We start from the raw sequence: 282,160 nt of genomic DNA, 5'->3' as shown, positions 1-282,160 counted from the left end.
AGCTCACCCTGTGCAAAGGTGGCACCTGCAACGGGGTTTGTGCCTGGGGACAGCGAGGTGACAGCGAGGACATCCCTGTGCCTGGGGGTCCGGGAGCACCAGGGACCCTTCTAGGGGTGTCACCGCTCCCGGGAGCCTCGGCCGGGGCAGCGCTGCCCATCGCGGACCCCCGCGGCACCCCCGGCCCAGCGGCGCAGACAGGGACAAGGGAACCGCGCAGAGGCACCGGCAGCGCCTTTGTGTGCGCGGGGCCGGCGACGCTGAGAACGGGTGAAAAAAAAAAGAAATACTTAAAAAAACATAAAATAAAAACGGAAAAGCACGCGGCGACACCGCTGTCCCTGCCGGGGCCGACAGCGGCACCTGCCGCCCCCCGCGCCGCGGACACGCGTGGGGCCCCGGGGGCCGCTCACCTGCGGTGCTGCCGCCCCCGGCTTCCTCCTCCTCCTCCTCCTGCTGCTGCTGCTGCTGCTCGTCGGGCGGCGGGGGCGACGCGGGGGGGGCGGCGCTGGCCGGGCCGGGGGCTCCCGTGGGCTCCTCGGCGGAGGCGGCGGGGCCGGGGCCGCCCTCGGCGGGGCCGCCGCTGCCGCTGCCGGGCTCGGCGGGCGGCAACGCGGTGGCGGCGGCGCGGGCGAGCAGCGCGGCGAGGCAGAGCAGGGCGAGCGCGGGGCGCGGGCGGCGCCTCATGGTGCGGCGCGGGGCTCCGCCATTCATCCAGGCGGGCACCGTGCGCTGCGCGGCGGCCACGGGGCGGCGGCGGCGGCCCCCGGCTCCCGCCCTGCCGCCCTAGCCCGCCATGCCCGCGCGCTCCGGCCCCGCAGGCGGCAGCGCGCCGCCCGCCGCCCCGCTCCCTGACAGCGCCGCCGCCGCCGCGGCCACGCCCCCGCCGCCCGCGCCGCCAATCAGCGCCGCCGCCGCGCCGCCGGGGCCGCGCCCCCCGCTCCCCGCGCTGCCAATCAACGGCGCGGCCACGCCCCCCGCGCCGCCGCCGCCTCGCAACGCTTTGTGCGCGCCGCCGCCAATCAGCGCCGCGGGGCGGGGCGTGGGGTGCGCGCGCGCGCGCGGCCCCGGGCATTGTGCGGGGCCGCGCGCGCGCCTCCCCCTCCCTGCGCTGCTTTTCTATATATATGATATAAATATTTTATTTTATATATAGATTTATTTCACTTAATATATATATTTATTACAGATTGTATTATTTATATATATATTTATATAATACATATATAAAATTTTTAATTAAATACATCTATATATAGATGGGGTTTTTTTGAATACCTACCCTTTATGCTCCCGGAAGTCTCCGCCTTGCAAAAGCAGGGAGGGTGGCACTTGCCCCTTGCTGCCACTTGCCCATTGCCACCACTTGCTATCGCACGCCACTCACGTGGGTTTAATTAAATTATTTAATAATTCACGGCACCCAACACATGGTTTTAATTAATTAATTTAATAATTCACGGCACCCAACAGGGTGGCGGCGGGTCCGGGCCCGGAGGGTCCCTCAGCTCGGAGGACGGGAAGGTGGCGGGGAAGGGGAGGATGCGCTCGTGGCCACGACCTCTCCGCTGATCCCCGGGGCGCTGCCGCGTGGGAAGGAAGGACCAGAGGAGGGACCCATCGCTCGGGGCCGGGTGGCCGGGGACAAAGCAGCTCCGGCGGTCTCGCTGCGAGCGGTGCCCCTCGCACGCGCCCCGCGCATCCCCCTGCCCGGTGGTGCCGGGGGATGAGGAGCCCGTGGCAAAGGCCGCATAAAGAGCGTTTGTCGGTGACCCCGGTAAGCGCGGGGCGAAACTCCCCGTTCCGGCTGCGGGGCGAGCGCCGGGCGCGGGCGGCGGCTCCCGCCGCTCCCCCTGGTGCTGCCGGCCGAGGTTGCAAGAGCTCCGTGTCTGCAAGCAGAGCCCGGCCAGACCCCACGGCCCCAGCGCCCGAAATTCCCCAGCTTCTTCGGACACCGGCGCTCGTCGAGCAGCACGAAAGGCACCGAGCTTTTGCACTTCCCCCCCACCTTTTTTTTTTTCTCTAAATGCTTTAAATTTGGAATTAGTGAGTAAAAAATGTAGGTTGTTGCAGGACAGACTCCCCTGGGGAAGGAGGAGGGCTGAGGAAAGGAGGCCGCTCCGTGTGCGAGCGGAGCGGCCCGCGCGCCCGCCTCCCACCACGAGCTCCGAGCGAAGCCGTGTCCCCACTGGAATTGCTCCTATTCCAGCAAATCAGCAAGATTTCCTTTCCTCATGGAAATTTAGCAATCATCTCTTTCTCTGACCTATTTGCAAGCCCCGAGCCACTCTCTCCACCACCCACCGCTTGGAAGCTTTGATAATTCAACAAGATGTTAATTCCAACACCCAGCAAAATTTGCGATACTAAAACTTTTTTTTTTCCTTTTTAATTAGTATTAATTGCCATGCAGGAATAATGAACCCTCTCTGCAGAGTCACTTTGCAGAGCACCCAGCAGCGTTTTGCTGCACAACTGCCGTTAGGTCGATGCGCGTTAAGCGGTTCCTGACGTTACTCCCGGCGGTGGCTGCGCTGCGAACGCGGCTGAAGAGCAGAGCGAAGTTGCAGCACGGCAGGCGAGCGGAGGTGGGTGCGTGTGGCGGCTCCGCTCTTTAAAAAGCACATTGCAAAAGGGCGCGCTCAGTTTTCAGCACTCCCAGATCATCTTTTGGAGGAAAATCACGCTTTAAAGGGGCAGGATTAGCGCTTAGCTCCATGCGCTCTAGCAGCACTGGGCTGCACGTGACCCTGTGTGATGGCCACCAGCACGGGAAACTTGTCACATCTCACCGGTGCTTCTGCATTTGATACTTCTGGGCATAAAAACTGGGCCATGTTTTGCACCCACACATTTTCTTTTGCTTCCAGAAAGCCCTTTCCATCCAGCACAGCCTGAAAGGAGCTGCCAGGGTTTTCATCCGTGCTGGGGACCCACGGGGACACCCAGCATCACTGTGGTCCTCTCGCCCCGCAGAGCAGACTCTGGCTCCTGGGATGTCATTTTTGCATTTCCAAGGGAAAACACTCAGTGTTTTCACTTCCCTTTTTGGTTCTGACTCTTTCAGCAACTGCAGGCACCAATGGGGGGGACCATGTGTCCCTTGGCAGGGGTGGAGGAGCCTCCCCTTCAAATCAAATGTAGGAACCATGCAGGCGACAGCACATTTCAGCTCACCCTGTGCAATTTGCCACCAAACAAAGCAAGGCCCATTTTGCTTCCCATCAAGGGTTTTCCATGGAGATTCATCGCTCCAGGGAGAAGCCACTGTCACCAGGCACCAGTGCATCTGCAAGCCTAAAGGTGGCCTTGGTGCACAGGGCACTCTTGGCTGCCCGTAGCGAAGGAACGGGATGATCAGCGCAATTTAAAGCGCTTGCACGAAGGAACGGGATGATCAGTGCAATTTAAAGCGCTTACAAGCAGGCAGGGATGAGCCGAGGCGGCGGGAGCGCGGCCAAGGCAGCGAGGGCCCAGCAGAGAGGCCTTTGTGCCGTCCGGGACAAAAGACCAGATGTGCACCAAGAGCAGGGGACAAAACCCTCTCCCGGAGCACGCGCACGCCGAGGGCACACGGGACACGACCGTCTTGCACCGTGGCAGCAAAATCCGTTTTTAAACTGACTGCATTGATTTGGGGTAGCAAATCACTTCCTCTCACTTCTTGCACCGGTTATTCTGATCCTGCCCGGCCAACAGCTCTGAGCCTGAGGATGCTGCTGGAGCCCAGGGGTTCACTTTAAATTCCCTTGATGCTTTCTTAAAACCCTGTAAGGAAAACATATAGCCACAGGATGGCTCCATTTCAAGACACCAAGAATGAATAATAATAATAATAATTCCCTTTGGATTTGTTCTTTTGTTAGATTCTTTTTTTAACAATGAGGATAGTTCATTTCCGGTTTCACTGCACCTCGCTTTTGCTTCCAGCCATTAGCTGGTATTTTTCTCCTGCCTCTGCTAAATTACAGAATCTGCAGTGCCCATTTTTTTCTCTCCATGAAGGTATTTATATACTATCATCAAGTCACCTCTCAATCTCTTCTGGTAATAGTGCAAACAGATGGAGTTCTTTAAGCTCTCCCCTTGGAAGGCAGTTTCCCCAGTCCCTGAATCATTTTTTGCATCTCTTTTCAACATGTTCCAAAACCCTCTCTTCAATGTGGACACCAGGACTGGAAGCCAAATTGCAGAATCAGCCTCTCCAGCCCCATAAAAAGATAAAATCCTCTCCCAGCTCCCCTCTCGCACATCCCAGCGTTTTAACTTGGTCCTTTGGCTCAGTATCACACCACACATTACTGGGAAGCTTGTATGGATGGGCTGCTCTGTTTTAACCTCCCTGAGACTTTAGGTAGAGCCCAGAAGATCCTCCTTTGGGTCCCACCTGAGCTCCTCCTGCTCACAGCCTCCTTCACCAACCTGCTGTGGTTACACGTTGTATTCAGGCCACAGCAGAGGGTGTTTTATGAGGCTGGAAGCAGTGAACATGGGTATAACCCACCACGCAGTAACCCAAGCAAGATCCCGCGCATCCGTGTGGAGCTTCCCAGGGCAGAGATGAGGCTGGAGCCAGCTGGGCATAGCTGGGCTGTGTCCAAAGCTCCACGAGCTGCCAGCACCACCATGGATGTGTCCTGGGAGACGCTGCACGTGGGGCTGGGGGTGCCAGGCCCAGGGCAGCTCCCAGCCCGTGTGGTCTCCCTGGCTGGATTTCCAAATAGATCAGCACTCACCAAAAGGGACAGATTTGCAGCATGGAAACCTGGTGTAGCCAAGTGCTTTGGCATCGCACTGGAAGTCGCAGAAGTCCTTGCAGAGGACTCCAAACTCTTCCTTTGCCTCTCCCCTTCCTGCCCTTCCCTTCCCAGTGCTCCAGGTGTGCACATCCCTGGACAACGGGACCACCTCTCCGGCAGCACCCTCCAGGCTGCAGCACTGCGGGCGCTTCCAGGCATTGAGCTGCTTCTTTCCAGCGAGCTGCAGCGCGTTCCTGCTCTGCACCAGGCAGGTGATGCCTCTGCGGCAGATTTCGCTTTTGCCAGAGGAATATCCGCAGCCGGGATGTTTTCCGCTGGGAAACAGCCACATGCTCGGCCAGAGGGGCAAGCCCTGCGTGTGGACGGGCACCTCCAGCGGTGGCCGAGGGGGAGGCTGCGCCTGAGCTGGCGGCCCTTGGCCGCTGCATGTCAGTGTTGCTCCACCATCTCGCACAGCTGGGCAACATCTGGTTGCCCACGCTCGGAGAGGAGGGACAAAACATTATATATTTATACATATATTTGCAGGTAATGCTGACCATTGAGCCCAGCGATTCGTGTGGCCCGGCTGTCACTTCGTGCCCCAGGCAGATAACACACAGGGCGCTGAGAAACAGTGATGCCCTGAGCTTGTCTCTGCCTACGTGCGATCTCAGGGATGCAGATCGGTGCTCAAAATGACCAAAAAGGCACACAGAAAAGGACAGGGATGCTCAACTCCACACCATTGCCCATGCTTTTCCTTATGGCACAGTTGTAGTCCTGCAAACAAGGTCATGCAGACTTTGCTGAAACGAGCAAGGGTGCAAGGGTTTGGAAAACCACTGGAATATTCATTATTCTGCTAGAGAACGCGAGTCTGTCAAAATGAAAACATCAAGAAGTCATGTGCATTTCACCGAAATGTCATGTCAGAGACAGAAAGAGAAACACATTGCTCCTACTGAGTAAAAACATCCTCTTCTAAAACTTTTGGAATGAGTTATCTTGAGTTTTTTTCCATTCTGAACCAACTTTTAACGTCTAATTTTAGAATATAAAACAAATCAACATGAAAACAAAAATGTTTTCAATTATTAAATTAATTTTGACAAAACCCCAAATATTTTCTTCCAGTCTATCTCCCGCAGAGAATTTTGAAACTTTCCAGTTTCTTCCCTGTCTGGAACAAAAGGCCAATGTCACGTCTGAGATACCCAAACCATCCCCGCACAGCAGCTGCAGAAAAGGTGCAGGAACATGGACAACGGAGCATTGCTGTAAAATCCTCTGGCTCTGCTAGTCCCACTTTATCCTGAGAAGGTTCAGGTGTGGGCAAACTCATCCTTGCTGGAGCCAGCACAAGACTTGTGAGTTATTTCAGTCCACAGAGCTCATGAAGTGACGTATTTCTGTAAAAAAACATCCATATCTTGAGATTTAGGTGAAACTTCTTAAAATGTGGGTTCCTCTTGACACTCCTGAGGTTTTTCCCTGCAGACCAGGAGCTCTGATGTTCGCTGCCCAAGCGGGAAGGCAGGTCCTTGCCAAGGTCCCTGTGAGAGGCAGGTACTCCGCAATCTGCTCTCGAAACGTTTCCCCAGCCCCAGATGCATAAAACATTTGCTGTTAAATCTCCACAACTGCCACAGGAGGAAAAGCCCCTTTCTATTCCAAAGCAGAGTCAGCGCAAATGGCAGGGAGCAGCAGGAGAGCACGACTGTGCCCAGGGGCGAAGGAAGGTGAAAGACCTGGGAGCACCCAAGGAAAATGCTTCATTAACCACCCCCAGGTTATCTGCTCCATCTAACAGCTCCTGTCTCATCTGAAAGGGTGCAGAGCTGCCCCATGCAGCCAGGGTCACTTTTACTATGGTCTCCATCAAGAGAGTCTTTGGCCAGAGCCACCGCCACAGCAAAGCCAACCTAATGGCCTGACATTATCTTTTTAAAATCTTTTTAACCTTTTACTGAAATTAATTCCCCATTTCTGCTACAGCCCCAGGCAGCTCCTGCGGGGCCCGTCTACAGAGCCCGCTCCTTTCCAGCCTCTCAGACAGCTGTTTACATTCCTGTTTGTGTGAATAATCTCAAATACGAAGGCTTTGCTTTGCTTCCCCCCCACACTATTAGATAATATTAATTGCTGCAGCAAGCCAAGGAGAAAAGGGGGTGAAAAAAAGCCCTCTGGAGAAGTTGCAGGCCTTGTAAGTATGTAAAGGGCCATCTGCAACTCCTCTACAGTTTGTAGAGACAAACACGAGCTACAGTAGCCCATATTTATGTAGGAGACATCGTGGCAGCATTACTGCTGCAATTGCAGCCAAGAATTAGCTCCAAAAATCCAAGTCTCACTGCTCTTCAACTCCCCCTGTCCCTTGGGAATCTTCCAGAGAGGTTCCCATTAGCCAGGGCTTGCACAGACCCAACACCTGGAAGGCATCACCTGGATTTTGGGGTCAGATGCCAGCATTTTGGGCAGGGACTGGCTTAGGAAACTGAGGCTATTGGGACAGAATAACACATTAGGTTTAGGAATGGGCATCGGGGCTGCCACCAGGCCACCAACAACTAAACCATGCAGGGGGGCAGGAGAGACCAGCTTTGGTAGCATCATGATTTAGCTACACTCCTCAAGAAATGTGTCCTCATTGCACATCTGGACACAAATATTTATTCTAGAGGTCCCTTCCCACCTCAACCTTTCTGTGATTCTGTGATTAGGCATAATAAGGAAGGAAAGCAATCATTTTAACACACGGAGTGAGATGGACTGCTTAATAACAATAATAAATAACAATCTGCTTATTAATAACTCATCTGGTTCAAGCAAACATCTTTGCTCAGCAGTCATTCCATCCTGCTGTCTCCCTTTGATTTTAAGCAGGGCTACTTAAGCTTGTCCCTGAATTTTTGTTTGGACAAGAGCCAGCAGAGCTTCCAGTTGGATGGTGCTGATTTACAGCCCGCCCAGGCTTGCTGCTATAGTTACACTCCGGGGCTGTTTTGTGATTTACCTTTCAAGGCAGCCATCAATTCAGAAATACAGGAAGGAAACACCAGCAATTGGAGGAAGCTTCAAGTGAATTTCAAACACAGTCCTTATGCACCAGTTCCTTTTTCATCCCTCTGCTTCCTCAGCATTTGCATTGGGAAGTCTGGCCTGTTCCTGGCATGCTTTTCAGCACGGATTTGCTATTTGTTATAAATGCCAGATGTTAGAAGAACAATATGAGCCATTACCATGTAAAAGAGTGCCATTGCCTGTAAGTTAATAGGTTCAATGAAGGTGCTATGCTTGGCAAATTGCTCTCGGCTGTTCTTTACAAATGCCATCTCTTGCATGGGAAGCTGGTGGCACCAGTATTTACAGGCAGAGCTTCTCATCCTGCTGAAAACACAGGTTTTGACAAGAGGAAAAAATCAGATAGGAAAATTGTACAAATGTCTTAATACTTTTGTGGTATTCTTTTAATTAACTCTCCCTTTGAAAAATCATCTCAACTTCCAGATCTTTCTTCCTGCTGGCCGTCACCAAAACGAGAGACACCTTCCAACCATAGCCTGACTGCTCCGGTGCAGACAGGGAGCACCGCGCTGCATCCCGGGAAGGAGCCGGCTCCAAGCACCCGAGTGCCAGGGAATTATGCTCTTACAGCCCAGATGTGCTTCCTCTGACAGGTGGTGGATCATTCCCAGCTGCTTTTGAGGAGCAATTTGTCCCTGCTTCCCCTGTCCAGGCTGTTGTGTGGTCCAGGCCGCACGAGCGAGGTGTCCTAGTCAAGCCCGGACAGGCTGGCACAGGACGGCATCGTGCCCCATTGCAGGGGTTTGCAGATTTGGGGTTTGCCGGGGCAGCATTGCCACGCTGCAGCCCATCAGACACAGCAGTCTAATCAAATGGCCAAGTCTTCCTTAAAAAGGGTGTCAGGGAGGTCAGCTCCTGGGTGGTGTGGGGGAATTGTGTTAAGAGGGCCCTCGCTCTCCCTCAACCCCTCTTCATCCCTCAAAGCATTTGAGCCAACGCGGTTTCAACACAGGTCGGGCAGCACATGCCTGTCTGCAGCCAGGAATGCTCCAAACACTGGATTTGCTGAATTCTGCCTTATTCAGAGTAATGGCAACCCAAGTACCTTCATCTAAATGTGCTCTTGGCCAGAAGAACTGACTAAGCTCCGAGGCAGAGATGGGAGGGAAGCGAACGCTGAGCAGGTGGTTAGAAACCACGCTAACAGCCCTGTTAACAAGCAGTGCAGATTAGACCAAACAACAGCTCATCAGCATTCAGTCCAAAGGCCACAGGCGGCAAAGGGAGGAGAATAGAGGAACAACAAGGAGGAGGAGAGATGAAAGGAAGGCAGAGCTGGGAATTGGTTTTAATAATATTGTTTCCTAATTACAGCATGACAGAGAGAGCAGATGCAGGCTATTTTGGTGTTTAGAATTCAGCAAAGGACATGTCAAAAACCCAGCAAACAAACTGCTAAAGCAGGGGGGAAATGGCAGTAACACCCACGTCAGCTCGGCGCAGGGGTCGAGCACAAGGCCCGAGCACAAGCAGTGCTGCTGGCTGCGCCCAGGGCCCTCTCGGTGCTGCTCCTGAGGCCACGCAGAGCGAGCGGGCCCTTCTCCTGCCCTCACGAGCTGGTTATGTTTGTGAGGAAGGGAAGACCTTCACATGGAGCAGAGGGAGAAAGAGAGGAGTTTTGGGGATGTCAGCTTTGCCTGCGGTGGCCCTGAGTACCCATGGAAAGCAAGGTAAACCTGCACACACAGTGCCTGCGCTGCACATGGCAGCTTCCCGTAACCCATAGCAGATTGATCTTCCCAAGACAAGGACAGCCTGTTGTTTTCTTCTTAAGTCCCCATATTTATGATGGGAATTCAGCATCACTAACTCAATACAGGAAATCGGAACGGCTTCCTCCAGAGCCCAGCAGCCACGTGCCAGAGCCCCGTGCTCACTGCCGCACTACAGCACATCCAGTACAGATGCATATGCACAGCTGCTATCCCTGAGCATCTCCAGCACATATGGAGTGCAGGGACAGCACACATATAGGAGGAAGACATCAGAGTCCCAAATAACTTTTCTCCAGCTTGGCACGGTGTCTGTAACCCCCCTACGCTCATTTGGGTTGTATGCAGAAATCTACAGGACGAGGAACACTAATGCACGTTTTGGTCCAAGTCCAAAATAAACGCTGGCTTTAATAACCCTCACGGGAAAGCCAAACAGAGGACCCTATTGTTAGGGACAACTCGGCACGTTACGCTTCATTTGGGCCAGCAGCCTTTCCAGCATGAGGCCCAGGGCACCATCTGCTTGACGCGAGTAAGGTGGGCTGAGCCCAGAAACCATAAAAAGGGGGAGCCTTGTGGTTGGGAGCTTCAGATGCTGCTGTTTGCATCTATATGGACCATCAAGGCACAAAAGAGTTTGGAAAAAGAGGAGCAGGCAGGTATGTTAGACTTAGTCTGGTCTCTGTTGGAGGCAAACATTTCTAATGGGGCAGGAAGCAGCAATTTTTGTCCTGTCCCACTCTCCCTCTGCAGATATATATAAAAAACCCTGCTTCAGATGCCAGCTTCTGGCTAATCCATATCTCGTCCCCTTCAAAAGTACTTACAGTGGAATAGTGCTGTTAGGGGAAGTTTCATCCAAACTCTCTTTGCTGAGCCTAGCAGAAGCTCTGATCATTGGTGGGAGGTTTTCTTTTGATGAGGTGGCTCTGAGGAAGACGTGTCCCTGACGTGAAGGGGATGAGGGCTATGGAGGACATGCAGATTTCTGCATCCAGCAAGAGTCAGACCTGAGAAATTTAAGACCAGGACAAAACATTAGACCATTAGTTTTGATCTGCATTCCCTAAGCCGAAGAACCCAGTAATTCTTAGATTACATCCACTCACCACTGGATACAAGCATTTTATTTCATCTCTGCACACCTGAGCGGGCAGAGGTGACCTTGGCTCTGAGCTGGCGCCTTTCACACCTCCTGGAAAGCACAGCAAGGCTGGCACCTGGTCATGCTGCCTGTAACCCACTTTACACCCCATGGCTGGGATCGATGACAAAAATACAGAGCAGAGAGGGATGGCAACGCCAGAAGAGGCTTTGCTACGTTGTGCTCTCAGAGATCAGATCAGAGCAGATTCCTTTCTCCTTGCTGTGGAGTGGGGAGTCATGATTTCTCCTGACCGATGAGAAAGGAAGAAGTAGAGAGTTAAAAAAAGAGGTTTAGAGATGTGCTGAGGGAAACTTACTTGTGTGAACAAGGGCATTAAAACAGTACAAAAAAACCCCGTTCATCACTAAAATAGGCATATGTGCACAATGAGCCATGAGAGGCCATGCAGCCCCTGCAACCTTGGGTAGATCCAAGTAGCTGGACACTGGAGGGTACCCGGGGCGATTTAATCTCTACAGAATCAGACGCAGCCTCTGCAGAGCAGGTTTGCAGCCACAGCAGAGCTCATGGCCCCTGGGGCAATTGCTGAGCTTCAGCCACCAGGACTGCTCAGAGGAAGATCCCTGCAGTCCCCCAGGGCACTGCTGGGCTGGTGGCCCATGAGCGAATGCCAGCGCCTGGGACCCCGTGCGGTGACCGTCTGCCATGCATGGGGCTCAGATTCACTGGGGAAAATCTTGCTGCCTTAAAAACAATGAGAATAAATTAAAGGAAGGGGACATGAAATACAGAGACTGACTGCATCAGGCCTGCAGCTCTGACTTTGCAAGTCAGTGTCCCCTCTCCCTCCACAAACACACACGGGAATGACGCTTCTGATGTTATCAAAGTGGAAACCCAGATATGTTTCAATCCCAACGGGAAAAGCAACGAGAAATGTATTTTCCTGACAGCTAACTTATGACATATGGTCATCTGGCAAAGCAATTATTTTTAATTTATTTTTTTAGGAGGTATAAGGGAGTCGCTCTTTAGCAGCGCAGAGGAGCTGATTTTGGCAGCCGGGGTGTTGCACTTGCTGCTGCAGATCCACATCTCCCCCCTCAATATGCTGGCGGTTGGGCACAGCAGGGAGGATTTTCACACAGACTTAAGTTGCCCTTCTGTCTTCCTAGGCACACACAAAGCCGCTTTGGCCCAGCTCCTCAGCAGCATTTAGACAGCTAAATCACATCATTCACTGTTTAAGCATTATACACTTTCTGAGAGAGCTTACCTCTGTTTAGGGAGAAAGGCAGGGAGACAACATTACTGCTGTTTTCTACTAGATTGGGCTACATGGGGGTATTTACTGGACAAAGCTGGCACATACAGGTCCATAGTGAAGAACCACAGGAAAGCTCTAGCTCAGAGATGCAGACAGCCCACACAAAGGTTGGGGCTCAGCTTCAGAACCCCAGGATTTCCAAGCAGCTGCTCCAAGATACAGAGATGCATCCTAGATGCCCATGCATGTGTCACAGTGTTCAGCCACTCTGGGGAATGATGAGCTTCTTAGTTCCTTTATGCCTGTAAAATGCTCTGTTAGCCTAGAAAGGAAGAATTAGAGATGTGCAAACAATTAATTACTAATTAGCTGCTAGACTGTTCACAGTATAAAGCCCGAGGCTAAGCAGTGCCTGCAGAGAATACCAAGCATGCCCTGCTCTGCTTGGGCAACATGTGCTGCAGCATCACCATGGCTGGTAGAGCAGAAGAAACAGTAGCAGGAAATACCTGGGAAAAACACATGCATACATATTAAAAAAAAAAAAAAATAGGAGCTAGAAAGAAAAGATAGTGCTGGGGAATAAGAGAACACCCTTTGGAAAAAACAAGCTATATAAACAAAGGGAAAGAAAGAGTTAAATAAGACCTCTAAAACAACAGCAGAGGAAGGAGCAGGGTTTTTAAAGGGGTAAACAAAGCTGTGTGCAATGATTAGAGGTAAATTGCCCCCAGCTGCGTTTGGCTGGAGGTGGCTTTTAACAGCTGTGTCTCCCTGCCTTCAGCTTTGGCAGTTTGTGAAGATGAGAAGTGCCCTGTGGGGGAGAGCATCTTCTCTAGCAGCTTTTTTGCTGAGAGGAGCCCTGAGAACTGAGGTAAGGCTAGAGGTGTTGCTGGAGTGGGTTCCCATTGGGGGCACAGGGGTGGTGAGGAGTTTGTGCAGCCTGGGGTAGTGTCTTCTGATTGTAACAGGGGATTAATAAGGGTCTGCTTGAGGTGGTTGTGATTGCTTGTCATTTGGAGTTCAAGGCAAGCCAAGCCTGGGCTGGCAGTGGAGGTGTGGGGTGTTCCTCAGCTCCTGTTTTCTGTGGTCCCCTCCTGTGGGTGCTGAGAATCCTTTTCCATGGGTTTGTTTAATCCTCTATCCTGGCCAGAAGAGCAGGAGGGTGAGAGCAGCAGCCAGGGAGGGAGGAGACAGGGGCATGAGGTACCTGGACAAGACAAAATGAAGTTCCTATGTCACGCATCCAACCATTTTTCCAGGTGGCTTTTGGGCTCCTCTTTAGCTATTTTGTTCTTTAAAACTCCTACTTCCATGCACTGTGCCTAGCTTCCAAGGAGAGACTGCTAATAGAGTTGTTGGCTGTGGTTGCTTGTGGTGCGAGGGTTGTCCATGGTTAAAGTGGCTAAAACTCTTCTTTAGGCCACTAGGTTCAATGTAAACAGGGAAACCTCCCAGCTTCTACAGTGTCTCCACGGGGAAAGGGATATGGGTGGGCCCTCCTCCTGTGACCACCTGTGGTAATGAGCATGTGGCCTGAATCTTCTGCTCATGGGGCTGCAGGTAGGACCTGAGGCACCTCAGGGCTGGCACAGGGGTGGTCCGGCCTCAGTGTGGCTACCGAGGGCACAAGCACTGACCCTGCAGAGCAGTGTCCTGTCTTGAGAGCCAGCACCACTTGTGGCGGTGAGACCTGAAGAGCACAGTGGCTCTTTGGGGTCAGTGTGTGAAGCAGGGCAGGAACCTGTGGGTGCCATGTGGTATTACAGGGGGATGGGCCTGTATGCAGGTGGGCAATGATGGAGCGAGCAGCTTGTGGTGCTGCTTTGGCCATGACTGCTCTGCATCCTGAGGAGAGAGCTGCTTCTGTGGGATTGTTCGTGTTTAGTTGGATCCTCAGCTGCAAGTCAGAGATGCTGTTTGGGGAGGATGTTTTCAGAAAAATCACCCCAAATAGGTTCTTTTCTTTAGCAAAATCCTATGGTAATTATCTGAGGACCTGGGTAGCCCCAGCAAGTGTGTCAGGCATGCATGGGTGTCCATCCATGTGCTGCTGCTCTGTGCACTGGAGATGGCAGCAGAGCTCTGCTGGCTCTGAGTTTATAAAGCTGCTTTTCATCACTTGTGCCAGAAAGCTGGGGTATTGATTTTTATTTTTTTCCCTCTATTTAAAATATATGGGATGCCTGTGTGGTGTTGGTCAAGATACAGATCGACTCTTGTGTTTTCCCCATTCATCAAACTGCATTTCTATTGATTTTGGTAGGATTGCTGTTTTTCTGAAGTTTGATGGATTTCAAGGCCATTAAGTGGTCTAGTCTAGCCTGCTTTCTAATGCTGGCTACGCAACTGTCCTTTGGGCGCTGTGCAGGGCAGGCGTGCTACTGAAGTGTGCTACTGTGTGCCTGGAAGCCCGATTATCCGGGCTCCCAAACAATCTTCCATAGGCTTTAAATGCCCCTTTCTTTTTCATAAGCCTTGCACTAAATCCTGAACAATTGCAGTGCAGAGGGCTGTTTGTTTACACTGCTGAGGGAAGATCAGACTGTTTTTATTTAAAAACATAGATATAATAATAATTTTAAACAAGGGCTAGTCCAATAAGAAGTGAAGTGTCTCAGCAACCTGAAATATAATGAAAAGTCATCTTTGTGGTGCATCTTTCACTTTGCATTTAAGACAACCTAGTGCTTCATAGTATTTATTTATGGAGTGGCAAGAATAACTTTTTTGGTTCAGTTCTTGGCTAAAGCAGCAGTTTTTTTGAAAGATGATCAGTTTTAGCTTGAGCTTTTATTGGAAATCCTACCTCCTTACAAAACTTTAATCATTTCTGTGTAAAACAGCACTGAATGGCAGAATGCTGTTTGCTCTGGACACAGAGCTCAGCAGAGCAGTGTTCAACCTGTGATGTGTGAGCAGCTTCTTGGTGGTCTGAGGAGGTAATAAAGGAAAAAGCTACATGTTGGTGGCTCTGAATTCACCACACAGTGATCTCCGCTTGCAAGGAGCTTTCAAAACTGCTGCAAAATTGCACTCGAGCAGCACCACGAGAGGGCAACCCAAGGCCACAAATCTCTGCTCAGCTCCAGGAGGAGCTGGTAGAGGAGCACTGGGAAAAGATGACTGCCTGGAAAATGCAGGAACCAGCTCCCTTGTGCAGAACAGGCTGCGATGAGGAGGCTCACTGCACCGTGTCCTGGGGCAGCATGTCTGTGGGTGGCTGGCACAAGCACACATTGCACCAATGCTAATTGCAGGTGGCTCCTAATGAGGAGCAGCTGTTTGGTAGTTGCTAAGTTCATACTGGATGCTTCTCTGACCTCTTGAGTGAGGCAGTGGTTGCTGCTATTGATCTGGGGTTATAATGCTCTGTCCCAGTACTGTACCCTGCTAATTAGTAGCTGCCAGCTCTAAAAGTAGTAAAGTGGCTGAAATCAAAAGTGTGGAACTGTTTTCCTAGCAGAACGTGCCAAGGTGCTGCTGCTGCAAGACTAAGGGCAATTACAGGCTGGAGCTCCAATGCAACGGAGCTGTTTGGCCACCACGCGCTGCAGAGCAGCTGTGGGGAGTCTGGTCTGTGTGCAAGGAGATAGCACGGAGCACTAAGGGGACCTTGGCCTAATATAACCCACTTTGCCCAAATTGTCCTGCAGTGATGGAAGCTGCAACTAGTTTTTAGGAAAAGTCCCTTGTGTGAAGGGTGGTGGAGCAGGGTCCTGGCACAGCAGTGGAGATCACCAGCCTGATGCAGTGTTGTGCTGGGGGTCTTGCCATGCTCTTGGAGTGGCATCTTCAGCTTTGTGGCACTGTCCTCTGCCCTTCAAGAGCAGGATATAAATCACTGCAGCAAAAACTCAGGCTGAACTTGAGACTGGAGAAATAATTTCCCATTTGGAGGCACAAAATACATGCTAAGGATGACTGCCATTGGTGATCCTGCTGGAAATCACCCTGTGAAACTGGCCAAAGATCTAAACCTCTTTTGTAGAGGAAAATGTTGCGGAAAATGAACACTGCAAATGAGTAAGCTGAAAATGCCTTAAAATTGTTTGATGATGAACAGAGTTAGGGGCTGTCGGAAAGTTCTCTGCCCCCTTTCACAGGGGTGAAGGTTCTGGGAAGTTGTTTGTGCATCACCCTGTTGCTGGAGGGATGGAGTGGATTCAGATTCTGCAGCCCTGGGTTGTGTTGGGCTGTGCTGCTGTTGCGCAGGGCTGCTGAGGACACCACATGAGCCAGAGCAAGAACTCGCTTAAATGGTAGCAGGAGCAAAATTAGAAGGGAGACACTCCTAATTTAAAAGAATGTTATGTCAGTACAAGCAAACAGAGATGAGTTAAAAGAACTGACTCAGGCCACCGAAGGCCAGTCCTGAAATAGATCTCGAATGGGGCTGGTTGAAAATTCTTCCATCAGAACAGTTTCCTGATGGAGAATCTGGCATTTCTACTCAAAGAAATCTTTCAAGAAAAGCATCTGCTTCTGTGGAAAGTTTCATCTTTTTTGGTTGGAAAAACAGAGCATGTGAAAACTGAAATCTTTCAGTCCAGCAATGCGTCATGCCCGTTTTTAGGCAGACTCCACCTCTGTGCTATGTTTCACTGGCTCATTCCTGTGGTCCCCCATTCATCTTTATGGGGGAAAAAAACCTCCAAATTATTAAATATACCTTTCTTCTCTTCTGCCTCCCCCATTTTTCTTTCTTCTCTCATGCCTGTGTTTAGAAGCTCTGCTCATCTGTCACCTACTCTTTGGTGGCAATGACAGCTCTCGGGGCAGCCTGTGTGACAGCTTCTCTCGGGTACCAGAAGCTCCCAATCGCCTCCTCACCCTGTCCCTTCTCGTGCGGACCTGTGGGAGACGATCCGTGTCCCATGCTGATGTTTCATGTGTCCTAGGAGCTGCCTGTGATGGGATTGCCACAAAGGGAAACTCATTTTAACTGGGCTTATCAGTTATGGAACTCATACATGCAATGGAAAAGGGTGAGAATTGAAATGAAGTTGGACTCCGTTTGTCTGGAGGGAATGGATGTCCTCGGTAGCTTCATGCAGGCCCCTTTTGGTGGAGGATGGGTCAGTGGTGTCCCTTGGGCTGGTGTTACTGCTCCTGAGTTCTCCTGGGAGCAGAAGGAGCATGTGCAGAGCAATGGCAGCTGTGCCAGGCTCCCTGTTTCATCTCTGGAACTGGTAAATTTGGGCCTCTAACACCTAGGTAGATTTCTTTCCCAAGGTCCATGTAACAAGGGCAGAGTTTGTATCAGAACCTGTGTTTGTTGACTCAAAGTGTGTAGCCCTTAAAACAGGCATAGTTGAGTTTGCTTGGACCTTACTGTGCTCTTCATCAGAAGGCAGATATATTTTATGAAAATACTGAAAAACAAATAATAAAGCAGCACTCTGGTGTGGGATGGGTCAGTATTCCTTGTGCAAGAATCCTGAGATCAGGTGCTAAGGAGGACTCAGCGCTGTGTGTTAAAATCAATATCACATTGGTTGCAGTAACTACAGTAAAAGTGATGAAAAGGAAGATCACTGCATGTAAATAGTCTGAAATAGTTAACTGTACAACTGTCCCTTGTAGCAAGCCTTGCTTTCCTACAGCACTTTCCTATAGCAGAAGTGCTTTCCCACAGCACTTCTCTCTGTTCCTAAGACCAAACTCTAAAAGGGAGGTGTACCTCCCTAGCACCTTCAGAAATGCTGGCGGGTTTGAGTTTTCATTCTAGTTCTCTGTTGCTTCTGCCCATTTTTTGTGCCCCTTCATCAATGTGGAGAGATGATGCTTATCTAATGGTGTTGTGTGATGTGCTTGAGACTCTGCCCAAGGACCTCAAAGCATGGGACAAAGACTTGAAGAAATATTGGAAACTTGAAATCTCCTGGTAGGCTAGTTATAATGACTGATAATGACTTAAAATGCTTATCTGATACAGAGGTATTTCTCTCTAAGTTCTGTGTTCAGCCTACCCAAGGCCTGAAAAGCTGCTTGTGAATATAGTTACTTATAACCACACTCAAGTGCCTAGATTTGAAAATAGTAAGGGAAAACATCCCAAATTCTTGAGTTTTCCCAAGAAAATGCCTGTCTTGATGTGGCTGGGGCTCTCTGCTGTCAGCAGAGGGAGCTTCACACATCTTCTGCCAGCAGCTTTCTGGGTGAGAATGCCTTTGAGTCTGAACAGCCCTGTGCATGCAAAAAAAAAAAAAAAAAAAAAAAAAAAGGAGTTTTTGTGTGTGCATTTGGCTCTTTGAGGTCCCAGTATTGTCCTGGATGGGCTTACTGCTGGCCTGAGTGAGGGGCTGATCTGAAAACTTGCCTGGACCCTGGGAGGAACATGTTTTCCCCAGGTGAACCTTATGAAAGGACTTTCAGTCCATTTAAGAAAACAAAAAAGTGTTAGGAGCAGAGGCTTGGCCAAAGCTTGGGGTCCTGGTGCGGAGACTGGAGGGAACAGAAAGGCCTCAGTGGAGAGGGTTATTTAAGAAAACAACCCCTGTACAGGCCAGGCTTGTGTGTCTGTACTAGCACGGGATCTATTTACCAAACTTCCTCAGCTGCAGAGGCAGGAGGGACATTTTAAAGGGAAAATAGGAAAGAGCACTCTGTCCCAAGGGCTGATATGTCCTGTTTTCTGCTTGCCTTGGGCTCTAGCAGTGCCTGATGTAGAGGACTGTAAAAACAAACATGCAGCACTGCAGGCTGTATTGTTTAATATCAAGGCTTGGGTGACGGTCACTGAATCTGCTCTGCCTTTTGGAGATGGAGCTGGATGGAGCCATGGTGGAGAGTCCTGTTCTCTTCCAGCTTGGGATGGAGCTCTGCCTGGCCCCATGGGCTGCTTTCCCCACACCTGGCCTTCTTGTGTCTCTGTTCTCACAAAGCTATTAAATGAACTGTCTTTGCCCTCTGAATTTTCCAATTCTTGGGAAAGAGGAGCTGTTGGCTGAAGTGGTGGTTCTTCTCTGAGTGACCAAAGCATCCTCTAACACCAGGATACTGGTGGTTTTTTTCTCTGTCAGTATTTTTCAGAGAGGTAGCTGAGACAAAACATACCAGCTTAACCAACTGGTAATATCCTTGTTGACTTTATTTTCGTCTGCTTCCTGCAGCCTTTGAGTACCTGTTGCCTCCTGAGGAAGGCAATCCTGAGGCTGGGCTGCAGCCTGCTGGGTACCATGGAAGCTGGGATAAGCTTCCCTTGACAGCCTGCATCATGCAAAGGGTGGATGAGAGCAGGATTCAGTGGATTCAGATGTCCTGGATGTATTAAAAGTGCTTGCTGTTCGTATCTATCAACCCGGTCATTGCTCAGAATTGTCTTATGGTGCTGTACCTCCTGGCTCTTCCCAGGCTGCTGCGTGCTGGCTGTGTGAAGGCTGCTTGGTGCACAGGAGGTGTGGGGAGACGAGGGCACCAAGTGAAATGATGGAAATAGCTTTGGCATCCCCCTGGAAGCACTTCCATCTGCAGACTTGCTGCTGGGTGCTGGCAAGTATGATCTGTGTTAAGGCTGGGTGGCTCTTGGTGCACAGGAGCATGTGGTGAGTATTTGAAGCAAAGCTTTAGTGGTGTGAGGGTGGCAGAGTCTGGTGCTCACTGCGTGTGTGAGCTCTCTGTGCCAGCAAGGCCTTTGGCAGGGGGAAGCTCACACCTGGGCTGGAGGTAGCCAGGGGAATGTGGCATTTCTGGCAGGTACCGTGTCCCGAGTCCAGCTGATGCTCAGCACTAGCAGTTCAGGCATCCTATATCCGTGTCTGTGGGTTTGTCCATTAGTGGTGGAAACAGGCTCAAGAAACCATGCAGATTATTTAGCCCCTCCACTACAAGGGAAAAAATCGGCCCCCCAGTAAAACAGATTTTTTTGATTAATGGTAGCAGTGTCAGATGTAATTACAATATTTATCCCTGGTAAATAAAAAGCAGTGATGTGTGGAGAACAGGTGAGATTAGAGCATATTTATAGTAATGATGCATATTGCAGGCAAGGGTCAGCAGAACCTCTTGCACCTCTGATCACAGACGCTCTATATAGATCCTCTTGTGGCCCTGCCAGACCTGCAGGGAGGCCGTGGTCATGGCTGGGGAGCAACCTGCAGGGCCCAAATCGCATGATGCAGGTGGTGTGGCCAGGTAGGTGTCATTGATTTGGTCTGTTGATTTATGGAGCCCTCTTTGGGCTCTGAGCCCAGAGCACTGTTTGGGAGCTTGTGCTTGGTAAAACCCATTAAAACTGACTATAGCTGCTGGATTAGCTAACTGGCCTGTCAGGGTTTTATATTTTTTTTATTTCCTTTGGGATTTTTGTATCACTCTTGGGCTATTGCAAAGCACAAATCTTTCAGAAGTTCTGAGTGCCTATAAAGGAGCACTTTCCTACCTTCCCCCATACTACCCCAAATCTTGGAGCATCTAAAGTAGCAGTCCCCTTGAGTCACACTGAGATTTCATTGAAGTAACCTCAGCACTCATTGAGGTGTCAATGTCATCTAGATGTTACTAGTTCTGTTTGATTGCATTTTTGTTTGAAGCTAGACTAATCTAATGACCTAATTTCTGAAGGAAGCCTGTTATTTATTAATCATGATGTAAATTCTACCAGTATCAGAATAAAGAATATTTGGGCTTTTGAATTTCTGTTATTTTTAAAGATCTAAATCTCTAGGGTGATTAATCACTTTTCTGACATATTGAAGTCAGTCATGTGTTACAGCAGCAGAACTTCATATGGGCAGTTTATGATGTAACATTAACTTGTCATCAAGAAGCTCAATTCATGGCTGAGTAGCAAGTGGAAGATGTTTAGATAACTGCCCCATAGTTTTGTGAACATCAGCAAACTCTGTTGGTGATGTCCTTGTAGGCAGAGCATAATATATATATGAGCAAAAGTGTACATTAAAAAACTTCTGCCAGGATTTTCCACTTTTTCCATAATGAGAGCTGGAGGGTCTGTCAAAGCTGGCTGCAATTTCTCATAAAAAAGAAATTGCATCAGTTGAATTCTTCCTTTATGAAGAAAATGGAAGAAATTTGAATTTGTTCAGACACATAAGTCTTCCTAAGCCATAGTTTATCAGCTGTGTTACTGCAATGCAGAAGGCTCTCACTTGGAGACAGGGTTCATCAAAGTGATGTTCCTGGTGCCCACAGACCAAGTGTGTCTGGGCTGCAATAAGGGTATGGACAGCCTGAATAGCAGGATATCAAGGAGAAAGTTGATTTAGAAGGAACATTCTTGACACAGAAACTTTGCTGTTTTGGGGGCGGGTTGAGATATCACAGGAAAGAGATGCAAAAGCTTTGAGGGACAAGAGGGATGTGCTTTGTTTATAGTGAAGGCTCTGAAGGGTCCTTGAAAGTGCAGGCAAGAAGTAGCTTCTCTTTGGGGAAGCAGAGCAGGGAGAGTGAAAAGATAAAAGGAGGGGCAATAGTGAACCACAAACAAATTAGTGAAAATCTTTATGGATGACACATGCTGAAGTGGGATCATTGGCCAAGGCAAGGGAAGGCTGCTGCAATAATCTATGACTACAGTGTGGAACGTAATAAGGATTTCAGCAGGGTGGAGATGAGGATTTTGGTAGGGTGGAGGGAATTGGGGCCATGCTGCAGTGATGGTAAATCATGTGCAGTCATTGCAGTTGGGTTTGGTCTGGGAGCAAGCTGGGTCAAAGCTGTGTCCAGGTTATACTGTGGAGAGGACCATGATTTGTGGAAGCTGGAGATGGTGGGAAGGTTTCTGGGGAGAAGATCGGGGAGAAAGATTAAGGAGAATTTTAACTAAAATAAGGTTAGATTGAGGATCAGCTATATATCAGAAAACAAAGGTGAGAAATTGGTGGCAATGAAATAGTCTAAGATTGCTTGAAGGGTTCCACAGGACAAAAAGATACTAAGGGCTAAATGTTTTTTTAATTTGTATATAAATGTCTTCATTATCAGGAAGCATGCTATGGTGTAAATAGGGCTGCTTATGGATGGCTATGAACTTTTTGTTCAGAGGTGGCTTTGGACTGAGCATTATTATAGGAATAAAATGACCCAGGGCAAGAGTGGGGGTAATGCTGGCCCCCACCCAGACACATAGACTTGGCTGGAAGCCGCTGGCCTTGCAGCTCCATCCATCAACAGGGGATTTGTTGCACAGTGGAAAAAGCAGTGCTGCAGGAAGGCACTGAGAGTGGGTAGCAGGCTATTCAAAACACAGCTGGAAGAGAAAGCAGAAATGTGGGGATGGGAGGATACGCAATGCAGATGCACATCCCGTGTCACATCACTGCAGGTGGCCTCTCCAGGACTCCACGGGACCTCTGTGGCCTGGGTGCTGGTGCAGGCTGCAATCTGCAGGGCTGTTTGTGTGAATGGCTGCAGTTTGCAGGGGATACATGGGCTGTATGTATGGGGTGTCCTTGCTGCTCCTCCCCAACCACAGAGCACATCCTTCCTCCTGCTCATGGCCCTATCCCTCCAAAGGAAGGAGAGAGACTTGAATGACTTAGCATTAAGCTGGTGGAAAGGCTTCTGTAGCAGCAGCTGCTGGTGGAAAGCGCTGTTTATGTACCCTTTGGGGATGGGGATGTATGGCCCTCAGTATCCTCACGTATAGAGGGTTGCTGTCAGCCTCCTGGAACATGGTGGCTTTGTCCTGTTGGCCTCAGGTGGATTATAAAGTGACAACTGTTTTCATGTCTGCTTGACTGCATGACTAGAGATACCATTCCTGTTTTTCAGAGGGTCATCGAAGTCCTCCTTGCAGCCTGTTTTGCAGTGGTGTAACTCCTTGTGCTGTTGTTGCAAGCATCCTGGGACACCTGAGGTCTTCTGGAGACCGGGGCTCCTGAGGTCTTGGGCATTTATCTAAGATAACATTAGCTCACTTGGGGTGCAGGCTGGCTGCTGCTCTGCAACTGGCAGCAAAATGCAGACCCTGTGCTGCACACAGTAAAATACTGTGCATAAATGTTAGTGCCATGTGTACCTGCCAAAGAGTCTCTATGCGATGTTCCAAAGGAGACGGTAAGTGTGATGGGAACCCCTCAGAGCCCCCATGAATCCTGGGCTTCACAGAGTCAGGGCAAACCAGGTAAGTGGAGAGAGTTTATATTTTAACGCAGATGAGCTATTTCAGTGCTTGGTAGTGCTCCAGGCAGATGCCAACTACATGGAAACAGAAGTGCTTGATTATTTCTGCGTTCCTCCTGTGTCCTGTGCCTCAAATTCCATTCCACTAATGGCACAGTCAGAGGTGCCCTGGCCTCTTTCCAGCCAAGATAGCAATATATCTTCATCCCTATATATTTATCATACGTGCACATTCTTCTCTTTGTTACTCCATGGTCTCTCCCAACATGCACAGACACCAACCTTGTTGCTTCTGCATTCTGGAGCTTTAGTTTTTCATCATCAAATGCACACCAAAGGGAGGGAGTCTGTACTGAAAGCCTAGATGTCTTGTTGCTCCTGGTAGGTATCCAGAAGGTCTCAACAAGCCGTCCTGCTGTGTGCCAGCCCGCTCACAGAAGACCTCCTGTCAGCCCACTTGCTTCCACACGGAGAGTTTGTTCAACAAATTCCACAACGTTGCCTGTAAGAAGCAATTAAACAAGATGCCCAGAAATTTGTAGATTTTTAAGACATTGTGCTTTACTGTATAGTGGCTGATGATGATGGCATAGCAGTCCTGGCTGATTCTTCCTCGTGTTCCGTGTTGCTCTGTCTGCCTGAGTAGATGACCATTCCCTGCAACAGTCCAGCTGGCTGTTCTAGAGGGAATCACGGTGGATCTAGTTTGGTCCAATTTATTCTCTACTTTGCCTTAACAGAGCTCCTGGACTAGAGTAGGAGGATGCTCTATGCTTCAGAACTGACCTCTACTTTTCAGAATCTAAGTATTTCTTGGTCACCTTTTGCCTTTCTGTGGCTGGCTAATGGCAAACTGAAGTGCTGAATCTATATCAGAAGATAAACCATTTTTAAATGGCAATTGCTTCAAGTTTAAACTACTTTATTTTTTCCTTTTTTTGGATATGAATATTTTCCTGGTGGCTGTCTCTTCTTGAACCTGCTTTTTTAATTCCTGTCTTTAGTGGATACTGTTGGAGCATTCCTTGGCTGCAGCGTACAAATCCCACAAAATCCCTTGATCTCCCTGTCTAGTTTCAGACTTGTTTATGGAACAGAGTCTGTGTAGGTATTAGTAACTGAATTAGCAATGGAGGAGTAGAAATGTATCACCATGTCAGAATGGTTTTTCAGCAGTATTTGGCATAGGTCAGAAAAATCATGTCTTCATGATTGCTCAGAGGGCATTCCAGTTCTGGTGACTCCAGAAGCAGAGTTGAGCTGAGCTGACTAGCCCTTGAAAGGCCAAATTTTTGGGTATTGCACTTTAATTATCCATGAAGGACTGTTTACTTACCTATGGGACCTGATAGTGCAGATGTTTGATCAGTAAGTTGGATTCTGTCATCTGACAAGATAATGCCATAAGTTTCCTCCAGTTTTGTGGTCTGTCCCTTTTGTAAGTGAAGCCAGTGAGGAAGTGCAGTGTTAACTAATACGTTGGTGATTCAGAGCTGTTTTCCTTTTATCTAATCCACTTTTCAACCTCACTCTGTCTAATGGATCCACATGTGACCAGCTAGTGACTTGTAAGGGACATGACGTGCTTGGGAACAAGGGAGTTTCTGCATCAACTGTTGTTGACACAGTGTTGCTGAAACATTCTGCTGATGGATGTCCTGCTTTTGTAACCAGACTGTGCTTCAGCTCTGTGCTATGCTCAGACCTGTGAGTAAAATTAGTGGGGGACAAGTTATTGCAAGGGGTGGGGGAACCTCTGATGTGCTGACATTAATCTTGTGTGTCCAAAACTCTGCAGTGCACCATGGGGATAGGATGAAATGGTGGTGATCTCTAAAATTAGTGGTTCTGTCCCACTGCCCAGTGTTAACACAAGTTGGGAAACCTGTTTGGTTCTTCCGGCTGAACTCTCCCAAACCTGTGGAGAGGTCTGTAACTCCACCTTAAGCAGTGGAGAGATGCTGCATCTATTTATTTTCCAGACTTAACTATGGCTCTTTGGCAGCATGGTTCTGCTTTAATTATTCTGAGTCTTGATGCCATGTGTTAATTCATGAGTTTGTGCTGCTCAAGAGCCCAGCGTTTCCCTGTAGGTACTCACTTCATTAATGTGTTGTCAACCCCTAACAGCACATTCTGATACTAAAGCAGCCTTCACTGAGGCAAAATTCCTCACAGATGCCAACAGGTCTGAGCCAAGAGCCAGAAGACTCCATAGCCTCCTTCCTGTTGAGGAAGCCTGAGATGAGAAATAATTTACCTTTTCCCCTCCTTTTCTTTCACCTTTCTTTAGAGAAATGTTGCTGCTACTTTGGTAGTGAAAAAAGGTCCTGCCCATCTTGCTTCTCTATGTGGTGCTTTCATACAGCCATAACTTGAGTTCATTTTGACCTGATGTGTTTTGGGTTTCCAGGTCAGAAGCTAGAAGGCCCCAATTAGAGAGGACCTTGTCAGCTGCAATAGAAGGATGTCTTTGGTGTCTTCTATTCCCCTGCACCCCAACTTTCCACACAAATCCTCTTTCCTTCCCAAAGTGCAAGAGCTGCTTGATGGGTATTGTAGGGATTAGCTGGCTGTGGTGATTTTGATGATATTTTGAGCAGGGCCATGTGAGGGCTGGGTGGGGTGGCACTGGGGTGCCCACTATTTGCCTGGGAGATTCATTGGGCCTGTGTAACTTTGCAAGGACCTTGCCATGTTACACAGCAGCTTTGTGGCTGAGCAAAAATAAACGAGTGACTTATCCCACTGCCAAGGACCGTCAGTGGGAGGTCAGTGTTTGATATTTCCACACCCAAAAAAGCAGCCCCAAGCTAGAATTACAGTACAAAATACCCATTCAGACCTCTCCAGCCTTCTGTTTTCATTGACTTCCATCCCCTGCTTGTACACACAGAGTCCCTTCCTTTCCAAAAGAAAACAGTATTGCTGATAAGGGACACTTATCTCGGCAAGTTGTTACAGAACAAGTGAGCTTTTGTGTCTGCATCTGATTCTTGTTGCAATGTTAACAAACTCCTAGTATGGAAGCTTTATTTCCACTCTAAAGATGGCCCATAGGGCACTATGTGAGGTGCATTATACATTTTATAAATACTTCCCACAGATGTTTCTTCCTTCCTTTTTTTTTTTTTTTTAAAAAAAACCCTTCAGCTTTCAGCCTTTCATTTGTTCTGCTGAGTATTTTTAAACAATGGTCTTTGCTTATGCTGCACATGGATATTTACCTTCCAGTACTCTCTGCTGAGATATTACTGGCTCTTTTCCCTTGCAAAGGATTAGCTACCACTGGAGTTTTCTCTCTCATCACAGTGGGTTCCCATTAAAAAGGAAATGAACCCTTATCCCCAGCTGCAGAGGTTCAAGCTGAGTGTGCTCTGCCCAAATGCAAGTGTGGGGGCAAGTGCCACTGTTAAGGCGAATTGTGGTACTGCTATATAAAGGTTCTTCATGATGAAATCTCTGCCCTAAAAAGACTTTCTGGCCTCATTTAGGTGTTTGACACCTTCCAAGGTTAATTCCTTGCATAAGAGACTAGATAGAAGAAAGATTTTGCAGGTTAACTGCCAGCCTGTTCTGGTCTTCAGTCAAGAAGTTGCAAGGCCGGGTGGATGCAGTTCTGTGGACTAGGGGGCAAAATAAGATGACAAATATGCTCATCTGCTGTTGCTTGCAGATGCAGACAGCAGGACCTCAGCTCTCCTGTGCTTCCTCTCTGAGTAATTCCTCCCCAGCAGCTCTGAGCTGCAAGCTGATCGAGGCCCTGCAATAAGAAAGTGGAAGACAGCTCTCCCTGCGCGCTATTGAAACGACTCTGTTGCATCTCCCTCCTGCAGCCAAAATCTGATGCAATCCTAACTCTGATTATGTATGCAAAATAAACTGGAGTGGGTTATAACTATCTGTGACAAACTAAAAATAAGAGCTGCTTGGAAAATGTCCTCTTCCCAGTGGGATTTTTTTTTTGAGGCAAAAATTCTGGTCCAAAATATTCCAATTCTCCCATGCCACTTCATGTTGCACTCTTGCTCTGTAGCATGCCTCCTCACATGTATTAAGTGTTTCTTGATGCCCTTCTATCCAAGTTCATGTGCCATGACAGCTCCTAGCAGGATGATTTTGCCAAGGAATGCTGCCTGATGAAGAGTAGAAGCATCAATCAAGAATTTTAGCTTCCCCTGAGATAGGTCATGCATTGGGTTTTGTTCAGAAATGTGTTGTTCCTTTGGAAGGAAAGGTCATGGAACCCTTAAACTTGATTAGAAATTTAATTCTCCAAAGAAAGTTTAAATGAGTTTCCTTTTCTGTTTTATTTCTTTGCTTGCTCTCTTTAATTAAAACAGCCCAGTTTAAAGCAAACTACTGTTTAAAGATGTCCTGTTGACATCTCCAAAATATCTCCCATCTTTAACTCCTTTTAAATAAAGATAGGAGATACTTTGGATATTTGATTGTTATTTAAAAGGAGTTAATGATCAAATCTGTGGCCATTTCCAGACATCTCTCCAAATAAATGAGCTTTGTAGTATACCCAAGAGTTCAATAATTTGGACTATTCTGGTCAAAGGAGAATTTTTAAAGCTGGAAGCCATCAGATAGTGTTCCTGGTCTAAGAAAAGGAGAACACCAAATGGTTTAGATGTGTAGGATGCTCTGTGCCTTCTCTGAGGTCTTGTCCCTGAATTTTACTAGCTCTGGCAGCATTAGAACCGGTCTTAAGCTGCTGCACGTGTCATGCCAGTGTGCGCACCTGCCTGGCTGACCCTGCAGGGAATTTCACACTGAGCATACGTGTATAGGCCTGAAAGGCTTAACGGACTTCCTGTTGTACCAATCATTTTCCCCACAATTTATTTGAGAGGGAATAGCTTTTAAACACTTTAGTAGTCTTCAGAGGGATTACTTGTGTGTCATGGCATTTAGGCTGTAGCTTGTGGAGTGCTTTGTGAAGTTACGTGTCTCTTGGCTTTGTGTTGCCTCAGGGAAATTGAAAGCGCAGTAGATGATGGTCTCAGTTTCTCTCTCTGTCTCCTATCCAGTTTGCTGCTGCTATTTAAACTTTTAGATTAGTGACTCTGGCAGAAGCTGACTTTTAAAAACTGATATATTTCGAGACAGTGGATTTGTGTTTTCATGTGGTATGCAGTTTTGCTCTAGCTTTGCATCCCCATCTGCTTCCACCCCCTTCCTAGGCCAGCAAAGCTCCCTGTGATGGTGGTGGGAGCTGGACTTGGCCCATGGGTGTCATTTCTCATAGTACCAGTTGGATCTCTGGAGTGACTTATGCTCAGAGCAGAGTGTTTGTGTCTGCAGCTTGCTGAATTCTGGGCAGGGGGGAAATGGAAATAACTCCTTTACTAATTTTGACCAGAAACAGCTTTAACACCCTCCTCATACTCTACTGTATTAGCTGTGATGACCCTTTGCTGCCATAGAATAGAATTGCAAAAATGGACTGAATCCTGCCAATGGCATAGGGCCAGGGCACAACTATCGAGCTCTAATCTCTTCTGCTCTGTATCTTCGCCTCTTGCATCTACTTTTTTCATCTTGGATGAATAGAAGGCTTCATCTCTTTAAACTCCAGCAGGACAACACACGTGTGGACTGACTCTACCACAAGCTCCTCAGTAACACTCTTGCTGTTTGGGGGAGGTAAATATGTGAATTTCAAAAGTCTTTCTGTGTGGAGAATCTGTTTGGATTTGAGCAGGAAGTGGGGAGCAGGCATATAGGTAGCAATATTAATGAAGTTTGTTATAAAGACTTCATTCAAGACTTTCAAAGAAAATATGACTCTTATGGGACCCACAGTTTATCTGCCAAGTTCAAGAATCTGGTTGGAATTTAAAATATATATTTAAAGGACTCCAAGATGTAGAAGACTGGAAGACAGAGCTGCCCAGGAAGGCACATGTGAAACTTCTCCTGGAAGAAGAGATGGGCCCTGGAGGGGCTGAGCTCTGCAGGAGGGTACACGAGCCATCCAACCATACGTCCTTCTCTTGCTTCCAGAGCAGTAGGAGGAAGAGTGACTGGTACCAACTCAATCACCCCCTCAAACCTGTGCCACGTTAAAGTGGTGAAATACACCCAGGAGTCCTTGGTCTGATGGACATCTGCTTTTACAAGACCTCATCTGCAAATCCTTTTTCTCCCATGTGGGAAATGGCTGTGTGGGCTCCCTTGCCGCCTGAAAACAAGGGCAGTTAATAGCTTTGCTTGATTGCCTTTATTTCATTTAGGGGTGCCAAGTTGTGTGAGACTTGAGTGGGAATGGAGTGTGCTCAGGTCAGGCGACCTGCTGGGGAAGAGTGCGCTGAGGGAGGAAGGCACGGCAGGGCAGGATGCACCTGGAGGCAGCAGCGTGGCATTTGTAACAGGCCTTTCACAGCATCGAGTCATAGAGTGAACTGAGTGGATCACAGTTTGGGGAGGGTGAGAGAAGAGTTTGTTTTTCCTTCCAATTTGTGTTGTGTTTGGTTTTTTTCTCACTTGGTGATCTCTTCCCTATTCTATACTGCTCTGTTCTGCCCTTTGTGTCTCAGCTCAAGCCATGGTTCATTCATGCTCAGATGCTGAACAGATGTAAAACTCATGTCCCCTTGCATCATGGACCTGTGGCTTCCTCAATTACTATTAAAGCCCTGGCCTGGGGCTGAGGTTTGTCATATGGAAGATGCTATATTTACTCTCTGTTCTGGGGACAAATTTATTAGCTTGGACAAGAAGCAAACAAGTGAAGGTCTGTGAAAGATGATTTTCAAATTTGGCTGTTTACAATAGCAGAAATGTCTGTGTACCACAGCTGGGCATTTGGGTCCTGGATGTGATATGTTGGACATGCCTGTGCCAGTGGGAATGTCCCTGCCCAGAAGTGTTCAGTGCTAATGTGCAGATGTGCTAATTATGGTGATTCTACTTTTATCCGGCAATAATTCCCTTCATCTGTGCTTTACCCCAGAGCTTTGGACTCCTAGAGCAGACAAAGTCTTGTAGTTTGGGTCTAAGTCAAATGGAAGAGCACAAAAGCACAGGTTGCCAGGCACATGTTGACATTAACCTCATTTTAAAAAATCAGCAATGCTAATTGAAGATAGTCTATATCCCTGGGTCAAAGATGCTGAGAATGTAGCAAGGCTCTGGACATAGATCTGTCCAGCCTCATGCCCCTGTCCCTAGCAATAGCAGGAGTAGTCAGGGAGGAGAACAACCAGCATACAGTGATATTCTCACCCATTACCACCACTCCAGTGTATTTTTTTTAGTTTGCAGTGGTTTTAGTATAGAGATTTTCTCAGTTGGTAATAGTACCTTTGGACTTAACAGCTGTTCTTGTGTCATTCCAAACGCTTTTCACAATGTTCTGTAACAGTGAGATTCTCCATTTGTGCTGTGCTTGACTCGGGGCTGCTTCTCGCGCTCGGTGAGTTCATTCTGCCAGAGCTGCTCATTGAGACGCTCGTATTGATGCCATCAAGCTTGTTAATCTGTAGACTAGATGTGACACTTTGGGTACATCAATAGCAGCTTAATGTGTTGGGAGGGATCTTGTGAATGGTGGCTGTATAGAGCTCCCAGTGTTTCTTTCACCTGGGATTTCTATTCTACCTGTTTTGCCATGTTTTCACCTTTGCTGGCTATCAGCCAGGTGCCACTGAATGTAGTAGCTTTGTTGATGTGTTACTGATAATCCTCTTTTCTTCTACCAGCCTCAAATTCTCGCTGTTAGCAGAGTAAATATCCTCACTACAGATGGATTTTCAGGAAAAATCTGCCTTTAAGCCAGAATGTGGGTTTCAGAGTGACTTCTAGGCTGTATTTCTGTAAAATCACAAGAGACTGTTTCAGTGGCGGCAGGAATGATTACTTGGAGAAAAAGATCAGATGTGCTCAAAGGATTCATTAATCTTAAAACAGTAAAAACTGAGGAGGCTCCTCCTGTTCTGGGTCTGGTAAGGATCCATCAATTAGTCCAGCTTGAAGTACATCTTCAGTTCCATCCTCTCCTGTCTTTCTCTTGACTAAAGAGCAGATCCTTCCACTTTAGATTAATGCAAGACCAAATATCAATGTTTACAGAACAAAAATAATTCAGAGAATTTTGTTTTAGTGTCAAATAAACAGAAAGGGTTTCCAAAAAATCGTAACTTGGAAATAGATAATAAAATTAGCAAGGAGGCTGCTCTCGGGAGCAAGTCTACAGGGAGCAGGCAGGATTTTTTTTAAAGGCAAAAGTAAACACTGTGAAAATGCCCACCCTGTTGAAGTTTTTTTGGTGACTCCAGTGGCTGCAACACCCAGAAGAGGGTGGATATTTTGGCTTGCTGGACAAACAGAGGCTAACAGGAGTGGCAAACTTGTGACTCCCTCCATGTATAAACTGGTGATTCATCCAGGTTTTATTTTAATAACATGGCTACCAAGCCAGCTGAAATAAATCTGAGGTGAATGCCATGGAATAAAAGGGATCAGCTCAGGACAGCAGAGCGGTGACGGGTGCCAATGCCCCACAGCGGGCACCAAGGCTGGAGTCTGGTCCTACCAGTGCTCAGGTTGCCAGGCACAAAGGAAAGAACAGAGAATTGCTGCTGCTTTTGCAGGGCAAGAACAAAAACAAGCACTGAAAACTCTGGCCCTTTGGACTTTCACCACTTTTACATATGTTCTATTAATTTTCCATGGGCTTAAAAACGGGAAACAACCTGGGGCCCTTTTCTCCCCTGCATCCCTAAATCGAACTGCTTTTATTATTTGGCTAGGGAGAAAGGAAGCTGTTTCAGCAGAAAATGGTTATTTTAGGCAATCTAGAAAAGCGAGTAGCTTTTAGCCAAATTAATAACATAACACAATTAAAATGTGGCTTTTCATATACTGCTTCCACTGCTGATGCAGTAATGAAGAGCAGTGACTTTGGGGAGTCACTGGTCATTAGTCCAAGCGTAGCTGTGGGCTCTGCTCAGCTGCCTCCTCTCTTTCTCCAGCAGCTCTGGATGGCAGATCGGGGTAAAGCCATGATTTCACCATTAGCTTTGATTCTAGCCATTGGGAAGGCAAGCGGATATGTATTCAAAGAGGTAACGGGAGGCTTTGGAACTGCAGGAAAAAAGGCACTTTTCCTGAGGAAAAAGGTGAGTTTCATACGCAGGAACTCATTTTTTGAAAGTTCAGAAATCATATAAAAATAGATATTTGCTCAAGCTAGCACATCCGTGCTTCTAACCTTTGTTAAACGATGCTCAGGATGTTTGCCATAAGACAGTATCTGTGTCGAGGACCACGGCTGGCATCGTGATGAGCTCCTTCAGCTTCCAAGTTTGAGGCTCCTTCCCTTTCTATTTTGCTAAAGCACACAAGTATTTTGGGATAAAATACATATTGAAGGCTAGAGACTAAGCCTAGTTTTGTCCTGACTGTTCTGTGTGGATACAGGCTGATTTGCATATACCTAAATAAGATTTAAGCTCCAATTCTCTACTTTTTTTTTTAAACAACAGAGGTGTTTATTGCTGTAGGAAATGCAGTAGGAAGAGCACAATTTTTTTTGGCTTTCTGTCTGGTCTCCATAACAGTGAGAGACTGTGAAAATACAAACAAATCTTTATTTCTGGACTAATTTCTCAAGCCAGGAGCTTACAACAAGCTGAGAATAATTTGATGCAAAACTCACTTCTGTCATCTTGTTTTCACACTTCTCGTTCCCTCTTTCATGTTCTTCCCTCTAGTCCTATTCAGGCTATAACTTGGTCCAAAAAACACTGAAAGACACAAAGATTTCTTTTGACTTAATGAACTCTAGGTACTTAAGGCCTAAACTAACATAGTCTTTTGCTACCCGACCCATCAGTGGAAACATTCAGATACAGATTCAAATGCTGGTTTGGAAGCTATATTGGCTGTTATCGAATGCTCAGAGATCTTCAGAAATTTTTTTTCCTCCTTAACACCACAAAGTCTGTCAAGTTTCAGTCACTGAGGAAGAAAATGGTTCATCTTTTTCATTTAGCTTTTTTTGAGACTCTACCTTGTGCCTGCATTTTCTTGTGCTGCAGTTTGTGTCATGTCCTGCTTCCTGCTAGCACAGGCCATCAGGTTGGATACCAGCCATGTTTCATGGACTGCAGCTGCTTCATTTCACTAGTTGCGCTGAAACAATATGATTCTTTTTCCCTGACAAAACAGTGTGATGCCTCTGACCTGCCTTCTGTGTTGCTTCTGGTGTCCCAAGTGTGTCCAGTCAGCCCCAGCATCTCTAGGACCAAGCAGGAGGCAAGTTCCATGGCTTGCTCCCAAGGAGGTAGAACTTCTGTGGTTCCCACTGCTGTCCTCACGTGCAGACGTGTTGATGGTTTGTGTACCTGTAGGTTAATGCTGTAAGCTCAATCACCAATCTGGAGACCCCCATGATTGTTCCACTATGAAAAGAAGCAGGAGGTCAGATGGGGACTTCCCAGTCTGCCCCTCCAAACCTTCATCGCAGACTCGTGGTGTAGAAGTGGCTCTGAAGGAGGAGAGTGGTCTTAATACGGGGCATTATTATGGGATGGGTTTAGGAGAATTATCCTTGCCTCTTCCTCCAGCCTCCCCTCAGCCTGCATGCCCACTCCCCTCTGCCAACAAGAGCACTGGGGGAACACTTAATGCTTGAAAGCTAAATCTACTCTTTTGGTGTTTCTCCTTCATAAAGCCTCATTTTCCACCAAATGTTATACCAGTTCCTATTGGCTTCAGAGATTCAAGGTCAGGAATCACTTTATATTTGAGAGTCCTTTTCCTAAACGATGTTCTAAGACTTCTTTGCTTCTGCTCTATTAGTTTAACACATTAATTTGGCACAGAGGTGATGGAGCCATAATATCCTGTTCCTGAGGAAGGAGTGCTGGGTAACACTGTGCACTACTGTTCCAAGCACAGGCTTATTTACTTTAATTAGAAAGTGCACTTGTTGAGTCCTCAATTAATTAGGTAAAGCAGCACCTATTGAAAGCAGATGAAAGAGCTACTGTGTGAGATGAAGAAGGGAGGGGGAGATGTGAAGGATGAAAGGAGAAAGATAATACGAGTGCTGGAAAGTAAATGGCATTAGCAAAGCCAGAAAGATCACAGGTATGGCTCTGTTTAGAGCCTAAATTGTAGTCACTGTTTCTAAACTGGCCCCAGGTACAACTGCTGTTGCAGATTTTGGGGGATAATTTGGAGTCAATCTGCAACCTGTTTTAGAGAAGATCATTGAATATGACTTACAAGTGGACTTATGACTCTGCCCTGCCCCGTGCCCTGCATGATTTATTGTGTTGTGGAGTCAGGGAGGAATATCAGAACTAACTTGGTCTTTCGTAGGACAAAACGTGCAAGTGCAGTGGTTTTAGAAAGGAAATTATTCATTCTGTTTTAAAATGTACCTGAATATTCTCTGCTGATTTCTTTCCCTTTTGCTCTTGTTGTGTTTTTCTTTTTTTTGAAAGTTTCATAGCAAACAAGTTAGAAGTCATAGTTTTGAAGCTGTTGTTTTAAGATTCTAACAAGAACACTATTAATACCACATGTTAAAAAGTAAAAAATAAATTTCCTAAAACTAAGGCGACTTAGATGTTACATCAGGTGTAGCTCTTCTCTTCTGACTTGATCTGTAGTGTTCATGTCCCTGGTTTGCAGCAGGCTTACCTGGAATAGAAGTTTTGAGGGGTTTTGAAGCAGAAGCTGAATTTCTTGCACAAGTTTCCAAGCGCTGGAGTTTTAAGCGATATGCCAAGAATCATGAGACTTGTGATAAGATCAGGCAGGGTTGCCAGTTTTAAACTTAAACCTATCTCCAGATCTAGAGGTTCGTTTGAATTTCAGCCCGGACCCAGTGGAAGAATTTTGTGGAGCTGGGCTGAGTCTTGGGACTGACCTTTTGGCTGGCAGCCCAATATTTGCTATAAAAGTTTGTGGTGACTTTAAAAAGCATGGCTAATCAAAAATCCATTTAGTGGGTAGCTGCATTTTTCTTTAAAAGGGTCTGTGTTGACAGATCAATACTTTGTTGCTGTAGATACTTAATAGATTTTTCTGTTTTCCCCTGTGCTTGTGAAGGGTTTTATAAACTCTCCAGGAATGCATATGCAGGAATGTTTCGGAGGCTTCTGATGAAACTTTATGCTCTAGTGATGACTACGTAGCAATTTCCAGGGAATTGTAATAGCATAATAAGGTAGTCTTTTCAGAGGTTGAAGAAACCTTTCCTCAACATTTCTGAGGCTCACTGTAATTCCCCATCCTTGCCATGCAGAAGTGCAAGCCTAGTTTCATGATGGATCAAGCCAGTGTTTGTGGTGGGCAGCAGGAACACTGTGAGCTGTTGTAAGCCTTTTCCTGAAACCTTGGAATATTCCTAACATACATTTGTGTAATGGTACAGGGTTAGGTAATGGCAGTCTTTGGAACCTGGCTCTGCTTAACATTCACTCCTATTCCAGTCTGCTGTGTTTCTAAAAGAAGAAAGTTAGTGCAAAGGAGAAACTTCTGGCAACAGAGACGATGAAAGGATTATGAAAATGAGTATTTCAGGGAGAGGAATGGCATTTCTATCTACTAAAGCACAGGGTTAATGGAAATCTTTGGGGAGGCACCCTCTATCCCTAAGTGTAAGTGGAGGCTGCTCATCTGCTGCTGCTGCTCCTTTCCCTCTTGGCTCTGAATGCTAAAGCAAAATCTGAACACTCATGTCTGAGGAACCCCTTGTGCCTTGTTTGCTTCCCTGCTTGACCAGTTGCTTTAGCTCTCTTGGCTTCTTATGCCCATGTGTTGTTGATGCCTCAAACCCTAAAACACCCCTACAGCTCCCTTTTAGCAACGCCATTCCACTGATGTGTCTTGAAGACTTTCTCTTGTTCTACTCCTGTTCCCAATATGTGATCTAGCCCTTAAATAGTGAATTTAAAAAAGAGCAAATAGAGCACATTTGTAAATCATCCTGGTAGGTTTTGTATGACAGCAGCAACTCTGAACCATAATGACTGAGGTTTCTGAGGCAGCATGGGGATCCAATGCCAAACCTTTCATTAATTTTAACGAGAAACAGAACATCTGAGTGTACATTTCTAATGCTGCTTTTAAATACTTAATGGCTAATGTGTGAACAATCCATCCCACTTTTGATCCCAGTCTCCTGAGCTGATGTTGCTCTTCTAGATAAAATGTTGAATGAGGGAGTCTGGCTTCCTTAGTGGAGGAAGAACCTGTTTGATGGGGTCACTTGGGGTCCCCATCACAGGAGAGATGTGAACAAACCTCACTGCTGAGCACTTCACCCCAAAACCTTGATGTGTCTCAAACATCAACTTCGTTTTAGGAATTGACCTAAGTTAAAGTCAAAGCCAAGGGGAAGCTGTCTTGCTGCCATGGCACGTCTAGAGCTTTCTTCAGTTATCAAATATACCTACTGCCAACATTGCTTCCTTGCTATAGGCTCGGCTGAACTATGAAGGATAATGCAGTTGATGTGCAACATAAGAACAGGGCTAAGTTTTTTAGATTAATGATATATATGTTGAGAGTTGCTCATTTCGGGTCAACCAAAAGTATTTGTACATTTTGCCCAATTCATTAAGTACTTTTCTGCTGGAGAAGAAAAGTTGAAGCAAACCCAGAAAGGTTTATCCAGCATTTGCCTATGGAAATGTTATGCTTTTCACTGCAAAATATTGTAACTCTTGTTTTCTGAAGCAAACCTAGAAAACTGCTCAGAAATCTTTGGTTCCCTTGAAATACTTGGGGTTTTTATGGTGACCTCTGGATCAAAGCCCTGTGTCTGTTCTCATCACAAGCACTGCTTCCTAAAGCACCCTGACTGTGCTACAGGCTGGGGAAAACCACGAGGAAAACTTTTCCATGAATGTTCCCACGTTTCTGAAAGGGAAGCAGTTTTTCAGCTTCATGTTAATTTGATTCAGCTAAGACAGTTTTGCTTTCCATGAGCATTTGTTCAAGTAAATGTCCTATACAATTGCACTACTGACTGATATGGTCTTGAAACTAGTTTCCCAAAGCTTCTCATTACACCTTTGCCACCAAAGCAATTAAACAAGGCTGGCGATGTTCTGCCAAGTCCATTAGCAGCTAAAACCATGTACAAATGCAGTAACTTTGGCAGCAAGGAGGAGAATTAAATTTTACCTCTGCACCCAATGGAATAGATCTGCAAGTTACTTTTACAACTGCCTTACTTTTCCAGCAAGGTCTTGAAGCACAGCCTACTTGGTTTATAATGAATGAGCTATAAAAGCAATCTGACCACCCCCTTTCAGCAGTATTTCTGATTCATCTGTGCTAAGGAATTCAAATAGTAGTGAATAATTCATGTTTAAACTTTGTTTTTGAGGTGGTTTTATATTTTGTCATCCTGAAAACAATTGCACTTATCCAATTAGCAACACTAGACCCCTTGACTCACAGCTAAGTTCATCTCGGACTTTGCAAATTCAACACTTGAGATTTAAACTATGCAGAGTGTTTGGAGAAAGATCTCTGTTCATATTTCCCTGCAGTGAATAAGCTGCTGTCTCTCCCCAGGTTGCTAAGAGTCAGATTAAGAGGCTGGAGGTAGTTAGGGAGCTATTTAACATTCACTTTTGCTCCTCTCATCTACTAGTCTGTGTTAAGGAGACACCAAAATGAGGTGATGCAGATGCAGCAACAGGATATAATGACCATGCTTTTCTTGTTCTTTCTGCTTTTTTTCAAAGAGCTGCAGCACTATCTGAAAATCTACTGGCCTAAAAGTGTTCTGATTAAAAGCTTGAAAATTGGGTCCTTTAAAGTACCCACTGAGAGTGGACTGAGTGGTTTGTTGAGAGCCCCGGTGTGGCTCTGAGTTTTTCCGCCCACCTCACTGTGATATTCCTAAGGAAGCAAATTAGGAACTCTTGTAGCGGCCTTTCTGCAGCAGAAATACCCAGAGAGTCAAACAGCCCCAGGCAGTGAGCTGCCAAGTAGTGCAAAAGGAAAAATCCATCTTCATTTGTGCCACGGTGCTAGAGACCTTGAGTGACGCTGTTGTGCCAAAGACAAGGATTTGGCGTGGACTTGTGCGGTCCCATGGGAGCCCAGCCATGGCCGTGGCTCACTTGCACCCCGAAATGTAACAAGTCACATGGATTAGCTGGATGCTTGACTTGCTGTCCTCAGGGAGAACTGATAGGCAGAAATAAAATAACCAGGAGGCTTTGGGAAGCCATTTGGAAATGTATGAGACAGCAGGGCATTTGGTAGCTGCTGTCTTCAGCTGAGGGATGCGTGGTGGCCTTTGGTGCTTTCCGCATTGCCTCAGCAGACGTTTGTTTCTAGGAATCTGTGGATGGGGTTTCCTTTAGCAGATGTAATTATCTCCAGGAGGATTACACAGGGAGCATCAGCTAACCACTTGGCAATGGCATGTCCTGCCCCAGGAAGCGTGCGCTGTGGCCTTGGATGGAGCCAGGAGGGAAGCAGCATTGGGACCATGCTGACAGAGCCCCTGGATGCTATCTTGGAAGATGTCAAGGGCAATACATTCTTGAGGTGGGGAATTTTACATAAATAGTTGATCAATTTAGACACTGAGGAAAAAGGACTCAAAACTGCTGAAATGCTTCTATCAACACCAACCCCTCCCATTTCCCTAGGCTTAATTCCTCTTATTTTTCAAACAAGCTGTCCAAAATCCCTTAGCCAGGGTGGCTTGGGGAGGGTCCCAACCATCACTGTTGCAGTGCTGGGAGTGTGAGATGGGGCCATGTCAGAGCTCATGCCACTTGTACTAAGAGAAAGGTTAATGTTTGAGGATGAGGAAAAAGGGAAGAGTTTAATGTGGTTAAAGATAGAAGCCATCCTGGATGCTTGGCCTTCACCGTGGAACCATGGATCTGCCACCACTGACATGGCCACCTGGGGCAGAGGACAGCCCTGGGGCCTGAGGGGTGGCGAGGATGGCAGGAGGGCACATTCACAGGTGGGAATGCATGCAGGGAAGCCTGGATGCATCTCTAAGTGCTGACAGACACCTCGGTGTCTCTTCAGGACAGGCCTTGGTTCATGCCCAGCCTCATGGGCAGCGCAGCCTTTCCTGGAACCTCCCCCGCTGCAGCTCCAGCAGTGGAGATGTCTGCTTGGATGGGGGTAAAAATAAATAATAAATAATAAACGAGGTGGTGGCCTTCACTACTCGCTGCTAGCCATGGCCCGGCCCAGCGGCCTCCCTGCGGCCTTGCTGCGCTGGTCCTCGGCCTGCCGGGCACGTTAGCACAAAGGCAGCGTGTCCGGTAAATCGGGGTGGTTGTGACTGCAGGGAGCAGTTAATCACTCTGGAGTCGCAAGAGGGCACCCATGGTAAAGCTTTAATTACCCGGGAAGAGCCTCTCCATCCTGGAGCCCTCTCCACAAGGGCTCCATGCCCAAGAGCAGGGGGTTACAGGGTTGGTATGGGCAGAAGCGTGAGGATTTCCCTTCTCTTTCTGCAGGGAATAGGGGCTGAGCTCCCCAAACCCTGAGCATCCCTCTGGTCAGGGATGCTGCCCAAGTCTGCTCACATCATGCAGTGTGAAGATGGGACCCATAATGCAGCCCTTGCAGCTATTTGCACTGGGTTGGTTTATTGGTGCCTTTTTGCCCCCTTCCAGTTTGTTTGAATCGCTTTTAGTTCATGACAAGTTCAGCCCTGGCTGTTGCACTAACTAGAGGCAGCCTTTGATAATTAAAGACAGGTTCATGTTTAGCAATTTGAGGGTGGGACTGATTTTTAGCTGATTTATGGGTATTTTTGTGCTCATGCAGTTCCCCATCCTGTTCCTCACAGGCACATGCTTCTGCAGACTGTCGCTTACACTCTTGTGGTGGTGGGTATCTGCACAACAAGGTTAAATGAGCCTGGAAAAAGTATTATGTTGGGAAGAAATCCTGACCTAATGCCTAGGGAGAAAGGTGCAGGCTGTAGAAGCTGGATGCCTGGAGATTCCAGTGACCCCATCATTACACCCCTCTGTTTTCTTAATCTTGTCTTCACCTGGTAAGCAAGAAGCTGTCAAAAGCAGAGGTTCCTAATTGTCCTTTTTCTTAAAGCAGACCAGCTTGATTTCTGCTGAGCAAGCAGAAGCCCTTGTTAATTTGGAACAGGGAGGGAGGCACATCTAACGGGCAAGAAAGCGAGGATAAACTCTCTGCTTGTCCCCGGAGTAAATGAACCTGTGGTGAAGCCAAATGCCCTGTCACGAGCTCGGAGGGAAGATGCAATTAATGTCGGGAGCTTTGTGGCACGCTTGCTTTCCACGGCGCTGGAGTTTTGGCCTTTCGTATTCACACCAGCTTTGATTCTGCGGCAGGGGACAAATTCTAGCTTGTATTTCACTGCCTTTTTTTGTTGTTGCTTCTGTTCTTTAAATATTCTGGCTGCTGTGAATGAAGTTTATTCTTGGAGAGTGGGTCAAAGCTACAACTATCAGCTGCTACCAGGGAACCTTATTAAAAGAAAAACCCAAAATTAAATTGGCAAATAAGTGTAACTCGTTATTGTCAGCACATTGCTGATGTGCGTGAAGCCCATCAGATTTGCGTTGTATACAGGTTAATGATGTAAAAATAGGGAAAAGTCACTGCGATATGATATTCTTGAGAGGCCTAGGCAAGTTCTAATGTGCATTTCTTCCAGGTTCTGTGTCTTGGGATTAGTGTCCCATTGGAGTTCTCTTTCCACCTTGATTTATAAGCTTAAACTGTGAAATCTTCAGTGCTGGGAACATTTGCACTGGACTTGTCCAGCCTGAGCAGAGTGAGGTCCACACCTGGGTCCCCGAGTGCTCTCTGACATGTCCAATGATAGATGAAGGTTGGATGCCAACAGGCTGCTTTTGAAACAGTGCACAAGGGAATATATTTTGCTGAAGGCACACAGAGATCCTAAGAAAAACAAGAGCCATAGTTGATGGGCATAGTATGAGAGGATATGTGAACTTATGTTGTATTTCAAAGTGTAGGAAAAGGACGAATGCAGTAAAGAAAGCTGTAAGAGGAGGATGCAGAAATGAGGAAGAGGTATGTGTAGTTAATGAGGGGCCAGGTTGAAGGTGTAAGTTGTTTTGAGGCTCTGAAATCCATTGAAAACACCTCTCACCATGCACTGTGATCTCTGAACTCCAGAAAACCTTAATCAATGCTTGTTCTGGGATGCTTTAACCTGAGCTCATCAGGGAGGAGCTGCAGATTCGGCAATGCCAAACCTTTTAGTGAGGAAACACCTGGTTTGTGTCAGGCTGCAATGCAAACTGAGCGGGAAGGGGAGATGGGCTGATATTGGGAGGTAAAGTGAAGTCCAGCAGCGCTCTTGATGGGGAGGCAGAGGCACAGACGGTGGAAAATTGAGCTGGAATTTTCTGCTTTTGTGTGGAAAGCTTCCATTCCCGAGCCTGTGTGTGTCTGGTGGCTGAAAGGGAGGGCAGGAAGCCAGGAGGGAATGGGGATTCTCCCAATCCAGCCAAGTCATTTGTCAGGGCTGACATCCTCCTCACGCCACCTCAGTCAGACCCAGGGAAGCATCTACTTGTTTCGGGTGTGAATAATCTGCAAGGGTCGGGGGAAGAACAGCACTTTGGCAATAACATGTGGAGATGGCAGTCGTCTGAGCTTGTCATGCCTCTTTTTGGAAAAGCACAAAAAGGAAGCAGATCATGTTGTATCCCTGGAGCATAAGCTTTTGTGCAGATTGCATAGAGGTGTCACTGCGAAAGTGAGGTATCTTGTGGAGTAGAAAAGGGGGTATGAGACTTAAAATTGTGACGTTCAGTATTTTTGCCAATATTTTACAGCCTGAAGAAATTTCATGGTGAACAGGAAAAGCTGGGCAAAATACTATGATATAAAATCAATATTTTCAAGTGTAGGGAGCCTCTCTTTCCTATGTCCAGGAAAACTTCTGGGTTCTTCAGGTTAGGTGTGTGTTGCTTTTGGAAAATCAAGCTGTTGAACCAAGGAGTCTTCTTCTCTGGTTGCAAGGAGAGTTACAAAAGGGGAAGTACCTTGAACTAGTCACTTGTTTAATTTTTGGCTTTAGTGTGCAGCCACCATCTGTGTTTACAAGCTGTGTTTCTCCATTACAGTAATGTATGATGGTTTGTAAGAGCCTTGCAGATAGCCGAAGCCTCATAGTCTTTTGGGGGCTTGTCGCTTGCTTTTCCCTTCCTGCCTTTCACCCAGCATAAAATGGTGTCTTAGGCATCCAAACTCATCTTCTTCTTTTTCTTTATTTTCCCCCATCCCCCTCCAAGAAGTTTTCAGAGCAAGTGGGGCAACACTTTAATGTATTCTCCCCCTCTTCCTTTAGTTCATTTTAAAGCTCGTCTACTTCATGTTTCAATCAAGCTTAGCAGGAATTCTTCCCCTGCGGAATGGGCTCTTGACATACTAACCTCAACTGAAATTTGTTTGAATTTCCCTAGGATTCAGTGTCCTGGTTCCTCTGTGCTCCCTCTGTGATGCCATGAGGGTGAAGGATGCTCTAGAGGGAAGTCTTTGAAACTTTCCTGATATTAAGAGTCTTTCCCAGACTGTATTGGCTTCTCCCTCTTTCCTACCTTTTCTTGCTCCTTGTGAGTCTGTACTGAAAAAAAGGATTGTGTAGATGGAAAACAATAAGAGCAAGAACCTCTTATAGTTAAGGTGGAAGAATTTATTGGCAAATTCTCATACAGTAGGCGCTGTAACAGCTATGGCTACTGAACAACACTTTGGGCCTGGGTAGGCACCTTTTTTCTTGTCTGCATCTGCACAGACTCATCCCTATCCATCTTTAGTTCAGGACTATAGGATAGCCTCATCCTAGAAGCACAACTGCAATCAGTAACCTAACTTTTCAGAAACATTCCTAAACTTGCACTTTGTGACTTGAGCCCTTAAACCATTACTGTAAAACCTCACAGTGTACTTGATAAAGATGTTCACGTCAGTGGGCACAGCAAGGATCAAAAAATCACACTGAAGCTCTAACCCATTCTGAACCCAAGGCTTTTTCTCTTGGTCAGCTTTGAGTCCCAGGATGGGAGCAGATGGCTTCAGGATGCAGGTTATTAATCAGTAGCTCTGCAAGTTTTTGTTGGTGTCAAGGCATGGGTAGGGTGCAGGACAGTACGTGCTCCATCAACCTGTTCTAGGGGCTCTGTGCAGAGCTCTGGGAAGGCTCCCTGGAGCTTTCCAACTGTTCTTCCTCCTGGAAATCAGGAGACCTTGTGCTGGTGTCCAGGAGGGATATGCTTGGCAGTGCCAACTTCCCAATGGCCTCAACTGATGTTCGCAATGATGTGACAAAGATGATAAATTTGAGGTTCCCTTTCTTTGCTTTCTGGCTTCCAAATCTTTTAGAAGTTGTATTTTTAAGATATTTTTATGAGGACTAAGTCTGATTTGCTGGGGTTACCTCAGCATCATATCTAGGCTGCTTCTCAAAGCTGCTCTGGTGGCTTTGGCACTTCAGGCCAGGTGTCACTGTTAGAATTGGCTTTTCTTTCAGGTGGCTGTGGGAGGTCTGTCCAACCCCATCTTGTCTTGCTGGGGCAGGCTTGAAGACTTCTCCCAGGCACATGGAGGCCAACAGCCATGTCTTCATCAGCAGGTTCCTTGGCATCCTGTGGACTTGCCTTTCTTTAGCGTTTTTGTGAGCTTGCAGTTTCTTTGGCCTGCCTGTGTTCAACTACCTGACATGTTGCTCCTGACTAAAAACCACAGTGTCTTGGGGTGCACTCCTGGACACCCTCTCCTTGTCCTCTTCCTGCCTGCCTCAAACTGCAGTGGGAGATCTTAGATGCTGCCTGGCAGGGATGGCCACCAAATGTGGCAATATTGGTCGGTTGTGCTTCACATGATCCATATTTTGCTGTTTATTTCCACCAGCATACTTTTCCCATACAGCTTGCCATATTATTTACATTTCTGCTCAGTGTGCTTTTTTCTGGCAAAAAGAACAAAAGCGTTTTGGTGTGGATGGCTGAGAATGTATAACTTTGTTAGTAAAATTGGGACTCTTCCTGCTTGGACTTTTGCATTGGAAATAACATCTAGTGATTAATCTACTCCTGGCTTTGCTCTTTTTATGACCAAGAGTTTGGTTCTTGGAGGACTTGCAACTCTTTGGAGGGGCTTTGCAAGTTGATTAATCAACTTGCAATAGTAAGTGAAGTCACCAGAGATGCTGTAGTGACCAGATGGGGATAAGAAAGCGCTTACAATTGGTGGTAGTTGATGATGCTGGGTGCCAAATTTGCAAAGTGTTTTAAAACAAAACAGCTTTGCAAAAGTGTTGTGGGCTCTACAGTCAGCTCGGGCCTGAACATCATCTTTGGCTGAACAGAAAACAGATAAACAAACTAGTGAAAGCAATTAGATTTGTTTGCCTTTGCCCTCTCTCCTCCCAGATCTCTGTGAAATTAGGAATAATGCCAGTGAATTCCGTAGTGATTTAGTGGACTAAAGCTGGTGCATAGGAAATGAGAACCAAATCAGTATGGTAATGCTGTTTTCAATAACCAGTCCATTCAGATTTGACTCTTATTCCATTTTCTGCGCACTTAAGGAGAGTTCTTTCACTGCTCTGGTAACTGAGTACTTGGGAGGTAACTGAGTACTTGGGAGGTAACTGAGTACTTGGGAGGTAACTGAGTACTTGGGAGGTAACTGAGTACTTGGGAGGTAACTTAGTAAGGTACAGCAGTACCTTAGTACCAGGTATTGCTGTAACCACAGAGCTAGGTGTCCTTTGGCATCCCACTTCTCCTTGGGAGAGCTCTGCTTTGCCCAGCAGTGGCCGTATCCCTTCTAAAGAACTTTTATTGTAGCCTCTTGGTTATGTCTCAGGTTACCGATGTGCCACCTGCTAAATAGCATGTCAGCAAGGATATGCACGGGGCACTGGGCCATGCTGTTAAGTGACAAATTTCCTGGATGTGTAAGTCAGCTATGAAAAAGGGTTAATTCAGACCTCTCCCTTCTTACAAAAGCTTTTTGTCCGCCGTGTGCGTTGGCTGGGAAACGGCTCACATCAAAGCTTGTCACGGGAGCACCGCTGCACAAAACAGATACGATGTCGAAACCCACAGGCTGTGGGGAAGCGACTGATAACGGAGCTGTGGAGATAACATCTGTGTGTGCAGGGCAAGGGCAGAGTGGAAAAAATGAAAGTGTGGGGACTTTTGGGTACTGGGAGCACCAGAGCTGACCTTGGCCCGGCTGAGCTTGCTGTCCTGGTAGCTCCATCCCTCGAGTGCAGCATAGCACAGCCTGAGATGCAGCATGCCTGGCCCTTGGCCTTTGTGCCCTTGTCTTTCACATCCACACGGGAGAGGTGCAGGGGACTAGACCATGCTCAGTTATTTACTCCTACAGGTCCTGAAAGCTTCCTTGTGGATTTTTGCACAAACGTGCTCCAAGTTAAGTGAGCGCTTTGTGGTCCAGCCTGTTACTTTGAGGGCACCAAGAACTGCTGCATAGGCATGACTGCAGTAGGTGATGGGCTTGTGAGGTTGTGGGTCAAACATGGCTCAGGCTGAGCCTTCTCCATCCTTCCAAATGCCATCTCATGGTTGGGGTTTGGAGGTGAGAGTTTTTCTTGCTGATGAGGTGAAAGCGAGTAGAAATATTGGATGGCAGGCACTTTCCTGGTAGCTCTGTGCTTTGTCTCTCTAGCTCTGGATCAGCCCTTTGCTCCAGCAGTGACCAAGTTGCTGCTCCTGCCCGTGTCTGATTTGCTTTACTCACTGGGTCTTTCCCGTGTGTCTGAGGATGGTGTTGGCAGCCTGTGGGGCTCCCCACGGGAAGCGCAGCCCTATGTCCCTGGTAGCTGTGGAGCAGGTTGGGCTCCCTTAGCCGTGTGCTCGGCTGGTGCCACGTGGCAGCGCCCCGAGCCTGGGCTCCCTCCAGAGCAGCCGGTGCTCGCTGGCCTCCCGTGGGTTCCCCGTGAGCATCCCAGCCGGTGCTTCCCCTTTCCGTAACCTTTCCAGCGCCGCTGTACACACGCGGGCTTTGATTTGAGCGCGGCTGCTGGCGGCAGGGAGTCTGCCCGAGGGCAGCGAGCTGCCCACAAGGGCTGTCCCTGCAGCCCTGCCAGCACCGAGCCCGACAAACAGGGCTGCGTCGGAGCATCCAGGTGTTTGCTGCTTCCCAGGGGTGTTCTCCTTCTTCTGGATGGGCAGAGGGCACACAGGGAGCCGGGGAAGAGCGAGGATGGGGGACATGGTTGCTATGAGCATGGCACAGACTCCCGGCAGAGTCGGGAGCCTTTCCCAAAGTCAGTCCTGGAGCGAGGCATTTGGAAAGGGTAAATTGCGCGGGATAAATTGCATCCCAGAGCAACCACTGTGCAGGTCTGGTTGTGACATGACAGGAACTGTCCCCCTGCTCTGTCTCCTCCAGGTCATGATATGGGCAGGAGGCCTGTCCTCAGTGCTTTAATAAGCTGTCCCCAGCCGGGGTTGTTTGATGTTCTTCTACCTTCACTTTGTGCGGTTGTTTCTGGCCAAGGGAAGATTAAGCCTCCAGTGGGTGTCTGGTATGTGAATAACTATAATTGAGCTTTTGTGGTTCTCTTGCAAACTCTGGAATCTATAATTTTCAGCATCGTCCTCTCCTGGTATTCCTAGAGGGAGAGGGTGGTCTCGGGTTAATTTTTTTTAAGCAAAGCTATAAAATAAAATTGTTGATTAGTGCTGTTTACAAATATTTTTTAAAAAGCAGGGACGGAGGGAATAGAACTCTTGGCATTTCTTGCTGTCTTTGAGCTACTTGAAAGGTTTTACACAGAAACTAGTTTATTCCTGTTAAATAATGGTATGTCAGGGGGGAAAAAAGTCAGTGAAGGGGTGAAGAGTACAGAGAAACTGTTTAATATCCCCACACAGTCCCTTTGGTGTCCAGGTACCAGGATCAGGCGTTTTGCAATAGCGTGAGTGCTGCACATGGTGAACTGAAGCTCTGGGGACTTGTGGCGTTGTGGAGTCCTCACCTTTGCTTTGCTACTCACTAGGATGGGGATGGGAAAAGTTAGCAACGCTCTGGTTTTTTCCATGTGGTGCTTGGGGATTGCTGAGGAACCTGACTGCTCAAGCAGCTCTTTCCAAATCATACTTCCCAGTATTTGGGGCTTTATGCACAACTAGCTGGTGAGTTAGGGAAACCTGTGTGGGTGGGTGATGAATTAGGGATCACATTAATTGCCAAGTGGATGCTTTGATGAAAGGCGCGTTGGGTGCATCAAAGTGCTTTTTGTACTCATGACCTGTTCACCATGTGTTTGATGGGGAGGGCTGGTTTCGGTGTCTTGTGCTTGTTGTTTTAGGGAAGGCTGAAGCGAGAGCCACGTTACCCACATCAGTGGACTCCTGAGCGCACATTAGCCATGGGATGGAGCAACTCTCAGGTGCCCTGTATCAGCATCAGAGAAACGCGGTGTCCTCTCCTTGCCTGCAGCACATCCTTGGAGAATATTAACAAAGCATCGTTGCTCGGGGAACTCTTTGAAGGTGTAAAGTACTAAACAGTCTCATTTATTCTTTTTGGCTGATTAATGCAAGTCTTGCAGTGAATTAGTGAAGTTTGGTCTGGCTTGTGTGCCAAATCTGGGATTTGGTGGGAAAAGAGGCACTGAGCCATTGGGAGAAGAGTGTTTTTGTTGGTTTTTTTTTTGTTTTGTTTTAGATACACCAAACAAGGGAATTAAAAGCTGCCTTTCTAGTATAAACAAGCAAAAAAACAAAACAAAAAAACCCCAAAAAAACACTTAATGTTAGCTTGTAATACATCCTAGAGAAAAACAATGTGAGGGGAGAAAGGTAGGTGTTCTATAGAATTAGATTGTGTTGATGTGACTTTAGCTTCCATATGAAGAAAATCTTGAAGCACCAGTGAGTTTGCTTGTGGAAAAGTTTGTAGATGACACGCAAATGAGATCTTGCATATAAAGAGGGATTTAGCAGTTTTCTGAGAAATTGGAGAGTAAGACAGTTTCTCTTGATTTTGCAATGTAAAACTTGACCTTGATCTAACCCTAGTCAATGACAATGTTCCTCTTCACTCCCAGAGACTTAGAGAAGATAGGAAACAGGCTTAAAAACATTTTGATTTGGTCCTAGTAGTACCTTTATAGTGATGCCCCTGGATATTACAAATGAGATTTACTCCCTTAGTTACATTTCTCAAATATGTGATATGTAAGGACCAAATTCTGTGCTGCTACATGAATATAAGTTTCAGCTGAACTCATGGAAGTTCATTGAAGTTGTTTTGCTGTGACTTTCAGCAGGGGAGGTGGTGGGTTTTGCTCTCTAGTTTGAGCCTCTGCCTCTGGGTTATTAGAAGTAGGAGGAAGTTGGTCTGAGATAATGAATAACAGGAAATCTGCTTTGTTTATCGTCCTGATGCTCTTTGTAATGTAACGAAGTCGGATTGACTTTACTAATATTCATTCCCCTTTGTTTTAAGGGGAGAGGCGGCTCTATTGGGCTTTCACAGTGTTTATACTTTTATTTTTACTTGCAAGTATCTCCAGACCTGCTCCCAGGTCTCCACGTGGCGAGTGGGGGATGCCAGGCTGCAATGAGTGGCACTCAGTCAGTGTATGCCAGGAAAAACTTTGGGCCTTTAAACCCCCTGAAGCCACATTAGGAGACCTGATACGTTGCCTGCGCTAGTAGTTAGTCCAGAAAACGTTTTTCCAGCAGTCTAGGGTAAGATGCATCCCCAGTGACACTGAAAATTCAAACACTGTGGATCTGTGTGAGCGTCAATCCAGGTGTGCAGTTTGGTAGGATTTGCCTTTGGCAAAGGGAAACTGCTTTCAGCAGACACGGTGGGACTGAAGCACCGAATGTTGTCGTTATTGTTTAATGAAAGGGTTTATGAATTGTAAAAAACAGACAAGCCCCAGAGCCTAAAGGCAGGTGGAGGGGAAGCCCAGCAAAGTGGTTTGCCACAGGCAAAAGCAAATCTCTCATCCTTAGCCATTTCCTCTTCCAAGGAACAGTATAGCAGGAAGGCTGAAGCTTGCCACGGGTTTATACAAGCAGAGAGTCTTACTAAAACCAGAGCCTGTTCTAAAGGCCTGAGAAGTCAGTGCAAGTCTTTCCATTGGCCCTGACAGGCTTTGGATGTGCTTTTGGGAGAGCTAGAACAATGCGGATTAAATTGTTTACTCTATCTCACTTGCTGGGTTGTTAACTGCTGCTTTGCTGCAAGCTTGGCCTGAATCGGGGATGAGCAGAGTCCTTCTGGAGGCGGCTTGAGTGGGAGCAGAGACACCCCAGCCCCTCACACACCTGAGCCTTGCTCTGTTAAATGCAGGGATGGCTGGAGCAGCACGTCAGGACTCCTGAGCTTTTGGTCCTCAATGGAAGCTCCTACTGTCAAGCCACTTTGCACTCTGTGCAATACAATTGCATTTAAGTTGCGCAAAAAAAATCCCTTAGCTCTCAAAACAAGCAAGGAAGCAAACAAAATCCCCTTCCGTGAAACCCATTTCAATCACTTCATTCTATTTCCCTCTCTTCCAGGGAGAAGGGATTTATTTCACCAGTGGGTATATAAATATTGACTTTTTTTTTCTGGAGTTGGAGAAAGAGGCACAACCAGGTCTCTTATTAGCTCTTACCCAAACATCAATCAATACGGCCTTTCTGCAATGGCTCTGGTTTGCAGAGCTTTACCAAATACTATTGCTGTTGAAGTGGAGAGTGCGAGAGCGAGCAGATGTGAAGAAGTGTGTTTGGAAGGAAAAGAGCCTATTAGCTTTGAAGCAGATTTGTATGCTTTTGGTTAATACACTGGCCGTTTCAGAAGAGAATTTCAGTGTGAAAATGGGCTGCGTTTCGGTTTTATGTGTGAACAATTCAAGAGAAGTATGAGAAAAATAGCATTGTTCAGCTCTGGCAAATACTATGTTTCATTCAATGCAGATAAAATGCTAGGAATTGTCTACTGGACTGCAGGAGGTGCATTAGAGCTGCGTGCTCCATCAGCAGGTTTTTACACTGGCTTTTATGGACAGATAAAACTAAACGATCTCTAATGAACTGTGCATCTGGCCGATGGCAAGTTGTCATGAATATAAAACCTGGTTGGGAAATAGATTTACACTTTCCTCTGTAGGAGAGGCTGCTGCCAGCTGCATAGTAAAGTAATAACAGTTCACTGGCAGTGCTTTATGTTTCAAGGTCTTAAACCTCTTTACACATAACAGGCTCTACATCACAAGCTTCACTCTAGAGATGAGGAAATAGTGGCCTGAAGGCAATGGGTTGAGTTGCCTCAGGTCACCCTGCCCATTGCTGGGATGGAGAAAACCAAAGCTGAGCTCTGCTGAGATCTAGGTTAATGCATGATCCTTTGCACATCACCGCTTTCAGTCTCAGAAGAGCCCCACCACTCGTGGGGGACAGCCTGGCCAAAATGCTGTTAGGAAACAAGGTGATACCTCCTTGCAAACCAACCACATCACTTCCTATCAGAAGCCTGGGGAGCACCAAAACAGTGCAATGAATGCATGGTTGCAAGTATAGCTGAATGCAATTGCTGGAGGAAATGGTGTCATATCAGTAAATTTTAGTTTAGATTAAATTAAGGAATTCCCTTTTAATTCATTTTTGTGTTAAGGAATTCCCTTTTAATTCATTTTTGTATCTTAATGTTACTCTCTGAGAACATGCAAATCAAATTGCAGTTTTTTCAGTATTAGTCCCTTAGAATTTTGTGGAGAATAAGCCTTTCCTTAAAATATGCAAGAGCTCACATGCAAGGAGATATCTTGTCCTGCCTTCACTTAAGAGGTTTTCAGTGCTGGTGAGCCCAGCACAGGGTGGAGTCCACAAGCTGCTCGTCTTGTCTATGTCTGTTCTTAGCCTTCCTTCATTTTGACGTGGAGTTAACATTTCTGTTTAAATTTCTCCCTGTGGTGGTGAATCTTCCCTTTGCATCCAGCACTGAGACTTGCTGGATGTGCAGATGGTCTATGGCTGTTTTCATGTTTAGCCACCTGGTTCCTTGGAGTAAACAGCAACTCTTCTCCAAGAAGACATGGTTCAACTGAGTAGTTTGTAACTTCCAAAGCCACCTGCTGGTGATCCAGCACTTGGCTGAGTTCAGAGCAAGCCGTCTGTGCTGCTCATACCTGAACTGATTCTGTATTGCACCTGCAGGGAATCCGGCACGAGCGCTGATCCACGGCTGCTGTCACTGCTGCTGCCATAGCCAGGGAGCTGGCAGGTCACACGAGGAGGAGGCAGGAGGCCTAAAATGCTCTCTAGCACAGCAATGTGCCCTAGCACTTGTCCTTAGTATGTCAGGAACCATTTAGCTCTCCAGATGCATTTAAATACTGCTGCAATGTTCACCTTTGTCACAGGTGAAGATGTTCTCAAGGTGGATCTGTTTCATGAAGAAAAGATGTTCTCTGTCTTTAGGGAAAGATCATGTTACTTGAACTTACCCAGGATGGCACATGTGCATCTACACCAAGCAAACAGGGTCATTTGGCACGGCCCTGGGAAGAGGGGCTGTGCTTGCTCATGCACTGCTGCATTTAACTAGCGAGCCTCCAGGCTGTGGAAGGGTTCCTGGTGCACGTGCAGCAGCCAGGTGGGACAAGAATGGCTTTTGTGGTGGAAGAGGGGAGCTGGACTTGGTTATCGACTGTGCATAGGACCACTACACAGGACTGAAGAGGGTGGAACAGGCTGTTCCTGGGTTTTGTCTGGAGAACAGTGCTTGGAGCTGCTGAGTGTCATGGACACTCATATTTTCTGGTAGCCCCAGTGACTGAACAGATTCCAAACTGGGAGATAGCTTGAATCCAGATTAGGAACCAATGGACAAACAAGAGAAGTAGAAAGGGATGATCCCCAATTCAGGCAGACTCTGCCTGATACCTTAAATAAAGACAGTTATGCTTTAGGAACTGTAATACCTTCCTCGGAGCATGCCAATGCACTGCTCTCAGTCACGGCTTATGTTTGACACTGACCTATCTGCTCCACAACCATCCTCTAACACTGCAGTTCTGCAAACATCTAGACATGTGTAGGGCAGCATTGTAATCAGCAGTGCAGCATTTCCTTAGGAAGGGTGGTCTTGGACTCATATCTCCGCATTGTGTTTCATTTCATTCCAGTGGAAAAAAGGCTCTGCTTAATGATTAACAGCAATTCCTACTTCTTAGTGGGCTGAGCAGCCCGATGTAATATGGCAGAGCAGGAAGGCAGAGAAAAACATGTCTTTGTCAGAGCATCCACATAGCCCTGGTCAAGAGACAAAAGCCTTTAGTGTTCCAGAAAAGAATTTAAAACATTTTTACATCAAACGGCTGCAGAAGTTCAAACATGTCACCGCTGGCCTGTGGCACAGAGTGGGATAAGGTTTGTCAGAAAGGCTTCTGAGAAGGGGAAACAGTGTCAGGCAGGAGCCTGGGTCCATATCTTGTTTTCTAGCTTTCTGTGCATCTCATGTATAATGAATACTTTCCATAGTGGACTGGGAAAAAGGAACATGATGCACATCTGCTTTCATATTGCAAAATAGATGTCAAACAGCAGTCCCTAAAATGAGAACAGAACTGCTTGCTTTGCTCTGTGGCTCTTTGTGCAGAGTGTGGCTGAAATCAGAGAGGAAAAAAAAATGAGCAGGAGAATTCCCTAAAATTGGATCCCAATAAGCCCAGTTTTTGCCTTTCTGAGACTTGGACTCTGCCATGGGTGGAGATACTTTTCAGCAGCCAACCTAATTTCATTAGCAGGTTTCTGCTCATGATCCATGTCCCTGCAAAGTGAGGGCCCTGGGCAGCAGCAGTCAAGGAGGACTCCAGCCCAGGGCTCCAACTAGCACAGTCCTCCATGTGGAGCTCATAGTGGGGATGTGTCAATATGATCGTGCAAAACCCAGGGTCTGGATGGAAAAGCCATGTGGGGATTAGGAGATCCAGCAGGGAGGAGTTGTATGACTGGGAGAGAGCATCACAGCAGTGTGTGGAGCAGCAGGTCAGACCCACGCTGGGCACTGCTGACTGTAGCTGCCTTGTTGGGTGCTGGTTTCTCTTGTGCTGAACTTGGGGCTGACTAATATCTGCAAGACTTCAGGGAGGGAGCAAGAGGGTTGTCCCTGCTGTGGGCAGGAACCCCCTTGGTGTATAAAGGCAGAAGGAGCCAGTCTCTTCTCAGGGGGACAAGACGGGGCACAAACATTCACACGATGCAGAAGTTTCAGTGCCCCCCGGTCACGGGGCATCACAGCAGATCTGGCAGCAGCTCTTCAGGGCACCTTGGAGCCAAGGCTGCCACCATCCCCAGCAGAGGTGCTGTGGCAGCTGGATGTTCCCAAGGGTTGGGAACCACCATGGCTGATCTCACCCCATGCAGCCACCTGAGCTGCAATGGCAGCAGGGGGGGTTAGACCCATTTTGGTGACTTGCTCTGTCTTTTGTTGCCCCTGGAGTTACAGGAGTAGATTCAGTCTTCTTCACTAGGTCAGCTCTGAGTGACAAACACTCCCGTGTCCCACAGCACGATCACCCGCAGGGGTCCCAGGCTTGCCAGGATGAGCCCCCGGAGTGGTTCTTGCTCGGGGATGGAGCCTTTTTCCTACAGCTCCCCAGACCTGTGAGGCTGGTACCGAGCTCAGATGCTTCCCTGCCTGGGCTCAATTCATCCCTCAGCCCAGAAGGGAGTGAAAGACTCTTTATCCCATTGGACCTTCTCCTGTTTCCTTGATCCCTCCCACAGGCTTTTCCTGTGCCTTGGCTTCCACGCTGCCCAATGCCTTCTGCTGAGTCTTGCCGCAGTTTTAAGCCTGAATAAGGCATTTATCTAAATATATCCAAACATATCCCTGTAATACCTTGTGAGTTCTGGGGACAGTGAGTGATCTGGGACACTTTTCCGACTCGTGCCAAGGTACCTGGCTCCTGTAAAATGATTGTACAGTAATTTAGTGTTGCAGTCCTTCAGGCCAAGCCAATGGGGAGGGCAAGCCTGGGTTAGCACCTGGTGTTCCTCTGCTTGCCATGGCTCCTAGGAGCCCTCTCGCTTGTTCAAGAGGAGCAGAGCTATGGAATGGCATTAATAAGAGCCTTGAGGCTTAACCCAGCTACGGATCCAGAGGAGAGGTGGGTACTGGAGACTCACGAAAGCTTGCTAAATATAGCTGAGTAATTTAAATACGGGGTTTATTCCACTAGTAATAACATGCTGCTTTTTTGAAGACATTCATTTTGTCACAAGCAAGTGTTCTCTTTCTTGTTTCCAAAATTGTGCCGTGGAGTGTGGTATTCCCTCCTCCCCTGCACTTTTCCTATTTTGGCTAATTAAACTCAAGTGGTCAATTCCATTTTTTTCATATCCCATTACTGTGCTTCAATTTATTTAGCACTTTAAAATGGCTTCTATTTAAATTTGGAAGGGAAGAAAAATAAATCCACTCAATATATTTTTATTCATATCATATGTTGTGGCTTTACTCTTTTTCAAGAATGAGCTCTAATTTTTGAACCTGAATTCACTTGGCACTCGTCTTGGCCACAGCAGCTTTGGGCTTCCTTTTGTTTTAAACTAATTCTTTCTTTTTCCTACTGCTGGGCTGCATTAATGTCTCCTTGCTGCAAAAGCTCCTATGCATGTGCTTGGTTTGAAACTGCTCATCTGAGCAAAGTCGAGCACAGCCATGAATATTTGCAAGTGGGGTTGCAGGGCTGCTACATCGTTGGTCTAGGGTGCCACACTGTGAATCCCAAGTCCTTGTGTGTAGTGGCTACCTGTGCATGCTCCAGCAAGCCATTAGTGACACTACTTTTTCCTTTCTTTTTTGTCCCATGATCTGGAAAGATGGTGCCTTTTTCTTTTGTTTTCCCTTGCTTTTCAAGGGAAAAGAAGCTTGATGAATACTTGCTGGTTTTGAAAGTGAGAAAGTAGAAGAGAGCAGGAGGAGGCAAGATGCATTTGGCATAGGAATTTCCAAATGCCTTTTTTTTTTTTTTTGGCAAAATTTGGGGATATGTTTGCTTTTTTTGCTTATTTGTTTTTAACTTAAAGCTTTATCTTAATCACTGAAACATATTCTAACCAAGCCTGTGAGGAATGCATGACCGAGAAACATGGAAAAAACAGAAAAACAGCTGGGGGTTTAAAAAAAAAAAAAGGACAGAGTAAATAGAGATCTTATGTGATCTCTGACTGTGTGACTGCCTTTTGTCCTTGGAGTCCCAGTCCTTAACACTGTCCTGGATGAGCAGTCTGAGTGCCTGGGACCTCAGGGGATGGGTTGGTCTGTGCATTGGAGCTTCTTAAGGTGTCTGGGCTTAGCTGCAGTTGAGGCTTTTAGATTTACTTGCCCTAGTCCTAATGCTACTTGTTTCAAATCTATTAGTTTTCTATGAGTATGACTTGAAAGTTTCATCTTTTAAATCAAGCAAGAAAGGAAAATGCAGATGCTTCACAGTGAAGGCAAGAATAAAATTTTGTGCCTATAGAAATCTGGAGATGTAAAGCCACAGTCCCTGCAAGCAACCACAATGCAGCCAAATGCATGTATTAAAACAGAAAAGTCCTTAGCATGCCTGGAAACAGAAAATGTTGTGTACAGGAGGTCTGATTTATGCTGGAAACCTTAACTTTTGGCCACATTCTGAGGTCATTTTTTTTGAGTCAAACATGTACTGCTGAGTCAGGCCAGTGGGTCCTTGAATCCCTGGATTTGAGATGCTTTGATTCTCTCCACTTCTCCCCCCCATTTTAGGGGAGATGTGGCCCTGTATCTTGTAAGAGAGTCTCCAGGCATGTCGGATCTGGGAGCCTCTCATGGGCACTGGGTGCTCAGCACCTCGTAGGACCCATCCTTTGCCCCATGACCCTCCCAGCACTGCGGGGTGCTCTGCGGCCAGCCCTCCATATCCCCCTGCACCAGGGGGAATGTGGCTCTTTGCCCTAGTGCCTCCCTCCTCTAGCCTGGTCCATGCTCCATCCCTTCCCCTGTGTGTGTCCTGTGTCCCCCTGCGTGCCCTGCCTCCTCATCCCGCCTGAACCTGCCCCTTGGAGGCTGGATCTCCGCTCATTAGCTGCTGTTTGCTGAAACCGGATACCTGGGGCACCCCAGCCAGCTATTGGAGTCCCCTGCCTGCAGCTCTTTAAAAGGACAAGGGCAGCCTTATAATTTCCACCTCTTTCACATCCATGTCCCTCCCAGCGCGCGGTCCCAACCCAGCTTCTCTCCTGGACGCCGGCAGCATCCATGACCCACGCGTGGAGGCACAGCCCGCGGGGGAGCCGCCCGCACCGCTCCTGGGCCAGGATTATCTGTTGAACGCGGGGGGACGCCGGCCCTGCCAGCGAGCCCTGGCGCTGCCGGGGCCCACCGGCCTGCGAGGTGCTCGCCAGCCCCTGGCAAGCAAGGCACCTTGCTATTGAAGGGGAAAGAGAGAGGAAGGGGCTTTTTTCTTTCCTACTTTTTTAATTGCAATCATTTTTAAGAAGTAGAAGTTGCTGTAAGCTGCTGTGACAAGTGAATGCCAATGACCCTGGTGTTGCAAGGAGATATTGCTCAGCCTCTCGCCTTGCTGCCAAGTAAGTGTCCAAGGCGCAGAAGCAATGCGAGGGTGGGGGGAAGGCACAGGGACAGGGGGGTGACCAGGGCGCAGAGAGGAGCGAGGAGGCAGCAGTGCCCATGGGGCTGGTGCCCTCTGTGCCCAACACGTGGTGAGGAAAGTCCCCACCTCCCAGCGCGGGCTCTGCTGCCCTGCAGCCTTGGAGCACAGCTGAGGGGTTTGCTTTGTCCTGGGACACGTGTGGACACGAGGGACCTGCCTGGGCTGCGCAGGGTGGCAGGAGCTTGGTGGGAACGTGCGTAGCTACAGGAGGGGGAGGCTCAGGGATGCTTCCCTCCCTGCCAGCCAAGGCAAAGTCTCCCAGTAGGGCTGGGGCAGTGCTGGGGATCTGCTCAGCGCTGCGAGGCTTGGCATGAAGGATTCCTCTCCTCCTCCCTGCCCCGTGGGCTCCAGCTCCATCCCTCGCTGGTGGGCGGAGAAAGGGTCGGGGGAGCCGGGGGCGCCCGCATCACCTGGGCCCTCCCTCTGCCCCCGGCCGAGCAGGGCAGGATGGGGAGGCCCTGGGGGACAGGGGGGCTCTGCGGCGGGACCGGCCACCCCTGCGGGCTGAGCTGCCTCCTCCGAGCACGGAGCCGAAGGGGAAGAGCCACGTCAGGTACCTCTGAACGCGGAGCCTCTGCTGCTCGGCGGCGAGGAGGGTGGGAGCGACGTCGGGCAGGGTCTGGGCCGGGTTGGGCTGCAGCTCCCGGGCAGGTGAGCGCTGCGTGTCCCTGCGGCCCCTCCAGCCCTTCCTCAGCGCAGTTTTCTTCCTGGTGTCCTACATGAGCTGGAAGGGTCCCTGGTTATTTCTCTGCTTGTTCTTCTGGCTGACGAGTTTCTCTTTCCTTTTTTTTTTTTTTTTCTTTATTTACTTTGTGTTATTTTTTGTAAGTGCTTCGCTATTACAGAGGAGGGCAGCAGAGAGAGGCAGCAGGGACATCCTTAAATAATTTTCATTTCTCCAAATCTGCCTTTTCCTCTCCTCTGTAAGTCCAGAGGAGAGATCCTTCAGGGGGTGAGAGAGAGGCATATCTGTATTGCAAATAAAAATAATTACAACCACCAACCAAATAAAAAAAAGTAACAGCCAAGAGAAAAAAAAAAAACACTTTCAATCAAGGACTTTGGAAATCAGAGATCACAGAAATTATACTAATAGCAAGGAGGAAAAAAGAGGCGAGAAATCCAGCGACCATGGGCCAGCCTGACTTCCTAGCGTGTACTTTCTGTTCTCTCTCCTTTTTCCCAAGGTAATTGCAGTCTGCCGAGAGGGAGTTAAATGGGATTAAAAGATCTGTGTAAGCAAAAGGACCCAGAAGAGAAGGAGGAAGGAGTGAGCCGTCCGGGCCAGGGGGTGTCTTTGACACAGCTGAGCCCCTTAGAGAGGCAGAGCGCTGAGCTCCTGGGAAGGATGTACCCGCAAACCAGCCTGTCCCCCTTTTTCTGATGGATTGCTGCAAAAATTGCCCGAAAGAGACAATGCACTAAACGTGATGGAGCCGGAATCAGAGCCGGTCTCCAGACTCAGAGCTACCGCGGCAGGCAGGGGGTGAGTACAAAGTCCTGCTTCTCTCGGCGCTGGGGAAGGGCAGCCCGGGCGGAGAGGGGGTCCCGGGGAGGGCCGGGGAGCTGGGGGTGCCCGCGGGGGAGGCCAGGGAAGAGGCAGCCCGGAGAGGGCGAGCTCTGCTCCCGGGTGGCTCGGGATGGGGTGTGGGGGAAGACATTCCTGCTGCCAGGGGATGATGTGAAAACTCCTGGGCTGGAGGAGAAGGGGCTGGGAGGAGGGCGGCCCGGCTGGAGTGGCAGGGCTGAGGTGTGCGGTGGGGCCAGGGGAGCCCGGAGAGCAGGCACGGAGCTGCCCAGGCCAGGGGAGCCCCTGGGCATGGGGGCGAGGAGCAACCAGCCCGTGCAGGGGGCTGGGGGGAGCGCGTGGATGTTGCACCCGCATGGGCAATTCCCCCTCTGCGGCTGCCCTCCGCACGGACACCCTTTGCAGGCACCAGGAGCGCGGGAGTTTGTGCTGCTACGCGTGGAAATGCTGCTCTCTGGCCCCGCGCGATGGGCATGGGGAGGGGGGCGCGAGTACCTGGAAATCTCCTCCACCGTCCTCCAAAACACGGGAGAAGCGCCGGAAGGGCTAAGGGACACGCGCGGAAGGCAGGCGTGTGCATGGCTGCATGTTCTTCATGTGTTTGAGACACGCTTTGCTACACGCATGCTTGGCTCGCTCTGTGTATGTATCTACATGCACGCAATTCCACCACACGCTGCCTGCCATGTTCTCTACTCTGTGAGCTTTTATTATTGTTGCTGTTACTGCATTTACTGTTGTTATTGTTATTTTCCTGGGGACTATGAGGACTACCAAAGGGTTAATTCTTCTGGTTGCGTTGTCGGATGTAATGATGATTTACCGACACTCCCTTGGAAGGACTGGGATTCTTCTGCCTGGCAGCTTGAAAAAAGTTGTGTACAGGATCCCCCTGCTTCTTGCCAGACTTAGATGGGCTGGAAGGACGGAAACGGGGTGAGGGGCTTTCTGGGCCCCCCTCATTGCCGCACGGGGACCCGGCCAGGGTTGCTCTGGCCGCCTCAGCCATCCCTTTGGGCGCCGTGCCGGGAGCCTGGACGTGGATGAATGTGCAGCTTCCTTTGTAGGCGCAGCGCAGGCTCTCCATGCGCGTGTGTCTGTGTGTAAAGTTATGTGGCGAGAGCAGAACTGCTCCTTAGGTTGCAACCAGCTCTCCACGCGGAGCGTGCGAGTGCCCTGCGCTGGTAGGGGCTGCAGGGCACTGCCGCAGGGGGTGGCCGGGCTTTGTTTTTCTGCCTGGATGCCGCTCCAACATGCCCGGAGATGCCGGGCTGGCTCCCCGGGGCTCCTTCTGGGCATCGTCTTGAGGGAGGTGCCGAGCTGGCACAGGGGTCTGGGGCTGCGTGGGCTGCCTGTCTGAGCTGCAAAAGTCCAAAGGGGAACAGATGGATAAAGGTTTACTGGGAAGTCTGAGATCATGGCTGGGTTGTGGCAGGGCCGGGGAAAGAAGGGCCCCGATGCTGGGAGATACTTGGCACAGGGAAAGGTCACTTTGCAGAGGACCAGCTCGTGAGCACCACGGAGAAGTTGACCGTGATCATGCTGCAAGGGAGGGCAGAGAGATCCTGCTTGAGCCCTGGGGCATGTCCGGACCCTGTTGAGGCCAGGGTTGGGAAAGGGAGCTGGGAGCAGGCAGAGCGGGGCTGCATCTCGGGGTCCCGGGCTGGTGCTGTGTGGGACTCCACAGGGATTGCCTGTGGCGAGGCCACGGGAAGCCTGCTGTGACTCCAAACACGCGTGTCTTTTGTTCCGGGGATCCCAGCTCAGTTAAACCTTCCCTGCGCGTGTTGCTGATGCTTCCCCTCCTCGGCAGAGGTCGCTTGCTGCCCTTCCCATTTTCTCCTGAGGGGGTTTGGTGCCTGCTCTGCATTTCCTCAGAGAAGTTGTGCTCTGCCCCCGGCCGGTTGTGCAGCCAGACCTGCCTGTTGAGGCCTCCAGGGCTCCCCAGAGCTGCGAGCTGGCGGGGCCGCTGCTTGCCAAGACACCCTTGTGCCTTTGGGCCTTTCTCGGGGTGGGTTAGCGTGGTGCTTGTGGAAGCAGCTGTGTTGAGAACCTTCTGGTGTGTCCACATGTGCCACCGGCATCCTGCTGGTCCCAGCGCTCCTGCTGAGGAGCGGTGCCTGTGGGGGCAGTGACAGTGGTGAGGAGGAGCAGTGGGTGGAAGCAGGAGAGCTGCCTCAGCAAATGCTGCTTTGGGGCTGCTTTGCCCATGTCGAGGATGAAATGCCCCGAGCCTGGCTGTGCAGCTCCATGTGGAACCGCCAAGGTGGGCAGCAGTGAGCCGGGCCCATTGGAAGGCCCACGGGAAGTGACAGCTTCTGTTTTGGGAGGAAATAACCATCCATGTATCAGGGTGGGTGATCTGGGGACAGAGTGACACCATGGGCCTATTCAATGGCAACCAGGCAAGTAGTGCATGAGTGCTGGAGCAGAAAGCAGGCTGTTCCATGGTCTCTTGGAGGTGAATCCTGGGAAGAAAGAATATTCCTGGCGAGGATCAGGTATTCAGCCCACCTCTCTGCTTCTTCCATGGGTCCCTTGGAGTCAGTCATTTCTTATAGCTCCATCCCTTCTCCACTAGGCCGCAAGGGATGGAAGCTGCCCAGCTTCAACAGGGTGTTCATTGTGGTTACACGAATGACCAGGGAGTGCCCAGGTCTTGTGGTGAGAGGGTTTTACGAGAGATCTGAACAGAGAGATGCAGAGTCTGGGCTTTTTCTCCCCTCTTGTTTGGCCACTTTGTGAGGGGGATGTAAGTAGCAGTGATGGACTTCTACTGAAGTGCAAATGGAGACCTGGAGACCACTGGGGATGCTGTACAGCCCTGCTGAACTTCATGAAATGAAGGAATGCCAAGAAGTTTGCTGGAAGGACAAAAAAGGCCTTACATGATGGACTGTGCTTAGCACTTTTGTTTGGTGACGGCTCTGGTTACATCAAGGGCAGCACAGAGCAAAGGCCCCGGTGAGCGTGGTCACTGCCCTGGTAGTAAAGTCAATAGTGTGGACAGATAATGGTGGTGAGCAGACAGAAGGCCAAGGAAGGGATTAGGAAAGCTTCCCTGCCAATAAAAAGGCAGCCTCTGGTTCCCAAATAGAAGGATAAGGACTGTTGTTTCAGAACCCACCAGCCCTTCACTTGCAGTCACTGGCATAAACCCTCAAAGAACAAGACTGCTTCCTGCGAGGGCAATGTCCCAAGAAAAGCTATTGCTTCATCCACATGCTTTGTGCCCTGCAGATCTGCATTTCCCTCCCCGAGAAATCCTCAGAGCAGCTGTAAGTGCTGGGGGAGCAAAGACGGGTCCTCCTTGATGCATCCAGACCTTGGTTGTGCCTGGTGGATTCACAGACCTTCAGGAGGGCCCGGCTCCGTTGCAGTGCCTGAGGTCTGCTGCTGTGTTGCTGCCAGGGCCTGAGGTCCCTCCCCTCTGTGATTGATTCCTCCTTTCATTAGGCCCTGGTGGGTCATTCTTATACTACTAGGGGCCTCTTTCTAAGGAAGCAGCAGCTTTTTCTGGTCCACACTTGCCAAAGCTCTGAGATAACCCTCTGCAGGCGCAGCACTAAGAGCATTTTCATTCTGAATTAAGATTAGATTTGGCAGAAAGAGCACTAGAGAAACCCTGGGAATTTCTGGTTTTACACACACATTCCAAACCCTAGGGCAGGGTGGAGCAACTGAGACATCCCAGTTCGGGATCATAGTAAGGATGGGACTCAACTTGGCCTAGGCTGTTTCTTGTCCCAGGGAGTTTCCCATTTGTGATCCTGTAGTCTGCAGTAGTAACAATGCTCAAAACCTCCTGCTTTGTGCTCTGCCTCGAGTGGTGGCCACCCTGGCGTCCTGCTTCACCCGTATTCCTCCACTGCTCCATGTGCCGGGAGTTTTTAGTTCTCATGTGAAAATCTATTTTGATAAGTGTGTGACCCAGAAGTGTTCACCCACAACAGTGGGCTGGATCCTGCATTTTTTTGTGGTTTTGATAGGGGATGATACGTTGGGGGGCCTTTTTGATTACTAAAATCTCATGGAGAGGAAGTGAATTTCTTTTTTTCCTTACTTAATAGTTTCTAGATCGGCCTCAAATATCTCTGTTTTAAAATGACCGTGTCTACTTGTCAGCTCATTTTCCCTTCCCCCTCAAAAGAGTAGATGCTGAATGGAGGTTAAAACCAAATACTGTTGCAGTCATACCTCAGAAACGCTGCTCCTCTTGGCAGGCTGACTTGTACAACAGGCAACTCGATACACCAGGCAAAATGTTTGATGAGAACTTGAAGTCAATAGCTGGGTTATACTGCAAAGAAGTTCCAGCAAATGACTCTGCAGGGTCAATACAGGGACATCTACACCAGAGTAGATTCCAATGCTACCTCCTGGAGCCGAGAGGGAGAGGAGAAACACTGGCATTTCCAAAAAACCCAGAGAGCCAAGGTACAAAAGAAGGTTTCTGTCCTAAAAGCTGGGAGTAGAACAGTTGAAGTCTCGGTACGTTTCCTGTTAATGGTCAAAGCTGCTGGGGAGTCTTAAAATATCAGCAGCACTGATGTTTGTTGAATCTTACGCACGTATATAGTTTTTCCTTTTAAGAAACATTGTCTAATCTATAGCTGGAAATGTAGATTTGCCCTTCTTGAAAAGCAATTTTCTGCTTTCAACTGGCTTTGTGGCCTTTTGGACAGAAAAACTACACCTGAAGAGAGGGAAGTGGGGGGAATAGTTTTTTCCATCTTCAAAGAATTTTTGCAATTTTGAAGCTATTTCCCACTGTAGTTAATGACAAAATACATATACATATGTAAATATCTCTTGCTCTCATGTGTGTATATATACAAGTATAAAAATATATAAAAATGCTGATTTGTACCACTGGAATTTTTGCTGAGCTTTGATCCATCTGAAGGAACAAGATGTCAGAATCATTTGAAATTTTCTCTTAAAAAATAAAAGAAGGGGAGTAAAGCCAAAGTACTTGATTTAAATAATAAAAAAGACTGTCCTGGTGGCCATCATCTTAATATTGTCCTTAGGATCATTAAGTGCTTTAATCCTCTGTTACAGAAGCTAGTGAGCATCAGGTAAACATCAGTATGTTCAGCAGGATTTTTCTTTTATGGCTGTGCTGAGTTTGGCAGCAAGTCACACTGTGCACAGGCAGCACAGAAAGGTGATGGCTCTTGGCTCTACAACTTGCACTGCTCAGAAGCCTGATCTCTTAATGCTCATTCAGATGATGGTGATTGAATCTGGAAGCTGAAAATCCAGGGCTCTGTTTTGCAGCCTGAATGCTAATTAACAGGCCTGGGTTCGGCATGTCTCTAAACACCACCACGTGCAGGGGCCTGCAGGAAATGCCATCCTCTCCTCGCATCTTGTGGTTGTGGATCTTGTGGTTGCTGCTTGCAAGATAGGATCTTCACTGGGAAAATGCTGGAGCCCCTGTCAGGCCTGAATTCTGCTCTTGCCCGTCTTTGCACTTTTCTGTCCTCCTTTTGCATTGCACTTTCAACACTGGTTAGTTCTCATGGGCTGAGCAAAGGAATCTGCAAAAAGGAGCAAAGCAAAACCAAGCTATAGTCAGTAGGTTCACTTTGCTCTGCAGAGAGTTCATGCCACCGCTGGGGTCCCCATGAGCTTTCATCATGAGTATTCAGTGGCACAGACCTGCCTTTGCCCAGTGCCTGATGCAGCAGGATGCTCATCCTGATGCTCAGAGGCCCTGGGCAATGTAAGAAATATGTGCCCGCCTCTTGGTAGGGCCACCCTGAAAACCACTGCAGGCAGAAGGAAGTAGACATAAAGGAAAAGGTGGGTCTTGAGAGTTTTAGGGAGGAAAGTCTTCCTTTACTATTGCTACTCAAGTTGCTTATGCAATCCTGTCACTGTAATGGAAAAATAGCTTGCATTATAAAAACCCTTGATACTTAGCAGCCCTGTCAGTCACAGGTCTGCCGTTTGGAAGCTGCTTTGGCTGTTTCCAGTAAGCTGGTGTACTTTGTCAGAGTGCTTTTCTTTGGTGTTTTGGCACTTGTCCCCACTCTCTGCTCGTTCAGTGCTGGTGGTGTCAGGGGTTCAAGAGCAGGGCTGGAGCCCGCTGGTTCCAGCCTGTGCGTTCGGCTCCATAGCTCGGTCAGGGTTACTGGAGTCCAGCTGCGTGCTGGGTTTTCACTGAGGCTCATCCCACCACTGTGTTGGTCAGCAAGGATGTTAGGAGCAAGTTTTGGAGGTGAAGGTGTTCCTGTGGCCTTGCAAAAACCCGTGCGGACTTCGGAGATGGGTGTTGTGTGCATGGTGGTCTCTCCAGGCTGCACAGGACTCATGGTCAATGGAGAGAAGGTGTCCTTAAACCCTGGGAGGACTCCTCCTTTCCTGGGTTTTCTCATCACCTTGGTCACCTGGGCTCTTTGGAGCCCTAGCGAGGCCTTTGCTCCATGTGCATGGACACAGTCCCATGTGCATGGACACAGTCCCATGTCCATGTTTTAACAGTGTATCATTCCTTTGGGTGTGAGTGCAGAGATTGAGGACTTCTATGGGGGGGATTTAGCCTCTTTGAGTAATAAGAAGTCTAAAGCTACATGGCCATGAGGAATCATCATGTTTCCCTTCCTTTCCCAACTCTTGTGCATGAGCTGGGACAAGAGGTTGCCAAGACACAGCTGTTCTTGGTCCTTCTCACATTTGTATATGTGGGATGAAGTGGCCAAAAAACAGCCAGGTCTCCCCAGCTGGAATTCTCTCCAAGAGTTTCTGGTTAGCATATGCTCAGCTACAGTGTCTGGCAAAAAATACTGGGATTTGGCTATTCCAAGCTACAGTTCCTTCACGTATAAGTTAAAGCAGCCCCTGAACTCCAGAAATGTGCAGCCCAGGGTCAGGGTAATGGAAACAGCGAAAGAATGATGTGGTTCAGCTCATTTGTTTCCCAGCTGATGTGAGGCTACTCCAGTGTTTTGTCCCTTCAAGCCATAAACATTAGTGGCTGGATTCCTACAAAGATTTTTACGGTCAAGGCCAGATTTCCCAGCTGATGTGTAAATCACTGTGGGTTCCTGCTAGCAGAGGGGATCAGCCTCTTGCACTAGGTGTAGATCTGGCCCAGCCCAGAGCAGTATGTTGTTTCTGGGTATGCTTTCTTATGCTAAAGCTGAGACTGAATGGCAGGAGAAAACTAACCTCTAATACTGGATGATAAATGACATGGCTTTACCAGGCTGGGAGAGAGGAGTGACTTGCACTTCAGCACCGTGTTGCACATCCCAGGTCTCACACTGGTTTGGCTGGGATCAAGAGCAGCTCATGGATGGTCCATGTTGCTTTCCTCTGGCTGAGGATTTTGACGTTTATAGTTTTGTCTCCAATGCTTTAGCTGCTTAATGCCCTTGTAGATTAAGCTGTGAAATCTCCCTCAAAGATGAGGGAATTCAACCTCCAATCTTTCCTCTGTCAGGTTTAAGGGACAGAGGAAAGCTCCTTAACCAAGGAGCTTCCTATGTCTGTTCAGCCACAGATCAAGGAAGCTGGTGGAAAAAGGGGGTTTTCAGCTACCTTTCTGGTAAGAACAGTTCTCCTGCTGTCACCTTCACTGGCATCTCAAGGTTTAGCTTAGCTAACGGAGAGGTTTTCCCAGTTGCTTTGCGGATATGAAGGAGTTGGCTAGAGCACTGCACATCGACATGTGCAGCTCTTGCCCTTTCCAAGATTTCCAGCCACACTAATCAGGGCATCAGGTAGGGCTTGGATGCTGTCCGTAATCTTTCACATGGGTGCTGAAATGTGAGCAGATCCAAGTAGGATTTTATATGTCTAGAATAGTTTTAGGTATATAGAAAAGCAATAGGACTTAGATTTTGTTTGCTGAAATGCCAAGGCAGCTTACATGTTGCTGCACACGAGCAGTTCCATACACGTGCACCCTCACTCCTGACGTGTCTGTTGACCTTCCAACTTTGAATGATTTCTTCATCCTCTTGATGTTTCTGGTGTTATGTCCTAGGCAGGATTGGTGCCAGCAAGAGGCTGCTGACCTGGCACTGATGGTGATGATGTGTCTAAAGGCACTGATCTGGCTTCAGGACTTGACCAGTGCCTGTAACGCTGCTGGAAAAACCTCCTCCTGAACCCAGGGCCTTTTGGTCACACTCAGGCAGCAAAACAAAATCTCGGGCAGAAACGACTGCTGTTTTGCCAAGCCCTGGTACTCAGTTTCCTGGAGTCAGCTGGATGCTGCCCCTGCCTTCCCTAGGCTTGTGACTGAGGAGGCCTCTAACAGTGCTCGTTTTTGTTAGCAATACTGTAGAAACTCATTTTTTTCCTTCTCTTCCAATTTTTAGGGGACTCTGCTTTCTCTGGACTGTTTTATGTTTTACCTGGTTCCTGGGATTCACACAGGGAAGTTCTGAAGGTAAATTATACCTGTTGTTTGCCTTTTTTTCCTTATTTTTTTCTTTTCTCGTCAATCAAAGTAAAAGCCAAGGACTTTTGTAGTTTAGGAAAATCATCTAATCCATGTCTGAGCTTAATGCATAGAATTAAATGCTTTTATTACTGATCATTGCAGTACTGATGATATAGATGATGCAGTTAACAGCTAGCAAAAGAACCAGCCTTTTGCAGGTGGTTACGTGCCCCGTAGGATTTTCAGAAGTGCTTGTCTGCCTAGTGTCTGAAAACCTCCCTGGCATCTGCCTGCATTTAGTGGCACTTAACTGCTTTTAGAAAGTGCCCCTTGAGGCCAGGGCATTAAGGAATTAAACGTTTCTGGCAGGTTGGTTTTTCCTTGACTTGGATGCAACCCACTTGTGCCTGTGCAATCCAGTGCAGTCACACAGGATTCTGTACATACAGACCTTAAATGAGTTGTAAAAGGTGAATTGAGAAAAAGTCCCACAGAGCTTCTTAGTAACAGAAATACCATGTCTGGATCAAATAGATTCTATGCTGCAGGAGGGGATATTCCATAGGGATGTCTGTATATTCTCAATATGTTTTTACACCTCATTCTGAGCATCCCCTGCATGAGCTGCTGTGGGCACAGGACCAATGGTTGGGCCATAATAATCAGTGACCTGAGGAGACAGAGACCTTCAGAGTTGGGGAAGATAAAATAAATCTGTCCCCACAGTTGATAGTGGGAGCTGTGCATCTCTCTAACATCTGTTTGTCAGGGAGCCACCTCGTCTCCAAGCAGCAACACCTCTTCCACACGGATGGCTTGCTCAGGGTACATGCTGGAACCCAACAGCTTCCTCTGCAACCAGCAGACAACAATAAGTGGACTAGCAGGCTCCAGGTCTTTCCTCTTAGTCTCCAAAACATGAAGGAAAAATAGAAAGTTGGTCAATGCCTAGCTGTAAGCCAGCCCACGGAGCTGTTTTTACAGGAGGAAAAAAAAAAAAAAAGGAAAATACATCCCTGCCATCAGCAATTTTGAAAAGTGTAATATTTTCCAAATTCTGCCTCAATGCGAAAGAGGTGAACATCTGGCTGAATTACTTAGTTGAGCAGTTTTCAGAGCAAGCTTTATGTCAGCTCATAAAGAGGCAGAACAAATACCGTGTTCTGGCATCCCTTTTTCAAGGAGATTTTAATGCGCTGTTTAGAATCATCTCTATCCATTGCTTTACTCTCAGGATAATTACGACATGTTGGCATCTTTTACAGTCATTACAATCAGTATAAAGCAACATCATCTACTTGTATTGCATTACTTTAGTGTGGTAGATACCTGCCCACTTTTCATGTACTTTATCTGTGATAAGGGTGTTAAAACATCCCGTTCAATTTCCTTACAGTCAGAGACAGGGGATTTGCAGCAAAATCTTTGGAGAAAGCTGTGGTTGTAAGTAAACCCTGGTGACTTGAGATATTATCACTCAAGATTTTTAAATATGACATTTACAAAAGCAAATAAGAGCTTGTTTGTACATCTGAGTGAGCATTACATTGGGCCAATGCTTTTGGCTTTTGAAAATACCACAGTTACTGCTGTAAGCTTTGGAGGTCATCTTGTACTCTGGAAAGCCAGGGAATGCAGCGGGTTGCTGTCCACTAAGTGTGACAAATCCAGAATATCAGGAGTTAGTGAGTTCATCTCATGAGCATTGACCTTAGTCCATGTGCATGAGAATGGGCAATAAATTTTGGAAATGTAATTTTTGTTCCACCTAATTTTGGTTGTGGACACCAAATCTCCACTGCTAGATGCATCTCTCTCCTGCCTTTTTATTTTTCTTAAGTTTTTGGTGTGGGGAAGAGGGAAGGGAGAGTAAGAGGAAAAAGAAGAGGGCAATAAAACACTTTATCCCCCCTTTCAGATATGATTACATAATTGCTCAGGAATCTCTTGTGCATCTTGCCTCGTGTTCTGTTAGAAAAGCTTTTCCCAGTCCCTCAAATACTGCTACAGAGTTCTGCAACTAGCATCAAGGCACCTGGGACCAGGCAGCTCTAAGTGAATGTGCTTTTTTTTTTTTTTTTTTTTTTTTTTTAATAATGTGTTTTGATGGAAAAATCTACAGGGGGAAAAAAATGAAGGATGAAGAAAGGGCTTTGCTAAACTTGGAGCTATTTAAAGAAACAAATTATTTTGCATTTCCCATTAGTCTGACATCTCATCATCTTTGGGGATGTGCCCTACCAGCTCAGTGCAGTTGGCATGGGATGCAGAGACAGGCTGGGCGTGCAGGAGTCCGGAGCTGTGAGCCTGGACCGAGTGTTGGAAAATTCACATACATGTCCTGCATTGAGGTTTGTTTTAATCAGGCTTTGCATAAGCATGTAGAATTTGGCTCTATCTTAATGGGTTTTGAGGGAGAGGAGAAGTTGAGTTGTGCTTTTCACCGTTTTCTTGAGCACTGTCTGATGTACTTGTTAATGAGGCAGCTGGATTATTTTGAACAGCAGCAGCATCCTCTGAGCAGGGAAACATCCTTATGTCATTGCAGAGCAGAATGAATAAGCTCCTGCAGTCTGAAATATCTCTGCCCTGTAGAGCTGTTCCACAGTCTGTCTCTGTGGAGAACCTAAAAATACACCTAGAAATTGGAAGCTGGAGCCTAGCTCCTAGTTAGAGCAGTAAACCAACTTCCTTAGGGCTAAATCCTGATGCCTTTGAAGTCTGTGGCAGGGGTCCCGCTTGACTTCACTCGAGACAGTCTTTGGCTCTTACTGTTTCATGGGCTCTGGAAACGACCCAGACTGAAGATACTGCTGAACTTCCTCCATTCAACACGGGGATGGAAAGGCTTCATATTTGCTATGCTGATGGACACCCACTTTAGGCAGGTGTGCATAAAAGTGGTGTAGGACTGAGGTTTCTTGATATATGGGAAATATATCATTATTAATGCTTGCACATGCTGTGCAATAAATAATTCCCTCTGCATTGAGGAGAAAACTTCCATCTCCTTTTTTGTCTGACACATCTTCAGGTTAATCTCTGTTAGCAAATGAGTGAAGTTGTCTTTGAAAAGGGAGGTGGGAAAAAGCTGGTCTCAGACAAAGTAAATATTGATTGACTTGTTCTTCCATACAAAAATAGCCAAGATTTTTGCCAAAGTCAAGGAACTGAAAATTTCTCTCTATTCTCTTCTTTTCCTGGCCAGAGACATTACAGGCCTCATACTGGCTTCAGTCTACAGCTCTTCTGGCCAAAACTGAGAAGCTCTTTTGAGTGCGAGTTCTCCAAATATTGGGAATTGTGTTGAATATTTAATAGCTATGGGTGAAGGAGGCCAAATGGTTTCTTTTAGAAAAGCAACCATTTTTTTGGTCTTTTTTTGTCTGAACAAGCTCTGGTTTCTTTTCCTACTAATCTAGGAAAGCTGCAACCCTGTGATGTTAGCTGATGTGCAGCCATGATTGGCACTGCTGCATTTGATTGCTGAATTCTTACCTGGAGAGATCAGCACTTGGATTAAATAGCAGCCAAAAGCAGCCCGCCCAGCCCGGCCTCTCCAATGAGTGGTTAAATAAGAGGGTTAGCTGGCAGCTGAATAACGGGGATTGCATTTGGGCAGAGAAGTGGGAAGGAAATACTATTCTCCTAACTCATTTTCAGCAGCAGCAGTGTCATGGCAATCATTATAATCTTACTTCTAACTGCCTTTACCATGTGTTTAATGTCTTCTACTAGACCATATATTAGAACTGAATAAGCAAATGAGCTTCTGGGCATATGAGCCCTTTCTTCAGGTCTGGACACGTTTACCTTTGTAACTCTTCCTGCATGGGCCCGAGTGTCTTCCCCAGTGAAGCAGTTCAACTGAAGTTGTAGCCAGCTGGCTGCAGTTTGTGTTGCTGTTGCCTGTGGATTTGCCTTGGACTTGGAGCTCTTTGTGCCTCCTGCCAGACTGTGGGGCCAGAAACCAGAGGGTTTGGCTTGCGTGTCCTTTGCAGGCCTCTCGGAGTCAGGGCAGAGGGATAGGTGCCTCCAGACACCAATCCCTCCCATCCTCTTCTAAACAAGTCACCCATCATGTCTAAGGCTAGAGGTAAGCCCTGCATCTTCCGCTTGGTGCCAAATATAGCTAAATTCCCAGCTCCTCACAAACCAGGTCTGGTTCCTCCTACTTAGGAAAATAATTTAAAGCTGTAAGATGATCTGCTGGAGGAAAAAAAGAAGTGCTGCTGTTGAGAACCTTAAGCTGTTTGGTGAAATTTAGGTGCAATTTTTTTCATGCTGGGAGGCACCTTCACTTCCCTAAACTCTTCAGAGTCTCAAAGATCAAAAGCTGTTGCCTACTAATCTGGAAAGAAACAGACCCAGGGCTCTTGCCCCCTTTGAAAGTTCTGTTCCTTGCCTTCTGGGGATAAAAAATTTTGCAATCCCAGCTCAGTCTGTTCAAAATTCCTCTCCAGCTGTGTGGTCAGTACTCAGAACTAAATCCCAGAGAAATGGAGTATTGGTGCTCAGTGGGAAATTTCCTTGCGGTGAGGTCAGCTCCCTCCAGAACATCTGGAACTGGTCCCTGGTGGGACAGGACAGAGCCGGATGCGCCATGGAGCTGATGCACGTTGGGAATTGCTCATTACTGCCCGGAGCGTGCACTTGCTTGTGACACGAATTGTGGGAGTACAAGCTGAGTGCTCAGTGTTGTGTGTATTTGAACACATTCGTGTCAGGATGTTTGGGTTTTCCTGTAACCTGTCTCCTTTGTGCCCTGCCTGGGCTGGCCCCTTGCACCCCCCTGATGTGGATCCACCTCTTGGGCTGCCCAACAACACACACTTTCTCTACGCTTTCTTTTCAGATGTGGACGTTCTTCAAAGACTTGGCCTGGCAGGGAAGAAGCCATCGAACGGGTGGTCCTTGTCACGTGCAGTTCCTCAGGGGGTCATTCCTTTCAAATCGGGGGTCATCTTCACTCAGCGAGCACGTATTGAAGCACCAGTCAGCACCATCTTCCCCAGGGGCTCCAGCACTGACCTGGTCCTGGTGTTGAGCCTGTGCTCCCACCGTATTAACAACGCTTTTCTCTTTGCTGTCAAAAGTAAAAAGAAAAAACTGCAACTCGGGGTCCAGTTTGTCCCTGGGAAGATTATTGTGTACGTGGGCCACAAACGCTCTGTATATTTTGATTACAATGTCCACGATGGCCAGTGGCACAATATGGCCATCAATATTCGAGGCCAGACAGTCACTTTATTTACTTCTTGTGGGAAGCGCAGAGTACATGCGGATTTGCATTTTAAAAAGGACGAGGCATTGGATCCACATGGATCTTTCCTCTTTGGGAAGATGAACCAGCACTCGGTGCAGTTTGAAGGAGCCATCTGCCAGTTTGATATTTATCCTTCCGCCAAGGCAGCTCATCATTACTGTAAATACCTGAAAAAACAGTGCAGGCAAGCAGATACCTACCGGCCAAACTTGCCGCCCCTTATCCCACTCCTGCCGAGGGATCCCAATGCCTCCCCGAGTACCCCGCAGCACCTGGACCCCTCACTTCAGGGTCTGAAAAACCTGACCACTGTGACCCCATCCTTGGAGCTTAGCAGGGTCACTGCACCCTTGAAGTCTCGGAGTTCAGGTGCAACAACCATCCCATCGGTTTCATCAACGTTGCCACTGCCAAGACCGACCAAGCAAGCCGTAAGGGTCACAGTGGCACCGTCCCCTGTTCCGTCGAGTACTGAAATGCAGCCACCCACCCGTTCCCTTGTTCGGGTGACAGCAGCGACTCTCAGGGTATCTCAGCCAACCCCCAGCACACGTGTGGAGAAGACGTCTCTTCCCCTTGCCAAAAAGGCCCCCTCTACAACCCAGAGCCCTGCTGTAACCAGCAGGAAGGGATCCAAGCAAGAGACCAAAAACAAGATCAACCAAAAACCAACCATTGAGCCCTCTGGAGCACCCGCTACTGTAAAGTCTATGAAGAGGATGACTGATAACACAACCAGCAATATCCATGTGGTGACCCTAAAGCAAACCCCACAGAACCCAAGCAATGGGCCCGTTCCAAAGAAGCACGTGCCGGCCCCGGCCAGGAGAGCGGATCCCAGCCATGTCCCTCTGGTGTACTCCAAACCAGCTCTGGGGACTGCTCGACCCATCACCAGAGCTGGAGCACAGGCTTCCAACCTCACAACCCCAGCTGCAACCGATGGCTATCAAATCTTTGACCCACTTGGACCCACTCCATTTCCGTTTCTACTAGGATATCCAGGATCAAAAGGGGAGAGAGGACCTCAGGTAAGTGCAGTCTTACGATGATAGCTATTGCTGTTGAAGGTCAGCCCACAGGTTGGCAAAACATAACCTACAAGGATTTCTTCAACATTTAGTGGAGTTTGGCACCTTCAAAAGGAAGAAAAGCACTGTTGCTTTTCTAAAAAAAAATCAGTGTTGGCTTGGTTTCTGTTCCACGCTCTATCTCCAGGATCAGGGGGACAAATTCACAGGAAACTTCCCAAAAAGAAAGTGTCTCAAAATGCATCACAAAATATTTTTTCTTAACCTTGGTTGCTAACTTGCTTGTACTTGAAATTCCTATTTTCAGAAAAAAGTCCCATTTTAGCAAATGCAACTACTTCAGGATTTTTTAAACAAGCCTCCTCCATTATTTATTGTGTAATTTAACTTTTTATTTCTCATAGCCCATACTTATTTAAAATGTGCAAAAAGTTTCCTTTATAAATTTAACTACTGCATTCCACATACAATAACCACTCTCTGGGTGTATATCTTGGCCATCAGAAAAGTATACGTACATTTTGTAATGCTAAAAGCAGTCAGGCCACACTAATTATCTGCTAACTTTTTTAAAAAAAATCAAGTATGCAAACAGGATCTCTAAACTGGCCAACTTTCAGGAGGATTTGGTGTTCCAACCCAAGCCTTTTGCTGTACTGTGTATGTGAGAGGGGTTGTGCATGTAAAATAAGTTTCTCCCAGACAGAGCCTTTGGTTGCCAAGTTTCAGCCTAAAGCAAATTTTTACAGCTGACTTCTTAAAATAGTGAAAGCAGGGTTTACAATGGAAAAACTGAGGCTAGCTTAAGGAACACAGTCAATGGCACTTGGGTCTGCAGATGTGCTGCTCACTGCTGCAGTAACACCTACAATGAAAGGGTCATGTTTTGCAAGCATTCAAAGCGTGCTTACCTTTAAGCCCTGCATTTTGTGCCTTTCACATCACAAAGCCGCTGTTGATTTTTCTCCTTGTAATTTGCCTGGGGAATTACTGAGGCAGCTGGGTTTTTCCTAAGGTTCCTGAGGCCGCCCTGAGCTCCGGCCGCGAGCGCCCGGGCAGCCCTGGGCTCTTTTGCTCCTATGGCACCTCTGGCTTCAAGTGTGAGACGCACATCCCTGCGTCGCTGCACTTGGAAAAGCTCAGCAAAGCCTATCCGTAGGCAGAAGGAGCTTCAGCAGTTTTCTCTCTGGCGCCCTGTTTCTGAGCAGTGTTTTGTGGAGAGTCATTTCAGGCATATTTCCAAGAGCAGAAATTGAGACCATTGTGAAATCTTTCTCTTAAAACATTGCTTACCTGTCATGGATAAATGTGTGGTCTGTTCTGAGCCCAGTGAAATCCTGGACTTTTCCACCTTCTTGCCCTAGAAGTGTTATGAAGGCGACCGAGCTCCAAGTCCCCGCTTCCCCCTGCAATTTAAAGAGCTTATTATTAAATCAGAGTGGAAAATCCCTCTCAGCTTGTGAATCATAGCGAACAAACCGATTCAGGTCATGGAGAGCTGAGAGAAGAAAGAAATGGCAGATATTTTTCCATCTGCTCTGAGAGAACAACTAGAGTCCTGAATGGAGGGAAGGGAGAACATCTCGAGTCTTGGCTGCTGGAAACAAAGTCGGCATTGGGGATGGAAGGGGTCTGGCTGCCGCGGGGCTGGATCGCTCCTGTGACTCACCCGGGGATCTCTTACAATACCTCGTTGAATATCTCTGACGTGGGCAGAGAAAGAGGGAAAAGGAGCGGAATCGTGATGACACGTTGAGAAATTAATGTAGCGCTAATGGCCAGGCCAGCGTGTTTCAGAAGGAGCACTGATAAATGCTTTGTGGTTGAGTAATTACCTGGCACTGACCTCGTGTTACTGGGCAGACATCTCTGATGAGGTCAGTACAGCCCTTCCTGGTCTCGCGTGCGATATCTCGGCCCGCCGCTTCCCCTGGATTGAGCAGGTTATGGGCTGGGAACCGGCATTGGGATAATGTGAGCCTGGAAGGATAAGGCAGGGAGTTTGCCCACTCGGATTGCCCTCTTTGGGATGGCTGTTGCTCTGTGCAAGGGGAAGGGTGGGTAGAAAACTGCCCTTTGCCTTTTCAGCAAGGATTTGGGTTAGTTTGGAGGTGATCAGTGTGTGCAGGTGGGCTGGCAGCCTGCTGCTCCTGGCCTGCTCCATGCCAGAAGAGCGGCCTGGGAGTCTACAAGGCCAGTTGTGTTTTTCCTCCCAACACCCAAGGGTGAGAGGATGAGCCCTGTTCCTGCAGGGTGTCCTCTGGGGAGGACAAGGCAGTGGGCAGGTGAAGTGGGGACCAGAAAGGGACGGGGAAAACCGGCCTAGTCATCTCCATGCTGGGAAGGTGAGCAGGGGCCTTCTCCTGGTCCCACGTGGCCTGAGGCCGGTGGGTCGGTTCCCAGCCTTGCTTAGGTGCAGTGTCACCCTGTGAGTGGAGAGTGTCTGCGGCCTGGTGGATGGTAGAGCACAGGCAGAGACTGGGGTGCAGGTTTCCTTTTCCCCTTATGCTCTTCAGGACATGGCCACCAGCCTCGATGCTCCTCAGGCTTTCCACCCCGAGAGGAGCACCCTGGTTGTCCCCAAACTGGGGTCTGAGCAACTGCCAGGGCATGAGGCTGGATTAATCAGGCACCACGTGCTCTGTTAAACTCGGTCTTTTTGAATACTGCAAAAATGTAGCAAAATCCTAGCTGCGCACGGGGTCCTTTCCCCACAATGGGAGAGGTATCCGTGTGGCGGGAGGAATATCTTCACCTAGCAATAAAAGGCAGCATCCTCTGTGGTTTAATCCGGGCAGCTGCCCTGCAGCAGGAAACAAGGACGCTGCCCCACATGCACTTAATGGCTGAGCATGAGTTCTTCAGGAACGTTGGGTTTCCTGGGCGGCTAAAAGAGGGAGGATAATGTGCCCTTGAAAAGAAAAATAGCTCGAGAACCATTAATAACCACAAGCATTTGGGACATCAGCCCTAAATCTCTTCTGGAGATGGGGAAAATAGCAAAAAAAACACCCAAACATTGTGCGAAGTCAGGAAGGCGGCCCTGACTCGGCAGCTGGCACGCGTCCCTGCAGATCGTCCCCACGGCTTCCCACAGCACACGGCCAAGCCCAGGACGTTGTCCCCATCCCCGTATGGGGCCACGCAGGTCTGTGCTGCACTTGTGGGGTGGTGGGAGCCTCATGCGTGGCTGTTTGGACCCGCACGCAAGAAAAACTCTCTTCTGTTGGTGCACAGTGAGGCAGAGGGATGAGGGAGGTTGGAGATCTTTGGTGGATCTTCATGCGCTCCCGGGGATGGGTTGGTAACAGCAGTGGGTTTGCTGGGGGCTGCAGCCCCTGTCCCCAGTACTGCCCACCGGGGTGGTGGCTCGTTCTGTGCCACCACGTGGGGCCAGTGTCCCCGCAGCACCCGTGTCCCCATGGCCACGTCCCAGGCAGAGCCGGCAGTGGTGTTTGGAGGGCAGATGTTTGGAGGGTGTTCGCAGTCTAGACTGCTCCATCTGCCATGTGCTGCGCGAGCAGTTTGTCTTGGAGCTCAGCACCCCTTACAAAGGAACAAACCCGGCCAAGTTGGTCTGCGCTGGGGAGAAAGAGGAGATTGGAAGCGCTGATAAAATAAAGTGCTGGTTTCCAGTCCTCCTTGTACCAGAAAAGGCTCCTAGGGCAGACAGTGCATGATAAATTCAGAAACACACAATGTGTTTGAATGTCTCTCAATGAGTCATATTAAAAAAAAAAGTGTGCTTTTTATAATACATGGGAAAAATTTTAGCTTCACTTGCACAGTTGGGTCATACATTTTTGCTTATTTAATCAGTACTCTCCCCAAAGGGGAAATTTGTTATAGACAAATGACTAAGCATCACAGGGCTCTGTTTGTGTGAAATGAGGCTCATTTGGAGGAGCAGGAGCTGCAAGTGTCAGTGGCGTATAGGTGCTGGGACTAATATAGAAATGCATTTGTTTAAGTATGTATTTACTTAACAAATTATCAAAATAGAAAAAGAGTGATGTAATATAGGATCCCTTTATTTCTTCACACTCCTTCAGACTTTCTTCCATGGTCTGAGCATGTCTGAGTGTCTCATCAAAGACTGTTCCTGAAATGCCTGTAAAAGAACTGCTTTCCTCAAACAGGAATACTGATGTTTTACCATTTATTGTATCGTCACACTACGAGAAATCTGGCTGTGACAAGGATTTATTGTGACGAGTATTGTATAGACCCAGAATAAATGTGTATTGCAGAGATTATATTTCAAGCCTGGCTTTTCACCAGCATCCTGGTTTCTGTTAGAATTTTGAGGGCTTTTTCTTCTTAGTCTGCTTAAAACTGTGATGTGTTCAAATTTAAATCCCTCTTAGAGGAGAGTAACCCAAGTTGGATTTTTTCCCCAAACCTCTGGATTTGTTTTAGGCAATGGTTCAAGTGAGCCTTTTGTTCCCTTCCTCCCTGAGAAGTGCCTAGCAAGGACAGCTCTCCTTGGTGTTGCTGATAGTGGTGGTAAGAAGGGTTTTGTTTGACCCTTGCTTGTGACAAGCTCTCTTCCATCTCTTCTGTTCTGCTGAGCAGGGAAATGTTAATCCTAGTTTCTTCCTCATCCCTCCATTCTGGTGCTTTCCAGAGTTACAGAAGAAACTTTTGAAATGCGGCAATTTCTGGGCTCAAGGAGAGCAAATAGTGCCACTAAGCATGGATATATAAGAGGGAAGAGGTTTGTTGAAGAGGGCCTAAAGCACAGATGTGCTCGCCTGTCAGCGGAGCGCTGGAACGTGGTGCTCTGAGCATCATTTGCTTATTTACTACTAGGCTGACCGCTCACCGCAGGGGAAATGATTACAGGGCTACTTGGCTCTGAGAAACTTGATTTACTAATGATTCAAAAGGAAGAGAGTCATTTCCCAAATCACCAGCACCAATTCCTGTGCTGCTGCCGCTGTTTTCCTTGAAGCCTTCCCGAATAGGCTCAGCCTTGCCCGGGATCTGGGATCTGGAAGCTCTTTAGCTCGCAGGAGTCTTGCTGCAGGCAGAGGAAGCAGCGTGAGGAACGCAGTGATGCGGCACAGGCATGAACTCAGCTCAGCAGCAAGAGGAAGCCGGGAGATTTCTCTTGTCCTCAGGGTCCAATGTATTTCCCTTTCAGAGAACCTGCTTCTAGTCTCCATTTGCAACTTGAAGCCCAAGACGTTAGGAAAAAAAAAAGTCTCTTTTGCATCAGAAAGTTTCCCAGCAGGAGCTTAGAACAAATCCTATAATCGTTTGGTGGGATCAGTCATCATCGCTAATGCTACCGTGGGAAACTGAGAAGGGTTAAACTTTCATGTGGCTGCTATTAGCTGTTGCACGGAACTGCTCAGGCTGGTTAACAGTTTTGGCCTGAGAAAAGAGAGTTGTTCTGCTACATTTCTTCTTGATCTCTGATTTTGCTGCATGTGGTAACTGGGTGCGCGTTCTCCTCCATCAGTTCGCAGGAGGGGATAGGCAAGAAGCCAGTGGCTCCAGAGTGGAAGCGCTGGGAATGACGGCTCATCCGTGAGCTCTGCCCAGGCTCCGGGCATCCTGGCGGGGGGCGGGAAGGGACAGAGCCGCGTTATCTTCCCACAGCTGCCAGGAAGGGGAAACCCTCCCGTCTCTTGGAGCACTTCCCTCTGCTCACAATAGACATCCCTGGAGATGCTTGAAAGGTTATGGTGGAAAGGTCCATACGGGCTCTGTGTGATTCATTTACTTCTTCCCTGCATTCTCTGGGTGGTGCAGGGGGATGCGGATCTGAGCCTGCCAGGGCATTACGTGCTGGTGGGCCCTGGATGCTTGCTGCATGGCAGCTCTGTTGAGGAACAGCTCTTCATGTCCTGGAGTCTTATGTTTTAAGTGGGACTGTGTCCATCATCCTTAAGTAGCTGGGCCCTGTTCCAGTGTTATTTTTCGCTGGCTGCTTTAGCAGATGTTCTTTTCTCTTAGTCTGTGTGTGTGTCAGTATTGCTTCTCTGCTCAAAGACAGTTGTCTGATGTGGGCCTCTTCCTTGAAAACTCTACCTGGATGATGTGTCGGCATCCAGGCATGAAAGTGAGTCCCTAGAATGGCGCGGGACACATCTAGTCCAAGCATGAGACCCAATAACCACATGGGAAACTAGGCCATGGCCTTGCAGGGCATCATGTTCCATGATGATTGCCCCTGTTCCCCCAGCTACTGCAGCACCATGAGAGTCATCTTCCACCTTGAATTCCCTCCCGCTTCCCTGTGGTCATGCTCAACCCGTGCCACCCCACAGCCATCTCGTTCCTGTTCCCCTTCAGGAGAGATGAGAAAGATTGAAGGAAAGGTCACATCACAGATTAGACCAAAACCAAGTGACAAGAATATCAAAGTTAATTAGTGCTGTCTCTGGGCAGTCTCAGCCAAATACTTTCCCTTAACTCCATATCCCCACTCCAGTGCAGGTATTAACTCTCTCCTTATTTTTATGATAGCTTCAGTTTATTGGGAACAGCCCACATTTTTGGAGAATGTTTGTACTCAAGTGGCCAAGTGCAATTGCAGCTGCTGTTAGCAGGAAGGTGGAAAAGGTCACCTCAAGTTTGGTACGCCAGGAACGCTCCTCTGAGGAGATGCCTGCATCTTCCCTCTGGCTGCTGCTTTTAGGGGTAAAGAGAGATGGCTTTCAATGGAAGAGAGATCAAGAGATCTTCCCAATTAAAAGGGCAAAGGGTTTTTTAAAAAATAAAAAATACTGGATTCTGAATCTACCAGGAAAAGGTACTGTAGTTATGTGTCTATTTGCACAGCTGCATAACTGCATTATGCTCGGGGCCCTGACCTGGTCTAGTGGCCAGCTAAATTGTGTGCGTTGTTATAATGAAAATCTGCTTTATCAATGAGCACTGCTAATACGAGGAGCAGGTAGTGTTGTGTTAGCCAGCAACAGGCAAGCTGCAGAGGGGTGGATAAGTCTGCTCCAGCCTTAGGAACCAGGCTAGAAACACGCAGACCCGGGAGCAGCCAGTGAGGGATACGGTAGCACTCCGGGTGCGCCAGCACAGGGAGTGAGCTCTTAAACCTTTAAAACAGTCATTACCATGTCATCTTTGCTATAAATGGAAATAACTTCAGAAAGACGTGTCTGGATTCATTTGATGTGCTGTCAAATTAGTAGCAGAGAGAGGATGACCCTGAGTGTTGCCTGTTCTCTCCTTGCCTTTTTCCCCTCGCACGAAGGTTTGGCCGGGTGCCTTTAAAAGGTCTCTTTTATAACAATTAACTTGTTGCTCAGCTGCTGTACAGGAGGGCTGGTAACGCCAGGGAGGGCTCATTCTGTATGACCCAGCCAGGTTTTCTTCTGTTTGAAATCTTATCCTGGGGATGAGATTTAGGGCAGGGATCTCCAGGGTTTCTTTTAGTTACTGAATCGCACACTCCTGAAAACTGCATTAGGGATGATGAACTTGGAGCTCTTCCCCCGGGCCGGTAACTGCGCGCAGCGTCGGCGCGGTCCTGCCCGGCGCCGCTTCGGCCTCCGCGAGGGCCCATGGACCCTGCGAGATCCACCTGCCTCCCCGCGGAGCACCCGGGCACACATCCTGCGTCTGCCGCTCTGCATCTCCCTCTCCTTGCGGGAAGCGAAAACCCATCTTCTGTAACAAGCTACTAGAATGTAAATCCTTCAGGAAACGCTTTAATTAAGTTATTCTTGTCAGGTGTGTTTGGCTTGGAGGGGGGAGAAGTTCTGAAGTGTTATTAGTTGTTGCAAGTGGCTCTCTGGAAATTTGAATTCTCTAGTCCATTGAAAAATGACTAAATAAATGAATAAATTCAGAGCAGTTCAAACCTCACTGGTTAAGTATTTTCCCCTCACCTGTTTCAGATCAGTGCACAGCTGGGTGCCTGATATCTCCACTTTGTTCTCACCCTCTTCCAAGAAGCCCTGCTACTCTGACATGTCTGGGTTGACCTCTCCTATATGAAAGAGCCATGCTTAAGAATTTCCAACGTTGACACCAATTTTATTACATTTTATAACACGCTGCTTTAAAATATGAAGTGCTGGGCTGTGATTATAAGTTACATAGGGAGCCACGCTACCAAGAGCTATGCTTGCTCAGCTGGTGTGTATTACACTGCACAATGTTCCTCCCTCGCCAAGGTGCTAACACGTTACCTCTGCTGTGTGCTAGCACGTAGCAGGCAAACACAAAGCTGAGACAGTTGTTACCCCTGTGCACAGGTCCAGGAAGCTGAAGTGTGAAACCCAGCTGTGCTCAGGGCAGCATAGTCCATGGAAGATGATGCGACTGCTCTGTCTCCGGTCTCCTGGAAATAAATGGTGCTGCAAATGTGGCTGTGCGTGGCTTTTATCCCTTTACAGCAGTAGCATGAGCTGAAGGGAAGTTCTGGTCTTTCTATTGTAACTGATCCTTCTCCCCAGGTTGCCTTCAAGCAGCTATATTATAGGTTTCTTTGAAACACCATCAAGAAAACCGTTCTGTTGCAGAACTCTGAATAATACCTTTTTTAATAATACCTTTTTTTTTTTTCCCTCCTCCCTAGGGTCCACCTGGTCTACCAGGCTTACCAGGCCTGCCTGGCAAGAGAGGATCTCGGGTAAGTGGTTTTAAAATTTCTCTGTACCTGCACCCACTTGTCCTGCTGCTGGTCTCTGGTGTTAGGGTCATCACTGAGAAGTGCTTGCTTGAAGCCCAGCTGATGATAGTTGGCCTTCCTTCTTCTCTCATTCCCCTTTGAAGGCTTTTTGAGGGGTATCAGCATAAGGCATTGGATAGCATTTGGCTCAGGTGTTTTCCAGATAAGACAATTCGTTCTTCTGGAGGTTTTCTTTAGTGCAACATCAGCAGCTCAGCACAACTGGTAATACAGATCTCATGTCTTCTGATGAAAAATAACTAAGCAACAACCGCATAAGCAAAGTGACTGAAGCTTGCCACTCCTGTAAAGTCTCCAATAAGGCCAGACATTTGCTCTTTCTTCAGTTCATTTCATTCACAGCAAGTGCTTGGTATTACTCTTTGCAATCCTGTGGTATGCAATCTTGACTCTGTGGCTGAAGATCCCCGCTGCAACCCCTGCCTGACATGGGTTTGATCAAGTTTCAGCTCTACATCTAAATGCCACTACCTACCAAAAATAGTTTTGCTAGGAGGAGAGAAAAAGCATTGTGGCAATCATGTCCTAACTCTCTCCCTGTTGTTCCCTAGTTATGGGCATGCTATATTCAAGATCCCTCGAAGGACACAAGGGATTTTTGAGTTCATCCTTCACCAGAGGCATTGAGAATCAGCCCAGAAAAGAGTTCCCAGTGTGGAAGCGCTTAGCACAGCTGAGCCTGGCTTGGCACAGACCTCTGCAAAGAGACTGTGCTAATTTGGGGAGGGGGCAAAATGATTGCTCTGCAAATGTCTGGCCTGGAGCCATGGAGACAAAACTGTTCAGTGCATATGTTGTTTTGACTTTGCAACATGTTTCTAGTATTTTTTCTTATGTCTCTTTGGGGCTTAAGGAATTATCTGTAAGGAAGAAGAGCTGCCAGAAAGGCAGGCTTAGGGGAATTTCTTATTTTTGTGCGTTTTTGAGGCGTGATACATGTAAAGATAAATGTGCAACATGGCAGGGCTACGTCAGACCTCTGCTTCACCTGATCCTCGAACCAAGCAGTCCTTGCCCCAGCAGCAAACTGGACCTTCTGAGGGAGGGGAGCTTTGCATGCAACTTGCAATGCAGAGTGCTGGGGGAACGGAAGGGTTTCTCCTTGTCACCAATGCAGTTTGTGGCCTAAAACAGGTGACATAATTGCTCTTGTCCTAGGTTGCATATTTTCTGCATTATTAATGCTTACATGCAATTGCTTGACTCACTTGAAAATCTGGAACAGGTTGCCAAGGGAGGTTGTGGAATCTCCTCCTTCGGAGATATTCAAAACCTGCTTGGATGCAATCCTGTGTAACATGTTCCAGGTGACCCTGCATGTGCAGGGGTTGGACTGGATCATCTCTAAAGGTCCCTTCCAACCTTAATGATTCTATGATTTGACTCTTGTCTTTTTCGGAGCTGTGAAGTCCCTAGAGTGGCTCTCTTGTTGATGTGGTTCCTTGAATTCTCTGTTGCTGCTGTATTTCCCTTTGTTCCCTATATTGGAAAAAGTAAAATGAAAGCTCAGATGAAATTCTGCTTTGAGGGATTGAATTCAGTATGAATTCGGTGCCAGTTCATAAGAGGAGCTGGCTGATCTCATGATTCTATCTCCCTGCTTCCAGCAGATAAACATCTCTAGGCTTAGCTCACCTGCAGAGGCTGGAGGTTGCTCTTCCATGTAAGCAGATGCCCCTGGTTTGGCAAATGCAAGACTTGGTCAGAGCATGAAAAGGGTTGAGTTCAGGACACATCTGGGTATTAAAATGCAATCCGGTATAGAGAAGCTAAGTGGATAGTGGCAGTGGTCTTGAAAAGGGTGTTTCCTTGATTTTTTGAAGACTGAGCCTCATTTTAGGCAAATGGAATTAATTGTACACCCTGTCAGTCAGCATCAGGGACCCACTGAGACAGATGAAGATGTGAAGGCAAAGATGAAAGCCGATGTTTCTTGTTCTCTTTACTCCATATGGGACTAGAAGGGAAAGTGATGAAAATGTTGCAACACTGATCACTGGAAGTTATGGCTAAGGACACTTTTTCAAATGCTCTGCAAGCCTGTACAGATACTGTTCCACCGATTCTGCTCTTTGTAGGAAAGCTTTTTTCCTAGCTATGTCCAACTAGATCGTTTTCAGCTTTTACATCTTGTAAAGAAGTCTGAAGAAGTCTGTCTACACTCGTCTTCCTCCTCAAAAGAATGTCCTTTACACACTAGCAAGTGTCTGTATAGGATCTGAGATGCCTCCTGAAGGCAAAGGCTATTCCCTTAAGCTGGTGTGATGTGACACTTTGAGACAGGGCTATGACAGCTCTTCTCCACGCATACATGTGTGCCCAGCACCGTGAGCAGAGCAGCTCTGCTTGGAGATGTGTGTTTTAGTGCTGTGCAGGTGGTTTTCTGATGATGACCTCTATGTTTCCTCAAATATGAGGGCCTGGCGGGGAGGCGGTGGCTGAGATTTCGCTCTTGGGGCTGTGCAAACAAGCTGTCAGCAAAGGGCTCCCAGGGGAGCAATCGCTGCTGCTCTGCTGCCTTCCCGAAGAGCTGCAGGGCCCTGCTCAGGGGTGTCTGCACATCCTGCCAGCACCTCCGTGTCCCTGGTGACCCAGAGTCCCTGCAGGTCTAGTGAGGCCAGCGGCGTGGCCAGCACGGAATGGGGTTTGCAGAACAGGACGGGGAGCTGCGAGGCTCGCGTTGAAGGGCCACCTTCCCCCACAGTGCTGTAAGGACCCAGGCTCCTGTCCCCCCATGCCAAGGAGGTAGCAACCCCACACCTGCAGAAACAGCAGGAGTCCAGCCTGGACCTGGTCTCGCAGAGGTGAGAAACTTCTCAAGGCCCTTAGTAATTTAGGAAACTGGGTCCCGCTGCAAGTCAGCCTCCCCCTCAATTATATCGGTCAGAAAACTGAGATGGGAGAGGAGTGTTTTACCTGTTCTCACGCAAGAGACCAGAGGCACAATTCGAGTAAGGCCACAAACCTGGCAGGTGGCACCTGCTCTTGATTTATCTTCCCTTAAGCAGAACAAAGGAGGAGGAATCCAAAGGGGCAGGTAGAGAAAACACATCTGTGTGCACGGACGCCTTGGGATGCTCTTCCCATCCTACTGTGAACCTCTGCGGTTCGAAAGCCTGCAGGCTCCCCAAGTGATGTGTCCTTGTTGCATTTTGTCAGTGGTTGCAAAATATCTCCCTTTCCTGTGAAATTGTTGCGCTTCCCCCCTACAACAAGCACAAATTCAGTCAACTGTTCAGGTTCCCCAGTACCATCGTTCCACTAGGAAGGTTTTCCAATTTCTGTTTAAAGAAACAGTTTGTTTGGCTTCATTTCAAATATTTAGCTCATTTTTTAGCAAGCTCAAAGGTCAGAGTGGGATCTGCAGGTCAGGAGCAGAAAAAAAAATTGCCTTACATAGTGAAACCCCAAGAGCTAATGAGTTTTGAATGAATGGTCATTCCCCTGACTAAAGTTTTCTAGCATTGAACAGGAGTTTGGAGGGTTGTCGAGTTTTTTTTCCCTTTTCTTCCCGCTTGTGAATGCTGGAGGGGCAAGAGAGCTGTGCACAGTTGCACTTTTGTTAATTTTTGCAGGCTGTGAACCAGTGTGAATAAAAGCGCTTCTGTGAGCAGGCTCTCCAGACACATCACCGACATGAACTCGATGGCGCAGCGTCATTCTCAACAGATTCCGCTCGCGGGCAAGGCATGGCCGGGGGTGACCAAGCCGTCACCCTTGGGGATGCCCCTCACTGCGAGAACACACTCGGGATTGTCCTTGGTCCTGCTGGCCACGCTCATGAGCCTCGGGCCACTGCTGGCCCGTGACAACATTTTCCATGGAGTTTCTGGTGCGAAGCTTGGAAGATTTCAGAGGAGAAGCAGCTTGTTGCTGCTCTGGATTCTTTCAGTAGTTTCAGTAGTAGTTGTGAAGGAGCTGAAGTGAACGGGGGAAAAGGCATGGTTGTGAAGAGCGAGGCACGCTATGGGGTTTGTCATTTAGTGGTGTCAGTGCTGCCCCATCCTGTGCATAAACAGAGGAGCAGAACTAACGTTCATGTCGGTAATAAGCATACTTGGGAGAATCCTGATTTCTAGAGGTGCAGGGGAAATTGAATTACATCCAGGAGAGCATAGGAAGAATATAGCGATGGACTGTGGAAGTAACTGTGGAGCAGTTAACTCCTGAATCGCTCCTTGGTGAGGAGACAGCTGATGGGAGCAGCACCTAGAGGCCGCGGGACTCTGCTGAGTGCCATAGGAGATGAGCACTGGACGTCAGATTGGGTTTAAGATGAGGATGGGTAGCCTGGGGGCATGAAGACAGCTGTTAGGGTTTGCACACTGGCACAGGGATTAATCTGCAGGGCCTGCCCCTTCAGAGTCTGTGTTGCCAACAGCTCCTGAGGCGGCTGCTGTCCTCTACCCTTCATTACTCACCCGTCTAACAGTGCCACGCTGCATCCTCCTCCTCTGCCAAGAATGTGGGTGTAATCGTAGATTCAGAACTAACCGTGTTGGAACATATCAAGATCAATTACTTTCCCCCCTTTTAGGACTGCTGCCAGACTACGCCTTTTTCTCCCTGCAGCTGAGAGCACGGTTTCAACAGCCGAGCATCATCCTGGACTTGGCTCTAGCAATTCCTTGTTTGCCAGGCCCCACTGTCACTTTATCATCAGGATGTGGTACTTCTCACTAGGATAAGACCACATGGGTTTTTGGGAGCAGAATGGGTTTCTGATTATAGACTTATGGGTCTCATTGAGTCCGGTGGTAAAGCTTCCATCTAGTATGTCAAGAGCCTGTGTTTTCCATAATGGCATGTTTGTCACTGGAGAGTGGGCTTCTTCATTCTCTCTTCCTCCTTTCTCTTCCATGCAGCTTTTGGTTAAGGCTTTTCATGACCGTGTCACTGTGCTTTGGTTTAGCTCTGGAAGAGACTGTACCAAAGTTTGCTGGATTAGTCTGCTACCTGGGAGGTCCCAGGCAGCAGCCGAGCTTCCAACATTCCAGATTTCCTGATGGAAACTGTATCATAGTCACCTAAAAGTCGCACCAAACCGTGCTGGTCCTTCTGGCCTGACACTGCTTTTTTAGCCTGCCCTAGACTACGGAGGCCAGATCTCACATAACGGCACTGAGAAGGGCACAGAGCCAACCTGCTTGACTGCTTCCAAAGTTGAATAACAGCTGAACTCCCTTTTCATACCCAGCAGCAATCTAGATTTATGAACCTTGCTCAGAGCTACCTGGATTATTGCTTATGGGTAAGGACTTTTTAGGAACGCACCTTTTTATAGAGGCATTACTGTTCTAATTTCTGTCGCTTATATTAATCTTCCTCCTTTTTTAGGACTTGGAAGACTTGGGTTCAAGCCCTTTTGTTAGCACAGACTTTTTACATTACCTTAGGCAGCCCATTAAGTCTCTGTTTCAGTCTCCTAACTGATTAGATGAACAGATGATGCCATATTTTACTAGGAAGATGAATCTAAGACTGCCAGGTGCCCAGTTACTCTGGTTACAGCAGCTGTGAGGATTTTCAAATGGCAACTTGATACTCAAACACCTTTATTTTAATTAAAGCTCTTTCAGTTTCATTTGAAATTTGTAGACTATAGGAGAGTTTTAGGCTGAGAATTCGAAGGAAATTAAAAATGGGACAACAAAAGTATTTGAGGGCACAGCTGCCATTTGAGAAGTTAAGTCTCGACATTATAACTGAACAGCAAAGCAGTGTAAGTCGTAAAAGTGTTGAGCACTCATCAGCTGTCTATGCCACAAGATATACTAGCAAGCTAAATAAAGAAGCCATTACTTTGTATTGCACTGTGTAAAAATAAAACAGAACAAACATTAGCGAAGTGGTGCTCTTTCAAAAGAGACCAAGGGCACTGAACTTGGATGGCAGTTGCCTGTTCTGCTGTGGCGATCTGCCCTGGAAATCAAGCCCTGAAGACTTTGGCCCTGCATATATTTTAGTGCTCACCAGAAATATTACAGCTTTCTGAGAAACTGAGTGGCTTTTTATCCCCTAGCCTATATTGCTTTCAACTAGAGGGTGAGCTGAAGTGCTCCTGATGGTAGCAAAAGGTCCTTGGCAGAACAGGCCCCCTTGGAATTGAATCTTCAGGTTTCATCTCCCAAGAACGTGTTCAAGAGGATTTAGAATTATTATTACCTCTGCGCAAAAGATTAACAGATCTTCTGTGCTGTATACAAACTCAGGATAAACTATTCTTAGCTGCTTGTTATAGATAGCTCCTTAAATAGTCTTCGGAAAATATGTGGAGTGATTTCAAAACGTGGAGTAAAAGGAGATGTTGCTGCACGTGGTATACGGCAGATAGACTGAGTGTGCCATTGCCTGATGGGACCTATGCAGAAATACGTCTTTAAATGGACTTATCTTTTTTCCCCTTGTTTTACTGGCTTGCTATCTGCTTTCTTTCTAACCTCTTAAGACAAAAGTTGTATGCTTTGTAGAGGAAATGAGTTCATCTAAAGGCTAAATAAATAGCTGAACAACTCAGAATTTCCCTGTAGTAACCACTTCTGTTTTCATCAGTCTTGGACAAGTAAATTGTTGACACCCCCACACTCTTTGGCTCCCCTCGGTCTACCTTCATCTCTACCCTTTGGGATTCTCGCAGAGTTTTAACTCTTCCAGCCCCAAAGTAGCTTTTTTTTTTTTTTCCCTAATTGTGAAATACTTGGTGTGGCAGAGTTACCTTGTCACTATGCATCCTGTGGTGACAGACTCATGTCGCTCTTTGCAAAGGCAGGTAGGAAATGGTAGCTAAGTTTCATGCACCCCAGTGTCCTTGCCTTAAAAGCCACATGGATTGCCAGGGTCAGAGCTCTGAAGAGTTATTGGAGGGAGGAGAGCAGATGCTGAGAGGCCTACAGGCTTGGGGCCTGGCGTGAGCTGCAGATCAAGGTGGTGGTTGCTTTACACCAACTGACTATCAACTGTGCTTGGGCACGTGCATCCTGCATGCACGGGGCAAACCCCTGTCATGGAGCAGGTCCAGGCAGTAGCTTGACTCTTGCACCCCTAGGAAAGAGTGAGGAGATGACTGCAAGTGCAAGGAAGATGCACATCTTTGTAAGCTCTTCAGATCCTGGACCTGGCAGGAGACAGCACACCAAGGCAGGGAGCTTTCTTCCTTTCTAGCAGCTAGTTGATGAGGGTGCTATTAAAGCTGTGTTCCTGCTGGGGTTCAGGGTGCTAGCGTGAAGCTGGCTAGCTCCTACCATATCACAACTGAGGCTTCCTGCCTCAGGCTCCCCTGGTCCTGACTAACACAGGCAACTACCAACTCCCTTTGACTCTGTTTTGTTTGTTTTGTTTCTTTAGGGTCCTCCTGGTCCTCATGGAAACCCTGGCTCACCTGGACCCCCTGGCCTGAAAGTAAGTATTAATTGGCCTGAGGAGCTTTTGTTGTCTTGTTTCACAAGTCAGAAGTGCAGCCTTTTTCATTCTGCTTCGCAGAAAACGAAGCGCAGCCAAAAACAACTCTCCCCTCTGCTCACATGCAGACCCTCGAGCAGCACAGCAACAGCTTCTCCTATGCTTGTAAGAGACCCTGCAGTGTGTCTTGGATCTCCCTAATTTCAAGGGCTGCCTAATTAGGATCCTCTTTAAAATATGCCTCTGCCAGGCAGTAGTTTGCTGTGTTGAGACCAGGCTGGTGGAATCCTTCTATTCTAAGGCCTCACCAAGTCCTGATTAGCCTCTCCTTTCTTACCCCTCTAGTTTTGCATCCGCGCTGCTGCAGGCAGCAAGCTGAGGAGAGCTGCAGTACTCCCACTTCTTTCTCTCTCTTCCTCCTCCTGATATACTGCCTCCCCTTCCCTCTCCAGAGTTTCTGGATATCCTGGACTCCAAAAGTCCTTCCAAACTGATCCCACTGCTGCCTCATAGATGCCTTTTTGAATGCAATCTTATATATACAGCTTTGTGTTAGCTAGAGACTGCAAAGCTCCTGGGAAACTGGTGTAGATTGAGTGTTCATTTAATCACAAGTAGGTTTGGGTATGGTAATGCTTATATGGGCCCAAGGAATACTGGGGGCTGGTTGTGAGGGGTAGTGTTTTACTGAGGTTTTCACCAGTAACAGGAAAGCTGTAGGATGTCTCAGCCAAAGAGAGAAGGTGCAAGCAAGACTCCTTTCCTTTCATGATCTCATCAGTAGGCAGAAATGTTATGAACACTATTGATGCTCTGGGAAAGAGATCCTGGAAACTTGGCATGCTGCGTCTGTGTGATTAAAAATTAGGCACTGGAGACGTGCTGGTGAACAGCAGCTGTTTTAAATTCTAAAGCATAGTAATATGGCCAGAAAAGTGAGGCTGTAAAAGTTCTACATCTTAGCGTTCTGCATTTATTCTCAATCAATGACTTCCAGATCGCACCAGCTGAGTTTTACAAGTCAAATCAACCCCCTTTTATCTAACATCTAGCCCTGCAAATTCAGCCTGGTCTAGTCTGTAGACTCAAGCAATGTTTCTATGTTATGGGCATTTTATTCTTTTTTCCCTTTTTTACTACCGTTAGCCCAATACTTGTCAGAAACCATCATTTCACTGTAAAACTGTATTGACTTAGCCTTCTGGTACAAATAAAAACTTCCTGCAAGTGCTTTTTTCCATCCTGCTGGGCACTGTGTCTGGCAGCAGAAAGCTTTCAGTGGCCTGGGTGTAATTCCCATCTCGTGCTATGCCATGATAGCATGATCTTTGTAGAAGAACAGCTACATGTTAAGTGTCTCTTAAGTTTCTTTGGTTTGCCCTTTCAGAAGGTATGTACCAGAAGGGATGCGACATCCTCCTTCTCTTGGTTTTTTTCTGGTTTTATGCCAGTCCCAGAAATAGAACATCTCCCCCAAATTCACCTTCCTCCATTTTAAATGCCTCTTCAACCAGGCATTGACAAGCATGAGCCCATGGGACCTGGCTTCTCCTCAGCATGCAGGGCTGAAGTTACAGGCTTCTGAAAGCTCAATGCAGCTGATCAGGCAAAGCAACCTCAACCAGAACTTCTCCACTTCAGGGCTGTTCAAGTGTCAGTGGGCTGCTCGACTAGACCTGCTGTGGATGGCTCTTAATGCTGTGAAAATAAAAGAGCAATCTGAGAAAGTAAACGGAACTTTCCCAGATAGATATAACTCAGAAATAATGACTAACACCAAGCCAATGTCACTTAGGAACTGAACCAGAAGCACAATTCTTATCAGCTGAATTAACAGTGTAGTCATAAGTTGGACAATCAGCTGCCCAGTTGACTGGACGATTTTACGACTTTACGAGTGCTCCGTTAATTCGGCATACAAGAGCTCTGATACTACAGTGCATCCAGCAGCAATATGCATATTTGTGTTTTGTGTTGGTTTGCATCTCTTGTCCAGTTATATCAAATTAGTGAGCGTTGTGTTGTCACTGTCTTGTTTCTGAATCTCTCCTGTGCAGGAAGTCCATCTTATTCTCATCACTGGAGTTGAGCACTTGCGAGGCCTTGGTCTTTGCTGAGCTTTTGCACAGAGTTGTACATAGCTGTTGAGCCAAATTCCTGCTGATCTGTTTGGGCACAGTTCCACTGGCTTCAGTGGCGTTCCACCCACTCACACCACTGGAGTATTTAGCCCATCATGCTTTTCTCAAAAATTTATAAGGATCAACTGCTTAAAGAGACCTTCTTGACACTTTCTGCGTTTTGTTTGTTGATGTTGGCAGTTGCAAAATTACTGTTGCATCTCATTTGTGAAGGTTCTGATTGTGTTAGACATGCTGTTAATCTGCTGTAGACACACATTGGAGTAGGGGCCCTGCTGGCTGCCTGACCTGCAAGCTGATGGAGGGATTGAAGGGACGTTCCCACTGCTGGCTAGATGGAGCTCTGAGGATGTCCTGGTAGTGTTTGGGACTGGGAGGAGAGTTAGCTCCGAGGCAGGGGGACTTTCCTAAGCTGTAACAAGAGTTGAGTTTGCATTCTTGCATCTGGAGGCTTTTGACCCTCAATCTTGAGTATGTTTTGCTTAGGTAGCTGCTCTTCATAAATCTCCCTTTTAGTGCTAGGGAGAGCTGGCTTTTCCTGCGGGTGAGTATTTGGCTCCAAGATCACTGATATTTAAAACACTTAGCAGGATTGCAAAACTGGTACGTTTAAACTGCACATCTTTAGACTTCTTTTGGATAGTGAAAAAATGGACGAAAAAGGTCTCTTTTTAAGATGAAGCAATATTCATTCCTTTCGGTTGGTTAGTGGGGGTGGGGAAGCGAGGGACTTGTGGGCAAGATGCTGAGGCTTAGCAATGGACAAGGCTTGGGGTAATTCTCATGTTGTGATTGCTGCAAGAGAAGAGTTGGACAGTTAACCTGCAGTCTCAGCCCTCAGCATCCAGACGTCTGTTCTCTCCAGCCCTGCTGCAGTGTTAGTGATTAGTTTTGGGGAAGCGTGATCTTGCTGTGGTGAGGTCCCCATCTGCATCACGTGCAAGGCGTAGGATTAATCTACGTTTTTGCGGGCTTCCCAATGGAAAATCATGAGAATTTCTGTTCCTTTACACTGCTTGGTGTCCTTGTGCTGAGCAGATGGCAAGATTAATGGAGGGTAGTGGGTGTCTACCTGCAGCAGTAAATTGATTTTCGAAGTACAGAGATGAACACTCTGCAACCCTGATACTGCTCTAACCCGTTCCAAGTAGTCCTAGCACCCACAGCCTGCTCTGAAGTTCAAAGAGTGGGAGAACTGCCCTGATAACAACTGTGTGCAAAGCAAGATGATCTGCATGACTTCATTTACTGTTTGAAAACTAGACAGTCTTCATTCAGAGTTTGTATGGACACATCTGCCTTGAATCAGCAGTGCTCCCTACAGTCCATAGCTAAGCAGTCGCGGTCCCCGAACCTTGTAACTTGTGGTGACTGGTGAAGGAGGAGGAGGGGAGCTTTACATCCCGTGCGAGGTCGGGAGTGCGTGTCCAACATAACCGTGTAGTTGCAGTGAGGCTGCACGGAAAATCTACTCAGCTAGTTATAACTAGACCTTTGTGCCACTAACGAGAAGTGCCCGTTAATAAGTACTATTACCGTTTCGTTAGGGTCTCACCTTCCCTTCAGCACTTCAAAGCACTTGACAACTATTAATTAACCCTCAACCATCCCATGCTTGGGTGGTTAGTTTTGAATCGCAGCTTGCTGGTGTGGCCTACAGAGGTTGTGACTTGCTCATGATGCCGAGGGTGTTAAAAGGCCAGTGCCTGATGCTGCCATCTGTGATCTAGCTGTACTAGAAAAGATATAATACAGATCTAAAATTCTTGTGTGCTAAGCCTTACCTCTTCTCAGCTCAGGCAATCTGACATGTTTCAGATCTCTTCTCCTTTTTCCTTTTCTATATCAAGCTCCTTTGGTATTTATACCACCTTTTAAGATTTTAACCTAGGACTTCTAAAGGAAGCTACTGGAATTAGGTGCTCAAATGCTGCTTAAATTCCATGCTGTGTTTGTCAAAAGATCAGTCTTAAATTGTGATTTCTCTTGCCATAGTTGTTAACAGGGAGTATAAAGAATACGGCCACTTAAGACAGTGTGTCTCCTTCTCCTGCCAACCCCACAATTGCTCTCGCTGCTGCTAGCATCTAATTAGTGTAACTTTCTCTGGTTTCATTTGTTTCTCACAATTAAAGAAAGCAACAACATCTAGTAAGTTGTTAAACAGGATGGTTTAGACACAGCAATAGCCTTGGTAGTTATTTTTGTGATGGTAGTTTATAGACAAGAAAGAAAACAGAGCTGTCTAGTCTAATAATTATCAAAAATCATAGCATTGCCTTCTTCCAGATATCCTTTCTTCAGTCAATTTAATACTGTCAAATATAATTTAAAAATCTTGATCAGCGGCAAATTGGCAGCAAAACCAGCCCCAGCAAAACAGAACTATGCATAGGAACTTTAATACATTTGAGATATGGGGGCAAGACAGAGACAAAGCAAAATGTTTTTCTAATTTGGGGGTTGGCTGAAACAAGACCACATCTGTGAGCTGAGTCCTTTGATTACGTCATTAATTTAAATTTTTCATTTCCAGGGTCAGAAGGGTGATCCTGGGCTGTCACCTGGAAAAGCTCGCAACGGACCTAAGGTAAGATGTTCCCACAGGCATTAGGAGCCCATTCCACTAAACCCTGAGCACACAGGGAACGAGTCCGTACTCCAGCCACAAGCCCAACAGAAACTCAAGTAGATATTGGGCTAAAAATTAAGACTTAGGCCCTGGACTCGGGACTAAAGAGTTAGCTGAGGTATTGACCAAGGTGCACTGAATTGTCTGCTGCCACAGCTGCTGGTCATTGAAGTGTTTATCCATCCTATGTGTGATCTGCAGTCTGTTCATCAGTCCTTCCTGGCAAAAGCATACAGCTACTTAAGGTAAGCATTTAAGTTAGGAGATACATAGCTGTGTGATGTCTATCCCCCCAGAGATATGCATGTAGAAAGAAGTAATCCTAATCTAAGCAATAAAACCCTTTAAAGCCAAGGAAATGGCTCCTTGGAGGAACCGAGGTATGTGGTCCTCAGCAGACTGATGCTCTGAGGGCAGCCTGGTAGGAAGAGAAAGGGGATCTCCTCAGACTACTGCACTGCAGATACATCAGCCTCACTGTGTGCTTAGGAGAGGCCTTTTTACAAGGTCTGCTCAAATTGTCAGAAACTGCATACTTTGGAAGGTGTAGCCTTGTTTTTAGATCTGGCAATTGCTAAAGATTAGAGTTCCCCTGCTAATTCTTTTCCATGTTACAGCCCACATCTTTGCTTTCTATACAGTTGAATGACTTTTACTGAGGCCACAAAGCCTCACATAAATCTAGAAATGTGCAAAAGAACGATCAGAGCTTCACATCTACCTCAATTAGTTCTTTCAGTGGTGCCTGTACAGAACTCCATAACTCATATTCAGGGCAAGAAGCCTGGTTCTCTTCATTTCATCATGAGCCTTGCTATAAATGCACAACTAATAGAAAGCATCAGCCAGGAAGAAACTAGGCCTTTAGTTTGAAACCAGATGTGCAGACAAAGTACAGCAAGCCACGCAAATGTGGGGTGCATGATGACGCTAGAAAACACTGGGATGGCTAAGTTTGAAGTGATACTTTTAACTTAACAGCACAAGATGCCGTTTGAAACTTCTGGTGCTGCGTTCGAATGGCATCACATGGAAACCATCCACCCGCGCAATCTGGAACCATTTTCTTGCTCATTGTAAGGAAGGGAGAGATCCAGTTCGCTTTTAGCTCATGTTAACAAGGCTTTGTTCCTGTTAGCAGTAATAGAAACAAGGAGTTTCCAGCAGGAATTTGGAGGGTTGCCTAATTTTCAAGTAGTTACTCGGAATACATTTTCAGTAAACAGGCACAGCAACTTGTGTTAAAACCTCAGGGCTCTTTGATCCTAATCAGAAGAGACCAAAATGGACTTGTCCAAAATGATTGGACATTGGAGAGGTCCCACACCAAACTGCTTAACCATTCCTATGATAGTTTGGGTATGCCACTTGGGATGGGATACCATCCCCTTCCAGAAAAATAATAAAATCCCTGAAAAATACCTCCCACAAGCAGCCTGCCCATATACTGTGTAGGCAGGTTAAATAATTATACAGCCAGGGCCATCTGAACTGGAGCTGTGGATCAAGCCAATGCAGTAGCAGAATATGAGCACAAGCACAGGAGTTGGCAGGAGGTACCTGTTCTCGTTGCACTTAAAAGCATTTTCCTGCCTTGGCCATTTAAATGCCCATCGAAAGGCAAATGAAGCATGTGGCTGAATGAGATCATTGAAAAGAAGGCATTCATTCTGCTGTTGAAGCTGGACTCCAGCAGCAGCTGCCATTAATTAACTGGGCTTTTTATTTATATGAGCCAGTTAATAGAGATGATGTTTAAATCTGTGCTTCTTTTCCAGTCAATTATTGAAGAACTGTGATTAAAATCAGAAATGTCAATCATTGGGTACTATTACAGGCAAAATAATTTCAATAACAGTGTACTAGGCATAGAGAAAATACTGCTGAAAATTAATATGGCTTTCTTGCTTCCTGCAGGGAGACGTGGGCTTACCTGGTTTGACTGGGTTTCCTGGACCACCTGGTCGAAAGGTAAGAATGTCTTTTTCTACCAACTTAGGTTAGCATTTTTATTATAAAATATGCTCCTGTAATTCTTGCAGTTGCAAGAATTCTAAATACTTCCTAAGATTTAAGCAAGCTCTAATACTCCCTAACGATAGCTTATTCCTGTCCCAGAAGCGTTTAAGTAGTATAGGACTGAAACAATGTCCTAAAGGCTTTGCTAGCAAGACTGTATAGGAATGCTGAATGACATGTTGGATCCAGATTTCCTTCTTGGAAGGATATTTTTTGGATCCTCCTTTCTCAAATCCATGTGCTTTTGCACTGTATTATCCCTTTGTACCCTGACACTGGTGGTTCTTCAGGAAGCTGAGTTTAGATCTAGTTCAACTAATATGATAGTTAAATAGACCCACAACCTGCATAAGCACTCAAAATTTGGATTTGGGACTCATATAAACGCTCCAAGGAAAACCTGGCTAGATATCTCTCCTAATTTCAGAGGAGCTGTCCACATTCCTCCTGCACCCCAGCTTTTTATTTTTCTTTTGAGATAGGATCAGGGAGGTTTTGCTTTATTTGTTTCCATTATTGATGTTTCAGCAATGCTCTCACCATAAACATACCTGTGCCAATAGAGAGGATAAGTAGGAGCAGAGCACAAAGATCCACCACTGCCTTTGTGCTGCAGCAGTGCACGTGTTGACGAATGAAAGTACACACAGCAACATCTTAATTACCCACAGCTTAAGCTCATGTCCTCTGTATACTGAGGCCACTTCAGTTGATCTTTCAATTCCAGTCTCTGTTGGTAGGGTGGCTTGTTTTTTCTGGAAGCTGGGTTTGTTGCATGTAGTTGGGAGCTGTTTGCTTTGTGAGAAATGGGCTCAGTGGACATCAATCCCCTGTCCTGTGAGCAAATATTGACATGGCAAAGCTAAGCAGTTAAAATTGGCATCTTGTTTTAATCACTTCATCAGTCAGTGGGCCATTAAAGGTGCATACTCAGGTATACTTTATGGCTCCAGAGAGAGAAAGAGGTTGTGGGGTTGAAAGGAACCTTCCTCCTGCCAAGAGGAGGGGCTGCATTCATCTTTATGCCCAAAGCTGATCATGCTTGAAGCACTGTGTGGAGCTAAGAGCAATGGAGTGATTGGTTAATGCCCTTCTGCTGCCACAATCAAGTTGTAACAAGGATGGTCTAGAGAATACCATCTTCTTGGTGCAACGACTTATAAAACAAAATTTTGATTTTCAAAATTGGAGGGGAAAAAAAAGTGAAGGAATAGAAGACCGAATAAACATTGCAGCACATGGCCTTTGCAGCTGATCTTAGTTCCCTCAGGACAGGGTAAAGGCTTCTGTTTCTTCAAGCAATGAGCAAATTTGGTCCCAACTTTTTTCCTTTGGTGTAGCTTAAAAAAACACCTCACAGTAGCTCTAGCTCAGCAGTGTTATTAGTGTCCTGCATCAGAAAAAAAATTACAGCTGTTGGAGAAACATTTGGAAAAATCTTTTTATCTGGATTCCCTTCTGGCATCCTACCATTGCAAATATGCTGGTGTTTGGCTGAAGATGGACAGCAACATCTTGGCTGCAAGAGAACAGCAAAGCTTTAGAAATGACTGTAAGAACCAAATTTCTCCTGTGGAGGGACTACAAAAAGTGCTCTGCGGGCTTTCATCTGAAAAGTCCATGTAGAAACTTTCAGATAGCAGAAATTTTGCTCAGGGAAAATGAAGCACTTTTCTCCCTGGAGGAAACAAGTGTCTCAGAAGCATGGGCTGGAGCCACAACTAAATGTCACATGGTTTTGGGTGGCATTGGTCACATCACAGCCTCTACTTGTGTTACGGGTGCACAGACCTTTGCTCTTTGGAGAGCTTTAGGAAATCTGACCTCGGACCTGGTGTCTACTCTGCCCTTCCCTCCTGGTGCCTGGGAGGTATCTCTGGGCTTGGCCTTTTGGCTGTGGACCCCTCTGGTGTGATCTCAGCCAGGTGCTGAGCTGCAGCTCCCGTCTTAAGCACAGCCGAGAAAACGGCCACGGCAAAGCGCAAGGTTGAACCCGATGGCAGAAGCGAGGGAGTAAAAAGCTTGGCTGAAAATACACGGGGAGCAAAGGCAGAGCCCAGAATAGGTCCAGGTTTCAGAATGCACCCTACGGCGTCGACCACGCTTCTTGGCCTCTTTACTCTTTACCTTTCCTATTGATGTATAGGTCCTTTTTAGCTAGGGTAGTGTGAGTTATAAATATCACAGATGAGTGGATCTTCCACTGGAGTGCAATTTCCTTTCTAAATCACAGCCCTTTGTGTTGAACACCCTGTAATCATCAGGAAGTGTTTGGATAAAAGAGCAAACGCAGTTGTTTTCATACCCTCTGCCCTGTCATTTTAGTGCTATTTGAAGAGGATTGCAGCAGGTAAACACTTTCACATTCCAGCCAACTTTATCACATGGAAGCTTTTTTGTTTTTTCCTCACTATGATTAACCCAAGACAGACATAACTGCAGGATAATTTGAAGAAACACACGTTCCTTGCTCCCCGGGGCTTGCTATAAATAGTGAGGAGGGTATTAAATAGGATGCAAAAGTAGAAGGGTGTCTACATGTTTAGCTTGAGGCATTTGCTTTCCATTACAGAGATAGCAAGGCAGTGCTCCGTGCAGACAGAACTCTGGCATGGTTTTAGGGTCTCAGGGGGCTATAGTCCAGCCACCTGCTTTAGGTAGACAACAGAGTGTTGAAACTCCCATCTCCTGGGAACCCAATCGAGTGCAGTGATTAGAGCAGCTAAGCTAGACACCTCTTTCATATCAGTGGAAGGCGCGTGATACCTCTGGGCACGTGCCTATATACAGCGAGGTGCCCCAGCTGCCTGCAAGCAAAGGTGACCCCTGCTCTGGGCTGTGCTGGAGGAGTCCCCTGGGCTCCACGCTGAATCCCAGGCACGTCTGGGTGCTCAGGGCTGTTTCTGTTGGCACCTGTCTCTGGCAGGGACAAGATGGGGGCCCAAGCAGATGCTCTGGTGTTTGCACAACGTCCTGCTGGTCTGAGCTGCATGGATGGGCAATACAGGCACTGTGCTTTCTGCACTCGGGAGGGTCTGCACCCATTCACTGTTTCTGGGGAAGGACTGGGGGTCCTATCATTTGGTCCTACCTCCAGGAACTTCCTATTTAGGAGCCACAGGGTGAAATGCATCCACAGCTTTAGGAGGAAGGCTCTTCAAGGAGATTCAGGTAAGGGACAACTGGTGGCAAAATCATCTCTTAGGTTTCTGACCTTCTTGCAGGGTGACAGCTCAATCAGAAGACGGGGCTATGATACACGAGCAAGGTCAAGCAGCAGAAAATGAGTGAAGAGGGAATCCACATTTTTTCCAGGCCAGAATGTCTGAAATAACGAGCAAGGAGGAATGCGAAGGGGAGCGGGTAGTAGCCAGGATGGCTGAGAGCACCACATGCCTCCGCCAGCAAAGGCTTAGGCTGCAGGTCTAGAATAGCCCATGGGAAGAATAAAAAGGCAGTTAAGCTGAGGTGTGGACTTGGGAGCACAACCAGCCCTGGGTTCATGTGGTGAGTGAAGCGAAAGGCCAGGTCCTTGGCCAGAGGAGAGTTCATGGCTTGCAGTGCTGGGGATGCTCCCCAACGGACTGCGCTGTTTTGGGAGCCCCTTGTTAAGGCAGGGTGAGCAGGAGAGACTGAATTACAATTAGCAGCTGCAACCCATCTAAAACCATTTTGTGATTTCTGTCATGTGTGTGCAAGGACTGTTGCTTGTTTATTCTTTCTCCCCATTTGTTTCAAGTTACATTCTTCTGCTCTTTCAATCTTGCTAATAGCCCAGCTAAAGAGTCGTCTCTGTAACTGAATTTAATCTTCTAATCTGCTCTGACTCCACTTGATGGAAACAAGTTTATTTTAAATAGCTGAAGCAACGTAATAAAGGGAGAAAGGAAAAAAGCTCAAGTGCTCGCCACTTGCAGGCTTTACTTAATGCTCAAAGAGAGCTCTAGGTAAATCCTGGAGAAATTGTGCTCTCTTTAAAAATACGCACTGAACAATCTGTGAAGGGGCAGACTGGCTGTGTCCCGTCTCAGGGTCTGTATCTCTAAAAGGTTGAAAAATTGAAGCAGGTTTGTTTATGAAAGACCTGTGAGAATGGTTTGAAGGCTGCAGCGCTTGCCAGCTAGAAGGATTAAGAAACTCATTAATTCAGCAGAGAGCAGGTGAAGAGACAGCTTGCTCACCATTTTAGGTAGCTTCCTAATAAAGGACTCTGGATCTTGTCATGCCGTGTGATAATTAGATCAGAAAAACTGGAAACTAGACAGATTCGAGCTGCAAACAAAGCAAAAACTTCCTGTGACAGTAGGTGGATATTGTGGTGTTTCCTGTGGCATTGCAAGTTCTCAAGTCAAAGGCTGCACTCTCTAAAATGGAATAGACCTATGTCATGCAGGGCTTGGTGAAGGAAGAGCGGGATGAAATTATATGAATCCTGGTAGGCAGAAATGATCAGCTTTCACCGTGAGCTTGAATTCCAATCCATCTATGGTTGAAATCCATGTTTTTCTGAAGCCAAAGGTGAAAGTCCCACTTGCTTGTCCAAAGCCAACATTTTACCCTACAAATCTGAAGTTTTCTAGAGATTAAGGAAAATATGTAATTGTGTAACTTACAAATTTCAGATCTTCATGCAGATACAGTTCTTTAAGGCTAATCTAGGAGCAAGTCCATCCCAAGTAACTTGTATTTTTTTTGTCTCTTTCCCTCTATTTCAACAGGGATATAAAGGCTACCCTGGACCACCAGGTCACCCTGGAGAGCAGGTGGGTCATCCCAGTTTCCCAACACTGAACCTTCAAAGATAGGTGCTTTTAATGACTCTGGTGCTTTTTTGGGTCCTGTGCAGCCTGTTTGGCACGGACAGTGAGCTCCTTCTAGGGGCAGTTTTGTACACACTTAGTGCATACAGTGAACTGCCTTGCTGTGGGGGCCTGTGCACGTGCATTGGCTGAGCATCAGTAGGTTGGTGGGAGGAGACTGCTTTGGAATTGTTAAATTTAATTTTTAATTTTTATTGCTCAAATGAACTAAGTTTATGTGGTGGAAAAAAATACCAGTTTATCCTACACACCTTTTCTTTCCCCTTTTACATTAATTTCATCTGGAGTTTACTAACCACATCATATTAAGCACTAACATGTAATTCCCCTCCCAAACCTCTTTCTCCCTTCCCCCTTTTCCCTCTCCCTTTTATTTGGTTAAGTCTGTTTGCAGTTCAGAGAACGAAAAAAAAAAAAAAAAAAAAAAAAAGGGGCAATGAATAGCAGGCCCTGTTAGCAATGATGTTAAAGGATATTATACATGAATCCATTTAGTTTTGAAGAATTTTGGCAGGGCTTCCCCACCAGTAAAACGGTTCCATATGCCAGATATAGATGCAGCCTTACACCTTCTCTTAGCCTCCTTGTTTCAAACTATCTGCTGGTTTCACTGCAGATGGGGGGAGAAGGAGACATGGCAGCAGTTCCTTAATGCACAGATCCTGCTGAGTTGGCCTCTGCATATTTTTTTTCCCTTTCATCAATTTATTCCACTGTCTTCCTTTAATTCTTTTTTTTCTCTTGGTAATTTTGCATCGAGTTAATCTACCCTCCTTTCCCACCAACTCCAAGAATGAAGCAGCTAAAGACTTCCCCCATGTACTGTTAACCTTGCCTTCTTGTGCTTTTTTTCTCTTTAAAGGGCGAACGAGGACCAGATGGAAGTCCAGGTGCCAAAGGTTATCCTGGCAGGCAGGTGCAGTAAATCTCATCGTGCTGTGCACAGACTAGGGATTTGGGTGTGCAGGTAGCTAAATACAAGCCCCACTAAATACAGTGTAGACTTATGGAATATGTCTCTTTTTTCCTTCTTCTCTGTCAAGATGTTGCATCAGTGACATGGCCTTTGTGGGAAGCACTAAGGTTGATGGAAAGTACTTTCTGTCTGTGATATTCAGAACTTGAATTTTGGTAGCAAAATTTGACTAAATTTTTTTCTTCGTTATAAGAATAGAGGAAACACAGCAGAGTAGAGAAACATAACTGTGCACTGCTAGCCCTTTGCTTTCAGGCAAGCTTTTATGTCTAATGTTGAAGAGGCAAGTAAGATAGGACAGAAGAGAGCATATTACTGAAAGAAAAGATTTCCCACTGGAAAACTTCGTTGGCATAAATATATATATTCATATGCATAAAGTTATACGTGGAGTACAAATACATATAAAATTATTTCTGCAGCTGCAAAAAAAAGTAAACAAAAGAAATAGGTGTTTGTTTTCTATTTGGAAAGAATGCACTTAAGACAACTTTAGGAATGGAGGAGTATGGAAAGGAAAATGGGTTAGGATAGGATTATTCTTTTCTTACTGATGTAAGATGCTAAAGAGTAAGAAGAAAAGCAAGGGAAGAATTTGAACTGAAATCTGCATCCCTAGGGCAGGAGACCCAGCCCTGTAAAATTCTCAGTGAAACAAGTTTGTCATGGTCTTCTAAGACAAGCACGTTAGTGCTGGGTTCCCCCATGCTCATATTTACCTATCTAGTAAAGAGTCTCAACAGGTGTCAGAGACCCCAGTCAGCCATTCCCATGTATCCATCAAACTTCCCGTAGCTCCTATGTGAGCTTTGCACAGCTGTGTAGGGAACTGAGCTACATGTGAACTAGGCACACTGAGCAAGTCTGCATGCCCCCAGGCTATCAATAATACATGGTGTGTTGAAGTTTGAATTTAGTTTCAGAATCCACTTTGCAAATGTAAGGTGGGCTATCCAGACGCACACTGAGCATGCAGGTGGTAGACCTGGGTGAGAACTTTGTCTGCTTGACTAAATGCTACGTTCATACTCTGAAAGGCTCTTCAAGATTCGTATTGCCAAAGTGTCTTCTAGGTATGAATGTACATGACATGACTGATATAAAACTGTGGAGCTCTAATGGACATACAAGGTTAATGGACGCTGCTTCACAGAAGCATTCTTCTGCCCATCAGATAAGCAGGGTGAAATATTTGTACTTGAACATACAAAGAACAAAAGTGTTTTCTTAAAATGTGGTTTGGGACAGGGAAGTGCCTTTTTTTGTTTGTATATATTTTTTCAAGACAACTTTTTCAGTGTATCTGGATGCTGTGTGTATCCAGCATCAGAGCTGTTTACTGAGATTTTACTATTTGTTACTCTTGTCAGCTCTGCTGGCTACGTAGTCCTATGGGGGAGAGAGCTTGGCTGTATTTTGATTTGTGCATCATAGGCAGAATTGTGAACTCCACTCGGATGGCTGCGATCTTTGGCTGGCGACGATGCATGCACCAAGAAAGCACAACTTGACTTTCAAATCCAAGGCTGAGTATGTGGTGCTGCCAGCTAAAGAAAATAGAGTTGTTTTTCCAAGAAACCCCAGTGACTTTTGGAAATTAGAATAATAATAATAATAAACAACTGACTTTGATTGTCTCTTAGCAAATTTCCATGTGGAAATTCAGCATACATTTTTACAGAGTTCTTTTTCTTGGTACTTTTAAGGGAGCGGCAGTAAGCACAGAGGTAGTATGGAGTGCACCTATAGATAGTATCTTCAGTTATCTGCATAGGTGGGTGCTGTGAAGGTCTAGAGGTCTATAGCACCAGCATTGCTGCATGGCTTCGTAGGCTGCAGAAATCAGAGGGATGTTCTCACTACATCGGGGCCCCACTGTGTCTAAACGAGTACTGAAATACTTATGTCACTGCTATGTGTGTGTCCATTTGGGCAGGAAGCTGCCTTTGGAGAAGGAGATGGTGGCTATGGAGGATCACTGTGTTGTGTGTAAAGGGTAATGCAGTCTCTGCATGCCCTGTTGCATTAGTCTTTCTGGTCTTCATGGTCAGAAATCTCTCCTTCAGCCCTGGGGGAGGCTCGGGCTCTGCTGAGTAAAGACTCCACAACAACGGGAGATTTGTTATTTGTATCATTTTGGTTTTTTTCTTCTTAGTTGATATGCCTGGGAGTGAGTATTGAAAGCGGAACTGTGCAGGGATGTTGTTGGAAGTTTGGCACTGCTCATTAAGTTAAAGCACATCCACATTTGTCTTTTTTCTGCCTTCTCTTTCAGGGCTTACCTGGCCCAGTGGGGGAAGCTGGTCCAAAAGGGAATCGGGTAAGCAACTTTTTATTTGTCTTTTCTTGCTTTTTAGCAGGTTCTTCCCTTTGTTTAACTTGGCAATCCTGAGACAACTTTCTTAACTTGTTGAATTTAGGAATTTTGATTGCACACTACTTGTTTATTGAAACACTTAAAATTTTCAAAGTTAACATCAGAATGTACCAAAAATCAAAGATCACCAATAGTGCTGCTGATGCAAAATCAATGCATTCAGAGCTCGTATGGCAGGAAATAGGCAGAGCATATAAATTCCTTGCAAAGACCAAAGTCTGAACTTTGTGCAAGCCCCATCTCCCAAAGGCCTCTTTATTTTCAATAAATGTGGTTCAGTGGTCTTCGAACATGCTGAAAATGGGCTTTTTCGAGTATAGTTCTGAGTTTGGGAATAATTTATACCATTATGCAGAATAGCAAGCTAGCATCTTGAAGCCATGTGGAAATACAAACGTGAATATCCCTGTTCTGCCTGGGTTTGCTCATCAAATTGAATTGCAATGGGTTCTTCCTTACTGCAAAGGATTTTTTTGGTTCTCTATTTAACAATTAAGACTCGTTAATCACATTTTGTTCTTTTCCTGCAATTATAAATTCACAATGGCATTCTGAGCCAGTAAAATTCCCTCTTTCCCTAACACGTGGTATTTTCTCTATACACAGTAAATTCAACCAGCTGGCTTTCATCACTCGGAAAACTGCAAGCAATAAACAAACGCTGACCCTGTAGCTAGCTCTATTCCTGAGCTGGGAAGAGTGGAGGCAGGCAGAGAAGGACAGATCATGTATTTAATGGCTCACAGGAGAGAGGAAGATATCTGATAGCACAGCTTGCTTACCTCACTTCTACAAGGAATCCAGTTTTTCCTGGTGCACCCATTTCACTGACCCAATGCGGTTTTAGTGTAATTTTCATAGGGTAGATGTGCAATGCTAAGATCACAGCTTAGCAGAAAGTAAGACTTGAAAATTGTCTTCTGCTTTTCAGCCCGAAATGTTGAGGGCTGAAATACTTATAGTTGCCCAAAGAAAGCCACTTCTCAGTTCAGCTGCAGTTGGTCAGCACTGAATGTTGAACTCTTAGATGAGGTATCAGCATTTTGTGGATGAAGGGAATGAACCACTGACTGGCACCCTTATCCACCACTGTTTTTTCACTCCACAAGCAGTAGTGCAGGAGTTAAATGGTTTTCTCGTTTTGTGTGGCCATACTTCCCACCTAGATAACATCCTAAAGCAAGCACAGCCCAAGGAGAGCGATGGGCTAGTGAAAAGATTTGGTGGGGTTGACAGCGAGAGATTTAATGATGATGGAGGAAAAGGAGATGAGAGCAAGTCAGTGTTAGCACTTGACTTTGGTAACAGTGATGTGCTGCTGGAGGGGCTCCCTGCTGAAGTTCACTTCCTCTCGAGTCTGCATGTTTGGCACAAATAGTCCCTTGCAAAAGACCAGCACACAAGGTAACTTTGTGTGAACTGCTGAGCAGAGAGGATTAAACACAAGGCTTCAATTGTTGTGAGGAAAAGAAAATATAACATTTTATGCAGTGGCCCTGTCTGAGCAGGATTCCAAAGCCTGAGAGAAACGTTGCATATTAGAAAATGTGAGGATGTCTGATGAGTGTGGAAGTGGATTTTATGCTAAATACAATTGATGCAAAGGGAGGTTCCTCTGTGGTAGCGTGTCAGAGGATCTATAGGTGCATCTAGGCTGAATCCTTTGCATAGGTATGAAGAGGGTGAAATGCCAGTCTTAGCCTGTCCCTTCCCAAGGAGGACCTTGGTGCTCGGGTCGACAAAGTGATGCAAAGTCTGGGTCGCCTGGCAGAATTTGCAGGAAAGGCACTAGGCCGAGATGCTGCTGATCCGCTCTTCCCTCAGCAGCGAGGTCCTTGCAAGAGCTGATGGTTGTGTGTGCAGGAGCTGCAGTGCGTGGCCACCACGTGATGCAAGACGAAACAAGAAGGCTTAGTACAGTAGGATGTATTTGCAGCACACAGTCAAAAACGAGTGCCAGAGGCAGGAAAATGGCTCTTGGAGAGATGCAGGAGGTAGAGGCGTGTGGTTTACTTCTGCTATCGCTCTTGCTAACCTCAAACCAAGCTCCATTTCCCTCAGGTACAGTTAGAGCCAGCCCAGGTAAGGTTTCTTCTTGCTGGCCTCTTCCTGCCCGGAGTCCACATGATCCCTGGTGTGAGGGTATGTGCCCTTGGACTACATCGTGGAAGCCAGCACCATGCAGTCCATGGGCATATACACTTGCCTCAAGGTTTATTTCATCACGGCTGCCCTTGACCAACGCTGGAGGATGCTCTGCTGTTCAGAAAAGACAGGCTGACTAGCTGCTAATGGAGAAATGTGTTTGACTCCTTTTTTTTCTTTTCTTTAGGGATATATAGGTCTCCCAGGATTATTTGGGCTGCCAGGGGCTGATGGAGAACGAGTGAGTATTTAGCACAGAAAATCTTGGTGTGTTGCTTGAATACAAATTTTCAGAGCTGTTTGTAAGCTGCTCTAATCCTTGTTCCTTAGGAAAAGGCAAGTGTGCTAATATTTAGACATGGCCTCTTCAGCCTGTTTAGGTCCTTGAATGAGGGCCTGTGTGATGATGTTGATAGCTCAGGAAAACTTCAGCTTCAAGCAGGGTCCTCACACCATACTGATGACTAGTGAGGAGTTTCCCTGTATTTTCCCTTGTTGGAATTCCCTTAATTTTATCATTTCCAGCCCATCTTGGTGGGTAGACTGGGAGAGAATGCAAGTAGGAATTCCTCCTTTCCAAAGGAGTGACATCCCAGCCACAGTGCCCCAGGTTTTGGGGTGTTCAGCTGGAGATGTCTGGAAGGGGCAGTGCCCGGGCCTTTCTGGCAATGGCCTTTCTTCCAGCTACATCGAGTTGGGCCGACAAACCCGTTTGTTTAGAGCTTTGCAGGACCTCCCCTGCCTTTGTGCACTTCTCCCCTTCATCTCCCCACCCACCTGACCTCTACCCATCAAGAACTCCCTCTTCCTGCAGCAAAAGCCCCTAAGGGTGGTCGCTGTAAGATGAAGACACTTGTATTGTCACTTTTTTCCCCCTCACATGGAAATTCCAGAAATGAAGGAGGCCCCGGGAGCATGTGGGAGTGCGTGTGTGTGTGCGCCTGCCTGGGAGGGGACTGCCCTGTGCTCTACAGTCGCTGATTTAATGCTTGTATAACTAAATAGGAAACATAAACAGAAGTTCAGCGAGTGCCTTGGCGGTGGCCTTCATTTGGTTCCAGACCAGTAGCTTAATGACTGCCCCTGCTAAGCACAGCTTCAGCCCGCTGCCCTGGGTGTGGATGCTGCCTCTGTGTCCTCAGGGAGGGCTCCAGTTAGTGGGTGAAGGTTAATTGTCTTCTGCTGACTGCAAGGAGCTGACATTTTGATTCCCGAACAATGCTAAAGTCATTAGCCTGTTTTGCATTCCCCTTTCTCATCCAGTTTTGTATTGTTGCTTGGCTGTTGGCTTTCCCAACCAGACCTATTATTTTTTTTTCCTCTGTGTGTTTTCTTTGCAGGGGATCCCTGGAGTTCCTGGGAAGAGGGGCAAGATGGGTAGGCCGGTAAAGTTTTTCCTCGTCTATTATGCAGACTTTGTTAAACTGGAAATAAAATATCTGGCTTTTACTGGGCCCCTTCATATCTTCTGATGTGAGCTAAGTGGGAGAGCAAACAAACATATCTGTCTGAAATGTGCTTATTCTCTTACATTTACTATTTGGTGGTCTCATCAGTCCCATTGTGTTTACCTGTGCTTGCTGGGATTCTCTGCAATCCTTGTACCATCTTGGTTTGTAAAATGCAAGTGCACTTCTGTACAGCAGCTCTCTTGCCATCTGTGGTGGCACAGGTATAAAGCAGTAACAGATCTGATTAAGACAGTGAAGTTTGAAAGGGCCAGGAAGCTGGGAAGTGTATCAAGTTGTTTGCTCCAGCATTCAAGGGAGGCATCAGGCCCATTTGTGTGTGTGCTCACGTGCATCTCGTTGCCTCTGCACCTTATCTTCCATATTAGCCTGAGTTCCTCTCCATCTCCCTGACATCATTGCACTCAAGTTTTGTAAAATTTCCACTCACCCCACACAGAAAAATCCAGTGTTTCCTCTTGTCACCGTCGCACGCGAATCTGCCTTTCCTGGAGTCCCACGCCTACTGCTTGCTGGTGTTGTCGCAGCAGAAGCCATGCAAACATCCTGGCGGTCACATTGATCCCAGCTGACTGCTCCTGCTCTCAGCAGGATTCGTGGAGGAAAATTAGCTGTGGTGCTTTTTTTCTCCTTTGTTTCCTTTTTCTGCCAAAATCTACTCCAATTCTTATGGTTTTGCAAGCTGCCAGTTACACCAGAAACCTCTGTGATGACTAATTGCAGAGGGCCAGCAGAAGTAACGATGACTCATTGACCAGAGTAAAACAAACAAAGCAACCGTCGTTAGGTACAGGGTTTCTGCTCCCTGCCTTGTTTCTGTAGAGCGTGCTGTAGGTTCAACGTGTTCCAGCTGTTGTTTGGCCAGCTCCTGTAATCTTCCAGGCAAGAGGTTTGGTCTGGCGGTCACTGTTCCAAACAAGACGCTCCCTTGAGACGAGTGGGGAATCGCTCGACCATGGAGGCATCTAGGCTGGGATCTAGCGAAGCGATTGAACGCCCGAGCGTGAGCACCTTTGTTCCACTAGGCTCTTTCAGAGAGTTTTGGCTTTGTCTCTACTTCATGATATCAAGTTTAATAAGAAATCTTGAATGGCCCGACACTGATGATTTGTATTTCCGAGCGTTAGTAAAAAAAGATTAACTGACATGCGGAGTTATTCAGGAAATCTCTGGGAGAATAGAAAGTAGGAACCAGCTGACCTGATTCCCATTCCAACACTTATCTATTGGCCTGCACTGTCTTCCAGCTGCTTTGCAGTGTTCCCAAGCCTGCTGCGATTCTTGTCTCTCGTATCCCTGCTCCGCTCAGTTTGCTGGCGCTGCTACTGTTCCTGCTCTCCCTCAGTCCTGTCATTGCAATGGAGAGCTCCTGGAAGCCCTTGCTAGCTACTGTCCAAAGCTGGTAGATGCCCTGGAGGGTGGGGAAGGAGTTGGTAATGAATACGTTGCTGTCTCATACAGAACTAGGTAGAGCAACAGATTAAGTGCTTGGTAGAGGAGGAGCAGGGGGCTGGGGGAGCTTGCATGTGACACCGTGGGCCTCCCAGAATGATGTAAGAGTGAGTGATTAAAATAGACGAACTGGACATGAGTCAGATTTTGAAACCATTCCAGGGAAGTTAAGTTCTGCAGAGCTGTGAAGGGACATGGTGAATCTGTCATGGAAGCAGCGGACTCCACCTCCCATCTGATCTCCCTGCAGTGCAGAGCAGAGCAGGCGATGAGCGTGTCCCAATCTGTGGGCACTGGTGAACACTTGAGCAAGCACAGGATTGAGGGAAGCCTGGGGAGAGAATTACGACTAAAGTGCAATGCACCTGGGAGATTAAAATAACATGACCCTGTATTTCTCCAGGCCTTGCTGCCTGTTTTAATGGTAAGCTGGAGGCCTGGAACTGAAGCGGCTGTTTACTTAAAATATTGGTGTTGCCAAAGCAATGGCTGGGAAGGATGGGGTTGTATGCTGTTCAGGTGGGCAGCTGACAAAAGGAGGACAAGGGCATGATGTAGCTCACTGCTGCGAGGGTGGAAGGGCTGCGTTCTCGGCCATGGAAGGGGATGCACGGGAGATGCATCACTCATCATTCATCCTTAGGAAAGGGATGTTGTGTCACTGGTTGTGGTAATCCACGGGAGGAGGAGATATGGCCAGTCACACATGCCAGATGGCAAAACTGAGAGGCGTATGGTTTTTTTTGAGGTCAGAGGTGATGATATTCTTAGAAGGAAACTTGAGCCTGCGGAAGAAATAGTGCAAGATGCTTTGTTAATTAGGAAGAGGAAGCAGCACACACTGATCCGCTTTCTGTCAGAGAGAGATAGCTGCAGAGAGGTGAGTTTTGGAACACAATGTGTGCCTCAGTGTTTTGACGTGGGTGTCTTTATGCTGTGGAAGATGCCTTGCTGCAGTCAGATATGTCCGAATTACATATTACATTGAACTTCAAATACTGTGTAATATTTTCAAAAGTCCGCAAGTCCTATTGGTGAGAGACACTTAGAGGAGCTTTCAGGAAATGTAGCCAAAGCATTTTTGTGCATCAGCTGTGCTATCTTATGCCTGATTTTAGCTTATAATGTTTTTTATTGGTAATATTTTAAGAGATGGAAGGAATGGAGAAGCCCAGGTGCTGGGTGATGCATGCGAGGTTACCAGCACTAGGAAGGTACCAGGCAGATTTCTTATTTCTGGGTCAAAGAGCAAGAGATGAGGATGAAACTCGACCTCTGGTGGTTGCTGTCTAAGCAAATACAGGTAACCTTGAATGAGATTCATTAGAGGTCCTGAGAGAAGGAAGGTGGAATTGTGAAGCTGATGGAAATGAGGTGTTTAGAAGGCAGTTAGTGGCGTTAGTAGTTGGAACATTAGTGGTGGTATGTGACTTTGCAGAGAAATTTCCATTTCAGGAGGAGCAAAGTACGGTTCCAAGATGTGCTTAGTAATTCCTGGGTTTGCCTGAGATCTATTCTTGGTTTAGTAAAACATGTCTGAGATTTCCCTCTGTTTTTCTGAAAACCTGTTCATGCTGCTATTCCCATGGCTGGAAATCGAGCTGAATTCTTGCAGCCTCGTTTGGTCAGGTACTGGGCAAACTCCCAGTAAAAGAAAAATCCTGCCTTAAGGAGCCCAACAGACTGGATTATTATATAACACAGGATCAATCTAACCTCTGGGCTGGGAAGTTTAGGATGCAGCAAAGTGATCAAGTGATTAGTACCACAGAGTCATTTCAGCTTCCTTACTGCCTAGCTGTGCTCATAACTGCTCTTCTCTCCCATGTCCTTCCAGACCCTGTGCGTGAGCAAGAAGCAGTTGTGTAGGGCTGCGTGATGGGTGTTTCCGTCTGCTAACCTCACATGAGGGAGGCAAACACATTGACAGCACAGGCTCTGCTCTTAGGCTTTACGTGGCCTGTGGCAAGTGGCAGCACGTTGCCAAGGTGCTGCTCCAAAGAGCTAATTTGTCAGATGGAACAGGCTGCACACCAGGCAGGCTAGGAGGAGGGTTTGCATTCAAGATACACAGCGAGGAAGGCCGATCCGCTGCCCAGGGAAAAGGCAGGAGCCTGCCAAGACAAGATGGGGAGATGCTGCATTGACCAGGGACTTCACAGGGGTCAGGGGACATAGGGACTTTGGACAAGTGATTTTGCTGGGCTTGGCTACGTGCAAATCAGGGATAAAACACTCAGATCTCGTTTGAGCTCTGTGGATGAAAGATAATGTATAAATGCCAGCGAGTGCTACTCTGAGCACTGCTGTCAAGGAACAGGTGCTTTGAAATGGTTGCAGATATGAAGTGTTAGGAATCGGTGCATTGGTGAGCACAGAAGCCTCCTGTCCCTCTGCCTGTCACCCGCAGCAGTGATCTGGCTGCTGCCTCAGCGTAGCCTTGGGATTCCTTGTGAGGATCAGCGCTCAGTCTGGCATCCACTTTCCAAGAGCTGAGCACAGCCGGGATCCCCTTTGCCACCTCTCAGCGTGCAAGGTGCCAGAGCCTTCTTGCTAGGCTGCATTTCACCCTGCCATCCCCCTTGGTTGACTTAGGTCATGTCTTAACTCTTGCCTTGGTGAACACCAAGCCTCAGGGTGCCCCATTTTCTCCATCGCACAAGTCACTAGAAATGCACGTGGCTTCCCTTCACTCCCTACCAAAAAAAAAAAAAAAAAGGCTGTCGCATCACATGAAAAGATGTAGCCTTGTTGGATATACGCGACAGCAAAAAGCAGGGTGGCTTCGGGGTTGTGAAGGCTTCATTTTGCAGCTTTCCCCAGCCTTTTGATATATGTCTGAGATAACTTAGCGGTGAACGTAAGTGCATGGGCCTTTGCCAAGTTACACAGCCTCGGCTGTTGTCCCTGCTAACAATAGGGGACATGTTTTGCCATGTGTCTGGAAAGGCTGGCATAACCGCAAATCACTGAGAAAATAAATCCTGCTTCTCTCTCTGAGGACTGAGGCTTTAACCAACTCCTCTTCTTTTCGTGCTCTGGAAGCAGCCAAAGTCCCAGCACGGTAATTCTTCCCCACATTTGTAGTGAACCAGGAGAAAGTCTCCTGCCTCACCCAAATCCAGATTTGGGAAATTAACAGCATTTCCAGATGCTGCTACTTTAACAGCTATTTGCCAAATTCTGGTTAATTTGAGTAGGTGCCCTGAGCGTACAAAGATGCTGCCTGTATGGCCTTTCTTATAGCAAGTGTGTGGAGATGCCAGTGGTGTGTGCTTGGAAAGAGGCCACCAGTGGAAGGTGAGCACTACTTTGAATTACCTAGTAAAGAAAAAACAAACATTTTAGGAACACTTTAGAGAAATATTTTAATTAAACTGAATTTGTCTAGATCTATGAATTAACTTCAATTTCAAATTTAGCTAGATTGCATGTACAGTGTGTTAGTCTGCAAGCCATTTTCTGAAATTTAAAAGAAACAGAAATTATTCCTTTAAGTGAGATCCTAAATGATGCCACCAGCATATATCCTTGGAACATCAATATTGGCTCTTCCATGGAGCTTCGTTGCTCAGGCCTGTTTCACTTGAATACATGGTGGACTGTCTCACCTTCCAAATCATAAAACATTCCTTCATACCCAGTGTCACAGCTTAGGCTCAAGCTCTATGGGCTCTGTGTCCTTTCAGGTGTGGTGAGCTGGACTTAGTGGGGGATTGAGTAGCCTGAGGACCTATTTGTACAATGAGACAAGCTGCAGGAAGGAGCACAAAGTGCTGAAGGAGTTGATGGACAGGAGTCAGTAGGTAGTTTTGTCTCTTGTGCCAATACTTTCACCACCAAAAAAGGTGGCACCTCTGATTCTTTAAGAGCTGCCTGATTTTTTTTTAAAATGCCTTTAATCCTTCTGTTTGCATGAAAGGTCGTGTGGAGGTGGAAGTCCTGAACATTACCAGCCAGTAAAACCTCCCTGTTACTGTGAGTTAACCCTTGAGTTGCATTTTTTGGTGCTAGCCAAGTCACTACCTTGCTAGCATTTTTCTTTGCCAAGCTAAATTGTTAAAATAGATTCAGTTTGAGTAATTAGTGATTTATTTTATATATATATATATATATATATATATATATATATGTATGTATGTATTTTTAATGCTCAAGTTGGGCACTGAAATTGGGCAGTTTGTCTCTCCTCCCTCCTGGAGCTGGTTCACCACCCTGAAATGCGGGCATTAATCATGAGCAAATGTCACTTTCTGGCCCAAGTTTCATTCCACGTGCCTGCAGTTTCCCAGGTCCATGCAGGGAGGTGCTTGCATGGTTATTTATCACTCTGATATCAGCCTGTTTCTGGCATTCATGATTACATCATCCAAGTAACCTAGCAAGGTGGACAGTGTTAGTGTGTATTTCATTTTTTAATGAATGGGCAAAATGAAATACTAAAAGGCACAAGGGAAAGGGTTTGAAAAGTGCAAAGGCCCATAATGTCTACTAAAACCTTAAACAGTTTGTTTCCAAGTGTGTTCTTGATTTGCCCATTGTCATGCAAAAAGCTTGTGAAGAATTAAATTGGTGAAAGAGCATCCTTCAGGGAAATGTTCATTCATAAATCAGATCTAAATGCCAAAATATTTTTTATTAGAAATTTAAGGAAAAAATAATGCAACTATCACTTTCAAGTCTGAAAATATTTTGATTGCCAAAGCTGCTTGACTGTGTTCCTCGAATAGGAGACTGCTCGATTTGGAAGTCTTGGCCCATAAATAATCAGGAGTGTTGGCAGATTCAGTGCTCTGGAGCATTAGGTAACTGGGGCTGTGTAAGCTACGCTCTTAGAGCCCCACAGAAGTGAGAAGAGATCATACACATGCACAGAGAGAGCAGAGCTTCAAAAGGCAGATGGACAAGGGTGGAGGAGGCTGTAATTCAGCCTCAGTGATGTTTGGCTTGCGGAGAGCTCCGGGGGCTTTGGCTGCCGTTCAGGTGGAGCTGACTGTGCTGGAGGGCCGTGCTCCCATGGAGGAAGCAGGAGGGATCGGGATCATTATGCTAGAAAACGCCATGAAATCTTTATGCGAAGGGCAGGTGACATGGAGCTGCAAGGTGTCCCAGCAAGAGAGAGGAAACCTCCTCTTTAGGTACCAGAGGAGCAGAGCTGTGAAGGACCACCGGACCTGTACTAGGGTGAGGGTGCATCTCCCTTTGGAGGGATGGACGTTGTCCCCATCCTGGGTCTAGGCTAAGCAGAAAGAAAGGCTCCAACATAGCTGCAAGCATGAGGGGTCCTGAGGCGAGCCGGGAGGCCAGGGTTTGCCAGGATGCCGTGGGGTCCAGCCAGCGCGCCGGCCTCTGCGCCCACCTGCCGAGGAGCTCACGTCTGTGCTCCCTACCAAGAATGCGCTCGGAGACATAAGCTGCCAACATAAGCTGCACTTGTTTGTTTAATTCTCCCTCTCTTTTTTCAAGTGAATGCCTTCTCTCAGCCTCAGCCTTGCTCCCCCTTCCACCACCACCTCTTTTTGGTTTAAATTGTTTGACTTGCAAGTCCCATCCCTGGGGAGACTCCTGGGCAGGAATTCACCTGGCTGCAGCCAACTGGCAAACAGAGTCTCTCGCGGACAAGACAGGAGGGCTGCTTGGTTCGAACAGCTTCACCTTCAGCCAACAGGAAAATAAAATCCTATTTTTGGAGAAGGATTCTGCTGGCGTGCAGACCTGCCAGGATTCTTTGGATCAGTGGCTGCCAGACTGCCTCCTTTACTCCACCAGGGAAAGTGTTTTAAACTGAATCAGATGTTGTATACACACAACACACCCACCCACGTGCGCACACCTGAGGAGGCCGTGGGGGAAGCAAAGGACTTGGTGCATCTCAGCAGCTTCCCCAAGGGACAGCTGAGTCCAGGGACCTAAGACAGGAGTCACAGTGAAGTCTGATGTTGTGAGAGCCAACCTGTGCCTGAGAACAGAAAAAAAAAAAAAAAAGGCAGGATGCTCTGTTTTAAGCAGAGGACAAAAGGCAGGAGAAAGAGAGGGATATAATGCCCTGATGCAGGAGGAGTTGGTTCCAGTGTGTGTCCAGGTCTAGTTGCTCTCAGTAGGAGTCTCCCTGCATCTGCTGCATGAGAGGATGCTCTTTGCAGGGAGGCTGGAGGAATGAGAATTAAGGAGTTGTTGTAGCACCTGGAATATATGGAATCAATACTGGATTTGCTTTGCAAACCTCTCCGTGTTCTTCTCCTTCTGTGCATGCTTCTCTGCGTTTCCTGGGACAAATCAGTGTGTCTCACTGCCTCTGTTCACTCTGCAGCAACAGTGCCTCACCTTCCTTGCACTGATAGCTCTCCCCTGCATGGAGAGGCCAATGCAGAGCACCAGAGACACACAAGTCTTGCTTGGCACATCCCCTTGTATGCTTTTTCTCCAGCTCTGCTTTAAGCTTTAGCTGACTCCTTTTATTTAATTTCTTCCTCAGGCAATGTGAAATCCATCCCCCTGTCTTTTTCCTCCTGTATTCCCAGCTGTGAGCCAAAGGTTTTGTCATACCTGACTTTAGGTGCTGCATAGAAGCACCTCGCTGGCTCTTGGCCATCAGAATGTGTTAACTGAACATTTTCTTCCCATGTTGCTTTTAGCCATTTTTTTCCCTAGTCCTGGTCCTTCTCTATGTGCCCCAACCATCCCCCAGAGCAGGGAGGATGGATGGTTGGATATTTTTCCCTGGAGTGTTTTTCTTTGCCATCCCAAATCCAGAGACCAGCCTTCCCGGAAAAATACCCTGAGAAACAGCAGAGTTTTCAGTACCAAGAAAAGCTCTGCGCTCGCTTTGGGAAGGTCAGGAGCCTGAGTGGGTCAGGCTGTTCAATCCCTTTCTCAAACTGCCCGTAAGGGGCTGCCAGCTGCACCCTGCCTGTCCGGCAGCACCATGAAACGCTTCCTGCCCCGCGTTGGCTCTGCTGCCGGTGTCATTGGCCTGTGCTGTGGGAGCTCTCCCAATGCGGGGGGAGCTTTGAGGACTCTATGGGTGCTGAAATAGCCTCCTTCATGCTGCACCCAGGAGCCTTTTCTCCTTTAATGTGCAAAAGGGCCATCAGCGCTTTTGTTGCAGAGCTCGAGCAGTGGTCTAAGACGTCTGGGGTTAGTTGAGCTGGTGCTGCTCTTTCTGTCCATCCTCTAGATTCATTTGACAATGCTGGCCAAAGGCTATCGGGGGACCAAACGCTGCCCAGAGCTCCGAGGGCTGAGGCCGGGAAGGCTGCGGGTATCAGGAGAGGGGAAGGCAGCAGTGAGGAAAGGGCCTGCTGCCAAGATGTGTCCTGGGCCAATGCCAGCCCACATCTTCTGGGGTGTCTTAGTTTGCTGCCACCTTGTCCCTTTCTCACCCCATCTCAAGGATGGGCAGCTCTAGCTCTGGAGCGAGAGCCGGTGTGTGCTTTGAGCGGCCTGGTCATCTCCTTAGGGCTGTGTTTGGGAGCCCTGGGCCTTCTTGGAGGCTCTTTAACAACATAGCGTTGGCCAAAGGTCCTCATGCCCATTCTTCAGCTCTCTGCCTTTGAAATGGGATTAGTTTGCTTTTTGAAATACTTTGAGAACTACTGGTATAATGTCTGTATAAAAGCTAGGTGTTTATTCTGTTACCAAATACCTCACATCTATCTTTAAGCATTGAGGATAGTACTAGGAACAAAAGAGGTTAATGATAAGGAATAAAGAGGCTAATGGGAAAATATGAATTTAAATATCTCTAAACAACTTTAAATAGCATCTGGACACTTGAATTCTGGTAGAAGCATACATTATTCATATCACTTTGGAAGAGGTTTAAGCCAAATTTAGAAAATGCTACTATTATTCTAGAGCAAGCATTCCTCTTGATGATATGCTGTTGTAGCTGTATTAATTGTGGTAGTTTAAGTGATAAAACTTTCCCACGTCGGCAAGATCTTAGCAAGAAAACAGCGTGGGTCAGGCCGCTCAGTGGCCTTCATGGGTCACTTTGTGCCCAAATGTGTCTTCTGAGAAAGGGAGGATGCAGCAAGAGGAGCGCCGAGCGCTGTGAGTGAAACTGCAGCAGCGTAGTACAGTATCAGTCTGTGCACATTCATATTTTCCTTGGCAAGTTATATGACTGTAAACAGCAAAATATTCCAAGGCAGTTTTTTCTTCTTGCCTGAGCAATGATTTTTCCTTACACATCTCTGCTCTGATTTTATTGATTCTGCATGTAGCAGAGATACTTTTCCTCTTTTATTAGAGTTTTTTCTTCCCCACTCTTTTACTATTTTTGATTACTTTGTCTGTAGATGGCAGAAGACTAATTCTAGGGGTTGCTTCAGGGCCTCATATTTGATTTTTTTTTTTTTCCCCCCCCAAGGAACCAGTGTTTGTAGCACACAGTGGAGCAGACAGGAAGGGAGAGCATGTCCACATGGTTCACCAAGGATTGTCCATTTCCTCACCCGTCCGTGTTTCAGGCCATTAGAGCAGAGTCCTGTTGGCCTCTACATCTCATGTTCTGGCCAAGGATAAAATGTTAAGGCAAATTTATTGTGACTTCTTGTTTGTGTCCCAGGTAGCACAAGCACTAGCAGTTGCAGCTTGCTGGTGTGTTTCTGGAGTGTGTCTTCTGCTCTGGATTCATCTTACGGAATAATGCTCGTGCTCCACAAAGAACAGGAGTGAGCAGAGCTTTACTATACAAGCATCTCACTGCTCTGAACTGAAACACGCAGGGATACACGCTGGCTAGGAAGCCTTTTGTATGCAAGCAGACTTCTTAGTCTTCCATTCTTATGCCTGCAATCAGAATATAGTGCAAAGTATAGAAGAATTTTAGCCTTGGCCAAATTAAGCAAGTCTCTAGGAGTCAGAGCTTTGGATTAGCCTCTGCATGTGCTCTATCCGTGGAGAGCTCCTCTAGCAGATGATAATTTTCTTTCTGGCTCAGAGTCAAGGGAGGTGGATGCTGCTTCATGTTTTGTCTTGCCCTTTTTAAGGAACATGCAAGAAAAATGTGAAGAGCAGGATTCTCACTCAGGCCCAGAGCCGAGCCTCTCCAATGCACCCTCTTAGGCGGGTGAAGTTCAGAGTATCCCTGGGGCTGCTCTTATTTGACCTGGTCCCTGATGATTCCCTTCCAGCCCGTTGCCTGAACGGAGTCCAATCTCAGGAGAAAATTGATTCCAACCCATCTTCAACTTACCTGCTTCCTTCTTAAAAACATAGGTGTGGTGGCTAAATCCAAAGGTTATGTACCCCTGTGCAGTGCTGCTCTTGAGGAAAATGGACCAAGACAGGAGAAGGAAAAGCAAGCTGATGTATAATATATGTGTGCATAGAGAACTGAGGAGCTTAGGAGAGCACAGGGTCGGTCTAAGAGCGATAGAAAGTGTTACGCTGTCATGTTCTGGCTCTGCCTCAGCACCTCCACCCCCTTTTTCATGATTTTGTTTGATGTCTTTCAAATCTGCGTCAGATACAATACGATGCAGAACGTTTTTTTGTGGTCAGCTTGCGTGTAGTAAACACAGCCTTTTGTAACGCTAGGGTGTGGGCCGTGTCGAGCTTGGAACCATCACTCCTTGGCAAGCTGCAAGGTTATGAATGCATTGGAGGGAAATTTTCTCTGCATCTTTGATCAGCTTCTTTAAGTATCTGCATGGGCTCCAGAAGCACAAGCTGGTCAACTGTCAGAAGAGAAGGGAGCATAGTGATTGTGTTAGTGACAGGATGAGATAATGCAGGAATTGCCATTTGTTGACAACCTATTCTTGGGAACAGTTGTGGCAAAGTTTCCGAATCTTCGGGGAGCATATAGGATTTTGGATTGACTGTTACAGAAGAATTGTGTTTATCAGTAGGTTGTTTCTTCCTAAAAGAGGATAGGAAGCATTATACCTGTAAGCATGCACTTAAATCTTCCAGAAGTGGTATTTTCTTCTCACTACGTTCCTTGACGTAGCACCTTTTCAGTCCCTTTACCGGGAAGAACTCCGTTGTTAAATGCTTGGTCTGTGCTCAAAGGGGCTGCAGGACGGACGCTCTAGACACTTGACCCACAAGGTGCTCTATGTCTTCAGTTGCAAGATTCACATTCTCCTTTGTGCCATGTGGACCTCAAGCAGCAGCTCTCAGGCAGCCTTGCTCTGAGGCTGTCCTTGCGCTGGCATCTGCTCAGCGTAAACAAGAGCCATCGTGAGGACTTTCTGCTGCTTGTCACTCCCGGGGGCTACTTTTAACCTTCTATCCCCAGAATCACCCTCCTGTCCAGGGTGTCAGCATAAGCAACAGGAGGCCAAGGGCAGATTTGCAGCACCCTTCTGCTTGACTTTGCCTGGACAGTATCCAGTCCAGGCAAAGGACAGTATCCTTTGCAGTATCCAACATGGAAACGTTTCTAGATATATGCACTAAAGAGAAGCAATCGGGATATGTGGCTAATTTAAAGGCAAACAGGCTCAGGGGGTAAATTTCCATCCCTAAGGCGAGAGAGACAGGAATCTCCTCTGTGCCAAGGCAGGTCAATCAAACCCTAATTGGCTCTAATTGACGTTAACCACAAGTCACTGAATTCTTTTCCTACACTTGTTCTGCACTTGAATGACTTTCTGTTCCCTGCCACTGCAGAGAGCAGTTCCCACCTTCCTGGCCTGACCCTCCTCACTGACCCTCTCCTCTTCTGTAATGACCCCTGCCCCAGCCAGAAGAGAGGTGAATTTTGGGAAGCCTCCCCTGAGTTTGCAACCATCCAGGCTTCACTGCAAACTCCGCCCTTTTATTTTTACTGTTTCATGGTGATCTTCAACTTTCGTACCTTTGCAAAATACCAGCGCTGCCACTCTCTACAGCTGGCTTTACTGGGAAAGGTTCTTGGTGTAACTCTGTGAGCATCCAGGTGATCTGTTTTGAGCAATCTGTTTGGGATCACACTGTCAGCACAGGAGCTCTTGTTGTGTTGGATTGCATTTATAAATGAGGCAACATCATCTTCAGGACCGCATACCTTTTTGTTGGTGTATCTTGGCATACTGATGTACTTCAGTGAAGCAAAATGATGGTGGAAGCACTGATTTCCATCCCTTCCCTCTGCTATGCACATTCTCATTATCTTTCTGCACAGAGCTACAAAATCTTTGCCTGCCCTGTGAGATGGGCCTGGGGCTGGAAAATAAAGTTAAGAAAAAGCACAGTTGATCAAGGCCTGGCTGCAGCAAGAAAGATGAGGTTTGGATAAGGCAGGTTCAACGGCTGCTTTTTGTAGCATGGCCAAGGAAAAGGCCTTCCTATTTCATTGCTCAGTCTTCTCCAGGCTCCTGGTAGCCCCTCACTGAGCGCAGCAGGTTGGACTGAATCGGAGCTCAGAGCCGTGCAGAGCTTTGTGCTGAGTAGGTGCCTTGGTGCAGTGGGGATGGATTGGGTGAGGACTAGCAGGCTAGTGGGGCCCAGACTCCCTTATGATCCAGTGTCTACCAAAATGCTGCACCCACTGCAAGGGGAGTAGTTTTTAAGCTTCCTGTTTTTTTTTTTTTTTTAACCAGTTTGCATTCATAACCAATATTTGTGTTTGCCTGCTCTCCTCAGGGTTTTCCTGGTGATTTTGGAGAACGAGGACCTCCAGGCATCGATGGGAACCCAGTAAGTCAGCAGTTTTTCTCCTCTCTTAGTGTTTTATTTGCTGCCACTTTGTGCTGGGTCATGTTGGTTGGACCTCAAAGAAGCTCTCAGGAGTTTGGTGTTAGCTGTTACAAAATGCTCCTAGCATTTTATTGCTGTCCCTCCTAAAAAGCAAACATTCATCTCTGTCCTGCTTTTGCCTGCTGCTAATTCCTGCATTTGACTCTGCATCCAGCAGCATTCAGGTCATCATGTTGCCATCTGCTTTCTGTTTCACTTTATTTTTTTTCTTGCACCATGTTCCCGCTGGATGCTTTCTCAGGAGCAGGCCTGGTGCTCAGCTGCATGGCAACCTGAGGTAGTACATGGAGACAGAAGCATTTTCCTCACCATGTTTTCAACTTATCTCATTTTCTAATGCACTTGTGTGTGTCTTCAGGCTGTAGATATGTGAATTTCTAAAGCCCTTGGTGCTTAGTGCCCCTCCTTGTCAGAAGCCAACAGCAGTGCAAGAAGTGCCAGGTTGCCAGTGCCAGAGTCTGGCTGCTCTGAGGAGCAGTCATGCCCAGGAAGCCACAGCCCAGGCTGCTGGGGCTCTCCTGCCCATGGAGCAGCCAGCCCTGGCACTGCAGTGACAAAGTCCTGCAGGGCACAGAGGTCTTGTCTTAACTCAGGTTTTCATCCCACTCCCTCTTTAGGAATGGGATGTGTGTCCTGGGAATTGTGCCAGGATGGTCCTAGAAACAGCTGAAGGAGCTAGATGCTGATAAGATTTATTTTGCTCTTGTAGCAATTAATGCTGCACGGTTGTACACATGCTGTGTTTTTTGCTGCTCACAAAACATGCCCCAGAGCATTGCAGATATTCTCAGATGTATTATTCAGAATGATTTTCTGAATGATTTTGTCAGTTCTTCCTCAATTAGCAGATGAGCAGCTCCTGACTTGTCTTTGAAATTCATGCTGTGTTGGTTGCTTAACACATAATCACACATAATCACGGTGGTGTTCCTGATGGAGTGATTTGTGTGAAGAAACCCACTCCACATATGTCTTTAAGTTCCCATTCACGATACACTCAACATAAAAGTCATTTTCCACAAGCTACTCTAATCAGCTCAGCTGTACTGCAGCCTTCATGGGAATTCAGCACAAGAGTCAGGAAGGGAGCGAAGTGAAAGAGTTAGGTTCCCAAGGAACATTTCTGCAGAGCTGTTCCCATCTTGCAGTCATCTTAAGTTGTGGGTCAGAGTGGAACTAGCAGTCCCAAAGAAGAAGACTTTCTAGATTGTATTACTGTTTCCTCACAGCAAGCCAGCAAGCCCACCAGGAAGAGCAGGAATTTTGGAGGTCACAAAGACTTCTTTTTTCCACATAATTTGTTTTGTTTTCTTTTAAATTTGCAAGATATCTATGCCCTATTCAAAAGATGTGTGTAATGTTAACTGAATGCTAGTTCCCAGCGCATTGGAGAGAAGCAAATGCCCTCTCCTTTAATTCATGCAGAAGGATTGCTGCTCTTTCATCTTATCAACGGGTTTTAAATATTAATGTGCCTTGGAGATTGTAGAATGAAAACAGACTGTTTCAGCTGACTTAAAGGGAGGTTCACAGGGTCACAAGTGGAGTCACAGACGCAGAAAAATGCCAGAAAGTCTGTTTGCGGAACACACAAATATGCCGAGTTTAGTAGGTGGAGAATGCAGCTAAATTGTAGGCAGGCGGGAAGTCCTGAGCTGCCCCTTCCTCTGGAGGATGCACCGAGCGCCCGCGTTGCCGGCGCGTGGGGACGGCTGAGCCCGGCTGTCCCTGATCTTCTCCATCCTTTCCAGACACAGGAAGGACTCGTGCAACCGCAGGGGTGTTTTTCCCTCTTACCAGCTTGCTGAGAACTGTCGAGCCATCACATTCCATATCCTCTGTTCCCGGAGTGCCTCAGCCACTCGAATTAGTCCCTTAATCACAGGAATTGGACATGGGAAAGGGCTGTTGATTCATCTTCTTGTCTCTTGTCCCAGTCCCTGACTCACACATGGCAAAGGAGGAGGGAGCCTCATTCTGCTTGCAGATCAGGCACTGGGCTATCATCCCTGATAGCCAAGACAGAGCACCTGTGAAATCTCCTCTTCCCAGGCTAGAGAATGCCTCAAATGAGCAACTACTCCTTTTTCCCTCTCCTAGAGGAATCTGCTTCCCCTTCTTCCCACGAGGAAAGCCTGGCAGTGACCCTGCAGTAGACACGAAGCGGTGCATATCTACATTGATCCTATGTTTTGAGGACATTAACTCGGAAATGTGATCGGTCCCATCTGTAATGGGGGTGGACCAAGAGCAACCATCTACCCTGTCTTTATCTCACCCATCCTTGGGTGAGAAGAGCAGCCAAGAAAGGCAACTCCTGCACTAGACATTCCTAAGGATATTCCTTCTCCTTGCGGAATCCAGCAGTGCCAGGCCTGGCCTGAAGGTTTGAAGCTGACCTTACTACAGTAGCTTGGAGGACACAGAAATCTCACCCATGAGGAACAGTTTCTCTACAGATGTCCCAAGCACGCAGGAAAGGAACTGGCCAAGAAAAAGCAATTCTGGCTGGTTAGGATTATGAAACACTTCTTGTGTATGCTTGCCCAATAGTTCTTTACTCCACTTCCCCTAAAATAAACACACATAACCCTTTGCCCAAGAAGGCCAAGTGTGTTCAGTCATGTTGCATCCCCCTCTTTCATTCTTTCACTAGGCAAATCTTTCCATAAAAGGGGAGCTTTGTTGCACCGAAGGGGACTCCACCAGATGTATGCCATAACCCCAGGGAGTGGGTCAGAGGAAGCAGACGACATGATCTAGAGCAGGGTAGGGTTGTCTCGGCCAACAGGAAGTTTATTACTTTCAATGCACTTGTTTTGGGAGGCCCTCCTGGAGATGGAGGGTCTGTGTTTGAGAGCAGGTTTTGGCCTCAACAGGCAAACCAGCTCTCAAGGCCACAAGGAATCTGCTAAGGAAGATTAGGTCAAAGTGCTAAAGTAAAAGTAAAAACCTGCAGAAAAGGAGGCCTAGACAGGTGATTCATATCGATCTGAGGCAACTTCCCTGCTGCACTTCACATCAAAAGGTACGAGGCACCTGCCTGCACTACTGACACCTGCACATCTTGAGCAGTCTGGCACAGAGGGAGCTTGTGGTGAAGCTGCAAACTGAAGCCAAATCTCTTGAGCCCCAGCCCAGGGCCGTGACCACAACCCCCATTAGCAGCCAGGCTGCCCCTCAGATGGTGAGTTCTGAACCACCTCTGGAAAGACTCTGAGAAGAGCCAGCCCTTTCCGAAGTTCCCTGCTGAAGAGCTGGCTGGAAGCGATGGCAAATGGGCACGGAGCGGGGATGAAACCCTGCACTTCATCTCCAGCCCTTTGCGGTATGATAAAAAACAACAAGCAGCTGGTGAGCTCCCTGCTCTAGCAATAGAGGTGCAGAGCCATTGCCCCATGAACAAGCTGCAGTCCAGAGGGTTTTTTTTCTTTTTTTCTTTTTTTTTTTTTTTTTGATGAAAGAAATGACTAGTTTATGGCTTGGGCTACCAGCCAGTGCCCTGGCGGCTGAGTGGAGACAAGGTAGGCCATGGCAGCTGGCTTTCTTCCCAGTGTTCCTATGCAGGAGCAGGTAGGGGTGTGTGCACAAAGCCATGAAGCTGTGTCCAGCTTTTCATTTTATTGCTTCTGAAATACTCCCCCAAACTCCCCTTTCCCCCCATAAAGCAGATCTTGCCCCTCTTTCCTGTTGAGCTTTGCTGTCGCAGTCCCTGCCACTTGCCCATCTCTGCTGCCCTCCCTGCACCTTCCTCTCGGCTGGGGCTGGCTCTCGCGCTGCCTCCCCCTGCACGCAGTGAAATGCTCCTTTTACGCAGCCTGCCCCTGGGAAGGGGGGTCAGTCCTGCCAGGAGGTGCAGAACAAGAAGCAGCCTGTGTCCGGGTGCCTCCTCCCGGAGCACACGCTCCAAGAGCCGGGCTCAGCATCGCTCGGGATACGGGAAGGGACTGGAGGGGAGCGGAAGGGGGAGGGCTGGGCTTTTCCCTGCCCTCCAGCCTTGAAACACTGAGCTGCCTTTCAGCCTCTGTTTGCCTACAAAGAGTCCGTAACTGTGTTGGTCTGTCTTTCCTTTTAGGGAGAATTGGGAGCCCCGGGTCCTCCTGGAGTCCTTGGACTCATTGTAAGTACAAAAACAAATGGAGTGTGGCTTCTCGGGCCGTTAACCCCTTCATTGCGCAGAGCTACGTGCAGATTTTCTCCTTCCTGGGAGAGGGCAGTGAATATGACGACTCTATCCATACGGAGGAGGGTGGCTAAAGCCATGACTGGGGGAGAGGAGGGTGCCCAATGGACCTTGGAGGTGCAGAAGGGCAAACCCCATTGAAGCAAAAGCAAGTAGATTAAGAATTTGCTGTCAGTGCCCATTTTCTTTGATAATTGCTCTGCTGATAAGATTGGCCAGGATGCAGTGTTTCTTCCACACCAGGACCCGTCATCTCCTAAAAAACAGCTTATTGTAAGAAGTACTTTAGGCCTCTTGCTCATGGGAAGGACCATGTGCAGGAGTGCATTAGCAGCCCGTCCTCTGGGTATGCAGGAATTTTGTATGTGCTCTCCCCATCCCGTCACTAATCCAGGTAGTTAGAGACACAGCCAAATTCCACCCTTGGTTCTGTTCTTCGCTCTGTCCTTGCTCAGCAGCACATAAGTGGCTGTAAGGATTATAAATGGTCGTGGGCAGCAACTGCTCCCTAGGCAGCTGTGCTGTGGGTTAGTGGCCGTGTTCTCTTCCAGTGCTTGAGACTTTTCAAGTTATCCTCTTCTATGCACAAGAAGGAATAGGCTGTGATGGTGCTAACACATTTTTTTTAAACGATTCCTCTTAGTGATAACCTGTGAAAATTCGACTGGCAGTGAATTGTTGAAATCCATCATCTTTGGCTTTTTCATAATTTAAGTAATAGGCATATATGTTAACTCATTTATCAAGGCCTCTATGGTCCCATTCAAAAGAATGTAGTGGAAGCTGTTGTCCATATCAAGTCATGTTAATCCCAATCCTCAAGGAGAATTAGCATAAACTGGTTGCTGTTATCTTAGTGATACGTGCTAGAAGGTAAAAGCTTAGAGCCTGTCAGTGTTACTAGGATGCTTTTCAGCAAGGATGCAGTTGGAGACTGCTGGTCTTCTCCTAGCTGGACTAGTTAGTGCCATGACCTCCCTCCTCCCATCCTCACAAGGATGGAGCAACCCCATCCTGCCTTCTCCTCTCTCTGCAGCACAGGGACCTGCCACCTGCCTTCCCCGGGGCTGGGAGCACCGGGGGAGGACACAGAGGTGGCAGCCCCTGGGTTTGCTCCAGGCTGGCCTCCGTTCGGCCGCTTTCTTCCCTCACAGCTCCAGCCACCCCCGGGGACCAGCCTGGCTTCCCGCTGCCTCCACGCGCCCTGCAGGTGCTGGCGCTGGCTGCAGAAAAGGGGCCGAAGAGCAGAATTAGATGTAACTCAAGCCTCTTGCTCTCCTAATTAACTGTGCGGGCAAAGCTTTAAGTAAACGTGTGTCTACAAGAAGCCTTTATGCCGGGAGGTATGAAAAGGGCGTCTGTTAGTGCAGCCACAGCTCGGCGCTCGCCGTGCGGCCGCGGCCACGTGAGCGCCTGCGAGGAGGGCGCCCGTCCAGCCAAGCTCCTGCTTGTTTACACACCGCGGGCGCCGTATCACTGACTGCCTTCATGGGGAGACAGCAAGCAAAGCCTGTTTAAACGTAGCCAGTTGAAGGCTTTCTTTTATATCTGCATATGCAGCCTCAGAGAAAACACAAACTCTGTCCCTCTGTGGTGCAGTTTTTCATCCAGGTCTTCAGACATCGTGGCATTCTGCCTTCTCTCTGCAGCAAATGACCAAGCTATGGAGTCATCTCTGTGTCCTTCGCTCTTTCTTTCCCCTCTTTTTATATATCAGAGCTGGGTTACATCTCAAATACCTTGAGTGTTGCCATCTTTGCTCTTTGGATATATCCTTTTTTGTTTTTCCTTAGCACATTCTCAAACTCTCACCTGAGAATTAGGGCACGCTGTGGTGAATCCTTTGAAGAGATGAGCAACATCAGATTGAGTAAATGTTCTCCAGGATTTTCTTAAACTGGATCGATAGTCTTATTTTGCAAATAGTGGAAGAGGGACATAACACGTAAGGGTATGAGTTAGTTTTGCACCTAACAACTAGGGTTTTCTTTCTCTTACTAGGGTGACATGGGCTCTGTTGGACCTATAGGCTATCCAGGACCAAAAGGCTTAAAGGTGAGAGAATATCTGGATCTTGTGTGTTCTTGGCTGTCCACAACGAGACTGAAGATCTCACTCTGGGCTTGCTTCTGTTTTAGGGGCTGATGGGAAACCCTGGAGAACATGGACTGAAAGGTGATAAGGTGATCTGAATACTCCCTTATTGCACTGTGTTTTTAATTTTGCATGTGAAATCTCCTTTCTAGCTTCTCATTCTTATTGAGCATCATGTTTATTTGTTCCACTCTGGCTGCTTCTCTGCTCTATCCTTCCACCTTCCCTCCTTTATGGACACTCCAATGTTTTTATTTTATTTTATTTTTCATGTCTTCCTCCACCTCATTTTCCACTGAACTCTAAATAGATCTGTTATACTTGGTTCCTCTTCAGAATTTCTCTCTCTCATCCATGAGGACAGTGTACTGTAGGATTAACTGGCGTTTCTCTGTGCTTTTAATTTTTTATATGGTTTACATGGTGGGATGGGGAGGAGGATGAAGATTTAACAATGCCAACAGTCAGTTTGCTTCACTGCTTTTGAGGGAAATGCATGATATGACAAAGAAGCACAGCCCACCAGCTCAGAAGAAACAGCAGCATCCCTGGGAAAGCTGTTCTATGTTAGGTGCCTTTGCTGCTGATGGAAAGGCTCACCTCAGTTCATCTTCCTGCCAAGAGGAAATTGCCTTATGCTGAATTGATATAAATCACTAAAAAAAAAATAGCGGGGAATTGATTGCAGTGATTTAGTGCTGCTGGCACAAACCACCCAGCTTGAGCTAAATCAGCATGAATCTGCACATATAAATGTCCCTCTGTCGTAAACATCTTCCCACAGATAGAAGGTAGTAGATTTATTTAGCCTGGAAGAGTGGGGGGTGCAGTAATTTATTGTTGGCTCTGGTGGCTCAGGAGGGCAACGTAAAGTGATCATTAATTGTATTCTCCTCCATGTGTTTTTCCATGCATTTTCTCGTTAGGTGTTTGCTTTTAAGGCATGATTTAGTCGCACATGGAGAAAGTAGTGTCCAGCCAGTTATTTTCAGTCTCCATATGCTATTAGCAGCTTTTTGCCAGTGCTTGGGTCTGCAGTTTCCATTTCTCCTCTCTACTACATTTTCACTTTTGCTGAGAGGAAGGACAGAGTATGTTTAGGTAAGAGAACAGTGACTTAACCAATGACTTATCCGTCCCGTATAAAAATCCCATGCTCGCTCTTGCAGCTCCTCTGTGGGGGTGCAGGAAGGTTTTCTGTCCTGCCTGGCTGTTTCTCCCACTGCATTCTCCTTGGACAGGAGGGACTCCCTTGCTGGCTTTCTTTACAGCCCTTTCCTGATCCAATACTGACAAACCATTCCTCTTGCTCAAGCTCCTCTGTCCCTAGTGCATCAGCTTTCCATTTGTGTGTCCTGGGGTGCTATCAAACACTTAGATGAAACCAGTGATCGTATCACAGGCAGAGAGAGCTTCCAAACAGCTTGTGTGCATCCCTCCCAGCAATCCAGCAGCCGAAGGGCTGGGAAATAGAGAAAGGAGGTGAATCAGACAGACGGTCCCAGCTGTCATCGCTCAGGTGAGCGCGTGCAGCTGACATTGCAGTGGGGATGGTTTTTAGTATCTGAGTGTGCTGCACTTGTTTACATGAGTATAGCTAAGGTTTATCAGCTCTCTCCACATTAGGCAGAGAATTTGGCCCAGTATAACTGGATTTTTTTCAGTTACTTGGTTTTCTGATTTTTGGTCTTACAGAAGAGCGAATTGACCTAGTTTGTTAACACAGAAGATGTCCCTTCTCCTACTGATAAAGGAAAAAGGCTATTGCATTCATTTACTGTCATGTTCCTTAGTGAATTGCAGCTTTTAGCCACTTTAGTTTTCCTTACTCTACTTGGGCATCATTAGCAAAACCACTCATCCCCTCCTACAGCTTGTTTACATTTGTTTTACTTTTTATGCTGTGGTACCACTGAGAAATTTAAATGCTAGCTGGTCTTGCTGGATTTGCTTAGTTTGTAGCAAGAGAACAGCTCTGCCTTCCAGGAGCGTGTGGTTTAAATGCACATGGTGTAGGAGGAAGGGAGGATTTCTAGGCCCCCTAAGGTTGTGTGAGGGCTACGGAGTCACAGATGTGACCTTGGAGAATGCTGCTGGATTTGGGAAGTGCCCCCTGCCCTCACTGACCCTTGAATCAGCTTTCCTCTTGCCTTCTGCCTCATTTCAATGAAAATATTTTCCATCTCAGTTTTTATTAAGAAGTTGCATCATAAATCTCTCCTTGTCCCCCCTGGTTTTTGCCACATGCTCTTTCGGTCTTAGCAATATCTGACCTAAGGAAGTGCCCGATGCAGGAAAAGGTGGCAGGATCCCTGTGTCCACCGAGTGCCCTCAGGGCCCGGGTCACAGGAGGGACCTTGCTTAGAGCAGAGGGACTGACTCGAGTGGGAGGCTCCATCCTGTGATCTCTCACCAGTTACTCTTTATTGCTGCTGCTGTTGCTGTTTTTAGGCAATAATACTTGACATAAAGGCTTTTTTTTTCTAATTGCTTACTATTCTTTTCCTGTCCATTAGATTTTGACTTCCTGTCCATTAGATATGGCCTTCTATCATCATCTTCAGTCAAATCTATCTTACTGCTATGAGCAGAAACATAAGCCAAACCTTGTATTTATTCTGTATGTCTGTTTGTATGAAAATTTGCCTTCTGCCATTCTTGAACCCTTGCCAGACTGCAGTTGTGTGTGGTCTGCCTCTGCAGAGGTCCATGTTCACACCTCGGTCACCTCCCAGGTGTCGCAGTGCTCCTCTCAGCTGGTGGTGAGGCTGCAGTTACCTGGCAGAACTGAGCAGACTGGTTACTTGGAGCAGAACCTGTGCCCCTGGCATCTGGTTTGACCTCTCTGCTCGGCTTCCTGTTCACAGTGGCCTTCTGAGGATGTTTTGATGAAGCTTTAATTGCAAGTGTGCAATGTCATGTTAATGTGTCCCTTTGGGTGGCAGTCCCAGTGCATCTCTGTCTCCTTGTAGCTGAGGGAAACTCCCTTCATCCAAAAGGTGTTGGATGAGCTGCAGCTAAAATATAAACATGGTGAAGGGGTGGATGATGCATGTGGTTCACAGGAATGGAGGCTTGCCGCCTAGATCCATCTGGAAAAGAGTCCTCTGGAAAATGGGTTTTCTGCTTTTACAAGGAGATTTTGAATTATTATATAAGCCTGGCTGAAATAAGCAGTGATCATGAAACCATATGATGTGAGAACTATAAAGGAAAGGTGAAGAAAATAGAAATCCGACCTACTCATTCATAGAAAAGGGTTCTGTGAGTCAGGACATCTGTAACTTATGAAGGTCCAGCTCATTAAAACACCTTGAACACCGTGGCAGCATTAGCTCCCCTTACAGTGCCAAGCAGAAAGTCGTGGGAAGAATGGTCCAACTGGGAGCAAAATGCAACTTCTGCTTGGAGACCTTGCCTGGGATTTGCAGTCATGAATTGCACGTTCCTCGCCTCTCCACGAGCAGGGTCCTTGCAGTCTTTTTTCCACATATTAGCATCTCTTCTCTTTTAATAATAAATTCTCTTCGCTTCTTTCTTCATTACTATGTTCCTCACACTAAGGACGTACAACTTGAGCCATGGTGTCAGATGTAGAGAGCTCTGGGCAGTTAAATGTGGATGGCCTTGTCTGCAGATTTGCTTCCAGGTCCTATTAGTTACAGTTGGCCATTGCAGGTGGATTGTTCATGCCTTGGTATTTATCTGTTGTTGTAACAGCATGTCAACACCATGCATGGAGCACAGCTATAGAAACGAGCTGTGTTTTGTCATTTCTGCTTCCTCCTTACCCTCTCCAATGTCCATCTCTCACAGTTTGAAAACTGGTTTCTATATCACACATTCTTCATCCCACTTTGTTTAAGGGCCAACAGTAAAATTTTACACTGCCTTTTGCTATATATAGGAAAGTCCTTTTTATTGTAGACATTCTTAACATGCAAGCATGTCTTCCAAAGCAATATTTGGGTGGCCACTTAGGTTATCCAGGTAGAAGACTGCTTAAAAAAAATAAATCTTTTCTTGCCTTCAAGCAAAGATGTTTTGCTGCCCTTTTCTGGCAGGAGCCAGAATCATAAACTTACAGATTTAAGTGTTAAGCTTGAAGTAGATAAGAGAAGAAAAAAAAAAATCAGAGAAGATGAGAGCAATACTGCAATATCTGGATAATGTGCTGGGTCATACAGTTGTTTTTGCCATCTCTATTGTATCTAATACTTGGGGCTCATCGGAACTGAAGCTGTGCAAACAGCCATTCTTTTTTCTATTTGCTTGCTTTGCTAAAAAAAAAAAAATGTGGACGAAGATGTTTAGAGGAAGCAAAGCACTGGTTGTTTGACTCAAATTAAAATACTTTAGGTTAAAAGAAATGAATAAAATTCATTTAACTTTTTTTTCTGAGAACAACATTTCAATTTTGCTATTAAAAAAAGGCTTGTTTTGAAGATGTTTCAGTGAAATGTTCTGGGAACATTTACCAAAACATTCAAGCAAATTCAGCATGAACCCATGAAATGTTTCCATCAGCGAATCTGCCTAGCTCTTAATTATTTTTCTTCTGTAAAAGTTGTATCCAAAAAGTCTTGCCCAACTCAGGACTAAACCATTCATAATTTGATTATCCCCTGCATGTTACTGAAGTAGTTGTAATAAACTCTCTGATAACAAGTTGGTGGTTTTTGCACGAGTAGGAATAGATTTCCTCTCTCATGCCTTTGTAGACCTTGACTCTGTAGCAGGAGTCCATATGTCTTCCATGTGGAGTGTGTTTAGACATACAGTTCCTTACATTTGTATATCTTGTTCCCTTACAGTCTAGATGCATGGGGTAGAGTTCCTCTAAAAGTTATTTCTGCTGGGTCTTGTCATTGTACCAAGTTTTTATAGTCATTCCTCTGCAGACTTCCAAGCAGAAAGATTTTTCCTTTCTCTGCCCCCATCCTTGAACTCACCCTTCTTTAAAGTAAATCACTGAATAACTGAGGTTGTAAAGGACCTCAGGACCTCGTGTGGTCCAACATCCTGCTTCAAACAGGACTCTCAGGATGTGCCAGATAACCTACATGAAAATCCTTTTGCGGATACTTATTTCTACTCAAGAGACCAGAATCTCTTAGGATGGTCCAAAAGGGGAAGGTAGCACAGCTAGGAAAGGGTGTCAGTCGTGATGGGTTCTCGGATGGTAGCCCTGTCCTGGTGAACACCAGCCTCCCCTGCCCTGACAATCGCAGCGTAGGGGCTGGCAGTGGCCTGGCCTGAAGCACTGCTCAAAGCTGCTCTTGTTTTCTCATGGAAGGGGCTTTGATCTTTGAACCCACAACGAGGATGTGCTCATGGGAGCCCTGAGTATCATTTTCTCTTCTGTGGAGCTTCAGAAGAGTAAAGGTCTGTTCATCAAAGTCAAAACCAGCTCTCTTGTTCAGTTCTATTTTAATACTCCACCACCTTCATGGCTGCAGTTAGCTGCCCAAAGGTAGCTTCCATACAAGCACATAGTTTGGGAATTCATATTATTTCTCTCCCCTATAGTTTCATTTCCCATTTTAGAATCAGTGATGGGGAATACGTGGTTTGCTCAGGATTGCTGTCGTAGTCAGTATGACCTTCACTTTGCCACCAGTTCTGGTTTGAAAGGAGCTAGTGATGAGCCTTGCTGTGCAATGCACCATCTCGTGTGTGCCTGGGCAGTTTGACCATTCTTGGTACCTATTTTAACTCTGTTTGGTGATGTGTATCCAGGGTGATCAGGGAGGAGCAGGTGTTCCAGGAGATATCGGCTTCCAAGGAGACAAGGTAATTCTTTTCTTTTTCTTCATCATTTTTTTCCCCTGCATAGGGAGTAGAGGTTGTCACCAGCTTTCTCAGCTCCTCTTGGAGCCAACAGCCATGATGAGCTGCTTTCTTCCTGCCCATGAAGAGCTGGAACTAGCTGCACTTTGCTGCCAGGCTCCCCCATTCATATAGTTCTGATTTGGGGTACTCAGGGTCTTCCTAAAATTCAAGTCAATGTGTTGATTTTGTTGTTCTTAATAAGCACACTTCAGTCGGAGAAAATCCAGGGCTTTCTTTAAAAAGAGCCTGCAGAACACAAAGCGCTGGAATGGGATGGGGGCGGTGGGAATGTGTGTGGTCCCGCGGCTGCAGACTTGGTGAATTTGTCAGCTCAGTGCAGCAGCTTCGACCCTGACCCAGCGAGGCACTTAACACGGGACATAACTTAAGCAAACGACTGCTCCCCTGCGATTACAACATGATACCGACTGCAGATGACTAATGCTGCACTTAGCACTACACTGGGACCCTGAGCTACAGCAAACTGCAACAGTTCTTGTCTTCCTTGGGGCTAAATCCAGCCCCAGCTTTAGCAGAAACACCCACTGGTACTAGTGCAATCATCTTAGCTCCTCACAGAGGCTGAGCTTAGTCCTTAGAAACAGCTCTTCTTTCCTGTAGAAACTGGGCTGGAGACTGGGAAATTGGTATTTTTTGACGCTTCATTGTGTTTTCTGAAAAATTTTCTCTCTCTCTCTCTCAGGGTAGCCATGGTTTACCTGGAGTCCCTGGGGCACGAGGAAAGCCAGGACCCCTGGTAAGTAACCAAATGTCCTTTGATGCTTCCTCTCCCTAAAGATTCAGGGCCCAACTGGAAAGACAGCTCGCGAGGGCTGTGCTGTTCTGGACAGAAGAGTCAGCAGCCTGTAGCTAGCTCACTTTTGTCCATGTTTTCTGATTTTTGCAGGGAAAAGTTGGTGACAAAGGTCCAGTTGGTTTTCCAGGACCGCCGGGCCCTGAGGTACGTCCCACTTTGTTACCTTCTGCAGCATCCTTTCTTTAGCAAACCTGCACAGTATATCCCCTATCCTCTCCCGTTTACTCTCTGCAGCAGTTATTAGATATCTGTAGTTTGTCCAACTGAGAATGAGCTTTCTGTCAAATACCCACCTGGTGTGTTACAGGCTGTTAGACATGCCGAGCGCCTTTCCTTATTGGAGGATTTAAGTGCTCAGAGTGTATACAAATGGGCCCACATAGGGTTTTGCTGAGAAGATGTATGCATATAGCTAGCCCTAATTCAGAGAGAATAGCAGGAGCCAGAGGCTGCCTCCTGCATGGGCACCCAGCCAGGGCCAGGCAGGGGACTCTGTGGATTCAGGTCTTGCTACTTGACGTGTTGTTCTCTGGTTTTTGGGGGGGTTTCAGCTGCTTTCCCAGGGCTGAGCATTGAATCAGTTTGCTTCCCACCTACCCTCCTCTTTTTGGCCCAGGGCTTGGCTCCTCTCCTGTGGTAAAGCAGTATATGTGTGGTGGTAAGGTGGGGAGCATCAAGATTGGTTCCTAACCCATTCCGGCTCTGATGTATTCCTGGTTTCTCTTCACTGTCTGTCATAGGTATCCTGGAGCGTTCCCTAGCCCACAAAATATCATTCCAAGTAGAAAATGACTCTTACTGCCCTTACCAAAAAATCTGTTACAGTGGTACCTTCAGCCTAGGACCATCTTCCCCCAGGATATTGCACTTTTTCTTCCTTACAAGCATCCAGACAATGCACATAAGATGTTGGAGAGCCACTTTGAGTACTGACTTGGTGGTGTGTTTTTCCTTCATCAGTGGTCTGGTATTCAGAAAGAGCTCTGTGTCGAGTGCTGTCACTTAGCAATCTTTGCTCCTTGTTGCTAGTGGAAATAACTGCAGATTCCTTTGTTTCTTCCTTGAACGGGTGGCTCGTTGAAGCCAGCAGCTAATGAGCGTGTCAGCACCTTGCCTAATTCCTTGCCGGCCTCCCCTTGGCGCTGGGGCGTGCGGGCCGTCGCCCGCCGCACTCGGATTACGCGCTGACTCACCAGGCTTAATTAAAACCCAAATTGCCATTTTTAGCTGTGTGATGACAGGAAGGCCCTCGGAACAATAAATCTGCTCAGAAGATGGACCTAAAGGGAATGACTGGGCAAGGCTGCTCGCAAATCAAACCACGAGCTCCGTGCCCATTGTGCTGCTCCGCTCCCTCGAGATGCTCCGCAGCGGCCGGCACGCGGGCACCGCCAGCAAAGAACAAATGTCCGGGCATTCGGCCTTTGTTTAAAACCTTTACGTGTCCTCAGTAGCTGTCTGAAAAAGTCCTGTGTGCCCCAGCCATTTCTCTCTCTTTTTTATTTCTATTTCTATTTCTTAGGGCTTTCCAGGAGACATTGGCCCTCCAGGAGAAAACGGTCCCGAAGGCCTAAAGGTGAGTGGAGCAGAAATTGAAAATCTGTGTGGGGTGGGAACTGGCCAGGGAAAACAAAACTGTGGGAAGGGGAGAGAGAAAATGCCCTTGGAGATTCCTGAGGATTATCCTGGCCAGCATTTCAGCTTGGTCTGTTTGACTTGAGGTCCTTCCAAGAGAGGGGTTTTCTTTTTTTTTTCTTTTTTCTTTTTTTTTTTTTTTTTTCCTATTTTTTCTCTAACAAAATTGACATTGGATGGTGTCCCATGGCTGTGAAAGAGACTTTCTCGTTTTAGTGGCCCTTTAGAGCTTATGTTTCTATTTTCTGAGTATCTTTTCCTTTGGCTCTTGCCCAGGGGAAGCCAGGAGCACGAGGTTTACCTGGGCCGAGAGGACTGCCTGGACAAGAGGTGAGTGTCCTCAGGGCTTCTGGGACTAAAGGTAGATCTGATTAGTAGAATAATGTTGCATTTTCAAGATGAATGCACACTGAAATGGCACTTGTGATTTGAAATTTTCCAGTTCCTCTGAATCTACAAGAAAATGTTTAAATTCACTGATGAGAAATCTGCAGAAAAGGAACTTCCACTAAGTTGCAATCTTGTGATCTTTGCTTCTAGTTACTGCTGGAATCCATTAACCCAAAATCCTGCATTGAATTTTTTACTTAAAAAGAGGAAGAGTCCTGTTCCCCTGGGCCTTCCTGCCCCTGAATGCATGATAAATCCCCTTTCCCTGTATATCCCTTTGTACAGACTTGCCCTGACCTGGCTTTTGCTCTCTACTCCTTTAAAAAGATTTTTGGTTTTCTTTTCTCAATTTTGGGACCTTCATACTCTGGTCTTTCACACAGAGCAATATCCTTTTGTAAAAAAGAAAGCATAAATGGAAATTGCTGTTTTGCAAAACCAGGCGTCTCAAGTTTTCACCTTTTGATTCATGCAAAAACTTGAAGTTTCATCCCACTCATGGCTTCTATGAAGCAACAGTAACCACTGAATTAATATTCCTGGAGCTGTAAATACTTTACAGCAGTAGTAGAGCAGACCTGAGTGCCGTTGTCTTTACCCTGTTGTAAATCTAGTGACCTTGGTGAAGTTTCTTCTCATTTAGGCCAGTGCAAGTTGTTTGTCTGGCATCCTGAGGCAGTGTGCAAGCAATACTCAGTGCATAGGTGGACAAAATCACTAATAGCAATAATAATTCTTAATGTTTTCTGTGAATTCTTCTGTTTGCTCTCTAAATGGGATTAATCTAAATTAGCTTAGTTATTTGCACTGAAAAAGGAAAAAAAAACAAAAAAACAAAAAAAAATTCTAAGGATTTTACAAAGAGGGGAATTAAAATCATGCATTCCAGTTGGAAGCCAGCATGTCTGAGCTGCCTTCAACTTACTCCAGTTGGCTAGTTAAACAGTAAGGATCATGGATGTGCACTTGGAATGGGCTATATTGCCCTACCTTCACTGCTGCTGTTACCCAAGGTGGCGAGATTCATGCTGTGGATTTCACCTTCTTCAGAAGCGTGGGGAAGTTTGGGATGGCTTATCCGAGCCCATACACCCTATTTTGAACACCCTGATGTCCAGTCCTGTCTTCAGCTCACTAGCTCATGTCATTTCATTACCACTGCTGTGGCTGCCAAGGGTACATAATTTCTCTCTTGGCGGTGGATTTTAGAGACATTTGAGATGATTTCGGGGAGGTTTAACCGAAGATCTCCTGGAAACTCTGGGTTTGATCCTATCACATTAGAGTTTGGTGTAGAGCCAAGGGAGAGGACCCAGTCCAACTGCTGCCTGAGATTTTGGGATATCTCCATCCTGCAGCGTGTCTAGTTCCATTTGAAAGCAAAAGAAAAACCTTGCTGCAGTTGCCAAATGTTCCGTGGGAATTTTGCAAACTCTTTCTGGAGGGAGGGGAGGCACTCAGAGCTCTGCAGCGTTTGTATCCTCTGTCAAATCAGACGAAGCAGAATCCAGTGAGCTTGACAAGTGTATCCCTGGGCCAAACCCAGCCCTGGATAAGCCCACCCAACTGGTGTTGACTTCAGTGGGTTTTCATGTGGCCCTTGTTGGCAGGGCTCAGCTTTGCAGTTTATTCCTGAGATAAGGAAGGAGATGAGAAGCCCTAGGAAATGCCCGAAGAAGCGTTTAGCTGAGCTGTGTGCCCTACAGTTTGGAAAGACTCTGTTGTTAAAATGTGACGACTGAGCACACAGCACGTGCTTAACTGCCAGCCAGACTGCAGACCTTCCACTTTTGCTGTATGGTGAGTCTGAACTTTGTCACTATTTTGACCTTTATTTTAATTTCTTTCCACCTTAGGGAGATGAAGGACCCTTAGGACCACCTGGAGTCCCTGGTCCAGAGGTAGGTTTCACTGGTTTTAAATGGTTTGATCTATTACTAGCAACTCCATTGACCTTGCAAAAGAATTAAAATAATGTAAAGCCTCAAACCTTCTGGTTTGGAAAGAGATCTTCCCTGCTAAGATGCATTGTTTTGTCCAGGGTTTGGTCCAGATGCTTGATCCTCTTGTGTTGCCTCAGCAGCAGCTTTGTTCCTTTTCTTTTCAATGAGAATGAGGAAATACTAGTTTGAAGGAAAGAAAATCAAGAAAAATAACACAGGGACCTAAAGCCTTTTCCATCTCTACATCACTTAGAACATAGTGATGTGCTTCAGAAACCCAGTGAGGAGAAGTAAAAGCAATGTTACTGCAACTGTGAACTTGCCAGCTCAAGTTTTTATGATGGTTATGGCTATGTGCATAATTATCATTGCAAGATATTTTACTGTTTTACAATTTGGTAACTGTGCTGAGAGCTTCTATATGGATCAGGAGAGAAATATTTTATCTTGCATTGCCTCCCTGTGATCCAGTGGGTGCTTTTAGTGTTTTCTGGAGAAACATGGCAGATCCAGTTACTTCAGTGCCTGGACCAACACCAAAATTATTCTTCTAACCAGAGGGAACATGGACCTTTTGGTGTGCAGGCTTCATCCTGGTTTGCTAAGCAGAGGTGTGAATGTTAGCCTGGGTTCCCCTCGCTGCAGGGTGCTCCTGTTCCCTGGTCCTCTCTGGGATGGTAGGAATGGAGCCTATAAGGAGCTCACGTGGTTCAATTCCAACACTCACTAGCAAAATATGATCCTCAGATGCTCAGGTTGCTGAGTGTCCCGCAAAACAGACAAAAAAAACTGCTGTAAGCAGAAGAAATGGGGCTGAATGCAGCATGTAACTATCCACTGGGCAGTGACAAAGCCCTTGGCTTAGTTGATGGTAGCTCATGCGTAGTGTTACTGATGCAAAACTGAAGTAGTGGAATTAATGGAGGAGTAGAAATGGACTTATCCTTGATGCACCTCTCTAAACATGTTCCCCATGAATCAAACTGAGAGCACTTGAGGCACGGTGCTTTCCTCCATGGTTGCTTCAGCATCAGAGAGGACCACTCCATCTTTAGTGCGCTTAATTCACTGGGACCACGGCTTGAAAGCTGTGCCTTACTATATAAGTTTACAGACCCACTGCTGTGAACAACAGCAGTTATTCCTTACTTTTTATATTTATTGCTCTTCTATATATTGCAGGGTCGATCTGGCCGGAAAGGTTTTCCAGGAAGACCTGGTCCTGATGGTCCAAAGGTGAGGAAAGGGTTTGTTCATATTGAGAGAAGCGGAAGGCAGAGAGGGAATGGAAAGCCTCCTTTCCCACCTTTAACATGCTCTCAGCCTAAGGTATTTGGTCAAAACAGGGACATGGGAACTGAGGATTTCTCTGAATTCTGGGGTCTTGGCCCCTGGTTTCTTCAGTGCAAAAAAAGAAAGACAGGGCATTTTTTTAAAAAAAATGCTATATGCTTTATTACAAACAAGTGTGTTCCTCTTTTGATATTAACTACCTCCCCCATCGTCTCTTCTTTTTTTTTCTTTTTTTTTGTTACTTCTCCATGTTTTTGTTCTAAAACAATGCACATCATTCCTATCTTTGCTGCCTAATTAGCAGCAGGAGCCATCCCAGAGCAGCCCGCTCCATAAACCCGCACTCAAAAGGAAAGAGAGAACCCAACAAAAACAACCTCCTCAAACAGTAAATAACAAAAATGTGGTCTGGCAGCACATCTGGAGTATCTGCCTACTGAGAAAATACAGCTGCTGTCACCCAAGGACAATGCTGGTTAGAGGTGCCTCTGGATAGCCTGCCCTGGGGTGCTCAACCAGCCTTTGAGGACGGCGGCCGGCCCTTACCCCTGGTTGCTTTGAAATTCTCCTCCTCCTGCTTTTCTCCTCACCCCTCATTTTTCTCATCTCTGACTTTCTCTGATACTGCACTGTGGGTTGCTCTCTGGTTTTCATGCAGGCGCTCCACATGAGCAGTAATGTGCAGACACTTGAGATTCTGCACGAGTAGAATCAGGGTGCAGCATTGCCCAGGAATGTTTGGCTTGTCCTTTATGTTTGTGATCTGTTCACTGACAGGGAGGTCCTCTGGACCCCTTCTACATTGTCATTCATTAACTGCACCTGGTTTCCACACTCTTGCTTCTTCTAGGTGCTCCTCAAATCTTTTGATTAATCGTAGTCCTTTCCTGTTCTGCAGAAAGGCAGAAACACCCCAGCTCCAGGAACATCCTTGAGGAGAACTCATGCCTTACTAGATGTGAGAGTAAAACAACCAGGACTAGGCTGTGCTACAGAAAGCCAGACAGCTTATTTCTCAATATCTAAGCTTGATTTTGTGTAGGTTATTTCGCCACAGCAGGACCTGTTGTTTTGGGGGACATTTCACTCCAAAACAGTGAATGTTTGTGCCCTGTTTGTGTCAGCTACGATTCTTGCTTTATCTTTCTAGTTACACCAGGTTTTCTAAGAGGTTGTTTCTTGTTATTCCACAATTCACATGAAGCAGCCCAAGTAATGGTTCTGCAAAGAACTGGGGAAGTTTAATTCAGTCTTGCTGATAGACCTCCCAAATGCAGCTTACCTGCCCCTGGGTGAAGCACATAACTGTTCATCTTCATGAACCATCATGCTGTCCTTAGGCCATCATTGGGACAAGTGAGTAACCATCATGCCATCTCTCTGCTTGTCATGCAGGGTGAGCCAGGAAACCGTGGCCGACCGGGGAAAGTTGGTGAACAGGTAAAGTCCTTGTTTTCCTTGTCTGCTTGATGATTTTGTGGGTATGCCATGCACCGAGAGCCCAGGGTTCTGCCAGAGGGCGGCAAACTGGTGTTTCTGGCCAGTTGAGATCTTCAGAGATGGAGCGCTTGGACTCTTACAGTGGGAAACTTGCTGTAGCTCCAGCAGAGCAGAGCTCTCAATGAGTAGTACCAGCACTGGCCTTGATGTCGTGTAAACTGGCGGTTTTCCGGTAGGCAGAGTGCTTGGATAGAGTCACAGCTGACTGACGCACTGTCAGCATTGGCAGTGTTGTAACACGCATGACCTGGTGTGCTTATCCAGTGGTTATTAAGGAGGCAAAGTCATTGCAAGGAAAAATTATGGATTTCAGTGTTTTCCTTTCATTCTTCAAGGGCATTTACCAGGCTTTGCCCTCCTAGATTCTGAGGGCAGAGCTCAGCTTTGAGGTGCTGATCTCCTTGGGCTCCTAATAGATTTTCTGGGAGCAGAGGAGACAGCAGCCAAAAGAACTAGACCTGGAAGACAGAGACACAGAGCTACATTTTGTTGTACTGGAAGAGAGAACTTCCTGCTAGGGAAGCAGGGGACACAGCTTGTCCCTGTAGGCTTTCGGGGAACCGCAGAGGCGAGGAAAAAGAAACAATCGCTGCATGTCTCTATCATTGAAACCAACCACCTCATCCACCAGCAACCCTGCAATTGCAGCCACAGAGCCTCTGACACGTTCTCTGCGTTCCTGTGTGACCACACCAAGCTGGATGCAGCAGCTCCTGGCAAGGGAGCGTTCCTCCCCGGCACAGCTATCCTTCCTGGCATCGTCCCTGCCCCGATGGTCAGCCTTGGTTAGCTTGCCAGCATTGATGCCCTTGTGTCCAGCACCTGGGGGTCTTTTGACTCACAGGTTTCTGACCAAACACGTCCAAAAAAACAAGATGGATTGTTTTCTGTACCAGCCATCTGATGGGCCTTAATGTGAATTCTAGGTGGTTGTTTCCATTGCGATATTAGAGCCATTTCTGAATTACAGCTAATAGTTTACAAAAAGCAATTCCTGAAGAAGCAAAGCTGCTGCACACATGCGAGGTCAGGGCCCAGCCTCTCTTTGCAGCTCTGTCTGCTCCTGCACAACGTGCAGCAGCACCTTCCAGGGCGCTGTGTCCCGGGTCTTTCTGCAGGGCACGCATGATGCAGCTGCTGTCCCATGCAGAGCCAAGGAGATGAGAAATCCAGGAACACCTCACTCTGAAGAGCTCTTGGTAGGACACCTCCTGATCTCAGTGCCTATGGACACTCTTGTGTTACTGTTAAAGATTGTATAGAAGGGCTCGGAGATGCTTAACAAGAAGTTGCCATTGAAGGACAAAGCACCAGTACGATTATTATTCTTTAATGTCCCTTGGGACTGACCTTGGATGAAAACTGTAGGCACTGTTCACCAAAAAGAAAACACAGCTGGCCTCCGCTGACACTGAAACCAGCACAGTGGTATGAAAGCTGCCTGTATTATTTTTAGTCAATTAGTCTCTGTCTAGAAATATCACCCAGAAAGAATTTCCATTTCTGTGCTAGTAAAGTCATTAGAACAAAAATGCAGCCCCAGGTTAATGGGAAATAACGTCCTTTCCTATCGCACCTTTGCAGAACAACGCTGGAGTGTTGGGCTTTAATTTCTCCCTCTACCTAAGCGCGTGGTGTTGGGGCTGGGTGGGTTTTTGCAGAGCTCTGGGAGGTCAGGCTGACAAGCTCCCTCACTGCTGGAAGGCCGACCTTCACCTAGGCTCTTTTTTTCCCATTTGGACACCTATGTGCTTTCTATTCCATAGGCACAAAATGAGTGATGAAACTTTTCCAACTCACTTCTCTGACCTTCGTATGAGTTTCCTTTGACTGGAAACCTTCAGCATAAACAGCTGCAAAGTAATCATCCATCCATCTCATCAGAGCACTCTCTTCCCTTTCTTATGGACATTTGTTTAGGCAAACATGGGAGTTTTTGAAAGGTTTCCACTGATACCGAGCTAGCGCTGGGAAGACAGTTTTTAAGCCACAGGGCAGCCCCTGGTGCAATGTTTTTTCCATTGCAAAGACACTGAGTCAGGAAATTCATTCATAAGATGCTTGTTGTCTTCAAATGCTGGAAGGACTCCAGCTGCTGGGCTCCCCTGTACCCTGGAAATGTGTGATTTAACCCTTCCTTGCCAGCAGATGGAGGCAGAAGAATATAATGAAGAAGACAACGTCGCTAGCCCAGGCCACCAGCCTTCCCGTTGCAGAGCTGGGAGCACAAAGCAGGAGGATGCTGCCCCTGTGTCTGTCCCCGAGGCTCTGACAGCGCTGTGAGAGAGGAAGCACCCCGCTGGAGACAGAACAACATACTGGGGACCTCAAGGCCATGGTCCCCCTGCCTGCTGAAAAGCTCAGGGACAGACCGTGCCAGCTGGAAGAGGCTGAGGTTGACCTCTTCCGTAGCAGGAAGAAGGAGGTCCCATCACAGCAGGAACCTCTTGTTGAATCCCTCCTCCTGCACAAGGCCTGCGACCTCCCTGTTTGTGCACGCGGTGGTGTCAGGTTCGGCCAGAAAACCCGTCATAGCCTACGGGGAAGGGCTGTCGGTCTGGAGTCACTCTGTGATGGGAACTGCATCCCCAAAACACGCTGGGTTGCCCATTTCTTGGGGTGGCGGTGGCTTTCTGAGCACCCTAATCTTAGCTGTCCCCTCTTCCCATCCATATCACTCTGCAGGTGGACTTGGCCGAGGTTGGACGGGTAGCTGCTCTCAGAGCAGGGCACTGCACTGTCGTTTCCCACATCAGAGGAGCGCCTTTCCCTCCAAAGTGCCTCTTTCTGACATTCTCATTCATGGCTTTACAGGCACTTGAGCACATGGAGCTGCTTTGATCTGCCAAGCTGTTTTCTTGAGGTCATGGTATTTCCTTCATTCATTTCTCATAAGGGCAATGGAGCCTGGTGTGGCCTCAGAGTAGAGCTGAGCTTTGGTGCACAGAGGGTTAAACCGCATGGATTTTCTATGCGGGTCAGAGCGTCCTCCCTGAAACTGTGATATTTACTGTTTTACTTTCCCTTTCTTTCATCTGAATGGGAGGATTGTACATTTACTCCCTGTGTCCTTTGTCCCCGGTTTGTTTTGTTTTGAGTTCTAGCGAACCAGTAAAACAGAAAGGGCCCCGATCGGTTCCTGCTGGGAGCGACTGGCCGTCCCATCCCTGGGAGACCCTGCTCACGCTGGGCTCGCCTTTCGGTTGGGCTCTCAAATGGGCTATGATTTATGCAAGGCTTCATTGCTGACTTGCTCTCTGTTGATGCAGCCAAGAGGGGGGGCTTAATTATGACAGGGCTGGACAATAAATGGAGAAAGCCAGACAGGAGTTAAGAATTACAATCTGCCAGTTCCCCCCCTTCTTTCCCTGCCAAGCCCCCCAGCAACTGTTTAACAACCTACATCCCCTTTCCGCCATGACCTTGGCTGGGGAATACAGCAGACTGAATCAGCGACATGCTGAACTCCCTGTCTAATATAAGTGTTTTACATTCTTTCTTGTATGCAGCGGGCTGTTATTGGGGCAGCCACCGCTGCTGGGACTTCACGTGCATCAACTACACGCACGGCCTGGAGTCGCGTTTGATGCAGGGCTTCCTCTTGACCCTGGGAACTTGGGAAAATACCATACGCCACAGCCATTTTAGCGTAGTGACCACACTTCAAGTTTCCTTTGATTTAGTAATTGTCATCCATGGCTTTTCTGGTTGCTAAAACCTAAATCTTCTGCTGCTTGTGCTCCCTTCAGCCTGTGTCCCATTTTGGCCAGTGAGGAATGTTGTTATCCAATCTCCTCTAGTAGCTTCATGTACTCCCAATAAGTTACTGAGATTTATTTTGCCTAGACATATCTATTTCATTTTCTGTCTGCTTGCAGACACAGCAGCGTTAGTTAATTCAGCGCAGAGCAGACAGCATTGGCTGCAAACACCGCAGAGCTGCTGTGCTGGAAACGTGCTCGCGTCGCACGGTCCCCACCGCCGTCCCGCCGCAGTGACACCACAGGGTTACCCCTTAGGTGCACAAGCTGAAGCGAAGTCTTCCCTCCAACTGGAACACGATGTACCACCACAGACAGAATTGTCTCCTCTTTCTGGAGCGAAAAACAGGCTGGAAATTTTGGCTGCGCTCCCCCTGCATCCCGCCGTTCACCAGCGCAGCAGGTGCAGCGTTTGCCCCTACCCTGCTTGTGTTGGCAGCGCCGGCGGCTTTCTGCGCAAGCTGCGATAACAAATGGCACATCTGTGCCGGAGCGTGGGCTCCCAGGAGGGTGCTGGGGTTGCGTTCCGTTCGGCGGGCTGTAATCAGGGTGCAGCCGACCATCTGCAGAGCACCACCAGTTTGGCCAGCAAACACAACCAGTGCATCTCGTTTCATGACCCAGATTCCTCAGAGACTTTCTGCGGTGGGAGTTGATGCCGCTGTGGACAGCGGATCCAAAGTCCACTGCCTTTAAACCTGGGTTTGGGTAGGAAACACTGCACCTCTGACCTCTCCAAAGTATTTTTGACACAGCGTTGTTTTTATTGGTAGCAGTGCACACATTTGCTGCAAGAGCTGGGATCTCGGCTTTTGTAGTGGACCGACCCAAGGTAAATAGGAATCATCCTGAAGAGCTTCATCTCATTGCTTTGTCTCTGCCTTAACGTTCACCTTTGCACAGCCTGGGGCTACTGGAAATTTTGTCCGTGGCTGGAAACAGTTATCAGCTCTGTATTTGCACTTGTGTCTAATTGAAAAAATAATTGATTCAGCAGCCTTCAGCAATGCCACCCAGTGGCAAACTTGCATATGCAGATGTTGTAAATTTGCCTTTTCTCCGTCGCGGTCCTGCACTGGGTAATCTGCTAGAGACAAGCAGTGGTTTGCTGTCACGTGTGCTGTCCTCGTGGCCTAATCTCAGTGAAATACTTGTGCAGTGGCAACGCTTCAGCTTTGGACACGGCAAAGACCATCACAGTGCGGGCGTCAAAGGCTTGGTAGCCTCCAGCTCCTGGATGGAGATCTCTCCTGGTAGTAGCTGTCTTCCTGTGGTTCATCTGTGTTTCCATCCCATCATAGTGGCATGCTGCTTTCCTAGACCATTTCTGGAAGAATTTCTAGCGAGAGCATCTAGTTCTTGGTATTTGAAGTTGCCATCAGAAGTTATTCCCTGTAAAAGTCACTAAAGTGGTGGATCTTAAGTCTCTGAACAGAGTCTATTGATCCTCATGCATGGGAATAGCAGCTGAGCTTGGTTGTTAGATGACAAAACTTCACGTTGTGCTCGTGACTTCATGGACATGGCTGCTTTTGGCAGCTGTGGAAGTGGCATGACATGTCAGCAGGCTGCACTCAGGGCTGTACTCTCCTCCGGAGCTCTGCGGTGTCTTTAACACTCGCAAAGCGCAGATGGAAACTGAACTGGAGTGATGCAGAGATTGCAGACAGCTGCTCTGTGAACACAGGGCATGTCTCAGAGCAGCCAGGAAGGAGGAAGGAAGGAAGCAGGCATATAGAGAGGAAACTCTTGCTCCTTTTCTTGCTGTTCCCTGGGAAGGAAGATTACAGGGTGAAAACCTTTGACACCACCACCCGGGTTGACTCACTCACGTTGCTTTTTGCCCTGCTGTAGTTGTGCATACTGAATATTTTGCTCAGAGAGAATTTTCCTGGACAAACTCCTTGATTTTTGAAGTAGATAGGTGAGGTGCATTGGTAGAGAGGAATTTTCAATTCATCATGAAGTTTTCAGATGATTTAAGAATGAAGATGGATGGGACAATATTAAAACTGTGGGGAATAAAGTTGAAAATCCCTTTCCCATCTCAGCAACCACTTCCCAGGAGCAATAAGACTGTAGCCTAAAATCAAACAAGCCGGAGCATGGCTTAAATTGACAATACCCCTGCCAGATGCAGGCAGGCTATGAAGTGTTTTGACAGGAGATGAATCCTTTTAGTTACAGATTAATTGGAGGAGTTTATATCTACCACTGACCCTTGGAACTTGGGGGTCCAAGATGCTTTCTGAGCAGTGTGACAGATTTGCTGCCCTGATGGTCCTCTCTGGCTGAGCCCTTGGACCTCTGTTCCCTACTAACAATGTGACACTACCCTGGGCAAAATTAGTTTGCACAGAGGTTTGAAGCAGTTCAGATTAAACCATAAGATATTTCCCCAACGCAGCAGTTTAAAATGATTGTAAAATGATGAGAACTAGCAGTGTCTGTGCAACACAGGAGCTCCTGCTATCGATGGTCTTGGGGAAGCCGCACTGACATTTTAGGAAACACTTGCAGAATAAAGCCATGCTGTGGCCTGGGCCTTTCTGCAAAACGTGCTTCACTCGTCCCCTATATTATGTGTTGTGGCTCTTGCAGATCCTAATGCTGCCGTTCCAGCTGGCTCCTAAAGCAGAACCAGCTGTGGAGTTAGACGTTCCCATGGCCTGGAGCAACTCTGTCCGCTCTGGTAGCCAGTAGGAATTACTGAGCCGTATATGAGGGATGTTGTGCTGTTTCAGCCAGCAAGGTAGACCAAAAAGACTGTTTACTTTCTCAGCATATAACACAGAAAATTAATTGTGCTTTTCTTTCCTCAGGGTCTAATGGGTTTTATTGGTCCAGTAGGGGAGCCTGGAATGGTGGGAGAAAAGGTAAGATTACTTGCAGAGAATGTGTTGTTATAACTTTTGCAGGATGGAGGAGACTGGGGCAGGGGAAATATTGAAAAGATTTAAATTGTCAGGTCAGTGCAACACCCAGCTGGGAGCACAGCACTTCGAGGGGGTCTGAGCTAGTGCTGGATCAGTCAAAAACGATCCACTTCATATTTAGGAATTAGTTTGTACTCATTCTCCAAGGAGATGCTGCCAGATATTCTCCAAAAATACAAATTTTCGAAGTTTCATTCATTCGTAGTCTTCCAGAAAGCCTGATTTTTAACAGACCCTCCTCCTTTTTTTTTCCAACCCCCAATGCTGAGAATGAAGGATCCTGTGTGCCCTGAATTCCTGGTCAGGGGAGGAGTCCCTGCAGTTTGGACCGCAGACAGATTCGCTCGGAGATGTGTTTCCAGGCCCACGTTGAGTTGCCAAGCGGTTGCAGGGGACAAGGCTCAGCCTGCACTGAATGGGAGCGCTGAGCTGATTGTGAGGTGTGGAGAAAGGAGAAAAGGGCAAAGGCAGCGTGTAAATGAGCATGGGCTGCTCCAAATCTCTCCTCTTTATGTGGCAAGGACCTTCCTGCCCGCATGGCCCTGGGGTTGCGCTGGGCATGCTATTAAGGGCTGGTGCCCTCTTGTGTGCAGTCTAGATATATGCTTCCTTCAAAGAGAACAAATTATTTTCCATGAAAGGTAAATGGCTCCTAACTCCTTTTCTACTGGAGTGTAAAATTTCATTGGGGGGTAGCTTATAAAGACAAATTACCTATATAGTTTGTTACATTTCATTTGTAGAGTGCTGGTTTTCATTGATGGTTTTTATTATTCTCAGTCCAGCTGTAACGATAGTAAAAGGTATCATATTTATGCTCCGCACATCAGTTCTTTCTCCCTCTTTTATTATATCAAGCCCTGTCCTCTAGGTAACGATGTGAAGACACTGTGATAGTTTGCTGCAAAGGCTTTTTATTTTTGTTAGCAGCAGATTCAGGCAAGCCCCTTGCAGGAGCTGTTCCCTGTGTTGAGGCAGTAACAGAAGTGGGCACAGGCTGGACTGCTAAGGCACACAAAAAGTAAAAGGATCTACATGATGCAGGCTCCGTTTCGGAGAAGGTTAACAAAGGGTTAAAGAATCTGTGACGTGTCCAAAGTGATTGCACAGAAAATCAGTGCTGGGACAATATTGTCTCTAGTGCTCAATGGTAGCTGCAGCCCTGAACCGAAAGGGGAATGAGGACCTGCTATGCAGGAGCTATGGAAAGACCTTCTTTCCACTCAGTAAATCTACGTCCGACCCCGTGACTTCCACGCTGATGCCTTTACCACGTCATCATGTTGCAGATCAGCTCTGTAACGTGACCATGTTACATCAGTGTCAGGGCAAACTCGGGCTGTCTTCTCCAAATCTATTCTAGGAGTTCCTCAGCGCAGCTGTGATTTCTATCAGGCTTCTCCTTCTCTACCAAAATAAACTTACAGATGACAAAAATAACTATCATCAAATCAGAACCTCAGCTAGGCCTCCAGTTGGCATGGTGTCCTAGAGCTTACTATGTTGCTTTGAGCTAAATGAAGTGGGAAATATGCTTTCATTAGACATAGCTGAGTCAGCAATCTTCTTCTTGAGAGCTGCAAAACTTAAGGCTGAAGCAAGTAGAATCCAAAAATGATCAAAGAGAACAATCCAGCTAATACTTAATAAAATCCATGCAGACAGAAAAAAAAAGAAAATCTTCATTGGCTTACAAGGGCCAACTGGTGACAATGCATACTCTGGAGTTTGTTTTTAATAAGATGCTTGAAGTCTGGGGAATATTCCCTCCTTACACTGTAACTGCTGGAAGGTAGGTCAGATTTTGGGCGTAAACTACTTGGCACCATTTGCTACGTCCTCCTTCCTCATCCCCCCGAGCACACAAATGCAACGCACCTAATTCCCCATGCACTGCTGGAATTGCAGGAGAGAGAGGACAGGCAATGGTGGTGGCAATTGCCACCCTCTCCACGAAGGAGCAGTTGACAGCCCATGGCTAGTGCTGCACCTACAGCTCACCCTTGCCTCAGCAGGCCCCAGCAGTATTCCCGAGGGATACACCTCACCTCCAGCTCTTGACGGCTCCAAAAGAACCATGGATGTATGGAGAGGAAGTGGGATGTTCTGTACATGGGGGAAAAGGAAAGATTTTTTCAGAATTAATAAGTGATTTTAATACATTAATTCTTTGATGCTAAATACAGGTTTCTGATAGTATTAGAGCACACAGGGATTACGGGACTGCTGAACCAGGCAGTGTTTTGGTGGGAAGAGATGGAGCTTTCCTGTGATTCAGTCCCAGCACTGTCTTTACCGGAAGGTGGCTTTGGATTAATTGCTTGTTTCTTGTTCCACAGTGGTTTGGTAGTGGAAGTAAAGCCCCATTTCTTGAGATACAGTGAATTAGCTACCTCCTGCTGTTATTCTTCAGCTACTTTAATGAGATAGATGCTCCAAACAGGGTGATGATTATTTTTCACTGGAAACCTTTGTGCTAAAAATCTTTCGCATAGACTGCGGTCACTTTGTTGCTCTAGATCCCTTTTGCTGCCAGCTCAGGGTGCTTGTTGATAAAATTACTTGCTCTTCTCCGTGTGCCTTTGTCCTTGCCAGGGTGACCGTGGCTCGGTGGGACCCCCAGGCCCTCCAGGAGTCAAGGGGTCGATGGTAAGGAGTAAGTCTGCATTCTCTCGCTCTTGCTGCTGCCTGGTTGACCGGGCTCTGCCTCTCTCTGTGAAGCCCTCAGCTCCTCCTGGTCTTTGGGTTAAATGAGAATTGCTGCAAATTGTTGCTGTCTGAGTGGTGGCTTATATTGAGGTATAACCTCTTCCCATCGTACAGCAGTATGTTTTTTTCAGAAAAACTTGGGCTCTTGATGGGTGCTGTGCCCCAATCAGATGAGGACTGGTCAAACAGCAATAACTGGGGACTGCAAGCTACAGATTTGCCCTGAAGGATTGCCCATTTCCAAGCAAATGGGCTCCTGAAAAGACAGGGTTCTAGAGCAGGGATTTCCAAACTTCCTTGCTCGCATCCCAACACACTGCCAATGGCAGCTGGAGAGGCTGGGTTGCTTAGCCAGCACTGCCATACTACTTTGTTGTGCTATGGGCATATTTGAGGACATTTCTTAAGAGTTTAACAGAGGGCCCCTCGCTCCCTGTATGCCGTAAAGAAAGACCAAAGAGAGATTTTCATATTTCAGCCCATACTATCCTGGGCTGTTCAGAAAATCTGGCTGCTTGTATTTCTAGCAAAGTTGAAGCTGGGCTTTGGGCACTCTGGCCTTCATCATCTGCCCCTAAGCTCTCTCACCCTGGAAAATAACAGGCATTCCTGACCTTGCAAGCAGCCAGAGATGCCATACTTCTGCCTTGCAGGTTTGAGGAGGAAGGGTTGAGCAGATCCAAGGAATTCACACCAGGCCTGTTGTTCTTGCTTCCTTTTTAGGGGCATCCTGGAACACCAGGAGGAGTAGGTTTTCCTGGAATCCCTGGCCCAACAGTAAGTAAAGACTATAATCACCTTGTAAATCAACACAACAAAATCAGCATCCTGTATTCTGGGCCTTCAAGGTCTGAGCCAAGCAACCATGTCCCAGATGCTTTGAGCTTGAAGGACAGTTTGCAAACGAAAAATATTGAAGAATGAATGGGAGAAATACAGGAGAGGCTTGAATGAATGTTTTATCTGGACCTTTGTAGGCCGTTTCCCCAGCAATGTGGTCCAGAACTCGCGATCCAGCCTTACTCCCTCACCAGAACATCAGCTCCCTAGCTCAAGGCACTGCTGCACGCTCTTGCTCTTGCTGCTGGGAGCTGCTGGCAGGGCCACGCGGCGTCGCGCAGTGACGGTGTCATTCGGGGCCGTGACTGCATCATGTCTCAGAGCCCCTCGCCGCAACCCTGGGCGCAGCAGAGCAGCTGCCCCGGACGTGCCCTCCATCTGGAATTGCTCATCTGCTACATGTGCAGCTGGCCGGAGCGTGCAATCACTGTGGAGGTAGATCCTAGCCTGGCTTTGCGTTCTCACAGCCCTTGTTTAGCTGGTGCTCTGGCTCTCCTGGCAGCACAAACGCCACCGCGTGAAGGCGAAGCCTGTCGCCTGCTGGAGCTAGGGGAAAAGCAGCTCTGGGGGCAGAAGACGAGGAATGGATTTCACTCACTCTGTGCATTCTCACAATGTGGTTAATTGGGAGGAAGATCGCTGTGGTGAAATGCCTGGGCAGTGCCAAGGGTCCGGCCTCCGGATTCGCGGCAGCTCTGCCGGCTGCGGGGAGCTCTAGGCACCGTCCCCGCCGGCTGCAGCCACCTGTGGCTCTGCTGCCGTTCCGTGGCCGCAGGTCTGCGGAGGCGACGGGAAGGGCCTGGGATGGGGCAGCCCCTCAGGGTGACCCGAGCAGCAGGGTCTGATGGAGTGTGGATGGCGCAGCTGTCCAACAGCCCCCCTGCAATAACGGGGCTGCGATGCTGCCTGTAGTCCCCAGCAATAAGCCTCTGCCTGGCTCCTTACAGCAATTCCCAAGCTCACTATTGACAGGAGAATTAGGAGGGGCATGGATATCCTGAGGTGTCCCTTTTTAGCAACCTTTCTAGCCCATTTGCTGCTGTACGATTCGGGATGTCCAGAGCATTATGTGGGTGCCCTGCTTAGATGGACTAAGAGTCCACCTCTTAGCCAAGGTGGGTTCTACACTAGTCCCTTGGAAAGAATTCCCAGGTCCTGAAATACTGACTAGTGTGCCAGTAACTAGTGCTTTTAGTTAAGGTTGAATTTTGTCTTGCTTTGCTGGGGCATGATGACAACAGCATGAGTGAAGACATGAGCTCTGGGAGCCCGCAGGTCCTTCAGCTTCCTTCAATGCCCTGTTCTCCTGCAGTGAAATAACCAGCAGGTTCATCCAAGCAAAAGGTTTCCTTCAAGAGCGTATTTAAAAAAATCATAATTCAGTAAGTCAAACTTCCCAGCAAGGCCAGTAAATCAAATAATCCCCTAATATTAAATCCCCACTCTTATTAACTCCAGCTGTTTCTGCCTATTTTTCCACCAAACAAACCTTCCTCATTTGCTTCTTAAGCCAGACCTGTGGCATAATATTGTTGTTTATATTCGGCTGCAAAAATCTTCAGGGGATGAAGCAATCCAGTGAGCCTCAGCAGTCTGTTTAATTCAATAAAGGGTGGTTGGGAGTGGGAAACAAAGGTACAGTAAATGGTAGGAAAATCTGACCTCTATTTCAGCTGAGTGTCTTGTCCTTGAAACCCCAAGCCTGGGATCTGGTTGCTTCCCTCAAAACTTTGCCATCACAATAAGTGTTTACGTGCATGTTTTTTCCTAAACTGCTTGGAATAGGCAGAGACTTCCAGTAGAATATTCCAAATACCAGCAGAGTATTTCGTTTCAGTATGTGTTTACCATAAAAATCCCAATAAAATATGCATCCGACACATCTGCTCCTTGTCTGTACCAGTCCCAGCTGACCTCACCAGCAACACTGAGATTTACTATGATTACAAATATAGGCACAGCACAGCTAACTAGATTCTTTTCCATCTTGAGTGCTAACAGCTACACATTTGTATTTGGGACCTACATGCCATGCAGAATGATAGTTCGGTTCCAAAAGCAAAATCCTTATTAGTGGCAGTAATACAAGCAGTAGGAAGATCACAGTTTAATTTTATTCCAATCCTTGCTGGAATTTGCAGGGCTGTCAGTTGGCAAAAGCTGTTAATATATAAATAGCAAATCTCAATGTGGAATTTTTGAGAGAGTAAGAATGGAATGTGTCATTCTGAGGTTTTTATTCTGACAGCAGAAAAGCACCAACTTTAGATGCAGTTTTTCAAGTTATAGTATAGCAAGAAATCCTGTTAATTTAAAGGAATGCATCCTTTAATTTTTGAAACTCATAAACCTTGGTAACAGAAGAAAGGTAATTTAATTTCCTTCTGAATTTCCTGTTTGAATGTTAATGCATCAAGTGTGCACAAGCCCTAGATAAAAGAAAACCTGAAACTGCTGTGTACGTATGAGAAGAACAGGAACAATTCTCAACATTGGCAGGATAAATGAAATTAGCATCTGTCCGCCAGAATTAATATTTATACAGCACTAACAGTACAACACTTACTTGAAAATAAAATCAGCGTTTGGCTGAAATGCTCAGGCTTGAATACCTGACACGAGGTGTCTGATTTTGTGTTTGGACAACTGAAAAAGAGATCCTGTATTTTTGTACAGACACTGAAAAGCGGCTGCTCTTAACAGCTTCCGAGGGAGTTCTCAGTGCTTAGCTGCTCTCCAAATCATGCCACTTGCACAGACAACAGGCTGCAGACACTTCAGCATGCAAATCTCAGCCAGGGTCCTTGGTCAGACTGTTGATAATCCAAAGACAATCACTGTGTCCAAAATCAGAGGCAAATATCCTGATGTGTTTGGCAAAGTTCAGTGAGTCGACCTGCTGATCCCGGGTCTGTGTCCAAGGCTCCTGCAGGCCACAAGGTGACACGGGGTCTTGCTGATGGCTGCTGCCTTCCACCTTCTGCATCTTCAGTTTGTTTCCTATCCCCCTTCCAGGGTCCGGCGGGAGTCCGTGGTGCACCAGGGATACGAGGGACGAAAGGCCGCAGGGTAAGTACTTCTGTGAGCTCTTACCCCTCTCTTCCTTCAGTGGCAGCCTGGTAGAGCAGTGCGTGAGCATGAAGATGAGCAGCAGTGGAGGCACAGGCAGGTTTCTGCTGTGTAGGACAACTGCTCTATTTGAAGCAAATGTGACCAGGAACATGAAGGCGAGTCATGGGCATGGGCAGAGAGGGGTGTCCAAGCATAGCGCTCCTGCAGAAGACATCCAGCTTGTGTTTTCCAACCAGCTGCGTGCTAAACAGGCATTAGGGACACTTCTGGTTAGGATGGTGAAGGTTTAGTCTGACGAGGGCAGATGTGAGCTGAAGAAAAGGGAGTAGTTTGAAGGCTAGAAAAGGTGTCTGTTGCAACGGGACAGAGAGCAGCTGAGATGTTGAAGTGCTGTGATTTAACTGGAGCTGGTTAAAGCAGGAAATGGAATTAAGAGATGAAGCACTCAGAAATGGAGCTGACGGGGTGCTTGGCAGCCTGTTCTTCCCATGCTTCCCATTTCCATCTCGTCAGCCGTGTACCTTTTGGCAAAGTTCTGCAGGCTTGTGGGAAAGGTGTGTTTTTGTGTTTTGGATGGAGCAAATTACAGCATGTCCTGTGTCCTCCCATGTGTTTGTCCAGCCAGTAACACTAGTCCCTGGTTTTTATCTCTAGATTTAAACAGTACCACACTGCTAAAGTATGCATGAGTCCCTGTCCTGCCTTGAGACAGCAGCAGGGCCCCGGCCTGGCACTGACTCCCGGTACTAGCTGGCATCACTTGCAGCCGTTCAAGTTCATGACACTTCCCAGGCACCTGGTGCAGTTCCTCTTGCTCTGCTCGAGTGAGAGCTGATGTTGGAATTAGCTCTAGCCCCGCTAAAGCTGCTGGCTTTCCTGACTGTGATATCCAGCCTGTGTCCCACTGAGCTCCTCAGTCTTGAGCAGGACATTTACTGCAAGAGCATCTCTGTGAAGCAGAGATCTGTTTTTCCTTGCACAGCTGGTTTCCAAAGCAGTAATAGTGAGTTCACGTGGGTTTGGATGGAGGCCTCAGAAACAACATATTTTGCATTTCTCCCTCCAAGGACCTTATAAGATTTATTTCCATATTACATTTTCAAAGATCTGGGCTGGAGTGAACTATACATTTTACCTATCCCCATTCTACATTTTTACCACAAGTCCTGCTTGGGGAATTCAGGGCAGCCAAGGATTGCATATGTTTCTGTATACTAAATCTAATACTCTCTTCAAATAGCTGGGGCAGGGTGAAAGGAAATGGAATAACCAACTAGAAAGCTTTATGACCACAGAGTTATGTACCCTGGAACTGTTCTGGGCTTTCAAAGCACAGCTAGAAGGACACTGAAAACATCCGAGCCTGGCAGATGTGTATCAAGATCCAGTTTTAACTCGTGGCTGGATAAAAACAGCTTCCTTGCTGTTGTTCCCCGTGGTGGGAAGGCTCATGGCTGTCGCTCCCCAGCTCCACTCTCTGAAGGTCCCTTTGGGGGTTGAGGTTTCTTTGTGTTACACAGCAGCAATTAATTGAGCAATTCGGGATATCCATGAGCAGGATGGATAAGAAACTGGAGATGATCTTTCACAGGAGGTTTTGAATGAAATGGGGAAATATCTCAAGGTAGAACTACAGCACAGAGATGAACAGGAAATGGCTTCTGAATGAATCCCAGGCTGCCAAATGTGTGGGCTCTGAGAGGTGCGTCCTTGGAGAACACCAGATATTGCTGCCCGTGTCTTCAATGTGTGCAGTGACAGAGCCAGAGTCCCAGCATGGCCTTCTCCCAGCTGCCAGCCTGGGATGCCAGCTGTGTCCCCTGCCACCAGGCCCGTCCTACCGGCAGGCAGCCATGCACCACCATAGGGTTTGTTCCTGAGTTGTGAGGGATTCATTCTCACAGATCCTCTGGGGCTTCTGGCATCTGTGTTGGCCTACGGCCCCCCGAGCCACAAGGAGTGTTCAGCTGACTAGCCCATTTTCAGCTCCACTCATACTGTCAGGACTGCTGCAAGATATATTTATTTTCACCCAAGGTAAAACACTAAGAGCAAAGGTGGATTCAGCTCCTGAGAAGGGAATTTGGCCTGCACAGCAGGGACCTGAGTTTGAGTGTAGGCAGAGTCAGAGAGAAGGTGCTGATCCCTCAGGAGCAATCCCATCAGCGAGTCTATCCCCAAGGTGACAAACCACACGTTGGAGAAGATGGCCTTGGGTGGCATTTCCTCTTCAGGTACTGAGTGCAGCAGACCAGTCATTCCCCCTGCATATTCCTGAATCAAGGAAGCCCACGTTTCCAGCCCGCTCGTGGAAACAGAGTGGTGTTTGTATTCTGACCTCTCCTGCATTTTCTTTCTCCCACCTCCATACTCTCAGAAGACTTTTTAGACTTGTAGGATTCTTTGTTTGCTCAGTCTGTCTCCTGTTCAGACTCTTGGTTTTCTCAGTGTGGGGAAATGATTCCCCCCAACTGTAATTTCAGACATTACCCTTTGCAACATTCTGTCTACTCCAGTTTACAAAAGGGACATAATTCAATTCAGAGTGGAAACATTAAGGCAGGCTCCACCAGATGTTTGTGGATTCCATGGGCTATGTTTGTGGATACTTCGTTAAAGCAATTTCACTTTTGGAGAAAATGTAAATAGCAAATATGGTTTTGATTGTAAAGAACAATAGATTCTTTTGGGGGGTCTGTATTTAAGATGTGATAGCTTTTGTGTTGTCAAGATATAAGTATAAATTTTAAGAAGAAAACTCTAAAAATTGTAACTTTTCCATTATGACAAGGCAGACAGTGTTCCTTCCTTTCTGTTTAGCCTGTCAAACTGATACTGAACAATCTTTGTGAACCAAAGTCATTCTCTTCTGTCCTCTTCCCTAAGGACAGGAAACTTGGATATGTGACTTGTAGGCTTGTTTCTCTTCATCCTTGTTCAGCATAGCACTTAGTCATGAGCGTAATGTTCAGCTAATGACAGTTATGCACATGATTAAACCTAAATGTTTAACTGAATCCAGGTTTAAATTTGGAGACAGCTGATGCTGCCAGTGCCTTCTCCTGCGCCATTTCTTTCCCTGCGCATACTGTCCCCATACAGAAAGCCTGCAAGCTGATTTCCCACCCAAGTGTTTGAAAATCTTGGAGAGAAAGCAGGGAGATCCCTGTCCCCAAGGGCAGCAGGACAGCTGGCACACGACCATGAGGAGAGCTTTGGATTGCTTCTGGTTGGAAACATGACTCCATTTATGTTCTCTAGAACTGATTTACACTGGCAGATAGTGACACATAACTGAAGGCACCGTGTTTGATGGACAGTATTGCTGAGGGCGCTGACAGTCAGGCAAGACTGGTGGGTGATGCAGGAGTGAGGAGCCTCCTGATGTTTGGCAACTTTCCTGAGGGTGTCTGTCTTCACAAAAGTTGATTCTCGTCCCAACCTATTGCTACTTCACAGCTTCCCTGAGTTGTCTTTGCGCAAAATAGTCCTCCCAGTGACAGCCTCCAAGTCTGTGACCTGCTGAAGACTCCTCCTCACACCATCAGGGCTACCTCCCAGGTACTCCAGGCCAGTGTGAGGAAAAACAAATCCTACTTTGAAAATGAATCATCCAAGCAGAGCATTCACAATATATTCAACAGCTCATTTTGTTAATCAGGTCCTCACATCAGGAACAGGCCTGGCCTCCAGCATCTCTGACATAAGCTCAGCCCAGATACTGGCTGAGAATCCCCACAGAAGGCCAAATATCCACCAGAGCCATGCTTGTACCACGCACATTGCAAAGCCCCGCTTGACGTCTTTCCAACAATGCTGCCCTGTCCTTCTGGCCAAAGTGCTATCAATATTTCTGGGATTTTATCTTCTTGCTGGAAGGGATGCGATGAACTGGCTCAGGTGACTCAGAAGAGCTTTGCAAAGCCCTTGAACATGTTTCTGTCTTTCCTTGTGCTGCCGGGTCATCAAGCTCTTGCATAAACTGCTGTCCAGATAAAACCTGTGAGACAAGATACCGCGTGCGCGTCTGCACTCCCGGCCGTCCGCGTTCAGTCTGGGCACGGGACCGCTGCCTGTCTGACACGAGACGTGGTGCTTTGCAGCCACACTGCAAGGATTTGGAAACTCGAGGAATTTGTGAAGTGGAGTTATCTACGCACACCTGAAATTAGTTGCCTATGCCAGGATGATTGAGAAGTTGTTCATGGAGAAAAAGCAGAGGTATATTTTTTGCTCACAGGGATCTTTCTTGGCTGAAAAAGCCTTAGAAGTGTTTGAGGAAAAGTTAGCTACAGCCTTCTAAGATCATGGAAGTGAGCGAGTGTATTGGAAGGCAATCCCCTAAACTCCTTTAAGCAAAGGAAATTATTTTGATTTCCCATGGCCCGTGTATTGCATCCTTTGGAATATCTCTGTGCAGTTTCTGTAAGATGTCTTTGTTCCTTACTAGGCATTTCTAAGCATGAAATCTATATGAGGACTTTAAATTCAGACACTGAAACCTCAGACTTAGTGTGTCTGAATCTGTTTGACCAGTTCATGTGTTGGACATGCCAAAAGGGCAAGGATGTGGCCAGCAGCAGAGCTTTATAGAAAGGAGCTGTTGACTGCTTGTTTGTGCTCCTGGTATTTCAGGGGTTGCTACTGGCTCCCTTTAAGCTCTGTATCCTGTATCCCTTTCAACAGGGATACAGGCAAACTACAGCACTGCTTTGTGGAAACACCTCATGGAGTATTTAGCTCTATCCTGCAGGAATGTTATCTATGTTATCATTAGGGAATGCCTCTCCTGACTTAAAGTGGCCAGCAATAAACCTGAGCTGCGTAGCCTGGAGCTGAATTCCCCTATGTGAGATGAGATGTTCGCATCTAGCCAAAATGGGAACTGTGTTTAGTCTAGGATTGCTGATAGTGCTGCGCAGTAGTGAACGTCTCTGAGGGTTAGGTGACAATATTACTGCACTGTGGCTTGTTTTGCTGCCATTCCTGGAGCCTATATTTAAAAGAGACTAGTCATTTCGAAGGCAGAATGTGACTGCAGGTGAGACTTGCAAGGACCTGCACTGGCCTTCTGCTGTGTGGCTCAGTGAGGACCCGTGCAGGGATTACAGAGAGAAAGGTGCCCACACAGGGCACTGAAACTAGAACTTTAAAAGTGCAGGAGCGTGATGGTGCCTGGCTTTGCATAGCCTTGAGGGTGTCTCTTCTTGTGCCTTTGGGAAGGTTACACTGAGATGGGCATGCAATGCTTTTGAGTTGCCAGTTCATACCCAACTCGGGTAAAGCAGGTTCTCAAATGCTCCATCAGCCACAGACCTGTGACCCCCCAGCTGCCCGTGTGCACAGGGGAGGTCAGATCTTGATTTAAGCCCCCTTTATTCCTGCTTACTTTGCAAAGCTTCTCAGAGCTTGCACTGTTTGTACAGCTCTGGCCCAGCGGGACCTTTCATGAGCTGCATAACAGCCTTAGAAATACTAACAAAAACTAGGGGGTGGGGAAAAAGAAAAAAAAAGCTTCCATCTCTGTTTCAAGGTCCCCTAGTGATGCTGACAGCAGCGATAAACCCATGTTTTTTTGCTCCAATCTCCTTACCCCACTCTTTGGATGGGTCTGTTCAGTGGCTGCCTTTAGAAGCGTGGTCCCTGAGAGGACCCTGCGCGTGCCCTGGTCCCTCAGCCCTGCTCCGTGCAGGAGTGCCCAGACGGTCACTCAGTTTGGAAGCCCCAAGAAGCCCAGGGGGGTCAGGGGAGGTATGGGCCAGTGAGGCCAAGAGCCGGGGTCCACAGGAGGGACGCGTCGGGCTGCTCATTGCAGCGCTGGCATGGGTGTCTCCTTGGAGCGCTGCCAGGACCTCGCTCATCTCTAACTGGCTTTGTCAGTCAAAGAGCATTTAAAAGATTTAACTAATTGGCTAAACGTAGCCTTTCTTGTCAGGCTGGATTAGGGGAATGCTTTAATCCGGGTTCTAGCCCAGGAGGCTGGGGAAGATGAAGCTTGCACCATGCATTGGTGAGCGCAGGGTCACTTTCTCCTCCTTCAGTCGGCCGCTGCTGAGATGGGCTGTGATGGGATTAGTTAGGAGACTGCTGTGAAGCGGGGTTGCCCTGGCAGATCCTGTGATGCTGGTGACAGGACCCTGCTGGAGGAAAACGTGGATACTGCAAACACTGCCCAGGCAGCCCTGACAGGCCGGGCCGCAGGGAGGTGAGGCCTTTGCCGCCCTTGCCGCCCTTGCTGCCTCCATCGAGTCCAGAGAGGTCCAGCACTGCTGACAGAGAGATTGGACAGGAGCACAGCTGGATGGGCTCATCTTGCCCTTCCATGCTTGGGCTCTGATGTGCCCCTCAAACTAGCCCTGGTGCTAGAGGAGAGCGGGAGTTCCTCACGTTCGGAGCCTGTGCCCAGCACGGCCCTGTGAAATGGTTGTGGTGCCCAGCCTAGGCCTGGAGGAGAGCACAGGGACTGCCCACCTGAGTTGCTCCTTGAACTGACCCGTTTGTCTCTCAGGCTTTGTTTCCCCACAGTATCTTTCCCTGTGAGGAGTTCACCATGTGCTTTTCTGTGCATGTGTTGGGAAGAAGACCATGCCAGCGTGGGCTGGTTTGCACATATGTCCTCCTTTGCTTCATGGCAGCATCCATCCTAGAACAGAGATCTCTTCCCAGGTCATTACAGTTGCTTTCACATCCCGCTTCTCTCTGGTCCCTGCTTTCTCGTCCTGTAGCGCAAGGGACAAGCTATTCAATCCTTCCCATCTGCACTTCTCTGTGACAAACAGGTGTCACCATCATCTTGGATAGTGAAGATGTAATTCCACAGTTACCTGAAGAGCTGAAGAAGGGAACAGCTTGTTTTCCTTGGCCATAACAGGGAGGACAAGTTGTGAGACTCAGGCACATTCAGGGATACTCTTGGTGAGGTGTTAAGAGAAGCTTTCAGGCGAAGCAAAACACCACACATTGCCTGTCAGGACGTGGTCTGTCCTTTGCTGCCTGTTTTCTGTCAGCAAAGACATAGGTAGCTCTGCCGCTACCTCAGGGCCGAGCTGACCCCTGTCCGCTCCAGCAGTGCCATGCCCGGCTTGGGCAGGTCTCTGTGGTGCTTCACACCATCGCTGGGTCTCTGCGAGGCTGTGGACGGCTCCAGAAACACCTCCGAGCACTGCTGTCCCACTGCTCTCATTCACTGCTCTCATTCACTGCTCTCATTCTCTGGCGTGAAGCCCTCAGCATCGCAGCTATTAAACGATCACTGCCGTACAGCGTTGTTCCTCGAGGTCTACCAGGGTGTTGATTAGCAGAACGTCACTGGTCCTTGCTGTTCTTTGGTTAGTGGCTGACATGAGCCGGGGCTTTCAGGTTTTAAGGCTGGTGAGAGCAGCCATTATGTTAGTGTAGCAAAGCGTCGATCCATGTAACACTCCATTTGGTCGTGCCGTTCCCGTCTGGTGCACGGTCCCGCTCTGTGCGTTTGTCTTGGAGAGCAGGCTGAGCGCTCTTCAGCGCCATTTCGTATTGGCACACAATACAGGTTTGTGGTTATTTCATCTCGAGTATGCTCAGCGGCACCAGGCTTTGCCAAGCACGGTAAAAGTTTTTGCATTATTCTATATTGATGGTGTTTGTCTACTGGAATAATCTGGCTGTGTTTCCTATGCATCTTTTGCTATTACACTGCCTGTCTTTGTGAGTTTCTCACTTTGACTGTTGTAGCGGAGTTGCTTTTCTAACGCACTGGCTCCCTAACCCTGTTATTACTTTTGGCACTCAGTGCGCATCCCGATTAAGCACATTGGCTCTCGTTTTCTCTATTTCCACATTGGCCTGCTGTCTGAATTCCTCTTACCATTACATTCTAGCACTGCTCTGTGTTATTATTTATTATTTATATTGCAGTAGCGCCTTAGAGTCCCAACTGAGATCTTGGCCTGATCATGAGCGTCAATACAGCCTCTTAATGTGTCCTTTTTCTACTGTTTCACTGCTGCTGACCGTGGCTCCCTTTGATGTCTGTCAGTGTCGCGGACTGTTTTCTGGCATTCAAAAAGTGCAGAGGGGTCCGTGTCCAGCTGTTTTGAGATCAGTTTGAAAGTTAAGAGACATAGTTGCCCACTCTGCGAGACCAGGCTCTCCTTGACTTTCACTCTCTGGAAGAACAAGCGTGCCCCTCTGCTGAGGATCCCTGAGCTGCTCGATTTCAGCATCTAGCACCAGAGTCACTTGTTGCCTGGGCTCCTGGTGACTCGGCTGGCACAAGTGTGGATGCTGGCCCCATCCACCTTGCGAGGCTCATGCATGGGGTCAGACACAGGCATGCACCCAGGTGCAGATGCCTGGCACATGTCCATACTTGCCAAAGTGGCACAGCCAGGCACACTCCTCCCCAACATGCATATGCATGAGCACCTGGCCTGATTCATACAGCAGCCAGCTCCTTAAATAGCAGGTAACTATAACTGCAGGCCTGCCAGGAAATCTGTGGAGCTCTACGTGGAGCTGGAGGCCCCAAACGGTTGTTACCGTGCTGTATGGTGGGGGAGGTGAGCCTTTCTGTGGAGCTTGTGCTTTTATCACCTTAATCATGATCATGAGACAACGTGGTGTGCCAAGGGTTCAGGGTAGAGGTAGCTGGAAAAGCTGGGTTTCTGGGGAGGAGGTCATTGGATACCAATAGGGCTAGAACTGTGAGCCCATGCAAAACTGTTGTCCTTTAAGGTCTAAAAACAAAACTGTTCCTGACCTGCCTTTCTTCTCTGGCTTTGGTTTGGGCATGGTGGTTGACTTAGCAGGTATAAAAAGTTGCTTTGTTGTTGCATGGTGGGAAATGTTAAGAAACAAAACACAGCACAGTAGTGCTCGTGGGAGCATGGGTCCAAGTTGCCATGCTCAGCCTAGCCAGGCCTTTCCAGGACTGCTCTCTCGGGTCTCTTGGTGTCCAGAGCTAGGGTGACTGATATCCCAGGTGAACTATCTGCACAAATCCTGCAGGGAGAAGGCTTAGCCCGGGTGAACAGAGGCACCAACTTGTGGCACCTCAGCTTGTGAAGCACTAATGTCCCGGGGGCAGGAGTGCAAGGCCAGCTAAGGGTGTTGAGGCTGGAGCTGTCACCAAGCAGGATTCCCACCACCCATCTCTCTGTGCAAACCATGCTCTTCACTGAGCAAGAAGCACATGGTGGGTCACCAGGACAGGAGGTTTGGGAACCAGGCAGAGAGCTAGTACCCACTGCAGAGGTGGAAGGGATCAGGCTGCGGTGGAAGATCCCATCCACACCGAGATCCCAACCCACTGTACAAGAGATGCCTGCTGCTTGCACTGACAGGGCACTCTTCCCTCTCTTCCCTTTTCTTAGTTTTTCCTCTCTCTTGCCTTTTTCCAGGGTGCCAGAGGACCCGATGGCCCAGTAGGCGAACCAGGATCGCGAGGTGTCAAGGTGAGTGTCGGCAGATGGCCAGGTTGCCTGAGACTGCTCTTAGCCCTGTTGTAAGAGCCCCCGGGCAGGATCAAAGTCATGTCTTCCTTCAAGAACAGGGCAGGCTCCATGGTTCTACGAGAATCCGGCACCACAGCAGGTCCATCGTGCAGCCGGAGCAGAGCCTGTCCACACAGACATCAAGGCCTTTGCTACTGAGATCTAGACCCCCAAACCCAGAGACATCCACAGATGTCAGTGAGCTTCTGCTAAAGGAATGGGGTCTTCCACAGGCAAGGGAGTAGCTTAGCTGGCAGCGAGCGCCATAAACTGTTATCTCTGAATTTCACACAGAAATCCTACCAATTTAACATGACTGGTAAAACATGACCCTACCAAATGCGTCTTTGTGCTGATGGACCTTCTGTCAGTTAGTTTAGGATGAAAAGAAACAACATGGCAGGAGTTACCTGGCGCAAAGAGAGCCTGGCAGCTGGCCACACAGACCCCTGCTGCATGACGGCCTCGGGGATAGGTAGCCAAAAGAGCATCGTCAGCCCAGCTCATATTTTTGCCAACATCTCTCCCTTGGTTTTTGTTTGCAGGGACGTCCAGGGGAACCCGGCAAACTGGGGCCAGACGGGCTGCAGGTATGTCCCCTGTGAGAGCTGGTGCCTGCCAAGGTGGCATGGTGCCAGACCCCGCTGCGGGTGCCACACACACACAACGCCCAGGGAATTGCAGTTTCTCCTGGCCAGTGACACCGCTGACATTCCCAACTGCTAATCACTGTCATTGTGTGTTTGCAGGGGAAGATAGGAGAGACTGGGGAGATGGGATCACGTGGCTTCCCAGTAAGTGTTCATCCCTTCTGCTTCCTTTTGTATTGCTGGTTTCACTCCAGTCCTTAAATTTTGGGTCCATGATCCAGCTGAAAAAAACCTTGGATAACATCGCAGCTTAGGCTATGGGGCCACCGTTCTGCTCCTTTTACTGGAGCACTTGCAATGTGTGTTGTGTGCTGAGAGGCATGGAAGATTGCTACAGGGTTGGAGCTGACCTTGATGTGTTTAATTTTTTTCCAGGGTATCCAAGGACCTTCCGGACCTCCAGGAGCGAAAGGGGCTCCAGGCGACCCGGCAAGTGTTTTATCACTCTCTCTTCGTCTGTTCTCCCCCAGCACACAGGCAGACACTTCATTTATATATATATATATATTTATTATTATTTATTTATATATATATATATTTATATATTTTTTTTTTATATATATGTGTTTAACTCTGTCTGGCTCTCCCCCTCTATCTAGTCCCACTCATGGCTTCTCTGTCCCTGCCAACTCCAGCATGGTCAGAGATGTGAAAGATTTGGCTACAGTCCTAGGAGACATGAGGAAAGAAAAGATCAGATCTCTAGAAAGCAAAAAGAAGGTTTATCTTCCTGGATAAACCAGGAAGAGCATAGGATGCAGCCTGGACTGGATTTCTGAAGGGAAGGAAGGGTAGAAGGGCAAGGCTGGGTCTGGGAAAGGGTTAGATGTAACAGGAGGAGTTCGGCTTGGCTGGAAGAGAGGGTTTAAGAGGGACCAGGACAGAGGCTGATGGAGTCAGAACTGGAGCCTGATGGAGCCTGCAAGCTTGAGGAAAGTTCTGGGAGATTAACACATAAACCTGAGGGAGCGCCAACAAGACCATGTGAGCAGAAGGACGTGTCATCTGCTCTCTATGGCTGACCTGGACTGTGAAGGGAAGAGGATAAAACAGACATTTTTAAGTTACAACTACAATTCCCCATCAGAACTAGAGGTGATGGCCACAAACTGAAACACCCAAAGTTCCACAGGAACTTAAGGAAAAATTTCTTCCCAGTGAGGGTGCCAGAGCACTGGAACAGGCTGCCCAGAGAGGTTGTGGAGTCTCCTTCTCTGGAGATCTTCCAAACCTGCCTGGACGCAGCCCTGTGCCACGTGCTCTAGGTGACCCTGCGTGTGCAGGGGTTGGACTAGATGACCTCTAGAGGTCCCTGCCAACCTTGAGCATTCTGTGATTTTACAGGCCACAAAAGTCAGCCTTTCAGAAATGAAAACAGTTGTATGAAGAGAGTCTTGTATTTCTGTTTTTCAGGGACCACAAGGACCACAGGGGCCACCTGGACCTTTGGGAGAAATTGGGCATAAGGTAGGTCTGATGTTTTGTTCCCATTTCTTCTCCCCTCGCACCAAGAGTGGCAGGACAGGAGGGACAAGTAAGGGTGCAGAGGCATATCCTTCTGCACCCCGCGGACACGAACAGGAAGGATTTCCCACGGGTCGACTTCCAAAGCAAACAGCAAAAAATCGGAAAGTGGAGGCTCACTTTCATCAAAGGCAGACCATAGAAACCCAACTGGCAGATGAGCAGACCCGTCTCCATAACAAGAGAAATGTTTCAAAGCTGACCACGCTCTCACAAGCGTGTCGCAGGCCCCTGGTGTGCCAGAGACCACATTTCCATACCGCAGTGCAGAGCCGAGCACAAATGCAGCAGCAATTCAGACTTGAAAATGGTCTTTTCTCCCCCTCTCCTTGCTGCTGCCATTGTGATCAGACACGGTTTTGTCAACCAGTTTGGCAGTCCGTCACAGGTAGCTGTGGCCAGTGGAGGAAGCTCAGAGAAATGGCTTTGCTTCTGGCTTATGATTTTTGAATTGTTGTTGCCCTGAAGCAATGGCACAAACACACCACAACCCATGGCAGGAGCAGTTGTCGAACAGTGCCCATGAACTGTGGGAGAAGCTTCCAGCTCTTCTGCAGTCTCAGGGTTGATTTGACCTTCTTATTAGCCCTCATCAAATCTACCAGCTCTCCTTGTGAGGCTCCTTTCCCTAGGTTGTGATTCACTTGGTTGTGAAAACAGCAACGAAGGTGCCTTTTAATACAGTCTGCTGTAAACACATGAGTCATGAAAGTTTCCGTTCTCATAGCTGCTAGACTGGATGGAGCACGCTCTCGGCGTGGTAAACCACACTGGGGAGCTGGAAAGCTGCTACCAAGCCACTTTCGATGTTTCCAACCAAGAAAATACAGAGTTTTATTCAAATCAGTCTCCTTCAGGAGCCTTTCTCTGCACTGGCACCACTGGAGAAACCAAAGCAAGATCTTTTGCTTTCACTGGAGCGTGAATTTTCTCATTGCCTGACTTGACCACTTGTTGGGTGCATCTTGCTTCCTCCTCAGCCTAATTCATTTCAGCAAGCTAGGAGCTGGCTTTATTCTTGGAGCAGCTGGGAACTCCCATAACTATGTGCTCTTTCCTTTCTTCTGAGTTGCAAAGAGTTGCCAATAAGCCACTCGGATCCTTTAAAGACAAACTTTGCTGTCCCATCTTTAGTCTTCTTTTACAGATTCTCATTCTCCATCCTTTCCTGAGGTGGTAGAAAATGTACAAAGTTTAAAGCTCTCAAATTTTTGTGGTACCAAAGGTGCTTAATTGAGGTCACTCTGCTATTGCAAGCCTAGCAGCAGCGGGGCATTTACTAAGAACAGTCTGCAGGGTTGTTCTCTCGTCCTGTCTCTTCCCACCTTATTTTCCATAATTTTCTGGGTCAGGCACACATCTGTGGCTGCCTGGGGGATGCTGAGTGCCCTGTGTGTCAGGACGTAAGCTCAGACAGACAAGACCTAATCAACTAGCTGCTTTTTTCAGCTAGTACAGCCTGGTGATGGGCCTGGCCGATGGGTTCCTAGCCCCGTTCTTGGTTCTGGATGTTTGCTGGCCCAGCCAGGCAGAGCAAGTGGGTGCTGGATGACACTAGAATGGGTAATGGTTGGTCTGAGGAAGCCATCCTGAACAGCTGAACAGTTCTGTTACCCACTCTATTAGCCAGCCCGCTGAGCCCTTACGAGTGCCTTTCAAGTTCAATTATGTACCTCTTCCCGCCGTCCCTAACGAGGGCCAACCCTGCTCCCCAGGGTGGTTTCTCACCGCAGAAAGCAGAGGAGCTGGGAGCAATGAGGGGTGGCTTGGCAGGAGGTTGCAGCAGGCCTGGGGAGAGGGAAGCGTGAGGGATGGGCCCAGCCCTGGCAGGAACAGGACACCGGGGGGTCCGTGACCCCTTCGATGCCGCAGACCCCAGGCCAGCGCCAGGGAGGTAATTACACTGCAGCGAGGGCTCTGCTCCCCCAGGAGTGCTCTGCTGATGGAATTTATGTCTTTGTTCTTGTTTTCTGCTTCGTTACAATGGAGGTTTTCGCCATCTTTTTCTTTTTTTCCTCTAGGGACCACCTGGCTCAATGGGACAGCCTGGCCTTGCAGGTGAACCTGGCATGAAGGTAAGGAAAAGTCCTTCGTGCAACTTCTCTGTCAGACCAGGGAGAAATAACAGTCACTTCTGTCTCTGCCAGGAGAAGATAACCTTGTGGGTTCACTGTTGAGCAGCCAAAGCAGCCACTGTAATCCACAAAAAACTTCTTTTTTTTTTCCAAAATAAAGAAAGAAAGGTTATCTTTAAGCTCTTGCTTACAAATTCCTGAGCCCTATCTCTGTGCCAGAGAAGGGATGCTGTCTGTATGGGGAGAAGCACCATTCCAGGGATCTCCTGCCTCCAGAGCCAGCACAGGGCTTTGAAAATGCAGCTCAGTTCTTTCACAGGTGTGAAATGTGAGCAGCGAAGGGAGTCCTTGAGTCCCAGAGATCTGGCAGCTTCTTGGTTGAAATGAGAAGGATCTTGGGAAGGTCCCAAGTGTACAAATACCCTCAGAAAAGACCCTGACACCGTTTGCAAGCCTCGGCTACCTGGGGACTGACCTCCACTGATGGTTGTTGAAGGGAAGGTGCCCTGCTCCAAAGCCATGAATGCACCTTCTTGTTGGCATGGAAAGGCCTGTAAAAAAACAAAAAAAAGGACAAAAAAAAAAACCCTCTTTGTTTGAATAAGATCCCTGTGCTTAGCAGCTCAAAGGGAGTTTTATTTTATTCTGTCCCCCTCTTTGCTTCATTTGAAGGATCGCTCTTGTGTGCATAGCCTTTGAACAGGCTGTATTTGGGATTAAATGCAATTTCCTCTTTGCTGTTCTTCGCTCCCCGCCCCCACTGCCGTCCTTTGCCATGTTTTCCTTGGCAAATCTTCTGACATTTCGCTGGAGCTACTGTGTCTTTGGCGTCCCAATACTGCGCTAGTGTTCCGGCTCCTGTGCTCCTGGCTCCCCGTCGGCGCCTTCGCTGCCTTCCCGGGAATGGCTCGTGCTCCATCTCCCCAGCGAGGCTTTGCCATCAGCAAGCAGTTTGTCCCCATGTCTGTGCCTCTTTCTTCTTAGGGTGATCCTGGGCAGCTGGGAGTTCCAGGAGAGCAAGGCCTCGTCGGTCAAAGAGTGAGTACAGTTCCAGTCCAACTCTGCTATAACGCTTCCCTATATCCTCAAGATGCCGTTTTCCCTGTTTGCCCATAGCCTGGGCAAAGCAGCCCTGATCTGGGAATCCTGCAACCCTCCTGTCCCTTGGCATGATAGAAATGTTTTCCTCACAGGGGCTGTAAGTTTGAGCTCACCCACGTACAGGAGCCTCTCTGATGCTACAGAGCTAGTGACTGTCTCACTCTGTCAGTCATCTGGGTGAGCAGCTGGAAATTAAAGGTCACAGAGAGCTCTGAAAATAGTTCAAGGGGAGATCTCCATATCCTGGCCACTTTCTCTCAATAAAACAGTTGTGCAGGAGCCACCGATGAGAAAGGAAGGCTCCCGCCTGCAGCCAAAGCCCTCGGAGAGGCTGGAGTGTGAAAGGGGCTGTGTGGGAACAGGCCCGGTCTGTTCGCACGCTGTGCGCGCCCGGGCGGCCTCGCGGGGCAGGGAAGCGCTCGGCAGAGGCTGGCATTAAGCAGGGAACACTGGCTGCACTGTGCACACGTGGGAGGGAGCCAGGCGGGCATGAATGCGTGGATTGATGCCGGCAATGCCACTTGTCCCTGCTTGGGACTAGAGTCAGTTGGTGGAGCAGGATGGGGAAGCCCCAGGTTAAATGAATACAGACTGAATCGTCTTTTCCACACGGGGAAAGAGGTCTTCCCACAGGCCAGTGGTGGGGACTGTGGAGGAGAAAATATGGCTCAAGATAAAGCAAGAAGTTGCCATCTTTTCTTGCTCCAGGAAGGGTTTGCGCAGCGCCAGCTTCCCCTGCCCGAGGGCATCGGCACAGAGGTGGCACCCGGTCCCGACGGCCGCTCTGCAATGCTCCCTGCCAAAAGCTCCCAACCAAAAGAGCTTTGGACACGGCCTTATGTCTCTTTGCCTCTCTGTCTTGCAGGGAGAATCAGGGCTGGAAGGGGACAGCGGACCACCAGGCCCGGATGGCGTCAAGGTAAACCTTGCTGCTGTGCCCGGTTCCAACAGTCGCGCACCGTCCGTGCGCTCAGGCCCACGGCATTCCCATGAGCAGGAAACGGGGGGCATTGGAAGCCACGGCGGGTATTGGGATTATTACCCGTGTGCAGAAGCATCTGTCCTGCTCCCCTTGCCGGGCAGGAGGCAGCCCCCGCAGCCACACTTGCTCCTAAAGGAAGGTCTCTGCTGCTGTCCTACCCGGCCAGCGTGGCCTTACCTTGAAGTGCCAGTAGGTCTCAGTGCTGAGGACCTGATGGATGCTGGATGGTATTTTCAAGTTCTATAAAAGACTCTCCCTGCCTTAAAGATCATTCATTAGGCTTTTACTCAGACAATTGGGAATCATTCGGGGTCTAAGTTCAATGCACGTGATGTTCAGTCCTCCTTTTACCTGCTTACACCTGTTAAAACCGCTGCTCTCGCCCCAGAGCTGCGTCCCTGGCAAGCAGTGGCCACGGCAGGGCTGTGGGGGTGATGGGTTTTTCCACTGCTTGTTCCTCCTGCAATCTCTCCTGCTTATTGTGCATTTTAGCTGATCCGTTTTTCCACAGATTAAGTCTTTCTTCTCTCTGCTCTGTTTCTGTTACTCCTTTCAAAGCTGAGTTTTTCTTGGAGCAGGAATTGCAAGGACCATTTCCATCCCTTTAGGGGTCATATTTCTGCCTGGCATGGAGAGAGGCCTGGCATGGCTTGCGGCTCCCCTTCTCTGTTGATTGATAGCTGCAACCTTGGGAAATTTGGGATTCAGAGGCAAGGTGCTCTGATGCAAAGTTGTCCCTTGTCTGGTATCCCCTTGCTTCTCAGATTTATGCAACAATTTATTTTGAAATAAGAACTAAGGATTTTTTTTTTTCCTGCAAGTTCACATATTGTCAAATTTAAGCTGGGTAAAGCTTTGATTTTTACAAAGGATTCCTCATGTTTCACTGCTCTTCCCACATTTTTGGCATAGGATCAGCTCTTCAGAAAGGTCAAGTTCTTCAAAGTCTAGTTTCCAACAATTTGTCTGGTTTATTTGAGTTTGCGGATTAAATTTCCAACTGATCAGGGATTCCTGGTCCTGGCAGGGGAAATCAAGAATCGTCCATCATTCTGCCCCGCACCATTGACCATAACATTGCTCATGAGTAAAGAAACCAGATCCCCTTCCTCTTGGCAGCATCCCAAATGCTTACTCAGGTCTCACGTTGCCCTGCATACGTAGGAGCCCTAAGGCTGCTGCCTTGCCCTTGGAATAGGGCTCTGATTTCTATCCTTGTGCACCCGGCCTTTCCACACAGGCCAACGCATTTGTTCCATGGAAAGAGAGAGCAGCCACAACAGTTTACTGCTTTGTTCTAGTTAAACTATTTGCCATGCATCTCTATTTCTCCTTATCTCTGAATGTCAGACTGAAAGATTAAAGGCTCTGAAGACCTTTGTGTTCTCTTGCCATTGCTTGCCCCTCTGTCCTTAAGGGGTCTTGAACCAAACCTGATCTTTCCAGCCTAAATATGCCTTGGCTATGCAAGCATTTCTTTATCCATAAGAGACACACTGTGCTCTCATCAGCACAGCTGCAAATCAGGAATCACTCCATCAGGACCAGTTGATTGCCCAAGTGTCGGTGCTGCTGGGAGTACAGAATTGGCTCTTTTGGTTGTCTCCATAAAATTGTGCGCCATCGATTGTAATAGGAGTGACTGGACGTGATACCTACAGCTCCAACCACAAATCCTTTTTGGGGCAAGATGACATTGTTTTGCAGAGTGTTTATTTGAGCCCTGGGCTGATTCCCATCTAGCAGCAAGTGCCAAGCAGGTGATCCTTACAAACACGTCCTATGAAAAATCTTTCGGCATCCTGAGCTCAGGGCTTCTGGATGAGGCCAGGGAGTCTCTCAGACTCGTCCGCCTCTCTCATGCACATGGGAGGCTCGGGCTGTATTGCAGGAGGAGCAAAGGGTTCAAATTACCCTGTGTAATGGGGGAGTTCCTCCTTCTGCAGCCAAGAGACTTAAAATAAAAAAATAATAATAACTGGTTTTGCTCATTTTGTTAAATGTCAAGCGTATTATGACTCAGCCTCATTCATCCTTTTGTTTGCAGGCTCTCTTCCTTCCCCGCTCCTGAAATATTAATTATGTGGTGTTTTTTTTCCTTGCAAGAGCCCTGTACAGTGACCCAAGTGCTGTGTGGGTATGAAGAGCTCACTCCCTCCTCTCTTCCACAGGGAGACAAAGGAGAGCAAGGCCTGGAAGGAGAGAAAGGAGAAAAAGGCAACGAAGGGCTGAAGGGAAAAGAAGGCGCTCCTGGATATCCGGGAATCACAGGTGTCCGAGTGAGTCTGAGAAACCAGCCTGCTGGTCCCCGTCGTCCGGTCCTATAATGCCTTAATGCCTAGTGCTCTCCTCCCCATCTGGGTGTGTAAAATTCAAGCTCTGAAGGGCATGAGGAGCCTTGGCTCAAGAAACCTCCTGCGCCCTCTCGTTAGGGTCACCGCACGCGTTCCCAAACCAGCAGTTGCATCCTGGCCTGAAAAAATCCTGAATCGCTGCGTGCGAGAGGCGCTGCCCGTCCTGGGGCGCTGCCCGTGCCCTGCCAAGGTTCCGCACCCCGGCTCGGGCTGCAGGCACAGCTGAGCTGCAGGGTGCAAGGCCAGCCTGCTCACATGCACACACAAGATCTTTCTGCAACAAGAGGGCAAAAGAAAACTGGTAGTGTTGTGCCTGGGAGACTGGATTTCCTTTAAACCTAGCAAGAAATACACACAGGTCTGTTTTCTTCTTCTTTTCCTTTTTTCCCCAAGGACCTCAATTACTGTAGATATTAGTATTATTGTAACGGGGCATGCTGTGTTGCAGCAAAACACCTGGTATTTCTAAAGGAAGATGCAGAGAACCAACCAGAATTGGTTGCTAGGACAAGGAGTCCTCCGAGATGGAGGACAGGTTGGCATCAAGTATGTTATTTTTTGCAAAAATGTACATCCAGGGAGAAGGATTGGTGCTTTAATGAGGGTGCAGATTTGAGACGTGGGTCACTCCTGTGCTTCTGCACAACCTCCGCAGCCAGAAACTCCCTGGCTCTCGACCCACACCTTCTTGTGCAGCCCCAGCATCCTGGAAGGGACGAGTGGCCCGAGTTTGTCAGGCTGATGGTGGCACCCAAAATGCCCCCTCGGTCGCCAGGTATTACAGTGCCCAGGGGGATGCTCCCTTCTCGCTGCTGCCCATGTTGTTTTTCCTTTCAGTGACACTGTGGCTGTGAAAAGGAGAGCAGGAGGAAGGGTGTGAGGGGATGGAAGCAGCAAAGGGGTTGGACTTGTGTTATTTTTGGGTTGAGGTTGGGATTTTGAGCTCTGACTCGACTAGAAAGTGGAAACATTGGCTTAATACCGTTGTGCCGCTCTGCAACACCATAAATGTGCAGAAGGAGGCTGGAGAGCCGCCCCAAATAAAGCCACGCTTGGCCACAGCCCCCCATCCCCACTGGGAGCTCTGTGCAGGATTGGGACCGTTGGGACCGTGGTTCCGGGTGGTACCTAATGTCCCAGCTTGGCCAGCACACGGCCTCGCTCCTGGCCGCTCCACGTGTTTGCCTTGCGCATGCTTAGGGACCAATAAAAACACTGCGATTACGAAAAAGCCATATTAAGTTATAGCGCATAAAATATAGATTCTCGCAGATTCCATCCCTGCTGTTTGCCAGCATGTCCCTGGGAACATGATGCCGTTTTCTGTTTTATTATTAAAAAAAAAAAGTCAATAGAGCCAAGATTCCTGTTCATAATCACTCCCCTTTGTTTTTTTTTACTGTGGAGTGCTATGTTTCCATCTACTATTTTAATGTGCTTCCTTACGTCTAAACTCCAGCAGACTGAGCCCTGCATAAGATGGAGAGAGCGGTGCCTCCTTTGCCAAATGTCTGGCCATAACCTAATTTATAGGCCATCATTCCTGCCCTTACCGAGGAAATGTAAAGATGGAAGTCCTCTGACAGAAGTACAAAAACTTTCTCTGTCAATATTTTGAGGATATTTTTTCTGAACTCCCCATGGAGAAAATGCACAAATACTAGTGGGATCTTCCTGAGGTTTCTGCCGAAATAAAGTTTGCAGATTAGAGGTGCAAACCGCTAGAGATAACTACAATCCCCTCCTTTTTGAATAAGTGTTGGAAGCTGGAATATAAAATCACCCTCTGTAAAGTGGATGCCCCAAAGCCACCTTAGGCACAGCCAGCCACAAAAGTATGCGATGGAGAAAGGTTTCTTAAGGCTATTGGACAAAGATAAGGTCCCCTTAGGGGAAAATGGTGAGGATGTTCCCCTGAGGGCAAATGGAGAGGTTGCATGGTGACAAACTCTTGTGCCAGGTTCCTAGAGGCCTGTCCCATAGTGTGACACCACCAGGGAAGAGTCACTGGGCATGCTGCAGGCATGGAGCATTTCCCCCTTGTGCACATTGCGTATGTTTTTAGTACACCTGATGTGATACATGCATGATAGTAATATCAGTTTAGATGGTTTTAAAGTAACCTTCATCTTTAGTTTTCGCGTCTGCATCAGGTCTCTCCTGGTGTGGTCCCCAGGAGTCCTCACAGCTGCGTTTCGCTGTGCTCCGTGCTTGGATGCATCGTGTTTTCCCTGGGCTAGAGACAGTAGCTTCAGCTCCAATGTTAAGGTATCCTGGGCACATCCCAATGTGGCAGGGGTGGTGTTACTCCTCCCATGCCAGTGGTGGAAGAGAACACACACACGTGCGTGTGGATTTGTCTAGGGACCCGTATCCAACCGTCAGTAACCTGATGTGGAGCTGGCTGGGAGCCCAGCATCTAGTGCACCCTCTGTTTGGAAGAGGTTCGTGTAGAGCTCGAGGAAGTCACTGACATAGAGTCTTCTCCAGGTCCTGGGTTTGGTCCTGCCCTGCCCTTTGCGCTGGCAGGGGAGCGGTGTGCCAAGATGGCCCTCCATGGCCACCAGAAATCCCCTTTTCAACACAGATCCCTGCAGCTGCAGCATTTTTTGAAGAAATCCCCATTACTCCATGGACGTGTTTAGTCTTAATGGTTATTTTGCTTATGTTCAGAGGAATGTGGCACTTGATATCAAGTGTCCACTAGCAGATGTGGGAGACGGGATGGCTGCTGCCTCTGGAATGACGTGGCTCTTCCCGGTGCAGTCCTTCCTGCACACACGCCCTCAGGAAAGGCCGGTGCTGGCAGCTCCCGGGAGCCGCAGATGAGGCAGGAGCAGGAGCGCTCGGCGGGGCACGGCCAGACCCGCGCTACACTCGCCGGAGGGAAACACCAACCATCTGCTCTGCCCCTTTGGGCCATGCAGAGAAGAGACTCTGGCCCAGCCAGTGTTACAGCAGGCCCAGGTCTAGCGTTAGCGAGCGAGATTTTATTTTCCAGAAAGCTGTCGCGGTGCTGATATAACGTTCCCGAGCGCGACCCAGCTTCCCTGGGTGCGCGAGGAGCGTCCGTCAAAGACCGCTCGCTTTATCTTGGCGCCGCCGCCGCCAGCATTAACATATCTGAAAATCGGTTTCCACTGCGGTTTGAAATCACAAACAAAAGCAGCAGGGAGGCCCCAGGCGCGTCCCCAGGGGTAGTTTGTACACGTCTCGGAGCCAGTGGATTTCAGCAAACAAACCTGGCAACCGAGATGGGCCCTGAGTCTCACAGCTGTGGCTGGCAGCCCTCGAGGCAGCTGGAGCCATGAAACACGAGTATCCTCTATCTTTTGGTCACTTTGTCCAAGTTCACACTGCTCCGTTCTGCTCCATTTCCTGCTCAGCAGAGGGACAGGCCAGTTGTCCCTCTGGTAGAAAGAAAGAAATCGGAGCATCTAACACATCGCAGCCCAGCTTCATGCAGTCCCCAGTTGAGATTTGGAAGCTCACAGCAGCAGTGTGCACCTCTTGAGCTGCGCTCTTATGTGTGGTCACTGCCCAGGGGTTTCCTTTCATGCCAATTTTTTGCCTTTACTTGATCTTGGCTCTTTTCTAGACTTAGCCATCGGACCCTCCGTTTTGCTGCTTTTCTCTAAAGTGGTCTGTTTGAGCGCTGAGAGCTGACAGTCTTTGCACTTTGCAGAGTGCAAAGGAGTGTTTTGGGCCTCTCGGTTCACAGCTGCAGACACAAGTGCTGAAGGGTCTGGGATCAGCAGCGCCAGCAGCAGGAGCAAGAATCATCCCCTGGACATTGAGGCTCTCCGTATGAATAGGCAGGACGTGGATCCATCTCCACAGTTAGTGGGAGGCCAGAAGACCGAAGAGCCCTGGGAAACCCGATGGGACCTGCATCCGTGCCACAAGCATCTTTGGTTTGCCAAAGTACAGAGCTGATTTATCTGCTGACTCCTGACTGTGACAGGATAGTGTGACAGTGCCTGGAATATCCAGGTGACGTCAGAGTGCAAGGGGCACTTGCAGTGAACCCTGGCTGCTTGGTCCATCCTGCTCTTTGCAAAAGAGGCCAAGAATCAAAAGTCCAAGTTGCTGACATGGAACCAGCACCCCAGATGCAGGCAGGTCGTCACTGTGAGTAAGTGCCCTCTGGAAGTGCTCCCCGGTGCCACTGTCCCTATTGATCTCCAGAAACACAGCAGTTTTCCCTTGGAGGCCGAGTGGCTCCAAGAGAGCCAGTGGCTGTGTGGAAGGCCCAAGCCAGTTGGCAGGAGCAGGGCAGGGGGTTTCCAGCTGCTCTCCGTAGCTGCGCGCTGTGGTTTTCCTAACGTGCTGGTCGTTGCACAAGGCAGACATCTGATAGCGAGGTTTTTACAATTCCAAGAAAGGAACTGGAGAGCCTGTAGGTAATGAAATGCAACATGCTCCAAAATAAGAAAATCCCTCGTTGTTCAGCAAAACTGGGAGCGGAGTCATTTTCTTTTTCCACTTCCTTTTTAACCTGAAATCCTATCTGCAGTGCTGTTCAAGCCACATCAGGAGGCAGAGAGCCTCTTAGCCAGCCCCTCCAGTTGTATAAACCGGTTACATCAGAGTCGCGCCGGCGGCTGCCCTCTCTGCCGCGTGGTGCACGTGTGCTCCAAGAGAGCTCCTAAGGCAGAGAATTCCTTTGCTGAGGCACCACCAGCTCCAGGATCCTTCTGTTTGCTCTCCCTGTCTGGAATTGCCCAAGGCAGAGAGGGCAAAATTACAAACCTGGAATGGAGGTGGATGTCTGAGAATGTTTGGGGGAAAACTTGCAGGGATCTCAGCCCTTTGAGGAGGACCATCTCCATCATCTGAAGAAGGGAGGCTTGCTGGCCTGGAGGGTCCATCTCCTCTGAGCTAGGAGTGCTGCTGCAGAGACACCGTGGTCTTGGGCTGCTTTCTGGGCTGTGTTATGCAGGGACAGGGAGGGGGCTAGCTTTTGTCTGACACTCTGCTCTAGTATAACCAAATGTCCAAACATCACTTACAGCAGAACTTGTCTTTGAGTGGTTTTCTGCTCTTTGTTCTTTTCTGTTTCCTGCCTCTGAAAATATGATTCAAAGGTTTTTCTTTTTTTGCATCAGAGTGCCTCGCTCTGCTGCTGTTGAATCCAGCCATTCACTCCAAACACATGAACTCAGCGACAGCTGGCAACGTCACAGCACTTGCATGGCATTTGCCCCCTGAAAATACCAAGGCTGCTGAAGAACAGTCCTGGAGTCACTTCTGGTTTTGATCTGTGTTGTCCATGCAGGAATCTGCCTTTTTTTTTTTTTATTTTATTTATAATGTGCTGAGCTGTTTTTTCCTGGAAAAGATAGTTTTCATGCCATGGTCTATGGGCTGTCCAAGGAGCTCTTATTTGCAGGAAGCATCTTCAACTCCCTCAGCTTAAGGACATGGGGTTATTCTCCGTCAGCACTGGAAGGAATGGAGAATATGGGCCATGTGTTTGGGGAAGCGTTGAGGCAGAGCCACGCGGGAGGAAGGACACGACAGAAGACACCCTTCCTGCCTGCAGCCCATCCCTTTCAGTAGCTGCTACGTCGGCAGGGCCAGTTCCCATGCTGGAGTTGAGTTTCTATAGTGGAGCGTGTCTGCACTTGGCCATGGTATGTCATTATGTAATAGCCTTGGAGTGTTGTTACGAGCGTGGACAAACATCCAGCAGAGCCATGAGCAGGTACCTCGCTTTGCATCCAAGATCAAAGGGGAATGGGGTTGATGAGGCAGGAAGTCAAACACGCTTAAGCTCTTTGCTTTGAGTAGGGCCAGAGCAGTGGCCAGGGTGAGGGCCACTGTGCACAGAGGCAGCCCACAGGCCTCTCCCCTTCCCTGCTGGAAGGAGCTTTGAAACCCCTGTGCAGCGCTGCCTTGAGCTGCAATCGCCTTCTCCTCTTATTGCTAGAATAACCAGTGCATCTCCCAGGGCCCCTGTTCAGTCTCCTCTCTGGAACTCTAAGCATCCCATTTTATGGGGAGTAAAGTGCAGGGGTTTGTTGTTTGAGGGTTTTTTTCCCCCCTTGTCTGCTACTCTGGTATCTTCCTCAGTCCATCAAGTCCATCGACACCTTTGGAGGGGCTATGGTAGCTTCGGAGCACGAGGAATCGTGCCGTGACTCGCCGCGTGCTCCCGGGGCCGAGGGAAGGCGAGCGCGCCAGGAGGGGCCCTTTGCCCTCGCAGGGCATCGGCCACCTCTGCCGGTCTATACGCTGCTCGGGAAGGCAGGCTCAGCCCAGCTGGTCTTCGTTTAGAGTTAATAGGAGTTGAAATGAGCCAGAATTTGAAATAAATCCCGTTGACTTGGCACGGTTTCTTTCCTGACTCAGGCGAAGGAGACGTACGTTCTGTGCAGTTACTCCAAGATTCCCCTCCTTATTGAGAGAGAGGATTTCATTCCCCGCCTCTTCCACAGCCGCAGGGTATTCGTGTCCTTCAAAAGGAAGATGTTAACCCCTAGTGTCTCAAGGAAAGCAAAAAGATGCAAGTAGGACTCATTAGGGCAAATAGGAGCAATACTCCCCAAGTGCTCACTCTGTTCCTTCCTTCCTGGTCCTCAGTCTGCACATAGCTTCATTCTTTGGAGTGTTTTGGTTTCACCTTGTGTGGAAGCTTCACCATCCAGAGGAGATGACGCTTTTCCTGCACATCCCATCCATCAAGCCATGTTTTGGTGGCACCTTTGCACACTGTGTTGTGTTAGAGATGAGGAGATAAAGGCAGAGAGAGGAGAGAAAAAAAAAAAAAAAAAAAAGGTTTTCCCAGAAAAATAAATGAGCAGCAGCTCAGGTCTATCAGACCTGACCAAGCCAGCTCAGAACATGCAGTGCTGTTCTGTGTGCTGTTTGCTGACTTACCCTGTGGCTGCTTAGAAAGAAATGTAAACCCTATATCCACTCAGGGTTCGCATTCCTGAAAACAGGATTTCACATATTTCAGAAGAGCGGGAGCTCGGAGAGCAACATCTGCATACAGATGAGAACTTGAGAACTTCCCCTCAAGCAGGGAGTTTTGGATATGAGATTTGGGGTTAGAATTCACATTTTAAGCTGAAGAATTCAAGTGAAAGGGTAGTCATGTGGATTTTAGCTGTACTCTTTCCATCTGAGCTCTTTTTATAGGTTTTCCCCATTATTTTGTTTAATTCAGCCAGCCAGCTCTACCTGTGCTCACCATGAGTTTGGTTTCCCCAAGCTAACCAATGACCCTTTTTTTTCCCCACAGTGATCCCAAATGAAGTCCTTTTAACCCTAAAATCAGGTCTTTCTTCTCAAGAACAGTTGAGTCCTCCTTCTTCCCCTATATTCATTCAGGAGCTGCTGCCGAGTCTCCTCCTCTCCCACACTACTGCTAGACAAAGATTATGAAATATGTTTCTTATAAATCTGAAATGTTTATGTCTTCAAATGCCCAGCTCCAATAATCCCACTAATTTCCTGAGTGTTTGTGAACTGTCCTCTATAGGGGGAGGCTTCTCTCGATCAAAGTTTATTAAGCAGAGTTTCTCATCTGGAGACGTTGCTGAGCAGTAGGAAATGATACAGGGCTTTTTCATTTCCCTTTAAATGAGCTGGTTGGCTGGATCTTGAACAAATATGGGCATGGTCCTAGGTTTCTTGCTTTGTTACCTTTATTGCTGCTTTACTTTTTCTGTCTTCCCAACTTCCGGTGCCTCAAACTATCCCCAATTTTTTCCTTCACCATTGGCCTTCTTTTCTCTTTCCTCTGTAGTTATGTCCTGGTTTTACTTTTTCCTGTCTCATTTTTGGTAGAGAATAGTCATCCTCAAGCCCAAGCCTTCGCTCACTGGCATCTAGAAACTTTCACATTAAGTTCCTGCTCCGCGTTGGCCCGGAGCGGCCCTGGGCCTGTGCGCAATGGGGTTCAGGAAGAAGCCTCACCAGGCCCCGGCCCTCGCAGTGCTCCCTCCTGGGCCATCGTGCAAGTCTGCAGGAGAAATGGAAACTTCTCATCTGAAGCGCCAAGAGCCACAGCTCTCCCTGGTGAAACCAGCCTGGTGAGCAGCTTGGTTGGTGCTTCCCAAGGTCTGGTGTGTGAACCAAAGCACCACTAATGTGGGGGATGGATTTCAACCTTGTTGTTAGCTCCATTTGGGCTATATCTATCCACAGTCCTGCTTCCTCCGTTTCTTTCTCTGGATGTTGTTGCTGTAACATGGATTTCAACTGTTGATGCCTTGAGAATTTAAAGCTGGGCTGCTCATCTCTTTGCTCCCAGTAACATCATTGCTGAGCTGTGCCAGAGACCAAACTTCACTGCCAAGCCATCAGCAGCCAAAAGCACCATTTTCTTCCCTGAAACCTAATCAATTTGGAATTATTGGAAAGCAAACTGTCTGGCTTTATCCCAGGGAAATATCTGATGCCATTTTTGAAAACATATAAAATTGAGTTCTTAGTGAAGCTGGCAATGTTATTTTAAACAAGATAAACCTAAGATTATAGTTTTTGGTTTCTTTTATTATTTTGGCATACCTGAAAGCACATGACCTTGTAAAACTGCTGTGTCCCACAACCCCAGTCACAAACACCAAGCTCTTCTGGTGGTACTGGCACACAAGTCCAATAAAGAGCACAGTATATCACGAGAAATCACTGTTTAAAAATAATCCCACTTGTGGAAGAAGCTTGGAAAGATTTGTTTTTTCAGCAAACCAGTAACCTCAACCATACAACAAAATGTGTACGAATTCCAAGAATAAAAAGCATCAAGTGTTTAATGCTTTGGCACACTTGCTGATTTAAATCCAGCAAAAAGAACTTGGGAATTAATTATTTTTATGTATAGACTTTTCTATATTTTCTGCCTCTCATTGCTGTTTCTGCTGGAGCGTGGAGGAAGCCTGGAAACAGCCTACAGTGAAGCTGGTACCAGAAGATGCTCCATTCCTGATGTGGTCTGGAAACCCTAGCTGAAGTTACAATCACACAGAATTGGATTTCTTTTTAGTTCTCTTGTTCTGTTCCAGTCCTGTTCTTAGGCAGATGCATCCAAAGAATGGAAAAAAAAAATCCGATCTTTTTAAAGGCTCCCAAAGCTGGTGCTGGGTTTGCTGTGGCGTCTGCATGTCGTGGGGCACATGAATTCTAGGAACTGCAAAGCCCTTCGTGTAGGTGCCCCGTGAACTGCAGGGACTGCAATGGATGGCAACCACATCTGAGGCGTTTTGAGTTGAGATACCACATACCTGGGGAGCCCAGACAAACACCCTCTAATTTCATCTGCACAAAATTTCTGCACAGCTAGAGAGAGCACATCCAGGAAAATCAGGCACATGGTAGCAGGGCTGTGCTGGCCAAAGTCCTAGAAAGCAGCCTGGTAGGGCACAGAAACACCCTGTGCTGATACAGCTCAGTCCACCGGAGGAGGTGGCTCAGGCTGCAAGATCCAAGCCACGTCTCTGCTCCTGGTGTGTTGCCAGCGTGGTTTGAGCCATTTATTTACACCAGCAAAGCCTTCCACCAGCAGACAAGACCTAACAGCAGTGAGGGAAGCTCAGACTAAGATCTCAGTGTTTTACTGGGAGTGACAGCTGGTTTCACTGCGATCGATGATAAGATTTAGAGATGCTGCCAGTTTTTTTTATCTTCCAGCAATGAAGGAGCTGCACCCCAGCCAAGGACTCAGCAGAGCCTTCTGGAGTAGATGAGTGTCCCTGCTCAGAGGCCAGCGGGTCATAAGGAATAAGCTGATACAGAGAGGGAAATATATCCGGATGGGGAGGAACCAGTCTGGATTGATAATTCTTTTCATACAGTGGTGAGATGCCTGTGACCTCCCCTTTGTAGGAAGGAGTTCTTTCCCGTGCATTCATAAAAGAATACATTTGGTCAATTCATCAGCATTTGTAATTTTTACATGAATTGCAACACTTCCTTGTCACGGGGAGGCAGATGCAAGCAGCATGGCAGGTTTCGGTTCAGATGTCACAACAGAGCAATTCAGGAGTGAATGAGATGTGCAAAATTGCTCTGCTGGTGAACAGCAAGGACTTGGCCATCACCAGGGCCAGGAAGAGGTTTAGCTCAAAATGGGCTCTCTCCTATTTGCAAGGAATTTCTTTCGTCTGTTCTTCCGAAAGACCTTATTGCATAGTCCAAGGAGATTGATGGAGAAATATTATATAACTAATTAGAAATCCCAGCTGTGTCGTTACTTGTTCATGTCTTGCTTTGACAGTAAACTGTTGTTTAGAGAGTCACTATTCCCTCTCCAAGCTTGCAAGCTGCTGAGCCCCACAACACTGCTGTGGAGCAGGGTCTGCAAGGGTTATCGTTGTTTCACCACACAAATAATGACTGATAGGTGGGGAAGGGACCTGGCAGCGCAGCCTGGGGCAGGTTGGCTGTGGAGGAGGCTACGGATGGTCATTTCCCAGTCTGCTGCTCTTTGACACCAGCTGCTTGGCACCCGGAATTCATCACATAGATGCCCAGGCTGCCCAGCTCCAATGGGAAATCGTAACTCAATCTCAGAAGGTGGTAGCAAAAATAGCAGGCAAAATGTGTGAGCAGTGTGGAAGGGATGGATCGCACACTGCTGCGTGGAGAAACTGTCCTTTGTGGAGCTCTCCTAGCATTGGCAAGGAGGGTTCTTGCAATGTTCAGCTTATATAAAATGGAGCTGTTCCCTTTGGGGAAGTGAAGAACTGACACGATTGTTTAGGGCTATAACAGCCTGAATCGCTCCTTTGTGTTAAGAGCAGCCACTTAATGAGGCCTGCGTTTCAGATCCGAGTGAAAACTCCCAGATATGGCTAACTTTCTAAGTTCCTTTTGTTTAGCTAAGAGACTGATGCTTTTCTGCAACATCAAGGGTGGTGAAAATAATAATACCTTCTTAAGTGCGAGCCAGCAGTTCAGAGGGAGCGATGCCTGCTGATGTGTAGATGCCGTTGAGAAGTTTGTTGCCATTGCCAAAAAGCTCGAGTTGTTTTTCTCAGGGATGCTTTTGCTTCTTTCTGTCAAATCCAAAAAGCTGTTGTCTGCCCTGCAGCCAGCAGGGTCAAGCACTGAGCAGAGGAGCTCTCCGGGCTCCCGAGGAGCAGCCTGCTATATTTAGCTGCTCACTGCAGCCAGTTGCTGTCCTGTGTGTGCAAGGATGGGTCGCAGGTTCTGCTGCATGTGAGACACGCCGGGTGTGCAAAGCAAGCCAATATTTCTGCATCTCATTGCTATGACTTCCACCTTTGCATCTGAGTCTATTTCTAGAAAGGAGTATGTTTTGATTTCTGTTTTGGGTATACTATGCATTGCAGTAGGAATAAGACAGAGGAAAAGATTTTGCATTGTAAGCAGGAAGTTAGCAGAAAGGTGTGTGGCAGATAAATAGAAAATAAAATAACTATTCTCCCATGACATTGGATCGCATGGATGAGGATGCCGTCAGGGCTGTGATCAGCAGACAAGTGCCCACGAGGTGTTTGGAAGGGTTGTCTTTGCTTTCTCATTCCAGTGACTCTTTTTGCTCCCCTAGGGACCCGAAGGGAAACCAGGAAAACAGGGAGAAAAGGGCAAGCCTGGCCAGAAGGTAGGAACATCTCCCATTGCTGACGTTTCCCTCTGGATCTCTCCTCCTTGGCTCGTGTTTGCCGTTTGTTTGTAGGAGCAGTTTCACGCTGTGGTGACGCCCGTGCTTTTGCTCTGCAGGGCAGCAAGGGCTTTCAGGGGCAGCTCGGCGAGACGGGACCTCCGGGCAAGGAGGGGCCGAAGGGGAACCAAGGCCCTAAAGGATCCCGAGGTACCCTGGGACCTATGGTGAGAAGAGCTCTGCAAACGGTCGAACACAACACGCAGAAATGCGACTGGTGGGGCGGGCACAGGCCCAAGCTGGAGGAGCTGAGCGGAGGCTTCAGAGCATAGGGAGCAAACAAAGCTAGAGGGGATTGATTTACCAAAACAGCTTATCGCATGCTCTGCGCTGCACAAGAGAGACTCCCAAGTGTTGCTTGCGTTGGTGCTCCATGAACCCAGCTCACGTTACACCGTGGCAGTTCTTCAGAGCTCCCCGTACGGGCTGGAGCCCTGGAGATAGTCCCTGAGAAGGGGAGTGAGCTGATAAGCTATTTTTTGCTCCAAGCTCTCCCTTTGAGACTGCACACTCATGGTGAGAGCAGCTTCCAAGTCAAACAGTGCTTTTATAAGGAACTCTGCCTTGGCCTCGTGCCCTGTCTCTACACCCACTCTCAATGTACTTATCTAAAACACTTGCAGCAAGAAGAAGTACAGCATGGAGAAGGGTTTCAGTTGAGGACTGAAGGTGAGACTTGAAGAGAGGAGCGGTACGACAAAGAACCAAGAAAGTTCATTTGCTTTAGGAACATGAGATGAATAAGTCAAGGTGGCAGCAGCAGTACCAAATACCTCTTCGCACATCACAGATTGGCACAGAAACTTCTTGCACTTATTTTGTTAGAATTTAGTGAAAGAGAGGAGGGAATATAGTAATTTAAAAGCCAGGAATCAGTGTTGTTTTAGAACAGTAGCAAAGGAGTGATGGAGTAACAGTTCAGCTGATAGTGCTTTCTTGCATTAAAATTATGGCCACTGTGCATATCCTCCCTCCGTATTCCTTGGCAAAGTCTCCATGGATTATTTCACAGGGCAGCAAAGCAGTCGGTTGGACTGAACATGTCTCTGCAGTCTCTCTCAAGGTTTTCTTTCACGCTAAATGAGATTATCTGGAAAGTTTGCATTTTACTTTAATATGAGGTCTGTTTTAAACCGTTTTGTTCGGACTGCTGAAGACGCAATAAGCAGATCATTACAGCTGAGGAAACTCCCTCTTTGGCTGCAGATCCTACAGCAAAGGTTTCCTCCCTGAATCCTCAGTTAGGATTCAGTCCTGCGTGTGAATGGTCTCACTGGTGGACCTCCTAGTGCAATGGCAATTTGGCATAAAGACATCCAGAGGGGCAGGCAAAGTGCACGCACTGGGGAGCCACTTGTACTGCTAGTGCAAAGCTTTAGGGAGTGATGAGCAGTTGACAAATGAGGATCCACATGCTGTTGTTCGGAGACCTTGCAGCTGCCTTGGAGAGGAGATGTAGAGATCGGTGGCCAGGACATGCTCACAGGTATCAGTGCCTAATGCAGGAACATAGAGGCAAAGGCAGTAGCTCTACAAGCTTCAGGAGCCCAAAGTACCAGCTAGTTTGCATGTGGGAAAGAGCTTGGGTGCATGGGTAGCAAACCTGAATGAGCTGAGGAACCTATTGCTACCTGTTGATGGAGACAGGAGTCCTAATATCGCTCACGTAAAGCATTAAAGCCAAGCAAGATTATTTGAGACTGCCAGAGCAAAAGCCTCTCACGGGAGTGGATGGCTGCGCTGAAACGCTCTCTGCAATGCTGAGCATTGCTTTTGGCACCCAGCACACCCCGTGGGTCACGGGGTAGCGCCTGCAGCCTGCTCTAATGATGCTTTCTGTGCTTGCCTCTCCAGGGTGCTCCAGGAAGGATGGGTGTTCAAGGGGAACCAGGCTTAAAGGGCTACCAGGTAAAGTTTTAGTTTTTATCCTCTAGCTTCTGGCTGTGCTAAAATATAGCCAAACTATTGCTCTAAAATGCAAAACCTGTCTTAAAATAAGTTCTATTTATGATCCTTCTCTGAGTTTAGTTTAGCTTTTTCTCCGATCTTTATTTGCATTGTGAGGGCTTGTCCAAACTGATTCCTTCTGCTGTGCAGCATGTGTCCCTCCAGGATGCACCGTGCAGGGCTCACGAGAGTTAGCAGGAAGCTGGGGAGGACCTTTGGACAAACAGCTCTTTGCGTTTCCTCACGTGCTCTCTACTTTCCCCAGGGGCATGCAGGACCACCAGGACCAGTTGGACCACCAGGGCCAAAGGGGGAAAAGGTAAGACTACTGAGCGCAGGGTGCACGAGCCAGCACTGCTGTGCTCAGACCTCGGCAGCAAAGCTCAGCCCCAGAGACTCGCGTGAACGGCCCTTGCACAGAGCAGCCACAGAGAAGCAGTGGCATCCTGAGGCCAAAGCAGCAATCGGGATGACCATCTTCACTAGGAGGAGCACTGCGGTTTATGGTGTCTTTGCTGCCCGAGCTCACACACGCTCCGGTTACCGTGCGTGGGTGTAGCTGGGCCGTGCACATCGCCCGTGGGAACGCAGCCAGCCTGCTCGAACAGAGCTCTGGGGTGTTGTGTTCCTCCGTGCTGGCCACGCTGAGCGCGTTGGCACGGGAGCTCCTGTAGCCGAGGTCTCTGTTACGCTGCTGTGACACGAGCGCGTGTCTGAGCGCTCTTCCCTTCTCCTGGAAGAAGTGCTTCCCCAGCCTGCTGTGCCATTCCGCAGGGCAGGGATCCCGCTCTTCCCCACTTGTCCACATCTGCAAATCAGGACACCTGCACATCCCGCTGGACACCGTGTGCCACCGCATCCGCAGAAGGGCCAGCGGGCAGGCGTGGGGGACACGTCCTTCTCCTCCTGCACAAGTTCTGCTTCATCCCCAAGATGAAAGTTAAGCAGCATTTTGATACCGGGTCAGAACAGCCAGCACAAACCAGCCCATTTTCGGCCAGCAGATCTGTGGGGAAATCAGCTGGCAGCGGTTTGTAAGCGGGGCAGCACTGGGCTCCTCTCTGCTGCCCTTGCCCCGTTTCTCTCGCTCCCTCCCATGTCCCTGCTTGTCCCCCCACGGCCCTCGCAAGCCCCTTGCCGCGCTGGGCTGGGTCGGAGCGTTGCTCCGTGTTCCCCTCGCGTTGTTCCCCTTCTGCTGAGTCAGCGCCGCCGTAACCAGTTCAGGCTGGAGAGGTGACTCATGCTCTAATGGTTTCCTGTCGGCAGAGCCGGCTGCTCCGCGCTCCGAGGACCGGACCGTCCCCGCGGGCTTCGGCTGGACTCGCAGGGCTACTGGAGCCAGTCACGCATCTCCAGTAGCTGCAGCGACGCTCCGGCCCCCCGTGCGGGAAGGGATGTGAGAGCAATGGGAGATGGTGGATGTGGGGTCTCCATCAAATGAGAAAAAGTCCTGTGAACTCGCTCCTGGTTTTCTGTCGTGTTGCACTTCGTGTTGCTGTCGCCGCAGCTGAGCAAGCTCTTGGCATTCCCTCTGCACGGGGGATTTGCACATGGGTGGGATTGTAGACATATATCTGCAGGCTGGGGCTTCGTGGCCTGTAGCTGGAGTTCGTGAGACTCAGAGACGAGATCCCAAGGGCTCATCCTTGTCTTGGCTGCGCGTGCATCTCTCCAGCTCAGGATCCTGAATGTCAGGACACCTGATTTACGCTTGCTCTGCCTGGAAAACTTCTGTGCAGGACAGAATCTTGGTGCTGTAGCAGTTAGTGGGTCAGATGAACAATGTTTTCCTCTTTTTCTCTCATGTTTCCTGAGGCTGAACGTACCCATGGAGCAGGAATGCTTGGTTGTGCTCCTGCTGCTCCTCATCTCCATCACTGCTTTGTTCAATTCCTATTTCCAGCCTTTCTGGTGCTGCCCCCTTCTACTTTCTTAGGTGTCCGTCTAGCTTTTCCAAACTTCAGGAGCTCTCCTTAGGGGCATTTCTTCTGAGTGATCATTGGAGAAGTGGCAGAGGCTAACCAAGCAGCACCAGCTCAGGTTAATAACGTTAATTAGCTCAGGTTAATTAACGCTCGCAACCCAGAGCGCTTTCTGTTGAGAGCCTGGCCAGAGGTTTCTCACAGTTGCACTATAGAAACTTGAGCATCCTGGCAAAATCTGTGAGTAGTAACTGCCAAAAGTGAAATCAGCCATTGCCTTTAGAGGAGAAGAGGAAAGAAAGATGCAGATATTTATCTCTGTTGTTTAAATTGCAACTGCTGCTTCCCTTAACCCGTTTTCATTCAAAGTTGTCATCTTGAAAGCTCCCATTGTTTCAAATGGTCTCCAAATCCTTGATCTCAAGTGCTCAGTGAAGCAGCCTCCTCTTCCCTGCGCTGATCTGACAGAGCTGCCTGTGTCCTGCTCTTCACCCAGCTGCAGCTCCTGCATTTGGTGAAGTGCAGCCAGCACCAGAGCCACGAGCCAAGTCTCGGCTGTGAGGGGAGTCGGGCTCAAGGAAACGGCTCTGGAGATTAAGCCTTGCTCCAGACCCTTCTTTACCCATGGCAGAGGATGCATTAGGGATATGTTCTGCCAGTGATCTGGACTAACAGTAATTGGGATCCACAGGAAAAAAAAAAGTGTAATCACAGGGGGCCTGCAAGAGTAAAAAGCAGTGACTGTACGTAGCTAGAATATTTTTCTTCATGTGGATGCTAGAGGGACACTTCCTCAAAGGTGACATGGATGTTTGGTTACCAGGGTGCAGATAGCTCAGTCCAGGATAATAAAATGAGCTCTGTAATTATCTAACCTGAAGCTGGGCAAAGATACCAGAGCACCTGAGGCCTTCTACTGAGAACACTCCAGTCAGTTAAGCAGCATCAATAGGCAGATCTTGCTCATGTCTTCACTGAGACAGGAGGTCCCTTAGCACCGGGCTGGGGAACCAGCTGCCACTGAACAAGGGAGCCCAGCAGCATGTGCTGGGCCACCAGCACCGCTCCCTGCAGCATCCAGGTGCTCCACAAGGTCTCACATGGATGTTCTCTCATCTGTCATTTCCTCCTATCCCCAAAGACATGCCTGGCACCAAGCCTAAAGGTAGGAAGCATCCTTCTCTCTGAACCTCTAACCTCAAGCACACATGTGAGCACCCAAATGAAAACCTGAGTCTGGAAGCTGAAGAGGAAATGGAGATGGGAGCATGAAAGCTCTGTGAGTTTTTAAACACCCTCATGAATTTAGCTTTGCTGAAGAGGGAGGGTACTTAATGGTGGGATAGGTCTTCCCTTTTCCAGGGAATTAAGTGGGCTGGGGAGAGGCCTGTTGTGGAATCCAGCTCCGTTGTGCTATTCCAGCCAGCTATTCTGCTGCATTTAATACATTTACAGCACCTCAAAGAGGCCTTGCTCAGAGCAGACGCCTGCATTTGGCAGCTGCTTAAAGCAGTCCAGATGGGATCCTTTTAAGAATTACAAACTAGTGTATCTCACTTTGGGACAGGAGCCAGCAACAACAAGCCTTCCCTTCTTCTCCATGCATTTTCCATTTGTATCCCAACATGTTTACTTTGTTGCCCTTTACTCTAACTTTTTTTTTTTCGCTGCAACTTTCCATAAAATTAGTACAGACCTTTCATCTCCCTCTTGAACAGCTGAGGCATCAGGAAGTGCTGGAGGAGCCCAGCCTCGTAGTCCTAGAGCTGACCAGCTCTGCAGGGTTTTCTCCTTCAGAAGACAAAGAATGAAGTGGGGAGGGGAATTAGACTCAAGGAGACACAGAGCTTTACTGTTCCACTTTGGGGAGGAAGTCTGCAAGTCTTGATGCTCTTCAGAGCTCTCCAGAACAGTGAGCTTTCTCTTCACATTCATCGTCCCTGCCTCAGCATCTCGATAGAAAGGTGTTCATATTCTCTTTGAGCAGAAGCAATCAGTGCCAGGAGTTCTGCATATTAATATGCATGCTAGGATTTTTTTTTTCTTTTGAGACTTGAGAAATGCAGTAGCTTTGTTTCCCTTGTAGCCTCCAATTTTTTGATAGTGGCTAGAATGCTAGCTAGTTGCCAGGTATTCTGCTGCCACCTTCAACTGGCAAGTTCATTAACACGGAAGATTTGTTGGCAGGGATTGAGAGACTGTTAAATGTTACTTTATTTCTGCTCTGCCACCCAAATCTCCATTCACATTGCTCAATATTATGTTCTCAAGCAGTCCTTGTACACTTTCTTCCTAAAAATTTCTTCTATCAATGTACTCCCCCAAAACCCGACACAAGTATAGTGCAGTTCACCATCCTTAGTGTTTTCTCTTCATGAAGTTATAAATATCACCCGAGAGCGTGTTTGAAATCCTAGCAACCCTCATCCAGCAAATGTTGCAGCAGCTGTGAAAGAAAACACCATTATCATCAGGCGGGTGATGGAGGGAGATGCAGCAAGCTCTTTGCAGCCTCTGAGGATAACTGCAAGGGATTTATCAAGCCTCAAGGAGTCATAACATTCCAGTCTGTGAATGGCGATACTGGTGCCCAGCCTCAGGGAGAAGTCAGCATGTCCCCCTCAATGGTGGTACAACCCTGGCTCCAAGCCATGGGCGCAATTCCTACAGAAAACAAGCTCTCAGCTCCACTGTCAAAGAGGTTTTTCACTGCTGGTCACTTGCTGCTCCAGATGTGTCACTACCAAGCATCACATCCAAAGCACCCTAAACACCACCTCCCGCAGCTGGATCACCAAGGAATTGCCCAAGTACCTTTGCCATAAGCTCCAAATCGAACAGAAGATGAGAGTGGCAGAAATAAAGACTCATTATAAATACATCAGCAAAGGCTGATACAACCACTGAGAATTGCATAAATCTGCAAAAACCTTGGCTCTGCATATCTGACTTTGTAGATTTGGATGTTCAAGGCTCTAGGAGCACCCCAAGTAGTCCAAACAGTGCCAGAATCCCCCAGAGTGCTGCTCTCCAGTAGCTGCAACATCAAAGAGCCTGTGAAACACGTCCTTCCTAAGGAGCCAGAGTGCCAGAGACTCAGTGATACGAAGCAGCCAAAAACCAGAGGAGCTGGAATGTAGCTCTCTTCTATGGGGAGCTAAGAAACTGCCGACTCAGAGCTGGACTGCGGAGAAAATAGGACAGCATGACCCCAAGTGACTTTTACAACTGAATTAAAAAAAAAAAAAATAAGAGTGTCTGTGCTGACAGCCTTGAAGGATCATTCTGTGGATGTTTTAGAGAGACTGCAGTTATAAGTAATCCAGGTGATGTTACCTGCCAGCCAAACCATGAGCTCTGAGATCTTGATGGGGAGCATCCCAGCAATGAGTGGAGTTTCTAACACAGTATGTGAGGGATGGATGGTCCTACCTGACTGGTCATTGGAAGAGCCTCTAGTGGGAAACAACCAGGGAGAGCATCTGGACCACCCTTGTTCCCTTGACAGCCCAGGCAGCCCTCAGTGAGGGTGGGAAAATGCTTGATTAAAGAGTTTGGCTTGACTGTTGGCAATAAAACTCAGAGACAGAGAGCTATTTCCCATATTGTCCTAATTACATGCTTCTTGTTTAGTTTTAGAAATTGTTGCAAGTAACTCTTTGCACCTGGTTCTGTAGAGAGGACAGTTACACCAGGCAGAAACAACCACCAAAGAAACCAGAAAGCATGCAGTGACTCAATGTGCACCAGGTTGAGAAACAAAAAAAGCAATTTAGACTTCCTTTAGATGGAAAACTATTAAATTCAATAGAGGCTTTGGTTTAGGAACCCAGGATGTGAAAGGACTCATTCGAGTCTGGACAGAAGTACCTGCTGTATATGCTGTTGTCAATATTAATACTGATATATTTTTATTTACAGGGAGAACAAGGTGATGATGGGAAAGTAGAAGGCCCACAGGGACCACCTGGAGACAGAGTAAGATGTTAAATCCCTTCTCTGATCAATCCTGGCCTGACTTTTGCAGGTGTTCTAGCTGAGTTGCTTCAGGATTTGTAGAGCATGCAGAAGCCATATAGATACTATGGATAAGAAATTGTTGTTTTTTTTGTCTTTTTGCACTGGCCTTAAACCTTTGCTATGTTGTTTTAGGGCCCCGTTGGTGACAGAGGTGATCGAGGGGAGCCTGGAGACCCTGGTTATCCCGTGAGTCTTTCTCTCAGTATGTGATTCACAAATAGATCGTCTTGGGGAATTGCTTCCAATCTGCATTGGACCACAGAACATCCACCCTTCATCTAGCAGTCATGATTCATGACTGAGTGTTGTCCCTGTCCGCTGCTCACATGACTATTTCAAATAAGAAGGTGTAATTCAGCTGTTTTTACCTGAAGTGGTAAAAAAAATTGCTGAAGGCAAATTGTGAGTCCTGAATTCGGCATCTTGTAATGCTGGGCACCTGCTCACTGGTGTCAGAGGTCGTTGTTCCCTCTTGCCAACAAAGTACCTAGGAACAAACTAATGTTCCCTCTCTCTTTTTATTCAAGGGTCAAGAAGGGCTTGATGGAGAAAGAGGAAAACCTGGACAGCAAGGTTTACCTGTAAGAGATACTGCCTTATTGTAAGCTACTCAATGTCAGATGCATGTGAAAAACAGGTGCAAAAGGGGAGGGAGGGAGAAAGAGCTGCAGTAAAAAATAAGTGCATTCTTTGCAAGGCTTCTAGAAAGAATTACAGATTCAATCTTGGGGTTAAAATCCTAGAGCTCTGTTATATGGCTTAGAAATAGATAAAACTGCTGTATTCACCAATGTAGTTAATTTATTCTGGGAGGCGGTAGCCCCTGAGATGTGAGGGACTGATAGGTCCTAGTTCTGCATATAGCTTGTGCAGAGCCTTTCTCAGACCAGGCTCCTTCCTGTCTGCCTCTCAGCATTGTTTTCCAGGAGCAATCTGGATTTTAGTGATGATTTCCCTGAATACAAACACCATCCAAGCGAGGGAGGGCATCACTTCTACAAACGACACCCTGCTAAGTGCTCTCCAGAGACATTTCTATGCTTCTTTTTCCCAAGGAGGCCTGTCTGGGCACAGCCTGTTCCCCTGAATTGTTTCCACGCAGACAGTGTTGTCAAGGCCACAAAAAATGCTGTTCACTATACTTCATACATGCTGCTGCCAGAAGAGAATTTCAAGCAGATTTTTCTTGATCATCTTTTCTAGGGGGATCCTGGACCACCAGGCCAACCAGGAGCAAAGGGATCCAAAGGTGATGTGGTAGGTTTCCGCAGGGTGGATTAATAGCATCCTAAGTGTAAAGAAAACAGGACTCTTAGGTTTTCTTCCAGCATATTTGATTTGGCCTATGGTTTATGCCTAGAAGGACTGTGGAGAATCTAAAGGGAGGATAATAAACATGTATTTGAGCCTTTAAGACCAATAGTTTGTTGGTTTTATGGAGCTGGAGGAGATTAAGACAATTACAACTCCAGCACGGGTGAGTCTCAGGCAGGTTCTAAGTCACTGCATCGGGTTGTGTCTTTTTCCCATACCACTGTGTTTCCTGCCTCCAGCTGGCTTTCCTGTCTCAAAGGGTATCTGAGCCAGGCACATGTCCTGCTCCCTCATTTGGACCATACGCTTTTCTGGCTTGAAACAGTCCAAATTTGGAGTCTACTTAACCTTAGAGTTCTTCTGCTTCTTGGAAGATTCCTTCCCTCTTAACTTCTTGCCCTTATTGAGCAAGAAAACACACCACACGGTTCCTTCAAGGCTTGGTGATACCTGATACTTTCTCCTACCTCCACCTCTGGCTGAAATGACAGCTTGCTAATTATCCTCAGTGGTCCAGAACTTCATTTGCTAAAACACAGGCACATGACCTCAATACTCAACAAATTCCTGCTCCCTCTTGGCAGATGTAAGGGTTTTTAATCTGACCCCACTGGTTAAATGCCAGAGGACTAGTTAAATTACAGTAGGTGTTTCTGGCAAGGAGTATCCCAGGTGATAAGGTAAATCAATCCAACCCACAAGCAGATGGTTGGAAACTGCTTTGGGTCAGTGGAGTAGCAGAGGAAGTGCCCCTAGGAGTTTCTTTCTGTAGTTGGCCTAGTCCTCTGCAGAAACAATGCACAGAAAATGCAATGCTCTAATTTAAAAATGTTTTAGTATGTGACCTCACTAAGACAGCCCTCATGAAGGTGATGAGCTGAGTTTTCCATTCATTCTGCAGAAATAAATCCTTTTTGCGGCTAATAAACCTCAGAGATGTTTCTTTTACTTCTTTATTCACAAAGCAGAATTGCAAGTTTTAGACGCAGGACACTTAGTGTTTTAGTTTCTATTAACTTTTCAGGAGAGAGGGAATAGCCTAGCAGGGAATAGGCTCAGAGCAGCTCTTACGGAGTGGTCTGCAGAAGGTTTGCTGGTTGCTCAGTACTGCACTGTGCTGTCAAGGAACTGGCAGAGGATGCAGGTTTTAAGCATCTTGTTCTAATGTTTGCCAGCGGACTGAGTCTTCCTCGAGTTCATCCTGCTTTATTTGTCCTCATCTGCTCTGTATTATGAAAATGTAGGTCCTTGCCTTCTAGCTATTCATTCCTGTCCTAGAACTCACAAGACATACGAAGAACCGCTTGTAATAAAACCAAATAGCAGTTCATCTCCCCTTGCTGCAGCAACTTGGCTTTATAATCACCTTTTTATAAAATGTTTTTCAAACGTTATCTAGAGCACACCCTGAAACCAGGCTGCAAAGTGGGGTTGTGTTAGAACTGCTGCAATTTTAGATGTCTGTCTGCTTCATCTGCAGGGTCAAAAAGGAAAGCAAGGAGCACGAGGCAGTGCGGGGAGCAGGGGCCCACCGGTAGGTAACGTTTCAACTTTACACCCTAGGAAGAGCTGTGCAGGCACCTCCAGCATTAACACCTTTGTGATTTTAGGGCACCCTTGGGCTACCAGGACCTAGAGGAGTGGTGGGCAGGCAGGGTCAGGAGGGTGCCCCTGGAGTGGACGGAGTGCCCGGGAAGGACGGCGTGCCTGGGACGCTGGTGAGTTTGCAGTTGTAATTTCATAGCACCAAATGCAACTAAGAGCTGGAAAACTAAAAATTAACACAGGACAAGTAGATATAGTTCACCTGTAGATTATTTTATATGCTATGTTCGTAGAATATAAAGCTATCCATCTCTTTTATATGTAGCCAGAGTGGATCGTGTCTTGCTCTTAAAACCTTGCATGCACACAGAGGCAGGCAGATGACTTTGCGTGGCCAAGTCTGCACACAAAATGATGCTTCTTGGCTGACAGGCGCTTACGTGCACAGATCTCTGCATGTGTCTGTAAACCCACCCGTGCCAAGATGCTGCTGAAGGCAGAATCACAGCGCTCGCCTGTCCCTGCACAAGCAGGTGTGCACAGGTGGAGAGAGTGTTTTGTTTCCCTAACTTCTGCTGCGTCTCTTTTCCAGGGAGAGCAGGGAGATGACGGGGAAGAAGGTGTAACAGGGATGTCAGGCAAAAGAGGGAACCCAGGAATACCAGGACTTCCTGGAGCACAGGGACCACCAGGCTTTAAGGTGAGTTTCTGATTCCGTAAGATACTGCTCCTCGCAATTCTGTGAGCCTGGCTTCCTTGGGGTTTTAATCTAGAGTTTGGATTCTCTAGGCTCTAATAAAGCTGAACTCTTGCTGCCATCTTTCACGTAGCTGGAAGCTTCATAGGTCTTTCTCCTCATCCAGCCATCCACTTTAATGAAAGCTCTAGAAGCTGAATATCCTGGAGACCTTTGTTCCTTTGTCAAAGTTAACTGAGTTCAGGAGTCTCCAGGTACACATATCCATGCTACAAATGCTCCAACCTCATTTCAGTACATACCCAACTGAAAAAAACATATATATATGTATGTAGCCTTGGAGAAGTTGCAATGACCCTGCCTGTAGGAAATCCAGGATAGATGACTGCTGCAAACTCAGGAATCCCCCAGCTGCTCCCTGTGAGGCCTGAACTGCTGATGGGAAGTCTGAACTGCTCATTTCCTTAGCATGTATTTACAGATTTGGACTTGCTGGAGCCAGTAGGAGCTCGGGCATTGCTCTGACACGAAGAGGCAGGGAAAACCTTCTTTAGTGCCCTTGGGATTTCTTACTGGTCTTTATCTTGTGCAGGTAGCCCATAGGAACTGGGCCAGCAGCAATTTAGCCATTTGTAGGAAGACAGTGTGGCTGGAAAGACTCTAGATATGTTTGGGGAGGCCATCAGATCTGATATAAATTATGTCTAACATGTCACTCCTACTGTCACTTGCTGCCCTCCAGCTGCCTTGGGTAGAATAACAGGCTTATTGTTACCAAAAGTGACTGACAGACTCTTTGAGTGGTTATGCCAGGCTCACACCATTGCTGCTAGGGAATCTGTTGCCCCTTTTCCAGAGCCTGAGCACTCACTTTCTTCGCTCCTCAGCACAGGCTGCCCCAGGTCTGTGCAGCTGGGTGTGCATTGCTCTTGGGGCTTTGCAAGGTAAAGGACTGTGGCACAATGTGCAGTGGTGGGTCTCAAGCACCTCTCTGCTGTCCTTGAGTTGCAGGGTTGGTGCCAGGGAAAATGTTGGCTTTGTAGCCTTGGATTAAGATTCTTCAGCTGAAACCTTGGAATGTCTTCAACATTTTAGATGGATTAATCATCAATTGCTATGAGAAACTGCAAGGCAGGACAGGCAGCATACAGAAGTGCAAACAGAAGTTGAAGTCCTTAGCTCCAAACAGGCAGTACTGCCCCGCTGAGAGCTCCTGCTCTGTGTGGAGCACAGGAGGGGACACAGCCAAACACAGCAAGGGTCTCACAGTGCATATCCCGCAACGATCCACATTCACAGACCTGAGGGGTCTCCTGACAAAACCATGTTGCTTATCCTACTGTGCCCTTTTTTCCAGCTTTCCTTCTATGGCTATTTCAGCTGAATGTTGCTATATTTAGCTCCTGTTCTTAGGAATTACTTGGTTTCTGTTATTTTAGGGTGAAAGAGGATTGCCTGGACAGACTGGCCAAACAGGGAAGCGAGGATCACCAGGCGGAACAGGGCTTCCAGGGAGCCCAGGTGATCCAGGACCCAAAGGACAGCCGGTTAGTGATCAATTGAAATGATGAGAGTTGATTTTAATCTATTTTCTGTGTGAAGAGGACCTAGATCTGCAGGCCTGGATAGCAGGTTTGACCTAGAAGACAATTTCTCACAGGAGAATTGATGCTTGGCTTGTGTGTCAGCAGAGTTCCTCCAGTGTGCACCCCTGGCTGCTCTTCAGCACTCCCTTGTGCAAGGGAGGTCTGACCCGTGCCCGTGTTCCCTGAGACAGCGCGGTCGCACTGTTCATACCATCGTTCCTGTAGCCACAAGGCTGTGACAAGGGCTGGCAGCTGGTACACAGAACCCTATCAAACAGGCTCCCCAGCAGTGTTTCTGATGAGAAACATTATGATAGGGACATAGAGTGCAGAAAGTTTGGAGAGGTGGACTTCAAAAGTGGGCTCTGTAATCCAAACTATCCTGAAAGTACATGGGGCAGCAGGTGACTCCTTGGGGGCTGTACAGGAAGACTGGGAACACAGAGATGTCCTGGTGTGGTCTCTTAGGCAATGGAGCTGTGAGGTCAGAGCACAGCGGGGGAAATCCTGAGAGCCCTCAGTAAAAGCAGAACCTAAGGCTAGACAGTCCTGCTAGTAAAACAAGTAAAATCCCTAAAGATTAGGTAACTGTTTTGGAGATAGGTGTGTGCATTTGTGTGTTGCACTTCATCAGACTGAGGCTATATTGCAAATGCATAAGCTATTTAGACTGGGACCACTTTAGGTCAAGAATAGTGCTTACTTGTACAGAGGATATTCTAACTACTAAATTTCTGTAGAATCACTTATTAAGATACTTTTAGAAACCAGGAACTGAAGCAGGAGCTATTTTAAATCTCTCTTATCAGCTCTATCTCTTCATTGCAGCAGTGAGGTTTCCAGCCATATGAAAAATGCAGACATGTGCAGCCCTTGAGAGGCTAAGCATCTCAAGAAGATGACCACCAATAGGTGATGTAGTTAAGCCAAGAGTATAAAACTAGTATTAGGAGAAGAAAGATTAGGAGTGACATGAAATAAGGGCCAAGGAGAGCTGAGGCTGGCACCGATCGTGAGCTGCCCCTGTTCCTGCTTTCCACACAGTGTCCTGGGCTGCTGCGTGTGCCCGTAGGAGACGCCAAGGGCTTAGCCCATGTGTGTGACCTGTGCATCACCGGGCTCAGGGCAGTGACTAATTAATGACCAGCATGCAGATTCATTCCCAGCTACCTCACCCAAAGCTAGTCTCTATGTTTGTATATTTTCTATCAAACCCTGTGATGACAGTATTCAACCAAGCTGAAAGGAACTAGCCAACAGCCCAAGAATATCATTTTTTTCTCTTCTGTAGCAGCTTAATTTGCCCAACACTGTAGTCGCTTACCCTGATTAATAAATGTGTCACTAGCTGAGGGGTGGATCTGTGATTTTAGATTTCTCTAAACCTCTTCCAACTTTCCATTTACTTCTGTCATAAATTCCTCTAGAAAGATAGCTTGGTCAGTTCTCCTAACGCAGGAAAGACCTTGGCCCTCTGTTAGTAGCATGTTTGCTTACCAGAATCCCTAGATGGGTAGTTAAATCATCTTGTATCCTTGGAAAGTTCCTTATGCTCCACCGATTCCAAACAAGCCCATTCTTGCCAAGCTGTTTCTCACTACTGGGGCAGGAAAAAACTTCCTAACAGAGGTCTATACATTGACTCTGGAATAGCCTTGTAATAGAGGTGGTGGAAACCCCATTTCTTGAGTCATTTACAACCGGGCTGAATGAGACATTGTAAAACATCCCATAAAGTACAATCCAGCATGGTCACATAGTCCAGCCAAGAGGCCAAGCAAACCTTTTCCATCACTTAAGTTCCTAAGAGTGTGGATGAGTCATCCGGTGTATGTTTCTGTCTTTTTTTTTCTTGCAATGGTGAATCACTTTGCATTTTCACATCTGGGAAACCCACAAATATCAAAGGACATAAATTTCAAACATGATGAAATGAGGGTGTTTATGTAAAGGCATTCTACCCAGTGTGTTTTTTTATTCTGAGAGTGCATGCTATGTGCTAATCCAAGCTTGGTGGTCTTCCAACTATCTTATTATTATTTTTCTTGAGAAATTGAGCAAAAATCCCTGAAGGGTTGAAACAGAAAAGAATTGGGGAATATGCACAGTTTTCCTGGTTTGGGGTGGGGGGGGGAGTTTATGTGGTAAGAACATGCACTTTTTTGACAGCTTGAGCAAGTAGAGTTTGAAATTATTCTTTAGTTGGTTGCTCCAGTTGATATTAGAATAAAAGAAGAGCTTGCTTTAAAGGGTTTTGAGGCCAATGTTGAGAATATTTCCATCCTGCTTCTGCTGACTCTGCTTCAAGCAATTCCCTTTTACCTCCAGCACCTCGAGGGCAGAGAATCATTGGTAACATGTTAATCAAAGAGGAGGATTGAATTTTAGCCTGTAACTGGAGAGAAATTCAAAGAGAAATCAGCTTAGATTGCATCAAAAACAATTTAGATGACTGGACATTAAAGAAAGCTTAAGCAGTAAGAGCACTGAAACACGGGCAGCGTTGGAGGGAAAGGGAGACATCTCTTTCACCATCAATGCTTCAGGACAAACTAGCCAAGCGTCTACTGCAAACACTGCAGGTGCAACTCGTGTCTCCATTGGGAAGGGAGCTGCGTCCGTGAGACCTTCGGGAGCTCCTTCTAGCCTGACATTTTTGTAATTCCACCCTCAGGTTTCCTTTGTACTTTTTGCTGTCTTGATTCTGTTTGCACTGAAAAATACTACTTGATTTTTTTCCCCTGAAGCTCCTGAACTTTTGGAGTGGCTTTGAGTGACCAGCCATTCAATGTTGACCTAATGTTTTCCTTTGTTCTTGTATTTGTCTTGGCTGTCATATCCAGGGAGACTTCGGTGAGGCAGGATTTCCAGGCATTGCAGGCATGTTTGGGCCAAAGGTAAGAGAATATCTTGTGCCTTGTTGGTTTTCTAACCTCTTTTTTACTGGGGACAGACCATGAAATCCTTGATGCAAATTTTTTATTAGTAGTTTCATAGAACTCTTGAAACTAAGCCGTGATTCCAACTTCCTTTGGTTTATGCATCTTCATTTCTGAAGTAATTCTTGAGTGTGCATTTACACATGGTTTGATGGAGCTTTGCCGTATTCAAATGGGTAATAATTGCGGGAAAATGCCTGTCCTGTATCCCAAAGTGGTTCTGCCAACTTGTATTTCTTTGTTGCTCTCGCTTTGTCAGAGATGTTTGCATCTCCAGTGTGAGTCGTTGGTTGGTGCCGGTGACACTGATACGTGCTCCTCATGTTAAGTCTTGGCTGGAAATGTAGCCTCACCTTGTTCTGTGCCCTGGGTAGAGTTTCTCAGGGAAAGGGCAACCAGTCTGTTTGCTGAAGGGAGCAAAGGGCTCACAAAACAGAAGCAAGAAAAGAATTTTTAATAATTGGCCCTTCCCATTCCCACACAAAGAGGTGGCACCTCTGTCCATGTAGCAGAGCTGCAAGCAAGGCCCCACTTTGGGAGCAGGCATTACCAGCACCTGGCATCTCCTCTCTGCTTGCAGGGGCCCCCAGGAGACCTCGGTTTCAAAGGCATTCAGGGGCCACGTGGGCCGCCCGGCCTCATGGTGAGTGGGTTTTGGGTTGTTTTGTCTGCGTGGATTCTCCCTCCTTCCCGTGGCCCCTATTCCTGCGAGGCTCCGGGGTGCCGTAACAAGCAGAGCGCAGGGGCTGGCCGGGGCGCTGGGCCACGAGCCACGGCCCCGGTACCAGCTCCAACCCCCGCGCTCACCCCTGGCTACGTGCACGGGGCTGGGCTGCCGTTGGGGACAGCGTATGTGTGGGTGAAATCCTTCTGATTCTGCAATTTCCGAGGTTCCAGCTGGGCTGTGGCACTCGTGCTGCAAGGGCTCTTCTCTCTGGCCCTGTCTTTGAAGCGGTTTTGTTTCAGCAACGGTGATCACAGCACTGAACAGCTGCAAGATACTCAGTGTTCTTGCAGGATCAGCCTTGGTAAAAGAGACTGTGGGTTCCCACGTGATGGGTGCCTGTCTTTTCTAGGGAAAAGAAGGAATTATTGGTCCACTTGGAATTCTGGGTCCCACGGGAAGTCCAGTGAGTATCTACCTCTGGTTTTTTTTGTTTGTTTGTTTGTTTTTTCCTGTATTTTTGAGAAGAATCTTTGAGATCCAAGCTGCTTGAGGCCAGTATAAGTAAATCCCAGGTCCTGCTGTAATGGGCAAAACAAACTCTCCTGAAGATGAACAGCTTGAGAGAAGTGCAGATTTAGTCCCTAGCTGCACAGATACTGGGTGGGAAGCAGAGGTATTAACTTATATGTAAGGAGCAACTCTGGGTTGATAGAAGCTGTAGCACAAACAGGCAAGAATGCTATTCAGAAGGTTTTTTCCAAAGGCAATGTAAGCAGTACAGTGAGTTGCCAGATTTTCCAAATGGCTCAGCCTGGGAGGCCCCAGGGAAAAAAAAATCTGATAAATGTATTAAACTGGGAACAGCTGGATTCTGGGAAGTGTTGAAAATCCACCCTAGAATTCCTACCCTGCCTGCCCTGAAATGCCAAAGGCACTGAGCACAGACTAAAGTTCAGGTCAATGCTTCATAAAAACATGAGAATAAAGTTACTCAAAGCTGAGAAGAAAGAAGCTGATGTTGACAGAAATGGAAACCAGTAAGATTAACTCAGACCTCGTCCGTGCTTGGGATTCATGGGTCAGCGTGCCCAAAAGGCAGCAAGTGGCTCCTGCTGTTCACAGCAGCCAAGGAAGGTAGCGACTCGGTGCCTGCAGTTGCAAGGGAAACAGTCCCAACCCCTTGCTCCATGTGTGCTGGAGCTTCCCAGATGTGTATGGAGAGACACTTCTCTGTGCCCATTCCACATTTAATCTGCCAAATGTCCAGTAATGGCTATATATTTTTTTTTCCTCTCTGTATGTTTGGTGGAGGGGAGGAGGGCTGTAGGGCAACCTGGGCTGATTTGCCTAGAGCCGTGCCTGGGTCTTTGCAAAAAGCTTCCAGGTGGCAATGCCTCCAGGCAGGCAGCGAGTGCTCATCGTGCTCTCTTGTGTGTGACAGGGTCCGAAGGGAGACAAGGGCAGCCGTGGAGAAACGGTAAGTGCTGCTGCACATCCCGGCGTCTGTCCTGGTGGGAAGAGGTTCCTCTCTCATTTCAATGAGGGAAAGAGACACTGGGCTCTGCTGGGCCAGCATTTACACTGCCTCAGTGATTGTACAGGGAGATTTTCATTAATGTGCATCTTTTGACAGCTTCTTCCATTTTTTTTCTGCAGGGTCTGCAAGGTCCAAGGGTGAGTATTTGCCATCATTTTTTTTATTACTACTCTCTTTTATTTAAAATGCCTGGCTTTAGCAAATAAAAAGCTGCAGAGCAGGTAGTGCTGCATACAGGGAAAGTAGTTAAGTACCTGAAGGTTTGGCAGGAGTGTTAGTTAGGGAACCATAGGAGTAGGAATAAGGGAGTAGGAATGGAAGCAGGTGCAGACAAATGCACTAAAATAGGGAGAGAGCAACCAGGGCGATCACTTGTCTCCAGAAGGAAGATGCTGTAAAATCTCTCTTCTCTTTGAGAAGAGACAATGCTGTAAAATGTCAAAAATGTGGAGGATTTCAGCAAGGAACAGACTCATTTTTGTGACAGCCGTGATAAACAGAAACACAAACTGAAGACATTTCACTAACTGATGCTACTCTGTCCTTTAGGGTCCTCCAGGCCCACGAGGACACCCTGGCCCTCCGGTACGTATACGTGGCAAGAGTTCAAAGACTTTATTGAGATGAGCTAAAATTATTGCAGTGATACTCTCCGGGGAGACTGCCCCCTCCCTGGAAATTATAGGTTATCCCCATTCCTCATATGCAAAAACGTGTGTGTGAATGGACTAGTGTTTATTGCGCTTTACTACAAACCATCTCCAAGTATTTTATAGAGACAGCATTGTTGCCGCTCTCACTAGTCTGCATTGAGGGACTCCAGAGGAAAAAGCATTTCCAAGGGACATGAGAGACTATCTTTGCAATAGCAATTGCCCAGCTTTCTGGCTGATGCCCTTTTTTTTTTTTTTGCTCTGCTTTCTAGGGTCCGCCAGGAATTCCAGCTTCATTTGTAAGTTGCTGTTTTCTGTACATTTACTAACGATGCTAATGGCACACAGAGCCAAGACGCCGCTAGGACATGGGGAAAAGCCTACTGGGACCCTAAAGGCCCACTTAAGCCCAACAAGGGATGCTGCATTAGCAGAGCCACACTTGAACGGCCCCCACGGCCCCACACAGAGAAGCATTTGCTTCCCTCGGGCAGTGCTCAGCTTCTAACAGTCACACTCGGTGTGTTTTTCACCCCCACTAGCAACAAGATGGCTTTGGAGCAGCTTTCCGGTCACTGCTGGACTCGAACGCGGCGCTCAAGGCAGAGGTACGAGGGGGCTGTTGAACTCGGTGGCTTTCACTGCAGCTGGAGGCTGGGAGCGCTCACGGTCGTGGTTGCTCTGTCTCTGTTCAAGCCCTGTATAGACGAAGCTCTGCCTTGCCTTGCATTCTCATGGAATAACTGGGGTTTATGCATGCAAAGATCCAGGATGTGGCTTCACTGTTAAAGGATATGTTTTTGTTGTGTGAATTGTTTGTGACACTTCCAACTTAGTGTCTTTCCAAGCAGTTCAGAGATCCCCCCACTGAGGGCAAAACGAGAGCAGCTGGTGCACTGTTCAAATTGAGTATTGCCGGTCTTCGGCCCACTGAGTTGTCCCCTCTTTAAAGCAGAAATCCTTGTGTTTGCAGCACCTTGTCCCCCTGCGAGGTTCCCCTCAGCCCTCCTAAGGCCTCTCTCCCCTAACTGCACATCCTGTTCTCTCCAGGGTTACCAACATCCAGAACTTGTGATGCTGGACCATGGAGGGGAGATCTTCAAGACTCTACACTACCTCAGCAACCTCATTCAGAGCATCAAAAGACCCCTGGGAACTAAGGAGAACCCTGCACGCATCTGTCGAGACCTCATGAACTGTGAACAGAAGATGAACGATGGTAGGAAGCCCTACATGTGCAAAGGCCACAGCCTTCCATAGGGCCATTTAGCATCATTCAACCCGGTCTCCCAGCTTGGGATCAGAGATGCATTAGGTGGGTGCTATGCACAGGAAAGGCTAAGAGTTCTTGCTAATCTCCCAATCCTCCATTTCCCCAGGTACCTACTGGATTGACCCAAATCTTGGCTGTTCCTCGGACACCATACAGGTCATCTGTAACTTCACCAACGGTGGGCAGACGTGTCTCAGTCCCATCACTGTCTCCAAGGTACACCCAGACCTGAACTAGCATGGTATTTCCCATACCACTATCACTATTTTATAAGATTTATTAATAAAACAGGTATGTTATCCCACAGTACCAGACAGGGACCACTATAACCATACACCCTCTATAAGAGAACACACTGGTTTATGCTTGAGGTGGAGTTTCTGCAGTTGGACTTGTTACATTCAGGACTGCTCTCATGCAGTTAAAAAATACTGACTCTTGCCAAGACAAAGCAGTCCATTTTCAACAATGTTTAATTAACCCATAACCTTAATAGAGGCCAGTAATTTTGCAAACATGTTGCTCCCAAATGCATTGTTGATTTGATTTATGTTCAGGTCACTCCTGTGTTTTGTCTTCTACTGAAAAATTGAGGTCAGGTTTAAATATACAACCTTCTGCTAAAATGAATGCTACAGGAGTTCTCTGGAATAGCCTTCCAATGTCTCTTGCGGAAGCACCTGTACCAAAAAGCACCAGTACAATACCTGGTTTGACCTGCAGTCCCCACTAGACCCTGTTGCTTTGCTTCTTTGCAGAAACAAGGTTTGAATTTGAGCTTCATATTAATCTTCTCCTACTTAAGACCTCCCACTTTCTTCTGAAAAGAAAATCTGAAAAAGAAATTTGGAAAATTTTCCAAATTGACTTTGCATCTGTCCCTTTTGCCTGTACTCAGAACTGGCTTTGGCTCTGCCATCCCTGTGCAGCCACCTGCAGACTCAAGCAGAGGACAGGGAATGTTTTTGCTGCCACTTCTTGCACTAGCTGTACCAATATCTCCCTCCGCACCTTCGGGGGAAGTATGAGCTAACGTGTCTGTTACCTTCACAGCTGGATTTCGACATTGGTAGAGTCCAGATGAACTTCCTTCGACTTCTGAGCTCCGAGGTGGTCCAGCACATAACCATCCACTGCCTGAACACCTCCGTGTGGCGGGAAGGTTTGTCCGAAAAACCTTCAGAAAAAGCCGTGCGCTTCAAGGCCTGGAACGGACAGATGTTTGAGGCAGGAGGGCAGCTCAAGCCAGAAGTGGCAGCTGATGATTGCAAGGTACATTGCCCTGGGAGGGAGGCACCTTTACGGTTCAAACCACTTGGTGCACAAAAGGCTCAAGTTAGGTCTATGCTTCTTGCTGCATGACCACTGCCAAACAAAAAAAGTGGGAGAGACTAGTTTACCTGTTTACAAATTTTAATTTTGTAGTCCAGCATGAAGAAGATTGTCTTCAAATAGAAAAATACCCCTAAACTTGTCATGCGCACCACCAGTGAAATGACGGAAGGGGGGATCAGCACTAAAGGGCACATCGGCCCTTGCCTGGGGTCCTGCCATGTTAGGGGCAGCATGTTTGTGTTTTGGGTTCGCTGCATTAGGTGGTTGACATTTTGTGAGGCTGTTTCGAGTTCAGTTCTGCCAGGCTGAAGCAGATAAAGAGCCCCCAGAAATGCTTTGTGCACCTCGCTCCAGACCTGCTCTGCCCCAGGGGACCGGGGCAGCACGGGGCTTTCCAAGCTCATGCCCTAGGGAAACGTCTTCCTCTGCAGCAAGATCCTTTCCTCAGTTAATCTTTTTTTTTTTTTTTCCTCTCACTCCTTCCCTGCATAGATCAAGGACGGACGCTGGCATCGGACCCACTTTTCGTTTCGGACGCAGGACCCTCACCAGCTGCCCATCGTCAACATCTACAACCTTCCCCCATCCGAGCCAGGAAAGCAGTATCACCTCGAGGTCGGCCCCGTGTGCTTCCTTTGAACAAAGCCATCAAAACTGGGCTCCAAGGCTTCGCCCCCCCGTTTCTGGCCTACGTTTTTACACAGGGTCTCCCACCTCTGCGCGGTGAGGACAGCTGGGCTGCACCGCTGGGGCCAGCTGTCGCTCCAGCCACTGGCTCCAGGTCTCAAAGAACCCGTGATCTACTGAACTCAGCAGATTCTTGAAAGGAGGAATAACAAGGCCGGAGGGGAAGCGGGTGTCAGTGGGGACGTGAACAGCAAAAAGGGATTGGGAGAACTAGATGTTGCAAGCAGCTCCACACACAAAGCTTTTTCCATGACCAAAGAAGAAAATATTGAGAGAAACCTCAAGAAACTTGCAGCGTGCGTTGTTGGGTTTTGTTTTGTTTTTTCCTCCATTTTGTCTTACCTGGTTCCTGAGTTACCAAATGTTCTTTCCCTTGAGAAGTAATTAAATGGTAGAGCTTCCCTCTCAGAGCTTGTCGCCTTCTGGACGGCCACATGCTGCATCAGGCTCTCCCAGGCGGAGCTGCACGTTGAATCTGGCTGCTCTGTGTGCCGGAAGCATTTTGATGTGCAATATTAGAAGAAACAAAAAATATATATATTATATTATTTAAAGCAAAAAGAAAAAAAAAAGAACAAAAAAAAAAACTAAGTTCCTCCTTCCATGGGTGAGTTAATAAATGTCCCTTCTCAAGCGTGGTGTTAGGGTACGGAGGAGCCCCAAAGCTGAAAGGGGGGAATGGAAGGAGGAGAGGGGAAAGAGATTGGTGCTAAAATAGAGAGAGCGAGAGGATGGGCTCGTCTGATTTGTTTCTACCTCTCACTGTGAAATCTCTGGTGCTCTTAAAAAAAAAAAAAAGTGTGTTATTTTATATATATGACTTTAAACTATTTAAGGTTGTGAAGGTGCTACAATGTCTTGCCACAGACCCAAAAAACCCATAGGACCATCTCTCGGGGAAGAGAGGAGGTTGTGATCACAGCTAAATCAGAGGAAGAGTCACCTTTAAAGGGATCCTTTAGTTGCTGTAGATGTCAGCAATGCACAACAGCTCGGTGCGTCCAAAATCACTTGCCAGCTGTGTTTAAAAGCAAATACTGCTATTTAAAAAAAAAAAAAAAGAAAAAAAAAAGGCACTTCACTGCTTTGGAGAGGAGTGAGGGATACAGCTCATCCGCAGACGCTGTAAGCATTAAGCCTCAGAGAGGGCCCGGGTTCGAGGCGGTCGTTACGTAACTGGTTTTGCTGTATTTGCGCTGGCCGCGTGGCCGGGCCGGCTCTCGCGCGCAGTGATTTCCTGGGCTAATCTCGTATTTAAAACCCCAGCTCTGCCGCCCTTTAGTCTGGCCCCCTCTGTCAAGACTGAAATGATGGTACCTTGTTTCAGAACCCAGCCGGGCTTGGAGGGGTTTTGTTTTGTTAAGTTTTGTAGAAATCTAGTCTCTATATGTAAATTTGGAGGATTTTTTTTTAAAGAGGATAATTATGGTAATCTTTAATTCTATATAAGGAATAATATTGATGTAATCGGAGCTGTACTGTATCAGAAATGCTTCAGCGCCTGTTTGGAGTTTTCATGTCTCGTATGGACTATGGATTTTATTTTTTTGAGGAAAAAAAAAAAATATATCTATGTGAGTCTCTCTTTGCGTCTTCTTTTCACTTCTGCCTGCTGGTTTGTTGGGGTTTTTTTTAAAAAAAAAAAAAAAAAGAGATCTCGAACTGTTAACCGGAGCTTTCTCAAATACCTCACCCTGCTCGCGCAGAAATACCTCGGCGCGGCGCGGGGCCGCCGAGCTCCGCGCGCCCTCGTGCCGCGCGCGGCGCCCGCTGCTCGCCCTGCCCGCCGGCTCTGCCTCTCGCCAGGGCTCCTGTGCCTTCCTCGAGGCTGGAGCCACCATTTGTGCTCGTTGATGCTTCTCCTATGCTCTTTTTTTTTTTTTTTTTTTTCCTTGGAGTTTAAATAAATATTTAAGACTGAGGCAATGAAATGGGATTTCCATGGTTTTTCTTCGCTGCTTCGTGAGGAACCGGGAGCAGAGGCCGGCCGAGCCCCGGCAGCTCGGTGCTCCCGCTGCGCCGCGTGGCCGGGATCGCACCCGGCTGCGGAGGAGCTGCCATGAGGCAGCGCCATCCCCGGCGCTTCCTGCCCGCGGCGCGGAGCTTCCCCGCTCTCAGGGCTGCAAACAGCCAGCGTTGCCCCAAGCTGACTTTGAAACCCGACTTATTCCTACTTGGGGGGCTAAGTCTGGCCCTCAGCCCTCAGGTACCGCTCGCCAGGATGCTAGGAGCTCGCGGGCGCCGCTGCCCCGCGTGCCGGGAGCCGCTTCGGCTTTCGCCCTGCTGCGTCACCGGGCTCCGGACAGCGCGTCCTGGAAGGGGCAGAGCCCTGTTTGCTCGGCCCTGGTTGCACAAGTTCCCGGCAGCGCGAGGCCGGGGCAGCCAGGCAGCACGTGGAGGGGTAAACCCGCTCGCACGGGGCTGCGGGGGGGACATGGCTTCCATTTCATGTAACTACCAAACCAAGAGAACATAATTATGGATTTGCCAACCTCAATAGCCCCAAGAAATGGAAATATTTGCACCTAGGGAAATATATTTGCACCTAATAGAAATAGTGCACCTATCCCATCCTCATCCCATGGACAGGCTGCCCAGAGAGGTTATGGAGGCTCCTTCTCTGGAGATCTCCAAAACCTGCTTGGACGCAGTACTGTGCCACATGCTCTGGGTGACCCTGCGTGTGTCTAGAGGTCCCTTCCAACCATAAGCATTCTACTACAACGTGTAAGTCTGAGCCTAGCACCTGGGGTGCTCCCTCGCCTTGCACCCACAGCCAGCAGATCCCAGGCGATCGCTGCTCCAGTGGCCATTTGGGTCCATAATTGAACCAAGCCGCGCTCCCGACCCCGACGGCAGCAATTCACAGCTCGTGCTGCTGCACTGAGAGGAGCAGAGAGCCCCGTAACACCCCTGGAAAGCAAAAATCACCTGGTCTGGACCCAGTAAAGTGAAAACCATGTTTCTCCCACAGTCGCCAGTGCAGCATCATCCTGGGCACCCGGGTGTCAGTGCCACCGCACTCCTGACGTGGACACAGCCATGGGCAGATGCCTCCACTTGACATTGCTGCATGGGATGAGCTTGTCCTGGGGCTTCGAGGGGGTTAAACAGTGCACCCCATAAGATCTCGTACCCGAAACTCCAGAGCAGGTCATGGTGACTGCCGCCATGCGCTCATCCCCACACCTTGCCCCAAAAGCACTCGCTGATGCGCACTGCGGCCAGCAGCGTGACCACCCCCCCCGGGCACCCACATCCCCCCGGGCACCCACATCCCCCCCGGGCATCGCGGAGCCCTCGTTGCAGGCACGGAGCGGCCAGGAAGGTCCTGGCTGTGCTGGGGCCCCTCCAAATCCCTGAGCTTAAACACACACGGGGCCAGCACGCTGCTTCGCAAACACCCACAAGCTTCACGCGGCTCTCGAGAACAAGAGCCACCGCGGTGGCAAACGGTGCCTTTTCCACCCGGGCGCTGCTGCCAGTCCCGCGTTTAACCTCGCTATTGCTTCACCCCCCTGAGCAAACAGCGGCTAGGTGAAGCAAGGGCACGGCTGCTGCCCACGGTATATAATGGCCCGCGCGCGCCGCGGCTGGCAGCCGGGTGCTGGCCGCCTTCCCCGTCACCTGCCGGAGCCACCGCCGCGATGCTGCCCGTCCTCATCCTCGCCCTGGGGCTGGCGCTGGCCCAGGCGGCCGAGTCGCCCACCTGCGCCCCACTCGTGCCCACCGAGCTGGACGACGAGACCCTCACCGGGGTAAGGAGGCAGCTGTCCTTGCTGGGGGACAACCGGGGGAAACACAGCACTGCCTCGGCTTGCCGCCTGCTGCCTGCACCTTTATTTTCCTATAAATTAATAATAAATAAGAGCTGGGGGTGAGACAGTGGGTGATTTCGGGGGACCCCAAAACCTGCAGGGAGCAGAGAAGGGACAAGGGCGAAGCAGCCAGCATCGCCCCAGCCCGCCCGTCCCCTCTGCTCCCCGCGCAGCTCCTGGGCAAGTGGATCTACCTCCTGGGCTCCTCCAAGTACCCGCCGCACCTGGAGGAGCTGCGGTCGGTGAAGTACGCCACCTTCTTCTTCCACCCCGGCAGCCACCCGGATGAGCTCAACGTCACGGAGATCATGCGAGTGTAAGGCCGAGGCGCTCCACGGCGTCCCCAAGGCTCCGAGCAGCCGCCCTCGCGGGGCTGCGGAGCCACCCTAGACACCCGGCCGGGTCGTCGCGGCCCCGCGCTCACCCCGCCGGGCCCCTCTGCCCGCAGGAACGAGACGTGCGTCACGAGGAACACCAGCACCATCCAGGTCTTCCGGCACAACAACACGCTGATGCACGGTAAGACATGGCCAAGAGGCCCCGCACCGCGTCCCCCGCATGTCCCCCCCGGGCGGCCGGGCCCTCACGTCGCTGCTCCCTGCCCAGTCGATGGCCAGGTGACCTCCATGGCCCACCTCATCAGGAGCAGCAAGGACCTGCTCATCCTGCAGCACATCAACAACGGCTTCCCCGGCCTCAGCCTCTCGGGTGAGTAACGTTGACCCAGGGCCCGTGGAGGGATCCCAACCCCAAAATGCAATGCCCCAGTTGCCCCCTGAGTGGGGACAGATGGAAAGACTGTGGGAGGCTCCCAGGTCATGATGAGAGGGAGCTGGGGCTACGGCAGGACCCCCGCAGCCATCCACCGTCGGCAGTTTTTGCACTTTCCCAGTATGATGTTTTGCACTTGCCCCACTCCTAAAGGCCCATCCTGACCCCACAACAAGCCTCAGGATCAGTCTGGGCCCCTGTTCCTACCTTCCCTCCGCCACGGGGCTCCTGAGAGGGCTCCGGCCAAGGCGATGGAGTCGGCCAAGGAGCCGTCTTTATTAAGTGATCTCCCTGCCCCAAATTTACCCCGCTGTTCCTGCCCCAGCGCGCTCGCTCCATGTGAGCAAGGAGCGGCTGGATGAGTTCAGGGCGCAGCTGGCGTGCCACGGGTTCGCCGACGACGAAATCTTCCTCGTTTCCGAAAAGGTACGAAACCCCCCAAAACCACCACAGCCGTGACCCACGCGAGGGGCGCAGACCCCTGCCCTAGAGATGGGGCTCTGACACCGGCCCTTCTCCCCACAGGACGCGTGTCCTGTGCCCGGGGAGCAGCCAGACGAAGACGAGGCAACGCAGGCGCCGCAGACAGCCTAGCCCTGCGCATCGGCCTCCTCCTCCTCCTCCTCCTGCCACCGAGGCCGCCCCACGCCGGGAGCCGCCAGCACGATGCAGAGCAGCCCTCTCCACGCGCTCCCAGGACTTGCCGTCAAGCGCGTTGGTGATTAGGTTTATTATTCCTTTCTTGAGACACGGAACACTCTTCCTGGCAACCCACTGTTTTTCTGCTCTTCTTCCCAAATAAACTGTGTGTGACGAGCGCGTGGCGTAAGGGCAGAGCGCCGGCGTGACACAGCCCCGGGGCCTCCCGTGCCCCTGGCGGGGGCAGGCCCCGCATTGCACCAGGCAGGATTTCCCATTTCTGCAGAGCTGCTGCTTCCCGTAACAATCAAAAAAAACAAAAGATTAAAAAGGGCATTTGGATGCTGGCCAGCAAGAACCAGAGCCAGTTACTGCCTTTCAAGGCAATTCCCTGTCCCCGCACATCGGGGAGCAGGGTAGGATCCCCAGCTGTGGCCTTGCTGCAGTGCCCAGGCCCAGGGGCTGTTCCCGCTAGCACAATCCTATCCAGGAATTTCTATCCTGCGAATTTTCCCATCAAGTCCCAGGAGTCGCCACGTGCTGAGGGCAGGGAGGGCGCCCGCGGCGCGGGCCAAGCTGGAAAAGGCGGATGGAGACAGATGCGGGCTTTGCGCAAGCCGGATGCGTCTCTTAATTAACACCAGGACCGAGATGGCTGCGGCGGGGACGCAGCGACCTCCTCTGCCACCGCCTCCCTCCAGCAGCCCCATGGCCCATGCAGGAAACTGAGGAGCAGGGAGAGGGGCCCCATCCCACACCCGAAGCCACCGGGATGGGGGGTGGCTGCAGGCAGCAGATCCCAGTCCTGTGGCCTCCTTGGGAAACAGCAGCTGAGGCAGCTGCTGCTCCAGGTGGGGAAGGCTCCTAAGGGCCCCTCCGCTTCCCTGCGCTGCCGGCTCGGGAAGCGCGGGGGAGGAAGCAGCGACACAGGCGCGCTCTGAGCAAAACTTGCATTTCCAACACATCCTGAACCGCCCAATTTCCTTACAGCCCCTGTTAGCCCGCCAGTCGTATCTCGGGGCAAGGGAGGGGAGCGGATATTTTTGCGAGGTAAAGCAGCCAGGGCTGCTCCGGCAGCTCACGCCACCAGGAGCAGCAAGAGCCACTTCCCCCTGAACTGCCCATGTTCCTCCATGGGGGCCGAGGTCCCTCCAGCAGCTCCAAGGAAGGACTGAGCCTGGCACAACAAACCTGCCCTGGCTGGAGGGAAGGAAACAGGCCCGTCTACGTGATCTGGGCCAGCCTCAGCCCTCACACTGGCCCAAGCAGAGCCAGGGATGAAGCTCCGCACGCGACAGGAGTTTCAGAAGCGGGGGCTGCCCTCGGCCACGAGCTCCGGCTCCCTCAGGAGGCCGAGGCAGCGGCAGCGCCGCTCCTGCTGTGGAGGCCTTGCGGGAGAACAACCCGCTGCGACACGGCCTCTTCCCGGGGCTTTTCCTTCAGCGCTTCCATCGGAGCATTACCCAGGCCCAGCCCTACCCCAGAACGGGACCTGTCCCCCTCACACAAGGCACTTTTATCCTAAAAAAACAGGTGTCCAAACCAGCTTGACCAGAGTCCCCTTTCCAAGGAGGTGTGAGGAAGCCTTACCTTGGCTTCCCACACGCAGCTGCTCTCTAGCATGAGGAATCGCTGTGCTGCTTCCACACAATCAGACCCGACCCGGCACAGCCTCCTCCACCCACAGCCTCCAGCTTTTGCTTCCTGAAAACTCCCCCGTTTCACACAAAAGCCAGGAGGACACACACGCTTCCAAGCCCACCTGTGACCAGCAGTGAGTGGCCAGGGCAATTTGGCCAACAAGGGTCACCTGGGGCTTTGGCCCAGGCACTCATGGGAAGCAGCTGCAGCCCTGGAGGTTCGGGAGCCACCTGCGGCACGTTGGCTTTGGAGACGACAGGCAAGGCCAAGACACCTGCACGGGCGCTGCAGGTCCAGAAGGGTCTCTGCGCCCTGCCGAGGCGCGGGGCGTCACATCTCAAGAACTGAAATGAAACCGGTTAAACACAAACTAGATTTATGCCACCTTTGTCATCGGGCCGAAGGAAATATGGGTGAGCAGAGCGGTAGAGCAGAGAGGTCTTGGCAGAACTTAAACCACGTTGGCTTGGCGTGGGGGAATAGTACAATATTCTTACCTGTTTCTCAAAAACATGGAGTGCTCCTTGTTTTTACCAAACACGCTCCTATAGCACCGCTTTAGCATCAGGCTAAAGCAGGCTTTGAAAACAGCACTAGCAGAGCTCTGTGGTGTGGAAAGCTGCATCTTCTCCAGGCTCCAGTTCAACTGCTGCTAGAAACCTGGGATCCAACAGGGCTGCAAGAGACATAGAGGAACCGCTCAACAGGAGGGCATTGAGCTTGGTTTAGGAGCCTTTTTGAGACTTAAGTAGGATAAAAATAAAAAGATGCGCTCTCTTGCTTTGGAAAATTCCCTCCTGCTGGTGCACAGGCAGCTTGATTTATTCCAGTACTGATTGGGCTGCTGGAAGGAGCTGTGCCTAATGCTAGGAATCAAAAAAGGCAACAAGCAACGTACGGAGCCCTTGGCCGCAGACACGGAGTCACGTCTTCAGAAAGCCCCGGGTTTGGGAGTGCTGGTAACTGCTAACAGTAAATGCTTTGTGCGAGTGTGGTGCATTTTGACAAAAAGGTGTCAGAGATCAGCAAGCTGGTTTGGTGAAGAAATCAGGTGGGACTGCCAATAAAAAAGTAGGATTTAATTCACCTTAAACTAGTATGTGTGGAAGAAAATAAAAAAATAATAATAAAAAAAACAATCTTAAGCAATCAGGGATCCGGGACAAGGTGACATTTGGATGCTTTTTCAGCACTGATTCAGTCCTTCCGGCTTCACACCAGATATTCCCAAACCAAGTTTGGAAGGCAGCTCTATTAACATCGCAGATGGAGCAGTAATGAAGACTGACCAGGAGAGGGCAATCCCTTACCTTCCTCTGGAGGAGCCTGCCAAGTGCTCAGTGCACAGCAGAAATACAGGGAAGGGTAGAAACGCAGCCCAAACCAAGCAGCCCGAAGAGGAAGATAAGGCTCCGCTAAAAGTGGCCACCTCATTTTCCTTGATGTCAACCCAACTGCCAGAAGTAGTTCAGATGTTCAGAAGTAGTTCAGCTGGAGCAGATGTTTCTTCTTAAACTCTTTGGCCTGAGCTCGAGCTCTCTGAGGTCGTTCGTGGCAAGATTTGCCACGTAGGATGACAGCATTGACAGGTTCCTCTCCTGCCAAAAAGGGAGGGGGTCCTAACCCCATCCAGGCTGGAGTTTTACAGCTTTGGAGAGAAATATCATGTTTCCCTATTTCACAATAAGCTCAGCACGTTGGCGGTGGGAAGGCTCAAGCGCCTCGAGCCACATTCCTGCACTACAAGGCGGCCCTCAGCCCATATTCCTGCCCTCCCTTAGTCCTAAACATCCCCCAGATACCTCATCCTTAACCGGATCAAGGCAGCCCCCCCCAAGGGAGGGAAGCAACTGCTGCTCTGTTTGTGAAAGGGGGAGGTAAGGTTGAAAACAAAAAAAAACAAAAAAAAAAAAAAGTGTTTTCACTGTGCATCAGGAAGGTAATTTAGTCTCAGTTCCAACCTAGTAGTTAAGCACTCAAAATATCCTTCTTCCTTAAAAAGGAAGAAAGGACAAGCCGGAGAGAACACAGCAGAGTCCTCCTCCTCCCTCTGCAGTCCTTGCTCTGTAAGGCAGCATTTATGAGGCATCATCCTGGAGCGGGGCCTTCGGCCTGGGCTGCGAGCTGTGCTAAGGCTGGTGCTGGTTCCCCAGCCCCAGGCTCGAGCTCATGGTCCCGGGGCAGCCCTCCCTTCACGAGCACCTTGATCAGCTTGAGAAAGGCAAGTTCCACCCACCGGCCTCAAGGAGCCCACGGAGCCCCACGGTCGAAGGGCAGGAGAGGGCAGCAGCTGGAGCGCGCGGTCTGGGAAGGCTGCTGAGCGCCTCGGCTGACTGGAGCTGACACCACGGGAAAAGCAGCTTCTTGGATTACAAGGCCGCAGACTTCACAAGCAGATTTATAGCTGAATAAAAGCCTTGAGTTACAGCTGTGGACATACGCAACCAGTAACACCCTAGTCTGGTTTCCACAGAGATTCTAAACGAAATTAGGAGCCACTTTTGCAACCAACTATGATTTTCGATGGCCTTCAAGGATTGCTCTTAAAAAAAAAAGGGGGGGAGAAAAGGTACAAAGCCTTTAGTCTTGGAAACTTTAAGCCCGATTCTTTCAAGAGCATAATTGAGAACACGCTGCCCAGTCTAGTTTTCCTGGGAGGCTCAGTTCTCAGAGAAAGAAAAAACAACTAAATAGAGAAACAAGGTTCAGCAGAGATAAGTTAACAGTATCTGAACATCCTTGAGTCCTCACTGTTGTTATTAGATTTGACCTTGGTTTTGCTGGGTTTTTTTTCTTTTAAAAAGCATTCTGTTTTCCCAGGTCCCAGGCAGGGCAGATCATTCCCAGCATCTGCAACCTGTGAATCATTCCAGGAAGAGTCTGGCCACAGACAGCACCAACAACACATGGAACAAGAAACACAAGCAAGCGGCATCTCTTTGACAGACCTTTATTAGCAGACTGTTCCCTACATGAAGAATCTGAGTTAGATTTGCATTATAACAATTTGTGGTTACAGCTACAGAGACAGTTGTCATTTTGCATTGATTTTTGCACTCTGAATTTTTCCCATTAGGCCACACTGGTAGGAAGGAGCCACTGCAGAATTTATGGCAGGTCTCAAAAGGGGGGGATGGAAAAAAAATCATGTCAGTAATCCAGATACCAGCTTAGATTTCCACATGGCTACGGACAGCACTGGATAGTCAGTGTAGAAAAGCTCACCTGGAAGGTTCTCCATGAGCCGCCAAAACCTGACAGTCAGAAGGCAGTTCCGAGTGCTAACAAATCCCTTCCTGATTTCCCAAACTTTCGCAGTGCCCGTTGCCATGTGGAAAGTTCTGGCTCAGCAGTGGGATCTGCTGACTCGGCCTCAAGCACAACTGCAGCAGCTTGTGTCCAAGTGCAAGTTTCCTTCCATCTCGCTGGAAACTTGCACTTATTTTAGTCCCTGAGATTTCTCCCCTCCCCCCTTTACCTAAAAATTCCCCAAGAACCTCTTAAATAGCCGTAGTGCCATACGACGTGCACGGACCTTCAGCTTCCCGACTCTGGCCATCCACCTGCCACCCTTTCAGCCATGTATTGAGGCAATTCCAAAATGTGGCAAGCCTCACATTGCACCCTCTTCCCTCAGCCCAATGGACTGCTCCCTCACTAGTTCCCTTCTCTCCTACGGCTTCTCACTGCAGAATTTCTCTGGGCCGAGGTCCTCCAGCAACAACCCCAGGTGTGGGGAAGGCAGCTCAAGCCCCAGAGAGAAGGAACACGAGTGACTTCAGTGTCCTTCCCCACAACTCAGCTGTGTGATGTAAGAGAACAAATAGAGAACTTTTTAAAACAGGAGAAAGACAAGCACAGTAACAATATTTAAACAAGTCTATAAAAATAGTTTGACATAACTCTGTTCAAATAAATACAAAATAAATATGCTTTAAGCAGTAAAACAGTGGAATGCAACGCTGGTCCATTTTGCCCAAAATGAAAAGTTGGATGAGGATCTCTCAGGCCTCAGAAGCCTGGTCCTATCAACTAAAGTAGCCCATAATGCAGTCAAGAGAAATTTTAAAGCCAACTCTTTCCCTTAGCCTTATGAAAAGCACCCTTTGAAAGAAAAGCAAGCAGCTGTCTCCAGGACTGAAAGCCCACCTCTCCCAATGACAACTAGCCCCTCTCCCCAACACCCAGCACACGGCAGATGCGCTCCTGGCTTGGAGACTCCGTCCCGCTAATGCAAACCTGAACATCAATCTACAAAGAGGTCTACAGAGATAGATAGCAGCATAGGCACAGGGTTTGGAAGAGGTTCCATCATCTAGCCTTGGCACCAGGCAGAAGGAAATTCAGAGATCCATGCAATGCTGCACAGGGGCTCTCGTGCCGTGCTGGGAGCACAACTGCACAGGAGCGGTGGAATATTGTCATTTATTCACTAAAGCCATGCATCAAGGTGCCAGTCCATCCAGGGCTCTCTTGGCCTGCCCCTTTCCAAGCCCCTGCTGAGTATAAGACAAGCCAGTTCCAGCATGCAAAGGATACAGGCATGCAGGCTCTAGGCTGCTGCTTCTGTTAGTAAGTGCATCTTGTTAGTGGATTTAGGAGACACACTTAAACCTATAAAAATAAATAATCCTAATTCTTCACCAGGCTGGCCTAAGTAATCTTCAGCCTGACTGGATTAAACCACTGCCCACCAGCCCTCGAAAAAACAGTATAGTTCAAAGTTACATTTCATGTCAAGTCTTGGAAGCAGAACATGAATGTCTCCTACCCAAAAGAATATATGTAAACATAATAAACAAGCCTGGTGCAGCGGCAGCTCCTACACAAGGTTTGTACAAATTTAAACAGCGGGTAGGAAGTTAAACAACTGAATGGAAAAGAAGCTCTTTCAGCAAGTCAGAAGGTGCTCATCCGCTGGCAAACAGCTCTGTACATGTAATAGGCTGAAAGCAGACCTGTCCCCCAGATCCTTGCTACTCTGCTGCACTGCCAGAACTGACCGCAGCAATTAGGTTAGGTCCTCCCAGCAGCTGATCTCCCCATCTCCCAAAGGGCCCAACAGAAAGGGCCACACGATGGTTTATGAAAGCTTCGAGTAGCAACATGGCAAAGGACACCAGATCCTCCCCTCACCCTTCCTGACTCACACGCTCTCTGAGATTTCACAGCTTTGCTTAGTCAGCTTAGTGTCAACACATTCACAGAATGAGAGATGGCTAAACGTCTTGGGATCACTGCCCAAGATTTGAGAGTTCAAAGTCCTCAGCATCTCCTGGTCACCGTGACTGCACGCCCAGAGTCATCTTCAAGTTCTCATACACCACATAGCTGATGCTCACAGCTGGGATCACCTTCATAAAGTTCGGGGCCAGACCCCGGTAGAGACCAAACGCTCCCTCTGTCTTCAGAATGTGTTTGAACAGTCCCCTCATGGTCACTTCTGGAGCACCCTCGACTGAAGCTGCAGGAAGAAAAGCGACAATAAATAACACAGCCTACCTCGTAAAACCACTTTAAAGACCTGTCTCAGGGAGCAGTTTTGACTCATACATTTTACATGGATGTTCAAAGGTGCTTCGTGAGGGAGAGCATCTGATTAATCATCAAGACACAGCTGTGCTGCAACACAGACAATTGCTTAACCTGCTCTTCAGAGGCCTTAAGCCCAGAACTCCGAGGTGAGTAAAGCAAAATTGCTGTCCTGGAGGTGCCTGACTCCAGCTAAGGGACGAAGTCCACTGTCCCCTTGCAGCGTGGCAAAGAGCTACTGCTCAGGTTCACTGAGGCTGCTGTTGCAATGTTTACACTCGAGGACCTTTGCCCTGCTCCATGACCATGGCAGTAGTTCACACACTTCTGAGGTGAGTTCCCAGAAGTTCTCACCTTGGGCCTGCATGCGTGTCCTCACTAGAGCCAAGGGATAACTGGCAAGCTGTCCACAAGTGCTAGAGATGGTGCCACAGGCCAAGAGAACAAAAACTCCAGGGTCGGCGCTGTTGACAGCATAGCGCTGCAGCCAGGCGTTTTTTAGAGTCTGGAGGAAACAAGGCAGATGTTAGCAATGAAGAGGCCATCAGAAGGATATCAGATTACATAAGATTAGTCTAGAGTAAAAGGCACAGGAAAGTATGTACAGTTTCAGCCAGCACCATCAGGTTTCTTAGATTATCTTGAGCTACTGCTACCTGGCAGGGAAAAAAAAGAAAAAAAAATCTTGGATTTTCTATCTTAATTCCCTTATCAAAAATATTAAGGGACCATGCATGTTGTTGACAGGGAAAGGAGGAGAATCCACTGTACTGGATTATCTTTTATGATATTTGGGCTAAAATCCACTTGTGTTCTGTAAGACTTATCAGAATGGCTTTGAAAAGTGATTTTAATCATCTATATTAACTGACAGGTGTGAAAGCAATAAAACTACACAAGTAGCACAGCCCTACAAAAGGGTTAAACGCCTCGTACCTCATAGACTGCCAGGTCGATACCAGCATATGGAATGATTCCTAGCATGTTGGGGATGTAGCCTTTGTAGAAGGCAGCCATTCCTTCCTTTGAAAGGATGTTTTTGGCACAGTCCAACATGCCTGAATATTGTCCCGTCTTTCTTAGAGCCATCCGTGTTTTGAGAACCTAGAGCACAAGAATAAACACCATGAAGATCCTCCAAAGCCTCCCGTGGCCCCTCAGGGCCTGGACTACAAACCGCCTGGGTTTGCAGTCAGCTGGGTTTGTAGTTACCTCCATCGGGTAGATGCTGCTCTGTGCAATGGCCCCAGCCAGGGACCCAGCTAAGAGCCGCTCATGAATCCTCAGCATCTCCTGGTCAGTTCCAATGAACCTCTTGATCTGTAGAAGTAAGGAAGGACAAAGCATTGAAGCTCCCTGATTGCATCTCAGCCTTCCTCTTTGTCAGATGAAAATCTTCACAGTGAGATTTCTCCCTGCTCTTTTACTCACCTGCTCATAGGCCATGAATTTAATGGCAGATTCTGGTGCTATCTTCAACACATTGATGCCATTCCCCCGCCACAGGGACCTTGTTCCACCCTCTCGGATCATTTGAGTGAAACCACCAATGATGCACATGTTGTTACTGCGGGAGGCATGAACCTGGGAGAGAGAGTGCGAGTTTGGATCAGTTCCAGTCCTGATTACGACAGTACTATGTTCCTCCGTAATCCTGGGACAAAAGGGCACTTTTTATTTGCCCAGAGATTTATCAAGGCTTTAATCCCTTCCAGATAACTTTTACAATAGGAAAGCAAGCTGCTTTTCCTTTTTGCAAAGCCTAATGCTAGTTGACTAATGAATTTAATCAACATCTCCCTCTGGAATGGGAAGCTGGGTGAAACAAGCAGCTCCCACAGGCTAGAATACACTTCTCAGCTGGCTCAAGAGCAGGTACAATAACAATGCAGTTTATAATCAATATGAGAAGGGAATTATTAAAAAAAACAGCTTCATCAACTGACCAGCACAGCCACTTTCATCCAAGTCTTTCATGGAAACACAAGACTTGAACCTATTTCATCAAAATCCAAATTTTCCTGTGCTCTAAAGTATGAAGTCTTCTGACAATTTTCATACATCCACCTCCTCAAACTTTCTCTACACCATTCTAGTCAGTATCTTTTCTAGTCACTGAAGAACTACTTTTGAACATGACTAACTCAATCTAAAAAGCTTTCAAAAAACACCAACATGAGAGTAAGGAGATTAATCCCAGCCACAGTGTTGCACCGTGCTGATAGACACTATCCCCTCCTAGGCATCACGTGGGCCAAAAGATTAAAGAAATCAGACTGGGCATTTAGACAAACCAAAATCATCCCATCTTACCTGCATGAGCACTTTGAGGCGATCCAAGGGAGCTGTGCAGGTCCTGGACACTGCCCCTGCACCTCCACCTGCAACCAGATGTCTCCACCACATCCCTGTCTGCCTCTCTTCCACCGTGAACTCATCAGGGACAGTCAAATTCTCTCCTACATCAAAGATCTGCACAAGCATAAGGTGTTGAGAAACGTTAGATCAGTCAGCAATCTTGCCAATTTATTGCTCTTTATCAGTGCTAAGTGTTGAGGCTCTGAATGTGCTTGTTTCCAAATCAGCAGCTTATCTAACCTTAACTGCTGTATCTAGCCACAGGCAATGCCACTGCTAGGGAATGCTCAGCATGTCACAAGGGGACCCTTGGCACTAGAAGGAAGCTGAGAACTGCTGAACACTTCAGCTGTATTAAAATACTGTGGATCATACTAATGAACAAAATGATTAACTATGGGCAGCTGCATGGGGAAAAGCTGGACTATTCTGGAACTTTCTGAGTTTACAGCCAGTTTAATCTTGTTACATGCTATATACACATTAAATATCTCCAGAAAGGACAGCTGCCTGTTATATCAGTTTATCAGTTTCTAGTCTTGACAGGTTCTGAACTAGCAAGAGCTGGACACACTGGTCTGAGCTCTCAGCGGTGCAGGCAAACCGACCGCGCTCACTGGGCTGCAGAACGTGCAGCTGCTACCACCAGTGCCACTGAGAGATGGCAAAATAACAGGACGGGAAGCAATTTGGCTTCTAGGGCTACAAGGCAGCTACTGAACCATGAAGAGAAAGATAGAGACTGCCAAGAGCAGCTCCTGGAGGCTGGAGCTTTCACAAAGAAGCTGGAAGACGACCAAGACCTGTTGAGATGGAGGACTCGTTTCTTACCGTGGAGTGCTTCCAGTACAGGATGATTTCAGGAATGTTCTCCACTGGGTGCAACAGGTGATAGTCTCGCCACTCATTCCAATCAATTGTCATTGTCCCATTTTTATCCATGCTAAAAAGATGTACAGGAGATAAGCACGGACTCCCACCAGGCAACCAATTCCTCCTCCCCTTCCCTTTGATTATTCAGGCCTACAACAAAAAGTTTTTGCAAAGCAGCTACCAAAAGCTTTCTAAAGAGAGACACAACACACAGCTAGGGAGCCTTCACCAAACAATAAAGGGAGTCAAAAATAGGCTCCCTTTTTTCCTCTCTCCCCTTTAATTGAACCACAGGAGTTGCGGCTCCCCCTCCTACCAAAGTTAGGCCAACATAACTGACACTGAAGGGAAAATAATACTTACTAGGTGACAGGACCCCAGAAGTGTCCCGTCCTTATTCTGACAGACAGGCAAACAGACAGAGGGAAGGTTGCAGAGGAAAGAAAGAGGAAAAAACAGCACAAATAAGTGGTTGTTCACAGGTTAGTGCCACATGCATAAAGCACTGAGCATTTCCATACAGCAGCTGCACAGCCCCTCTCCAAAGCAGCAAGCTCAGGGCAACAGGACGTTCAGACAGGGGTGCAAAGAGGGTCAGGTGCCCGTTCCCACACAGGGCAGCAGAGAGATTCTGACAGTAACTCTCCGTAATGCATTACAGCATTAAAAGTTTCAATTAATGGGAAAATCAAAATGAAGAATAGGCAAAAAGGGAGGAGCCAAAGTCTCTGGAAAGTGTGTGCAGGGCAGAATGAGGAGCCAGGTTCCATATCCTCACGCCTCCATCTAACTTCTTCTGTTCACAACATAAGAACCAGCTCAGCCCTCACCTCTTAAGTATCTTCTCAGCCTGCTGCTCCGAGATCTTGACTCCCAGGTCCCGAAGAGACTGTACAATCTCCTGGGCATCAATACGGCCTGTGAAGATAAACCACTGGTTAGTACTAATGCACACTAGTAACGGAATGTACTCTCAGTTAACACATCAATAGTCTCTTTATGATATAAGCAAGGTGTTTACCATCATTTTTCTTATCTAGGCTCTTGAAAACCAGTCTCAGTTTCTTCTCGTGATCTTGGAGATAGTGAACAAACTCCTCAAAGTCCAGTTGTCCATCAAGGTCTTTGTCTCCTGCCTTCACAATTTTCTGTGAGAGAAGACAATGAAAAATTGTTGATGCTTTTGTTCATTCAGACAGATCTGACTCTTCTTTCATCATATCTAAAGATCATTTCTTAGATGACTTGGTTTTCCACCTAGAAAGTAGCTGACAGCTCTATAACAACTCCTTAAAAAAATTAAGTGCAGCAGTAATGCAGAAGGAAAGTCACCTGCTCTCCCAAAGCTAGTTATGCAGAGCAAACATCTCATGTTCCTATCAGGGCACTTTGCCAGGATCATGTACCTAATCTCAGACCTGTATCTTGAATGGGGTTGTGTAAGGTGTTATGCAAGAGGCTCCACCTGGATGGAACACGAGGCAACTGATCTACCTAAAGAGCGAACCACAAAAGTCCAGGCAATAAAAACGCCTAAATGAGAGGGGAAATTTCACGCCCCATAAGATGCTTAAAGAAGCGAGCCAGCCTGGCAACCACCACCTCCAACCAGAACAAACCTGCGCAGCTCCAGCGGACACGGAGGAAGAATGAAAATCCCTGTGAACTGGCTTGGGTTCCCTGCAGCTACGTGTTTTAACTGTACAAGTTCCCATGAGATGCACACAGAACAAGAAAAGGTTTAAGAGGACGGAGCTCAGAGCAAGATCAGATTCTGTCAGACATCTGGGACAACACAGAGAACCCAGGGATTAATCCCACTCCTCCTGAGCAACAGCCAATGAAGGATCCTGCCTGAGGGCTCGTGGCCCCTGGTTAACAGGGCAGATGATCCCTAGACAGCTCTGGATGTGGCTCTGGAAGTTGTTACTCCCCTTCCCACTGAGGCAGTTTCTTTTGACAGCCTGTAAGTCCTTCTCAACATAAATCAGTGACCAACACTAAACAAAGTGTGATTCAGGCCCCTTCACCTATTCTGAAGGGACTAACCCTCCATTCACCCATAATTAGGTGAACTTCAATTTATTATATTTCCTCTGCCTACAAGGACATAACCCTGCACAAGCCACAAGCCTTTATTTTGATGCCATAGGACGGGATGTCAATACCAAGTACTTCACCATGAAGATTCTGCTGTCTCACTCCCGCCCTATCAAGTCACTTGAGCCCAACGCTATTAAAGTTTCTCCTGATCACTCTACGAGCTGAGCGCGAGCGCGCCGGGGCGGCCGCGGCGACCTTTGCGAGGCGCACGGTGGTATTCTTAGGCTGCAATTTCTCATATGACTGCTGTAAAGTTCACAGATGGCCCCACGTTGAACTCGCGGGCTAAAGATAGACGCGTCTCGTGGCAGCAGAGCGGCCTTGGGCAGCTGATTCGGGGCTTCCCCCTCGCTGGAAGCCCGGGCAGCCCGTGGCCATCGGAGCCACAATGACAGATTCAATCGTGCAGCTGTCCCCGAGGCCGGCAGAGCGCAGCCCGTTGTGCCCCGCTCAGGCGGCCTTGCCCCTCCAAACCCCCCACGCAGAAACGCTACGGAGCTGCACACGTGTGAGCTGCGGGGGCAGGTGGCAAAGGAAGAGGATGCCAAGCTGGCGGCATCTCCTCCAGAGGCATCGAGGAGCATCTCCCGGTACCTCCCTGCCTTTAGCAGGGGATACGGACCCCTCGGCAGAGAGGTTTGGGTTGGGGCCCGCACACAGAGCTGCTCCCCAGCAGCAACGGCTGCTGCGGGTGTTTCTGTGGTCACCGGCACCACACGCTGCTCCTGCAGCGCACTTGGGGACCCCACGTGCTTTAAATCTGTTACGGCCCCAGTTTCAGAGGTATAAAAAGAGCCTATGAGCTTTGCTGTTAAATAATCAGCTGTCTGTGCTCTCAATGGCCATGGGTACCACGGCGGGAGCATCAGCTGGAAACACAGGTCTGTGATGCAGGGCATTAGCAGAGACCTCCGCAGACCTCGTGCACAGTTTGCCCGGAGCAAATCCAGCTAAAAGCATCCGTCTGCTCACCTTCACCTGGGCCAAAACCGCATCCCGGTTCCAGCTAACATAATTGCACGCTTCCTGCCAGAACTGGGACGAGGGGAGGGGCGCGAGAAAAAGGAAGAGGATGTGAGAAGTTGAGTCAGTCAAAGCTGAGGAATCCCCAGGTCAGGATAAAAAAAAAAAAAGCTTTTAATATTTAGCCTACTTCAAAATTAACTGGTTGAAACAGACCCAGAGGTACAGAGCTGTAATTCAAGCATTGGGAATCAAAAAGGAAGAAAAGACCCTTCTACAGCACCACAGCAACTCCTGGCAAGCAGCAGGAGAACCGGCCCGGGCTGTACCTGCTGTTCACCCCATACTGTACCCAAACTCTCCCCCTCCAGCTCGGCGCTTCGGCTGCTACGGAGCCTGAGCCCTCCTCTCCCACCACGTCCTCCCTCCCGGCCATACCTGCTTCCACTGGCGGTAGGTGGAGAATTCCTGGGAAGGAATCAGGAGGCTGAGGCGGAAGATAGATTTGAGCTCCGCCGGCAGCCCCTTCGACTCGAAGTACTGGAACTCCGCCTGGGACTCCCCCAGCAGCGGCACGTACAGACACAGACAGAGCATCTTTCCGAGCCAGCCGCTCCGCCGCCCTCCTGTTCAGACTGAAGCGAGGGGAAGCAAAACTGAATGACTCTCTGAGCTAATTTGGGCGCGTGGTGGGAAGGAAATGCCGCCGAGTCTCATGACACAAGGCTATGAGCTCCCCGGCGCGGGCGCTATTGGCTGCGCGAGCCCAGCCCTTCTACTTAAAAGGGAAGCTGGAGTCACTCAGTCCCACCCCGCGAGGCACCGGATCCGGGGAGGCCTTTGAGCTGCCCCTGCTCAGCACCGCGGCGCGGGGACCTTACATCACCCTCACTAGAGGTTAACTCCTAGCAAGCGTCGCCAGCGGCTCTGGCCCGCGGCCAAGACGCTTCCCTGCCACCCCCTGCATCCATCCAATCCCTCCTGATCCTCTGCTCGTCCTGCCAGGGGCTGGTGCACACAGAGGAGGAGGAAGCAGTCAGCAACTCCATCAGGAAACACAAAGGGACGGTCACCACTCTCCTCTACCCAAAATTCTGCCTCCGAAAGAGGCCACATCCACTTACTGCTCCCCTACCACTCCAGGGACACCAAGCTTCAACGAAAGCCTCAATATTCCTTTTTTATAAAAGCTGCTTCGCTGACTAGCTTTTAGCTGGGAGTTTTCCAAGAAACCCGTGTGCCACCTAGGAACAGGCGACCCATGGACAGACCAAGTTCTCCCCGACAGCACTTAGGAATTATTAATGCAGGCAACAGGAGTGTTAGGAGAAGATCTGCCCTTAAACTTTATACCCAGGAAACCATCAAAATCAAGGGCAGGTTTCCAAACTGACAGCGTTGCTTTGGAGCAAAGCTAAGGGTCCGCGAGGACACCGTGCTAACTTGTCCTGCAATTAAACATTTCAATTGCTCATGCATTTTAATGAAAAGTGGCCCGGGCAAAACAACATTGTCCAGTTTCTACCATTTAACAGTCCAAGGGCTATGGAAGCGAGTTCCTGAGCTTCACGGAGAACAGGTCAGGCCGAGAGGGAGCAGGGCGCATGGATCGTTAACGTGGGATATAATTACAGGCAGCTGAGCATTTATTAGAGTTTGATGCCTGGGATAACACCCCGTGTTACAGCAGGGAGACCGAAGGAAAAGCACACCAGGCTAAAACTCTGCTCAATTACAGGACACCCTATTGCTAATCTGAAACGAGGAATAAAGAGAAGTTTGCAAAGAGAGGCTACCATATGAGAGAGGCAATTTAGAGCCAGGGTTTGCAGACACCGCAATCCTGTCTACGTTTGAGGTAACGAGGCAGCTTTGCTGAACAGGTTTCAGCCCGGAGCTTTCCCTGCCGCTGCGGACACGGCAGCGTTCTCGCGTTTGCTCTGTGCAAGCAGCTCATCACCACGCGCTTCCCTCGCCTCCTAAGCGCAAGGGGCCTTCACATCTTTACCAACGGGTTTTGTTCTTTAGAATTTAAAGAAATGAAAAAAAATGGTCCTTAATAAGCTCTTTGCTGCACGTCAGCTGCATGAGTTGGGAATATTTAATCAGAGGGTTTGTTTCAAGGATTTTTAAGAAGCTTAATGGAGCACAACTCGGAGCAGATCGGTCCCCGGGAGAATCCCGGCCTCCTTCCAGCCCTCTCACCTCCCGTGTCGCGTTACCTAACCGGGCTTAGCCGACTCCCTTGCTGACGTCTCTGCGCACAAAAGGGAAAGAGAACCTCGATCTTCTCAGGGAACCCAGATCCTCTTAACGGTCTGTGCAGGGGCTCGCTACACAGCTGCCCACAGCGGGGCCCAGCCCGGCCACCAGCACCATCCCTGGGCCACGCGGGGCCCGAGCGGGACCGAGCTCGGGTATTAGGTGAAAACACGTAGATTTGGGGTCGTTCTGTGGAGCATTAAGACCCCCGGCGCCTTCCCACGCGCTGCCAACGCACGGCCGTGAGCGGCTGGCAGCGCCGTCGCCATGCCGACGTGATGCAGATCTCCCTCCACCTCCATCTGCAGTTGGCAGCTCGAGACAGAAAAAAAGGCAAAATCTGCACATTTTAGGAAAGAAAGTCCTACTACCTACGTCAGCGGAAACAAGGGAAGTAATGAGGCTAAGAAAGCGGATTTTAAGCAGGGTATTAATTACAGGGCAGTGAGCTAAGCAGGAGACACAGATCAGTAGTGAAGTTTATATCAGCTACTATAGTTGTAACGATGAAGAAAACGTTAGCAAGTTCGTGGAGTTGGTTAAAAAGGGAAAACCAGTGATGGGGCTGGGAGTAGCAAAGCAGGAGGGTTCTGCTCGAGCCCCAGCCCGAGCGGAGCAGCACGGCAGCCCCAAGGAGCTCGCAGTGAGGAGCTGCCTACGCTGCGGCCCTGAGCGCGGCTTGTGTCTGTCCAGCCAAGGACAGGGCAGAGAGCCCCGAGAAAAAGCCCCAAACCCGTTTCCAGTTTCTTCCCGGGGTCTGGCTCTTAGTTAAGCACAGCACGGGTTCTGAGTGTCAACATCCTGCTGTTCAGCCGTTAACCTCTCTTTGTGCTCGCCAAGGCATCTGCTTCCTCGCCGATTTACTGCCTCGGTTCCAGAGAGCACCTCCCCAGGGCAGGATGCAGCCATACAAGGAGCTGAAAAGGATGCTGTTTAGTTTTGAATCTGCTTTGGTAAGAAAACCCCCGTCTATAAAAATATCAAGGGCCAGTTTTAGCGTCACAGCTCCATAGCTAACATCCTGCCTCCTCCTCAGAGCTTTCCGGACACGGATTGCCCGGGGCCGAGGGGACCACCGCTGCTCCAAGTGTTCAGCAGGTCCTGCCTGGCATTTCCTGCTGACTGCTGTTTTTCTGGAAACTAGCTTATAATTAATTGCACAGAACAGAAAGTCCTAACAAATCACAGACCAAGGGTGTAAAGGGTAGGAAGGGAAGGCAGTTAATCATTTAAGAGACCCCAACAGAGCAGCAGTCGACCAAGGCTGTGCAAGAAGGCGGCAGACGACATCAGATTAGTGGTTGACGTAGTAAGACCGACTCCAGGAGGGGTGACCTCTTCCCCTGCCAACACAGGGATCCAAAGTTACAAGTCCACACGATGACACCAGGGGCAGATTGTCCCTCTCCTGTGTACACACATCCATCAGCCAACACATTGCAGCAGCCGGTGTTTTTTTCCGCCTAAAAAGGAACCTGCCTTTGAAATAGTCACCTTTAACCAAGAACCTGAGCAGAAACACATCAATATAGACCAAGGACTGAGCAGTTCACACAGGAAACACCTCTGATCAAGTTCAATACTGTAAATCCCTTACAGGACCTCAACTGTCAAAGCGTGGTATTTCACATGTTGTTAGCAGATAAGTAGAGGCATTTTTACAAAACACAGTGACAAATCAGTTAAGAGACTTACTGCAAGGTCACAGACATAGAGTGGCAGAGAACAAACCCCGGCATCTCCCGCATTGTCTTTAAACACCAAATAATCATTGTTGTTCATGGCAATTTTGAATTGATGTTTGATGCTGTATTCGTTTTTTTGTGAAACTTCTCTGATCACAGACCCACGATCTGTAACACGCAAGTCATTGCGGCTTAACAAGTTCCCGTCCTTGAGCTGATCCGTGATGACTGGATGCAGCATTTGCCCGTCTGAATTGCAAGGTAAAACATATTTGCATAATCCCCAACACAAGCGCTTTACTCCGTCTTACTTTACAACAAGGGCAGGCTAAAATTACAGTCACAACCCCCTAGCAGATGGCAGTTACTTTCTAAGCTGCAGTAACTCAACTCCATTTTATCACATGCCCTTATTATTTTATCACATGCCCTACGGTTCCTGCCCTTAGCCAGTTTTAGGGTTCCTATACAGCAAAGCTTTCCAGGGTCATGTGGAAAGAGGAGATTGGTATCAATTTTCCCTCACTTCAGAGAAAGCTTCATTTGCAGGTGTGGATGGATCGACTCGCCCCGACTGTAGGGCCTTTGTTCCCCTTGGAAGGGACGCGAGATCCTCAGCCCTGCTCTTCCAAGGCTTTCAGCAGAGCCTCCCTCGGCTCCTTGAGCCTCTGTCCTTTCCCAGCCCGGGCACGAGGAGTGCTCTTCATCTCGCCACGCACGCCCTCCTCGCCCTCCTCATTTGGAAGGGACGCCCAGCGCTAATTGCTAGAGCGGTGATGAAGGCAAAAGCCCCTGCAGATTTCCCGGTCGGACTGAGGCAGGGAGTGGCTTTCACTGCCCACAATGCCAGACGCCACCCTGCCCGTTTCCAGCCAAACTACCCACGGAGAGGGCTTCAATCCGCGTACGGCATGAATCTGCCCAGCCCTATTTTGGGGAGAAAGCTCACGGCAACGACTACACCCCATTCCCTATCGGATAAGCGGGATCCTGCAAGTCACCCACCACCACCGCTGCTGCGGTCCCTCCCAGAGCATTATTATTCCAGGCTGCGGGAATAATATTATTCCAGGCTTGCAGGGCTACGCCTCACTCTCCCCCCCTAATCCCAGGTGACAGCCTGGCTCATAAGACACAGTCACCACCAGCAGCCCCGTCCTCGGAGGGCTGAACAGCGTCGCCTCCCCGGTGGGAACAAGCCGGCCTCGGTCAGTGCTGCGCTAGGACTGCGGGCACTAAACGGAGCGGCTTTTGTTCACCCCAGACAAAGCCTGGAGCTGCTTCCCCACCTCTCGTGCTCCCCCAGCCCGTCCCCCCTTCTCCCGGCCCTCAGGAAGACACCAGCTCCCCGCGCGTCTCGGACGCTTCCCAGCGCTCCCCGGGGACAGGCTTTCCCCTCCGCCGCGCTGGGCCGCTCGCAGCACCGGCGATTACGGGTTTGCTCGACACATCCTGGTTCCCTGGGAATTCCAGATGGCTGGATTGCCAGGGATCCAGCCTAGAACCTTTTCGGAGCTCTTTTGATCCCTCGCCAATCTCCAGCGCAGGGGTGGGACTCCCCGCTAACCTGCATTATCATTCCCTGCCGTCTCAGTTACGCTTCTTACAAGTGACTAAGGACGTTGCAGAACCCCACACATTCCCTCATGCCCCGGAAAAGCAATCCCATCCTTTCAGCATGGCGCCTGGCAGGCCGAGTCTCCACTTCTCCTAGTCATCCCGCCGGGCCCCCCACATCTGCCCTCCCAGCGAGCGCACGCGGCAGACCCTGCCCCTTCCCCGTGCCCCACAGTGCCCCCCACGCGGGGACACCGACACGGGGGCTCTTTGCACGCTCCCCCCGCGCCCAGCAGACCCCCCACGCCGCTCTCACATGCGCCGACCCCTGCTCAGGCCCCCTGGATATCCCGTTACCTTTGGAAAATGCTCTGCGGGTCCAACCACCAGTAGGATAGTTGGTCTCCTTTCAGTGGGATCAGTCCCTCTGTCCTGCGGCTTCCCCAACATCTTTGGCCCTTTCTCCCCGGGGCCTGGAAGTGGGGTGGTGTTTCTGGCCTCATCCTCTTTTTCATCTGCAGGACCTTGGCACACGGCCCTGGGAAGGAAACTGGACAGAAAATGCCAAAGGGTCTGCAGCATTGCTGCTCCTGGGAGCATCCCGGACAGGGAAACGCGGCGCGCTCGGGAGCTGCCTGCTGCCAGGGCCGATGTGACTGCACTACCGAGCTGGGAAGCGGCACGGCAGCCAGCGGGAGGTTCAACCCAGCAACTCCACGGGCTCGGATTCTTTACAGAGCGCTCCTGCGGCCGCTTCCTGCCTTTGGAATTGCTGCTAGCGCGGTCGTGCCTGGCCTGACAAGCAGTTCATTGTACCAGAGCCTCGGAAAGCTGGTGGCAAGAGACAAAGCGCGAGCCCTCTGGCACGGAGAAGCCAAGACGTTTGGAGAAGGCTTGGGCCGAACCGCCGAGATGATGCGCTTAAGAGAAAAGCAGGGGGAAAAAAAAAAAAAGAGGGAAAAAAAAAAGTCCTTCTGCGAGAGAAGCCGCTCAGAGCTGCCAAGCAACCTGCGCTCGCCAGCGCATCCTCCCGGCACATGGAGCGAGCAGCCGGGCTGAGGCGCCGGCTGCGTCCCCACTGCAGCAGGACGCAGCCAATCGTCACCGGCAACGCCGCGGCGCCGGCGGGAGCGCGCGGGAGGCGCCCTGCGCGGGAGCGCGCCGCTACGGGGGCCGCCCCGATGCGCAGCCCGGAGCCCCGGGCCACTCACCAGCTCGGGGGGTTGCCCGGAGAGCCTGGGCTCCTGCAGGGCAGCTCGGAGGCGGCTCTTTGTTAGGGCAGCAGATGGTCCCCCCGGAGAGAATCCGGCTTTTCCCAGCAGCGCCTGAATTAACCTCCAAGAGCAGCCTCTCCCTCTGGCCTATTATAGAGCCGTCCATCACCCGGAGAGCGTTGGGGCTGCATTATCCTCCTGCCCTCCAGCCACGTTCGCTTATTGCTATTCATCCGTGCAGGACCTAAACACTGGAACTGCTGCCCGTTAGCCCAGCGGCAGCGTCTGGTGACGGGGCCTTTAACTGCACAGGCAAATGTAGAATTACTTAAGCAGCAAATCAAGCACAAGAGCACACAGATATATTGCCCTACAACCCAGCACAGACGACGTTCCCCGAAGCTCTGCGAGTGCCACCGTTTCCCCCGGTGTCCCAGAGCGCCTGCAGGATGCTCCATGTCCTGGTGTGAGCGGAGCCTCGGCCAACACGGCCCCCTGAGAAGGGCACCCCAGGGAACGTTAACCCAGAGCTGCCCACACCAGTGGGCACAACAGCCTGGAGGCACCAAGGGTTCCTTTACTAAGGAACACAACTACTGGCAGCTTTAAACAGGCACCGCTTTGCAATAAACGTGAGAGGAAGGACGCGAGGATTCCTCTTGGGACTCAGTACTGCTGAACTGCTTTGACCAGCCCCAGTAATGGAAAAAGCCAGACACAAGAATGTAGAAGACTTCACGTGAAAAAAATTCTTCTGCAAATAGTTACTTAAGAGAAAAGTACTGTTTAGCTATAAGGCCTGCACGTAATACCCAACAGTACCAATTTTTACCGTAAAGCTGACAAAAAATAATCAAACAGATGAATTGCAACACACCTTAACATCTCCAGCGTTACAAGAGCTAACGAGGCAGATGAAGCGCTGGGAAATGTCCTTTTCTCTCAGGAATCAAGTATCCTCCTGCCCTGGTTACTCTGAGCTGTTGCCAGTTATCATAGGCATAAACACGGACATTAAATATTTTTGAAATGCAGTGAGTCAGATCCCTTAATTTGATATTTTAGATTAAAGTTTCTAACCCTGTAAAGCCAAAGGAAGCACAAAGCTGATTCTCTAAACTGGGCACCACTCTTCAAAATCAGATTTTTCTCAGCCTAAGGCTATAGTTTCACAAGAAGCAGCGAATGGATCTTGTTGCTGCTCTTTTGAGGATGTCTCATACATCCACACCAAGCCTGCCCTGTCTTTATCCTTGTTTTCACATGTTTGAGATTCCCTGGGGCAGATTTACCTCCCTAACCCAGCCGAAAAAAACACAGAGCTTCCCACTGAGGTAACAAATCGAGTCTGCGCATTGGAAGGGCTCCAAAAAGCAAGAGAGCCTGTGGAAAGGGCACGAGAGTTGCCCATGGTGGGCAGCAGCAGCAGGTAGCCAGACTGGCTCCGAGCACAAGCCCAAATGCAAAAGGCCAAGCAAGTGGGATATCGGATTTGCCTTCACCAGTCACTTAATGAGGGGTTGCTGCTCAGAAGGAGCTGCTAAACCACCTAAAATTACTATTTTAGGCCCAGCAATCTCCGCATGAAGAGAGATGGGGTCCCTGCCATATGCACAGCACTAAACACGGGCTGCGTGAGCGTCAGGTTGTCTGTGCAAGAAACAACGTGCCCAGAGCTCAATTAAAGCGGAGCTCAGCAGGGCTTCCTTGGCCGTTATCCTCACAGAAGGAAGCCTCAAAGGAATTCTCCCACTGCACTAATCCACACAGCTCCTTGAGGACACGCAGACTTTCCTCATCATATTTAGAAGCAAGCGTGTCTTTAACCAAGTGAGGAGTTTTGTTAGGCCAGAACAATAAAGCTAGTAACGGTAAGATGGTTATAGTCAAAGGCAACTCCTGGAGGGAATTTGTACAAAAATATTCCTCTGCCAGAGGTGCCAAGAAGGCAACAAATAGAGCAAGCAGCACCTGAACTGTTATTGTGAACAAAAATTCACTTATTTTATTGAAATCATGAACGGACCATAGGCCTCAACAGAACAGCTTGTCAAAACTGGACCTCATTAGGAGAGATTCAGCCCTTCAATTGCAGCAGTTTCCATGAGTCTAGTTCAAGTCTTCAGACACAAAAGCATCAAAAATGCTCTTAAAAGCAGCACTCGGCCAGCATACGGGTCCCTGGAGACAGAGCCTGCCTATGTCAGCTGGCCCCAAATCCTGCCCCATCAGACTGGAGACTCATTACATATCTGCAGGAGGAGATGACAGCAAAGTCATGCAGTCTATCCAAGCAGAGACAAAGGAGAAAAGGAAAGAGCAAGAGAATGACGTGTTTTGCTTAATTAAAACCAGATTTTTCTCCGTGCTGCAAACTGTCAAAGGAAGGTTCTGCTGTGTAGCAAGAATGTGGTATTCTGTATCATGTTCAGGCATCCTAATACCTGCCTAGTCTGACATGGAGCTTTCAAACAGCCACCTTCCCTACCCAGCCTCATGGAACAAGTTGGAAATTCGGTCCCAGGTTATTTGCTTTAGTGGTGGCTTCTAGAAGACTTTTGCATCAACGCGTTTTTCAGCAAGAATGCGAGTCTCATCACCAGACAATGAGCTAACGTTTAAAAAATGCAGGAGGGCGGCTGAAAAGGGGCAGGCAGCGGGAAGCCGTCAGAGAGCAGGGAATCTTCTCCTCCTCCAGCGCAGGAAGAGCTGCCACTGCAGTCGCCGTCTCTGGTTCCTTAAGTGACCCCGCGGGGATCAGCGGTGACTCATCTGCTTTTGGAGTCGTCCAGGAAACACCCTGAGAAGGGCCCGGCTGCAACCCAGAGATACCAGCCCAGCTCCCCGGACCTGCCCGCGCCAAGCGCGGCTCTCGAACCACCTCTTATCTCGTTAGCTGTAATTTCTGCGTAGTGCAAGAACTTTCCACTCTGGGAGCAGAAGCAAAGCCTGCAGCGTGTTCCTGACATCACTCCGTAAAATCTAGATATCTTGGCCATTGCTGCTTATACAATTACTGTATAGTAACGTTCAGGTACCGTATGGTAACGTTCAGCTATGTAAATGCATTAAGGTGACACGGAGCATAGTTCAGGGAATGCTATGCAGAAACCCGGGTCATCTCTTCACGGGAACCCTGGCACAAGTGATCAGTTACTGCAGTTGATAAATTAAGGCTGTCAAGAGCCACTGCCAACTACACAGCTACCAAGATAGCAAACCAGGGAGGGGGAGAATACGCAGCCAGAGGCCAGAACAGTTAGTCCCTAACTAAGGTCATATCAGATCACATGAAGAACTGGGGAAAGACCAAGAGAAAGGGCATCCCTAATACTCAGAAATCACCAAAGTCATCTTCTTGTCACACCAGGCAGTGAAATAGGCACATGCCACATACTGCAAGGGGCAAACGCTGGGAAAACGGCTTGTGTGACATAGCGCTTCCCAGCCTGGGACCAGGCTTACTCAACATGTGCCTTGTTCTCCAAGAAGCCTCGCTTGGCAACGCAGGTGCAGGCAGCAAATGGCTTTGCCTTCCCATGCAGCTCACGAGCTATATAAGTTTACAGCAGCCTTCTCCACTCTGAGCCACGTTAACTGCCCAGAACCTCCCTGCAGCTTGTGACAGGTAACTGATGAAAACGAAGATGTCTCCGCTGTCATTCTACATCGATGTCGGCCACCACAGCCGCCCTCCCCTCCTCCAGAGGAAGCCTGGAGTGTCATTAAAGTGTGTTCATGCCCCACATTCAGAGGCACAAATACAGCAATAGAGTATGAACAAGAACAAAGCCTCATTTACCATTTGTTGCAAGTAGGTCTGACAAAGAAAGATGCCTCCCCCTTTTCCCCTCCCAACAACATGTTATAACGTACACAGCAGAGAACACAGAACCGCCAGGGTTACTGTGTGGCAGGGCTTCCAAATAAGAAACCACCTCCTTATTATAAGGTTGATGCAATTTTATTAGCACCTCGACCAAGGATTCTGCTGTTTCCTTTCACCCAGAGTCTGCAGAATAACCAAGTTATCCTACAGCCATTCCCCCAGTACAGAACCAGGAATATACCCTGTCCTGCAGGAACGTAATGCTGCAGGACCACGCCAGGATGCATTGCTGCAAAACGGCTTCTCCCTGCACGCTGATACACACGAGCCAAGGCTGAGGCTACGTCCCACAAAGGTCAGAGCCGTATCCTTAATTCATTATCACTGTCTGTAAATAGGACAAAGGTCTGAACTAAATAAGCCCACGAGGCTTCTCCAAGTTGCTGCAAGAACAGAGGCTGATCCTGGAAGAGCGGTTCAGGACCACATATCTCAGGAGCTACAGAGATGTACACAGGGATAAGGCTACGCTTGCAAAAGTTACCTCCCGTGCTGATGAGGCAAGGGTGAGCTGTTCTTGTAGAAATTTACACCTAAAAGTTCATTTCACGTGTCTACCTTTGAACATTGGGTACACTAGAGACTCCCATCGTTGCTGAGCCTCGTCTCTGGCCTCCCTCCCACCAGCCCCCCCACAAAAGACTCCCGGGTAAAGACACAACAGTCGGTACAAACAGTCAGAATGTCACGCTGTTGTCCCCGACAGTCATTGTCACAGGGCAGCCCTCTAGCCTGGCAAGTCTGAGCTTTAGGAGCTACTGGCCAAATCTATTAATAACTGACACTGTAGCTGGAAAGTTTACTTATGCCAGAGCCAGTCACTGCGGTTCTTCACAAAGCCTTCGCAGTTACTGCCAAGAAGCCATTTGATTGACTACAAGTAGTTCATTTTGCATCTTTAGTAAATCCCAGTCAACAATACCAGAGCACAGAACTAGCACCAATTCCCCTCCTTAGCAGTAATTTAAAGGCATTATCTACAACAGGAATGTCAACATGAGGATTCTGCTCAACTCCAACCCTGTCTCCCAAGTGCACGAGGAAAGGACCTTCATCAATCCACACATTTCACAACTTACCAGGAGCAGGAACAGGCCTCCGTCCCTACAGACCCAGCAAACACAGCATTTCTGGCTTTGTATTTTAAAGCATATTATACACAAATGTGTAGAGTTATCTAACACACTGTTGATACAAGGTTAATACTGCTTTCGAAACTGGTTCGGGGTATGAAATTAGGCCCTAGGGAGAAGTTAGGAGATAGGTGGTTGAGAAGCTGTTGGCAAATATCTTACAACAGAGAGGTGTCTGTCAGCTGGGATTTCCAAAGGTGACACTGCTTCACGTGTTTGATTTTGACCACATGTTGCTCAACCCTTAAAGATGAATTGAGTTCCACAACTGCCCCAGCAAGATGTGAGACACTAAAGAGGTTGCATTAAAGCGTGTACAGCATTTGAGAGAGATTTCATTCTGACAACATGTGAATTTTATTCTTTCATTCTAAAAATACTTTTAAAACTTGATTTAAAAAAAAAATCAGGTCTTCCTTTATAGGCATAATAATTTGCTTCCAGATGATTGTGAATGGAAAGGAGGTCAAGGCATAGCACAGAATAAGGTTTGCCATTGCTGAGAATTTTAGTAGGTTATGCATAGTATCATTAATACAGAGTATACCAGAAAAATTGCAGAGTAAAATAGTTACAGAAAGAGAGTCGAAAAGGTAGATATACAAAGAGGTATGACAGAAAATAAATAATTTATTAGAAATAAAATTAAATATTTTACCATTTGCTATTGCTATGGAAGAAAATGTCTCAAGAGACTATCCATTGTGGAGGCACTTGCAAAAGAGCTAACTAAGACTGACACAGAAAACAGCACAGATGCAATGTTCTCCAAGAGTGAAAACTTTAGAAACTTCACACATTAAAATTGGAGTCATCCTGAGGAGGAGGCTGAAGCAGGCAGGGCCCTGCAGAGCCTGGCGGCAGCGGCGCTTCCTTCCCCGGCACCTGGGCAAGGAGAACAGCACAACTCGCCCAGACGTGTGGACAGCTCGAGGATCACGGAGGACACGGCGGGCAGAGAAAGGAGAGACGAAAGCCCACGTGGCCATTCCAGAGCAGCAGCTGAGGTAGTTTCAGACAGGAAAGCTGGGATGAAGGCAGCATGAAGGCAGCACAGCCACTCACATGAATTTAGGAGAAGAAAGTATCATGAGAGCAAGGAGGACATCAAAGTTACAGCAGAGGCAAGGGGACAGTTACAAAGGAAAAAGGACAAGGGTGATGGTTGCTCTGCTCCCTGGGGAGGAGAGAAACAGTCCACCAGAAACCGAGCGCCAGCACCGAGCGCTACGGCAGACCCAGCGCCGCGTCGCTGCGTCTAGAGCGCCGGGCTCAGCTCCGCCACTTCAACTGTGCGGGACTGCTGCAGCAAAGGGAGCCTTGGAGCAGCACTCCAGTCCTGCGGGTAACTGGGAGCGGGAGGAAAAGAATTAGATTAGCAAAGACACAGATACCATCGTCATGCGTTCTGTTAACGAGGCAGCCCTTTAACAACGCAACACCTCTAGCTGCGATGGAGAAAACACAGTCCAGGTCCACCCGGCCAGACTTCCATTAACTGCATGTTTTCAGTTCTATTAGTCTGCATAAAGATTTTCATGAGAGAAGGCAAAAAGTAGTATTAACAAGAGAGACTGTTCCAGAGGTAGATGAAATTAAGCAGTGCAGGAGCATCCCTTTACATGGCATAACAAGGAAGCCTTTAATTCACCTGGTTATCACTTTACTGCTCAAGCAAAGCTAAGTATTTTATTTGCTTTGTACTAACCAGTGCAAACAAGTGTTTCTTTAGAAGACATACTGATTTAGCATTCCATATTTGTCCAAGGGTTTAACGATAACAACATGGTTTAAAATATATAGATATATTTACATAAGCAAATTCCACCACGAAGGACACCTATGTACAACCCTATTCCCTCCCCCACCACCGACAGCCACCTCTGAAACAGAAAACAGCAATTTTACAAGAGCACTGCAGAGAACTTTGCCTTGGTAAGAGCCATCAAGTGCTGAAAATAGTGAAGGGGCCAAAATATTGCTCATTTTCTTTTCATGTTGCAGGCCAAAACTATTATTGTTACCACAAGGACTTTTGCCCTACTGACGCAGAGATTAGCAGCTTGCAGCTAAGATCAGTGATAACCTGACATTTGAGCCTGGTATTATCTGAGTCTGGCTCCCAAACACTAGAAGGTAACTCCTGCATGGAAGGAAGAAAAGAAAATAAGTGCCAGAGCCATAGAGTAACAGAGTATTTTACTAATCACAAGCTAAGTCAGTCTCCGAATACCATGCATATCAAAGAGGTTTTCACTTTGACTCTTTAGTAATTTTGTGACTTCACATTAGTTACATCCATTGTTGAAACATTCCTGCTAGCTAAGGATGGGAGACAAAAGGAGAAAAGAGAATGATTTAATAATAGAACTGCTGGGAAACAGGAAGTTTATTCATTTTTCCCTAAAAGTTAAGGGGAAGCTTTCTAGCGAGCTCTCTAGAGCTCTGCTCTCACAGGTCAAAGGAGAACTCAGAAGTTTTGAACTCTGCATCCTCGTTCTCGGGAGCTGCATCTCACACGGCAGCACGGGATGCTCTGCGCGGCCAGCAACGTTTCACAAACACCCTGCATCCAACCAGCCGCTTCCTGCGCCGCCGGAGAGCAGGAAGGAGAAACGCGGCTCTGAGAAAAGAGCAGAGACACGTAAAGGACAGAGGGACAATCCTGACACCCAGGGGCTTCGGCAGAACAGGCTAGTCCAAGAGCATCCAGCATTTCCCCAAGATGGGGCACGTTCAATCCCTGTAAACGTTTCCTCTCTGCTGCTCCTGGAGCTTCGCTAGCAAGAAAAGAATGAAGAAAAGAATTTGCTGGACAGGTAACACACAGCTCAGCTCCTGCCCTCCTAGGGTATCCTCCTGGGCTGGAAAATGTCAGGCCAGATTGAATAACACCCCCGGGAAGGACTGCAAGCTGAGACAGGCACGCGGACGTAAGCGCAGGACATTCCAGTGGATGCAGCAGAGGCTTTTGCTGGAGTTAAGGGATTCAGGGCCCGCGAGTGGCGGCAAGTCAACATTTCACAGGCCACGCACGGGTGATTTATGTTACAGTCATATTTCATTACCAAAGCACCCAGGGTAGAAAATCAGCATGGCACTACCACTGTTTTTAGAAACAACAGTACTAAACCACTTGCAAGAGCTGCACATTGCCAGAAAACTCATACTTTAAAGCAGCAAAGGAAATGCCACCCACTCCCTCCAAATGAGGAAAATAAAGGTTAAATTTAAGATGCTGCGAATTCATAGTCAAAAAGCAACCAGAAGCTTTAGAAAGGATGTTGTTACAGTTAAAGCTGCTAAAACAAACAGGATCACCACGCTCAGCACAAGGAAGAAGACACCTCTAATTAGATGTCTCTTCTGTGGCTCAAAAGCTATTCCTAAACTGCTTCCCTCCTGAGGGATGGAGGCACTCGGGAAGCAGCCATCTCTGTCTGCCCCCCTGCTCCTCGGGGTGCCACTGACCGAGGACACCCGTGCAGTGTACGAGAGGCCACGCAGCACAGGAGAGGTGCGCGCTGAAGACCAGCAAATCGCGCCGAGTCCTGAGGAGCTAAGTTACGCTAATTATAATGGAATTATTTACGCTGAGCCTTGAAAGCTGGACTCTTCCCCGTAGAGCGGCGCGTGGCAGAGCTGCGCGGCCACAGCAGAGCTTGGCTCCCCACGCTGAAGGAGCAGGAAGCCTGCTTGGCGCGTGGCCCGTGCAAGCCACGCTAACGCAGCAGCCGGCCCGTCCTCACGGCACGTGCAACCCTCCCGGGCAACAGGGAAGGGAATGGAGCTCGCAAAAGCCATCCTGGGTTCGCGCAAGTCAGAACGCAGTGCCAAAAGGAGGAAACGCAATGGAAGCTGCGTGACAACCAGAGCACAAGCGCAAGACCCCGACCCTGCCCTTCCCTTAAAGGTTTAGATGACTAGAGGAGCGTCCCACTCCTCAGACTCGGGGGAAGGGGGTCTTTAAGGCCTTTGGGGGTGTTTTCGTGCAAGCAGGTTTCCATGCTCGGGCCCGGTCAATTAAGGCACACACCGGTCTGAAGCGGGCAAGGGGACGGGTGAGAAGCGGCGGGACGCGAGGGGGGCAAGGGCGGCCGCCGCTTCCCCGCAAGGCACCGGGCCCCGGCGCGACTCACCAGCAAGTCCAGCTCGGTGCGGTGCAGCCCCAGGCGGCCCAAGCCCTCGGCCAGGTCGTGGATGCAAAGGGCGCCGTCCCGGTTCACGTCGAGCTTCTGGAAGAGCGCGCGGAGCCGCCGCTCCTGCTCGGAGGCCTCGCACACGGGGCGCCCGCAGGGCCCCACGCTCCCACCGCCGCCCTCCGCTCCCGGCGCGGGGGAGGCCGCGGCGGCGGCGCGGGGGGCACCGCAGGGGCAGAGGACGCCGCTCACCACGGGGGCGGCCAAGGAGCGCCGCGCGCCCGGCATCGTCCCGCGCCCTCCACCCGCCGCCGGCAAATGGCGCCGCTTCCGCCGCCGCCGCGAGGCGCCCCCGCTTCCGCCTTCGCGCCACGCGCCGCCCCGGCCAATGGCGGCGCCCGGCGCGCGCGCGTCAGCGGACACGCCCCCGCGCGCGCCCCTCGCACGCCACGCGCTCGCTGACGTCAGGCGGCCGCCTACGCCGCCGCCAATGGGAGCGGCGCGGCGCGGAAGGCGGCGGTACTTCGGGAGAAGCTCCCGATGATTGGTTAACGCTGCGGAGGAGGGGGAATAAAGGGACCAATCACCAGGGAAGAAGCTCCGAATTTAATCTTGACGGACGCGGCGCCTGTCCAATAGCTCACAGAGGGGTCGCGCTGTGTCGGTGGGGGGACCCAATGGAGTTAGGGCGGCGCCGGTTGTGGGCGGGCCCAGGTCCATGGCCAGAAGCAAGCAGCGGGGCGGGGCATCACCGCGATGGGCGGCGCGACTGACCAATGGCAGTGCTCGAGGAGCGACGGTGGCTTGACAGGCAGGCGCGAGACCCAATGGGGCGCGGCAGGAAAGGGGGGCTGATTCTGGAAGCCATTACGCCAGTGTCGCAGGGCGGAGGCCGTTGAGTGGGGCCTGCTGCGTGGCCGCGGTACGCAATTTGCGTATCGTTGGCGGCGGGAAGGGGGGGAGCCGGCGGGGACCGGCACCTGCGGGCCCGGAGGGGCCTCGGGGCCCCCCCGCCGTCCCCGGCCCGGGGGCCCCGCAGGCCTGGGGGGCCCCGCGGCGCCTCGGCCCTGCCCGGCCTCCCCCGGGGCCCCCTGGGCCCAGCGCGGCCCCCCGGGCGCCCCCCGGTGCCGCCCCCGCGGGGGTCCCTCCGAGGGCGGCCATGGCGGCGTCGCCGGCGCCCCCGGCCAAGAAGCGCAAGATGAATTTCTCGGAGCGGGAGGTGGAGATCATCGTGGAGGAGCTGGAGCGGGGCAAGCACCTCCTCGTGAACCACTTCAACGCCGGCGTGCCGCTGGCCGCCAAGGCGGCCGCCTGGCACGACATCCTGCGCCGCGTCAACGCCGTGGCCACGTGCCACCGCGAGCTGCCCGAGGTCAAGAAGAAGTGGTCGGACCTCAAGACCGAGGTGCGGCGCAAGGTGGCCCAGGTGCGCGCCGCCATGGAGGGCGGCGGCGAGGGCCACCACGGCACCGGGCCCGAGAGCGACGAGGCGGCGGGCGCCGCGGCGGCGCCCGTCATCCTCACGCCCATGCAGCAGCGCATCTGCAACCTGCTCGGGGAGGCCACCATCATCAGCCTGCCCAGCGGCGACTGCGGCGCCGCGGACGGCACCGAGATTCCCATCGCCGCCTCGGCCACCACTGTCACGCTGACGCAGAGTGAGTGCCGCCCCTGCCGGAGATGCGTCTGGCGCCGCTGGAAGGTCCTGGGCTTTGTGCAGGGAAGCCCCTGTTGAAAGGAGACCTCCCCGTGTGTGTAATGAAAGTGCCGTTCCCAGAATGTCCGAGGGGACCTTCCCAAAATGGCCTAGGGGACGTTCCCAAAATGCTCTAGGGGAGCAGCTGCAGGATACGCACGTAGTGCAAATGAGCTGATAGCTGGGGTTGGCCGCAAGGACAAGGAGGGCGAGGATCCTTTGAACCTTGAGGGTTGTGCCCCGTCTTTGGGGACAGGAGCACAGGGGGAAGCTTCTCCAAGTCCAGCTTCCTCCTCTGCTCCAGGCAAGAGCCGACTTTCCAGTGAATGCCATGGGGTTTCTTTTCCCCTGGCAACAGTTGGTTAATGCCACTTGGGAAGATCGTTCTGAATCCAAGGTTGAGAAGTGGTTTTGTCTGGATGGTCTTTGCATGGCCTGTTCTTTGGACTCTGCGCAGGCCAGGAGGGAGCTCAGAGGAGGGTGGGTGGAGTCGGCCTCAGCCGGTCGCTTTGTGCATTCCCTGTTCAGTCTATGTTATCTCACTGAACAGGCAATAAAGCCCTGCTGTATTTATTGAATAGCCCTGTAGGTAAAAATACTCCTATTACAGCTGCTTCTTATGCCCTTTCTCTGCTTTGTTCCCAGTTCCTGCAGAGACGACCTACCACAGCCTGGAGGACGGCGTCGTGGAGTACTGCACGACGGAAGCCCCCGCGACGGTCACGGCCGAAGCCCCCCTGGAGATGATGGCGCATCAGCACGAAGTGGCTGCCAAACCCCAGGAGCTGAAGAGCCGGATTGCCCTGAACTCAGCCAAGCTCTTGCAGGAGCAGCGAGTGACCAACCTGCACGTGAAGGAGATCGCGCAGCACCTGGAGCAGCAGAACGACCTGCTGCAGATGATCCGCCGCTCGCAGGAGGTGCAGGCGTGCGCGCAGGAGCGGCAGGCGCAGGCCATGGAGGGCACGCAGGCCGCGCTCAGCGCCCTCATCCAGGTCCTGCGCCCCATGATCAAAGACTTCCGTCGCTTTCTGCAGAGCAACACGCCCAGCCCCTCCGTGACTGCCGACCCCGGCCACGCCGGGCAGCAAGATGGCATCATCCAGTGAGGGAAACGCTGACGGGGCTCCCTTCCTGGGAAAACTGCCCGTGCTGCTGCTGGATACGTGGAGTCCGAGGGTGGCAGCTCTTGTCCGTGTGAAATGGTTCCCCTTGGAGTCTAGTGCTGCGCATGAACACGCTTTCTCTGCTAACCTTATGCTAATCCGCCTTTTCAGACTCATTGTGCAGAGTGGTAGCGGGGTGTGTAACAAACCAGGGGCCTAATGTTGATTGTTTTAGTTCCTTAAAAAACAGGTTTATAAAGTAAGACAATTATTTTTTTATTTCTGTTTGAAAAAAAAACTTCTCCTAAATAGGACACCTCTCAAGACCTGTAGCCTTTCACTGACTTAAAATGTGGAGGGTCCTGTTATATCCGAGTACTGAAGCTGCCTGGTCGGTTAACACAAGCTGTAGCACAGGGCAGTGCAGCTTTTCTGTCCTTTGCTGAAAGCATCTGCTGGTAAGGTGGTACGCGAGGGGCTGCGACCTTCTCTCTGTGCTAAGAGTTTGTGGATGCTGCCCCTGGAGCATGAAATCCAGCCCATGCAGAAGACCAGCACCTATTTATACACAGTTAAATCCCACCCACGTCCCCCTGAGGGTATTAATGGGATTAAAATAGTGCATGCGCCTCTTGTTCTGTCTGGGTGCAGTGAAAACATTTCACTTTTGAACTTAGAGGTGCTAAAAAAAAATTATCTTTGGCTCCTAGATACTGTGCTGGGTTGTGCATCGGAAGCGACGTTTTATCTGTGTCAGAGGAGCTGATGCACAAGGACACGTCTGAATGTCACTCAGATGGGTTTACAGGTGAAGCTCCGTCTCCTTCCAGGCCTGCGCAGTTGGGCCTCTCTAATACCCTAATCCATCAAAGTGAACCTGGACCACAGAGCTTCAGCCCGGCAGTAATTCCCAGCAGGCTCTGTTTAGGAGTTTCTGTGGATTAGGGAGCATTACGTTTTTGGAGAGGGGAGGGTAGGTTTTTGTTTTGTACTTTTTAGGAGCTGGGCACAACTTCAGCAGTTCCTAGTCTGCTAGTTGACTTTGCCTTGTGTTCTGAGAAATGGGTCTGGGATTCGCCTCGTCTGTTTTCTGCTGGAAAACAACAATGTTTTGAGCCATTTCTCTCTTTGAGGTGTTCAGCTATTGGGTTTGATCCTAAATGAGAAAGCTTAATTTCAGGAGATGGTAGATGTGATTGTTACAGACTTGCAGTGACTTTGTAAACTTTAAAGCAAGCTGACTTTAATGATGAGCTCAACTTGTGTGTGCATGGAAATGGACCTCAAAAAAGGAAAAAAAGGAAGAGAAAAATGTAACTTTTCTGCCCATGCGTTGCAAAGTGCGTCCCAGTTAGGCCAGGTGTTGCTTTTGAAATGGAACATTTTTAGAGCTGGTATCTGTTTGCTGCCCAATCTTGAGGCCAGAGGAGGCGGTGAGCAAAGACTGATGAGGGGTTGAATTCGCACAATCAAATTATCAACTTCACAGAGCCTTTTATGGAGGAATATGCTGGGAGGCCCCTGGTTCGAGCAGCAGGTGACCTGGCTACCTGTTTGCTGCCTGTCTCTGGCCTGTTCTCATCTCCTCTCCTTGGCAAACCTTGGCTCCTGATGGAGGAGCAGGTGACAGGGTTGCCCCATGGAAGATTCCTGATCCTCTCCCACCGGCACCTCCGTGCGGAGTCAGGGCAGCATCAGAGTCCGCCCTCGAACTGCCCAGCTCTGAGCAAGACTTCGCAGAATCAAATCAGTTGCTCAATTGAAATTTATTTTTAAAGCTGAAAACTATGTCATATGTTTTGTTTTACCTCATTTGTGCAATGAACTCTCCTTTACAAACGCGAATTTTAATAAAAAAAATTACATTTTTGGTAAACAGGCTGTTTCGGTTCCTCGGCTTGCTTCAGGGCAAAAATTGCTTCGTGAGAACAAGTTTGCGACACAGTATTCAGTCAGCAAAGAAAGCTGCACAGAGCCATGGGCTGTGGTAATTTTTTTCTCCCGTTCATGAGCTTTTTGGCCTTTTATTTACATAATTATGAGCTTTTTCACAAATAATAGCTTTTACAACCTTTCCTTGAGGCATCTGTGTGTGATAGATTACCAAAGTATACTAATATTCAAGTGCTCTGGATGTGCCTAAAGTGACGGATGAAGTACTGGCCTTTGGATTTAAATTGCACTGTTATTTGTTTTCAGTGACTAAACACTTCAGCTTTTTTACTGTTTCATGCAAGTAAATGCTTTGCCCTTTGAAGCAGCCGTTTTCTTGTTTTTTCTGGATAATACAAAGCTCAGTCAAGCCACCAGCATTCACTCAGAGATTCCATGTATGCATTTTTGTCTCATTAAAATGATGTAGCAACATTTTAAAGACAGGGCGAGGACCATGATTAGGGGCTCAGTTGTTGCTCACGTGCAGGTCATCAAACCTGGGGAGGAAGGATGAGAACGGGGCTGCAAAAAGGCCAAAGCAGGTGCTGGAGAAGCGAAACGGTCGGTGCGGCGGAGGACACCGGTGCCTCCGAAGCTGAACGTGCAGCAGCCTGGGCCCTTGCAGCACCTCAGGAGCAGAAATCCGGCTCGGGAGCCCAGCTGCGACGCGTGCGGCTCGGCCGCGGCTTTCCAGGAGGTGGCACTGCGTGTCCGGACGAGGCGCAGGCACCGGGGCAGCCTCCTCCGCGGCCTCCCGCGCTGGGAAGCCCTGGAAGAGCCGGCCGTTTCCATCCAGGCCTTCCAAGAGGCTGCCTCTCCCTCCTGCTGCTGCAGCTCTTCAGCACTGAGAACAGAAAATCCTACAAAAATCACATTTGTGTGTCAGATGGCGCATGTGCGGCGCGCTTCGATAGCTACATCGCACTCCTGGTAGCTGATTCCTGCAAAAGGACCAAATTTCATCATCTGCGCATTCATCGCAAGTACTTCCATCTCCTCCAACATGTTTTTAACTTTGCTAAGCCTGTTTTGGCAAAGACTTATGATGTCTTCCTGTTGGTATCGGAGAGGTTACTGCCAGCAAAAGTGTGGTCTGCTGCGTTTAAATATGAAAATCTGGGTATTTAAATATAAGATGCCCTGTTTGTCTTGAAAGCACCTGGCAGGAAGCTTCACATGAGCGATCAGCTCCTTCCAGAGTGCAGTTCATGGGGACAGTGACACCCAGGCCGCCCGCAAACTGGGTCCTTAGCCCTCGGGTCCCCGTGCTGCAGGGAGGGTATCCCAAGGCACGTCATCCCAGGTGTCCAGGAAGGACCGTTTCTGTCCCCAGACTAGGGGTGTCAGCAGCATTTTGGGGGGCTACAGCCAGAAACATGGAGAACACGGTGCCAACGTGTCGCGTTTCAGCCCCGCAGAGCTCAGGGTGACACGCGGGCTGCGGACACAGGGCAACACTCCATGAACACCACGGGCCTCAAGGCGAAACGGGCTCAGGCCCCAGGATTTTGAAGGGACAAGTAGCTGCCAAGCTGCTGCCGCGGCCTCCCAGAAGCAAAGGGACAGCCCTGCCGTGCTTTCCCAAGAAACACGGGGAAGACCTGGAAACTAATAAACGAAAAAGCCAGGGGCAGGAATTTCAGGTCAGGCTGCATGCTTGGAGAAAGGAATCCACCTGCTCCAGATTCCTGTGCTCCCTTTTCTCTGCAGGTAACAGGATTCCCAGTCCCCCAAGCGAGAACCCACCACGCCAGAACCCAGCCTGGCATGGGAAGTGAAACAGTCGCTGGCCTTTATTAGGACAAGTTCAGTTAAATATGGAACTAATAACAATTAAAAAAAAGATCAAAGCAGAGCTTTTAGCCTATTATTAAGCTAAGATGAGAATATACAAGCTTAGAGCAACCCCGTATCATAGGATAATCCTGTGTAATGGAGAGGCAGCACCAGCCAACGCTGCATGGCCGGGCTCCAGCGTGCGCTGCATCCAGAGGCTGCGGCCACCCCGTGCCCAACGCTCTCCTGCATCCCGGGAAGCTCCCGGGAAGGAGCCTGTGGCGGACACCTCCATGCGGCTCCCACCGCAGGTTCACAGAACGGATGCGTTGTAGGTGTTTGGCCACCAGCAGAGCAAATAACTGTATAAAGCGCCTGCAATAATCTTTTGCTTTTTCTATTTCCTTTTTTTCTTTTTTTTTTTGGATGGTGAGACTGAGAACTCATTAAGGCCATTGTCACAGGGGCTGTTACATATGTAATAGAGGAGATCCATTAATGTGTTTACACGGTTGCAGCAACTGTGTGTAATTTGGTTTTCACATTTTCATCATTTGGCTGCTGGGACAAACGTATTATTCATCTGATGATACTTTCCAAAGGCAGAAACTGATTATGTTGTTTATAGAGCTTGATGATTTGCTCGTGTACCTGAGATCCCTCTGGGCTTGGAGATGGAATTAGAGAGCTCTCCAAAGGCTTTGCAGAACCGGCCTCAATTCACCGTGCTGAGTTTTGTCCCTTTTGAACAGATCTTGCCTTTTATCTTCCTTGCTTATTTATCCAAGTCGGGGGTAGAGCAGGAGCATTGGAGGCCAGAGAAGCCGTCACTGTCCCTGCTCACCCTATCGCTGTCCCTGCTCCCTCCTCGGGTGCCAAGGGGAGCAGAGATGCAGCCCTTGCTGCGGACACACAGGCAAGACCCAGCCTGAAGCAGAGGTCAAGCTGATAAATGAGCCAGTGCTCACAAGGTGCCCTGTGCCAGCAAACGTGCAGGAAGCAGTGGCAGCACTGGGGAGAGGCAGCAGAAAACGCTCAGGGCAAGGAGCAGGCGGGCGAGGACACGACGTGGGGTCACCATCATGGGGACATCTGCGCTCAGGTCCCACTTGCAGCACCTCCGTGCGGCTCAGCTCCCTCACCGACTCCAGCATCTCTCCTGGCAGGGCACAACAGAAGCATTTGGCAAAGCCCTGTCCCTTTAAAAACATGAATTTGTACAGAAACAATTACGCAATATCAACAAAGAAAAAAAAAACAATCAACAGGGTGAATTTCTAACTAATAAAGATTTAATCTCAGAGTCATGAGACTGCCTTTGTTAGGAAAATATACATACCCCTGAGAATCCAACTGCAGTTGCTATACTGCAAAATATTCAGCAGCTCCCTGGGCATTTTTCCAGATCCATTTATTTTTAACATCAGTTACATTATTCAATTAATTATAAAAACACTGGGCTCTTCAAGAGATGTTTTCGATTAAAAAAAAAAATGCACAGTAAATATGCGTGAGAACAGTGGGGACTGGAATCTCCATAAACTTGGGCTTTCAGGCCTGTTGCTATAAACAACGCACGAAGTCCTCTGTGGAGGTTATTTATCAGTGTGAATCATAGCAGATAACACAAGGCCTCCTCCCACACAGCAAACGAGGATCATGCGCCCTCGGCTAGCGATGATGGAAGCCAAACACGGGCTGACGTGGCTGCCAGGGTGCACAATGAGCAGCGTACAGGACCAGCCTGGATTTTTCAGATGCCTCCTATAGGCAACCTCCCCAGTCTGTCAAATATTAGTATTTTGCAAACTGAGTTCAGAAGGAGAGACCCAAGAAACCAAACACAAAGCAGAACAGCAGCCCATCTACCAAGGTCTCATGACCTCGCGAGTCCCCGTATCGACCCACGGCAGGGCTTCGACCCCTGCTTTCGAGAACAGCCTCTCCTAACCCTGCCGGACCTCTCGCGGCCTCTCCCGCAGGGTGGGAAGAGGCGTGTTCCTGGCCCTAAACCTGTGCACCCAACTGACCCAGGGGCAATAATCACCACGGAGCAAAGCGTTTGGTCTCATCTAGTCCTTAACCCTCAGCCAAGCCGGCTCCAGCGTGCTTTCCCTAGGGGGATTTGCCTGAAAGGGTTCGCGCTGCGGTGCAGTTAGCGGGGTGCACCGATACTGCCATGGCACCGACAGCGAAGGTTAGAGATGTGGGATGCGGATGCCGAGGCCCAGCCCGGGGCTGGCTGCTCCTGAGTTTCCCTCAGGCTCCGCCAGCCGCCTCTCTCCCTGGCAAAGCGCCTCCCTGCGAGCCCCGGCTGCTCCCTGTGCTCCAGCGAGGCTCCAGGGCGCATTCCTGACTTCTAAAACCAAGCAAACGGCGAGGCAGAGGCGTTTTGTCCCATCGGGCCGAGCCCTGCCCGGCCGGGGCCTGCAGGCAGGCGGGAGCCCTGTGGTGGCAGAGATGGGCCCTCCATGCCCTCAGCGCGGCCGCCGGGACCTCCCCACCCCGCTCCGGGGCGCCGCGGCCCCCGAGCCCCGGCCGCGCTGAGGCGACCCCCGCGCAGCCACCGCCGCCGCCTCAGGGGCCCCGGGCCGGGGGGCGGGCCTTGCACCAGACAGACAGGCCCTCCGTCCAACCCCCGCGCTCCCTGCCCCGCTCAATGCCGGGGTAGCCAATCAGCATCCCGCTGTCCCGTCCCGCCTCCTCGCCGCTGTCCAATTGGCTGGCGCCGCTCGCCTCCCCTCCCCCGGGAGAAAGGCGAAGCGGGGGGTTACGTAGTGTCGGGTCGGTATTCCCGAAGCACGGTCGTGGCGGCTCTGCCTGGCTGCTGCCTGCGCCATTGGCGTAGCGGGCGCACTTGGCGTAGCGCGGGCAGCGGCGGCCGCGGCGGCGAACGGTGGTGGCGGCAGCGCGAGGCGAGGGCAGGAGGTGCGAGCGGGCCGGGCCGAGCCGGGCCGCGGGGGGCGGCTGGGGAGCGGGAGGGGACCCGGCCGCGGGTCAGCACGGCACTCGGCAGCGGGAGGCGACCTGCGCGCGGCTCCGTGCGCGGGCTGGGAGTGGGGCTGAGACCTGGCAGCAGCTCGGGGCACGGGCCGGGGTATGGGCTGAGACCTGGCGACGGCTCCAGTGTGCGGGACAGCACTGCGACCCGGCAGCAGCTCAGGGCACAGGCTGCGGTATCGGCTGAGACCTGGCTGCAGCTCAGTGCATCGTCCACGAGGCCCAGAGGTGTTCTGAGACTCGCCCTGCAGCTCAGTGCTTCATGGGGTGCAGGCGATGGGCTGAGACCTGGCTGCAGCTCGGTGCATGGCCCATGAGGAGCAGAGGGGGGGCTGAGACCTGGCTGCAGCTCGGTGCATGGTTTGTGGGCAAGGAGGTGGGCAGAGACCTCAGCAGATGCAGTCTGTGGTCCGGGAGCCGGGCTGAGACCTCCCCACAGCCCTGTGCGCAGCCCAGAGGCTGCTCGAGACCCCTCCGGATCTCGGCACACGGTGCAGGGGGCTGGAAGGCGGCCGAGGCCGAGCGGCAGCTCAGCGCACGGCAGCGCCGTGAGGCAGTTTGGAGCCTGCCCCGAGCTCCGCGGCAGCTCTGTCTGCTCGGATGGTTTATCAGCAAATTAAAAAAACAAAAACAAAACAAAAAAACAGCCATCAGGGAGCAGGAGCTTGGCTGGGGTTAATTTACAGCCACCAATTCTCAGTCCATGCGAGGGTTGTTTATAACCCCATCCTCTTGAGATGCTAATCAGCTTTGGGCTCGGGGGCTTAGGTGCTGTGGAAATGGCAGTTGCTGGCCCCAAAACTGACCCACGGAGAGCGGCTCCGTGCGGAGCTGCCGCTCGGGAAGGCAGCGGGACTCGACGGCCGGGTGACCTGATTCGGTGGCTGTGCTGGGTAATCGGGTCAGGGCTGTTATAAAAACAGAAAAGAAACAGTTTTGTGCATTTCTCCAGCCTGCTTTACTTGCTGTTGTTAGACTATGTTGGGCTGATATTGCTCTGTAAATTGCTTGTAAAGATGATAGGTGAAAACAGATTTAAAAGAACAATTTCTTATTAACCGCTTGGCAAAAACAGACCTTGTGAGGGGAGCTACAGCAGGAAAGCTCCCCTTAGGCAAGGAGGAAGAAGATGGTGTTGGGGCCAGGCTAATTGGGGCCATTCCTCTTCAGGCTGGTATGAATCTGGGCTCAATGTTATCCATCCAAACAGGTTTTAGAGGAGGAGGAGCCTGAGAGCGGCTGGGACTAATTTACTCATTTCCCTCCCAAAGGCTGACCCAGAGACCTGCATGAAGTGGTTGCACAAGAAGAGGAGGTAGAAGCTGGCAGCTTTCTGAGGGAGCCGCGCACAGAGCTGGGGCTTCTTCGGGGAGATGCAAGATGACCTCCCATGAGAGATGCCTTCTGGAGGAGATCCGATGAAAACAGAGCCCTGCAGCCTCTAACTGGGACAGCTCCTGCTGGTCTGGAGCTGAGACTTATTTTTCTCCCTTCTTTTTCCATTGGAGATGTTGCAGGGATATAATCTGTGCTCTTTCTCCCCACCTGAAGCCTGCCGTGGCAATGACCCCACAGCCAGACCCAAGCACCAAAGAGAAGAGGATTGTGCGTTTGAAGCAGGGCCGTCACTGTAACTGAACTGGAATTTACTCCCTGCTTACGCTCCCGGAACGGCCGCTGCCGTTCCTGTGTCTGTGTGTGTTTCAAGCTGCTCCTCCCTAATCTCATTTGGAATTCCCGGCCTTTCCACGCTGAATCTGCCCATGGCTTTCCTGATGAAGAAGAAGAAGTTCAAATTTCAGACAAGCTTCACTCTGGAAGAGCTGACTGCTGTCCCCTTTGTGAATGGGGTTCTGTTCTGCAAAATCAGGCTGCTAGATGGAGGAGACTTTGCTAGCTTATCCAGCAGGTAAGGAGCTAACTTGCTTCCTGGCTGTTCTTTGCCTGCTTTTGTTTCTGCACTCGAATGGTTCAGCATATGGCTACCACTTGCCGGCCCCTTGATGTGATTTTAATAGTTGTGCTTTAGGGCCCCACATGCCACATTTTTCTCCAGAGAGGGGCAAGAATGTAGCTGCAGAGCTCTGAGCCTCTGAGCAGAGCTGGAGTGAAATTTTTCAAAGGCTTGAAGGATGGGGGGATTGTACCCCATGAAATAGATTAAAGTTTGTGGATTAAAACTCTTTTTTTCTCCTCTCTCTCTTTTTGCCTCCCTGACCCAAGTTTTCACATGCTGTTTCAGACCTGTGCTCTGCTGCTTTCATGCCTGACTTGAAACTCAACTCTGCAGGAAGGTGCATCTAGGCTAAGCAGATGGACCCTTCCCAACTTTGCCCTCCTCTTCTGCTCTTGGTGAGAGTGGAAGTAGCTTGCTTTGCATTGCAAATTGCTGTGCAAGGGAAACTGCTGCCTGGAGTCAAAGTTGTCAGTGTTAAAGACACAGTTTATCTTCTGGAACAAATGTCATTGAGTTTCCAAGTTTATAGCTGCATTAGTTTTTTAAAGTGACCTGTCACAGAGGGGCCATTTTGCTGCCTTGCAACCTTTTAAGGGTTGTCCTGCCTGTGTTTGCTTTCTTTCTAACTCTTTCAGACAAATCTATCCCCCCCCTCTTGCTACTAATTGCTAATAAAAACTTGCTTTGTTTCCAGCTATGCACATAGATTATCACTTAGCAGTATGCAAATACAAATTCCATAACAGCCTGGACTTGCTTGCTTTCTGCCTCAAGATGTGAAAGAAGCCTTTAGTGGCTCTCAAAACTTGTTTTTTTGCTTTCCTAAGTGACTCCTCTTTTTTAAAGGTACAGTATTTATTTGTGCCAGTTGGTAATTTCTTTATCTGAGAACTAAATCTGGGTTTGGTGTGGTTTTCCCCTTTATGGTACTGTACACTAAGTATGGAAGAGCTTTCTCAATCCAGAAGGGTTGATTTCACTGGGCAAATGTAAAACATTTCTATCTTGCAAACAGAAGTCATAGGGAATTGCTCTAAGTGCTCTAAGAATTACTGTTTTAATTCCAGATGCACGGTGAAACCTCATCCATAGCTTATGGAAAGTATGGGCATGGAATACCTCTACAAATGCTCTTTAAAATTAATCTTTGGAAGAAAATCTATCAAAGGAGCTTTTCCTTACAGTTTTCTCCCCCGAGGCTAGATCCTTGGGTTGGGTGGAAGCAGCTTATCTAAGGAATTCAAACAGTATGTGAACTTGGAAAGAAATTAACCCCTCTGCTTCCTGCAGTCGTAAGAAAATGAGCTGGCCTGGAGAGTGTCGTAGGGAGAGCTGGTCCTTGGAAGTGTCCGTGTCCCCTTGCTGGGCAGGGGGCTGTATCCGGCAGCGCTGGTGTCCGCCCCGTTGCCAGCCCTAGGGGTTGTTGTTTTCCGAGCTGGCCGAGGTTCAGCAGTTCTCAGCATGCTGCAGATTGCAAATGTGTCCCAGCAGCAAAATCACCCATAATTTAAACCAAACGCATGCGTTCCCCTTGACTGGCCTGCTTACATATCCCCTCGCAGAAGGTTTGCTGCCTTTCCCTTAACCTGTCTGCAGCGTAACTGGAAGCACATGGAAACCTGTTCCTGCTCGGAAAGTTGCAGGTCTCGGTGGTATTGAGTCATTTGACCTTTTTCAAGCATTTTCCCTTGCTGCAGTTAGAGAAACTGCAAGGAGGGTGAATTTCCAGGACCAATAACGAGAGGAGTTACCCGGTGGAGAGGCTACCAGATCCTGCCTTGGCTCTGCTCTGTACCACTAGAACATCTTTCCATGACCTTCCTGAAATTCTGAGGATTTGGGGAAAGGCTAAAGGGAAATAGATACTGTGGCCATGTTGCGTTAGAAGCCTGTGAGTGATGATCTGTGACGATTTCCCTGAAATCAAACACTTTGAGACGTCTTTCAGGGCCTTTGGAGTTGTCAGGTCTGTGGAGCCTTCCTATGGAGCCTTCCTATGGTGAGCTGCTTGTGCGAGAAGGTTGCGGTGGTTGCTGCAGTGTGTTCGAGCCTCCTTTTCCATCGTGGGCACCCAAAGTGATCTGATCGAGCAGAGCAGCAGCTCTTGCTCTCCGTGGATTGATCTGCACTAGGTGCCCTGTGTGATTTTTTTGTGTCTGTAAATGAGGGGAGGGGGAAATAGCTTTAAGAACCTCCCATAGGACAAGCTAAATTAGGTGGGTTTTTTCCCCCCAATTAAGTAAATTCCATCTTGCAGAAAAGAGAGGGGTGTCTCTGAAGAGCCTTCTCTTCCGAGGCAGATTTTTCATAATGACTGTGACTCAGGGGGCTCCTGCCCTGCTATGGAGAGCAGGGAGCTTATGATGGATCTGACCAGCTGCCAAACGGTGCTGGATGAAGCTGGAGCAGAAGCTGGAAGCTCTGCTTGCCGCCCATCTTAGCTCCAAGGCCACTTCATCCCAGGTTGCTTATCCACATTTTCGCCCCACGCAGTTGGAGGGGCCTGTGAGGCCTGCACATTCCAGGCCAGGAAGGAGAACAGCCGGAGCGGGGACCCCATCCCGGCACTGACGGGGCGACCAGCACTGCGCTCGCTGGGGCTGCAGCAACGTGCGGGCCGGAGTGGGGAACCTGCCTGAGATGCAGTGAGATTCAACACTCTCAGGAATTCAGAGCATGCTGGCAAGGGTCCAAGGCTTGTCAGCACGTTCAGCTGGCTTCAGATCTCTTCTGGGTGTTTTTCATTTTTTCCCAGGCAGGTACTTGTCTTTTTTTTTCCCACCCTTTTTCCCTATGCACCCACACACATGCTGTGTTTAAGCCTTGCCTTAGACCGTGGGCATTTTGTGACTGCAGCTGCAATTCACAAACCGTAAATTTTCTCTTTGTAAAGTCTTCACCTTAGCGCAGCGCCCAAGGGTCCTCTGAGGATAAGACTCATCTTATCAGTTTCAGTATCCGTTGCTCTGCATGAAAAACATCTCCTGTCTGTCAGTTTAGTGCTCCCCTGTCGGGTTGCAGGAGTTGACGCTGTGAAAACGCACCTGCGCCAAGGGCAGGTTTTCCTACCCAGGTGCTGTGTTTTCCCACAGAGATATCGATACAGCCCTCGAATAGTATCAATCCAAATACTTAAATAGCGCAATCACCAGTGAATTCAAGTGCTTCCCAAGTATCTTTAAAAATAGAAGTGGCGGAGCACTAGTCATGTGTTCATGGCAACCGTTTCTGTGAGGCAGATGGGCTGCTGTGTTTTGTACCGATCTGAAGCTTTTTGAGGGTTTGCGTATCCTTGTTCCTAGAGAGATGATACAGTCTCCTTATCTGGAGATCTCGGATCTGTGGATCAGTGCAGACAGGCCTGGCTGTGATGGGATAAGGAAGAACTTTGGCCGATGGCAGCAGACAGCACTAGGCACCGTGGCTACATGGTTAGCTCAAAAGGGACCTGAACCCCGAGGCAGCTGTAGTTTGTAAGCTTCTGTCTCTGGGTATTGTAATAGAGAAAGATTTGGGAAAATTCTTCCCTCTTTGCTAACACTGTCAGTGTTGAGTGACAGATGCTCTTAGCCTCAAAGTGGATGGGCCGCTTGGCAAGGGTCAAGTCACCCTCCGTGTTGCCTTCCTAAGGCAAAAGACCTTGGGTACCCAGCCCATCAGTGGGCCTGCTGATCTCGACGGGGGCTGTATTTCCTCAGAGCCTCTTTTCAAGCACGTGCAGCATCCCAGCTGGGTGTTCGGATCCTGGACCCTCCCATGGGTTCAAAACAGCCTATGTGTTTCGTCCTCCGCAGCCCTTTGCGTGCAGGCCCCGGGGAGCAGAGCTCACCTGGGAGGCTGCTCAGGCCTCCCGGTGCTCCCGGGCTGTAGCCTGTGATGAGAAATCTCTGACTTAACCTGCTGGCTCTTCCCCGAGGAAGAGTGAAAGGCCATTCCTGCACTGCAGGCAATCGGGGTGAAGTTGCACCCAGAAAACCTAAGGAAAATAGGGGTATTTGGGGATCTACCTGATTTCTTCTGCTGGCGCAATGCAAAGTGTCGTTATGTCTGGGTGACACACACACAACTTGTATTCATGTCGTACAAAAACTTTAAAAGGGGGAAAAGTGTTGCCCTGCTAATGCCTAGCAGGTCACAGTGCCATGGAAATGCCACCCTTGGGAGTGCCAGAGGTTCAAACCAGCCAGTGCTCAGTCCTCACATAGTCATGTGTCAGTTAGAGACCCTGCAGGTATCTGGAATTACTGAGTTTGGCTTTCTGACCTGCAAAGAGTTAACTGCTTGATGAATGGGACTGATTCAGCCCAGGTGAGATTTAAATCTCCTTCCATTGTCTGCATTAAAACAAAGGTTAGGTAGCTAAATACTTCCTGCTGGAGTCTGGGAAGAAGGGAGAGAACCAGCTGGAGTGAGAGGAGAGGGTTGCTGGTGAGGTGGTGCCTTTTGCTTCGCGCAGGCTTGTGATGGGGCAGAGCTTGCGTGTAGCTCCAGAGGGTTCCTCCAGAGCGTGTTTCAGTGACGTCTGCTAGAACATGTGGTGTGATGGCTCCTTTTAAAAGAGCCTTTGTTGCAGACGTGTCTGAAAAAATGATGGCCTTCCCTGTGTATATATAGGTTTTCCAAATATATGGATCGAAAAAGGGAGTCTTTAATGCTCTGGAGCAGCTTCTTTCAATTAGACGTGTTTAAATCCCACTTTCCTGGCTGCAGCCTCAAGAATAGCTGTGGGTGTTAATGGAGGAGGCAATTGAATGCAGCCTCTAGGAATGATTTGCAAGAGAACACAACCTAATTCAAGGTAATATTAAGACGTGGCATCTGCACTACTTGTCTTCTGAAAATCACAGAGAGAAATTGGACAGCAGAGATGAAAAGAAGGTTTTCCATGAGGTCAGGACAGCAGGGCAGCTAATGTCTGTTCTTGAGAGCAGGAGCAGTGGCTGAGGCTTAACCTCTGGTAAGCTGAAGGTGTTGGAAAAAGGCAGTGCAGGGGTAATAGAGCAGCGCGAGGCGCTTGCCAGGCACGAACTCCCTGCGTTTCTGGGCATTCGCAGCGCGTTCCTGCCTCCTTTCCGGGGCTCGGGCTGCACCCGCAAAGCCAGCGGCAGGAGCTTCACGGAGGCTCGACCGTTTCGTGTCAGCTTTGTCCCTTCCTGTCCCAGGTCCTGGCTTCAGAACCGTCACCAGACAGGCAGAGCGAGGCTGAAACTCTGCTGCTCCGGGGGCTGCATCCGGCCAGGTGAAGAACAGTCGTAAGCACCGCGGCTGCGACCGCCTGTTCCGCCCGCGGCCCCTTGGGTAGGGGCTGCCTTGTTGGCTGTAAATCTAAAGCTCCGTGACCGATGCAGCGTGTGTGCAGCCTCAGGGAGCGCGTTCACATACGCTCTGCTTTTTAACACCCCCCTTCCGCAGCTGATGCTGAGCGGGCGCTGCTTTGACAACCCACTCTTAGCAACAGGCTTCTCCGTGTGACTCGAGCAGCCTGGGGAAACTGCGCCCTGGGAATGAGTGCTCTACTTGGAGACGGGCACCCGGTGGCCTATTTGCTACAGCCCGGCAGCGCCACGTGCTCTGTCTGGCCGCAGGCAAGGGGAGGTGGGAGAGCTTCCCCCCGCTGCCTTTCAGACGTGTGTTTATTTCTGCAATACAGCGGAAAACGTAAATGCCTCCCAGGCTGTTTATTCTTCAGGTTCTTTAGCAGTCGGCAGTGTTGGCTCAAGCTTGGTAGGTGTATTTTTGAGGATTTGTGTGTGCCTTCAGGAGCCTTTGCTCTTGCTGCACTGATGATGGCATTTTAATAGGTTATAAGTTGCCACTGGCAGGCTGTTCTGGTACCAGTTTCGGCCTAAGTGAGTTAGGCATGCATATAAATTCTTTTTTTTTTTCAGGATTTTGCATCTGCTACTGAGTATTTCAGGAAAAGTCTTCAGCCTCTCCCTCGGATCAGAAGCCTCTTTTTCCCCTGTGCTCCAGCCATGAGGAGTGGCAGTGGCTGTGGCAGTGGCAGTGGCCGTGTTCGCCCTCGCGTGTGACCACGGGGTCTCGTCTGGGCGAGGACGGATGTGGCTCAGTGTGTGGCCTCCCCTGTCAAACAGGATGTGCTCTGCATCCTCTGGGGTGAGCTACGGGTCCGGCGCTATCAGAGCAGGGCTGAAGTCCCTCTGAAGGGGGTCAGGAATTAATTTGAAGCTTTGTCTCACTATAGAATAGACCATAAGTCTTTGGGAATGGCCTGGAGCAACATTTGGATCCGTTTGTGGGGCCTGCGACCTCATAGCAACAACTTCACGCAGTAAAGGTGCTCCGTGTTATTTCAGGTGGCTACATGTGTTACCCTACCATAGCATTAAACCCTTCTCCTTCAGGCTAAAAGGCTTTTTTATTACTATTATTTCAGTTTACCCTTGCTTTTCCTTTGTGCACGACAGGCAGCGCTATCTTCGCTCCTGCCTCGCGTCGTGATCTCTCTGGTACCGCTCAGCGAGACTCTGCATCTCATTTCAGTGCCTGCGTTTGAAAGGCACTTCCCACTGGGCGAACACTTGTGCCTGTGTTCCCTGCATGAACGGCCTCGTTGTTCTTTGCATTTTGAATCTGCTGATGGGCAAGAAAGGGGATTGTTCTGCCCCACTCGAATTTGCTGATCCTCATGGTTGCCGCTCTCATGTGCTGCTCGTGGGTCTCCCGTGTAGCTCGACTGATAAGAGCAGAGGAAAAGATGAAGGAAACAGGATGGGGTTACGGGGTGAGGAAGAAGATGAAGAGGAAATGCTCAGAGACCAGAGGCTTGGGAGGAGGCAAATGTTGAAGAGACAGGATGTTCTAGATAAGCTACAGCAAATACAGCCCGTCCGTAGCGGATGCTTCCCCTGTGGACAGAAAGTAGCTGAGCTGGCGAGAAGGCAGCATTAAGCCTTTCCTTTGGCTGAGTATATCAGTACTTCTCTGGTAAGAGGAGGCCTTGAAGAAGGCCCCATGTTACTCTAGGAGATGGGATTGAAGCTAAAAATACTTTTACTGCCGTATGCTGTGTGCTAAATAAGAAATGAACAGGCTGTTGAGATGCAGTGCTCTGAGGCTGCTTGCATGGGAGGAAGGAAGGGAGCAGGGGGGTGTCATGTTCTGGAGAGCTGCAGCATCAATCAGATTTAAGGCTTTGTTCAGTGTCTTTCAGAAAACATCAAATGTTAGGCTGCAGCCTGGCTTTGCAATAGGAAAGCAGATCAAGGATTCCTTAATAGGGAGTGTTGGGAGAAGCAGGTGGCCTCGGGGTTTCAGTTTAAGATAGCTGCATTTTGCTTCCTGAGTAAAACTGAGTATGAAGTGACTGCTGCCAGATGTTTCCCTGGCGGATACTGGGTTAATGATGAGCAGGGGCTCCCTGTCACACAAACAGTTCGTGAGCCCTCATCCCTGGAGCCCTCCTTCCTCATGAGCTGCACATTGTAACTGTAACCAGAACAAAATTTAGTGGCCAGAACTAACCCCAATGAAGGTTTCTGATCCCCGTGTTCTCCATGCAGTCACTTTTTTATTTTCCAGTCCATGGACATAACGTTGCTTACCAAAATGAGAGAGCTCCTGGCTGGAGAAACTCAGGCTTCCTGGGGAGGTTTGACAGGGAGCCTCGTGTCAGACTAACTCGTGTTATCTACACGTTATCCACACATAAAAGGCAAAGCTTTTCAGAGTTACCTGTGGAGAGGTTGGTGTCGGGGTTTTCGGTGAGTTTGCTTTGTTGCACTCGCGTGCACACACGGGTTTGGGGAGAGGGTTGGCTGCGTTTCCGTCGTGCATTTTCTGTTTCTCTTGCTAGTTCCTCTTCGTGTCGTCACGTAGCTCGTGCCTGCGTGTTGCTGAGGACAAGGGAGGAAGGTTGAACGCTTAAAACTCAGAGCCCCTTCCTGGGCTCTTAATGCTCCACTGCGCCAGAAGGAAGCAGGAGTCGAGCGCTGCAACCCCGTCGAGTCCAGTGTCCCGTTTCCCAGCTAAGTGGTAACGGATGTTTTGGAGAGAGGCTTCTTGCTCCTGTTACAGATAATTATGGAGTAACCTCTGCAGGAAGGCTCCTCTCCTGGCTTTTCTAAGTGCTTAGATATGTTTTATTCCGTTGCTAGCACCAGGTGATCGCATCTGCGTAAACGTGGGATTCTTCTTGACAGCAGCGCTCGGGTTTTGTCCTCGGTGGCCTGTGGTGCTCACGGCCACAAGGGAAATCCTGTCATGTGCAGGAGTGTATTTTCCTCTGTGTTATTTTTTTATTTTATTATTTTAATTTTCTTATTACATTTTCTACCTTTCTGCTTCACTGAATGCTCCCTTGTCCCTATATTAGGCGTAGCTGCCTCTCCTCTGTTTGAACAACGTTCTCTTTAAGATCAGTTTCTGATGTAAGGTTATAGCAAAAGCTTTTCCTGCTCTTTATGTAAGCCTGCCTGTTCTTTCAAAACAAATCTGTATGTTGTCTTTCTTCCAGAAAGTGATTCACACTCATCTCCAATGTCACTTGCGCACAATAGTGGCGAATCAAGGACATTTATCTGAATGCGGTTGGTAGTGACAGCCACGGAGGAGGTAAATACTCTCCAATACTCAAAAACCCACTTCTGGCACTAGAGCAGTGGGAGCTTTTTCTAATGTCTCCCAAAGGCCTAAGCAGCTCAAACTGCTGTAACAAAACGCAGAATCCTCCAATATTCTGCTGCTAACCAGGATGTAGTTTATAAAATTGCCTGGCTCAGAGAATTGCTTTTCTGAAGCTGTGGTTGCAGAGGAGCAGGGGTGCAAGGAGCTGATCTTAGTGCTACGTCTCAGACCCCCTTCCCATCCCCTCTGCATCTGACCTGGCCATTTCACCGTCCTGGATGGACAACCTGGACAGAAGATGGTTTGTGGTTTTCTGCCAGCTCTGCGTATCGGAGCAACGCGACGCTGGGCCTGGCACGCTGCAGAGTGAGGGCAACGGGGAGAGGTGGGAAGGAGGATCGGGGCAGGCGAATCTGAGCCCGAGCGTGGTGCGGAGCCGCCCGTGCAGCTCCTCGTATGCTCTGCGCTCCTTTAATGAATCACAGACCTCTTCCACAGGACCGTGGCCGCGGTTCATCAGCAAAAGGCTCTAAGCAGCAATACAAGGGCCTAAGGTTTAGTGGGAAGGTGCTCGTGCCTTGGGACCTTACAAGCCAGTGACTTGGTTTATACAGCTAAACAAGCTTGTAAAAAGGGACTGTTGGGGAACACCTGTGTTGTTGATGGATCAAAAAGGCTGCTAAGGTATACAGGGCTCTCTCCTCTGTTGTATTTTTCTTTTTGACCAGAAATGTTCCATGTGTGTGTGATTCAGAGCAGAACATGTCTGGGCAAAGCAGGGTGTTACCTCTTGGGGAACTAAGCCTACTTTTAGCACTGGGGTTGACTTTGGGCAGCTTATTTACTGAAGGGCTCTTCAGTGCACTCGAGCCAAATTACAGTGCTGCTGCATCGTGCAGTATTAACCGAGTTACTCCAGAAATGAACTTGGCTTCATATGAGTGTCAATTCACAGTATAAAGACTTCTGTGATACAGCTACATTGGCAAACTCTCATGGTTGGAACGGGGTGATACTGGCAGAAAATGTCACTTAAAGACAAACTAAAGACAGATTAATTTCCCTTAATGGCAAAAAAAAGTTCCCATAGGAACAAGCGTCACTCACGTTAGGGATTTTGCTCCTAGTCTTTTGTCAGTTCCCTGCATGGTTCTCATTTCATGGCTTTACTGTCCCAGCAAAATGCTGGAATATCGAACTGATCCACACCTTGGTTTTCATCTTGTAATGGGGGGTGTCGTGTTTTGTGTTTGTTTTTTTTGGTTTGTTTTGAAAGGTAACATTCTTCTGGAAGAGCATCTGTTTATAAACACAGCTTTCCTGCCTCATGGAGCTGCAGCCGTCTCCCCCAGCCCGTGTAGGACAAATATGTAAGACTGATATAATCTGTTCCCCCTTCAGCTTCCAGTCCGCTGCCTTCACTAAGAGTTTAACAGCAAAGGGCAAATCTGGAATCGCTCAGAATGACAGCTACCACTTATGGGATGAAGGAAGTTTATAAATACATCAGCAGCCAGTAATCAGTGAGTCTTCATTTTGCTTCCACACTCTGCCACAAGCGAACAGACTTTCCAACCTATGACCCATTCCGGAAACATAAATGGCCTCCTAAATACAGTGAACGAATCCACCTAATTCTTGTAAGCACCTGTGCACAACCCAAGAGTGTTTTTCTGAAGTTCTTGGGTCCTTCTGAAGCTTTCGGTGCTTTATCTGCAGAGCTGTGGGTGAAAATGCAACAGGGATTTGCCCGAAGAGTAAATGGGCATGGGGAAGGACAGAGGGGCAGGGAGTTTGCCCCCCTCCCTCTGACTTTTTTTTGTGTTTTACTGTGCAGTCTTCTTGGTAATCAACCCAAATCCACCCCCATCTCTGCCTTCCTTCCTCCCATCACATGCAGGTCTCAGCTTGGGCTGGTTTGGCCTCCGTGACTCCGGCTGACTTGGCTGGAAGCGTAGGTGAGAATCCGGGAGCCCTTCTCAGTCAAGCAGTTAACGTGCCTGTTTTGCACATGGAGCACATTGGGATTGTTCAGCGGTCGCAGTTGTGGAAAATCAGGTCTGAAAGATTTTTTTAGGCCCGGAATTAGACAAGTTCTTCCGAACTCGGGGGACGTGAGCTGTAAAGCAGCCCAGAGTACCGCAGCGCAAAGCGGCCACGACAGGGTCGGTGCTTCCTCGAGAGCCCGCAGAGCGCAGCTCCAGCGCACAATAACCTCAATGTCGTGGCTTGGTCTGACCTGGGCAGACCCCAGTGAAATCTGCAATGCAGATCTGCTCCTTGTCTACCCAAAATCCTTGCAAATTTGCTTATGAGAAGAAAAGCGCTAAGAAAAGGCCCCGGCAGCTTGGCACATGATTCTTTCTTGGCTAATCCAGCTCCAACTTAGTCGATCAGAACAATAGAGGTGGGAGGTAGTGGGTGATTCACTACATGATCGGAGTTCCAAAAAAGCAAATGCGTCTTTCGGCGTTCAATACACACGTTATTACGGACTCGGATTTCCATAGCTGAGTCATCCATCCAGTTATTCGTTATTCCTTCCTTTTATACTTAGGAGTTTGATTCCTCTGTGCCTGTGATGTTTTTGCTGCTGGCACACGGCCCTGGCCCCTGCCCAAAACGAACTTGTGTTGTGTAGATGTGGCGAGGAGTCCTTGGATGTGTGTTACTCCGCGTTGGGCTGTCTTCAGCACAGTGCGTAACAGCGAATGCTGCAATATATTGACTGTTACAGCCTCTGCTTGTCCTTGCTTTCCTGAGGCCTCAGCTTTTCATCTCCACTTCAAATGGCAGCGCAAGTTAGGAGCACGTCAGAGCAGACTGTCTCTTCCATGTGTGTTGGGTCTGCAAAGTGCCGTGTGTACAACAGCCAAGCCCGCTGGAATATTTTCCCTTCTCTACCCTTGCTCAGCCTTCCAAAACTCATCAGACTTGTTCTATAGCTGAACTCTTAAAGGTCCTTTATTTGGTGACTTTTTGGGGCACTTTTTTCCCCGCATTGTGCAGCTTGTGCTGTAGCATTCAGTCACCTTGTTGTTTTTTAGCAACTCGTGTTGTCCCTAGTAGTGTTTGTTACACCTCTGGCTAAGGTTTTAGACGCCCCGGCTGTGCTGGACCGCATGTCCCAGCTGTGCAGCGAGTTGGGGTATGTCCGATACAGCGCATCGCGGAGCTCTCGCCTATGGCGCATTCCCCATGAGCTGTGGCATTTTGCGGCTGTCACTTAGAAAAGACACGTGCCTGGACGCGTGTGACCGGAGTCCGGACATAGCTGAAGTGTTGCCTATCAAAGAAGCTGTTACCATGCGCCTGGGAGTGCTCGTGGTGGCCAGTTTGACCAGCTGCTTCCCTGGGAGGTGTCACAGTCACTTTCCTACTAGGTGTCAACTTCAATTTTAGGAGGGCTTCTAAACCATCCCTTGTATTGGTTTTATTTCCTGCTAACTTTGCATCTTGTTCTGCCCTCATCTGCTTTATCCTTCCTTGCTGCCTCCTTCCTTCCCACCTCAAAGGGCACGGAACAGCGCAGGGAGCGGGTGTGTGTCCGTGCCCTGCAGCGGGGTGGAACTGAGCAAACCTTGAGGAAGACCTTGGGAAGTGTCAGAGCTCACCTTGCGCCCCCCAGACACCCTGTCCTGCAAGTATTGCTTTCAGCACTTGGCGAACATCTCCGTATCTTGGCTCTGGTGCAAAAGAAGAGCTAGGCGGGTAGGTAGAAGCCCCTGTGGAGACGGGGATGTGACCCATGGGCTCGTCTGCCCTGGTTCATCTGTGTGGATTTGCTGGGGACACACGGGTGAATTTGGTGAGTAGGCGGTGGCTGCGCAGGCCTCGGTAGCAAACTCTTGCTCAAAACAGTTGCAGTGGAACAGCCAAATAAGACTTGTTTTGGATGACAAAGGCTTGCTTAGTTCTCTTGGTAACACAGTTTACATCATCTGTCCCTGAGCCATTTTTCCATCATAACTGCTCACGTCTGCTCCACAACAACCAGCACTTGTCAGCTGAAGAATACGGGGTTGTTTGCAGGGGGAGGGGGCACATGCAGCTATTTGGGTTGGCTCTTGTTCTAGTAAGTGATGTAAGCTCGGCCAAAACAGAGCAACTTTATTGTTCAGAATTAGTAGCTGTCCTTTCTCTCCCTCCTGGTCAGGAAGGACAGAGTCTCTCCATGCAGTTAACTTGCCGTCGAGCGCTTGTGCACACCTCCAGGTGCTAAACCAGCACGGGTTTCAGTGCATTGTGTTCACAGCTGCTTTTTACTAACGTGTGCAGTGTTCCCCAAGGGATGCGTGGCTCATTCCTGCTCATTCCATGGCTCATTCCTGCAATTTATTCCCACTGAATTTCCCAGTGCCCCGCAGTGGTTTTTACATCTTGTTTGCTTCCACTTTCTACCTGTGATGGGCACCTGCGAGCTGGACAACAGGTAAAGGCACCTCAGCAAAGGCCGGTGCTGGGGTAAGATAGTGTCACAGCCCTGTCTGCTGATAGTGCCTCTTTTTTTGCCCTCTTTCCTTCTTTTATCATGATTTCTTGCAAGGCAGCTGGATGGCAAAGCCTCAGTCCTGCACTTTCCTTTAATAATACCCATCCTGGAGTTAAGTGTTTTGTCCCAAGCTCACTGTTTAAGTGCACATACAGCTTTTGGATCATAACTCAAAACAACCAGTGGCCAGATGAATGCTGACATTCTCTTATATTTTTTTCATGTATCTTAATGTTTTCAATGCTTTATCGGTAGAGCTTGGGCCTCCGGTTTGTCGCAGGATCTGCTGTTCTTGTGGGCTGACATAAATGTTTAATGCAGCCATGCGAATGGTTATGTATTTTAGAAGACAGGTCCAAAACTGTTTTTTCTGGGGTTGTTTGTGGGCCTAGTTGAAAGTCTCTCCCACCTTCCACATTCATTATCCAACTGAGATGTTTCTCCGACGATGCCGCCCTCCCGAATGAAGCGGCAAGGAGAGCGCGGAGCCCCGTGTGCCGCGAGCGAGCAGCAGGATTAGCTCTGCTCCAGGGAGCTGACCCAGATCCGCATCTTGGGAAGCGGGGGGTGACACCGTGGATTTGGATAGCGCCCTCCCTTGCTGTGAACGAGGAGGAGGGAATGCGAGGGAGGCGCTCTTTGCATTTATTTATCTATATGCTATCCGTTTAGTCTAAGATTTTTCCCACATCTGCTTCAGTCAGACTGGGACACGTTGCTCTACTGAAATGTGTGGCATTAGAAAGCTATTTTTGGTAGTCTTTGTTTTGGCAGTAAATGTATGGCCTCTTTATGAAATCTTGTACTTCTAGATGGCTTACGTTATCACTGCTGCATAAAGCAAAAATGAAACATCTGCTTTTCTAAATGTTTCGGCAGGGCAAAAATGTCTCAGCGGCCTGGGTGTCCGTAAATAGAAGCTCTAATCTGTGTGGGCTTCTGATGTTTCACCGGCTAGGCTGGCCGTGGGGCAGAGGCCCACGCCGGTCAAGGACAGCGTGTGTTTTATACGTGGCCTTTTCCTAAAAGTGCTTCCTGCCTGTTTGCTTTAGCTACCTCACGGGCAGCCAAAAAGCTGACTAGGAACGTGAAAGTGCAGCTCTGTCCACAGCAGAAACGTCCCGGTTGGTAAATGCTCCCAAATCTGTCGCTTCCCCCCGCCATTTCCAGAGCCACCGTGCGAACAGCGGCTCCGAGCCTCGAGGTGCCCTGTGGCTTCCCCACAGGCCGAAATGACTCCAGGATCGGGATGGAAGGGTAGATAAACCAGCGGGTTGTAACCGTGGATGCTTCCCGTTGTGTGGGCCCACACCACGCTATGGTGAGACTCCTTCAAGGTGCTCCTGGGGCCTGGGCCTGCGTGAAGGGCAGGAGGACACAGCAGGTTGTCCCTTGTGGCTTGCAGGCAGTGCCTGGAGAACCAAGGGGTCTGAAGGCCCCCAAAAGCTTCCTGTGGAGTTCTTCTTGTCCCAAAGACTGGTGCAAGCTGGATGGGTTTATTTTGGGGTGGCATATTTTAGGCCTGGGAGAGTAATTACACAGCTTTGGAGAACTTTGGAAGGCGGCTCTTTAAAATAAACCTTTGGAAGCCCCATTGGGTTGGCACCTGGTGCAAGGCACTGGTCTCATCTATTTCTGGCTCCTCAAATGCAGAGTAAAACTTAAAATTAGACACTTCTGGTTTTAGGGTGATAGTTTCTGCTTCACTTTTTAGGCACCTTGTGATTAGGTGGGAAGGAAACGGCCCTCAGGGCGTCCCTGGCCACCCGGTTGTGCCTAGATGGTTTCTGCATGAGGGCTCCTAATTGTACATCAGAATTCTAGGGGTTTTTTTTCCAAGTTCTCAAATTATCAACCTAATAGTAGCTTGATGGGAGGTAGAGAGACACAGTCCACTGTATCCCCACATGCCATCTTTAGGAACCATGAAACTGATTTTTTTTATTTTTATTTTTTTAAGGGTTTCGCTTGAATCAGTAATGCTACTTCTTTGTCTAATGATATGGACCAGACCCCTAATTCTAAAAAAAAAAAAAAAAATTAAACTCCTTTTTTTTAAGTGTTGAAAGAAGAGGCTAAATGATTGTGAAACTTGTGACTGGAAAGTGCCTCTGAATTTCTCTTGTAACCTCCCTTCAGCCCCGTGCAGAACACAGGAAAGGCCCCAGGCTCCACGTGCACCTGCAGGCCGAGTTCTTGTTCGCAGCGGTCCGTGACGGTCCCCCTGCAAACCCTGCTCTTGTCCCCTGCCTAATGCACAGCAGAAGTGTTGGAGGGCAAGCAGGCTGTCTGCTCGCAGAGCTTATGCTAACAACAAATTAGCTATGAAGGAGCCCTTTATCACAAATCAGTGCTTCTTACCACATTTTGAAGTAATTAGCTTTCATTGGAGCGAACAGCAAAGCAGCAGATGCTTGATCATAGTTGCATTGTAATGCAAGGGAAATCATGAGTAAGAAAACTCATACACTGAAGCACTTCTTGCAGATCTAATGAACTAAGCAGCTGTGGGGAGACAGGAACATGTGATTTTTTTTTTTTTTCCTCAGGAGTGTGAGTTATAATGTGCTAAAGCTTAGTCACTTACATAGTATCTTGTGACAGGATTTAGAGCTCCTAAACGTGTTTGCGAAGCAGATTTGTAGCAATAGTCTATTGTACCCGTACGGACTCGAAGATCATTCCGCTTTCCAGGACTGAGTTGGAAGTTCCAGTGAATCTACACCAAATTTAGCATTAGCCTTACTGCAGAATAGCAGGTCCTCCTCAAAGGAAAGGGGACTCTAATGCCACTCAAATGTTTAGTATTTTTGCATCCCAGGCATGTTCCCTGCATTTCTGAGGCATGTTGCTGTTTATAGTCCTCTCTTCTGATTTGACAGATTCCTTTTTATCCAGCTCTGAAGTTTCCTTATGTTCCTGATGCCTACAACTGTGTCAAGCTTAAGGCATTTCATACCTGAAATATAACTTGACAAATTAGGCTGGGTTGGTGAATATTTTATTATAGGTAAAGCCTCTTCAATCCTTCTGGAAACGTCCCTCCTATCTGAAGGAGCTGCAGTGAGTTGAGTGGAGGAACAAGGACTGGACCTCAGCTTGAATTAACCCTGGGTATTTTTGGCACTTAGATGCCTAACTTTTTAGTGGCTTAGCCTTAGTCCTATCTGAAAGGAGTTTAAGTTTACTGCCTTGAGGCAGTTGCTGCCTTCTGTTTTCCCACGTTTTGGATGGGGATGATCAGCTCTTATCTGCACTGCAGAGGATTACCCTGTTTGGTTATCTGTTGGCCACCTTTTTCTTATTCTCTGCCACATTTACCTTAGCCAGCACATTGAACTCCCACAAAAACAGATGAGAGGGCTGGAAGGGGGAGACCTCCTGGCTTGATGCCTCCCTGGTATCTTGTGTCACGTTACAGTCGTCTCCAGTTTACAGCAAGGACTCTTGGGCTGTGCCTTGGTTTGTGCTTCTTCCTTCTCAGAGTGGAGCTGAAGCAATTTTACAAGGGATCTTTCTTCCCTCGCCGCCAGTGTCTGCAGCTGCCCCTCTGGGAAGTTTCCCTTTCCCTGCTAAAGCAAAGGGTTTATCTGGTGCCCTTGCCCCTTTGCCCCATGCCAGGAGACGAGATAAGAGTCATCTGCAGCCGGGCTCGCTGATAGCTGCGATAGGGCAGAGCGCTCCTCTCCCAGCCTCGTTCCTTGGAGATCTTAATTGGCTCAGGGCCGAGCTCGGAGCTATAAATGGATCAGATCGGGCTGCCCTTCCTCGCCTGCAGAGGATCAGGGGTTTCGAGAGCCTCGCGGAAGGTCCCCACACCTCCCCTCCACGCGTGCTTGGACCCTCCTTTGCAAGGCCAAGTTCAGCTCCCTTTGAGGGCTTTGCAGAAGCTCTGCCTGAAGCAGTTCCCGTGCTCAGCAGACCTCCCCCTTTTCCTTTGCTGTTTCACACTACGCTTGGTTCATATTTGGCTCAGAGGGGTGATGAGGGTAGACCGGTAAGAGGCTGCATAAGGGAAAAATCCCCTTCCCTCTGCCTGGGACAGTTTCTTTTACACTCACAATCTGAACCACGTGTGTGATTTGAAGCACAGTCTTCACGTGGCTTGATCCTTGTCTGCTTGGGCTGAAGAGTGTTTCCATGTGCATTTTTGTCCTCCTTGGAGCTGGCTGTTCCCACTGGCTGCCTCCCAGCACGATGACTGCCTCGAAAGGACACGCAGTCCAGGACAGATAGCGCCTTTGCCCTACAGAAGGCCCTACAAAACTGGCACGTTGCTGCAGGAAGATAAGCCTGAGAACTTTCAGCCCCATCACTAATGGAGTTTGGCTCTGTCCCTTCTGGACAAGGAATTGAGCTAAACCGGTTAAGCAGGAAAAGTGGAAGAGCTTGTAAGAGCTTTAAAGGTAAAGGCTGATGAGATGATTAGTCTATAGCCTGTAACCTAGATGGAATATTTATCTGCACTGGCTAGTGAGGCTGCTTGCTGCTGCCATAGCACCGTGTGGTGCAGCTTCAGGTGGTGTGGACCAAGTTAGGCTTGTGCAAAGAGGGATCTTTGCAGACCAGGTTGACAGTCATTTAAAAAAAAAAAAAAAAGTCTGGGATTGATTCGACTTGGTCCCTTTTCTGAAGGCTGTGTTTTCTTGATTTCCCGTAGAGAAGAAGTTCAGGAAAACTGCGTCCGCTGGAAAAAGAAATTCACCTTTGTGTGTAAAATGAGTGCCAACCCGGCCACAGGACTCCTGGACCCCTGCGTCTGCCGAGTGTCTGTCCGTAAGGTGAGCATCAAGCTGCTGCTTCTGCCAAACAGTACCACCAATATGTGTATTGGCATTAGTTCCAAATTCCTCTTTTGGTGGCAAAAATGTGCTAGGAAGGAAGGATTGTTTGGGCCAGGGTGTAACCTGAAAGGAGCGTTTGGAGCCTCCCTCCCCAGCAAAGACATTTATGGAGGGTGAGAGGAACTGGTTGGGAGTACCCTTGAGAGACAGAAGTTTGTGAAATCTTGAGAGCAAATTCCAGTATTGATTAATGACTTTCCCTCTGTTTCCCCAGCACATATAATAGCTGCTTTTCCTGTTTGTTTTGTCTCCCATTATAGGAGCTGAAGGGCGGAAAAACCTACTCCAAGGTAAGAGCAAAGAAAGGGCAACTGTGGCAGAGTGGCAATCAGTCTTGTGTTCTGTCAGTGCTTTATGTCTGGTAGAAACCAGTGGGTGGATGGTCAGAAAGCAGCACAATTGCTGTGCGAAACAGCCTGGAGAAACAGTTTTCAATGTAGGCCTGAGTTAAATGATTTCCCCAAAATATTGACTTGCTGGGATAGGATCCAGATTGCACTGATGTGGATTTGAGAAGTGGGCTGGGGAGATGATCTGTGTGTCCTCAGACTTTGGGGAAGTTCTGAGTCAGATGTGAACTCTCTGGCTTGTGGCCACCCTTAGCCAATAAAGAAATCCTGACTCCAGTTCTCTTCTCTGGAACACAGAAACCAGCTTTGGTAGGTACCTCACTGCACTGCGAGCACAAGCAGAAGCTTGTTGCAGAAATCGTTGCCTTCCAAAGCACAGGGGACCTCAAGGCTTATGCTTTTCTTCCCCCATTTTCTTGTTCACGCTGTGGGAGAAACAATGAGTTGGATGCCACCCTCTTTCCTCTCTGCTGGAACAAGAGACAGTGTTAAAACTAAGCTAGTGCAGAGCTTGAGGTCATGTTTGAAAATGAGTTGCTGATGCTGGTTTCTAATAAACAGGAGTCCGGGTCACGCACAGCCTTGTAAGAATTCCTTCTAATCAATATCCTTCCCGAGGCTGGGGATGTAATGGGTTTGCGGGGTGACCTGCCCTCGCTCGTGGCACTGTTGTGCTGTCTGGGATGAGGGCGGTGTTGCCCACACTGTTCTTTTTCTGTGGCTAATTAGGACACTGGTCTCTGGGGCCATTAGCTTCTCTTTCACTAGCTTCGCACTGGGCGGGGGTAATTCCTCCTTCTGCAGAGCTGCCAGCCCAGTGAGGGAGCAGCAGAGAAGAGGAAAAGTCCCTGAGAGACGGAGTAAATGCACTAGGCTGATCCCACTCTAACGTCTATCCTGAAGCTTCCTGCAATATTTAAAAATGCAGAATGCAAGGAAGCCTGCAGGCACATCTTCACGGTGGGGTTAACCTGGGCTGTTACTCAGGAAATGCTCCAATCTACTTCCCTTTTGCTCAGTCTCTAGTTGAGTTTAGGGGCATTTTTAAAAAGAGTTCTAGTTGCTCAAAACCAGAATTAGAGGCCAAAACCCAAGCAGCTGTCTTCTCCTGGGCTGCTGTGTTGCTCAGTCTCTTGCTTAGAGGTGGGACACCTCGCTTGGGTGTGATGGTCCTTCAGGGGCTTTCACGGCTCCTTCTGGACAGGTGTGTTCTTGAATTCAACAGAAAAGCACCCGAGCTTTTCAGCAGTTCAGAGACCAGAGATGTCATCCCAGAGGGTGTTGCAGTCTTTGGCATCTGGACCAGGCTCGACCAAATTCTTTTCCAGGCCTGTCTTGGTGGCAGAATTGAGTTACTTGGTATTCCTAACGTTTCTAGCAGAAGTTGACGCTGGGCGTTTGTGCAGGAGTAACTTCAACATGGATCTGTCTTCCCATTCCTGAGCAATGAGTCCTCACCTTCTTAAGCTGTTCTCATTCAATTGAAATCACCTCTAATTATGGTGATAGATGTAAATGAAAATGCTACTTGGGAATGGCCTATCTGATATCCCCCTCTAGCAGGGATTAAGAGCAATTTGACTGTTTGTGTTCAAGGTGACCCTATCCAGAAGTTAAATTTCCATAGACTCACCTTTCAGTTTGACGTTAATGTCACTTCAGTGTCAGGGGTCATAGAGCGGGAGCCAACAGGAAGAACTGATAAAGCACAAACTCTTTCCCTGAGCCGGAAGAAAACACCATCAGCTGGCTGGAAAACTGAGGAAACTATTCAGAAAGGTTAAATCTGAAAACATCCTTTTGTAAAGGGATCCTTCCTCCATCTACTGGGAGTCTGCTTCCTGCAAAAGCTTCTGACCTCAGCATGCCGTGTAGGACGTCGCAGCGCTCTCCCACACTGTCTTCTGCCCTCCGTCTCCTTACGGAGGGCCTTGGAGTGTGTTAGCACTTTCGTGGAGGAAGTGGCAGCTGGATCTGGGCCACTTCTGTGCCGTGTTCTCTGCCGCGGAGTCACATCATGTAACCCTGATACGCTGAAGGGCTGTGCGTTGCGGTCCCTCTGTGGCTCTCCCCTGTGCTGTTCTTCTTTGGAAGGTGATAAATCACTGTTCTTCCTCTATCAGTGAATATTCAGCAAGCAGTGTGGCCTTTGGCTAGAAAAGTTGCTATGAAATTGTGGAACAGCAAAGACTGGAAAACAGTTGAGGTAAGGGAATTCGGAAGTAGGGAGAAGAGGATGAAGATAGGGGCTTTTGTTGGGTTTTTTTTTCTTTCTTTCCTTCCTTTTTCTGTTGAAGAAATGTTCCTTCTTCCCCCACTTATTTTATTTGCCATCAGCATTTGTTTCCCTCTCACAATGGGGCAGCAGGAGCTGGAGGTATCTGGATCTTGCTGCTCCCACCGCCTGAATCATTTATCTAGTGCAGGCATGTCCTGGGTATGGTTTAGACTTTTGCTTGGAACAATGGGAGCCAGAGTTCATCCGTGAGCCTGTGGTTTGTGTTATTCCCTGCCAGCCTGCGCAGTTGACAAAGCACCACATGTCCTTAGGCCTGAACTGCTCTTCACTGTGCTCCTCCTTACTGCTGAGGCCTCACTACCCTCTTTGGACTTGCCTGTTGTCTTTGACTTTCTCTCCTGTTCCCTACTTGCTTCATCGCGCATTTTCATGTACCCGGTTCCTTTCTTTTGTTAGATCTGTCTCTCAAGTGGGCCACTTACAAGGATTTCGCACCCTCCTGCAAGACTCTTGGGTTTCACACCTGCACTGGCTCCCAGCTTGTCGTCCTGCACATCTCCAGTTTGCTTCCCAGGACAGTGTGCCTCTCAGCTGTAGCGTTATCCTTTCGTCTCCTGCTTCACATGCTCGGCTGCGTTCTGGGCCGGCCCAATACAAAGAGTGCCTTGTGTTTGCGTATGTGATTCTGTTTTTTCCACATCGTTGACCTAGTGCCTTCCATGTCCTTGGTTATGCAACGGCTGCAGGCCGCTTAACGCTGTCCTGGCCAGAGCTGCAGCTGCATTTCCTTCCTCCGCACGGGGCTTCCTGCAGGCTCCGGGTGTTCACCTGCCTCGGGATTAAGTGTGGTCTTTCCCATCCTCAAGCATAATGGATCCTTGTAACCACAACCCCGTGGCAGCCTGCACTGGTTCGTGCTTCTGCCTGCCCTCACAGATGCACCGTTTTCCTTTCATCTATGGGACACACTGTATTTCTCCACTGAGTCATTTTTTTCCCCTCTCCATTGTTTTCTTGGCCACAGCTGGGCTTTGCTGATCTAAATCTGGCAGAATTTGCGGGCTCTGGATCCACCGTCCGTTGCTGCTTGCTGGAAGGATATGATACGAAGAACACCCGACAGGACAACTCCATCCTAAAGGTACAGCAGTCGGTACTGCGCCAGCGGGAAGCCGACTGTTGAGCTCAGATCACTGCCAGAAAGCAATGCTAGACCTGAGAGAAAATCCTGTTATGTATCTTAGCCACAAACCAGCTTGATTTCATGCTGCTACTCTGATTTGGGAAGTTTCCCATTATCAGAGTCGCACTGATATTTTTATGCATTTGGCCACGGGATGACACTCAATAACAGCATTTCATCCAAGAAAGCACAAAGGGGGAAAAAAGTCTGAATTCTGTTGTTAGGGTTGCCAGGGTGGTGTCCCATGGAGCTGCTGCAATGGAGAGTGCTTGGGGCAGGGAGGAAAGTATCTTGCTAAATCCCCAAAGCTGCTTTTTTTGGAGAAGAACCAGATCTGCTTAATCTCTCCATGTAGACCTTGATCTCCTGGCCACGATGAGCCCGTTGCATTGCGGTTAATGACCTGCCTTGTCCCCTCTCTCCAGGTCACGATCGGGATGTCCCTGCTCTCAGGAGATCCCTGCTTCAAAACGTGAGTTTCTGGGTGCTCATCACATTCTAGGGAGACAGAGACATGTGGTTCCTGTGCAGTTCTTTGTTGGGGACTAATTTCTGGGTAGCAGGAGATGTTCCTGGGATTCAGAAGCACCAGAGAAGGACTGAAACTGGTGAGACTGATGAATAAACCAGAACAGCGCAGCCAGACTGTGCAGTTGGTTTGTCTGTGCTCTCTGCTCCTCTTTACCTAGTTTTAAAGGGAAGTGTCCGGGGTTTGGAAGAGTCCTGGCACTGAATGTCATAATCGACAGTAACATCTGTGGGTCGCAGATGTTGAATCAAAGCTATGAAAAAGATACTTCAACACCAAAACACATTGATTTTCTTTTCCTTCTATAGGGACCTTTGCTCACAGAGTATATTAATTAGCAATCAACAACTATTAAAGAATCATGTAAATTTATTTTAAAACATTACTGTAAGAAAGAATAAATGTAGTTAAGCTATGAAGGAGTTTTATTGATATAGGAATTGTTAGAGAATAAGCTAAAAAATAACAAACTGTGCCTTTATACTGCAGTATAAAGTAGCAAGATTTTGCAATCCAAGCCAGTCTGGCAGTATGCTATAGATTGTGGACAGTATACAGCAGGATTGCCATGTACAGATATAAATATTTTGCACTGATTCCAAACAGTATAAAAGAAGAAAGCTTTACCTTAAGGTCATCTCTTGTAGCAGCAGTATTCTGTACTAAAAGTTCTAATTTTAGGAGCTAGTTTAAAGTGCATAAATTAACTTGCATTCTTGTTATAAAATGCTATTTAATTCTTATTCAATTTGTTTTGTGAATGACTTTCCATAGTGCTGCAGCACTTGGAGACTTTCAAAGCCTAAATGCAGTGTCATCTAATTGTGAAAAATTTCTGCTTCAGAAGGAAGTTTAATAAGAAAGGTTTGAATATCTTAAACCGTAAGTTGGTTACATTAGCAGATGTTTTAAATCTAGGTTATTAGGATGTCCAACAATAAATAATAAATACCTGTTGCATTTTCACTATGAAAGAAAACTCCATGCTTGAAATGCCTGAAAGCTACATGGCATTGAATATAAATAGCAATTTAATATACACGGGGCTAGCCTGAAAGTCAAACCACTTTATTTTTTTGTAGTCCTGCCCATTCTTCCTTTGTATATGGTTGGCATGCAAAAGTCTAGAAGCTGCAGCTATGCACATAGAATAGCCCTTAATCAGTAGAGCTTTGGAGAAACGGCTCTCATTAGAGCATTAGGCAGGAATTAAACTGCTGGAAAGTCAGTCCAGATTGAGCTCCCTGAGCACTTCCTAATGACCCTTCTCCTCCTGGGTGTCGTAGCGGAGCGAGGAGCCGTCTGTTTGCCTGACCTGACAGCCACGCGGGCTCCTCTGGCAGCTGCTGCTGCTGGAGCAGTTTGTTTAAGACTAAATGCCGTATTAACCTGTGAAGCAAAGCCCCCAAAGTACCCAGGTGTAAATAAATCACTGATAACATGATTAGGGAACTCTTTCCCCCGGGGAAGGCGCGCTGTGGCTTTCCTGAAACCTTCACAGCAGTTTTGCTGCCCATATGAAATGTTTTTTCAGTGCTGCACTCTTTCCCCACAAATACTGAAAGATTCTCTAATATCATTCACCCCAGAGCGCCAACTGAGACAAATAAAATATTTTCTTTCTCAGTCCTCACTTTAAAAGCATAGTATAATCAGTTAGTTACAGTGCAGCCTTCAGGCTTTAGGAAAGTTAGGGTTCCAACAGGAATATTAACTTTGCCACGCTGCACATGCCATGGCTTCTACCCAAAAACCGTTCTGGAGGAAAGGAGGGAGTTCCAGGCACTTGCAGTTCTGTCCTGGAGTCAACATTTGCAAAAGGATGTTGAGAGCAGGCAGAATAAGCAGAAAAAAATAATTTTGACAGCTGGCAAAATACTTTAGTCTCACCGAAAAGGGGGGTTTAATCTCCAGCTGGAAAGCGGAAAGGTTATTTGAACATTTTAAAAGTACTTACGGGTAGATTGGACTTTTTTGATTTAAGTTAGAAAGGTGGAACGAAACGGTGCTGGAATTTATAGCCAGACAGAAGCAAATTGGCCGCTGGAGTCTGTGCTGGGGCAGAGCAGCTCTTGATTTCTTTTTCTTGAGGATTCTGCAGCCTAAAAGGCTAAGAGCCTGTGCCCTTATATAAATGATTGGAGGTCCCTTTTTGCCTTAATTTACCCTGGGGACATGCTCTTTCTCTTGATCAAAGTTCATAAATCAGTCATCCACATGAATTATGAAGTAGAGAAGATCCAAGCCTTGCGTGTAGGGAAGCAACAGCAAATTTCAGGTTGTGTTGCTAGGTGCAAAACCCTGCCAGCTTCCCCGCTGCTTCAGGAAGGGCAGGGGGGACCCTTTTTATAGGCTGCAGGGGAAAGTGCCAGTGTGGTTGGTGATTCCTAGTCCCCGCCTAACAGTTTGTAACATTCTTCACTTCTGATTACAGGCCTCCTTCCACCGCTAAATCCATCACCATCCCGGGCCAGGACTCCTCCCTGCAGCTGACCTGTAAGGGTGAGGGCACCACGAGCAGCAACAGCAGCTCGGCCACCATCGGTTCTCTCCGCCAGAGCAAGCCAAGACCCACCATTCTCAGCTCGGGTATGTCCTGGAGGCTCACGCAGGGTTTGCCTGTGCCTGGGCTCCGTTTGATTTTTCTGCGACAACTGCAAGCACAAATTAATTTTCCATGTTTTCTCCACTCCTGTACTCACCCCTTTACTCATTAATAAAAGTTAAAGAACCCAAAAGCACGTAATAAATGTAATTGTGGAGAGGAAGCATGAATTTTGCAGCACACATACTTCTGTTACTGGAGATAAAGCAGTTTGTTCTTATTGCTGAAGATTTAATAATTCATGTTTTGCACTCATCCCTGCTTTCCCTTGTGTTTAGTGACACTTAACATTGTTCTCCACTCAGCTATTCTGTTGCTCAGGCTTATCTTCTAGAAAAGTTCCTCTGCAGATTTTAGTGGTTGGTTTGAGAGCTAATGGCCTTGTTCCAGCTGCTGATGCAGAGTCCTTTGGCTTCTGCATGAGCCCATTTTCAAGGGCACTGAATCTTCCCATAGCTGTTTTTTTTTTCCTCAGCACAGTCCAAATGTGCAAGCAGATAGACACACACTACACCAAAATAACTGTAATCATGTCACCTCTGTGGCCTAGCACAGCGTGCAAGTGTCCCTAGCAAACCTGGCTGATGTGTTACGCTCGTGTAGTTGCAGATGACCCTTCTGAAAGGGAGCAGGGGCAGGGGCAACGCTCAAGTCTGGGCACCAAATTCAAGTGCGACTTAAATGGCTTGGAGTCTCTCTCAAGTCATAGAAGGGGAAATGTTATAGCAGGAGAAGCACCAAAATGGCAAGGGTAATAACTTATTGCCAGTGGCCTTTCTGTTTCTTTTTTTATTTTTTATTTATTTATTTATTTATTCCTAGCTTAAGGTTTTTAACTATAGCTTCAACCATGACCTATCTTTCTGGATTCTAGACCTTGTAAATTCAGGCACTGCATACTAAAGCTAGTGCTAAGCTTGACAGAGAAGCTTGTTGCTGTCCTTCATACTCCACCACAGCCACCTCTAAGCTCTATGCTAGCCTGTACAGCAAGGCTTGCCCTTTCCTCAACCTAGTGTCCTAAGATAAGCCTTTAACCTGGGGCAGGGAACAATGTGCTGACTTGGTTGTGGTGTAACTGAAATGTCCTGTTGTTTCTTGGCAGGTGTCCCAGAAGAACCAGACCAGAATCTGTCCAGTCCAGAGGAAGTCTTCCACTCAGGGCACTCGCGAAACTCTAGCTACGCCAGCCAGCAGTCCAAAATCTCTGGTAATGATTGATCAAGAGGCTCTACCAGCATCAGCCTCGTTCTTTTTACTATCCTGCAACAAGCTGTTTCGAGTGATTCGCAGGCGCGTCTCGCTCAGCTCTGCAGTCTGACTTTGCAGTTTCTGCTTACGTAGCTATATGGGAGTTCCTAGATCTATGCACAAACCTCAGTCTATGGGAGCAGAAATGCTGGCCTGAAGCTGACCGGTGCAGATGTGTTTTGTAATCGCTCTGTATCCGCAGGTTACAGCACGGAGCACTCCCGTTCTTCCAGTATGTCCGACCTGACCCATCGCCGGAACACGTCCACCAGCAGCAGCGCATCTGGGGGGCTCAGCATGACAGTGGAGTGTCCGGAGGGAGAGCGGGATCACAAACTAGAGAAGCCCCCTCGGCCCCCGAGGCCGGCCCTGCTCATGGATAGACCTTCCCGGTACGTACCTGGAGCAAAGCCTCTGGGAAGGCAACACTGAAAGTCCAAAAGCTTCTTTGTCCTCAAGCAGCAGTAAATTTGAGGAAGTCAATGGAAAGAATGCTTTTGCAAAGGGAAGCAGGAGAGCATCTTAAAGTCTGCTCTGAAAATTTGCTCAGCTTTTCCCTTTATTTTTTTCTCCCAGAAGGAAAAAGGATTCAGTGGAGAGTCACCCAACCAGAGTGGATGACACCAGGATCGATGCTGATGATATAGTGGAGAAAATAATGCAGAGTCAGGACTTCACAGATGTCAGCAATACTGAAGGTGAGGAGATGAGTTCCAAAGGGAAGTTCTGGCTGTTCCTGTAGTAAAACTGCAAAGCTTTTACATCTGTGATTTGCCAGATGCTCCCTCCCCTTTTGACAATAACTTGCTTTCAGCGCTTGCTAGATGTTTCCACATTTGGTAAAACTGTGGATCTGAGAGCTGCACATCCATTTGTAAACAGCATTTGCTGAGGTGGAATGCTGACTTAAATATACAGGGTGGTGGGAAAGGGGATCCTGGTTCTTCAGGGCAGTAGAAATGAGTTGCATCAGTTCTCTGCACTGCTGTTATAGCCTTTGTCCAGGGTCAGCCCAAAAGTATTTTAAAGGAGGGGAGCTACAACCAAAGGGGAAGCAGCACATGTCTTAGCAAAAAAGAAGGGAAGAAAGATGGATTGCAACACGGCTTGTGATCAGGATTCTCCGAAAGAGCATGAGACAGAGGGGTTCTCCCTTGCAGTCACAGCATCTATTAAGAGAATTAAAAGTAATAATGACTGACGGGTTTAGGCTAGAAATCAATCTAATCATTGTTTTTATCTAGCTGTGGTTTTAGATAGGCTTTAAACCTTTGCTATTGGTACTTTTGTAGTTTCCCGTTAGTCACCTTAAGTCATTGACATGAGAAACCTCTTTTTAATGCAGGGACTTACACCCCACTTAGTGTGGGTGAAAACTACACTGAATATAACCACTTTTTTAATTATCAGCAGAAAAGGCTGGATTTCTTCTCCAATTATGACTATAACTAGAGATGGGGCCCCACGTCATATGTCTAGATGTGTTTAAACTGGCCAAGAGCTTAAATCAATGTAATGTCTTAAAGGAAGCAGCTGTAGAATATGAGTGAATTCATTTCTGTGAGTTTACTCTTCCAAAGCTTAATGTTGTGGTTGATTTATACATGAGGATCCTTTTTACAGCAAGAAGAGGAGTTCCCAGGGGCACTGTTACTGTGGGAACACCACTAAGTGTGCCCATACATTTGCAGAAATGGACTTATTCCCTTGCTGAATGTTGTGTAATGCATGGGGGGGCATGCCAGGTTTGTCAGCAGTTCTGGATTTTGATATTTCTTGCTTTTTTTTTTTTTTTTCGTATCTGCAGACAGTAACCTGAGGCTGTTTGTGAGCAGAGATGGCACAACTACACTGAGTGGTATTCAGTTGGGAAACAGGTAGGTTTCCTGAAAAGCTGGCAGGCAGAGGGACTGCAGAGGTTATTAGTGAGCTCTTTGTATCCAGGAAACTTGCACGTTTGCTACAGGAGAGATTTCTAAATGTCCTGTGGTTTTATTCCCACATTAATATCCCAGGATCCCTCTGGTGACAGGCTACAGCTGCCCGGGGGTTTGTGTGCAGTTCCCAGTGGAAGCTCAGAAGGATAATTCAATCTTAACTGTTAGATCCAAGCTGTTAGATCCAAGAAATGAGAATAAGGGGTAAAAGGACAAAATGGTAGCGGTTTGTCCCTGTTTGTGTCTGTACCCAGTTGAAGGCAGGAATTGAAGGCTCTGCCTCCTGCTGGACTGCAGCAAAAATGCACGTCTGGTTTATGGGTCCTTCTTGTTTCCTCCTCACGTCTGTCGAGGGCTGGTTCTCTCACGAAAGACTTCCAAGAGAACTTGATCAGACAAATAAAACTGTGTCTTGCCACAATAACTTTTAGTGCAGTGTCTTGGCTAGTTGCTAAGCTTTATAGCACCTTTTGAGGTAAAAAAGGCAACATGGTAAATGCAAAGATGTGCCAACTGCAGTAGCAAAGCTGGGAACTGAGCCTTTTCTGGCTCTTTTCCCCTCAGCCCCTTTCCTCTCCCTTTTAGAAGGATTTGTGTTACGCCCAACTCTTTCAAATGCTCTAGTGTTAGCTTGCCACGTAGCTGTCTGTTTTGTGTTATGCAGGTTGACTTCTTGCCAGACTGACAAGTTATTTTCAGGATTTTCTGTGGGGTTAGAGGAGAGTGTTCCTAAGTGGAGAGCTCTGAAGCAGAACTTGTTTGCTATAAGCAACTGAGGAAAACAACCTAGTTTTCTCATCATCTTCCCCTCTACCTCCTCAGGGTCTCATCTGGAGTTTATGAGCCAGTGGTGATTGAAACCCACTAAATGTGAAGAACAGGGTAGAGCTGCTGGAAACGGACCCCCTACCCAGTCCGCTGCCACATGGATGCCAATCTTTACCTCTCTTCATGCAGCATTCCAGAAGGGATTTCTCCACACCCCTCCCCGTACGTTTGCACTGCAGAACTGCTCCGAGACCACTCCAAACCATGCACTTTCCCTGTGTTGGCATTACCTTCCTCCACTTCCCAGTTCTTCCAGTGCCTGCCCTCCCCCTGTTCCCGATGAGATTCAAGGTGTCTGTTGGGGTTATCCTTACTCAGAGAGGGTTTTGCTCTTTTTGCAGTCCCTCACTCTGCACGTTCATTCACAACGGGGGTCTTCTCAGCTTCTGTGTCCCCCAACTGTTGGGTTAAACCACTGTGAACTCTTGAAACCACTGTGGGAGGAGGGAATCATTCTAACCAAACCGAGAGCTGCTGTTTGGTGACATGGCGAGATAGCTCCTTGCAGGGTGCTTTATTCCACTGACCCTGCAAGGGAACGTCACCTTCCAAGGCAACGGTTTTACTGACAAAGTGTGCTGTGGCGTGCACTTCACCTACCCCTCAAATCCCAAACATCATCTTCTCATAGGAAATATCTCCCAAAAGTGCATTTCCGAAAACTGCCGCAATCCATATGGGAGTTGATGAATGGTTAAATGCTAGTGCTTGTTATACCACTAACTGTATTACCCCCTCTCACTGCTGGGCATGGGAGGGTAGGGTTCATCTGTTAGCATTAGCAGGAGCACTTTAGAGGTTCCAGACTTTACCTGGAGGAGGCCTGTGCTTGATCCAGGAGTATAATCCATATTCCCTGGACTGCCTCAGCGAATAGTCGCCATTGAGGCTTGGGATATGAAGCCTCCTTTTTGGCTCAGGAAAGGAGCTGCCTTTCTTGGACCGTGAAAAGAGTCTTGTTATCTGATAACCCTCTCCTGGGCCGGAGCAGGGTGCAGCTGACTGTAGTGGTGTCTCGTGGTGGTGATGAACGGGTGTCTCTCTTGGCCTGGCCAGAAAGGGAATTGCTGGTGATTGACCTTTCCTGCCCCGTCAGCAGGGACCTCTGCCTGAGCTGGGGCTTCCACCAGGGGGAAGCTCTGAGTGGGGCAAGATGAAGCCTCTGTCTTTGTCTCCAAAGGTAGGAGGGACATTTCCTGCCACGTTCACCACAGCAGCTGCTCTTACCCACTCTGTGGCAAGTGAACTTTTCTGATAAGGCTTCATACTGTTTTTCTGGTTGGTCTTTCAATTGCTCTTCTTTCGTTTGATTTCTGCAGTTGTCTGACACTTCAGCTGCCTCTTTTCCTTGCAGCGGTGGCGGAGACGTCAGTCTTTCAGCTCCCAATGATAGATTCTCCTGGCAGCTGAACTGCAAGCGAGGATCTATGCAGACTCCAGCCGTGGGCTGGCAGCAGGCTGCGCTTGCAGCTCTTCCTGTACAGAGCCTTTCAGCCCGTAAGCTATTTCTGTGTAGTCCCCTTTCCTTTTTTGCCGTTGTAGCGTGGTAGCGCTCAGCAGCCGTGCGCATTGAGCAGTGAGTGCCCTTCTCAACACACGCGCGCGTGCCCTTGTCCCGTTTGGTAAGCAAAGACTTAGATCACGTTGTTGTTCACATTCTAGT

At 48.5% G+C, this 282,160-nt stretch overlaps 5 protein-coding genes across 10 annotated transcripts; 4 read left to right on the top strand and 1 right to left on the bottom strand.

Annotated features, from left to right (window-relative positions):
- Positions 1-57,465: 57,465 nt before the first annotated feature.
- COL27A1 (collagen type XXVII alpha 1 chain) lies at positions 57,466-207,187 on the top strand. The gene is made up of 61 exons (XM_088527955.1): positions 57,466-58,157; positions 66,536-66,606; positions 71,456-72,897; positions 81,449-81,502; positions 88,907-88,960; positions 93,638-93,691; positions 95,651-95,704; positions 100,471-100,515; positions 101,435-101,488; positions 103,824-103,868; positions 106,258-106,311; positions 107,411-107,455; positions 120,572-120,625; positions 124,761-124,805; positions 126,870-126,923; positions 127,007-127,051; positions 132,702-132,755; positions 133,498-133,551; positions 133,702-133,755; positions 135,134-135,187; positions 135,523-135,576; positions 137,493-137,537; positions 138,762-138,815; positions 140,268-140,312; positions 146,956-147,009; positions 149,665-149,718; positions 150,502-150,555; positions 153,634-153,687; positions 163,071-163,124; positions 163,709-163,753; positions 163,913-163,957; positions 164,189-164,242; positions 165,227-165,280; positions 167,359-167,412; positions 168,397-168,450; positions 169,379-169,432; positions 171,667-171,774; positions 183,371-183,424; positions 183,544-183,651; positions 185,339-185,392; positions 185,697-185,750; positions 191,275-191,331; positions 191,506-191,559; positions 191,901-191,954; positions 192,577-192,630; positions 194,168-194,221; positions 194,298-194,405; positions 194,825-194,932; positions 196,369-196,476; positions 199,359-199,412; positions 200,035-200,097; positions 200,531-200,584; positions 201,563-201,598; positions 201,778-201,795; positions 202,208-202,243; positions 202,584-202,610; positions 202,854-202,919; positions 203,362-203,530; positions 203,691-203,800; positions 204,638-204,856; positions 205,412-207,187. The coding sequence occupies exons 1-61, from the start codon at positions 58,102-58,104 to the stop codon at positions 205,556-205,558; spliced, it is 5,244 nt and encodes a 1,747-aa protein (XP_088384081.1). The 5' UTR covers positions 57,466-58,101; the 3' UTR covers positions 205,559-207,187.
- Positions 207,188-209,243: 2,056 nt separating this feature from the next.
- Positions 209,244-210,816, top strand: LOC104572388 (alpha-1-acid glycoprotein 1). The gene is made up of 6 exons (XM_088528039.1): positions 209,244-209,364; positions 209,598-209,740; positions 209,873-209,943; positions 210,031-210,132; positions 210,521-210,621; positions 210,721-210,816. Exons 1-6 carry the CDS (start codon positions 209,254-209,256, stop codon positions 210,787-210,789), a joined length of 597 nt encoding a protein of 198 aa, XP_088384165.1. The 5' UTR covers positions 209,244-209,253; the 3' UTR covers positions 210,790-210,816.
- Positions 210,817-217,625: 6,809 nt separating this feature from the next.
- SLC25A25 (solute carrier family 25 member 25) lies at positions 217,626-240,471 on the bottom strand. 6 transcript variants are annotated; one of them, XM_088527959.1, is made up of 11 exons: positions 240,184-240,471; positions 222,260-222,386; positions 222,069-222,156; positions 221,602-221,637; positions 221,197-221,308; positions 220,321-220,479; positions 219,439-219,591; positions 219,220-219,327; positions 218,944-219,111; positions 218,362-218,512; positions 217,626-217,939 (listed from the first exon to the last, which is right to left on the bottom strand). In XM_088527959.1, the coding sequence occupies exons 1-11, from the start codon at positions 240,469-240,471 to the stop codon at positions 217,755-217,757; spliced, it is 1,575 nt and encodes a 524-aa protein (XP_088384085.1). In that variant the 3' UTR covers positions 217,626-217,754. The 6 variants fall into 6 exon arrangements, with proteins under 6 accessions (XP_088384085.1, XP_010217842.1, XP_088384087.1 ...); XM_010219540.2 differs by lacking the exon at positions 240,184-240,471 and adding an exon at positions 230,166-230,434; XM_088527961.1 differs by lacking the exon at positions 240,184-240,471 and adding an exon at positions 224,743-224,984.
- An 858-nt stretch (positions 240,472-241,329) lies between these two features.
- NAIF1 (nuclear apoptosis inducing factor 1) lies at positions 241,330-243,301 on the top strand. The gene is made up of 2 exons (XM_010219549.2): positions 241,330-241,841; positions 242,525-243,301. The coding sequence occupies exons 1-2, from the start codon at positions 241,343-241,345 to the stop codon at positions 242,986-242,988; spliced, it is 963 nt and encodes a 320-aa protein (XP_010217851.2). The 5' UTR covers positions 241,330-241,342; the 3' UTR covers positions 242,989-243,301.
- Positions 243,302-249,502: 6,201 nt separating this feature from the next.
- Positions 249,503-281,846, top strand: EEIG1 (estrogen-induced osteoclastogenesis regulator 1). The gene is made up of 12 exons (XM_088527954.1): positions 249,503-249,624; positions 250,968-251,605; positions 269,392-269,512; positions 269,836-269,865; positions 273,189-273,305; positions 273,773-273,819; positions 276,311-276,465; positions 277,587-277,691; positions 277,935-278,124; positions 278,309-278,430; positions 279,540-279,609; positions 280,492-281,846. Exons 2-12 carry the CDS (start codon positions 251,460-251,462, stop codon positions 280,535-280,537), a joined length of 1,149 nt encoding a protein of 382 aa, XP_088384080.1. The 5' UTR covers positions 249,503-249,624; positions 250,968-251,459; the 3' UTR covers positions 280,538-281,846.
- The last annotated feature ends 314 nt before the right edge of the window (positions 281,847-282,160 follow it).

Source organism: Tinamus guttatus, unplaced genomic scaffold, assembly GCF_059628265.1.
Source record: "Tinamus guttatus ecotype Peru unplaced genomic scaffold, ASM5962826v1 Tinamus_guttatus_pri_ptg000297l, whole genome shotgun sequence".
Taxonomy (NCBI): domain Eukaryota; kingdom Metazoa; phylum Chordata; class Aves; order Tinamiformes; family Tinamidae; genus Tinamus; species Tinamus guttatus.
Note: the sequence above shows the minus strand (reverse complement) of the source record. Positions and strands in the feature narration are given on the sequence as shown.

What these genes read in the sequence shown, in the direction of transcription:
- COL27A1 (XM_088527955.1), top strand. Translation starts at nt 58,102, where the DNA reads ATGGAGCCGGAATCAGAGCCGGTCTCCAGACTCAGAGCTACCGCGGCA. An exon ending in CAGGATCGCGAGGTGTCAAG is followed by an intron (nt 163,125 to 163,708) that starts GTGAGTGTCGGC and finishes TTTTGTTTGCAG; the next exon opens with GGACGTCCAGGGGAACCCGG. An exon ending in AAGGCCTCGTCGGTCAAAGA is followed by an intron (nt 168,451 to 169,378) that starts GTGAGTACAGTT and finishes TCTGTCTTGCAG; the next exon opens with GGAGAATCAGGGCTGGAAGG.
- LOC104572388 (XM_088528039.1), top strand. Translation starts at nt 209,254, where the DNA reads ATGCTGCCCGTCCTCATCCTCGCCCTGGGGCTGGCGCTGGCCCAGGCG. An exon ending in GTCACGGAGATCATGCGAGT is followed by an intron (nt 209,741 to 209,872) that starts GTAAGGCCGAGG and finishes CTCTGCCCGCAG; the next exon opens with GAACGAGACGTGCGTCACGA. An exon ending in TCTTCCTCGTTTCCGAAAAG is followed by an intron (nt 210,622 to 210,720) that starts GTACGAAACCCC and finishes TTCTCCCCACAG; the next exon opens with GACGCGTGTCCTGTGCCCGG.
- SLC25A25 (XM_088527959.1), bottom strand. Translation starts at nt 240,471, where the DNA reads ATGCCGGGCGCGCGGCGCTCCTTGGCCGCCCCCGTGGTGAGCGGCGTC. An exon ending in TTCTGGGGTCCTGTCACCTA is followed by an intron (nt 221,309 to 221,601) that starts GTAAGTATTATT and finishes ACATCTTTTTAG; the next exon opens with CATGGATAAAAATGGGACAA. An exon ending in TCGACCTGGCAGTCTATGAG is followed by an intron (nt 218,513 to 218,943) that starts GTACGAGGCGTT and finishes TGTTTCCTCCAG; the next exon opens with ACTCTAAAAAACGCCTGGCT.
- NAIF1 (XM_010219549.2), top strand. Translation starts at nt 241,343, where the DNA reads ATGGCGGCGTCGCCGGCGCCCCCGGCCAAGAAGCGCAAGATGAATTTC. An exon ending in CACTGTCACGCTGACGCAGA is followed by an intron (nt 241,842 to 242,524) that starts GTGAGTGCCGCC and finishes CTTTGTTCCCAG; the next exon opens with TTCCTGCAGAGACGACCTAC.
- EEIG1 (XM_088527954.1), top strand. Translation starts at nt 251,460, where the DNA reads ATGGCTTTCCTGATGAAGAAGAAGAAGTTCAAATTTCAGACAAGCTTC. An exon ending in ACCCACCATTCTCAGCTCGG is followed by an intron (nt 276,466 to 277,586) that starts GTATGTCCTGGA and finishes GTTTCTTGGCAG; the next exon opens with GTGTCCCAGAAGAACCAGAC. An exon ending in AGATGTCAGCAATACTGAAG is followed by an intron (nt 278,431 to 279,539) that starts GTGAGGAGATGA and finishes TCGTATCTGCAG; the next exon opens with ACAGTAACCTGAGGCTGTTT.